This window comes from Mustela putorius, unplaced genomic scaffold (assembly GCF_011764305.1).
Source record: "Mustela putorius furo isolate JIRA1106 unplaced genomic scaffold, ASM1176430v1.1 tig00000788_pilon_pilon_pilon, whole genome shotgun sequence".
Taxonomy (NCBI): Eukaryota; Metazoa; Chordata; class Mammalia; order Carnivora; family Mustelidae; genus Mustela; species Mustela putorius.
In genome coordinates this window covers 3,912,890-4,127,904 of record NW_025421481.1, presented here as the reverse complement: position 1 = coordinate 4,127,904, position 215,015 = coordinate 3,912,890, and the positions used below count along the sequence as shown (strand labels likewise).

Here is a 215,015-nt window from a genome sequence, read left to right as displayed (position 1 = left end):
AGATTGTTTAAGATTTTGATATTTTGTTCTTGGTGGATATTTTGTATTAATTTTGAGCTTTTTTAAAAATAGCATTAAAGGGGCACCTGGGTGGCTCAGTGGGTTAAGCCTCTGCCTTCGGCTCAGGTCATGATCTCAGGGTCCTGGGATCGAGCCCCACATCAGGCTCTCTGCTCAGCAGGGAGCCTGCTTCCTCCTCTCTCTGCCTGTGTACTTGTGATCTCTCTCTCTCTCTCTGTCAAATAAATAAATAAAATCTTTTTTAAAAAAAATAGCATTAAAATGGGACGCCTGGGTGGCTCAGTTGGTTAAGCGGCTGCCTTTCGCTCAGGTCATGATCCCAGAGTCCTGGGATCAAGTCCCACATCGGGCTACTTGCTCGGTGGGGAGCTTGCTTCTCCCTCTACCTCTGCCTGCCACTCTGTCTGCCTGTGCTCGCTCTTGTGCTTTCTCTCTCTCTCTGACAAATGAATAAATAAAATCTTAAAAAAAAATAGCATTAAAATGTGATTCATCTTGTTTAGTGAGTTTTGGACTTTCCCTTAAATTGCACCCAAGGCAAGTGCCTCACTCTGCTAGCCCTGGCCCCTAGTCCTGGCCCTACCTAGAAGCTCTGTGTCTGAGAGAGTCTGCTTTGTTGTTTGCTTTTTTTTTTCTTCTGCCTCTTTATGCACCAACCAGAGAGCTTCAAGGGTGTCAGAAGTTTTGTTGAAGCCCTTTTTTCTGGAGAACTCACTCTTACTTGCTCTCTCCTTCCTGAGCCAGTGTCGTTGAACCTGAGAAAAATAAATGGGGGTATAAAATGATACATGTCAAGTAACTACCTTAAAGAGATATTAGGGAGTTAAATAAGATAATGCATGAAAGCACTTAAGTGCCTGGGATATATATATATTTTTTAATTTATTTATTTGAGAGAGAGACAGTGAGAAAGAGCATGAGTGAGGAGAAAGTCAGAGGGAGAAGCAGACTCCCCATGGAGCTGGGCGCCTGATGCGGGACTCGATCCCGGAATTCCGGGATCATGACCTGAGCCGAAGGCAGTCGTCCAACCAACTGAGCCACCCAGGTGCCCCAGTGCCTGGGATATTTTACGTTAAGAAAAGAAATAAAAGTTAAATAGTTAAGAAAAAATTACAAAATAAGAAAAGTTAAGAATATTTAGCTTTGTTCTAATAAGCAGTGAGGCTTCTCACCATGAGAATGATCTAATTAATTATCTTCCAGAAGATTAATCTAGCAGCATGAAATTTGTGGAAATGATTTTAAACTATCAGCTTCTGAACAGTGGGAAAAAAATACACAACGGCATCTCATTTATCTCAAAAATCTGGCAACCTAAAAAAGCCAGAAAAAACAAGAAAGCAAAAAGACTACCAGGAACCCGAAATCCATGAGTTTTGCTTTTAAACAAATCTCTCAGTCCTTTCAAAATCTAATAAATACAATTCTGACAAACTTTGTTGTCTGGGGTCTCAGTTTCTGGCAGATGAGGGAAAGAAAAAAAATTAAGAGTTCATTTCTTGTCTTCTCCCAAGGAAAAGGTGACTTTAGCAGATGATATTTAAAGAAAAAGGAGAGAAAAAAATACTTTTTTAAAAAGAAGTCAAACTGATTAAAAAAATATAACCATGTTGGGGCCAATAATGTAAATAGAGGCAAGAACAGACCAGTGTCTCCAGTACAGTAGGATAATGGGTGGTAAAGTGGTGAAGCCAATCTTTGAGAAAATTTCAAGAAATGTTTAGTGCTTGTTTATTCATCATTTATCAACGAAAGCTCTGTGCTAGACATTTTACCAGCCCCTCAGGGCATCTAGTAGAGATTCCTGGAATTTACACTCTAGAAGGACAAACATGTATTAAGTTAGTATTGTGAGGGGAGCTAACTTAGCCTAGAAGATCAGGGAAGGCTTCCTGGAGGAGCTGACACCAAGACTTGAGGGCTGAAGATGGGAGGGTGAGAAGGGAAGTGCAATCCAGGCAGGATGCGCATGTTGAAGGGTCTAGTCTAAAGCTGGAGAGGATGGAGATGGAATGAGATGGAGTCGGAAAGTTTGGCAGGGACTTGAGGGCTATGTTAAGAACAAAGGACTTGGGGCACACAGCTGGCTGTCATAAAAGTATGCGACTCTTGATCTCAAGGTTGTGAGTTTGAGCCCCACAGTGGGTGGGCTTAAAAATAAAATCATTTGGGCGCCTGGGTGGCTCAGTGGGTTAAGCCGCTGCCTTCGGCTCAGGTCATGATCTCAGAGTCCTGGGATCGAGTCCCGCATCGGGCTCTCTGCTGAGCAGAGAGCCTGCTTCCCTCTCTCTCTATGCCTGCCTCTCCATCTACTTGTGATTTCTCTCTGTCAAATAAATAAATAAAATATTAAAAAAAAAATAAAATAAAATCATTTAAGAGACACCTGGGTGGCTCAGTAGGTTATATGTGTACCTTCAGCTTGGGTCATGATCCCAGGGTCCTGGGATTGAGTCCCGCATCAGGCTCCTTGCTTGGTGGAGAACCTGCTTCTCCCTCTTCCTCTCCCTCTGCCTGCTGCTCCCCTGCTTGTGCTCTGTGTGTGTGTGTGTGTGTGTCAAATAAATGAATAAAATCTTTAAAATAAAAAAATAAAATAAAATAAAAAAACAAGGACTTGGGATGCTTGGGTGGTTCGTTCAGTTAAGCCTCTGCCTTCAACTCAGGTCATGATCCTAGGATCCTGGTATTGAGTCCTGCATCTGGCTCCTTGCTCAGTGGGGAGCCTGCTTCTCCCTCTGCTTGCCGCTCCCTCCCCCTGCTTGCATGTGTGGGTGCTTTCTCTCTCTCTCTGGCAAATAAATAAATAAAATCTTTTAAAAAATAAAATAAATTTGAAAATATCATAATGAGTTGGGGAAAATTGGAAGGGGAGGTGAACCATGAGAGACTATGGACTCTGAAAAACAATCTGAGGGTTTTGAAGGGGGGGGTGGAAGGTCGGGGTACCATGTGGTGAGTATTAGAGAGGGCACGGATTGCATGGAGCCCTGGGTGTGGTGCAAAAATAATGAATACTGTTATGCTAAAAATAAAAAATAAATTTTAAAAAATCCCCCAAAAGAAAATATCATAATGAAGATTAATCTTAAAAATAACAAGAAATTTTAATAAAAACCAAAAAGTGACATGATTAGGTGGGAATTTTAAGAATCATTAACTGTGGTGTGGAAAATATATTGGAGGTGACCCAAGGAGTTGAAGTGATAGCAGTGGGAGTAGACCTGTCAGATAAAATATAGAACACCTAGTTAACTTTGATTTCAGATTAACAATGAATAATTTTTTAACTAAAAGTTAAAAGTCAGTCTGGGACTGACTTATACTAAAAAAATTATTTGTTGTTTATCTGAAATTCATAGTAACTGGGCACCCTGTATTTTTATTTGCCAAGTCTGGCAACCCTAGGTGAGAAACTACTAGAGCATCCAGGGAAGGGGCACTAGTGGCTGGGCGGAAGGTCAGAATAATAACAAGGAAAGGAATCCCAGGTATATTTAGTAAGTGAAACTGCCAGGATTTGGTGATGAAGGATGGTCGGAAGGCAGGCAGACAGGGACACGCCCCTGCCGCTAAGATGAAACCACCTTTATTTTTTTTTTTTTTTTTTTTTTTTTAAAGATTTTATTTATTTATTTGACAGAGAGAGAGAGATCACAAGTCGGTGGAGAGTCAGGCAGAGAGAGAGAGAGAGAAGCAGGCTCCCGCTGAGCAAAGAGCCCGATGCGGGGCTCGATCCCAGGACCTGGATCATGACCTGAGCCGAAGGCAGCGGCCCAATCCACCGAGCCACCCAGGCGCCCCTGAAACCACCTTTAAAAAGGATTTTACACCACCCTGGAAGAAGCCCTTTTACCCTTTCCCAAGAGATAGATAGGTGAGGAAAAACCTGATTGGATAACAGGCACAGGGAGGGTTAATCAGATTAAAGCAGCCGACCAACAAAGCCCATAAAACCTGCTAGATTTAAGAACTCCAACCGCAATCCTTTTGGATCGCCTCCTTCTTTGGGAACTTTGTACTATCACTTTACTATTGCTCAATAAATCTTGCTTTGCTGTCCACCACTCTGTTCAGTCTACGTCTTCATTTTGTGAAGTGGAGTGACCAAGAACTGTGGGCACCAGTGGAGGAAAAAATCCTGTAATCTTGGTAGATTGATTGAATGTGGTAGGTCGGACTGCTGAGTGCTGGTCCTCCAGACTGGGAACACCAGAGGAAGAGTGGGCAGGCAATACGTATTTTAAATATATTTCCAAAATGGAACAATTACCGATAACAGGGAAAAATGGGATTTAATATCTTAGGCCCTGATAAACCAAGAAGTTTGCATAAATGGATCACCTCATTCCCAAAATAATAGATAAATCATCACTGTGTTCTTTTCACTGGGGCACTTTTCTAATTTTTCTAACCACAAGATCCATCATAAAATCAAGAAAGCTATTGTTTTTCATTTAAAAAAATAAGATTTTATTTATTTATTTTATTTGAGAGAGAGACAGCAGTGGGCGAGAGCAGATGGAGAGCGAGCGAGGGAGAGAATCTCCAGCAGACTCTGCAATGAGCCAGGAACGTGACAGGGGCTCAATCTTTACAACCCTGAGATCTTGACCAGAGCCTGAACAGAGAGTCCGTGCTTAATTGACTGAGCCACCGAGGTGCCCTTATTTTTATTTTTCAGTATGTTCTTTTCCCAGTATTTTTTTTTTTAAACAGTAAGATGAAAACTTCAAACATCATAAAAGCCTCTCTGAGTTAAAAACAAACAAAACAAAACAAAACAAAAACCACCACCACCAACAAAAAACTAGCCAATCTTTTTTCTAGGGCGTAAGAGTAATTTAATCACATCACACATGATCAACCTATGGCATGCAGGTAAGTTTTATTTAACCTGCAAGTTTTAAAAAATGCTTTAAGGGCGCCTGGGTGGCTCAGTGGGTTAAGCGCTGCCTTCAGCTCAGGTCATGATCTCAGGGTCCTGGGATCGAGTCCCGCATTGGGCTCTCTGCTCAGCAGGGAGCCTGCTTCCCTCTCTCTCTGCCTGTCTCTCCATCTACTTGTGATTTCTCTCTGTCAAATGAATAAATAAAAAATCTTTTTAAAAAAATGCTTTAAAACTGTGAGATTTCACTGACCAACCTTAATTGTAATTTCTAGTTTATTTTGAATAAATGAACAAATCTGGCCCCACTCTGGCCACCATTTTGCATGACAGTGATCAGCTGTGGCTAAGTGGGGACTGCCTGCCTCCTTTTCTCGGAGCATGCGCTCACCAGGTCCGTGTCTCCCTTTCATTTCCCCAGCCCTGAGGCTCAGAGTCCAGTGACCTTTATTGTAGCCTTTCACTACAGCTTATTTTACACGCGGGAAAGATTTCTTTGCACACACATCTTTATCAAACGTGGTAAACAGAAGGTAGAGAGAGCCACATGATTCAAATAAAAGGGGGGGGGAGGTTTTGTGTATGTGTAGAAATAAAGATATTAGCCTGAGTTACACGGTTAAGTTAGCTGCCTCAATGATACTACCTACCTGGCACTTGAGTATGAAATGCACAAATTAGAGTGACAGACTGGTGACTAATAGTTTGGATTTTGGTAAGATTAAAACCAAGGTAAGATCGATTACGCAAGATTTATTCTCTCCTCTCCCTATCCCTGTGTACTTGTGAGTGCCTTACTCCTAAGGGATAAATCCTGGAATGGGCAGAATCTTATCCAAATCAGTTAGAATGCTACAAGAGATCATCAGAAATTTTAATTGTTCACTTGAGACAAAGATTAAACTGTGGTGTGTCTTCAGTGCATTTTTCAGAAAAGGGGTTTTGGACAGTATCATATGATAGAATAAAACCAGAGAGCTTATGTCTCAAGGTGTTTTCAATAACTGTCTTTCATTTCAAGACATACTCCCCCCCACCAACATTTTATTGATACTCCTGGTCTCCCTTCCCTCCCCCCACCCCAGGAAAGGAGGAATGTAACTGACAGTGAGGTTGCAAGGGAATTGAACTGATCTGCCAGAGACACGAGTTCTGATCCACTCTCTGCCAAGCATGGGAGTATCTGTGCCAGGGCCTGAGCAAGGACCTAAAAACTCTGTCTCATTCAGGGATGAAATATTGGGTGCCCCCTTGTCCACTGACGTAAAACAACACTGTCCAATTAACTTTGTTAAGTACTAAAGCTAACACTTTAAGTACTAAAGCTAACACTTTGATCTCTAGCTGTCTGATTCTTTTTTTTTTTTTTTTTAAGATTTTATTTATTTGAGAAACAGAAAGAGAGATAGAGAGAGCACTTGCATGCCACAAGTGGATGGGGAGAGGAAGATGCAGACTCCCCACTGAGCAGTGAGCCAGATGTGAGACTCCATCCCAGGACCCTGGGATCATGACCTGAGCTGAAGGCAGATGCTTCACCTACTGAGCCACCCAGGTGTCCTTCTAGCTGTCTGATTCTTGCACGGCTTTCTCATTTGGTTCAAAACTTGAGACAAGGAGAATGCTTTCACATATTGGGCCCTAAAACATCAACCATCCTTGCTTGAGTCTCCTTTGGCTTGGGCTTGATGAAAAATGAACAATAAAAGGAAATGGTCATGCAGAGAACAGAGTGGAAACTTTTGCCTTGGGCGTACAAAACATACACGTTGTATATAAAGATGGTGTACTTGGAAGGCCTTACCTTGAGCTGATAAGAATATTGAACACAAACAAAGAGCTTTAACTAACAGATTAAGCCAAGTTAAAATAACTCCTGATGAGTCTGTATTTAGTTAAGTCCTTCCCTTATTCAAGGTAAAAAAGATTAAATGTTCACTTTGTGAAATCCTTTTACTTTTAAGCTTCAGTCTTGAAAAACTTGCTTCTTGCCAAGAAACATGTTTTGATTTTTGTCCCCTTCCTCCTTTGAGGATACATGGTATATATACATAAAACATAGACCTATTGTAAGTGAATGTATCCCTTTCTTTCTCTGTTCTAAAAGAAAAATTCAGGAAAAAAATAATAAAAGAAAAATTCAGGACAGTTTTAAATTTTTTGAAAAACAGAGAATAGAATAAAATAATTAAGAAATTTAATTGTTTCTGATAGAATTTCAAGAGCCAAAACATAACATGGCCCACTGTTTATTTTTTGTGATACAAATATTATTTCTCATACTTTATTCTATTTATTTGAGATTTACTTGTGGGTTTTTTTTTATGTTTCAGCCACAGAATATAGGCATCAGAGAGGTAAGAGACTTTCCTATCTTGTTTATAACTATATCACAGCCATAGCATTGTGCCTTGCTGATATTAGCCAAGTGATAAAAATTTATCATATGAGTCAATATATTTTGTACTTACTGATAAAAGTACCAAGTATAGAGTTGGCAACTATTAAAGTTTTGATGAATTAGGTGTGCCTGTCTGGCTCAATCAGTAGAGCATGTGACTCTTGATCCCAGGGTGGTGAGTTTAAGGCCCTCACAGAGCTTAAAGTTTTGATAAATTGAATTGAAGGAAACTAGAATGTTATGAAGAACAAAATTAAATTTTGAGCTAGAACTCACTTTGAAAACTATTTGGACCCGGATAATTTTGGCATGGGAGATTTCCAGAAATGTACTCAAATCATCTAGGTTTTAAAATCTCTGTTAATGTTTACTGTGATTTACTTTCTGTTTGCTTCATCTTATGTATTACTTCTTTGTATTTTGTTTTTTCCTAATTTTTTTTTCACTTACTCTTCGGCTCATCCTACTTTTCTCTGGTTTTCTATTTTATTGATTTATGCCTTTATCTTCGTAATTTCCTTTCCTCTTGTTCTCTGAATTTGCTCCGTTGGTCTTGAAAGAGTTTCTCAACTTTAGTACTGAGCTCAATTCTTTTCAGTCTTTATTGTTCTTTATTAATGTTTTAAAACTACAAACTTCCCCTTAAGTACTAGTGCTAACTAGTGTTCCCCTTAAGTACTAGTACATGCATCCCATAAATGTCCGCATGGAATGCAACTGCACATTGGGATCTGGGGCTCCATTGTGGGTGTGGGCTTGGACACAATGTGCACAGTGCACACCAGGAAAACCACGATAAGGTGCCGCCATACTGTGCCTAGGCAGGATCTGTGCTCTCTGGGCGTGCCCAGCTGGGCAGAACTTCACTGATGTCTTCTCCTATTCATAGGCTAACCCACCATGCAGCAGGTGGAAGAAAAACCAAGAGCCCTCTTCTTCCTGCAAAAAATCTCTCTACCGCCCTCTGCTGGTCAATATTGACATCATCTTTTTTTTTTCCAATTTTTATTTATTTTTTAAATTTCTTTTCAGTGTTCCAGAATTCATTGTTTATGCACCACACCGAGTGCTCCATGCAATACATGCCCTCCATAATACCCACTACCAGGCTCACCCAACCTCCCATCCCCCGCCCCTCCAAAACCCTCAGATTGTTTTTCAGAGTCCACGGTCTCTCATGGTTCGTCTCCCCCTCTGATTTCCCCCAATTCCGTTCTCCTTTCCTTTAACAAGGGTGAAAGCCTGAGTCCAGTCATGTATCAGAGAGTTGGTGATGAGAGGTGAACTTAGAACTGAGAAGCAAAAATTGATACCTGGCACATCTATGAAAGCAGGGTTCCAGATGTGATTTAGATCATCCTGATCAAAAGAATTCACAGAAGGTTTTACTCTGGGAGGGACAGCGGGGAGAGAGGCAGGGCAAAGGGTACCTGTTTTTGCTAATGAGATGAATGGGTCTTAGTGTGGTCTTGAAGCCAGCACAGCTGGAAGTGACTTCCCCCATCTGCAAAAAAAAAGTCCTGCCCCTGTTCTTTGTAACTGTGGCGGAGTTGGCAGCCCCCTTGGCAGCTCAGTTGGGCTGAGGTTTGGGGCGTTCTTCCCACAAATTCAACCTAAAATCTCTTTGTTCAGCTTTCCTAACAGTTGACGGGTGATCAATTTCCTGATCTCCAAGCCTTTGGGATTTTCTGATCTCCATGATTTTTCTTACTGGTTTATAGTTTTCTTTCTTTCTTCCTTCCTTCCTTCCTTTCAGATTTTATTTATTTATTTGAGAGAGAGAGATATTGAGAGAACGAGTGGGAGGAGAGGCAGAGGGAGAAGCAGACTCTCCGCTGAGCAGGGAGCCTGATTCTGGACTTGACCCCAGGACCCTGGGATCATGACCTGAGCCAAAGGCAGACAGACACTTAACCAACTGAGCCACCCAGGCGCCCCTGAGTTCTTAATTTAAAGAAATGGCATTAGGGATACCTAGCTGGCTCAGTTGGTAGAGCATGCAACTCTTTATCTTGGGGTTGTGAGTTAGAGCCTCACGTTGGGCGGGGAGCCCACTTTAAAATAAATATATCCATAAAATGTCTAAAGCAATGGCACTAAAATTGCAATTCAAATAAGGTAAGATTAGTTTTACTCACTTTTCCCATCTCATGTTCTACTGATCTAGTTTCTACAGGTAAAATCATTCTTGTAGCTTTCTTTTCACTAAACAATGTGCAATTCACTGCTACCTAATTTGAGAATTTTCCTCTAGTTAAACTAGAAACATGCTTTCATATTAAGACATTTATCTCAAACAAAAAGTCATGGTCAAAGCCTCTGCGTCTGTGAGCAATCATGGAATAATGTTTTTGTTTCTATTTCCACTCACTGCCTTAATTCCTTTTCCTCAATTTCCTTGAATCTTTCCTATTTAACTTGTTAAAGAAACCAAATGGATCAATGTATAATTTACATAACATAAAAATTTACATACCATAAAATAATTTACATACCATAGGTCCAACAATGATTTTAGTAAGTTTGTAGGGTGATTCTACCATCATCATAACACAGAATTTAGAATATTTCTGGTACAAATTTAGAATATTTCTGGGGCGCCTGGGTAGCTCAGTCTGTTAAGCATCTGCTTTCAGCTCAGGTCATGATCTCGGGGTTCTGGGATCAAATCCCTGCTCAGCGAGGGGCCCACTTCTCCCTCTTCCTCTGCTGCTCCCCATTGCTTGTGATCTCTCACTCTGTCAAATAAATGAATAAAATCTTTCAAAAAAATTTAGAATATTTCCATTTCTTATACCCATTTGCAGTTAATTCACACACCCACCTTCAACCCTAGGCAGCCACCAATCTGCTTTTCATCTCTCTAAATTTTTCTTTTCTAAACATTTCTAGAAAATGGAATGGAATCATACAATATTGGTGATATCTAGTCCTTGTGTCTCACTTCTGTCACTGAGCATGTTTAGACATTATGTTGTAACATGTATCAGTGGTTCATTCATTTTCACTGCTGAAAGGTAGTAGTCCATTGTATGCCTACCACATTTTGTTTATCCATTCACTGGTTGATGGATGTTTAGATGGTTTTTAGTTTGAGACTATCATGTGTAATACTGCTATGAACAGTCAATCACATACACGTCTTTGAGTGGACCTATGTTTTCATTTCTCTTGGGTAAATACAGAGGAATGAAATTACTAGGTCATATGGTCAGTGTAGTTAACTTTTTAAGAACTGCCAAGCCATTTTCCAAAGTGGCTGTACCATTTTACATTCCCACCAGCAAAGAGGGAAGTTTCCAGTTTCTTCTCATCCTTTCCAACACTTGGCATTGTCTTGTCATTTTAATTATAATCACTCAGTGTAGTTTTGATATGCATTTTTTTTTTTGTATTTCCCTGATGACCAATGATGTTAGCATCTTTCCCCAACGTTATTAGCCATTTGTATTTTATCTCTAGTGAATTTTAATTTTTACATAGACTCTGTGTCCACTGTTGGGCTCGAACTCATGATCCTGAGATCAAGAGTTGTACACACTGCCAGCTGAGTCAGCCAGGCACCCGTTTTTGGTGAAATCTAAGGGCAAAGGGCAAATTTAAGCCCTTTGCCCATTATCTATCTATCTATCTATCCATCTATCTATCTATTTATTTAAGTAAGCTATCCTGCCCAATGTGGGTCTTAAACTCATAAACCTCAAATCAAGAGTCACATGCTCTATCAGCTGAGCCATTCAGGTGACTTCCCTTTGCCTATTTTTAAATTGAATTCCTTCTCTAACCTTTAACAACCTAATTGCTATTCTTACTCTTATTAAAACTGCCCTCTGAAATAATGAAATTCCACTGAGATAATGAGTCCTAATAGACCCAGTAGTGTTTTTAAATTTGTCCCCTCCTTGACACTACTGCAGTATTTGATAGAGTCTTTGTTAAACCTTTCTCTTTTTTTTTAAAGATATATTTTGGGGGGGCAGTAACAGGGAGAGTAACACTCAGTAGAGAGTCTTGCAAGCAGACTCTCTACTGAGTGCAGAGCCTGATGCAGGGTTCGATCCCACTGATGCATGAGATCGTGACCTGAAACCAGAGTCAGATCATGAGCTAAAACCAGATTCAGATGCTTAACTGACTGAGCCAGTCAGGAGCCCCCATTAACCCCTTCTTGAAATGTTGTCTTACTTTGGTGTTCAGAACAGAATACTTTCCCCATTCCTCTTTTCAAGATTATTTATTTATTCATTTGAGAGAGAGAGCATGAGAGGGGAGAAGGTCAGAGGGAGAAGCAGACTCCCCATGGAGCTGGGAGCCCGATGTGGGACTCGATCCCGGGACTCTGGGACCATGACCTGAGCCGAGGAAGGCAGTCGCTCAACCAACTGAGCCACCCAGGCGCCTCTCCCCATTCCTCTTTGATCACTCTCTTTTTTTGGGTAATAGTCCTCCCTCCTGCCCTCTCTAAGTGGTCTAATCTATTGACTAGACCTATATGCTCTGCTATTCTCCTTCTACATTTTATCCCATATGATATTATAATATTTTTAAGGAAATGTCTAAAAGGAAATGAAATATTTAACAAGGTCTTTAAGGAAATAGACTTATCAGAATCTGTAAGAGCTGGAGTGTGGGGGGGGGGTGCTGTCTGATAGGAGATACAGTAGTAGATTGATAAGAAATGCAGCCACTGTGAGAAGGGATGCAGCCAAGCAGTGAGGGAGCAGAAAAGAAATACCCCAAATTTAATTTGTTTCCTCCCTTCAATCTCATACCGGTGCCTCCCATTGGTTGAAGCCAGAGGTTAGCAGAGGCTGGATAAATCCATCTATGGGGTCAGCAAAGGGTATGGGAATGAATCTGGGAGCAAATGAAGAATAGGCAACCTAAACTTCTGTGCCTCTGTCAAGGGTACCATTACTCTCCTGATCTCTCAGGCTGGAACCTCAGAAAACACTACAGTCCTCAGTCAATGATCTTTTCTGCTCATAAAGTCTCTATCCCTTATGTGGCATTAATCATCTCATTGGGTTGGACCAGACCACTGTTAAGATCCTCTATAAATGTGAGACTTCATGGTTTTATGGTACTCAATATTGCATCATGATTGTATTGAGATTCTCAAGTATGTATTTGTGTTCTGAACAGATGATAAGCACTTTTAGGGTAGGGTCTGTTCTTGATACTTCTTCAGATCCTCTCTGTGCTTATCCGTGTTCTATTAACTAAGAGACTCAGGTGTTCATAAAATGAATAAATGATTCAGACATGATCTTAAAATTTATCTAAATCCCTTGTCCAAATTACAAATTTTGACAATAAATAGTCAACACATTTCACCACTAAGTGGCAGCACCCACAATGATAATTTCCAAAATGGCCCAATTCCAGGAAGCATATCACTGAGATTTCAATGATCATAACAAGAGTATGATAAGAACATCACCTGTTAGCCTAACTGTTCTCTTTCTGGTGAAGAATTACCAATGAATTACTGTCTATACAGATAATTTCTTTTCTTTTTTTCAGAAGTTATTTTATTTTATTTTTTTGAAGATTTTATTTATTTATTTATGAGAGAGAGAGAGAGCACAAACAGGCAGAGCAGCAGGCAGAGGGAGAAGCAGGCTCCCTTCTGAGCAAGGAGCCCAGTGTGGGTCTCAATCCCAAGACCCTGGGATCATGACCTGAGCCAAAGGCAGAGGCTTAATCAGCTGAGTCACCCAGATGCCCTGTACAGATAATTTCTAACAAATGTGGTTAAGAACCAAAACTGTCTGCTTCACAAATATTTATGATCATGCATTTTTCTGAATTTTAACATTCTTTTTGTTTTAACTAAAGTTCAGAGTTCTTATGAAAATGTTATATTCAAATGAAACAAGATAGGACCCGGGAAGGAGACAAACCATAAGAGACTCATAATCGCAGGAAACAAACTGAAGTTTGCTGGGGGTTGAGGGGGAGGGGATAGGGTGACTGGGTGATGGACATTGGGGAGGGTATGTGCTATAGTGAGTCCTGTAAATTGTATAAGACTGATGATTCACAGACCTTACCCCTGAAACAAATAATACATTATATGTTAATAAAATAAAACTTTATAGAAATTAAAAAAAGAAAGTGTTATATTCTTAGTATAGAATATGCCAAAGAAGACAAAATCTCTTATAGCTCTTCCTGTTGTTCTTTTCCTCAGTTTTTTTTTTTTAAAGATTTTATTTATTTATCTGACAGAGATCGCAAGTAGGCAGAGAGCCAGGCAGAGAGATGGGGGAGGAAGCAGGCTCCCCACTGAGCAGAAACCCACCCCCCCCATCCGATGCGGGCCTTGATCCCAGGACCTGATCATGACTGAGTCAAAGGCAGAGGCTTAACCCACTAATCCACCCAGGCGCCCCCTCAGTACATGTTTCAACTAGCTTTCTTCTTTCTCAAATTGACCTTTACATTTTATTGTTCCAGAATAAATCAGCTTAAAAAATAAAAACAAGGAAAATGTATATAGTAAAAAGTTAAGACTTCATTCCCTTCTAGGTCCTATTGCTACTCCCAAGGGGTAGTCACTGTTAACATAATGATGTATACTCTCCCTGACATTATTTTTTGCAGATTTAATTTATTTTTTTAAGTTTAAGCATGTTTTATTAAAATTACAATACAAAAAATATTTCCTACCTTGCACCTCTTACTTCGCCCCCTCTTAAATGAAACTGCAAACAAGTAGTCATGATGTGGATTCTGGTTGTCAACATTTAGGCGTTTGGAAATATGGGAGGACATTTGTGGTTGTCTTAGTGATTAGGAAGCTCTGTGGCCCTTGGGGGCAGAGTACTCAGATGCTAACAACTCTGGAATGCCTAGGAGCATCCCACAAGGTAAAACATTTTTCCACTTGGAATATCAGTAGCATTCCTGCTTAGAAAACCTAAAGATATCTTCCATACTAAATCTAAACACACACACACACACACACACACACACACAGCCTTTTTTCATTCAACAGAAAAGCTGAAAGAATTGTACAGTAAAACACTCATGTACCTACCACCTATTAACATGTTACCTTCATTGTTTTGCCACATATTTATTCAAATACAGGCCAATGTCTATGCCAGTTACCATTCAACTATCTTTTCTTTTTAAATTTTTATTTATTTATTATTTGACAGAGAGAGAGAGAGAGTGAGAGAGAGGGAACACAAGCAGGGGGAGTGGGAAAGGGAGAAGCAGGCTTCCCACCAGCAGGAAGCCTGACCTGGGGCTCAATCCTAGGACCCCGGGATCATGACCTGAGCCAAAGGCAGATGCTTAACGACTGAGCCACACAGGCACACCCCCCATCTTTTTTTTTTTTTTTTTTAATGTACTTCAAAATAAGTTGAGGAGATAGTATACATCATCCCTAAATACTTCACCACTAAATTGCCTTTTATCTTTTTTATTGAAGTTTGGTTGACACACTATGTTACATTAGTAAATTGTCTTTTAAAAACCTCTTATGCATGTTGATCTACAGCTTGCCTTATAAATCTATCATCATTCATTCAACAAGTCAACATTTTTCATTGAGAGTTTACTATGTACGAGATACTTTCCTAGGCACTGGGGTTATACTGATGAGCAAAACAAATGCAGTCCCTGAATCATGGAGATTACTCCAATAGAGATTTTGACACTCTCTCCAATGTCAAAGTAATAATAATAATTAGTAGTATAACAATATATAACAACTTCATAACAAAATAATTATTGTAACAATAAAATCTAGTATTTGTTGTATCTACTATATTCTTGACATTGTTCTAAGTATTCTAAATATATTAACTAGTTGAACCCTGTAAAGTAAGAACAATTATAATCTTCACTTTGCAGATAAGATGAGACATAGAGAAATTAGGTGTCTTGCCCAGGATCACAAAGCCTGGAAATGACAGAGCTGGGGTAAAAATCCAGAGTCCAAAACTGACCTTTTATCAACTGCCTCTCTTCTGTATTATCACCCTGTTAATAGAATATGATGAACTCTATTCTTTTTTTTACAGGTGCATAATATTCCACAGAATTAATTTAATGAAATGTACTTTGTGACTCCCTTACTTTCAAAATAATTTTTCACTGTTATAGCCAATGACACAGGAAATATCTTCATTCTTAAATTTTTATGCATCTGTATAAGTATTTCTGCCCAAAACACTCTAGAAGTAGACTTGCTAAGTCAAAAGATATACACATTTTAATAGATATTGGTTAGCTGCCCTCAAAAAAATGCTACACCAATCAGTACTCTTCCAACAGAATATGAGGGTATCAGATTTCTTAGATCTCTCACAATACTCTTTTTAAAGTTTTATATATCTGGTGCAAAGAAAACAATATAAAATCATTTTTTGTTTATTCATGTATTGATTATTTAACAAATACACATTGAGAGCCCACAACGTTCCAATCACCATGCTAGGCCACAAAGATAATCCAGGAGCAATCAAGACACAATTCTTTCTCTTGGGCATGTAATCACTAAGGGCAGGCAGGCAATAAAAAAAAAAAAAAATAGGCAGGTTAATATACAATATAGTGTTAGGTGGTGATAAAGGTGCTGAAGAAAAACAAATCATAATGAGGAAATACAGAATGAAGGCATTAGGGGGTTAGCATCATCAGGAAGGGTCAGCGGGAAGGTGACTTTTAAGAACAGATGTGAACAAAGTGAGGGGCAGCCTGGTCAGAATCTGGGGAAAGGCTCTTTTAGGCACCAGGTGCAAAAGCCCTGAGGTGGAAATTGGTGCATCTGAAAAACCTCATTGGTGTTTTAATTTGTACTTCTGTTATTACTATAGAGATGGAGCAAATCTCTTCCTTCTGGTGTGTCGACTACAAAATATATATGAACATAGCATTTTCATAGACTTCCAAATTCCCTGCAATCACTCAATTTTAGCCTGTAACTTTAATATGTGTTATCCTTTTTTTTTTTTTTTAAGATTTTATTTATTTATTTGAGAGAGAGGCAGTGAGAGAGAGCATGAGTGAGGAGAAGGTCAGAGAGAGAAGCAGACTCCCTGTGGAGCTGGGAGCCCAATGCGGGACTCGATCTTGAGACTCCAGGATCATGACCTGAGCTGAAGGCAGTTGTCCAACCAACTGAGCCACCCAGGCATCCCGTGTTATGCTTTTGAATTAAGCCAATGGCAAGGATGTTTTTCCTTTCTTTCCTCTCTCTTCTTTTTTTTTTTCTTTTTCTTTTTGGTCAGGACTATTGAAGTATAATTTACACACAATAAACCTCACCCTTCGAAAATGTATAGTTAAATGAATTTGATAAAGTATACATTTGTGTAACCATCAGCACAATCATGGTGGAGAATATTCCAATGCCCCTTTGAAGTCAGTTCCTGCTTTTACCTCCAGCCTGTGGCCATTTTTTTGTACCTATAAACAGTTTATAAACTGTTATCTTCTATTGGGCTCAAGTAAATCAACTTGTCACCAAGTTGGTCTCCTCAAGGAAATCTAAAACCAATAAAAACCTTATTTTGACATGTATTATATAACATCAAAGAAATCTAGATTCTAAGAAAATATATTTGCAAGTAATATATGTTAATGTGTGCTATATCTCTTTTTTGGGTGGGGGGAGCTGTGTTTTTTTTTTTTATAAGATTTTATTTATTTGCGGGAGAGAGAGCATGAGTGGGGAAAGAGGTAGATGAATAGGGAGAGTCAGAACTCCCTGTCAGCTGATGGTAGTTCTGAAGTATGACTCAGGCTCAAGAACTGGGCAAGAGATCCTGACTTCCTATTGGGTGACCACCCCAATTTTATCAAATACAATTTCTTGACCAGTATGCATTTAGCAGTTTAGAGATAGCATACTCTTACTATCTCTAAGCACAGGAATTGACACAAAGTAAGCCCTCAAAAAATATTTGGTGTACGAATAAATGGTGGTTGGGATTTCCTAGATATAAAGGTTTAGTTTGGTATATATAACCTCAACTAATCAGTTGATTACTGAAACTTCTTTGATTAAATGTTCTATTTGACTTGTAGGGGAAAAAAGAAAACTGAGTGCTCAAGGGAACAGTCTCTGGAATCAATCAGTGTAGATTTGATAGCTGGTCCCCTCTTACTATCTCTAAGCCTTGTTTTCTCATCTATAAAATAGGTAGAACTATGTTTTATATGGGTATTGTGAGGATTAAATGAGATAGCTCACATAAAGTTCATAGAATTCTGAGATTAAGAATTTTAAAACCACAACTGATAATAGTAGGTCCTTCCTATTTATAGTCTCACTAATCTCCACCCCACTGGGCTGGAGGGAGAAGGGAAGCAGTGAAGGATGCCATCAGAGTTAAACCTGCCAAGTGAAAGGAACTTAGTCTGTGTTAGTTAAAACTGTCTCTTGCGGGGCGCCTGGGTGGCTCAGTGGGCTGGGCCTCTGCCTTCGGCTCAGGTCATGATCCCAGGGTCCTGGGATCAAGCCCCGCATCGGGCTCTCTGCTCAGCGGGGAGCCTGCTTCCCCCCCTCTCTCTGCCTGCCTCTCTGCCTACTTGTGATCTCTGTCAAATAAATAAATAAAAATCTTTAAAAAAAAAACAACAACCTGTCTCTTGCTGGGTAAATATTCAATGATCTAATCTGTAACTCCACCTTTAAGCCATTTCATCCTCCTTTTCCCTCCCACTTTTCAACATGTCTGGGTTCCGCAGGAGAAGCCATGTACCCTTCTGGTGGGAAGAGGCAGTCCTTATATCAAAAAGTAGATCTTTCTGTCATTTTGAAACCTTTGTGGACCTCAGGGACCCTCCTCAACTCAGTATTGATGTCCCAGAAATACCTGTCACTGGGAACCCTGGGGACATGCACTGCTGGGACGCGCAGAATTAAGACTGTTGGCCTGGGGCGCCTGGGTGGCTCAGTGGGTTAAGCCGCTGCCTTCAGCTCAGGTCATGATCTCAGGGTCCTGGGATCGAGTCCCGCATCAGGCTCTCTGCTCAGCAGGGAGCCTGCTTCCTCCCTCTCTCTCTGCCTGTCTCTCTGCCTACTTGTGATCTCTGTCTGTCAAATAAATAAATAAAATCTTAAAAAAAAAAAAAAAAAAAAAAAAAAAGAGTTTGCTTAAAAAGACTGTTGGCCTGTACTTCTGGCTGGACTGGGTCCCAGTGGTCCACAAATGCTGACTTCGCCTCGCCCCTTGGCCCTAACTTAAAGAGCACTTGGACATTACCTCTGTCAGACCAGAGGTAGAGGCTGCCAGTCACTTCTGGCTCCTCCACCTCCTTACTCACAGTGACCCCAAGGCATGGCATGTTACCACTCAATTACCTTCCACTCCTCCTGGAAGTGTGTGAGGGAAGGGAGATTTGGCTCCATCCAAGCCCTCAAAGGAGGTTACTTCTGTGTCTTCAACTATTGTCCCATACTTGCAGCCACTCTGAGCAGGCCTGGGAGGCACTTTTTGTTTTTTAAAAGATATTATTTATTTATTTGACACAGAGAGAGAGATCACAAGTAGGTAGAGAAGCAGGCAGAGGTGGGGGTGGGGGGGAAGCAGGCTCCCTGCCAAACAGAAAGCCTGGACCCTGGGATCCCAGGACCCTGGGATCATGACCTGAGCTGAAGACAGAGGATCAACCCACTGAGCCACCCAGGTGTCCCTGGGGGCACTTTGTTGAGTGGTGTTTCCTCCTTTCAAAACAAGAAGCTAGGCCTCCTTTGCATTTGGTTTATCTCTTCACTGCAAACCATGGTTTCGCCCTTGCTAAAGAACAAAAATTCACTTGAGTAAATCTGAAGACTAATTAGCCTAATTAAGTGATTCGTGAATGTACTAGGAAGTCTTCAAATTCTTCCTTGGATAGGATTCTATCTTTACCCATAAATATGAGCATGTCCTCCTTTTGTATTTGTGTAATTCTCAACCTATCATCTTGGAATAGAAGTCTGAAATTACTGTTTTTACTCCTCAGTCCAATGCAGTCCAACTTTTATTTGTACCATAATGAAATTTTTAAATAAAAATTGTCAATCATTATCTGCCCAACCCAATCTCTCCTCTTCTTGTGTTGGATTTCACTGCAATATATACTCCCTTGGTCTCCCATGTTTTGGTGGTATCCTACCCACTGTCCACTGATGCCTCCCAACTCAATTTTCAACTACTCATCAGTTGTCTTCACCTAGGTCTCCTACAAGCATCTTATTCATTAAACTGAACTCATAATCCTCTGTACTCTTTGGGTCCTCTGGCTCAATTAATGATTAATATGTCCTGAGCCTCTCCAGAAGGAAACTAAATCCATCTCTTCTTCAGTTCTTCTTGCTTATTCCATTCATCCAATTGTCCATCACCTTGCTTTTCTCCATCCACAATCTACTGCCTTACATTTGCATTTCTTTGAAAGATTTACCTGTCATTAATCCCCAGTGCTAACTCTGGTCCATGCACCCAAAACCTGCTGGAGTTTTCACCAGAGAAAACAAATCCAATAATAATACCACCCTACTTGTGAACTTCCACTTTCTCCCCAAAGGTTGCTTCCAGGTTGTGTCCAAACTCCTTAGCGTATCGGTGGAAGGCCTTTCACAATGTCATCACCACAATCTACCCAGCCTTAGCTTCATGTGTTCCAGTCACAGTGGACCTCTTTTCATCCCCTAAGCAAACCAAGTTCATCTGAACTGTGTGACTCAGACTTCAGGCACAGAGTGTTCTCTTTATCCTTCGTCCCAAAGCACAACATCTGACAAATTGTACATCTTCAATCCATGTTTGCTGAATGAATTAAGGACAAATCTTGGAAGGTTTGTTCAATAAGACGTAATTAGTAAGTAAGTAAAATAATTATTTAAAAAAGTCTCCAAGAAAATTACCTTTTTTTTTTTTTAAGACAGGGAGGCAAATAATTGTCTGCTGTCCTGATGCTTGTCATTATTCTAGCCTTTTTCAAATCTTGTCTAATTTATGCTAGACTGTCAAGAGAAGAACAGCTGGCAAAACCTTCCCCACCCTTCTGTAATATCTTTACTGTGTAGAGAAATGAATTCATGAGATCATTGTAAACATGAACATCAGACCTCAGTTTTTCCGTAGATAATGGTCACTAGAGTATGAAATGTACCTCATAATAAACCCTTACATAGAACTGTTGCCACAAATAGAGATTTAAGATTAGTTAAACTGAGAAAACCAGATCATATGAGTTCCTATATTTGCAAGTTCATTTAGAAAGTATCGTAAGGGGAAGGGGAAAAAAACAACCTCTTAAAATTTACAAGAAATTCTCACTCTCATTGTCAAAATGGAAATTCCCAAATTTCTCAAATGTGTTCTCTCTCCTTTATCTCTTGTAGCATAAAAACATCTGCCAGAAAATAGTACGAAACTGAAGAAGTATCTGGTAACATTGTGCAAATGTGTAGTAACTTGTCCTGATCAGTTTATCTTCACAAACAGGTATCACTCCCTCAAAGGGTTCTGGTTTCTCTCCCATCGAGTAACAAAAATTTCTAAACCTTTGCTGCATCTTTGACTTCTGTACTCAGTAATATGGGATTAACAGGCTTCTTAAGAGATGCGAATATGCTGTTGGTCTGTACCATTGTATAAAGAAAAGATTCTCTAGGTAATTATTAAACTAGTAGAAAGCATTTACCTGCATATTTTTTCAATAAACATTTATTAACCATTTATTTTGTGCCAGTGCTTGGCATGGGAGATGCCAATGTGGGGGATTTATTTCCTGCTCATAAAGTTGAGAGTCTAGTGGGTAAGTTGACAAGTTAAAATTGTGAACACAAAATAGAATACATAGTAGAAGTAACCCAGGATGCTTTGGGATGTACAAGAGTGACACAGAGGTCAGACATTGGGAATATTAGGGAAGACTTCCAGAAGCAGGTCATTGCTGAGGTGAATACATTCATCAGATATTCATTAAGCTACCTGTGTCAAACACTGCTCCAGGCCTGGGAATGTTGCAGTGAAAAAAGCAGGAAGTCCTGTCCTTGTAGAATTTACATTTTAGGAGAATACCCTGAAGGAACTTTGCCAGATGAACAATCTAAAAAGAAAAAAAACATATATATTTAAAGGATAATTATGTACAAGTGAGTATAGTTTAAGCACCAGAAAAATCTAGCCTTGTAATCTTGGTTGTGTTGAGAACATGTTGAAATTTCCTGCCTTTGTATACAGACAGGTAACTGATTTCCACATCCGGGAACAAGGCCCCAAATCCATTCACCAGTCAGGGGTCCCTGCCATAATAAAGATACACACACAGGGGTGCCTGGGTGGCTCAGTGGGTTAAAGCCTCTGCCTTTCGCTCAGGTCATGATCCCAGGGTCCCGGGATCGAGCCCCGAGTCGGGTTCTCTGCTTGGCAGGGAGCCTGCTTCCTGCTTTCTCTCTGCCTGCCTCTCTACCCACTTGTGATCTCTGTCTGTCAAAAAAAAAAATAAAAAAAATAAAAAAAAAATATATATATATGTATATATCACACACACACATATATACACAGGGTGGGCCATTCATACAATGACCAACACCGTGTATCATGACATCCCCATGGTGACAATGTCCCTTTGCCAGAAGCAGCAATACAGGGAAGGGATTCTACTTAACCCTTCCCCCAAGAGTGTATTTTAAATTTCTTCCTGATCATAGAAAGTACATATAAGTGCTTTTAAAAGAGGTAGTACACATTAGTATGTATGTCCTTTTTTTCAGAGCTATGATAACATTCACTCAGATAAATTTACTTGAGTTTTTCAAAGGACTCTTGGAAGAAGAATGGTGGCATGCCACCTGGGTAGAAAGATCCTTGTGACCCTGCCATTCACTGAAAAATATACTATTTTAATTCTAAATGTATTGAATTGTAACAATCTTTATTCACTTTTCTCTTGTGATTGTTGTTCATACCAATGTTTGTTAAACTGAGTCTCTCTGAATCTGAAAATAACAAGTAACATCAACCTGATTTAGTTAGGGAAGGCAAGAGATTCAAGTGAAGTAGATCTACATACTAGTTAAGGTAATGTGAACTGCTGTAGCAGAAAGATCCAGAAACCATAAAGGTTTCAGTTTCTCATCTATATAAAGACTCAAAGGAGAGTTTCTTAACAGTGGTGGTGGAGGGAGTGGTTGGGAGGAGTGCATTGTTTCACAAAGATATTCAGGAACCTAGGTTGATGGTCTCCATTCATAACATGTCGCTTCCAAGGTCATCATAGGCACTGGCATCCAGCCAGCTGATGGGGGAGGAGAGAAAGCAGAGAAGACATACTGGCTTTTTCACCACCTGCCCTGGAGAGTGACTCACATCTTCCACTGGCAAGAACCAGTATGATCCCACCAGAAGGAAATGAAGTCCTTGTCTGGGAAATTCCTTCCCAGCAAGACCTCACAATGAAAAAGAGGCAAGAACTTTTATTCTAGGTGACTATCTAATCATTTCTGCCACAATGTGTGTTTTGTTTCAATAATATAATTTATTGCTTTTTAAAAGATTTTATGTATTTGTCAGAGAGAGCAAGAGAGGGAGCAAGCGAGGGAGCACAGGCAGGGGGAGGAGCAGCTGAGGAGCAGGCTCCCTGCTGAGCAAGCTGCACTATGCAGGACTTGATCCCAGGACCCTGGGATCATGACCTGAGCTGAAGGCAGGTGCTTAACTGACCGAGCCACGCAGGCACTCTAAATTACTCTAACTTTAAAAAGCAAACTTATTTTGGAATGATTTGATTTATAGAAAAGTTGCAAAGATGTCATGGAATTGGAGATACATGCCCCAGTTGTCCCTAATGGTAATATCTTACATTAGCATCAGTTAAGCTACAGGCTTTGTCCAGACATTCCGTTTTCCCACTGGGTTTCCACTGAGGTTTTCTGTTCTAGGATCCAGTTCGGGATACCGTATTGCATTTTAGTCATCACGTCTCCTTTGTCCTCTCTAATGTATTGACAGTTTTTCAATCTTTTATTATTATTATTATTATTTTTTAAATTTATTTTATTTGACAGAGATCACAGGTAGGCAGAGAGGCAGGCAGAGAGAGAGGGAGGAGGAAGCAGGCTCCCTGCTGAGCAGAGAGCCCGATGCGGGGCTCGATCCCAGGACCCTGGGATCATGACCCGAGCCGAAGGCAGAGGCTTTAACCCACTGAGCCACCCAGGCGCCCCTCAATCTTTTATTATTTTTCAAAACACTTCGCATGACACTTCGCAGATACTAATCAGGTATTTTATAGATTGGCCTTTAATTCGTTTTCTTATGATTCATTTTCTTATGATTAGACCACACTGCAGGTATGGGTTTTGGGGGAAAATACCACACAGGTGATGTACCTGCTCATCATATCCTATTATTGTATCTTATTTTATGAATATATAGAGTATCAATTTATTATGGTGATATTACCCTTGATCATCTGATTAACATGATATCTGCCAGATTTCTCCTCTGTAGAGATACTTTATTTCCCTTCCATACTCTGGGCTTCAAAAGCACATCACTAAGTTCAGTCCACATTCAAGGAGAGGGGATACTACAACTTTTAGGATGGAGAAATAATTCAAGTTTTTAACTGCCTGTGGATAAAAATATATACAGTAAGCAAAGACATGATGAGAGAAATGGAATAACCAGTGCTAATTTTTATACTCTTTAATCTAGTATTAAAGAGCTGAACAATGACAAGTGACCAAATTGCTGAATTGTGCCTTTTTTAAAAAGTTGCTTTCACAAGAAATATAGCATATTCCTAGTAAAATAAATGGCCTTAATGTGGTACCCCAGCTTCTGCTTCAAATAATGATGGACTAGGAAATTCAGACAAATGAAAAGCGTAGGGAAGTATAAAAACATCTTCTTAAAAGTATCAAAGATTTAACCAAAGTAGGAGTTTGGGGGCCAAGATCCCCTCAAAGAATAAAAATCCAGAGGAGGGAGCCCAGTTCTGGGATTGTGTTTGCTTAGGGACTTTTGTTAAGTCAAGAGAGGCCACAGAGCAGGGCTTTTAACTACCTTATAGGTTATGGTCAGGACAATGAGTCTTGGAAGGTTGTGGGGCCGAAGGAAGGGTGAACAAGTAACAACGAGCCCTCACACACACCCCAAGTCTGGCTTCAAGGTATCTGGGTGGATAGAAAACCTCAAGCCCTAAGATGGGGTTCAGATAATGCTGAGTAGGAACTTTCCCTGGTGCGGGCAAGAAGTAAACAAAATACTCCCTGGAGAAAGCCGGTATCATTCAAGACCTAAAATAATTTCTAAAAATAACTTTACAAAAAATATATCTAATATTCAACCAGGACAACATACTACAGTGCCTTAAGAACTCCAGGGATGTAAAAACACACTTTAAGAGGGAAACCGAAAGACTGCAGTTTGAGTTTGTAAATTATCATTAACTGGTAGAAGAAATAAGCAAGCCTCTTAAGCAAAGTTAGCATATGAAAATCCAGGTTTACAAAAGGGATACATTGTGGGGTAATTTACAAGAGGATTCATTCTAGTATTCCGAAGGTGGTGTATAGAAAAACGAATTTATACTCCGTTTTCTAGGAATATGGTCCATCAAACAACTGGGTACCCAAGATTTAGAGACATCATAAAGGGGATGTGATAACCAATATAGGTAGTATTAGTTGTGGCTACCTGTAAGAGAAAACTCCCCAAATAATAGTGATTAAGTAAGATGGAGGTTTATCTCTCTTTCACATAAAAGGAGCACAGAGTTAGACCTTCCAGGGTCACACCTCTGCAGCTCCATAATGTCAGGAGACTATGGCATCCATCTTCTGCTCCACTGTTTTCACAGACCTCTCTTCAAGGTCCATGACTGCATAATCCATGATGGCTGCTGGAGTTCAGCCATCCCATTATGTTTGCAAGTCAGCTTCCTTTATAAGCATCCTTCTTGATACATGATACAGGTCATGATTTTGGGATCCTGGGATAGAGCTCTGAGTCAGGCCCCAAGCTCAGCTTGTCCCTATAAGTGTCACATGACACTTATTACATACCATAGGACAGAATCAAGTCACGTGGCCACCCCAGGCTGCAAGGGAAGCTGAGAAATCGAATCCCTTTGTGAAGGGCAGAATGTGTCCATTTCAAAGTGAGGGTTTATTACTAAGGAGAAAAGAAAAAATGGATGCTGCCCTGGGTAGCTAGTGGTCTCTATCACAGTGAAATAAGGGATTGATAACTTTAAAAGGAAGTATGCTAAAATCTCAAGTAGTATTTTCATAGCTTTTATAGAACATTAAAAATAGACAGAGGGGCATCTGGCTGGCTCAGCTGGCAGAGCATGCGACTCTTGATGTTGGGGTCATGAATTCAAGCCCCACATTGGGCCTAGAGATTATTTATAAATAAACAAACAAATAAATATCTTCAAAAATATATAGAGGTGATATATAATGAAACTGGAACACAGGTTATTAGAAGCAATGAAACTGATACAATACTTTCAAATAATTTAGGATGTTTATGGAATTTAAAATGTTCATATTGGGGGCACCTGGGTGGCTCAGTGGGTTAAGCCTCTGCCTTTGGTTCAGGTCATGATCTCAGGCACCTGGGATCAAGCCCCACATTGGGCTCTCTGCTCAGCAGGGAGCCTGCTTCCCCCACCCTCTCTGCCTGCTGCTCTGCCTACTTGTGATCTCTCTCTGTCAAATAAATAAAATCTTAAAAAAAAATAAAATGTCCATATTGTCCTTTGGTACAGCAATCCCACTCATGGAAATTTACCTAAAGGAAAAAGAAAACACATAAACAACTGAGATGTTAGTAGAATGTTACTTAAAATAGGGCAGTATCTGGACTAACATAACTGTTCAGCACTGGGGGCAGTGAGGTAGATTATAGTTCATTAATTCAGTGGATGAATATAGGGTAATGAAAAGCAGTAACTCAAAGATTTTAACAACATGGGCTAGATATTTAATACATAAAATAATAAAGAGGGGTGTCTAGGTGGCTCAGAGGGTTAAGTTTCTAATTCCTGATTTTGTTTCAGGTCATGATTTTGGGATCCTGGGATAGAGCTCTGAGTCAGGCCCCAAGCTCAGCTTGTCCCTATGCTCCTGCTCTCTCTCAAATATATTTCAAAAATCTTTTAAAAAATAATAAAGCTACAAATTTGTAATCATAATTTGGTTTTGAATATCTCTATGAGTAAGATTCAAATGGAAATTAGGAAATTGAGAAAGCTGACTTGTAGGCAGAGAATTATAGATGCTTCTTTATGTTTTTATTTTTAGATAATATTGTTCAATTTTTTGAAATTTTTCATATCCTGATGTATTCATAAATACATACATAAAAAGAAAAGATAACTGAATATATTTTAAGGCCCTTCCTTCTGAAATTCTGGAGTTCTGGAATCCAAAGAGTGAGACAGTTCCTCACAACAGTTAGGGTTACAGGCTTTTGAACCACATAGACCTGGATTCAAACTCTGCATCTTCATTTATTCATTTATGAACCTTATCTTCTCAGCCATAAAAAGGAGATGATACCTAAGCCCTGGCATGAACTTTATTTGGATTACATTTGCCTGTAAGTAAATGGTGAGCACCAAGGAAGAATGCCTCATCTTCAGAAGGGCAGCCCAACTAGACCCTTATGTTGAGTCAATATGGCTTTGACCGAGAGAAAATCAGGAACTAATTCAAGGGGAGAAGCACAACATAATTCTATGTCGAAGCGGCATATTTTGAAGTGACATATTCAGGTTTCCTTCACGGGTAAGGTTGTTTTCTAGGACTTTTGCTTTTCTTACCATCATGAACTTTACTGTTCCATAGAGAGCACATTATGTGATCTATGGTATGGCAGGCTTTTAGGAGGGAAAGCATTATGCTTCTCAGTGCAGCTTCACCCCATATGTAGTATACATGGTTAGTTATAGTTATAGAACTATTTTAGTTTTTTTTAAATTTATGTATTTATTTGACAGAGAGAGATACAGCGAAAGAGGGAACACAGGCAGGGGGAATGCGAGAGGAAGAAGCAGGCTTCCTGCTAAGCAGACAGCCAGATATGGGGCTCGAGATGAGGCTCAATCCCAGGACCCTAAGATCATGACCTGAGCCCAAGGCAGACGTTTAACAACTGAGCCACCCAGCCACCCTATAGAACTATTTTAAATATATAGATGTGTACAAACTTCTTTTAAACAATGAAATACCTATTACCATTATAGCCAGACAACTTTTATTGTGTTTGTGTTAACAGTTATAAGCCAATTGGGTTGCTTAAGGGAATTACATAAGAAACAAAAGGATATGGTGATCAGGTGAGCTCCATTCGATGTTATAATTTCTCCGCTTGGGGAGGTTTTTAAAAACAGATGAATCAGTAGAAGGAAAAAATCAGAAGAAGGGGATAGGGAAAGGGAAGAAGACCAGGGGAAAGAGTGGTTTTCAGAATGCCGAAACCAAGGTACAGATGTAACATGGATGACAGCTTTTCTCATTTTTAAAAACCCTTAATATAAAGCCTCTGTTGTATTCCCTATGGGGGTCAGTTGTCACCCCCCACCCCGGTCATAATGATCTATTTGAAATACGTATCTGTCCATATTCCTATAGTTTCCTCACTACCAAAAAACAAAAATTAAAAAAAAAAAAAAAGTGAACTGAAAACAATGACCAGGGCTTCTGTTGGATGTCCTCTTTGCCCGCCTATTCTCTACCTTACATTTGAGTGATTCTTGTTGTTCCAGAAACCAAGCAACTCCAGGGTCTGTGCATTTTCTCCTCTTTTTCCTTGGCCTGGAATACTTGTCTCCCCTTTCTTTGCCTGGTTAGCAATCATTTACTTTCAAAATCTCAAATATCATCTGTCAGGAAAACTTCCTTGATCCTTTTCCTGAGCACTGCCCCCCCCCACCGCCTGCCAACACTTTCACTTTTTAAATTTCTATCTAATATTCCATATAATTTTATTTAATTTTGATATGTCAGTCTTCTGGCCCCCTGGTACTCTTTAATCTTTGTATCCTGTCCCCTAGCAGGGTTTGCCCACATTCGGTCACCGATGACCCAGTGACTTCCAACACATACCTTGGGCTCAGAATATAACCCATCCTCAAACTCCCCATACTCACAAGCGCCTCCAGAACACAAATCCTTCTTGCTGCGTTTGAAATGTATGAGGTTACCGTTACTCATCTTACAGCACAGTTCCCAACAGGGGCGAACCCTCATCCCTGAGAGGAGAAAGGGAAATCTAATTTCTAGGAAATAACTCGAGGTCTGCTCTCGTGAAAAGCAGAACTATGGGGCACGAAGGGCCACTAGGCTGGGCGGCAACTCGGTCCCATCTCGACTCCCACCGGCTCCTACGCCCAGTAGGTTTTCTCGTGGGCACCATCGAGGTGGGTGCCCCGTCCGTGGCCCAGGAGTTGGTGGCGAACGTCGCCACACACTTCTGTCCGGATCCGTGCAGCAGCGGCAGGATGGGCTGGATGTCGCCACGCCGCGGCCACACTCTCAAGCCGCGACGGGCAGCCGGTGGGACCACGGAAGGGAAGCCCCCCGGGGTTCGAGGCCCCAAACCCCGGAAACCCCCAGGGAAGGAGGGCCCGGGGGGGGGGGAGGGAGCTGTTCGTTTGTCCCGAGTTTCGCAAGAGCCGGGGGCGGGGGGGGCGGCGGGGCGGGCGGGGGCGGCCGGGCGGGCGGGGACGGCCCCCGGGCACCCCCGCCCGCCCCTGCAGACCCCTGCCGAGTCCGAACCAAAAGCGAAAGGAGCCCGGCGCCGCGTCCCCGCCGCTCCCACTTCGCGGCCGCGGGGAGGTCGCCGCGCGCCTCCAAGCCGCTTTGTGACTTCACTGGTTTCGCAACAAGCCCGGGCGGCCCGCGCCCCACCCACCCCCCGGCCGCCCTCCCGCCTGCCTGCCTCGCCGCCCGCCGCCTCGCTCCGCTCTCCGCGCTTCCTTCGGTCCGGGGCCGGGCCTGCCCAGCCGTCGCGGAGCCTCCGGTCCGGCCGCCGCCTGCGGGCCAGCACGTGCGCGACTCCCGCGCCCCGCGTCCCGCGCCCGGCCCCGCAGAGCGTAGCGCCCTCCCGGCGGCCGCGCGATGCTGTGCTTCCTGAGGGGAATGGCCTTCGTGCCCTTCCTCCTGGTGACCTGGTCGTCCGCCGCCTTCATCATCTCCTACGTGGTCGCGGTGCTCTCCGGGCACGTCAACCCCTTCCTCCCCTACATCAGGTGAGGCCCGGCCGCGCAGAGGGGCCTGGGGGCAGAGCTGCCCGCGGGGAGGGAAGGGCCCGGACCCGGCGGCGGGGGTTGTCTTGCAGGGAGAGTCACATCTGACGACGAGGGGCGCGCGCTCCCGCCTGCCAGGACCCGGAGGGAGGCAGCGGGTGCAGAGCCCAGAGCGGTTCTGACTTCACCCTGGACATTGAACACAGAACCCAGTGCCGTCGGGGTGGTGGTGGTGGTGGTGGTGGTGCTCAGGATAGACAGTAGAACTTCAGACGGACCGTGGGACACAATCCTTCCAAGATGCTTCTGGAGCGGCGGTACTGAAACACTGGGGCCTGATGGATGCCATTTTTTGAGAGTGTAAGAGGCAGATCCTGGTGTATGCTAAAACCGCTCACATACTTCGCTTCCACTTCCCAACATCCTCGTGATGGATGTCCGGCTTATTTTTCATGCAAGGAAACGAAGGATGAGCAGTCGTTGAAATTTCATCAGTGTAACACTGATTCCTGTCACAGATAGGAATGGTGGAAGCAGAATTCACACCCAGATCCATCCAACCCAAAAGGACACTGTGTCACCTCCAGGTCTTTGGGAGTTAAGCTTAAGCTCTTCTGGGGGGAGCTTCCCAGGATCCCCTTGGGGTACAGCGCCCACAAAGTCAGAGCCCTCAAACTGTCAGTAACTTATGACATATCTCGCGTTGTCATTACACCATTTCTTTTTTCATAAGTTTTGGCCTCACCATTCCTGAGGGGTCACTTCATCGGTGCCCAGGACGTCTCAGTCCTTTTCAAATGGCTTCCAGCTCAGTGACTGGCCCCATGGCAACGGGTGTTCCTTAACCATTAGAACCATCCATCCTTATCCAAGTGCTGTGACCTGCACTGGTTGGTGAGGAAATAATAAAGTTGGTGACAACCAAGGTTTTGTTACCACTTTATGATTATAGAGACTGTAGGGCTTCTCCGTCTTGCAGCCATGCTGTGTGGTGAGCAATGTTCTGTAGTTTGTGGGCAGGGAAGGGGAAGGGAAGGTGAGGCAAGAAGAGACGAGAGTTTGAAGCAAGGAAGAGAGCAGTGCGAAGAATGCCGAGAACCAGTGGCGGTGTTGGTTTTGCCCACTCAAGAGTTGTTCCAGGCATCACGGAGACTTTCCCATCAGACCTTGTGCCCTGCCGAAACCTGGACTTGGCTTCTAGTGGCTCACCTCAGTCTGACATGGGGTTGTCTTGCTTCTTTTGATTCTGAAGCTAATAGATCCTCTTAGATTTGTATAAAAGGGACAAGTTTCTTTCCCTACAATGCTTTTTATTGAGAAAATAATAGCTGTCCCAGATCTAAAGGTCAGGAACACATAATATTTGATACTCATTGGTGGCGGGAGAGGGTGGAGAGTGTCAGAGGCAGGAGGGCTTGAATTTTTGTGGAGGGTCTGATACAGTTGTGGTTAATAGCACCACAGGCCGAACTTGAAATGGAAGACACTCAGAAATGGGGAGATGAGCTGAGATGAACCACTGGTGAGATGCTCAAATCACAGAGAGTCCAAAGAGTAGGTATTAAATTTAACAAGGAAAGGAAGCCTTTCGGAAAAGCAGAAGTTAAGGAGAAAAAGGCTGGAGATTGTCACATCCTTGCCATGAGCCAGCAGCCTCTAAACAACACATGTTTTGCTTGCCCACATGTGCTGGGGACTTTTAGGTTGTTTGCTCTCTCTGCCTACTTGAGGAGCTGGAGGATTCCATTGTCTCCGCCCCGCCTAGAAAACCAAGTCACAGAAGCAAAGGCAAGATTTAGATTAAGAACAAGATACCAGGAAGTGATGGGAGTAACGCCAGATTTATCCGTTTGGCCCCAGAAATGTTTAACCTTATCTCCTATAACTCATGTCTGTTGTCATGGCCTCCCCTTCTCCCTGACCACCACTCCCTTCACTTTCCTCTGACTGCACTGGCCTCCTTCCTGTGTCTTGAGCCTGTCAGAAACGCTACCTCCTCATGACCTCTGCCCTGGCTATTCCTCTGCCGGAATGCTCTCCCTCCAGAAATTATCAGGCTTTCTCCCTGACCACCACCTCTTGTCAGGTATTGGTGAGGCCTGTCGCCCTATTTAAAACTGCTGGCGAGCACTCTCGATCCCCGTATCTAGTCTAATTATTCTAATTACTTACCATAGCATCTTCTAACAAATTATATACTTTATCTGTCTTCCTTCACTGGAATATAAGATCCATGAGGGCTTTCAATATTTGTTGAATTAATATTTCTTGGGCACTCATTTTCAATATAGTTATTTTTCCCCCTCGGGCCATATCCTTTGAGGGAAGGCTTGATAAGATCATTGGTCACTGATCAGTGATTTGGATGTATTCAGGATGCTTCCCTTTTATGTGATGACCTTGTTCAACCAATCTGATATTCTGACATTTCTTAATGTTAACCCCCCCCTTTTTTTAACAACGAAGAACACTTTATTTTTTAAAGATTTATTTATTTGGGAGAGAGTGAGAGCACTCACGTGGAAATGGTGGGGAGGGGCACAGGGAGAGAGAATCCCTAAGCAGACTCCCTGCTGAGCGGGGAGCCTCCTCCGCACTCAGTCCTAGGACCTGAGATTGTGACTTGAGCCAAAATCAAGAGTCAGCCGCTTAACCAACTGAGCCACCCGGGTGCCTCCCAAATGTGAACACTTCAAATAAGAGCCATTGCGTTTTATAAGAACCATTATCCTGGGAGGACCTCTTTCCAATGTGACATTGAAACTTAGCTTCCTCATCACATATCTTCTTCAGGATAACATTGTTATCCTGTAGCATATTGACTGACTTCCTATCAAAAATTAAATTAGAGGCATGCGATTCAAGCAGCCACTAGATTTAACAAGCTGGAATAGCATAGTGCAATGTTTCTGTATTAGGAAACCATTAATGCCCGTGAAGTTTTCAAAATGAATGACAAGTAAAAGTCAACCTGAAAGGATTATTTTAATTTTTACAAGGCCACACCCACATTCTTGAGTATAATCATACTTAATTTGTTATAGTTTCTTATAGTCCCTCTGTGACCAAATCTCCGAGGCTATCTTGAATCAGCTTTACTTATCAACTCCTCCCAGCTGATAAGCCACTCCCTTTTGTATCTTCTTCTTGGCCTGTGTCTCATGCTTCCAGTATATTCAATGGCCCTTTATTTTTAAAGTTTTGTCAGTTCTGCATCCTGATTGCTTTTATTAACCTAGTCTCATTTTTTGTGCAAATACTGTTTACTGGGTAGATTGTGATCTTTGGCCACTCCCATTGTTCCTCCTCATGACCACAAACCTGCTCCGTGGTTGGTGACAAAAAACTCGGTCACCTAGAATTAAGCCACCTTAAAATGGAGACCAAAATGGTGTAGTAAACAAAGTAAAAGAGGCTGGGTCTTTAACTCCAGAAGTGAATATGAAAATGAGGGAAATCATTTTATCTTTCATTTGGTAAACAAGCATAAAATTTAGGTTAGCTTCACAATTAAGTGCTAGTTCCAACCTTGAACAAAATTCATTATAACGAACACATCTTTTAATGAAAAGCAAAATGAAAAGACAAAATTCTTAGGATAGACAAGTGGATTTTTTAAGGGAAGGAACTTTCCAAGACAGTTTTATGATTATGTGAAGTCCTTGATTTCGCATTTGTCTTGTGAAGGGAGATACGAAGAGGCTCATTTTTGCAGAAATATTATATGGCTTCACTTTTCCCAATGATCATTCCTAATCTGTGTGTAAGGATATTGATCTTGATTATTGTCTGTTTCTCACAGAGAAGTTTTATGAGGCTAGAGATTTAGGGTGTGTTCACTGCTGCATCCCTTGCATTTATGACCGTGCCAGACAGCTAGTAGTTGCTTAGTAAATATTGGTTGAATGCTAAGATAGGTTATGCCTGATGGGCCTGCTTTTGTTAAGTGTTCTGTTAATCTTGTCAGGTTCCCGTCAGTTATTAACTGATTCTGCCAGGGTTCACTGTTCATTAACTTGGGCTGCCCCGTTCCAGCTGTTCTCCAACACCACCTGTCGGCTTCATGAAATTCTGCATGTTTTATGAGATTTGCAGCCTCACTGTGTAGTCCATTTGACTTACATTGTTGGATATTATCCATCGTGGTGAATCAAGGTATCAACTTTGGAGCAGGTAACTTTGGTTAGAATACAATTCCACCGAGTGCCCTCGCTGTAGGACCTTGGGCAGGTTACTTATTTCTGCTTTTCTATGGGTCAGTGATAGCACATCCCTCAGGAATTATCGTGTGAACTCACTTAGAACTCATTCACACCCTGGTGCAAGAACACAAGTTCTCTGTAAGCATTTGTATTATCAAAGGACCAGTCCACCTTGGTCTGTATAGATGCTAGGCTTAAGTAGGAAAAGACGTTTGGTTGAGGGCTAATTTCATAAGTAATCAGTTTATTTGTGATTATAGCACAAATTTTCTTTTTAATTTTATTTTTTAAGTAATCTTTACACCCAAAATGGGACTTGAATTCACAACCCCAAGATCAAGAGTTTCATGCTCTATCCATCGAGCCAGCCAGGTGCCCCTATAGTAGAAGTTTTCTTTTCTTTTCTTTTTTTTTTTAAAGATTTTATTTATTTATTTGTCAGAGAGAGAGCAAGTGAGAGCGAGCACAGGCAGACAGAATGGAAGGCAGAGGACGCTGGGATCATGACCTGAGCCGAAGGCAGCCGCTTAACCAACTGAGCCACCCAGGCGTCCCAGTAGAAGTTTTCTTAATCAGTTTCAATCAACTTGCTGAATTAACTGCTAACCTCATTCTCTCAAAAATACACTGACTGAAGCCCGTGGTCCCTAACAGCCTCTCCCAGCACTGGCCACTCTGGGCTGCTTGCTGTCTTCTCTCACCTGTTTCTTTGTACGCTTATCCAGTGTCAGCTGTGTTTGTTCCCAAATGTGTTTATGCCAGTTGTATTTTTTTTAATTGTAATTATGTGATTTAACTCACTGTACATAAACTGTGGATCTGTGAATGCAAAAAAAGAATTGTAATTTTAAAGAAAACTCTGTTGAATGCTTTAAGAAGATTCAAAAGAGACCGTTGTCAAAAATTGCAGTGTTTATGACAAATGTAAAGACTAACAAAAAGCAATTAAAAAAACTAGAAGGATTCTGCACTCAGATTGCTTCAAAAGTATCTTTAATATTCCCTTCCACTTTAAAGAACCCAAAACTAGAAATGAGATCATTCAAAGTAGATGTGGTTTATATACCAGGGAGACACACAGTGGACTGGTACTCACATAACGGCCTTGGCCCCGTCAACAGGTAGGCAAATGAATGTGCATACATTTATTTGCTTGTTGGTGTATGTAGCCACATAATTTTTCTTTGTATCCACCTAATTTTTGATGACGTCTGCCTTAACCAACTTTTTTGATTACTAACTACATTGCATTTCAGGCAATTGTGATTTTTGCTTCCATTTCAGCCGTAATTGTGGGGTCCAGATATTTATAGCAGATTGTCAACAATAGCCAAACTATGGAAGCAGCCCAGATATGCATCAACTGATGAATGGATAAAGAAGATCCAGTATATATACACAATGGAAAATTACTCAGCCATCAAAAAGAATGAAATCTTGCCATTTGCAATGACATAGATGGAGCTGAAGTATATTATGCCAAGTGAAATAAGTCAGTCAGAGAAAGACAAATATACCATATGATCTCACTCATATGTGGCATTTAAGAAAGAAAGCAGATGATTATACGGGAAGGGGAAAGAAGAAAAGGAGAGAGGGAAACAAGCCATAAGAAACTTTTTTTTTTTTTTTTTTTTTTAGAAAATGAAGAACTATAGTGTAGAAATAAATGGTAAACCTGAACCCAACATCCTAGGAATCCTAGGGATTTCTTATTTCTTTACATGTTCATACAAATTTTACATGTTTATATACTAATACATTTCCACGTTTGTATTTACATATATGTGTTTATAAAATTGGGTTCACTCCTACATATTATTTTAAATGTATGTATTTATTTATTTATTTAGTGAGGTGTTACGTTAGTTTCAGCTGTATAATCTAGTCATTCAATGATTCTGCATATTACTCCCATGTTCATCAGGTAAGTGTAGTCATCATCTGTCACCAAACATTATTACAATATTATTGACTCTATTCCCTGTGCTATACTTTTCATCTCTGTGACTTATTTATTTTGTAACTGGAATTTTGTATCTCTCGATCCCCTTATCTATTTTGGATCATACTTTTTTCACTTCTGTTTGTTTTGTTACAAATATGCAGTTTTCCAGTAACAATAACTTGTGAAGGTATATTTTACAGTTTTAAAATAAAAATGTAATAATCATAGAGAAAAGGTCAGAAATACAGAAACAAAAAATGCGTATTTCAAATCTCAACTTTCTACAACTATATCCAATATTATTGGCGTGATTTGCTTAGTTTTGGACTCTATTTACGTAGTGACTCAATTATATCTAATATATATGAGCAGGGATACAAAGTGCCCAGGGTTCATCGGTACAATCCATATAATACCTCATCCCTCATATAATACCTATCACCTCATGTAAGGTATATGTAAGTTTATATGTGAGCATTTTGATAAACATTTTTTATACTATTAAGACCATGTCACATACAGTGTTGATGCCTGCATTTCATCATTTACCCCCATATTATGACAATGTCCCACCATAAGAAACTCTTAATGATAGAGAACAAACTGAGGGTTCGTGGTGGGAGGTCGGGGGGAGAGGGGCTGGATGGGGGATGGGTATAAGGAGAGCACTTGTTCTGATGAGCACTGAGCGTTGTCTGTAAGTGATCAATCACTGAATTCTACTCCAGAAGACAGTAATATTGCACTGTATGTTAACTGCCTAAAATTAAAGAAAACAAACAATCAAAAAGCCGTGGGGTCCAGGATAATAAATAACAGATAATGGGGTCTGTGTGTATAAAGTCACATATTCTGACATGACGTTAATGACACCTCAGTCTTTACAATGGGTTGATTATTACTTCATAGTATCTTTAAACCACTGTATCATAAGGATGAAAAGGTGAGCTTTGCCGTCAAAAACTTTTAGCTAGAAAAGTATCATCCTTGAAATGAAAATTTAGAGCTTCACATTTTCTTCAAAAAAAAAAAAATTATCCAAATTAGTTAATCCTAAGAAATGCATAATAAGAAAATTGAAGATCCCAAACTTTCACAGCTCAAAAATTAATTGAGGTGACAGATGCAGTGTTATTTGGTTTCTGAGTCAACTATAAATATGTGTAATTTCTCCTCTGTTTAAATTTTCCATTGTCATTGGATTACATAAATTTTTTTTCAAGAAAAATAAAATTGGGAATGTTTTTCTTCAGTTATTCCTACTTCTAAAAAGACAGAGTATTGCTCAAAAGTCTGTTGCAAGACTGACAGTTTTTAAATATAAGGTCTTAATTTCAACTTAAAAAAAAAAAAGAGTGCTCTACTCAGGGGTCCTCCTTACCTGACAGTAATTGCATTTCAGTCCCTCAGGTATCTGTGTTATAGACACAGTTCTTGCCAGGACATCTTACTATGGTTCCAGATGCGAACCTGGCTGTAGTTACATAGCACTTCAAACTCACATGGAAATAATATGTTTTCATAAAAAGAAATGTAAAATAGCACAGCAGGGAAGAGTTTCTAAGTTGTGTCCACTGAAATCAGACAACTCTAGGTGGATTGGCTTTGCCATGTACAGCCTGTGGCCTTGAGCGAATTACTTTTCTACGACTCCATTTCCTCATCTTTAGGATGAAGATACACTAAGTACTTGCTTTACAAAGTTGTGAAGACCAAGTAAGATGTGCCTGGCTGAGCGTAAGGGCTGAGGAAATGTTAATTTTAAAATTTCTTTTGTAATATTAGCAGCCGTAGTCCAAGCGGGGTTGGTTTTCTAGAGACTTCTCTCAGAAAACTTTCTAAATGTGCCCTCTTATCACCTCCGGCTTCATTACCACCGTGGCCCCAGCCGCTGTCATCTCTTGACAAACTACTGAAATAGCTTCCTAACCGTTTCTCATTGGTCCACGCTTGCCTTTCTACAGCCTTTTCACAACATTCTGTAAAAACATCAATCAACTTCGTATCACTTCCCAATGCTTAGCCCTCAACGGCTTCCTATCATCTCAGAATGACATTCAGAGTCCTCACCATGACCCTGGGGCTCCCCCGAACTCCTCTCCCCATCTGTGCGCATATGAGCGTGCACATACACACACAAGACACTCTCTCTCTCTCTCTTGCTCACTCTTCTCCGGCCACACCCGCTTCCTTACAGTTCCTCTGATACATTGCCACCTTAAGGCCTTTGACTTTGCTGTTCCTCTGCTTGTAAATTTCCTGGTCCAAATATTCCTCCTCATCCAGATGTCTGTTCAAGTCCACTTCCCAGAGTACCCTGTCTCAAGCGGGTGGCTCACCCTTCTCTGAGTCCTGTATCCAACTTACCTTTTCTTCACAGCATTCGTCATGCTGGACTCTTTTTTTATATTGCCCTCCACAGATTAGAAGGTCCATGAAGGAGAGGCTTTTTCTGTGTTACCTGTCACTACATTCGCCATGCCTAGGTTGTGTTGAAGGCAGCCAGTAACTATGTATTGAGTCAACAGATCCTTGAATTTTGTGTTAGATATTAAGCTTCTTGAAGGCTAGTGAGTTGTCTTTTTGTCTTTGTGTCCCCATCACCTGGCACAGTTTCCAACACTTAACAATTAAGAAAAAAAGTTGTTGGGACACCTGGGCGGCTCAGTCAATTAAGCACCTGACTCTTGATTTTGGCTTGGGTCATGACCTCAGGGTTGTGGGACCTAACCTGGTGTCGGGCTCCCTGCTGGGTGTGGAGGCTGCTTGAGATTCTCTCTCTTACTCTGCCCACCAACCTGCCACCCCTGCCAATTTTTTTTTTCTTTTTGTGAACAAAGAGGGAACTTGGACTGATAGAAGGGGGGGGCAATTTGCATATAGGTGGGGTGAGAATGGAGTGAGTTGTTTGCATTTATGAGTGGGAAATTATTTAAGTTTAAGTTTAAAAAAGGTTGATATAGCTATATATATGGTGCTTCCCACTTCAGGAGAGTCATCAGCAAATGGAGCTGCCAAAAACTTAACCCTAATTAAAAGTATCTAATAAAGTATAATGGCTTTTTATTATCATACTTCTTCCCTTCCGTTTATTATATGTAAATATTGTGAAGATAAAGGAAATAACAGTCTCCCTTATTTTGGTACATTCAGTGTCTTCAGGTTCTAAGTCCTAATTAATTTTTCCAAGCAATGGGTCCAGAATTTTAGGACAATCTAAAAAACCTCAGTCTGGGCAAGCAGATAATTTTGCATACTGTCAGCTTGTCGGACCCACCCTCCCCCATAAGCCATGACTCCAGGCTTTGGAATGATAAAATTACTTGTATCTAGTGATTTAGAGAATAGCATTCCATCAAGCTTATATTATCATGTAGGTCTTCTTTGCATTGTTTTCATTCCTTTGAGCATCAAATGATTATGCACTGGTGTAAAATCATAAATTAGTATGGAGAAGGATGTTAGACAACTTGGAATTTTCCATGGTGAACTTAGTTTGTAGATATATAAGTGCAGGAAATACAGATGTAATTCGATTTCCTAAACACAATCCAACCCTAGAAACAACTGTCTATGAACAACAGCCTCAACAGCTTCTGAGACACATGCAAATGAAAAATTACTTCCTATCTCTGTTGCAGTTTCCAAGAAGTGTGTTATTTATAAGGAGGCAAGTGAGGAGGTAGCAGGGGTGGGGGGGATGGGGCGGGGCCAGAACCACGTTGCTTAAGCCGTATGGTACAGAATCATGTGGTGGGAGTTGGGTGGGGAGACTCTTTTGCAAGGCTGGGAAGCAATTAGTTTCACCTCTTACTCATTCTCCAGTTTCCTGAATAAGCACCCAAGTATAGCTATGCCAACCAAATACTACTACCTCTGCCTTTGCACAGTGAGATCATTTAGTTTGAGCTTTAAAAAATAAAAATAAAAGGAGTCTATCTACAGCTTGGTAGCCCCTGGGTGTTGTGCTCATCTGGAATCCAATGTCAGGCAGAAGACGTGATGTGATATTTATTAATGATGTAACATATTAGCTCAGAGACTGAAAGACTTAAAAGAACATTTTAAGGTAAAAGAGCCGTTTCGTTTTTATTGATGATAATGGGCAACCACTGCTATTCTTTTTTTTTTTTAATTAAAGTATTAACATACAGTGTCATACTAGTTTCAGGTGTACAGTATAGTGACTCAACAGTTCTTTTTTTTTTTTTTTAAGATTTTATTTATTTATTTGACAGAGATCACAAGTAGGCAGAGAGGCAGGCAGAAAGAGAGAGAGGGAAGCAGGCTCCCAGCTGAGCAGAGAGCCGGATGCGGGGCTCGATCCCAGGACCCTGAGATCGTGACCTGAGCCGAAGGCAGAGGCTTAACCCACTGAGCCACCCAGGCACCTCTAGTGACTCAACAATTCTATACATTACTCAGTGCTTATCAAAATAAGTGTACTCTTAATCTATTTCACCCATCCCCCCACTTACCTCCCTTCTGGCAACCACCAATTTCTTCTCTGTATTTAGGAGTCTGGTTTTTTGTTTGGTTTGTCTCTTTTTTTTTATTTGCTTTGTTTCTTAAATTCTATATATGAATGAAATCATATGGAATGTGTCTTTCTCTGTCTTATTTGTGTCACTTAGCATTATACCTTCTAGGTCCATCTGTGTTGTTGCAAATGGCAAGCTCTCATTCCTTTTAATGGCCGAGTAATATTCACCTGTGTGTGTGTAGCCCATATCTCGTTTATCTGATCAGTAGACACTTGGGTTGCTTCCATATCTTGGCAATTGTAAATAATGCTGCAACAAACATAGGGTGCATATATTTTTGCGAATTAGTGTTTTCGTTTTCTTTGGGTAAGTACCCAGTAATGAAATTACTGGATTGTATGGTAATTCTATTTGTAAGTTTTTGAGGAACCTCCATATTGTTTTCCACAGTGGCTGCACCAGTTTACATTCCCACCAATAGTGCAAGAGGGTTTCCTTTTTTTCACATCCTTACCAACACTTATTTCTTGTCTTTTTAATTCTAGTCATTCTGACAGGTGTGAAGTAATATCTCATTGTAGTTTTGATTTGCATTTCCCTGATGATAAGGGATGTTGAATATCTTTTCATGTGTTTGTTGGCCATTTGTATGTCTTCCTTGGGAAGCTGTCTATTCATGTCTTCTGCCCATTTTTAATTAGGTTTTTTTCCCTTGGTGTTGAGTTATATAATCTCTCTCTCTCTCTCTCTCTATATATATATATATATATTTGTATTTGTGTTTATATTTATTCTTTATATATTTTGAAATATTAACTACTTACAGGATATATCCCATTCAGTAAGTGGTTTATTGATGGTTTCCTTTCCTGTGCAAAAGCTTTTTATTTGGGAGTAGTCTCAAATGGTTTAATTTTGCTGTGTAAGAACTTCTAAAAAGTGTCACATCTTTATTTGCTGCATGGAAAATTTTCTTAAATATCCTTGTGGAAGGGGTGCCTGGGTGGCTCAGTCAGTTAGTTAAACATCTGCCTTCAGCTCAGGTCGTGATTCCAGGGTCCTGGTATCCAGCCCCACATCGGGCTTCCTATTCAGCAGTAGGTAGCTCTTAAATATTTTGTTGATGGGCAGATACATTTCATGGTATTTGTGGAGCCAAATAAAAAAATTTTTTAAAAGATGGTTGCATTGAATCCAACAACTGGTTATGAATGCAGAACAGTAATATTTCCCCCCATTTTTGTAGTATAGTCACTGCTTATGTTATAGCCAAGTATAGGAATGTAGGCCCATTGGTACTCATGCACTGAGGGTAGGTGTTGTAGTCTCTAAGCCTGAAAGAAAATCAGATTTATTACGATCATCAGTATTTATCAAAAATATTTTACAATTCAGTTATGGCATTTGAGGAGTTATGAGGTCTTGCCTGGTTTACACTTTGGTGTAAACTGGTACACTGGTGTACAAGAAAGGCGTGCTGATCTCTTTTCATTACTGTTGTGGTTCATTGCCATGCTGAGCTGGAGCCAGCTGATAAGTGCAGCTGAGAACCAACTTTGTACATTTCTTCCCAATTCAGTGTTCAGCGACCTACATGTTGGCAGCTTGAGCTTTGACATGTTGGGAGCATTTACACCATGGAAATTGGCCTGTTCTACCAATCAGGCTCCCTCCAGAGCTAGCTGTTAAACATTTAGCAGCCCATCAGTGTTCATTCTCTTACCCTACCCACAGTCATTCCAACTACTCTGTTCTTGCCTTCTTTAGAGCTCACAAGAGGCAGGGAGGCCAGGGAGTCAGATATCTGGAGTATGTTAACAACAAAATTTAACTTTTTTTTTTTAAGATTTTATTTATTTATTTGACAGAGAGAGAGAGAGAGATCACAAGTAGGCAGAGAAGCAGGCAGAGAGGAGGAAGCAGGCTTCCTGCTGAGCAGAGAGCCTGATGCGGGGCTCGATCCCAGGACCCTGGGACCATGACCTGAGCCGAAAGCAGAGGCTTAACCCACTGAGCCACCCAGGTGCCCCAAAATTTAACTTTTTAAATAACATTTTTATTGGCTTTATTCATGGATTCATGAATTGGGCAGCATCCAGTCTAACAGACAGAAAGGAGCTCTGAGGAACTGTACAAAATGAAAGACTTTTATAGGCAAAAGGGAGCAGGGCAAGAAGTTGTACTCAGCAAAAAGCCAACTGATTACTGCAAGCTTACTTTCCCTACAGGGGGCAGGGTCCTATCAGACAGATTACATAACTAATGCTGATCAGATGATTCCTGATAGACTGGTTAAAGGTTCCATTTCCAGGAGAGCTGGAACTGTCATTAAGTCTCAGTTTGGTGAGTTGCAGCTTGGCTTAAGCAACTCCATTTTGGGTCTGTTGATTCATCTCTTTAATAACCCCATGACCTTGAACAAATTATGTAACCTCTCTACTACCACTCCCTTCCTTATTAAAATGGGGTTGCAATAAGTCCTCAAGGTTGTGAGAGTAAAATGAAATGATGTAGGGTAACCACCTAACAGTGCCTGGTATGTAGTAAATGCTCAATAACTGATATTACTAGGTGTGCTTTGTTTTTTTTAAATATTTAATTCATTTATTTGACAGAGAGAGATCACAAGTAGACGGAGAGGCAAGCAGAGAGAGAGAGATAGAGGGACGGAGGCTTCCTGCTGAGCAGAGAGCCCGATGCGGGACTTGATCCCAGGACCCTGAGATCATGACCTGAGCCAAAGGCAGCGGCTTAACCCACTGAGCCACCCGGGCGCCCCCCTTTTTTTTAATTGCTAGTACCGAGTCATTCAACAAATAGATATGGAATGGCTATTTACAAAGTATTTTTGATTCTGCCTGCATGGTTTTATTTTATTTTAATTTTTTATTATTGTTATGTTTTAAGATTTTATTTATTTATTTGAGAGAGAGAGAGGGAGAAGGAGACAGACAGCATTAGCAGGGGGAGGGGTAGAGGGAGAAGGACAAGCAGACTCCCCGCTGTGCAGGGAAACCTGAACTGAGTCTAGATCCTGGACCCTGAGACCATGACCTGAGTGGAAGTCAGATGCTTACCAGCCTGAGGCAACCAGGCACCCTATATGGTTTTAAATGTACAGATAAAGAAGAATAAAGCACGACCCTAAAATTCCGAGCTTGCAGATCACATGTTTGATGTCATGGGACTGTACATCTGGGCCCTTGACATATGTCCTGCTTTGCTATCCATGGGCAGATAGTTTCAGAGTCTGGTCAGCTTATTTCCTGTCAGGGCATCTTCTTCCCTCCAATTACTTACCTATTACTTACCTGTTCCCATAAATATCCTCACCCTTCCATTTCCTTCCTTTATCCACAAATAAGCAAACAATCTCCCTGGCATGTGGCAGGTGCTCTCGGGCCCGTGATCACAAGTACTCTTGCATGACTCACCTGGAAGCTGCCTTTTTATATCCCGAGGCCAAGAACAGAAGGCTTGATTTCTATGTGAGATTTAATCTTTGGGCAAAATTCCTCCTGAGGGTAAAAGCTGTCTCTGCCTTTCTCCATTTCTGGTTCCTGTCCCCTCCTCTTCCCCATATTGTGTTCAGAAAGACATCCCACACCTTGTGTAGCCTTTTCCTCCTCAACACTTCTTTGGGGAGAAAAATGGTTATTTGTAGGAGAAATGATAACGTGAAATTCGAAGGCCTTCAGATTCTTACAGGTGCAAATGCCACTGATTGAAATAGGAATAGAAGTGTTTGCTGTAAGGGGCAGCCTTATGCTCTTCAAATATTAAGTGTACATAAAACCAAAAGACTCCTGTTGTGTTCTGCACAATGGGCTTCTCATGGAATTCCTGAGATCACTTGAAGTATGCCTCTTCAACATGATCAGTGTTTCAATACTTAAATTTCAGAGCTGTTTTAAAATGGGGAAACACTTAAGAACGGGTATGAATTGTTTCACATTGAGAACTCTTTGGCCATCAGCTTTAAACTAATGCTTTATGGGAGCAACGTGATTATGTAAAAATGTAAACCTTGGTATGAATGAGTAGAAAACAACACATCAAACACTACTTTCTCATTTAATTATTTTTTTTCCCAGCTCATTTAACTAATGAATTGATTAACTGCAACAGAAACTTGTCTTGTAGAAACTATTTCTTGTTAAAATACTTTATCATATACCTGATACCCTATTGTTTTCATAAAGTTCTACTAGGCATCAACGGTATTGCTCAGTTCCCTACCATCCTATTGTCAGCAGTGGAAACTCTTGTGGATAAATCAAATTATTAAAAAAATTAAATTATGTGTCTATGTATATTTAAAAAACAAATAGTTGCTTTTTCAAACTTGTTTTTAGACTCCCCCCCCCATTCAATTCTTTTTCTTTCTTTTAAGGTTTTATTTATTTATTTGACACAGAGAGAGACACAGTGAGAGAGGGAACACAAGCAGGGGAGTGGGAGAGGGAGAAGCAGGCTTCCCCCCTCAGGGAGCCCGATGTGGGGCTGGATCCCAGGACTCTGGGATCATGACTAGAGCCGAAGGCACATGCTTAAGGACTGAGCCACCCAGGTGCCCCATCACACTGAATTTTTTTTTTTTTAAGAATTTATTTATTTGTTTGACAGAGATCACAAGCAGGCGGAGAGGCAGGCAAAGAGGGGGGGGGGCAGGCTCCCCGCTGAGCAGAGAGCCCGATGCAGGGCTCTATCCCAGGACCCTGAGATCATGATCTGATCCGAAGGCAGCTGCTTAACCCACTGAGCCACCCGGCGCCCCTCACACTGAATTCTTAATGAGAATAAACACATCAAGTTTATTGGGCTCTATCATTTGAGAAACACCACAATCATTCACTTTAAATATTTCCTAGCTTTTTACAATGGAAAGATTTAAATATAATTTCTCATGGTAGAAAAATGAGTTTAAGATTTTTCAGAGCCAAAATGAAAATATGTTAGAGTAAAATCAGACCAAGTCTTTGGAATTCAGAGTGGCTAAACACCCAGAAGAACCATCATATTAAAATTGCCAGATATATGCCTCCCAAGGGTCTGAACAGAATTCCCTTTTAATAATTTGGACATTTCTCTTTGCCAGTGATACAGGAACAACACCTCCAGAGAGTGGGATTTTTGGATTTATGATAAACTTCTCTGCATTTCTTGGTAAGTACACAATAATAATTATAAATAAATGAAAAATTCGTAGTCTAAAGTGAAGCGAAATGTGTTGTTTGGAGTTTGTATATAATTTTTTGTTATTTTTTTTAGCAGGCTTTATTTTTCAAAACAGTTTTATGTTCACAGCCAAATTGAGCAAAAGGTAGAGATCTCTCATATATGCCCTGGCCCCTACCCAGTGTCCCCCACCCCGTAACTATCATCATCCTCCACCAGAGTTGTACATTTGTTACAGCTGATGAGCCTACACTTACATGTCCTCATCACCCAAAGTCCATAGTTTACATTAGGGTTCGCTCTTGGGGTGTATAATTTTTTTAAAGATTTATTTATTTATTAGAGAGAGTGTGTGTGTGAGGGTGCAGGCACACAAGTGGGAGGAGAGGCAGAGGGATAAACTTACACAAAACCCAGAAGCTAAACAGTAAGGCATTGACAGATTTAGTAGATTAAAAACATGGAAAACTTCTAAATGATGAAACATGCAAAAACAAAGCTGAAGATGGACCAGGAGAAAATTTGTAATATTTCTAGCAGACAGTAGACAAATGTGCATTATGTGTAAACAAACAACTGCAACTTAAAAACAAATAGACAAACTTACGAGAGAAATCGGAAAAAATTTGAATGCAGTTTTCAGAAGAAGAAATGCAGATGACCAGCAGACATACTGAAAGCTGCTCAGTCTCACTAACCACCAGAGAAATGCAAATTAAGCCAACAGGTTGCCATTTCTCATTCATTGGATTAGCAATAATTAAAGAGACAAGGGCATGCAGCAGTTGCTTTCCAACTCTGCTGTGAGAGTATAAATGCTACAATACAGTGTTGGAACAATTTGTAGATACTTCTTGGCATTTTGATTGTGCATAGTTTTTGCTCCAGTAATATTACTTCTAGGGATTTGTCTTCCAGAAGCATTCTGAAAGCGTGCCAAGGACTTGTGTACTCATCATGGAGCATTGTTTGTAATAGTGAAAACATAGAGACAGTGTAGAAGTCCAATATTAGAGAAATGATGAAATGTATACCATGAAGAGAACCCTAAAAACAATGAAGTAGATTTATTTGTACTGACATGGTAAGCTCTCCATGGTGATTTCCTTTATGTGAAAAAAAGCAAGTCACAGAATCCATGCACAGTAGCATTTATGTGAAAAGGATAAAAGGGCAAGTTGGAGTGTGTGTGTGTGTGTGTGTGTGTGTGTCCATCACACTTAGGAGAAAGTAAGAAGGAGTGAGGAAGGACTGGGTGGGTGAGTGGGAGACTTTGGCAGTTAGGAAATTGAAATGCAGACTTTACAAAAGCAAAGCAAAACTTTTCCTGTGTTTTCATTCTAAAAGGTCAAATAATAAAAATTCATCAAAGTCCCTTTCTTTTTCAGGGGCAGCCACCATGTACACAAGATACAAAATAGTAGAGAAGCAAAACCAAACCAGCTATTTCAGCACACCTGTTTTTAACTTGGTGTCGCTAGTTCTTGGACTGGTGGGATGTATTGGAATGGGCATTGTAGCCAATTTCCAGGTATGTCCTGAGGTGGGTTGTGTTCTTGGGGATGACGGAGTATGTGTGTCTGGAGGAGAGAAGCAAGAACACGAGAGGAATGCCTGTGTCAGTATCAAGTAGTTGATGCCTTTAGAAAAGTTGGGATAGTTTGCTTCTTAGAAACATATCTTTCTCATTTGTAAGTCAGTGCTTACTGGGAGAGGCGGGGTGCATGTTTGCAGGGTTGTGAGAAAGTGTATTTTGCTCCATGTTTATTAACATGGTTGTTGGGTTGGGAGAGCGACTTGAGTCATTGTTTCATTAAAAGTGTGAAAACATTTGGGGCACCTGGGTGGCTCAGAGGGTTGAGCCTCTACTCTCGATTTCGGCTCAGGGCATGATCTCAAGAGTCCTGAGACGGAGCCTGCATCGAGCTCCACGCTCAGCTCAGCTCTGTCCCTCTCCCTCTGCTCCTCTCCCCGCTTGAGTGCGCACTCTCTCTCTCTCTTTCTCTCTCAGATAAATAAATAAAATTCTTTAAAAAAAAAAAGTGTGAAAATATTTGTGTGTATGAGCATGTGTGTTTTACCAACTCCCAAAACGGCATGTGATCTCTTCCTTTGGCAGGTGAGGAGATAGGTAATGGGGGTGAAATCGTTTACGCAGCGTTACTCAACTCATTCATTACAGGGACAAAATAGGGCCCCAGTGGAGCAAATTAGCTTCTACGGTGACTCCTGTGGAATCTGCCAGATAAACTCTTACTGTGCGGTTTTACTTACTGTGCTTATTTTATTCTAACTCGTATTTTATTATAACTAGTGGACTCCTGTTCATCCTGAGGTCTCTTTCAGGAAAGCATGGGAATTGTCTGTCTTGGGAGAGATTATTCAATATTTTAAAAATATTTATTGCATTTTACATTTGTACTAGTTATAATAGTCCTTCCCTCCTAGGGCTAGTGAGGATTCCAGGAGCTGATGCACAGTAACCATCACTAACTGCCATAGGTGACAGCCACCGTGGCCGTCACCATTACAGGCTAACACTGCGCTGGTCTTGCTCTCTCTACTGCTATGTTTTTGTTGTTGTTTGTTTGTTTGTTTTTGTTTATTTGTTTTTTAAAGATTTTATTTATCTGTCAGAGAGAGAAAGACACACAAGCAGTGGGGAGGAGCCGGGAAAGAAGCAGTCTCCCTGCTGAGCAAGGAGCTCACCCGGGACTCGATCCGGGGACCCTGACATTCTGACCTGAGCGGAAGGCTGACTTGACCAGCTGAGCCACCAGGCATCTCTCTCTCTCTGCCACTGTTGTTTCTTTGTGGTAGCACAAAGGGAGTTCCAGCAGGAGGACTTTTGGTTCAGCCCAGGAGGACCCCTGTAACTTTTTTCCCCACCAGAAGCAGGTTGATCTTATGTGTTGCTTATTTTCACAAAAAGGTGTCCTCCTTGGCCGCCAGCCAGCTGCTAGAGCATAGGTACCCTGGCTGAAGCCGCAGCTCGGGCACTGCACTTGGTATTGATCCGCGAGGGTAATAACCTTGGGCCTCCACAGGTATCATGTGCTTTCCATCCAGCTGCTAGTGCCTGTGCCTGTCTGAAGCCTCCTGCATGAAGTCAGGAGAGTCACTGTCAGAAGGGTCTGTCCCACCTGCACATGTGCCCTCATAGAATCGCCTTTGCTGGGGGGCTGCCATCGTCCATAGGGGACATAGTACAGGTCTCTGGGAAACTCCGTGCCGGGTTGTGTGGGGTGATGTGGCAGACACCGTTCCTTACAGGGCACCATTTCTCCAGGACCACCCACAGGGCAGGGATGGACTCTTGGGTCTCTGGGCTAACGGGTTTTCTTTTTTTCTTTTCTCCTTTTTCTTCTTTTCTTTTCATCAGGGAGAAAGATTGGGTGCGGGGGTGCAGGTGGTGCAGAGGGAGAGGGAGAGAGAAAATCTCAAGCAGGCTCCAGGCAAGGCTCAGTCCCACGACCCTGAGATCATGACCTGGGCCTAAATCAAGAGTCCCAACTGAGCCACCCAGGCGCCCCACAAGTTTTAATTTTTGAATGTCATAAATCCACAATTACTGTTTCCTTGTTAACACTGAAAGGTAGAAAGGGGGAGAGGCAGAGTTGTAGCCTCCCTGGAGCAAGTATACAGGGCTTCAGGGAGGGCACTGTGAGAATAGATTTGCTTCTGGCTCCATTTCACTTTCCTACCCTCATGGTCCCTTTATGGTGAAATAAGACAGAGGCTGTAACACATGGGTGCAGGTGACATCGGTCACATGCCGGAGACTCTCTATTTTATGATTGCATGCATTTGGTTTTTCATGACAACCAATTTATTGAAAATTTCCTATGGGGCAGAATTTATGAAAACATTCAATGCTTTAACTTCTATCATCCCAGTAAGGACCTTAGAAGTCAGGTGATAGTATTTTCCTCATTTGCCAGTGGAGAAATGGAGGCCCAGAGGGCTTCATACTTGCCCAAGATTGTATGAGCACAGAAAGGCAGAAGTGGACCTTGAATTGAAGTCATCTGTCTAGAACCTGTGGGAAAAGAGTTAATTTCAATGCCAGAATGGGGAAACCTCTGAAAGAAAAAAATCAAGTACACAATTCACAGTTCTAGTACCGGAAAGCATGGCGGGAAGGAAAATGGAATTGGAGAGGCAAGGGGAAGACGTGGAACGATATAATTGTTTGTAGATGGTGGATATGAATTATTCAGTGGGTAAGAGTATATGGTACATGAAATCCTATCACCTTATTCTCCAAATAACTCGCGGGATGAGCAGAAAAGTTGTCAGCTTTTAAACCAGAAAGGGCAGATGTTATAAAGAACACTTGGAAGTCAGATTCATCAAACTTGTGGTTCTCTTTAAGGATTCTATGAAGTGATTACATCTTAACAAAAACCAGAAATAGGATCTTAAACTTTCCTGAGAGCACAGTGTTTGCCTTGTCATTGTTCCTATAAATAAATCTTTACAACTTCCTTTTTTGATATCCTGTAATTCCTTTCCAACATGCCCTGAGCAAACCAACTCTGAGCTGTTCCTTTCCCAGGAACTGGATGTGTGCGGCCAAGAGAGCTCTGGCTGTCTTGGGGTGGGGAGGAGTGAGAGGGGAGTGGGGGGAGGGGTGTGAGGGGTTGGGGGGTGGGGGTGGTTCTTGAGTAGGACCAAATTGCACTCATCAGATGTTCCAAGAGCTGTATCCTGAGCTGGTTGGGTGTGTCCCCACCAACCTTTCTCAATGCTTTACTTTCCTTCAAGAAGTTTTCCAAGGTTTAACCCTTGCAGTACTCTCGGTTTCTTTTTACTATCTTCTAAATTAACAGACTTTTGAAAAAAAGATCCAAAAAGGGTGCTGGGTTTTCATTTTTATCCTCTATCCAAAATTCATGTCTGATCTAAGAATCATTTCCCTTCGAAAAGACATCTATGATGAGAGAGCATATACAGGGGAAAAGCACAGGCAAATACAACTCCTGCTGACTCAAGAACCTTCTGATCCAATAATGTCAGGGTTAATGTGGGGGTCGTGAATTTGCAGATGGAAATACTAAAGGGTATGTTGGATCAGAGAAGGTTAAGGAAGCAAATTCCCTGATTGTGCATTTGGAGGAAACAGAGTATATACATTCAGGATGTTAATTTACTTAGTGTAAAAAAAAAAAAAAAGCCTGTGGAAAACATCAAGAATCTCAGAACGTTATTCCTGAAAATGACTCATTAGCAGAGGTTGCCTTGCCTTTTGTTCCTTTTCCTTTGCCCAAATGTGCCTAACATTCAAAGGGGGGGAAAAGATCTGTGTTTTCATTCTTTTATTTTATTGGTTTAATATTGGTTTTATATTTGGTGTAATGCTGTTGGCTTAATAATTTTTCCCCCATTTTACTGAGGTGTCTTTGACATATAAACTTGTGTTAGTCTAAGGTATGTAACATAGTGATTTGATACATGTAGATATTGCAAAATGATCACAATAAGCTCATTAACATACATCACCTCACATAGTTACAGTTTTTTTTTTTCTTGTGATGACAACTTTTAAAATTTACTCTCTTACCAAGTTTCAAATATAAAATATGGCATTGTTAACTGTGGTCACCACACTCTATGTTACATCTTCAGACCTTATATCTGGAAGCTCAGTCTTTTGATCTTTCCCACATTCTCCATCCCCACCCCCTACCTCTCACCTCTGACAACCACTGATCTGTTTTTTGTATCAATAAGTTCAGTTTTTCATTTTTTTTTTAAGATTCCACATCTAAGTGAGATCATACAGTATTTGCCTTTCTCTGTCTGACTCATTTCACTTAGCATAATGCCCTCAGCATCCACCTATGTTGTCACAAATGGCAAGATTTTTTTTCTTTTTCATGGGCGAATAATAATCTGTGTGTGTGTTTCACATTTTCATTATCCGGTTGTCCCTTGACAGAAACTCAGGTTGTTTCTATGTCTTGCCTATTGTAAATAATGCTGTAGTGAACATGGGGGTGCAGTTGTTTTTTTGAGATAGTGATTTCATTTCCTTTGAATTATTGCTATTTTTCATTGTAGTAAAGTACATATATAACATAAAATTGATCATCGGAGGGGTGCCTGGGGGCTCAGTTGGTTAAGCATCCGCCTTTGGCTCAGGGTCCTGGGATCGAGCCCTGTGTGGGCCTCCCTGCTGAGCAGGAATCCTGCTTCTTACCCTTTTCCCTCGCACCCTCAGGCTTACTCTGTCTCACTCTCCAATAAATAAATAATATCTTTTTTTTAGATTTTATTTTTTTGACAGAGATCACAAGTAGACGGAGAGGCAGAGAGAGAGAGAGAGAGAGAGAGAGAGAGAAAAGCAGGCTCCCTGCTGAGCAGAGAGCCCCACGCGGGACTCGATCCCAGGACCCTGAGATCATGACCCGAGCCGAACCCACTGAGCCACCCAGGCGCCCATAAATAATATCTTTTTAATAAATTGGCCCACTGAGCCACCCAGGCACCCATAAATAATATCTTTTTAATAAATTGGCCATCTTAACCATTTTTAAGTGTATAGTTCAGTGATTTTTTTTTAACTCCTTAAGTACTTAAAGACATACAAATATTTTAAAGGGCATAGAATGTATTTTATTTATCATATGTAATTTTCCTAAATCTATATGCCCCTGTTAAGTATCCTGGGAATACAGAATCTATACCTAATAAGTGAGCAATTGATATTACATGTTGTAGAATGTTAATACAGCCTTATTTTATTAGAACAGAAATCAAGCAGTGGATTTTCCCCATTGTTGCGAGGTTTGATTCCAGAAATAAGTTTCCTTAGAACATAAGTTTGACAGCTTAACAATAACCCACAACCCTCGTGATCTCAGGGTCCTGGGATTGAGCCCTGCATCGGGCTCCCTGCTTGGCGGGAGGCCTGCTTCTCCCTCTCCCACTTCCCCTGCTTATTTCCCTCTCTTGCTCTGTCTGTCTCTGTCAAATAAATAAAATAAGTAAAATCATTAAAAAAAAGAGAAAAGAAGTTTGACCCAGGGTCCTGGGATCAAGCTGGGTGACTCAATCAGTTAAGCGTTTGCCTTCAGCTCAGGTCATGATCCCTGGTCCTGGCATTAAGCCCTGCCTCAGGCTCCTTGCTCAGTGGGGAGCCTGCTTCTCCTTTTGCCTGCTGCTCCCCCTGTTTGTGCTCTTTTTTCTCTCTCTCTGTCAGATAAATAAGTAAAATCTTACAAAAAAAGAAAGAAGTTTGAAAGGTTTTTTTTTTTTTTTTTTTTAATCTTCCTTTCCCTGTGGACATTAAAGATTTGATATTTGTGAGCAGATGGAGAACACCTGGGTGGCTCAGGTCAAAGAAAATCTGGGAGGGACAGGGTATGGATAGTGAGTTGGGTTCAGTAAGGGTCTGGAGCCCAAACCAGCGTCTCTTGGATAATACTTTAACTTGTCCCCTTGCAAAGCTCACATTTTCAAGTTCGGGCAGAGACTCCATTGTTCAGTCCAACATCACTGTTATTACCAGAAGGTCGGTGCCCATTGCACATTTGGAAGGAGCCTAAAGTGAGCTCTTTGAATGGTCCATCATGAGCATAGTAGTAAGCAATACCAGATTCTGAGCCTAGACGGGGTGTACGGGTGCCTTCTGGTTGAAATGGCTGGTTAGAGGATAGGGGGGCAGGGCCTTGACTTGAATCTGCCTTTGCATGGCAAGAGCAGTGTGTTTACTTAGATTTGTGTGTGCATGTGGCCTGCCTGGGGGAAGACAGATTATTGAGGACCAAGGAGCCTGAAAACTCTAAGCCACACTCGGCGTGTTCATGGAACCAGTTGTATACTTTCAAATGAAATTCATCATACAATCTTCAGTGCAAAACGGCAAGGCAGAAATTATTATGCCCATTTTACAGGTACAGAAATTGAGGTTATAAACTGAGGTCACAGAGCCCAGTGGCAGAGTGGAAATTTTTCATCCAGTTCTGCCAGACTCCAAAGCCCACGATACTCAGTTCTCCCACCTCTGAGGCAGACATCGCTCTGTCCCTGTCCAGTGTGCTCACATTTGCTGTGGAACAATAAGAGCATTTGCATTAGGGTCTGGAAGGCATTTCTCTTGGTAATCTTCTCACATTTTCCAAGGAGAGGTGGGTGCATCTGTGATGACTGTGGCAATGAGTAGCCCAGCGTGGGTGGGGGCGTGGGTCTTGCTGTGTGCAGACTCGCGCAGAGTAACAGCTGTTTGTGACTCTCTCTCCAGGAGTTAGCTGTCCCCGTGGTCCACGATGGCGGCGCCCTTTTGGCTTTTGTCTGCGGTGTGGTCTACACGCTCCTGCAGTCCATCATCTCTTACAAATCATGTCCCCAGTGGAACAGCCTGTCCACGTGCCATGTGCGGTTGGCCATCTCTGCCATTTCCTGTGCAGCCGTGGTCCCCAGTATCCTTTGCATATTTGTCAGTGTCTTCACAGGCTTGACCCTTCTCCCACTCCCCCAGAAGAGCATGAAAAAAAAAGCAAAAGGTTAACGGGCGGGTGTCCACATGCTTCAGAAGAACAATTGGGAGAAAAGTATACATTGTTAAGGAAATACCTCAACATTGTCTGGTTAGATCAAAACAATCTTTGGGGGAAAAGTGTGTGCAAGAAGCATGGAAACTTACGGCAACACTTCAGTCTGTTTACTTTCTTTCCAACAGGGAAAGTTTCATAAGCCATGTGGAAATATTTATTTTTCTTTGTAGTGCTTGGTCAAAGACACCAAATATTGATATTGTACTTAAAGTAACTGCCCTGTGAAGTCCCAAGAGCCCGCTATGCTGCCCTCATCTGTACGCTGGCGATTCATTAGGTAGTTCAATTTACTCGTCTGTGTTAAGAGGTTTTAAAAAACTCTTATCATTTATTTCTAAGTCATTTGAAATACATTGAGGCTTCTCTTGTTCTCACTGATTCCAGTTTCAAAATGAAATCTCACTCCATCTTCTAATTCAACAATGTGAAAATAAAATATCAATTTTTTGATTAGGGCGTTTTTGTTTGAAGGAAATGAAAGCTTGATCTTTCTTTCTAGAGGTATTTAACAGAAGAAAAAAAAAAAAGCTGTGTCTTCAAGATGTGGAAAATTCCCCATCTTTTGCAATACCATCTGCAGTCCTATCAGAGAAAAACTGCAGAGCCATCGAAAGATGGTGATTCTGTCAGACTATAGGAAAATAGCAACTATTTTATTAGCAGCAACTTTGTTAGTCTGGATTGGGTTGTGGTATGAAGTGGGCAAGCTTGAGTGAAAATGTACCATATGCTTCTAAATAGTAAGTTTTGTGTTTCTCTTTTAAAACAGAAGCTATACAAAATATGAAGTCTAAGAATGGTTGTGGGTTTGGTTTTTTTTTGTCTTAAGGAAGGAAATTTTTAGTTAGAAAATTTCTAAGTGCAGAGGAAGCAAATCCTACTGTTGAGAAATTTAAACAAATATGCGCTTCTTGCAAAGATAGTTCATTTGCAATTTCCTTCTTTATGGTTTGAAGACATTCATGTTTCTCTCCAAATATATCTACTTAAAACTTTTAGCTTGTGTTAGTTGCAAAATTTATAGTATCATTGTTTGAAGTGTTAAAGCCAGTTTCTTGGTGTAGGAAACCTTTTCTTGCTTCCAACTTGAGAGGCACATCTCTAGATGTTAAAATCAGAGAGAATTTTTAGTGAGAATAAGCATTTTAGGCCTCAAGAGTTTAACATAGAAATAGTTCCCATTTCTAGGCGGTTCTTAGGAGCCCCACCAAGGGATAGCTTCCCCAAACAGAAATAGGTCATGTCCCTGTATTAAATTAACTCAAGGGGCCCCTTGGACTCAGGTCATGGTCCCAGAATCCTGGGATCCAACCCCACATCAGGCTCCCTGCTCAGCAGGAGGCCTACCTCCCCCTCTCCCACTCCTCCTCCTGTGTTCCCTTTCTTGCTGTTTTTCCTGTCAAATAAATAAATAAATACATCTTAAAAAAATAAATTAATTAATTAACTCAAACAAATTCATCCACATGAAAAGCTCTTTTATCCTAAGCATTAGGGTGGTATTTATGTCTCTTTACAAAGATTTCTTAATATCTTTAAAATGCCTTTGTCTCTTCTTACTGCCGTAGTTCTATGAAACATTGTCGCTTGACTCATGAAGAAACTGAAGCGCAGATGAGGTTAGGATCTTGCTTCTAAGCCTGTCCATCTTGCACCTGGCTTCCGAAGCTTTTACAAGCCTTCACAAAATCACTCTCAGCATAAAGCCCAGGTTCCTTTGGTTGAGACCCATAGTCTGAGCCTGCCTATTGAGTATTTTTTTAAAAGATTTTATTGATTTACTTATTTTAGAGAGAGAGAGAGATAATCTAAAGCGGACCCCTCGCTATGCTTGGAGCCCTATGGGGGACTTGACCTCACGACCCTGAGTTCATGACCTGAGCTGAAACCCAGCTGAACCGCCTGAGCCACCCAGGCACCCTATGAGGCAGCCTCTTTTTCTGACCTTATTCTAACATGTTCTGCCCTGGACTTGACCATTTCCTGTTCTCTGCCTTGGCCTATTCTCTTCTACCTGGATACAGTAGCCGCCAGGCACATGAGGCTACCGAACACCTGAAATGTGGCTGGTCCACATGGAGATGGGCAGTTAAGTGTAAAAACCACACCGGTTTCGAAGATGTAATAAGAAAAGGAGAACGTAGACTATCTCATTACTAGTTCTTTATATTAGTACATGTTGACATGATAATATTTTTGATATATTGGGTTAGATAAGGTATATTCTTTCTTTTATTCCTTCCTTCCTTCCTTTCTTTCTTTATTAACCCATAATGTATTATTTGCCCTAGGGGTACAGGTGTGTGAATCATCAGTCTTACACACTTCACAGCACTCACCATAGCACATCCCCTCCCTAATGTCCATAACTCAGCCAGCCTCTCCCTACGCCCCCAACCCCAGCAACCCTCAAGTTTGTTTCTTGAGATTAAGAGTCTCTTAGATGAGATATATTATTAAAATTAATTTCATTTGGCTCTATTTATTCATTTCTAAGATTTTATTTTATTTATTTAAAGATTTTATTTATTTATTTGACAGCCTGAGTGAGAGAGACAGAGAGCAAGCACAAGCAGGGGGAATGGGCAGGCAGGGGAGAAGCAGGTTTCCTGCTGAGCAAGGAGCCTAATGCGGGGCTGGATCCCAGGACCCTGAGATCATAACCTGAGTTGAAGGCAGCCCCTTAACCAACTGAGCCACCCAGGTGCCTCAAGATTTTATTTTATTTTTTTTTTAAGATTTTTTTTTTTTTTAGGGACACCTGGGTGGTTCAGTGGGTTAAAGCCTCTGCCTTTGGCTCAGGTCCTGGGATGGAGCCCTGCATGGGGCTCCCTGCTCAGCGGGGAGCCTGCTTCCACCTCTCTCTCTCTGCCTGCCTGTCTACTTTAGATTTCTCTCTGTCAAATAAATAATAAGTGAAAATCTAAAAAAAAAAAAAAATAGATTTTAAAAAAAATTTATTTATTTGACAGAGAGAGATCACAAGTGGTGGGGGGGAGTGGGGAAGCAGGCTCCCCGCCGAGCAGAGAGCCCAATGTGGGACTCAATCCCAGGACCCTGAGATCATGACCTGAGCCGAAGGCAGAGGCTTTAACCCACTGAGCCACCCAGGCGCCCCAAGATTTTAAGTAATCTCTACACCCAACATGTGGCCTAACCTGACAGCTCTGAGATCAAGTCACATGTTCTACTGACTGTGCCAGCCTGGAACCCCTCATTTGGGTCTTTTTAGATTTTCTTTAGTGTAACCACTATAGTAGATTTTTTTTTTTTTTTAAGAACTTTATTGAATACACCCCAAGGGAGAAGCAGGTAGGGCAGCAGAGGAGAAGCTGTCTGCCTATAGTAGAATATTTTACATCACTCACATGGCTGGCATTAATTTCTGGGGGGACACTGCTCTAGAGAGCTCCTCAAACCTCAGCTCACATTAGGCTCAACTCAGTGAAGCCTCCCTCAAAGCCCATTCCACTCTGAAGTCACAATTTTCCCTCTGAGTCGTAGTCATGCCCTCCCCTCAGCAAGGTACCTGATGTGCAGAAGACAGGACTCAAGAACAAAGAATTAAGAGGATTTTAAACTATTAGAAACAGAAATATGGTAATGACACGACCAAAGAGTCTTTTCTTTTGAGAAACTGAGAAGTGTTAAGTGTTAAGAATTGCAAAATATTGGGGGCAGGGAGAAGAGGTGCTGACTCTGAATTTAGAGGAAGTTCTGAACTTGACACTGACTCAAAGCTTTGAATTCGTAACTGTTTGCAAAAGCATTTTAAAAGCATCTCATCTCTAGCTTTCTCTTTTGCCTTTTAAGCTCCATCAGAATGTCTGTGCAGACAGCACACGGAGGCTTTAGTCTCAGTCCCTGGCACCGTTTGGCCTCTCTGGGTACCCCCTAAGGTCAGAGGTAGGGTGTAGCTCTTTGATGTGTAAACTATGGGCTGGGAAGGAAGGACCCTGGCTTATACTCAATGACTGGATGGAATAAGTCTGTTTCTTAAAGACAGTAGTTTGAATCTGTATCTTGTTTTTGTAGAAGAACCTTGGTAGTTTGCGATGCTTTGGTACTTTGAAATGTTAATTTTTCCTTACAGCTGATGCCTTGAAGATAGGATTCTTAGGGCAAGAGTATTTTTTTTCCCCCCCAAAACTTTTGTTTAGGAGAAAAGTCCTCAAAAAGTACCCATCTGTCATTTTGTTTTTTGTTTTTGTTCTTTTTTAAATTAAGATTTTATTTATTTATTCGAGAGAGAGAGACACAGCAAGAAAGGGAACACAAACAGGGGGAGTGGGAGAGGGAGAAGCAGGCTTCCTGGCAAGCAGGGAGCCAATGCAGGGCTTGATCCCAGGAACCTGGGATCATGACCCTAGCCAAAGGCAGACACTTAACAGCTGAGCCACCCAGGCACCCGCCCATCTGTCATTTGGACCAAATTTAACAAGCACAGTGGAGCAAAATGTAGCCACAGATGAAAATTTGGCTATACATAGCTGAAAAGGTATTGCTAAGGAATGACTGTATATAATTTAATGACTGTATATAATTTAAATGCTGTCACAATCGAACTTAAGGTTTGAGATTATGAAAAGCCGATGTAACTGGTCTGATTGCAGAAATGTTGGTATTAGCATTTTAACACTGTGATGATGATTAGAAGAACAGTCTTAACATTAAAAGACCTGGGTTTTTGTTTTTGCTTTTGTTTTTTGGACCTTCCTTAACAATTGCCCTTTTTTAGTGATTGCCTGTGCTTCACTAATTTCTATAACAAAGCTGGAGTGGAATCCAAAAGAAAAGGTAAAATTTAACTCATCTTCAATATGATTGTTGAACCTGGTTCCTGGGGATTATTCTCAAAATTATTTTCAAAATTTTGAGTTCCTAATTGAATTTCCTCATCAAAAGAGGTCAGGCACTTAATAGAAGGGGGCCGATATGAATTAAGGTGTACAGAGGTCCAAGGAAGCAGTGAGTGTTAAAGCAGAAAGGATGAGACCCGCTCCAGCACAGAGGGCACTTTGTTTCAAAATGAACCGGAGAATAAACGTGGTCAGGTCTATCTTCGTGGGCAGGGAGTTTGTGCAAAGTTTTAAGAGGTAGGCAGAGAGGATCCTACTTGACCAGGATAAACTTTTGAAGGCTTTGAACAGGCAAGTATTGAAAAAATATTAGCAGTTAGCTATTAGCAGCGGTGCTGGGATAAAGGGCTGAGGAGAGAGCCTGGAGTTAGGTGGCAGGGAGAAGGCAGTTTTCTAGTTTAGATTTCAAATCAAGATTCTTCTAGAAGGTTCAACATCACTTATCATCAGGGAAATGCAGATCAAACCCACAATGAGATAGCACCTCATACCTGTCAGAATGGCTAAAATCAACAACACAAGAAACAAGTGTTGGTAAGGATGTGGAGAAAGGGGACCCTTGTGCACTGTAGGTGGGAATGCAAACTGGTGCAGCCACTGTGGAAAACAGTATGGAGGTTTTCAAAAAGTTAAAAATAGAACTAGCATACGATCCAGTAATCACAGTAATTTGGGGGTAAATACCCCCCAAATACAAAAACATTACCTCAAAGAGATACATGCAGCCCTATGTTTATTGCAGCATTATTTACAATAGCCAAATGATGGAAGCTACACTAGTGTCCATCAGTAGATGAATGGTTAACGATGTGGTATATATATACAATGGAATATTATTCAGCCATAAAATGAATGAAATCTTGCCATTTGCAACAACATGGTTGGAGCTAGTGAGTATAATGCTAAGCGAATAAGTCAGAGAAAGACAAAAAATGTATGATTTTATATATATATATATGTACACACATATATATATAAATTCCATATATATATATGGAATTTAAGAAACAAAACAAATGGACAAAGGAAAAAGTGAGAGAGAGAGATAGACAAACCAAGAAATAGACTTGTAATTTTATAGAGAACAAACTGATGGTTTCCAGAGGGGGCGGTGAGAGAGGGGGTGAGTGAAACAGGTAAAGGGGATGAAGGCGTGCACCTGCTGTGATGAGGGCGATGTATGCAGGTGTTGAATCACTGTATTGTACACCTGAAACTAACATTACACTGTATGTTAACTATACATAGTTATACATACATACATACACACTGTATGTTAACTATACATAAACTAATATTATTACACTCTATGTTAACTATACAGAAATTAAAATAGAAAACTTTAAGAAGAATGATTAGCCTAGGGTGGAAGTAAGAAGGGGAAATATTTAATAGGTGCCCGCAAGTGACCGACACGAGAATGGAAAGACTTGAATCAAAGAGGACTTCCAAATGTTATCTTGGGGGAAGCCAAGAATCTGTCCCCAAGAGCAGATAGAAGCAGGGTCCCAAACAGGAATAAATGATTCCATGCAGGGAAGGGGGGTGGGTTTGGTTTTAGAATTGTTGACTCCAAGGCTGTAGTGAAACATGAAGGAGAATGGCCCAGTTGCTTGTGGAACTAGACCAGTGGGGGCACTGGGAACCTTCAGGGCACAGGGTAACATGACTGGTAATTTCAGCCCTCACGTCAGAACTCCTGGAGCTGAATGTTTGGAATGGAGATGGACTCATGCCATGAGGTATGCCCAGTGGTGGCACTTCCAAATGCCATATGGGAAAGGAATGTTGCCCAGGAGAGGAGAGCTTGTGGGAGAACACCAGTTGGTTTTTCAAGGGGCCACGGTGTGACTGATGTTTTTCAGAAAGCGGTTTTAGTAAAGTGTTGGCTTTAGAAGACGATTGCAGGAGGGTAAAGAAATGGTGAGGGGGTGGTTCGTTCATGCAGCTCTCAGTGACTGTTTGGGGGTGAGAAGAGGAGGAGACACAACATGGTGGCTAGAGGGCCAGTGGGATCAGGGGATTTTTCACAGCAGGATTCTGGCAAGTGATGGAAGCCTGTGGAAGACTACGGAGAGGGGACGCCTGGGGGATCAGTTGGTAGAGTGCCTGTCTTCAGCTCAGGTCATGATCTCGGGGTCCTGGGATCCAGCCCTGCATTGGGCTCCCTGCTCAGCGGGGAGTTTGATTCTCTCTCTGCCTCCTGGCCCCTGCTCATGCTCGTGCTCTGTCTCTCTGTTTCAAGTAAAACAATAAAATCTCTAAAGAGAGAGACAGACAGACAGATTCTGAAGAGACTGAAGATGGTGAGTGCGAGAATGATCCAGGCAGAAGTTTTTTAAAAATCAGAGGGGGAGACAAACCATGAGAGACTGTGGACTCAGAAACAAACTGAGGGTTTTGGAGGGGACGGGGATGGGGGTTTGGGTGAGCCTGGTGGTCGGTATTAAGGAGGTCACATATTGCACGGAGCATTGGGTGTGGTGCATAAACAATGAATTTTGGAACACTGAAAATAAAATAAAATAAAATAAAATGAAAAAAAAAAAAAAAAGTCCTTTCTGAAAGCAAGACTTCACAGCAGGGCGGCTTTGGGTGTACTTTACAAGTTCAGCCACTGGAGGGAGACCTTCTACCACAAATCAAACCAACCAGGGGCTGGAAAGGCTTCCTTGAAGTATATGCCCCAGCCAATTAAAAAATGTTTTTCATTTCATTTTCTACCTTAAAAATGTGAAAAGTACCTCATTTTCTGCTCACTCCATAAATCACCATGCTGCTCTTGTATTATTTTCTGTTCTCAGTATCAGTGAATGCACACAAAACCCTTTACATTAATTCACTGAATGGAACAACGGCTTAGGTACTGCCCCAGACTTCTGTGGCGTGCTTGGGAGCTTGTGTGGCACATTCCTGTGCATTAACTTACTTGGTAGTGTTGGTGAGAATTTTAATATCATTGTCTCATTTCACAAAGCAACTTGTGGTGTTGCCACAATTGTAGCAGAAGAGTCTGCACTCCAAGTTCAGTGTGTTTTCATTAAATATGCCAAAGAAATCCTCTCCCAATTCTGTTTCCATCTTTATAAGCCATCTTCACTGTCCGAGGGCGATGAAGGATGAGGTGGATCTCCTGGTAAGGTCACCAAAAGGAGGGAGGGGCCTCGGTTCTCTACCCCCAGCGTAGGGTGGTGGGGTTCCTCCCTAGTGTGCATTGGATGAGGGCCAGGATGGATGCGGACACGCAGGAGGAGAGTGAGGAGCAGTGTCTGTGAGAGTTTGAGGCACCACAATGAAATGATCATGGACGAAAACTGGATCAGAGAAAGCACTCGTCACCACGGAACCAACCTGCAACCCAGCATATTTGCATATTCATGAATGTAACCTATAGCAGAGCAAAAAGTGAAGTAGGAAAAAAACAGGTCACTGTTCTAAATCAGAGAACTGATGACAGTCCACAGGCCTAATCTGGCAGGTGGACTCAAGTCAGAATGCAGACATGCAGTTTGTCTCAGACAGTTTTATTTTATTGTAGTTGAGTATGTTCCACACGTGGAACTCCCAACTGGGGCTTGAACTCTCAATCCCTAGATCAAGACCTGAGCTGAGATCAAGAGTTGAACAATCTGAGGGTTTTGAAGGGGCGGGGGGTTGGAGGTTGGGGTACCAGGTGGTAGGTATTATAGAGGGCACAGATTGCATGGAGCACTGGGTGTGGTGCAAAAATAATGAATACTGTTATGCTGAAAATAAAAAATAAATGAAAAAAAAAAGTTGAACACTTAACTGACGGAGCCACCCAGGCGACCTTTGGATGGTGTTTAAAAATGCTTTTGAAGTAATTTACCGCCTTTAAAAATCAGGAGAGTTCATACCCCGCCCCCCCCCCCCCCCTCCCACACACACATGCCCACGCACAGACTTTTTTTTTTTTATGTCTCAAAGCAACACCAGGGTCATATTTTCCCACTTGGTAAAAATGAAACTGAACTGATGACTGGGTTTGCCATTCTTCCTCTCTTTCTGCGACTGGCAGTCCATTTATTTTTATTAATTCTCTGGCCTCCCTGGGAGGAACCTCCAATGAAAGCCCTCCACTCTTGCTCTGCATTCTCTCATCTTTGCCCCCAATAAGACAGATACCATGTCGATGTCTCCTTAGCCTCTGCTCTGTGGCTGTAAGCAGAACAGTGTTCTGGTAAGACATTTTCTGTAGTAACAGAGAAACACAACAGCCAGTGGTGACAGCCACTCTCCTCTGGGTGCGAGCGCTCATTTTAATAAGGCCCAGAAGCTGACTTGATGTTTTGTTGTTGTTGTTTTGTTTTTTGACTTGATGTTTTTTTAAGCATGCATTTCAACTTTGGGATTCCTAGCAGTGGGAGAGCAAGTCACGCCTTGAATAGAAAATTTTTTCTTCTCTTGAGTCCAAATTTGCCTCCCCATCTCAGCCTTTTTGTGGCCCTTATTCTGCATTTTTGAAGTGTATAGACTAAGTCTTAAAACCAGAGTGTAAGAGAGCCTCAAGAACGTTTTGGATAATTGTGTCATGTTCCCAGTGGGCAGGTGCCCTGATGTTCCTCCACCTGGCCTGCCTCACTGTGTTTTCTCAAGGGGTTGATTTATACTCACCCAACGACTTTCCTCTCTGTTCTGACCAGCTTGTTTCAGTACACCCATTACAGGGAATACAGTGTATTTTGGCTAAATTCTGTTTCTTTATTGTTGCTTTTAGGACTACATATATCACGTAGTGAGTGCAATCTGCGAATGGACAGTGGCCTTTGGTTTCATTTTCTACTTCCTAACATTCATCCACGATTTCCAGGTAGGTATTTATCAGTTCATATGTTATAAAGTGCTGACAATTAGGGTTAAGAGCATGCCATAGAACATTAGTTTATTCCCTAAGAAAAGCATCTCTAACTGCTCTCCCAAACAATGAGCTTTTCATATGTTCTCTGTCCCCTGGATGGATGTTCATATATCCTGGTTATTAGCTTTCTGAGGTGGCCTCATTTACTAGTTCAAATAATAGGAAATACATCCTTTGAATAAACAAAGTTTATTTTTGAAAACAAAGTTTGTTGTTGAAAAATGTTTCCAAGGCAGAGAGGATGTGGGACCTTATCAGCTTTGACAACAACGAAGATCATACGTTCTGAAACAAATGAATTTTTAGCAAAAAGTATATAGAAAACCAAGAAAATTCTCAGACCCAGTTCAAACTCTGCCGAAACCATAGTGAGGGCACATCTGAAGCGTGGGGGGCCTCTGTTGCTGGCACCGGTTTACCTTCTTCTTCTTTTTCTAAAAATTGTGTTATGTTAGTCACCATATAGTACATCATTAGTTTTTGATGTGGTATTCCAAGATTCATTGTTTGCATATAAAACCTTCTTTGAAATCTTTTTCTTCTGTTTTTAATAGAGTGTCACCCTAAGGATATCCACAGAAATCAATGATGATGTTTGAAGAAAGAAGGATGATACCTCACTCAGTGAGAGTCGCAGACAATTTCTGGAAGTGGTAGGAAGGACAGACAGGGTTTCCATGTTGCCCTGAGTGGAATGTATCTGCGGCACGTCCACGACTTGAATTTCTTTAAGAATTCCCAATAGTTGTACTATTTCCAAAGGTATGTTTTCCTAGAGAATGTAGAGCACTTATGACATTGTAGCAATGTTTTTATAATTTTCCAAGTAGACACTTTTTTTTTTACATGAACAAAGTCATTACAGAAAAGAGAAGGTGTTACAGAAAATGGAGAACTCTATTTTTGCACAGATTCTGTTTTGTGTTTTCTTTGTGTGTAAGTGATTTGTGGGAATACACTAAATGAGGAATTCACTAACAAGTAAAATCAGGGCATATTCATTTTTAAATTTTATTTTTAGAGAATGAACGGTCTAATTTTATATCATGATAGCATTTATCAAGTTTGATTGATAATGATCGTAAAGATTCAGTTAACAAATGAACACTAACAAGGATACTCTGATTTTTAAGAGAACTAAGCAAAGTGCTTCTATCAAATGGCCTTACTCTCTCTATGCAATCTGCATTAACTCTAAGTGAACACAGAAAACCTCAGTTTTCAAATTCCATTCTCCATGGGCCTCCCTGCTCACAGTGCCAAAGCCTTTACACTTGCTGCTAACCTAACTGGCATTCCATAGTGGGCCCGTTTCCAGGTGGGATGAATTCATCAAGACAGATTAGAAAAGCCTTAGAACAACAGTAAAATGGAGGAAAACCTCACTGGATTCCGGATTGTTGTCTTTGCTGGATAAGCAAGGAGGGGAAGTATCTCAGGGACCATTTATGGAAGGTTGGATCATGCGAAGGAGAGCTTTGGTTCATACTAAACCTCCACAAAAGCTGATCTGTGAAAAGCATTAAAAAGACCATTTGTACAACCACCCTTTATTGTTACCGGCATAAAATGCTATACGTGCAGTCTGACTCGGGAGCTGAAACTCACGTCTCAAGTTCATTTCTTGCCACTAAGCCTGTGGAAGAGAGCACAGGTCTGAGATAGAGGAGAAGAGAGGGGGCAGGGTGCAGGCTGTTTGCTCCTTCTTTCAATGTGGGTGGCGGGATGTTTGCACACTGTACGAGAGAGGAGTCAGTCCTTTGTTAAGCAAGACCTACAGACTCCACCTTCTCACCCAAAGCACACATGACAAGGGAAAAGCTAATGGTTCCAGAGCAAGAAGTGGGCCTTGACCTGTTAAGGCTTAGATTTGAAAGCCAAAGAGAAGGCCTTCCTTTGAAGACCCTCCAGACCACAAATCTGCATCCGTCCAAGTAGGTCCAGACCTTGAGGATGAATGCCAAGGGCAGAGCAGCTCACCTAGACGGGCTGGGAGGGACTCTGAGAGTGGTGAGCACATCGTGGCTCCTCAGGAACGGTCTCGAGTGAATGAAGCAGTCAGCCAGCTCTGCAATGACCAACTGTGTCCCCTGTGTGTTCAGCGGTGAGAACCCCATAACCATGTCTGAGTTTGTTGCAACTTGTAATGCTGTGGCTCCCCCATGGTAACACCAGAAATGAAGAACTGATTGAAACAATGTCAAGCATTCCTTATTCTGAAGATGGGGGAGAAGTGTCACTTAGCTGTGCTAAGGAACCTGAAGGAGAATGGATCCACGCTTGGGACTCAGTTCGAACAGACTTGAACTAACTGTCTGTGCTTCTCATGATGCATTGTCATTCTTCATTTCCTTATCTCTCTGTGAGATAGATTCAGAGCTCCTTGAGGACAGAGTGTGGGCATTAATCTTTAACTTTGTAACCCCAGCATTTACCAGGGCACCTCCTGGTCCATCCCTACGAGGGGCTTAATCAATATCATTGAATGAAGGAACGAGTCTGTGAACAAAGGAAGGCATGACAAGGGATATTTGTAGTGCTGTAAAATGAGATTTACACTGGTACAGGGTTTACTAGTTAAGTGATAAATGAATAGTCTGTATCACCCAGTAATGCTGACTTGCTTTGCGTTGTGTACTGTGAACATTTCAGTTGTTTGGGCTTCACCACTCTGTGACAACTCTCCTCAACCTGGACAGTTACCACCGAAATTCTTGGATGGGCTAGACAAAATGGTACACGTGGCTTGGCAAACTGAGAGCGCCAAAAATCACTGCAGACAATCACATTCTGCTGATTCCATGAAACCTCTAAAGCTGGTCTTATCCATATTTTGGTATTATTTCTAATTTCCATGAGCTTGCATTTGCTTGGACCTCATGGCTGACAGAGTAAAATAAAATGAAGTATTTCTTTATTTTAGTAATTTGTGTCTCAGTTCAATTACAACATGTCGACTAGGTACTACCATGAAGTCTATATATCCAGGAAACAATTCTAGCTCCGCTTGGACCCCATCAAGATAGAGTGTAAATCTTGTTTTCTTCATTCTTGTAGTTTTGCATGTGGGTGCAGTGGTTCATGTTTGTGTAGAGACTCAAACATTAGGGTCAGAAGTTTGCATCAGTCTAGACCCTTAGAGGTGAAGGCACCAGAATTCCAACCTAAAGTGTCAAAGAAGAAAGGGGCATCTATTGACTCAAGTCCAGGGGTGGAGCTGGCTTCAGGGATGACTGGATCCAAAAGTGGTACCAGAACTTCACTTATTCTCTCCTTCTCCTAGCTCTACTTTCTCTCTCTGTTGGCATCATTCGCAGGCAGGTTTCCCCCAGATGGGCGAGAGATGGCTTCTAGAAGCCCGAGGGCGACAACCTGTCCAGTGGAGAGAGGGGACCTCTGCAGAGTTCGCACAAAAGCCCGTGAGTTGAAGCTCATTGTCTCTGATTGGCTGGCTTGGGTCACATGCCCATGCTCAGGGAGGTCTGATGCTCTCAGTCAGCCCTGTGTCACATGTCCCCCTCTGGACCAGGGAGGGGCCAGCGGTGTCTGAAATGCTGGGCTGGTGGTGGGTGAAGCTGTTTCTCAGAAGAAAAGAATGGGACACGGATCTGGGACAGACGTAGGACAGGAGATAACCAACCCCCACCCCTTGCCCGCCCTCCAGGGAAGGCAAGTTAACTTGCTTCAGGGTAAATCAAAGGATACCTGCTGACAACCTTTTCAGGTTAAAAGAAGTAAATGTAAACCATTTGGGTAATAAACATGCCTTCAGTTACCTTCGAAGTTACGCTTTTCCCGGCTTGTGTGTTTATGTACCCCCCCGTGTGGTTGGCCGGGCAGTTACCCATCACGCGTTTTAGACGAGGAAACGGAGAGAGCAGCTCAGGGACGTGCCAGGGGTTCTGCTGCCGCCTGGCGACGGAGTCCGGGCGGGGACTCGTGCTCTCCATATTGCGAATCAAGTGCTCTCCATATTGCGAATCAAGTGGGTTTCTTCTTCCTTCCTTCCTCCCCCCCCTTCCTCCCTTTCGTCTTTCCTTCCCTTTTTGTTTTTCTTTTCTTTTTTCCTTTCTTTTCTCTCTCTCTTTCCTTCTCTTTTTTCTTTTTCTTCTCTTCACTAACAGAGAATTCCACAGAAATTGCATTTCATAAACCAAATTAAGCACATCGGTGTTGTGCTGTGTTTGGGTTTCCTAACATCCCTTGCATGTGGCATCGTCCCACGTTCCCATTTTTTTTACTCAGTAGGAGACACATTGGTCTGGTGTTTGGGCGCTGGAATGAGGAAGGAGGAGTGGGAGGGAGATAAGTGGTCTCCCATTCTCTCCCACTCCCTGATGCTGGCAGGCCAGGAAGCCCGGCCGTCTCCCCACACACATATTCTTGGTCTGGCTCTGAATGCCTGGCATTCTCGAGGCCAGAATGTCATGCGTTTGCGTCCTGTCTGTTGCATAAGAGAGCAACCACAGCCTTAAGCCCCGGAGGAGAAGCTTCTTGACTCTCCTTGGTCACCCCCAGGAGACTCATCTTCTAAAATGAAGGGCAGCAGGATGCCAGACTCCTATGGGGAGGGGCTGCAACTTCCAAAACCGATGCTTAGAAAATGCTAACCGAGTACCAACAATCTGTTTTGTGGTTTGAGCCGGGGTGCCATGAGATGCCTAGTAAGCCCCAGCTTCAGCAGTCCCTCAGCAAAGAGCAGTGCTCTGTGCCCCACTGTTCCCAAAGCCGACTCCACGTCTGGACTCCTCAGTTACGTTGAGTTGACGGTGTGTCTTTTTAGCTTCCATAAACTTGATGAGGATTTCTGATGCATATGCATCAGAACCCTCACTGATAGGACCCCCCGAGAGTTCCTCCGATGGACAAATACAGCAACTGCTGTAATCTGCCTCACCACAATGGGATGGAAAGCTAATTTCTAGATAAGTAGGGATTCAGCTGCTCCAGCTCACAGCCCTTACTTTTGGAATCATCTGTTCTTATTTTAAAATTTTTGAATCAGTAATAGTGTTCATGGGATTCAAAAATCAAAACAATATAAAAAGGAACTCTGTCAAAAGCCTTTGTATTCTTCCTTTATCCACATTTACTCAATACACGTCTCTTTTTGCATATACCCACTTTTTATAAAAATACAAGCAGAAACACATTTAAAAATCTTTCCCTTTTAACTTCTACCCCCAAATGTCACATACCATACTGACATCTTTGAGTCTTCTTTTGACTAAGCAACATGTCTTGGAAATGCTTCCTTATCAATATATAGAGAGCTTCCTCATTTTTTTGTTTGTTCTGTTACATCTGTATAATATTCCATTGTGCACTTTGTCATTGTTTATTTAACAAGTCCTCTACCTGATGAACAATTGTGTGGTTTCCGAACGGCTACAATTGCACATGAATGACCTTGTGTATATATCATTTCACACACGTGCAAGGAAATCGGTGGGAGAAATTCCTATAAGCTGGAATGGCTGGCATGGACAGGAACCGTATCTGAAATTTGACAAATACTGTCATTTTGCCTTCAGAACCTTGCTGGCAGAACCTCTCCCTGCCGCTCCCCCTGCTTGTGCTCTCTCTCTCTCTTTCTCCCTCTCTCTGACAAATAAAATCTTTTAAAAAAAATTTTAAAAATTTCACCTTTTCTTGGTGAGTCATTCATTCATCGATAGGCACAGATGTGCATTCTCCGGTAGATGGTGTGGGACGGAGGCAGGCTGACTGTGACACTGTTCTACAAACATTCCCCTTCTTTGTCCCCCACCTTTTAAAACAGATTTTATTTATTTGAGAGAAAGAGAGAGTGACAGAGAAAGATCACGAGCAGGGGGGGAAAGGTAGAGGTAGAAGCAGACTCCCCACTGAGCAGGGAGCCCGAGGCGGGACTCGATCCCAGGACATGGGATGGAGGATCATGACCTGAGCTGAAGGTAGACGCTCAACCGACTGAGCCACCCAGATGCCCCTTTTCCTGCCCTTTTTATCTAAGCACTGAGGGCAGAGGGTGAGGGCTCTTTGCTCCCCTCTCTGTGTACAGCAGAACTCCAGTGTCTTCTCTCTTCTCCCTTCTGGCTCCTTCTCTTCTTTTAATGGTCAAAACTGTCTCCATCTCACTTGGGTTTTTCATTGTGGTTTTGCACTTTTGTCACTGTCTCTTCTAATCTTATTCCTTTCCTAGCCGCTTTCTCTTTTTGGAGTCTCTTAGAAGGGCTACTACTTCACTTACACTTTCTTCTGGGAACATTTTGCTTTTATAGACTTCAGTCCTCAATCTCAATATCCGCTTGCCCCTTTCCGGCCAACTGACCTATGACAGAACACCAAGGGGAATTCACAGATCCTTTGGTCCTCCCTGACCTTGTAGCTTTTTGGTCACTACGGAATGACCCAGTGAGTGGGGGATACCAGCAATGCAGGAGCCACAGTGGGGGGTGAGAGGGAACTCCTGCTTTGAGAAACTTAAAAAACTTATTTAGAAATAAAAGGTTTTAATTTTGCTGAAGTGTACTTTTTATGGCATTTTAAAGATTTTTATTTATTTATTTGACAGACAGAGATCACAAGTAGGCAGAGAGAGAGAGGAAGGGAAGCAGGCTCCCCACTGAGCAGAGAGCCTGATGCAGGGCTCGATCCCAGGACCCTGAGATCATGACCTGAGCCGAAGGCAGAGGCTTTAACCCACTGAGTTCAGGCGTCCCATTTTATGGCATTTTAAAAATTTATAAACTTTGCCTTCTGGAGCAGTTTAGGATAGAGCTTCCCTCGACAAATAGTGTCGCCCACTCCCTGCCCCCACCCAGAGTGGGGTTTTCATTGCAATTGATGGGCCCATACTAACACATCATTACCACCCGTAGTCCATGGATTATATTAGGGTTCACTCTTGGGGTATGGTATGTATTAAATGAATTTGAACAAATGTATAATGTCATGTGGTTTCACTGTCCTAAATGTCCATTTGTCATTTTGAAAGAGAAAATCTTACTTGTAATTACCTACAGAGAGGTAGCATAATTGTTTTCAGTACCAGGTACTAGGACTCTTGCTTAACCACCAAGGGCATTTCTCTATCTGCTTGCATTATCACTCAGATTCTGTTAACACTGGTTGAGCACCTAACCATATAGAAGGCACCGAGAGAAGGGAATTTCACCACAGTGAGCCCCAGTTTACCACTGAGGAAATGATCACAGTCAGGTTGTCACCAGGTAGCAAGGGATGGTTTTAGGACCCACCCCAGGATTGTATCTCCTGCAGTCAACCTTTTCCATCAGGATGATGTGATTGTCAACCATTATCATGTGATTATGAATGAATTTGTCAGCTTTTCCAGTCATAAAATACAATGCCCTAAGCAGTCAAGTCCCTAAACTGGCTGGTTTAGAAGAATGTGTGAAATGTCTGTGTTGCTTCGAAAGGGTGGATCCTAGTTGAACTCTGCCTTTAAGACTTGGGAGGGAGGGGGTAGGTCATGGGAATCAGAAGTAGAAACATGATAGAGGGGGACTTGTATGCCACCCCAATTTTTCATGGGAGTGTGAAATGAACTCCTCTTCTTCCTTTTTTTTTTTTTTTTAAATTATGTTCAGTTAGCCACTGTCTAATACATAATTAGTTATTGATGCAGCGAACTCTTCTGCATGCATTCACAATCCCTGAGGAAGAGTACAGGTATGACCAAGGACTCCTTTGGATAGTGGAGCTTAAGCGGGGGGCTTTCAGTGTGATTAAGGTTCTGGTGGCTCTGAGGTGTGTTTTCTTAGGATTTTCAACTCATCTTTTGCTTCTGGTTGGTGCAATAATGCAGACTTAGGGTTGTCTTCTATTTGGGAATACCTGCTTTCTACTCCCCAAAGGGGAAGTCAGGATGAGGTCCAGAGGCTGCCCCCCAGGCTGGGAAAACACCAGAGGGAATTCATTGGGTTTGGTGTCATATTCCAGCATGGGATAGAGTTCCATGAGTCTCTAACAGTAGCAGGAAGCAGTAACGGTCTCAGGACTTGGGGTCCTAGGTTCCATGTCTCTTGCCCATCAGGCTGACATTAGCACTTCTGAGAGGAATGCCTGGAAGACAAATTTTACCTCCTTGAACAATCCTTTTGCTAAGGGTCAGCCCAGAGTAGCAAGTTCCAGGTACCACCCAAGATATCTGATTTAAGGCGAAGAGTGATGTATTTAGAAAGGGCCAGCCATTTGACAGCTGCTAACATAACCTTTAACACAGGTATTAAAATGAATACTGAGCTTAGTTCAGTCTGTCATTTCCTCTTAATACTTGAAAAGTCAAGTTTTGTTTGAAAGTTCCCTCAAAAGTCTCTAGTGGGTGAATTTATTCTTCTGCTTGACTGCACTTGGAACCCTCAAGTAAGAGCCACCTTGAAATAGAAACTAGGAAAATTCCAGACTTCTCTGGCCAAAAGGAGCAGCAAAGGTATGTTCTGAGGTTTATTAAATAATTAACTAGTTGTTGACATGTTGGGGGAAAGGGGAAAAAAAAGCTGAGGTGTTGGCAAGTGTGAATAGAGGTTAGTAAGGATGTTGGGTCATGTGGCATATAAAATGAGGTAGAACGTTTTCGTGTTCACTGACCTTTGGCTCAGGCCAAACCAGGGAATGTGTTCTTCTCACTCAGTTAGGTCTTTGTGTGGTATATCATTGTTTTGACTAAATGACCATGGTCAAATGTGATCCAACAAATCCTAAAGCTCCATTGGCTATTGGGAGCAGACACAGCTATGATTTAAAGGGAAGAAAATGGAAAGAAACAAAACCCAGAACTCATTGACCATTTTGACTTCCCCTCTGTAGTAGGTTTGATTGGAAGATTGGGGCAGGTTTTCTATTAAATTGTTCTGAGACTCACAATTCAGAGCTTCAGAAAGGAAGGATGTTCTCAATTTGGTGATACCTTTGATCAGTATCCCCCAAATTTCAGCCATTTGTGTGTCTTCTTTGTAATTTTTGTCCTGCTATTACTGCAATTTACTTAACACTTTTCAGTGACTCACTATATGACTTAACTATTTTCATTTTTTTTTAAGATTTTATTTATTTATTTGACAGACAGAGATCACAAGCAGGCAGAGAGGCAGGCAGAGAGAGAGGAGGAAGCAGGCTCCCTGCTGAGCAGAGAGCCCGATGCGGGGCTTGATCCCAGGACCCCGAGATCATGACCTGAGACGAAGGCAGGGGTTTAACCCACTGAGCCACCCAGGCGCCCCTAACTATTTTTATTTTAGGGAGAAAGTTCTCCCACTGCTTCTCCTTCTGGACTGCTCAGTGTGATAAATGGTGGTAACATCCACTCGGTCACTAAGGGCAGAAATGTGCGAACCATACCCTGGGCTGCTCACTCTGCTCCTTACCCCACTTCATGTTTTATTAACTTTATCTCCTCTGTACAGGGTGAACAGACAGTTCACCCAAACCAGGGTACTTTGGGAGACAAAAGGGATACTATTAGCAATTTTACTTAGAATAAATCGGATCTGTCTGAAGCAAATGGGATGTGTGGTCAACCCATTTCTCAGGTCTTGAATCATCTTCCTTCTCTCCTTTCTACCATGGCTACTTAAGTGCAGGCCTTCATAATCATTTGCTTGGACTAGTGCAGTAGCTCACTATTTCCTTGATTTCAGACTTGATTATTTAAAACACATTGCACATATACATTTGATATATCACTCTCTTAAAATCCTTCAGTGATTCCCCAACTTCAGGATAAATTTCAAATTCCTTAGATGGTCTATGAAGCTCTTTATAGATCTGGTTCCTTTTTATTTTTCCAGCCTGTGAACTCATTTATTTATTCATTTGTCAACATTTATTGAGAGTTACACTGAGTTGGCACAGTGCTAGCCTCTGGAATATAACAATAAATAAAATGGTTTCTGTTCTCAAGGTACAGTGGAATGGTGAAACAACTAAGGGAATATTACAGTAAAACATGCTATGGTGAAGTACTGCACTCTCTGATCTCATTATTCTAAGTGCAGTTTGGGGGCCAGTAGCATAAGCAAGGTCCAGAAGCTTGACAGAAATGCAGAATCTTAGGGCCCTGTCCCAAATCCACTAAATCCAAATCTGCATTTTAACAGTATGCCAAAGTGATTGGAATGCACTCCAGTTTGCAAAGCCTGGTCTGTGGGACCCGTGGAAACAGTCATGCCTGGAGGGGGACTTGGAGCAGGAGTCAGTTTGCTAAATGAAGGCAAGGTGGGAAAAGGCACCCAGTGGAGAGATTCTCCTGTGCTGTGACACAGACAAGAGGGAATATGCTGTTTGGTGGGAATTACAAGTTGTTCAGAATTTGGGGAACATAGGTTGCAGGTGGGAGCCCCACCTAACTCAGAGATACCATTATTCAAGGGGAAAAAAAATCAATTTCAGCACCTCCATTTCTTCTTTGAGCCCGTCTAGAAACATAGTGATTTAGAAGAAACGATTTGAGTCACCGAGACAGCAGAATAGAGGTTAGCAGGGAGCTGGAGAGAGAGGACAATGGGGAGTTACTGTTTAATGGGTACAGAGTTTCTTTCTTTCTTTTAAGATTTTATTTATTTGACAGACAGACAGAGATTACAAGTAGGCAGAGAGCCAGGCAGAGAGAGGGGGAAGCAGGCTCCCCACTGAGCAGAGAGCCCGATGCGGGGCTCGATTCCAGGACCCTGAGATCATGTCCTGAGCTGAAGGCAGAGGCTTAACCTGCTGAGCCACCCAGGCACCCCAGGTACAGAGTTTCTGTTTGAAATGATGAAACAGTTCTGGAAATGGATAATAGTGATAAGTGGTACAACATTGTGACTATACTTAATGCCACTAAATTGTACACTTACAAAGGGTGAAAGTGGCAACTTTTTTATTTTTTAAGGATTTTTATTTATTTATTTGACAGAGAGAGAGAAAGAGATCACAAGTAGGCAGAAAGGCCGGCAGAGAGGGAGGGAAGCAGGCTCCCCATCAAGCAGAGAGCCGGACGCGTGCCTGATCCCAGGACCCTGGGATCATGACATGAGCCGAAGACAGAGGCCTAACCCAATGAGCCACCCAGGCACCCCAGAAAGTGGCAATTTTTATGTCCTGTATGTTTTACCACAATTTTTGAAAAGTGAGTACTTTGAGTCAAAGAAGACTTAATTTTCAAGTTCCAGCTTTGCCCTATTTTTGCCATGACATTGCAGGCAACTCAGGTAACTTCTTGGGAACTCAAAGTCTTCATTTATAAGATAGGACTAATGATACCTGCCTCATGGACTTGTCATGAGGGTTCATTAGAGCAATGCCTGTAAAGCACTGGGAGCTTGTTGGATTATCTTTATGCCCATTCAACCTTGAGAAGCATATTCTTAGTACAATGCCAGGGGTAGCCAGAACTCTACATCGCAGCTAGAATTACTCCTTCCCTCTCTCTTTGATGGTGGCAGTGGTTTCCAATTGCCCGGAGAGTGTTATCAAACCCCATTGTCTGGAAAGGAGGCAGAAGCATCATTATTCAAGGTGTTCAATATGCAGCCAAGGCTGAGAAACCCTGAAGTAGCAGTGGGTCAGAAACTCGAGTATATACCAGGATCACCTAGAGCATTTGTTAAAATAATTCCGGGGCTCCACCCCCAGGGTTTCAAGTTTAGTAGATACCGACCAGCCCCTTCCCTTTCTACCATGATCTGTCTACTGGCTCTTTACTTTTGTTTGCAACCTGTTTCCTCCACCCACTACCCAACCTCTTCCAGGTCCATTACTCTACTGACGTTTTTCTTGAAAACACTTGCCAATAACCTTTCTCATGCCAGTGGTCTCGATATTCACCAACCCATTCTGGCTTTAGACACAATTCACCATGTTTCAAAATTCTCCTTTGAATTCCGAGCCATACTCTTTGTGTTTTCTTCTTTCTGTCTCCTTCCCCAACTTAGAAGTAGGGATTCCTGTGTGAGACTCCCATCACCATAAGTTTGGGTCCCTATACTTATCTCTTAGAAAGAACAGTCTTTGAAATGAGACAGATACGGGTTCCTACCTTGTACTTGGGCAATTCACTTGAAATCTGAGCCTCATTTTTTCTTTCTGGTGAGTCATGAGTAATGATAATAGTGCCTCCGTAATAATACATCCCTCGCACATAACACCCAACTCTTAGTCATTATAGTGTTTCACCTTTAAGAACATGGTAAAATATTGAAGAGAACTCCAGGAGCTGTGGGGTTAACCCATGAGATACAGAGGGCACAACCAGGGATTTACCAAATCAGGATTTCCCAAGAGGTAAGGTAAATCAGGATTTACCAAGGACTCTCCAGGGATCCTGAGAAGACAGGAAGGTGACAGATGGGATTTGACAAAAGGAATGACCAAGAGATTCCCTATGACAACATTAAAATGTGAGACTATGGTCTTGTCTGTGCACAGGAAGGGTGTTATTAATGGTACTAAGATAGGCTATGGAAATGGTCCCAGAGGAAACCCACAAGGGAATTTCAACTCCATCAATGTGGAATTCAGTCCTTTTGGCAAGAAACAAGATGATAAAGAACCTGTTACAATTTGCACCATTTATTATAATTGTGCGCAAAACATGACCGCGGGGTGTTACACAGAGCTCTGGTTACAAGATGAGGTCTCTAAATGCTGTTTCCCGTCGATGATGTTATTCAGCAGGATAGCTCACATGTTGAAATTTGAAACTCCTTGGGTGAAGAATCCCTCTGCAGGCTGTACCAGATGTTGCTTGTGTAGCTCCCCAAGCACAGAGAGATGAGTTAATCCTTGAATTATTCTGAACTTGCATCAAACTCAGAGGCTTTGATCCAATGAGCCATGGCAATAAAAAACAAGGCTATCAGAAGAGCCGTGGGTGGTAGTCCTGTCTCAGAGAAGAACAGGGCCACTGGCTGACGGCTGCATTCCAGAAGGCCTCCAGATGCAGAGAGCCATGAGCAGAAGGCCTCACTTAGTGTGATGTTGTGAAAATCCTGCACTTGAAACACATGTGGTCATAAACAAAAACTTCCTCACCCTTTACAGACCCTGCCGAAGTATCACCCTCTCCAAGCTGTTTCCTTGAATGTTCCAGGCCTCACCGACCTCACTTACCTTCTTTTAGCCTCATCATCCATAGAACACAGCTTGACATTTGGTTATTCTCCAAATACACAGTCTTCTCTCCCTGGTTATTTAGTAAGTTCCTAGAGGTCTTAAACCAAGTATATGTTATGTGTCTTTGTACCTCTGAATGCCAAGCACTCTTAAGAGGCATCATGGTCATCTTTTCATCCCTCAAGTCTAGCACAGTATCGAGCATGTATCAGACACTCAGTAAATGAGTAAACAGGTGCTTATTAAATGAATGGAATTGATTAATACCTAAGTGGAGTTGGCATGAAAAAATAAATAAGGTGAGGTGTCACAGGCATTTCTTGTTTTGTTTGCCCAGCATTTCACCTACCTCCCTTCTTCCAGAAGCTTCCTCACCCTTTTCCCCATCTTTGCAGTTCCCACAGGATCTGCCATGTTGTTTCATGACTCTCTGGAGTTTACCTGACTGCAACAGTTTCAATGATTCCTTTCCTGGGATTTTTCAACTTGGAACTGGAAAGAATGTTAAGATAGGTGGGTTTTTTCCCCCTAGTGACCCAAGTTATTAAATGTACTGTTAGGGAGCTATTGGCTCCCATGTTTTTCATCACTTGAAAGCTGATCACTAGCTAGAACTAAGAATTAAACTAATGAAGAGAGGGAATGGAAGCACAGAGACAAGAGGAATAAAAGACCCTGATGCTCCTGAGCTGCTGCTTTCAGTTGTTCCCAGGCCCCAGGCACATTCCTGTCTTTGGGTTTCACAGACAACACATTATCCCTTATAACAACCCTGTCCTTTGCTTAAATGAGTTTGAGTTAGGTCTCTCTGTCACTTGTAACCACATAAGCCCTAACTAAAACAGAAGTCCCTGCTTAGTGGTAGACACACTCCATAAAAAAGAATGGATGAAAAAAGTCGCTCTATGCCAAATTATGAGGTTTTACAAACAGGAATTTTTGAAAACCTCCCATTCTTATTTGTGGTTTTGATAGATAGCTCTTTGATCATCCCTGCCCTCCTGCCACTGCCCCCAGGGGGAGCATAGTTCTGAGTATAGAGAGGGCACCTGGTATACATGGCAGGTGCAGTTTCTGGTGGGTTGATTCTTCATTTTTCATTTTCAATGACTTTTTAATCTGTGTCTATTGGTTGAGAATTTCAGATGCTTGGGGCTGCAATGCCAGCTGTGTGTGATGGAAGACATTTGTAAAACTTTGTAAAGTGCACATAGAGTGATGGGTTTTGAACAGCCACCATGAACTGAACACAAAAGGATGTCCTCATGAGCAAAGGGAAGGAGTCTTTGAATAGCTCCATGAGACACGATGGTATGAGAGACTTACTGGTGTCCATATTTTCTGAACTTCAAATCTAGGCGCATGTCCCAGTGCGTCTGAGGGAAATTTATGGGAACAATGGGACTGCTTATTTGATGTTGGGTCACTCGCTCAGTATCTCTGGTTACCATATTTGTAGAGTTAATCTGTAGCATCAGAACTTCTTTAGACAGGCTGTTCTTCTTACTGTCCCCCGAATGGCTATGTGTGTTTTATGTGTGTTTTATCCTTAGCACATTTTCTCAGAAAACTTCAGGCGCCAGATACCTCTTCCTGCCTTACTTCATCTCCTTCCATTCATATCAAACCCATCCCCCACGTCCACTACCCTACCTCCTCCAGAAGTGACCGTTCTATCTAACCTGCCACCCATGACATTTTATCATTCATTTTAAGAATGGCAAGGTTAGCCTCCTATCCAAACTCCCTTTTCCGTGAAAATATCACTAATAGATCTTGGTGCTCCTTCCCTTCAAGGCTGGCAAGAACATCAGAATTCTTCTCAACACAGAATTTGAGGCAGCCAGTAGAGGCCCTGGGGTTGGCAATAAAGGCCCTGGGATTGGCAAGTGGCAGAAACCTAGTTGTTATCTCTGATCGATTCCCTTATATTGTTATTTGGAGCTTTTGGATGTGCTGTTTCCTTTCTTCAACTGAGCTATTGAGGACAGGGATAACAACAGCCATATCAATAATCATAACAGTAATAATAATAGCAAATATTCCTTGAATACTTACATGTGCTGGCACTTTAATCCTCAACACAATCCTGTGAAGGTATTAGTATAATCTGTGTTTTATGGATGGGGAGTCTAAATCTTATATGTATTTATTAAATTGATTTTTAAATAAAAATTATATATATTTACAGTATATAACATGGTTATTTGATACACACACATATAGTGAAATGATTACTACCTTCAAGCTAATTAACATATCTTCTACCCACATAGTTACAATTTTTTGTTATTGCTGTGATGAGAGTACCTAAAATCTATTCTCTTAGCAAATTTCTAGAGTATTCTCTACAGCATTATTAAATATAGTCACCATGCTGTACATTAAGTCTCTATATTTATTCATCTTATATAACTGCAAGTTTGTACCATTGACCAACAGCTTCTCATTTCTTCTACCTCTCGTCCCTGGTAACCACCATTCTACTCTTTGCTTCTGTGCATTCAACATTTTTATAAATTATATCATTCAGTTTTTTCTTTCTATGTGTGGCTTATTTCAGTTAACATAATTTCTTCTGGGTTTATCCATGTTGTTGTAAATGTCTACATCTTCTTTTGAAAGACTGGACAATTTCATACACATATATGTGTATATATACACATATATATGAACACACACACACACTCAATATACATAACAGTTTCTTAGTCCATTCATCTGTTGATGGACACTTAGATTGTTTCCATATCTTGAGTCTTTTTTTTTTTAAGATTTTATTTGTTTATTTGACAGACAGAGATCACAAGTAGGCAGAGAGGCAGACAGAGAGAGAGGAGGAAGCAGGCTCCCCACTGAGCAGAGAGCCCGATGCGGGCCTCAATCCCAGGACACTGGGATCATGACCTGAGCCGAAGGCGGAGGCTTAACCCACTGAGCCACCCAGGTGCTCCCCATATCTTGAGTCTTAAGGATAATAAGTAACTTGTCCAAATATACACAGTCCGAATACGGCAGAACCAGAACTTGATGTCTAAAACTTTGCTCTTAACCAATGTGGTGTGTTATGTTGCCCTTCTTTCTATTGTCCAACTAGCACAAAGCTGTGTGCATAAGTGTTTGCTGAATTTAGGTTCTTTGAACATAGGGTTTTTATGAAACAAAAAGTTCTTAACAAGAGATATAGGGAAATTGAACTGAAAATACCAGAAACAAATTCTCTACAAAGAGCTGGAGCATACTTGAAAGAAGCCTACTTCACTTTTCCAGTACCCTTGGCTCAAGGCAGTGCCATTCCGCATTCCGCAAATAAGCACACTTTAAGCAAACAGAAATGCTAAAGATCAACTCTAAGGAGAGGGGCTCTCTGGTGAAGAAGCAGCTCTGGGAGCTTGAGAGCCTCCCAGTGGATCCTCACGGGAGCTCTGCTACCACCTAGTCACTAGCACCTCCCTGGGACTCTGCTTCCAAATTTGTAGAATAATTCATTTACACTCGTTTATCACTACCCAAGTGTGTTTCCTAGAATATTGACCCTACAAGAAATTTGTATAAAAAGTAGTTGTTCTGTCAAGTGTTAATGGGAAATTGCATTTCCCCTTGGGTGACACATGATCCATATGAAAGGATCTGAGTAGCCCAGCAGAAGGACCTGCTTATTTAATTTTTACTTAATGTTTGTTTAACTCAGCATTTCCTGGCCTCCTTTGGTTTCACACAATAGCTGCTAAAATTGCGCAGCTAATAGGTACTTAGGTAAAAAACAATTGGCTAAATATTTTCTTTCTTTCCTTTTTTTTTTTTTTTTAAGATTTTATTTATTTATTTGACAGACAGAGACAGTGAGAGAGGGAACACAAGCAGGGAGAGTAGGAGAGGGAGAAGCAGGCTTCCCTCTGAGCAGGGAGCCCAATGCAGGGGGCCTTATCCCAGGTCCTGGGTCATGACCCGGGCCGAAGGCAGATGCTTAACGACTGAGCCATCCAAGCACCCCTTGGCTAAATATTTTCTAAAGATCCTCACATCCTATAAATCTCTAAAATACTATTACTTGACTATAAACTGCCCTCAGTGAATTAAAGGTGGAATCACAGTTTCAAGTTTCTGAGATTTCTTTGTCCCAAAAGTTGAAAGGCTGTTAAGATGACCTATTCAGGTTTAGCAGTTCATGCTACCCTGTGATTTTCCTGAAGCGGACAACAGGGGGCACTAGTGGATTGCAGTAACGGCCACCCAACTACATGCCGCAAGGGCCAAGTGAAGTTGTAGCAATCCGCCCCAGTTCTTTTTCCAGCTGAATGGAAAGCTACTGAGAGCCAATTCCTCTCCTTTTTGGGTCTTTCTCCCTCTGTGTCTCTGTCTCTCTCTCTCTCCCCCCTTTGGAGTAAATATTGGGATTGAATCAGGAGAGATAGGACTCTATGCGTGCCCTTTACTTTGAGAGATAGAAATCATATAAAGCAACTCTTTTCAGTTGATTGTATTCATTTTGGGAGCAGTATACTTGACGGTGGAAGTTATTGGACTAAATAAACATGGAGCCTCTGAGTTGATAAAGGAATTCTTTCCTTTATCAACTCTCTCACTTTAAAATAAAAAGTTATATAGGTGAAGAAAGGAATAAACTTTGTTATGTTCTTCTTAATTTATATTTTCTCTCTAAACTTCAGGTGTAATTAAGGCTTATGCAGTAAGTCTTTTTAATGCTGCGGCAGACTGTAAGAAGCTTGGGGGCAAAATGGAGATACATAACTTTTCCCCATTTTTGTCATTTTCTCATTTTTGTCATTTTCCTGTGAAGTAGAACAAGGCAGGCAGGTCTCCCTAACCCAGGCAAACACAAGAGATTGGAGTGACCTCTTCTAAGATGATATTGTCACTTTTCCTGTCACCTCCTCCCTCGTTGTTAAACTCCCCGCTTCCCCCTGTGCTTCCCTTACAAGGAGCCCCCCACTTAGGAAAGAAACTTTACATAGACCTAAGAAATGTTTCCTTCAAGAGGAAGTATAAACACGGTGGATTCAGGAGTATAGCGTACAGAAAGGAACAGAGGACTGAGAAATCACTTTTCACCTATAGAAATTCTCTACTTCCTGGCTCAGAGGAATGTTAAGCTTGGTGACGTTAGCATTCAGCTCATCTCATCCTTACCTTGTGTACTGGAGAGGGGACCTGATGCTCCAGGCCATGCAGTGACATGTACCAGCCTGTGGATGCCTGCTCTTCCCCAGGCCTCTTGTTAGATCCCCGGTCCCAACATTTTAGGAGATTTCAGGCACTCTTCTCTGCAGGCGACAAGGTGCACAAGCAATGGCCACATTCCACACTGATTCTCTATGCTGCGTGGAGCATCTGGGTGGAGTGTCTGGTTTGTGACAATCCCATTCTTGCCCCGTGAGAGCATGGGGGGAGGGGAGGAAATGGTATGGGAGAGGCTGCTTTGCCTGGATCAGCAGGCAAAGCCCGGTTTGATGGATTTCTGACCCATCTCTACCACTCACTTCTCTCAGGAAGATGTCGGGAAGAGCTCAGAAGCTAATTAACCAATTTAAGCTCTTTGGAAATTTTCTGGCACCTGAGAATTCCAGGAAATACTGAATCATAAAGTCCAGAAGAGGGAAAGATTCAGGAGAAAAGGGTGAAATGAATATTTATTGAACAACTCCTGTATTGTTGGACATATTGTTTTCAACCTCACAGTCACTCTCAGAGGTATGATCCTCTTTTTAGAGAGAGGGGAGGAAGAGGATCCAAGTGGCTGAGGAGGTGAGCCCAAATCACTGAACCCGTAAGTCAGGATTTGTACTCAGGTCTGTGTTCACTGCTCAGAACCATTACACCTTTACTGTTTGCACTCAACTCTTATTTTCTACTAGGGCGAGGCTCAGTCCATATCCTCTATGTGTGAAAGATTTTTTTCCTTTAACTTTTTCAAATCCGCACAGATAACAATAGTCCACAGCCGGATTTGTGTCTGCCTTTCACAATCATTAGAGTGAGCAAATTCTTCCTAGCATCTAACTAAAGAGAGGAGAGCTACTGGCCTTGCCCTTAGGGAACATGGAATATGGCTACAATGTTTCAGTTAGCAGCAGCTTCTAGTCCTGCTTCCAAATTGCTTCTGTTCAAAGAATCTCCAATTCAAAACACATGCACTGTCGTGGATCCTCACCCTTGTCCCAGATGCTCGACTCTTCTTTGGCCCCCTTTAGGGTGAGCCTGAAATATCACTCCGACTCAGGCCCCATTAACCCGACTGCAATCAAGGTGGATCAAGGCTTTTCCTCTACTCCCATTGTTGAGCTGAGCTCTGATCGGATCCCTTTTTTCAACGTATGTTCGAAGGCTAACATTTTTTGTGTTAGCTGTCAGGGACCAGAAAACAAAGTTTCTTACACAGGGAAATTGCGGACTTGTTTTGATTCTTTACAAATAGAAAAGTAGAGCCTGGGAGTCCCTTCACAAAAATCACGTGTTCAGGGCCTGATAGAAATGAGTAGCAATACAACAACTTGCACTTAAGCTTTGTGGAAAATGAAGGGAATTTGGAGTGAGAGACCTGGATGTGAGTCCTGTCACAGCTCCTCAGTAGCTATAGATCTTTGCATGATAGTAAACTTCTCTAGACTTTCATTTTCTTTGTGGAATGCAAGTAATAATATGTCATTCATAGCTATGTTGAAAATATTCCTGCAAAGTGTTCTATAAACTTCTAAAGATATTATTATTAGCACTATTGCCATTGTTGCAGCCTGATTCAAGAGAAGAATAACCTTCAATCTTGCTACTTTGGGGCATACCTTTATTCTAGATGCTTATTACGTGCCAGGCTTTACATATTTCAAGCCTCATGTGTATTAGCTCATTTTTACCTAGAAGGTAGACGCTATTTTTAGCATTCTCATTTAACAGCTGGGGCAAGGAAGTAAAGTGAATTACCTCTGTTTATGAGCTCATAAGGGATAGAACCTAGGCAGTCTAACTCCAGAATCCTGCTCTGAGCACTTTGTCAGTTAGGACTCATTCTGGATGTGAGTAGCAGAAACCCAATATAACAGTGGCTTCAAATAGATAGAATTTTTTTTTTTCTTATATATGAGTCTAGAGGTTGATAATTCAAGACCAAGCTACAGGCTTGGCTCCACTGTGCTCAGGGCTCCAAGCTTCTTTTCTGTTCCAGTTCTCCTGATGGGCAGTCTTGTTCCCAACATCCAAAATAGATGCTAAAGCTTTAGCCACTACATTTACATTCCAAGCAGCAGGATGGAGGACAGGATAGGATAGCAAAGGGACAAAACACATGTCAGTTATTTTAGGGAGGATGGTTCCCAGCTGCGGCCATTTGACATTTCTGCTTACTTTCCATTGCTCACAGTAGGAAGGGGGCTGGAAAATGTAGTCATTATTCTAGATGGCTTTGTGGCCAGTTAAAAACTGGAGGATTTTATTACTGGAAAAAAAGGGAAGAGGTAGTCAGAGGTTCGATGGATGTGTGGAGGAAGAGGAGGAGAAGGGGGAGATAAAGCTGGAGAGGTGTCCGGACAGGGGCTGGGTGAGGAAAACTTACTCAGTTCTTCTTGAGTTCCCTGCTGTTCACCATTCTAATATTTGGGTTTATCTCCAATTTCAGCAGGTGAGAAGGGAAGGCAGGGCTATGCCCTGGAAACCACCAGGTATGGCCACTGAATGGCCCTCTGAAGCCTTATAATAGGCATTCATAGAATTTAATACAGGTGTCCACCTTGGTGGTGGACTTGAGGCTGGTTTCAGTCTGAGCTCCATTAGCTCATTAGGTTAAAATGGGGGCAGGTGGCCGCTGACTCATGTCCCCAGAGAGTGCCAAGAGAGGAGGTGGGTAAGAGGACACTGAGATAGAACACAGGCTGAGTGGTCCTCGGCTGGCTTCTCTGAACCCCCAGAGAGAGTCTGGATGGCATACACTGGAAAGTAGCTTCATGGTTTCCAAACTCTTTCTCTTGAAATGCGCAAAAAGATTGTGGTAGGGATTGCTTTGCTCCCTGTTTTGCCAGTGAGGAAAAGGAAGTCAGAATCTTCCCAGGATATTCAGCAGGATGCGGCCTTAGAACACCATTAATTCTAATGTTCAAATTACTTTGAGAAGCACCACACTCAGGGTGCTGAGTGATATTGAAGGGTCACATCCAGGGTGGCGGATGAACCAGGAAACCATAAACTCCACGATGGTATTGAGTTATGTCTTTCATCATCACACTGTAGGTACTCAGTAATATTTGATGAAAGAATAAATGAAGATAGATTTAGGTACCCAGCCTTCTTGGATTCTACTTCCTCTGGTGTCATGGAATAATCCTAGAATGAGCTCACATTTTTCATGCTTAGTGCCGACAGGGTAGGAGATAACATGCTATTAAAACCTCCATTTTAGAGATAGAAACTGAAGTTAAATGACTTGCACAAGTTTACATAGATAGTAAGCAACAGAACCAGGATTCAAACTCAGTTATTAGAGAATAACTGGTCCATGTCAGTAGATTTAATCATAGCTCAAATCATTCCCCATGAAACAGAAAGAGTCTATTCCATAGATGTTTAATATAACAGTTAACCTAATACACAGATGTGAGTCCTGTCACTTGACACTAATGTTACAGAAAAGTTCCACTCTGCTTCATAGACTATTTGCTCATATTGAAGTGCCAAACTAGATTGGCGGAAAGGAACATATATTGGCCTTGAATGTTTACTTGGCTCATGAGCCCACATCTGTTTTTGTTAATGGGGATGAGGGCAATCAGAACTAGCTCTCAGAAGCAGACATTCTTGACATGGAACTCTCTCCCAGTCCATGAAGCTTTGTCATCCATCAGGCTGCAGAGCAGGTTGTCAGTTTAGACAGTTGCTGGTTGAAACTAGAAGTTTCTGGACTCTTCAATTCTTTCAAAGGAGGCATTGTTTCTTCAGGGTCTTTAGCTGAAGTTGAATCTTAAGAAGATATGAAATTTTATGATGGAGTAACTACATCAAAAAACTCCGGGTTGACTTAGAGGAGTAAAACAGCTCTATGGGGCGGGGGTGTGGGGGTGTGTCCATCTAACAGCTCTTCTGTTTTCTAGTAACAAATTCTAAGTACAAGAGCTGACCCCTTTTCCAGTCTTCCTTCTCAGGCATCCCTCCACCCCCGCATCCACTTTTGTATCCACTGTCCTAGCTCAAGCATATGTGAGCAAGGAGAGGTTGTCCACATTGGGGAATGGTTTCCATTTCTTTCCTTTGCTGACTTTTTTTTAATAGAAGACACAACACACAGATTGCACTGGCAAATGTTGCCTCATAACTTGTTTGACATCAGCAGTCTTTGTGTGTTTTCTTGCAAGTTCCACATCTGTCTTAGAGGTAGGCAATGCTCCTGCACCAACTGACCCCCATAACATAGGAGCACATAGCCCAATGGGTGGTGAGTTAGTGGGTTTCATGAGAACTTTGTTTTGTCACTCAGCTGCTTTACCTGAAAATGTGTTATAGATAGGATTGTATGCTGCTTGGAAGCAAACGAATGTGACTGGGTTTGGGGTCCACCCCACCACCCCAAATGATGAGAACAGTTGTCAATTCATTGACTGACAGAACTATGTTCCATGACATCTGGTGGAAATGAAGCTTTTTCACAGAGCAGGGTATGAAAAAAATAGTAGGGATGGACATGTGGATATAGAGGGACTCAATATTAAGTCTGTTCATGAAGTTCATAGTCTGTTTATAGTCTGACTTTGCATTTCTTTTCTAACTCACTAAAATTATTGTGATCTTTTCTCTTACAGAAGAAGTATGATGACTTATGGTTCAATACTTCTCTATGTAATTTCTTATACTTTTGACATTTATATTATGCTTCTGACAGTTACATTGTTTGTTTTCTGGGATAGCTACACATTCCTTTGGAAAAAGCATTATGTAATATGTACATATGATCTCTTGTCATCCCAGCCACCTTCATCATCTCCCCACCCCCACAGGCCACACAAGTTTTTCAAATCATAACTGTGCCAAATAAAGGGAACTGGAGTTTTGTATCCTGCCTTCTTGTGGTGCTGACAGAATATGATATTGGGCAAGGAACAGGTGCTTAAAGATTTGAGCAGGAGGGGACTTGCACCCACTCCAATGCCTCTGAGATAGATGGACCTGAATTAGGTATGTTTAAATGTAAAAACTGAACATTAACTTCAAGGCTGTGGGAATCCAGATGGTCCCACCCCTCATAAACTTTCCCCTGCACCTAGCTTGGAGGGAGATGAGGCACCAGTACAGAGCCCCACCACCTTTGTAATGACCATTCTGGGCTCCAGGTTCCTCACCATCAAGAGAGGGAAAAGAAACTGGAAAAAAATACCTGATGTTGAGTTTTCTGCCAGTTTTGTCCTGTGGAACACTGCAGTTGGATTTAATTTAATACAGAAAAATAAGGAAATATTATCATATGCACTGAATGTTATATAAGAATTATTGACTGTTAACAATATATGTAAGACAAAGTGATCCTCAATTCACAATGAAATTAAAATTTAAATGAAACTTTTCTTTCATTAGATTAACAATGATGCTTTTAAAAATTCACACTTAGATGCTGAATGAGAGTGAAGAAAAATGGATATGCTTATGTATTTTCATTAGATTTATAAATTAGTATCATCCTTTTGGTTCAAAATTTGGTCATTATTAAGAGGCTCAAATTTTGACAGCAACTCTTCTCTCACCAATCTGTTATGACGAAATAATCAGAAACCTGGGTAAAATTTTATACACAAAGATGTTCGTGGCAGTGTTAATTTTAGTTATAATGAATGTGATATAATGAATTAGGTAACAGTATGATTTGAATGATAAAAAAATGGTTCAATAGATGATGGCACATCCATAAGATTTCATATTGAAGTGGTCAATAAGACTTTAAAAAATATCATGGCTCTCTCCTGGATTAAATTAGATATAGATATGTTTAAGTCAGCTCTTATGGCATAACACGTCACTTTAAAAAGTGGCTTAAAAAGTTCTCAAACTGTGAATTGGCTGGATGGTTCTTCTGGTCTAGGTTGGATGGAGCTTGATGGTTAAGAATTACCTGACTTACCTATGTGGGATAGCTGAAACAGTGGAAGAGCATGGTGCCTCTCTCCATGTGATCTGTCATCCTCTATGAAAATCTTGGGTGGTTCTAAAAGCATTAAGAGAAACAAGTCTCAAAGCACAAGGATGTTTTAAGCCTATACTTACATTATATTTGCTACTGTCCCACTAGCCAAAGTCAAGTCATATGGCCAAGGTGAATCAAGGGGTAGAAAAATAAGACTTAACCTCTTGATTGGAGGGTCTGCAAAATATTGTGTCCATTTAAAAAAAAATACATGTTGCACCACGTGACTTGATTTGGCTAATAAAATGTGAAAACTTTGGGGACAGAAGCTTTAACAGTCAATGCACGCTTTCCTATTTTCTCTTTTCCTTTTTACACAATAGCCAGATACATTTGAGATGGTAGCTGATCTATTTGGCTTGGTCCCAGAATGATCAAGATAAGCAGAACTGCTATGTCAAATTGCACTGGACATGTGGCTTGAGTAAGAAATAAACCTTTGCGGTTGTGATGAGCCCTGGGTGTTATACGTAACTGATGAATCATTTAACATTACATCAAAAACTAATGATGCACTATATATTGGCTAACTGAAAATTAAAAAAAAAAAAAAAAAAAGAAAACTTTGTGACTTGAAGCTATGCAAAAAGTTGAAATTTTTTGTTATTGTTACAAAACCTGGCCTATCCAAACTAATACAAAAATTGTGTGGGAATTAATGTGATATTTTAAAAGAATGATTTTTTGTGAGGGAAATTTTTCATTATATAATTCTATATCAACAAGCAGCTTATAAAGCAGGTATATATTTGCATATGTTATGTAATCCTAAATTTATCAAAACAACCAAAAACACAGACACATAGCCTGGAAGGAAATACATCATAGTGTTAATAATAGAATTACAGGTAATTTTTATACTCTTCTTTCCCATGTTTTCTATTTTATTTATAATCAGTGTTTATTATCATGCTAGGAAATTATTTTTTCAGTTACTGGTCACTCCTCCCTGTCCATTGTCAGGTGATTAACTGTACCTCCCATGGGAAGATTTCATGTCCTTACCTCACTGGGTGTGACTATGTGATGTACTTTGGCCAATGAAATGTGAGTAAATATGGCATTCATCATGTAGGCAGAAGGTATAAGACTTATCTTAAGGTTTGGCCGGTTCTCCAGGTATGTCCCGTGTAGGGACTGTTCTTCCAGCCTGGGTCCTAAAATGAGAAGACAAAGTAGAGCCCAGGGTATGAGATAATTAAAAAAAAAATGTATATTGATCTCTGCCCCAGGTTCCTGGCAAAGAACACCTAAAACTCTTACAATACCCTAAGTGATCAAAGCAGTAGCAGCATCTTTTCTGTCAATATTTGGTCTTTGACCCCCATTCCTGACATGGAGCTCCTAAATCCATTGGAATTTCCTGAGTGACAGCAGTGTCTTTGTTCTATGAGGTGACTCTTGGTTGCAGGCTTGTCACCAGAAAGACCAAGCCATGATTACAAGCTTGGAAGAAGGGAGAGGGACTAGAAATGGAGTTAATGATTGGTCATGCCTAAATGATGAGGATTCCATAAAAATATCAAAAGTATGGAGGTTCAAAATGTAGTGATCCAAATGAGATAGAAACTAGAGATACAGTAGAATGCATCAATGAAACTAGAAGCTGATTTTTTGAATCAATAAGATCGATAAACCATTGACCAAACTAATTCAAAAGAAAAGAGAGAAGACCCAAATTACTAAAATTATGAATGAAAAGGGAGAGATCACAACTAACACCAAGGAAATAGAAACAATCATCAGAAATTATTATCAACAGTTATATGCCAATAAGTTAAGCAACCTAGACAAAATGGATGCATTCCTGGAAAACTATAAATTTACAATGCTGAATCAGGAAGAAGCTGACAACCTGAATAGATCAATATCTAGCAACGAGATTGAAACAGTGATCCAAAACCTCCCAATAATAAGAGCCCAGGACCTGATGGATTCCCTGGTGAGTTCTACCAAGCTTTCTTTTTTTTTTTTTTTTTTTAAAGATTTTATTTATTTATTTGACAGAGAGAAATCACAAGTAGGCAGAGAGGCAGGCAGAGAGAGAGAGAGAGAGGAGGAAGCAGGCTCCCTGCTGAGCAGAGAGCCCGATGCGGGACTCGATCCCAGGACCCTGAGATCATGACCTGAGCCGAAGGCAGCGGCTTAACCACTGAGCCACCCAGGCGCCCTCTACCAAGCTTTCAAAGAAGAAATAATACCTATTCTCCTGAAGCTGTTTCAAAAAATTAAGCAGAAGAAAGACTTTCAGACTCTTTTTTTTTTTTAAAGATTTTATTTATTTATTTGACAGAGAGAGATCACAAGTAGGCAGAGAGAGAGAGGAGGAAGCAGGCTCCCTGCTGAGCAGAGAGCCCGATGCGGGACTTGATCCCAGGACCCTGAGATCATGACCTGAGCTGAAGGTAGCGGCTTAACCCACTGAGCCACCCAGGCACCCTTTCAGACTCTTTTTATGAAGTCATCATTACCTTGATCCCTAAACCAGGAAAAGACCCCACCAAAAAGGAAAATTTCAGACCAATATCCCTGGTGAATATGGATGCTAAGATTCTCAACAAGATCCTAGCTAATAGGATCCAACAGTACATTAAAAAGATTATCCACCATGACCAGGTGGGATTCATCCCTGGGTTGCAAGGGCGGTTCAACATTCGCAAACCAATCAATGTGATAGAACAAATCAATAAGAGAAGAGAGAAGAACCACATCGTCCTCTCAATTGATGCAGAAAAAGCATTTGACAAGATACAGCATTCGTTCCTGATTAAAACGCTTCAAAGTATAGGGATACAGGGAACATTCCTCAACTTCATAAAATCTATCTATGAAAATCCCACAGCAATTATCATCCTCAATGGGAAAAAGCTGGCAGGCTTCCCTTTGGGATCAGGAAAACAACAAGGATGTCCACTCTCACCACTCTTGTCCAACATAGTATTAGAAGTCCTAGCAACAGCAACCAGACAACAAAAAGAAAGAAAAGGTATTCAAATTTGCAATGCAGCAGTCAAACTCTCTCTCTCTTCGCAGATGACATGTGGACTCCACCCCCAAACTACTAGAACTCCTACAGCAATTCAGTAATTTGGCAGGATACAAAATCAATGTACAGAAATCAGTTGCTTTCTTATACACTAACAATGAAAATACAGAAAGGGAAATTAGAGAATCAATTCCATTTACTATAGCACAAAGAACCATAAGATACCTGGGAATAAACCTAACCAAAGAGGTGAAGGATCTGTACTCGAGGAACTACAGAACACTCATAAAAGAAATTGAAGAAAACACAAAAAGAAGACCATTCCATGCTCATCGATCAGAAGAAAAAACATTGTTAAAATGTCTATACTGCCTAGAGAAATCTATACTTTCAATGCCATCCTGATCAAAATTCCACTGGCATTTTTCAAAGAGCTGGAGCAAACAATCCTAAAATTTGTATGGAATCAGAAGAGACCCTGAATTGCTAAGGAAATGTTGAAAAAGAAAAGCAGAACTGCAGGCATCAGGTTGCCTGATTTCAAGCTTTACTACAAATCTGTGATCACCAAGACAGCATGGTACTGACACAAAAACAGATACACAGACCACTGGATAATAGTAGAGAGCCCAGATATGGACCCTCAACTCTATGGTCAAATAATCTTCAACAAAGCAGGAAAAAATATACAGTGGAAAAAAGACAAGTCTCTTCAATAAATGGTGCTGGGAAAATTGGACAGCTATGTATAGAATAATGAAACCCAACCACTCTCTTACACCATACACAAAGATAAACTCAAAAATGGATAAAAGACCTCAATGTGAGGCAGGAATCCATCAGAATCCTAGAAGAGAACATAGGCAGTAACCTCTTCGACATTGGCCATAGCAACTTCTTTCAAGATATGTCTCCAAAGGCAAAGGAAACAAAAGTGAAAATGAATTTTTGGGACTTCATCAAGATCAAAAGCTTCTGCACAACAAAAGCTTTTCTTTGTTGACTGTTTCAGCAAAACAAAGAGGCAACCCATGGAATGGGAGAAGATATTCACAAATGACAATACAGACAAAGGGCTGATATCCAGGATCTATAAAGAACTCCCCAAACTCAACACACAAAAAACAGATAATCATGTCAAAAAATGGGCAGAAGACATGAACAGACACTTCTCCAATGAAGACATACAAATGGCTAATAGACACATAGGAAAATGTTCATCATCACTGGCCATTGGGAGAGTCAAATCAAAGCCACATCGAGCCACCTTACACCAGTGGAATGGCCAAAATTAACAAGACAGTAAACAACGTGTGTTGGAGAGAATGTGGAGAAAGGGGAACCCTCTTACACTGTTGGTGGGAATGCAAGTTGGTGCAGCCACGTTGGAAAACAGTGTGGAGATTCCTTAAGAAATTAAAAATAGAGCTTCCCAATGACCCTGCAATTGCACTACTGGGTTTTTACCCCCAAGATACAGATGTAGTGAAAAGAAGGGCCATCTGTATCCCAATATTCATAGCACCAATGGCCACAGTCACCAAACTGTGGAAAGAATCAAGATGCTCTTCAACGGATGAATGGATAAGGAAGATGTGGTCCATATATACAGTGAATTATGCCTCCATCAGAAAGCATGAATACCCAACTTTTGTATCAACATGGATGGGACTAGAAGAGATTATGCTGAGTGAAATAAGTCAAACAGAGAGAGTCAAGTATCATATGGTTTCACTTATTTGTGGAGCATAAGGAATAACAGAGTTCATGGGGAGTTGGAGAGGAGAAGGGAGTTGGGGGAAATTGGAGGGGAGGACAAACCACGAAAGACTGTGGACTCTGAGAAACAATCTGAGGGTTTTGGGGGTGGGGATTGGATGAGCCCAGTGGTGGGTATTATGGAGGGCACACATTGCGTGGAGCACTGAGTGTGGTGCATAAGAACAATGAATTCTGGAACACTGAAAATAAATTAAAAAAAAAAAAAAGGCAAAAAAAAAAAAAAGTAGTGATCCAAAGGGGCATATGCACCTGAATGTTCACAGCAATGTGTCCACAATAGTTAAACTATGGAAACAGCCTAGATGTCCATCAACAGCTGAATGGATAAAGAAGATGTGGGGGATACACGCACACACACACACACCATGGAATAATATGCAGCCATTGAAAACCCCCAAATATTGCCATTTGCCATGATGTGAATGGAACTAGAGGGTATTATGCTAAGTGAAATAAGTCAATCAGAGAAACACAATTATCATATAATCTCACTGATATGAGGAATTTGAGAAATAAGACTGAGGATCATAGGGGAAATGAGGGAAAAATGAAACAAGATGAAACCAGAGAGGGAGACAAACTATAAGAGATTCTTAATCTCAGGAAATAGACTGAGGATTGCTGGAGGGGAGTGGGGTGGCTGGGTGATGCACATTGGGGAGGGTATGTGGTATGGCGAGTGCTATGAATTGTGTAAGACTGATGAATCACAGACCTGTACCCCTGAAACAAATAATAGATTATATGTGAAAAAAAAAGTATGGGGCTTCAGAGATCTTCTGGATTGGTGAACACCTGGACAACTGGGAGAGTAGCATGCCCAGAGAGAGGATGGAAGCTCCAGCTCTTTCCCTGTACCTTGCTCTATGTGTATCTTCTGAATGTTCACTTGTAACCTTTATCATATAATTTTATAATAAACCATTAAACAGTAAGGAAAGTGTTTCCTGAGTTCTGTGAGCTACTCTAGCAAATTAATCAAACCTGAGGAGGAGATGGTGCAAACCTCTGACCTACAGCTTGTTGGTTAGGACCACAGGTGACAATCTGGACTTGGGTCAGCGTCTACAGTGGTGGTGGAGGCTGTCTTGTGGGACTGAGCCATTAATCTGTGGGATCTTATGCTGTCTCCAGGTAGATAGTGTCAGAATTGATTTTAATTGTAGGGCACCCAGCTGGTGTCACAGAATTTCCTGGTGCAGGAAGACCCTCACACATTTGGTACCACTGGGTGTGGTAGTGGTGTGAGGATAAAGGGAGACACAGAGCAGGAAGATAAATTTCTCTTACTCAGATTCCAGATTCTACCTACACACAATACTGCTTTCTCTTTTATCTTCTTTATCTTTCACCCTCCCAGGTTGTTCTAAAACAAACCAGTTCACAGATCCAAAACTGCCCCAGTCCTTTTATAAAAGCCACATCCCCCATTTCCTGGGGATGTACCAGGATTGCCACACTTTGGATCAAGAACAGGTGAGAAAGTAACTCATCTCTTCTTCATATAAAATATTTTAGTATTTGCAGAGCATATGGCATGATTCAGAAGTCACCAAACAGCACAGAATCCCTGTCACTCCACATTAAAATAGAATTATTTCACCCAAAACCCTATTGGGGGGTTTCATAAACCATATATAGAGGGGTTGTTTACACACAACATACTCATTCATTCCAACAAAATGAGACTTTCTTATTTTTCTGTAAACTACCTAATCTTCCTTAGGAGCCCCATTCTGCTGAGTAATAAGGAAACTTACAGTTAAGTATCTCAGTGTGCCTTCCTTGACTTCTCCTCTAAAATGCCTGAAAACACATTTGCTTATTGTATGACTGTGGAGGTGAGCAGGTGGGAGCTCAGATGCATGCTACTCCTTGGATTTTCACCTGTCCCACCTTTGAGGAAATTATTTCCCTGTTTACCTGGTTACTCCTTGCTCTACTGGCACCTTCTGTGGACATCTGTGGCTAGAATACTCCAGGTCTGCTGTTTCTCAGTTCAGCCAGTGCCTAGAGTCCTGGTAAACTGGCCTCATCTCAGCTTTTGGGGGTGGTCTATTTCTTTGGAGTATGGATGGGATTCCCATTTGATTTCCAGCTCAGGTCGTCTGCCCTACAGACCCCACTTTAGTTACTCTCCACTTTTTCCGGCAGCATCATCAACTGCCTTCTGTGTCCTTCACAGGGTCCTTACAGGACTTCTGGGTAAACTTCATGCCAGAGGAGAGGTGAAGGTACCTTGCCTCATGTGGTAGTTCAGATTGGTAGAGTGGGGCACTCTGTTTCATTCCAATTGCCACCTTTTTGCAGAAGAGGAAAGATACGAGCTAGACTTCCTGCCCTTGGCCTTGGGTGAAGGTCGCAGAAGGAAGTGGGCCATAGTCCAAATATTGGAAATGAGGGCTCTGTGGGCCCCTCAAACAGGAACAAGATTCTCTCCTCCTTCTCCTAGAGCCATGCTTGGGCCATGTTTGGGAGCATATTTCCCATCTGTTTTTCATTTCCCCCACACAGAATGTGGGAGGCCAGGATCACACAACATTCCCTTCTCATTCCCCAGATGCCTCTGAACTCCCTTCTTTGAATTTTTTGTTCCAATCCATGATGAATTACTTGAATGGCTCCCAGCACACACCAGGCTATTTCATACTTCTGAGCCTTTGCTTGTGCTGTTTTCTCTGCCCAGATTGCCCCTCTAATACTAATACCCATTTCTCTTGAAAAACTTCTAATCATCCCCCAAGGCACTGCCCAGGACTCTTCCTCCAACATGCTCACTTCCATCTTGGCAGTTTGCACAATGAACTTCATTAAAGAGATACTTTGTGTCTGTCTTCATCATGAGAACTTAAAGGCACAGAAGCTCAGGAATCCCATTTCGGGTATCTTTGTTGTCCTGGATGGGCGGCAAAGAAAAATTGTTCAACAAATGTTGTTTCAAATAATTAAATATTGGTAAAGTGTACATAGTATATCTCTCTGTATTTCTTTTTTATTTTATTTTTTCAGTGTTCCAAGATCCGTTATGTACCATACCCAGTGCTTCATGCAATACATGCCCTCCTTAATACCTACCACCAGGTTTACCCATCCCCCCACTCCCTCTCCCCTCTAAAACCTTCACTTTGTTTCTCAGAGGCCATACCACCCTGAATGTGCCCAATCTTGTCTGATCTTGGAAGCTAAGCAGGGTTGGGCCTGGTTAGTACTTGGATGGGAGATCTCTCTGTATTTCTTACAACAGTGTGTAAATCTACAAATAACTCAAAATGATTCCGTTATAAAAAAAAAAACAAAAACAAGCTTGATGAGTAGGACCAGTTATTCTCTAAAGCTTCCTGGTTACACAATGGGAGAAGACCAGAATCCAAAAATCCAAGGTCTTTATGAAATTGTCATTTCTGAATGGAGATGGATGGTTCAAGCTATTAGTAGTCAGGTGCCCTATACCCCACTGGCCCTTAGAACTATCAAGTCATGACAGGCTTTGGGGAAAGGTGAGACACCTGTAGCACATACAAATTATACCAATTATAAAAGGAGCCCTTTCAGGCAGGTGAATGAGGAAAAGTGGACTCCTTTAGGCTTTGTGGGTGGCTAGTGTCTATGTGTGAAAGGAAAGTATGGCACGCTTCCTCTGGGTGGTTACACCCACACAAACAGACTAAGAGAGGTGTATAAGTCCAAGTTCAGCATGCCCTCCAGCCTCCAGCTCTGCATTCATGTGTAAGGCCTAATCTGAACACAGCAGTCCCAGACTGAGTATTTCCCTACATTTGCCATCTCACTTCAAAGTGCTAATGGCCATGTTTCCATTCATTTGGAATGATGGCTCATGTTAGGTATAAATATATTGTGGGTAAATGAATATATATTTTCTGTTAACTTTCTTAAGTGAATCAATGTGAATAAAGAGTGGATGGCTTATTCTCCACAAAAATTAGTAAATTAGTTCCCTTATTAGTGACTTTATTATTATTATTATATTTATTAGTGAATATAGCCTCATTTTGTGTTTGCTCCTAGTGCAAGTTCTTGTTAGATACAGTCATCCATGGGGACTTCTTTTTTCCCTGAAGAGTGAAAGTGAGGTCCAGGAACCAGTGTGGGCCCCCTTTATGAATGACCCTCCAAGGACTTTGCTAATGTAGGCAGAAGCATGCATCTTAGTTAAGATTATCATCTGTTGCCTAGCGTGGGGGTGCAGTGACAGCTTGTCAAAGTCCCTTCCTACATCAAATGTCTATAAATATACTGCATTCATTATCACCTTTGAGTTCTTTTCCATGGAACTGTTAACTACTTGTATACAGAGACCTTGTGACTTCACACCTGCATGCTGGCTAATTTCCTGGGGTCTGATGCTGTCATGTCACGGTGGCAGAGAAACACTCCTTACTAGTGATATGAAGAAAGCAAAGTACAGTTTATTGAGGAAGCTTCCACATAAGACACTGCAGAACCCATGACTACCTTTGGTTGCCATCATCCAACAGAGAGATACGTGCTTGACTGACCACAGCTGGATGCCCTTGGGAAATGGCTCCAAGGAAAGGACCCTGCCCTGTACTACTCTATGGATTTATAAGGATGGCAGAGAACATATGGTATACTGTGTGATATAGGAAATTTCCTGGTTGGGGAAACAGTCTTGGTTGAAGACAGAGCCTCTAGAGATTAGCCTCTGGCATCAGCCTCTTCTTCCCTCAAGCTAGCACAGACCTGCTAAGCCAGCATCTTGCTAAACTACCAAGAGGATGGCTAGGATTTGTCTCTCCTCTGGCACCACGTAGCTAATTGGGCATTCAGTAAGTATTGGGTTAATAACACTATTATTATAGTTAATATAACTATTGGGTTAATAACACTATTGGGTTAATAACACTATTATTATTAGGAGGTTCACGTTTATTTCATTTAAATTTGTTTTCCTTCCATACACTAGCTATTGTGAGGCCCCTTAGAGGTAGATGAGCTGGGCAGGATCTGAGGAAATTTTCTGTGCCTGCCCTCTTCATAGGGAAGGGAGTGGGCAGATTGACTATAGTGGGTTCTTTTTTGCACCTAGGTTCTTTTTGCACCTAGATCCCTAGGATGGAAATCAAGCAAACTGCTCTCTCCTGCTGGGTAGAAGACATAACCTCTGAAGAAGCATAGGAGCAGAGGAACAAAATGGAAGCAGTTTTCTTCTCTGCATATCTTGTGCAGAGTAGCCCTCATTGTGCCCAGGAGAACATTGTGACTATTCTGGGAGAGGTCTGGTTAGGTATGGTTATCATGTTGTCAGGGCATCATGGCATCATGGCATCATGGCACATGGCAGCCATGTGATAATTGTTGAGTGCTCTTTTGGAGATAAGTGTTTGAAATCAGGGTTGCCCCAAAGGGAAAGACAATCCAGGATCCATCAGAAAGATGGATTTCTTGTGATCCCTGAAGGTCCCAGCAGCCTTGGAAGTTCTAGATCTGCCATATTAGGCTCAATATGGAGCGGGTAGGCATCCTGCTGAAACAGAAGGGGCAGAGTGGATGGAAAGAGTCTATATCATAGCATGGTATGCTTCTACCGGCCCAGTGACTGGTAGAAGATCTCAGGGATGATGATGGGGGCTGCATCTTACGGAGTCTGAGATGTCATGGCTCAGGTAGTGTGAAGGATCCTCACCACAGTGGAGATGGCAACTACCCTACTGGGAGGAAGGAGCTACATTTCTTTCCATGAGCAGTAGGAGGAACTGTAGATTTAGAAGCAAAGGATGTGGATCTGAGCATTGGGCAACACTTTCTTTTTCTCTCCCTCAAACTGAGGAGTCTCCAGGGTGGGCTAGATCTGCGACTTTCTAGTGATGGTTGGTTCCATGAACTTGCTGTGTCAAGAATGCTGAAGGCCAGTGTGGCTCTCATCTACTACTACTACTACTACTACTACTACTACCACAACTATTACTGGTTCTTAACCAGGCACTTTGCTTAAAGCTGTACAAAGATTTTTTTTTCACTTAACCCTCAACAATAACCCTATGATGTAAGTTCTATTAATTTAGAATCTGAAGTGAGGCCACATAAATTGTTCAAGATAAAATAGCTTGGAGTGGTATAGACTGGATCAGAACATAGTTCAGTAGGACTCTAGCTTCACTATCACTTTATTATACATATGCCGCAAATGTTTTAACAGCGAGTACTCTATGCAGCCAAGACATCTTCCTTCAGAAAGTGCCATGTGGCAGGAATTGTGTTTATTTTTTTTTAAAGATTTTATTTATTTATTTGAAAGAGAGAGACAGCTACAGAGGGAACACAAGCCGGGGGAGAGGGAGAGGGAGAAGCAGCCCAATGTGGGGCTCTATCCCAGGATCCTGGGATCATGACCTGAGCTGAAGGCAGTCACTTAATGACTGAGCCACACAGGCACCTCTGGAATTGTGTTCCACTGTTCACCATTGCAGCCCCAAGGCCTTGGCTAGTGTTTGGCCCATAATCAGTACTAGAAACATATTTGTGGAATGAAAACAGGGATGTGTATATAGCAGCCTTTGTATGAATCCTCAATCCCGAAGTAAGCTATGAATCATATTCCTATACCAGGTCAAGGGAAGGAAATCATGGACCATCAGATTATTTGTGCCTTTAATATTTCAATCCAGAACAAGCATTATTTTATGATCAAAATGAATTATCCTGGCATTCTTTCTCATCTTATCAGACTCTTCTTTATTCAAAATGTTGTTGGTACTATTACTTAGTACTGGAGCAAGCAATAAATTCCACTGTTCTACAGAGACTGTGGTTGGGTTCCCAGTACCAAAATGATTTTGATTGAGTTGGCATATACCCCTAAACATTCCTAAATCAGTGGTTGGCAGCAGCCAGATTCTGTGAGGAGAAAAAAAACAGTGTGCATGTGTGCACACATGCATGCACACACACACACATCTGGTAGCTTCAAAGCCTCTTACATATTAATAGATTCCTTATGGATTACATGGCTATAATTGTGAAACAGGACAAAGAACTAAAGAGAAATATTAAACAAAAAAATTTAAATATTCCTTTGAAAATTCAATTTTTCTGGAGAAAGTAGGGGAAAAAGCCCAATGTAATGGAACCCTTAAAAATGTATGTCAGAAACACAATAGGAAACCAGAATAAAAGTCAGAAGAAGTGTAGGCAAGGAAGCCGCATGAAGCCCAAGTGCAGAGTTCATCTGCACTCCCAACAGCAGGCATAGATGGAGAAAACAACCAGCAGAGTAGAATAGTAAGAGGGGGAGTGCCAAGTCATAGTAAGAAGGGGTAGGAATGGGGGTGCAGTAGGGCGAGGATCTTTCTGCAACTCAAAACAACAGACTATTCATATCATATTCCTAAAATCTGTATAACGAAACCTGTTTATATTATCAAATTAATTGTTCAATGTTCAAATTTCAGTATCTCAGCCAGTGACCCACCAACAATTTCCTTGTTCATAACATTTTCTTTTCTTGGTCCCTTGAAAAAATAACAAATGAGTTTTTCCATTTATAAAGCTGCTCTGAAATGTCTTCTTATGTCATGGTGGCTGGAGGTCATCTTGGGATACAGGATGGTAATGGGGACCCCTGGGCTGGCGAAGAGGCGGTCTTGTGATTGTGAAGCAACTTCTGATCCCATTAGCTGATGGTTGACTGACATTTTGGAACAAGATTTTTCAAGGAACTGGGGAAAGGAAAAGAAGGAGCATGGGAAGGAGACACTTAAAAGATTGAGAAGGCAGGAGTGAGTTGAGTGCTCCCAGATTCGAGGAGGATTTTATTGTTGGACCCAGATCTGTTGTGAGCTTTCAGCCAGAATTTCAGAGGCCTGGTTTGAGAGGCCTAGTATAGGGTTTCTTATAAGTATTGTGCTGACCTTACCAAGGAAACAGGCTCTGTGAGGAAAGATACATTAACTTCTCATTTACAAATCAAGCAGTAATATATGCAGGCTTAATGGGGAAGCACTTCTTAGAGGGTTAAAGGTGGTATTTTAGGAAAAATATAAAGGGCAATACAAATTTACATGCCTGGAAGTTGTTTTTCTGAGAAGTGATACAAACTGAAAATAACTAGTTTCATGAAAGATTTATCTAGATTCCTTGGTGCTAGATTTGTAATAATTTGTTAATGGAAGTGAAGGACTTTGGAGGATATTCTTGAGTTTTCCTCAGTGTTCCCATCAGAGGCAGAATATTGAGTTGATTAGAATCTGGTTGAATATGTAATTTCTTCTTTTTTAATTTTTTTTTATTTTTTATTTTTTATAAACCTATATTTTTATCCCCAGGGGTACAGGTCTGTGAATTGCCCGGTTTACACACTTCACAGCACTCACCAAAGCACATACCCTCCCCAATGAATATGTAATTTCTCATTAAAAGCAGAAATTACACTTTTAAAGATCTCAGGAAGCCCCTCTGTCCAAAATGCGTGGGAAGGTTAAAAAAAAAAAAAAAAAGGCCCATAGCCCACTATGAAGCCCACTTATGTTATGTCCTGGTTGTGATACTCTGGGTAGATTAATTTCTCTGAGCCTCCACTCTATGATAAGGATAATAACATCTCCCTAACAAGTTTTCTGTCAAGAGTAAGGGAGAGCATATATACAAATACCTAGCATGGGGCCTGGAATCTAGTAGGTTCCCAATAAATAGTAGTTCCATTTATTTCCAAAGGGGCACATGCACCTGAATGTTTATAGCAGCAATGTCCACAATAGCCAAACTATGGAAAGAACCTAGATGTCCATCAACAGATGAATGGATCAAGAAGATGTGGTATATATACACAATGGAATACTATGCAGCCATCAAAAGAAATGAAATCTTGCCATTTGCAACAACATGGATGGAACTAGAGCGTATCATGCTTAGCGAAATAAGTCAAGCAGAGAAAGACAACTATCGTATGATCTCCCTGATATGAGGAAGTGGTGATGCAACATGCGGGCTTAAGTGGGTAGGAGAAGAATCAATGAAACAAGATGGGATTGGGAGGGAGACAAACCATAAGTGACTCTTAATCTCACAAAAAAAACTGAGGGTTGCTGGGGGGAGGGGGTTTGGGAGAAGGGGGTGGGATTATGGACATTGGGGAGGGTATGTGCTTTGGTGAGTGCTGTGAAGTGTGTAAACCTGGTGATTCACAGACCTGTACCCCTGGGGATAAAAATATATGTTTATAAAAAATAAAAAATTATTAAAAAAAAAAAAAGAATCAGACTACAAAGAAAGAAGATCCTCATGAAACTAAGACCCAGCTGCCTTGGTGTAGCTAAAGACAGATGCCTGGAGAGCCCTGCTGGGGGCTGGGTTGGAAGGATACTGCTGATCCAGAACATCTAGGCTTATACCACTGTCTCACTAGTTTCATTCGGCAGGGCATGGAGAAGTATGAAGCAAACCCAGTCATCGTAACCCATCTGACAGCACTCTGCAGAGAGTTTATCAACCTACATCTCTCTTATATTACCTATCTAACAGGATGTCCTGGTGAAGGCAAGGACTTGGGGACTTTTTTGAGTCATTCTGAGCAAACACCATCTTCAGATTACTTTCCTACTAAGGTGGTTTCTATCATTTTCATTTGCAAAACCTTCTCTCTGCCTTCACATTTGAAAGAAACCCAGTATTACTGTTGTAATTTTTTTCATGTAAATTATAAATATTTAGAATTTCTGTCAAAAAAAAAAAAAAAAAAGCAGATGTTTTCCCTTATTCTGGTCCCAAGTAATACCACATTAAAAAAATAAAAGAGAGAGAGAGAGAGAAAGAGAGTATTTTCAAGTCTTGTTAAAAAAATATCTCAAGGGGCGCCTGGGTGGCTCAGTGGGTTAAGCCGCTGCCTTCAGCTCAGGTCATGATCAGGGTCCTGGGATCGAGCCCTGCATCAGGCTCCTTGCTCAGCGGGGAGCCTGCTTCTCTCTCTGCCTCTGCCTGCCTCTCTGCCTGCTTGTGATCTCTGTCTCTCTCTCTCTCTTCAAATAAATAAATAAAACCTTTAAAAAAAAATCTCAAGAAAATAAACATTTGTTGAATGCAAACAAGAACAGAATATGGTGATTTAAATATTAATATAGAATTCAGAGCAAAGGAGTCTGAAGCCCAGAGAGACTGGGTGACCTGTACAGGTTCACAGAGTGAATATGCAGCTAAGTCCAAATATGAACTTAGTTCTTTCAAGTCCTTGCCTGATGTGCTTTCTATACTTGATGCAGTAGACTGACTGCAAAAGGAACCTATTCTAGCTGCAGACTAATTTTGAAAGCTTCAGAACTGGCATTCCAACCCTAACTGCAATAGAGTTCAGAGATGCCTAGAGAGATTTTAAAGCCAAATACAGCAACTTCTGCTTACTTCTAATTTTCACTACCTCTGTAGCATTTGGCGCTTTTGACTGCACCCCTCCTTGAATTCTCTCCTGCTCTGGCTCCCGTGCCTCAAGCTCATTTCTTTCATCTCTGGTCTATCCGTGGAAGCTCCCTATTCAGAGTTGTTCTTCCTTTTACATTTCATTTCTGAGCACTTTTTCTTTCTGTTTTATACCAGTGGCTCTTAGTCAAGGATATGTATCAGAATTTCTTGTATAACCTATTTAGAACTTGGAAGTAGGGGCACCTGGCTGGCTTAGATGGTAGAACATGTGACTCTTGATCTCAGGGTTATGAATTGGAGCCCATGTTGGGTGTAGAGACTCCTTAAAAATAAAATCACAAAAACCCCCCAAATTAAAAAAAAAAAACTTGGAAGCATAGTAGCCATAATTTGAAAAATTCCTTCAGATGACTTTGATGGAGTGTGGGTCCTAGTTAACTATCATCTTTCAGCTGCAGTGTGGTAGTGTCTCCCACACAATCTCCTTGCCCATCATTTTTTCGGTTCATCTTCCACATAAAGATCAGAATGATCTCCCTAAACCATGAGTGGGCACACATTATTTCTGTTCTCCAAAAACAACAGTAAGTCCAGAATGTTTACCAAAAAAACTTCACACTTCTCAGTGTGGTAATCAATACCCTTCACTACTGAGCAACAAAATAAATTCACCTTTTATACACTACTTCCCTAACTCAGCATAACTCTCAGATACCTGATCTACCAGCTGTCTTTCTAGAACTCTGGGCTTTTGGATGGGCTTCTTTTCTCAGTCTGGAACACCTTTCTTTCCTTTCTTCATATGTAGAAATTCTTTGTGTATCTCAAAGCCCAGTTCAGTTTTCATGTTCCCCTGGATGAATTTTTGGGTTGCTCTTTACCCTAGGGCTGTCACATAGAGATGTGCAGATTGTATACAATGCAGTTCTAAGAAGAGCCATTCACAATGGCCACAATGTGAATTGCACTTCCTAGAGTTGTGTAGTGCACAACTTATAACAACACATGATTATTTGCACTCCTTCAACATAGTTTTTTATTTTGTTCTCTTAAAAAACACGTCTAAAATACCTGCTATATGCTAGACACTGAATAAAGACCACAAAGATGTGTTATGAGGTCTTGGTCCTGAGAGGCTTAAAGTTAGGGCAGACAGGCATAAAATCAAATATATACTAAAAACAGTTTCATCTCTATTTAATTCTTAATTTAGTCTTCTCAATTTTAGTTGGTTGAGAGCTCAATTTTAGTGCAAAATTCTTAGGGGCAGAAGTCATGTCTTATTTATCACAGCCCACAATTAGCACTTGGACTGTGCACTATATAGGTCTCAGATAATGGTTATTTGATTACATCAGATGTATCAATTGTAAAAGAGCAACCATTTATTTGCCCTATACAGGGAACACTGCTAACCCTATAAGACTGGATGGGAAGTGTGCATTTAGGACGGGACAGAAACTACTGTGTGTTTCCCTATAACCTATTTCCTCTTCTTATTAGGCACTCAGCTAGACTGCTTTTCCTAGCCTTCCTTGCAGTTAGGTGTGGCCATAAGGCTGAATTCTGGCCGATGGAATGTGAATAGGAAATGATATATATTGAGACCTGGCCTATAAGAACTTTCTGCTTACTCTTCCACACTCTTTTTTCAGCCTGAAGCTTAGTAGAGGAGATTCTGAAGATCTAGAGCAGGTGGCACTACAAGAAGGAAGGAGCTTGGACCCTTGAGATATTATTTGGGGGATCACTGGCTGACCATTATTGTATGAATGAGAAATAAGCCTTTATTGTATAAAGCTCAAAGTTTGGGATCGCTTGTTACAGTAAGTTAGGTAAGTTAAACTTACCTAATACAAGAGCGAAGTTTAATGTCACATTCTTAGATTACTCATGACTACTTATTTTTCAAAAGAGTGTCCAGGAATGAAGGTTCCCAAACTGCATTTATCACCCCCATTTAAGTATGAACTCTTTCAACCCCATGGTCAGAAATAATGGCTTTGTTCAATCTCTGACTTTTGTAATCTTCAAAACATATGCAAGTACAAATAATATCAAAGAACTTCTCTTAAAATATACTTCCATAAGCCCAGAGAAAACTCATTGGTGTAAGAATTTGAAAGGGTCTAGAGATCCCTGCCCCTTGCTAACACAGTGCTTGTGCTCAGTGCTCTGCTGCATGCTGCTATCTACTCAGGCTGCCATGGGATTGGAATCCTCACATTCAGGCCCACTGAGTGCTGGGAAAGAAATAGAGGGGAGTAAGTTTGACTTCCCTGGTCCTTTCAAGCCAGTTTGGCACTTGTCATAACTGCATGATTTGTATTCATGTGATAACCTTAGCACTTCCTATTTTAATCCTAAATAAATAAATAACTCACTCGCTCACTCTGAGAAACGAGGCCACAAAATTGAAGAGGGTCCAATATGCCTTTTTTTTCCCTTTTGTTTACTCGACATACATTTTCTAACACCTATTATGTTCACAATGCTCTGTGTGTGATTGGGGGTGGGGAAATGGTTCAAATACACACAATAAAGAGGTCTGCTCCCAGGGACATTTTTAAGCTGTTGGTATTTGACAAGGCAAGCAGCTATGTGAAAGACAAGATAAAGTGGAAACAGCAATGACTTTGATGAGACAGACCCAGTTTCAAATTCTGGCTCCATCATTGACTGTGATTTGAACTTTGCACCACTTATGCATTTAAATTCAGTTCCTCATCTATAATTTTTGAGTATTGTTTAAAGAACTAGAGAATTCCCTAGCAGGATGCAGGGCAAATAGTAGGTCATATATCTTTTTATATAGGTAGACAAGGCATATATACATGTTTAACCAGTTAAATATTTAAGAAATAGAAAATAATTGGCACAAACAAGAAAAATTGGATGAGTGTGGAAGGAGGAAATCACATTGAGATAAAATGAACAAAATAAGTTATTAGTTTTTTTGTGTGTTTTTTTTTTTAAGATTTTATTTATTTATTTGACAGAGAGAAATCACAAGTAGATGGAGAGGCAGGCAGAGAGAGAGAGGAAAGCAGGCTCCCTGCTGAGCAGAGAGCCTGATGTGGGGCTCGATCCCAGGACCCCGAGATCATGACCTGAGCTGAAGGCAGCGGCTTAACCCACTGAGCCACCCAGGCGCCCCGAGTTATTAGTTTTTCTTAATCAAATCTTTCTTTTAGGACACTTCTCAGTTATAATCTAATGTGGATGATAGATTTAAATGTAAAATTCTCATGCAGGAATTGCCGAAAAAGGTATAAATGGAGAGAAGAATTTTTTTATTTGAGAAGAAAAGTTCCTGTATTGGATAAAAAAATTCATAACATGTACTGTTGACTCATACATACACCTGTGTGTGTGTGCATGCATGTGTGTGTTTATGTGTGTGTGTAATAGGCATGCTACATACATGAGGGATAAGCCATAAAATTTTTTCACACACAAAACAGACAATCATATCAAAAAATGGGCAGAAGATATGGACAGACACTTCTCCAATAAAGACATACAAATGGTTATCAGACACCTGAAAAAATGTTCATCATCACTAGCCATCAGGGAGATTCAAATTAAAACTACATTGAGATATCACCTTACACCAGTTAGAATGGCCAAAATTAGCAAGACAGGAAACAACATGTGTTGGAGAGGACGTGGAGAAAGGGGAACCCTCTTACACTGTTGGTGGGAATGCAAGTTGGTGCAGCCTCTTTGGAGAACAGTGTGGAGATTCCTCAAGAAATTAAAAATAGAACTTCCCTATGACCCTGCCATTGCACTCCTGGGTATTTACCTCAAAGATACAGATAGAATTATAGATGAGTATAGAAGGGCCATCTGTACCCCAATGTTTACAGCAGCAATGGCCACAGTTGCCAAACTGTGGAAAGAACCAAGATGCCCTTCAACGGACGAATGGATAAGGAAGAGGTGGTCCATATAAACTATGGAGTATTATGCCTCCATCAGAAAGGACGAATACCCAGCTTTTGTAGCAACATGGACGGGACTGGAAGAGATTATGCTGAGTGAAAGAAGTCAAGCAGAGAGAGTCAATTATCATATGGTTTCACTTATTTGTGAAGCATAACAAATAGCATGGAGGATATGGGGAGTTAGAGAGGAGAAGGGAGTTGGGGGAAATTGGAAGGGAAGGTGAATCATGAGAGACTATGGACTCTGAAAAACAATCTGAGGGTTTTGAAGGGGCGAGGGGTGGGAGGTCGGGGTACCAGGTGGTGGGTATTATAGAGGGCACGGTTTGCATGGAGCACTGGGTGTGGTGCAAAAACAATGAATACTGTTATGCTGAAAATAAAAAATAAATTAAAACAAAACAAAACAAAAACCTAAAACAAAAACAATTTTTTTTTCATATGTTCAGGAACAAAGAGTTATGACATAATTTGCAAAATTACAGAAAGCCAATGTTACAAGAGGGCTTTTCAATCCTAACAATTCAAATTACAATAGAAGTAATAGACTCAAAGAGATAAAATGACTTATCTAAGATCACACAAGTAGGAAACTATTAAGTTAGGACTTGAATCTTAATCTCCTAGATTTTTGGCACAATGACCTTACCACTAATTCCTTTCTAGTCAAGGCCCAAAAAGTAATTTCATAATGCCACTGGACAGAGCTTCTTGGCGGTCTTAGTTCAGGAAGTGAAGATTGCCCAGTAAAGACTTCCTAGTACTATGCACAGAGGTCAGGCTTGAATGAAACCTCTATTAAGGATTCCACAAAATAGTTAAAAATACTTAAAATAGCCCTCATTTATTGAACACAGTGTGCCAAATGCTTTATATATATATATATATATATATAATTTATTTATTCATTCACTTGAATTTTTGTTCATATCTATTATATGTCCGGCATCTATACCTTGTGCTAGGATACAGTAGTGAAAAGACATTCATGGTTATTGACCTCATAGAACCTCTAGCTTTCCCCATAACAGAAATTCCATCAGATTTGTTTGTTTGTTGCATCCATTTTACAGGCCTAGTGAATAACAATGATGGCATCCATATATTGACCACTACCCCACACCACACACATTTCTAAGCACTATCTTGAGTAAATCTGCTCAATAGTTCTATGAAATAAAAAAATGGGGCACAAGCAGCTAAAGTGACTGGTCAAGGCCACATAGTTAGTAAGCAATAGATCAAGGACCGGAATCAAGTCTATCTGATAACAGTGTCCATAATTTCAGCCTCCACATTATACTGACCATTGGATTCCTGCTCTTAATTTTTTTTTTTCTAAAAGGTAATGCATATGATGTCAAAACTCTGCTAGTGAGGGTAGTATCCAGGAAGCATAAATTATTTTGTCTACAGACAAATTCTGTGTTCCTTGGCAGATGTATACAGATAATAATATTTGCTCAAGCGGTTATCATATGTGAGAGTACTGTGCCTGTACACATGATTCCAGTAAAAGCAATAGCATAAGGCTGGTCCTTAGTAGAGTAGGCAAATGGTAAGCAGTAGAAATAAAAAAGTAAGTCTAGAAAAAACCTAGAAATTATTAAGAAGCAGGAGCTTCTGGTAACAACATTGCTGGATCTACAGTTAGACAAAACTATGTATTTTTCTGAGGCTAGGCTTGCTTGATTTAAATATAGAGACATCAAGTATCTACATAAACTTTCACACTCCTATTAGAAAGAGGGCAATTTCTGCAGAATTAAATGCTAGCCATAAAGTTTATTGTGTAATAATAATTTATCCATCTCTTTAAGCCATCCTGTTGCAACGTATAGACATACACCTTGAGACAAACCGTAGACTAGGACAATTTTCAGTTTCATATAAATTCTATTAAAGAAGAATAAAACAGTGAAATTGCTTTCTCCATTCTCTTCCACCATATGGATCTCTTTGAGGTTTAATAATCTTATAAATAAAGGAGCTTCAAGATGAAATACAAAACAGTGAACAACAATTTAAAAACATTTTGAAGAAGCACGTATTATACCTCAGTGTTGCCAGGCTTTCAACATAAGTTAAGATAGAAAACAGAAAGAGAATTCTCATTTGTTTTATCAAGAAAGTATAAATATTGGCTCTGTAGTAAGCCAACCTTTTGCAGCTGTACACCAGCTCTCAATTATTAAAAAGATTCTTAAATTCCCAGGGAAATAAAAATCAATTTCAGCCATATAAGTCTGTATATAAATCTATTGTGCTTTATTCCAAATATTTTCTCATCAAGGAGTTTGGAACAACATTTTTTTGAAAGAGAAAGTCTCTAGTTCACCCATTACACCATTACAAATATTTGAATGACTTCCAGTAACTTTGCTTAGAAAATCTCAATGTTTGTGAAACGTGCCAATGACAGCTCAGCAGCAATGTCAATACATTTCGTTATTTGGCAAGACTACTATGCATAACAATAGATCAGAATTCTGATTGTCATTTTCATATATTATATTTCACTTTTGTCACAGCACACAGGATGGCTTTTCTTGCCCTCTTGGCAAGATACTCATTTCTGATTATATTAAAAATCTGTTTTATCTGTTAAAGCTTAGAATGAGCTAAGTGATTACTGTTTTAATCCCAAATCAATATGTGTAGTCAGGTATTGAAAGAATTCCAATCACTGTAGCCCTTGTTCATATTTTAGATGGATAATGCTATTGGGTTTTTTTTTCTTGGGGCTCATTTTATACATTTTATTGGTAGGAATTATAGTCACTGGCATAGTGACTATTGTTCACATAGCTCAAATAATTGATGCGATAATTTTCTGGGTTTTGTAATAATAATCTGCACTAGCACAAATGAAATATACAAATTTGCTAAAGTTTGGAGAAATAGAGTAGAATGGAGCTTCTCAAGTTTTAGCATATTTTAGAATCTCCTGAAGAGCTGGTTAATAACAGATTTCCTAGGTCCTACAATCAGTGAATCTAATTCAGTAAGTCTGGATGGGTTTGAGATTTTGATTTCTAACAACTTCTGATGTGATGCTGATGTTGTCTTTTCAAGACCGTCTTTTGGGGAGCAGTGGAATAGAATGGAATGGCCCATAGTGAAGGTAAAAATCTTGCTTTGTTCTTTACAGATTTGTTGATTTGGAGTAATTTACTTAACGTATTTTTAAGTCTTAGTTTCTTCATCTGCTCAATGGTGGGTTTATAAGGATTAGATAAGTCTATATGGCACTTGACATAGTGTTGGACCTGCTATGTGCTCAATAAATGATAGCCATGGTTATTAGCAATGATCCAGTCTCCTTTTCTGGGATTCATCTGGGTGAATTTGCAGTGTTTCTGCTTCATATCCTAGTGTATTTGGCAAATTATTCATTGAGTATGTGCAGATTAGGAGTTATCTGATCAGTGAGTTAGCAACTGTTCAGAACTTGAATTGCTCAGGTGGCCCCTAAAACACTTAAAAATTTTGCCCCTTGGCCTTCCAACTACCTATCATACTGAAACGTTTCTTCTCAGTCTTTTGGATTATTTTTCATTTATTACTTTATAGTCCACAGATCCACAGTTATGTCTTCTTATGAATGATATTTTTAAGAACAACATCACTTTATTTTCAAAATCAAATTCAAGTCTTTGGAGACTAATATCCTTTCTCTCCATGTTTTGCTATTAAGAGGCTTGGTGTTCTGCCAAGACAACATATTAATAAATTTAAGCTTGAGATTTTCATTGTCATGTGAACGTTGAAATTGGCTTTCAATTACACAAAGCAGCCAATTCAACAGGATACATGTATTGGACTTATAACAAACATGTCTGGGAAAAAATTACTTTAAAATCCCTGATTGTGTGGTTGCTTTTAATTTGTTAAAAAGTCATGATCCGCCAGTCATAAAAGAATCTCAGCCAGTTCAGGCTAAGTTAATTTTGAGAAATACATGACAGCTAATGTTAATAAATGTATTTGTCTTGCATTCAATCATTTACTCAGCTGTTAATTTAGCAGTAAGTCCCATTTCTGTGGTGGGTGATGTTCTAGAAGCTAGGGAACACACTAACCCCAGCAGAGTTGACAGTCTAGTGAGAAAGGTCAAAGCACAGTTATTAGAACCTCATTTATTTTTATTTTTATTTTTTGCTTTTCTTTCTTCTTAAAAAGTTAACATGTAATGTATTATTTGTTTCAGGGGTACAGGTCTGTAAATCATCAGTCTTACACAATTCACAGCACCTACCATAGTAGAGCCTCATTTTTTTTTTAAATTTTTTATTTTATATAAACATATTTTTATCCCCAGGGGTACAGGTCTGTGAATCACCAGGTTTACACACTTCACAGCACTCACCAAAGCACATACCCTCCCCAATGTCCATAATCCCACCCCCTTCTCCCAAACCCCCTCCCCCCAGCAACCCTCATTTTGTTTTGTGAGATTAAGAGTCACTTATGGTTTGTCTCCCTCCCAATCCCATCTTGTTTCATTGATTCTTCTCCTACCCACTTAACTCCCCATGTTGCATCACCACTTCCTCATATCAGGGAGATCATATGATAGTTGTCTTTCTCTGCTTGACTTATTTTGCTAAGCATGATACGCAGTAGAGCCTCATTTTAAGAGGCTGATAAATCTCTGGTCTTGATCAGATAACAAACTGTAGAAAGTAAGCTCATTGTTTGTGTTCATCCTCAATTACTTGTAGAATTTGTTAACCATCACCCAAGGCTTTAGACACATCCACAGCTCTAGATGATGTCTTCTAGAAGTAAGTTTCTCTAGAGCTTCTAACCAAAGCGGAACATACATTTCTGTAATTTCATTTGTAAAATGAACTTAGAGAAAGAAAATCAAGGCTGTTTTATAGTTTGCAAGTAGCTGTTACATAAACTCTCTAGCAAAATGACGCAATTGAATAGAGTACCAATCTATACATCAAACTTTTTTTTTTTTTTTTTGGCTTTTCAAAGAGGGATTTACATTCATATGACCTATTTCAGACTGAATGTTTATGTCCTCACCTTCAGCTCTCTACTCTCGCTGCATTTATATGTTTAAGGGCTAACCCCCAATGTGATGGTACTTGGAGATGGGGCCTTTGGGAGGTAATTAGGGTTAGAGGATGGCATGACAGTGGGGCCTTCACAAGGGGATTAATGTCACATAAGAAGAGACACCAGAAAGCTTGCTTTTTCCACTCCCCTGTGTGAGGACACAGTAAAAAAGGTGGTTGTCTGCAAGCCAGGAGGAACAAGGTACTCACCAGACACCAAGGTACTCAAGCCATTACCTTGATCTTGGACTTCCCAGCTCTCAGAACTGTGACAATAAATGTCTTTCATTTAAGCCACCCAGTCTATGGTATTTTGTTATGGCAGCCCAAGACAGGACTTTAGAAAGACAGGGATTTATGCAAAACTGTGGAAATACCTCAAATTTATCTCCATTTCCCCAAGCAGGGCCCTCAGTTCATCTGCCAGGCCAACTCTTTACCATTGTCTACACGGAGTTTGCTCTTTCTTGACTAGAATTGTCACTCTTTTTGGCCCATTTTGTTTACCAAAATGCCTTTCCTAAATCTTCGACTTCTGGCTCAGAAGCTCAAAAAATCTTTCCTGATTTGCCCTACTCCTTTATCAGAAATCCTTCATTCCAATGTTTGTTTCACTATACACTTATTTACATCTCACTCTATTGTGTCCTGATGTTGTTCAAGGAGGTAGGTCTTACCTCCTAAACTAGACTCTGAGCACTAAGACAAGACTATGGTCTAGAATTTTCAAATCTTTTATGTCCTCCATTGGCCCTTTTAGAGTTTGTGCAAATAGAATGGGAATGAAACTTACTGAATGAAAATTGAACTAAATGCTGAGAGCCAACACATGTTCTGAGGCAAAAGAATCAAGAAATGCAAGGAAGTACAATAAAACCCTGGCTCCAGAGCCTGGAAGAGAGTCGTTCTGGATAACTGAATTTAATAGAGGGATGAGGATTCATTATTTTATACACCAGGAGTTTTAATTATCTTGGATGGAAACATTTCCAACATATTAATCTTCCCTGCCTTCTAAAATAGTGCTCTATAAACATAATCCAGCTTGATGACTTGTCATTAAAAGTAGTAGTATGCTATAACACTGAGAAGTCCTCAGGCGCTTCAGAGGTATGTAGAACTGTTTGTCCCTAGTTTAAACGGCTGCAGATTGCTGTTTTTCTTTTTAATTGTTGTTTTGATTTTTAGCTTTTCTGGGTCCTCCCTTGCTGTTGGACTGTCCATTTCACTGAAGCCCATGTGACTGACTGTACCATTTCTCTTTCCTGCTCTTAATTTGCTGCTTCTCATCTGACATGAGTTTGGAAATCATGTGTCCAAGCTCACTGTGGTTGTTGTCATGATTTTTATTGTTGGAGATGTGTGTAACTAAGAGCAAAGGGCTCTGTGTGAGGGCTTGCTGGGATCTCTATAGCTAAAGTGACAAGAGACAGACTTCTAGCTATTGTGAACTCCTAGTTCAGCGGCTCTGAAGCCTCTTAAATTTACTTTTTATTCTTACTTTTCTAGCCTAGAAATATGTTTTTCAGATATGTATTCAAGTAATCACTGAGTGCTTTTTTTTTTTTCAAGACACCTGGTAGGTGTCCTAGGATGGCCCCCTAAAATAAAAACTGTGTCTTGATCACTATTTTCTGAATTGCAGTAGCACCTAGTAGGCACTCAACACATATTTGTTGAATCAATGAAGTGAACTTTATAATCTGAGCAGAGATAAGCTATTCATATAAATATACAAAAAAACAAGCTTACAATGTAAACTGCAGTAAGAGTCATAACAGATAAACAAATAGAGTATGTACATGGACCAAAAGATTTCCTGCTGGAAAATCCAGAGGGACTTCATGGAAGAGGTAGTAGTTTTGACTAGGCCTTGAAGGATGGGGTCATATATTGATCAGCAAGAAGTTAGAAAAGTAAGAAGACAAGAGCAGTACAGACAAAGCCAAGATGCTAGAATGGGAAGGCTGTATATGGGATATGATTAGCACATTTTGGGTGAAGTACATGTAGGGGAGTAGAAGGAAATCACACTATAATGCTATATTGGGGTAAGAGGAAGGCTAAGAGGCTAAGGAATTTGGATTTTGTTTATTAGGTGACAGGGAGAAACTCGGGGGTTTTGAGCTGGGAGATGATATCCTTAGAGCTGGGCTTTAGAAGTCTTTGTAAGAGTTGGAATTTAGGAGTTGAAGGGAAACAGGGCTGGAGGTGATTTCAAGGTTATAGGTGGGAGGAACATGGGTCTGAACTGGGAATAGCAGAAAAGGAATGATTGGCAAGGAGGCTACAGATGCACAATAAGACGACTTGGCAATTTATATTGTCTGGAGTGACAGAGAAGGATATGCTGGGTACAACTCTAAGTGATGTCCTTTCCAGAACTCAACGTGTCCAGAAGAGCAGGTTTAAATAAATGGTGTGGTTTTGACCTGGGACATGCTGAGGCATGACACTGAGTTGTTGTAGAATTGTGAATTGCTATAAAAAAGCATGAATGGAAAAACTGCCCTGAAGAGCACTAAAGGGCTAACAAATACTTAGAAAATGAGTCCTTAGGTGTACTTAGCCCCCCAAAAGGAGTTAAGAGATTCATGTCTTATTTTAAGTCCCTTATTGACAAGACCATATTAAAAATAGTTCACTTCTGGGCGCCTGGGTGGCTCAGTGGGTTAAGCCGCTGCCTTCGGCTCAGGTCATGATCTCAGGGTCCTGGGATCGAGTCCCGCATCAGGCTCTCTGCTCAGCAGGGAGCCTGCTTCCTCCTCTCTCTCTCTCTCTGCCTGCCTCTCTGCCTACTTGTGATCTCTCTCTGTCAAATAAATAAATAAAATCTTTAAAAAAAAATAGTTCACTTTCACTTTCAAACAGCTTTCAAATGCACCGTAAAACAACAACAACTTCTATTTCTTTTTTCTGAGAGATTACTCTTAAAAAAAAAAAAAGATTTATTTATTTTAGATAGAGAACATGGTATGGGGGGACAAAGGGGGACAGAGAGTGAATCTCAAGCAGAGTCCCTGCTGAGTGCAGAGCCCAGTGTGGGTTTGAACTAATAACCCTGAGATGCTGACCTGAGCCAAAACCAAGAGTTGGATGCTTAACCGACTGAGCCACCCAGGTGTGCCGAGAGATTACTCTTTTTTTTTTTTTTAAAGATTTTATTTATTTATTTGACAGACAGATCACAAGAAGGCAGAGAGGCTGGCATAGAGAGAGGGGGAAGCAGGCTCCCCACTGAGCAGAGAGCCCAATGGGGGGTTCGATCCCAGGACTCTGAGATCATGACCCGAGCTGAAGGCAAAGACAACCCACTGAGCCACTCATGTGCCCCGAGAGAGATTATTCTTGATTAGACTAAGACATTAATGCTCTATGATGTTTGAATATTATTGGAGTTGCTCATGGATTAGTAGTAGCTTTTCTCTGAAACAAGACAGGTAGCAAAAAACCAAACTGAGAAAGCTTCCCCCAAACAGAAAATGGATTTTGACTTCTATTAGAAACAAAGATGCTTTCAAATTAGCAGACAGCTCTCCAATGGAGTAAGCAGGGAAGCTAAGACACTAACTTGGGTTTTCTAGAATGAATGAGTAGAATTTTACATATAAGCAAGAGGAAAAAGTGCAGTCCGGGCAAAGGAAACTGTATATAACCTTGGTGAGAAAGAAAGATAAGGCATGGTCAAGGGATGGCAAGAAGTCATTTGGCGGGAGCACATGTGGAGAGAGTATGGGGGAGAGGCCATACAATTAAGGAACTAGATGAAGGTATAGCTTGAGAGATGGATTAGGGCAGGATGGATGGGTGTCATAGGCAACGCTAAAGAGTTTGCAATCTATTAGCAGTGGGAGCCTTCTCAGAGATCTACTAGGGAAACCAGACAATCAGATATGTTTAAGCAAACTCTCTGGTGGATCTGTGGAGAATGACTTGATAATCGGGGGACAGAGGCAGAGATGAGAATGCCAGTGAGGTGATGCTGAAAGCAGATAAGGACCTGAGCAAATGAGCTTTTAACTAAGCCAGTAGTCGGCCTGTAACAGGCACTGAATGTGTGCTAGTTGGTAGGTAGTTCGAGTAGGCAATAGCCTTTAGTCTATCATAACTGGGTGAGTCTCCTCTTAGATTCAAATCAGCTTCAGCCGTAGATTGCTAGGCCAGAGGCTCTGAAGTGTGAAGGGCTTGAAAAGATTAATACTACAGCTAAAATCCAAGATTCATTTTGGTTTGGCGCACAATTTTAATACAGAAGACACAGAGAAGCAGAATACCACCAGCTTCTGGTGGACTTACTTCTGTAGGATGCAGAGCAACCTGAGGTATAATCATTCTGGACAGGAACATGTCAAGTCTTTAGGGGGTCAATGTAGTTTCTAAAAAGACCAAGGGGAAAAAACTGCAAGAGATCTCCATTGAAGAGACCCTATTTCTTTTTTAAATATAGTGAGTATTTACTATTCTATAGGGTTGCTCTGTCCAACATGGTAAGCAACTAGCCATGTGTGGCTATTGACTATTTGAACTCTAAATGGTCCAGGGGCACCCAGGTGGCTCAGTTGGTTAAATGGCTGACTCTTTTTTTTTTTTTTTTTTTAATTTTAGAGAGAGAGAGTGCAGGGGGTAGGGCAAAGGCATGGGGAGAGAGAGAAAGAGAGAAAATCTCAAGCATGTTCCCTGGTAAGTGTAGACCCTGATGCAGGGCCCAATCCCATGAGATCATGACCTGAGCTGAAATCAAAAGTTGGACTTAAAACTTAAAAAAGAAAAAAAAAGTAAATAGTTCAAATTCAGATTTGCTGTGAGTAGAAAATACACACCAGATTTTGAAAGACTTAGTATGAGAAAAATAATGTAAAATATCTCATTAATAATTTTGTATGGGTTTTATGTTGAAATAATACTTTATTTAGATTTATTGCATTAAATGAAATATATTAGTAAATTCATTTCTTAAATTGTGACTACTAGAAAATTTAAGATAATTTATATAGCTTATGTTATTGTTCTGTTGGACAGAATTACTATAGACAGTTCAATGTTATTTATTGCTACAAAAATAAAATAGTTCCTCTCTGATTTTTCGGACCTTTTCCCTTGTAGGGAAGTTGTCTAAACATATGCACTAGAAAGAAATTCAAAGTGTAATAAGCAGATTAATGCATCCTAACTTGTAGTCCAGAACTGTTTATCTGCCTTCCAGTGTTTCTATGGAGATTAGTGCAACGGCAAGCTTGTTTTAATGGCTATGGTTTTCTGTATAATTTGCACATTGTAAAAATTATTTAGACAAAAACTTTGAAACAATTTGTTATTTTGGGCCATTAAAAGGCAAGATGAAGGGAAGAGGGGGAAAGGCCTCATAGTAAAAATTTTCCAGCTACGGTAAATTGAACTCTGATGTGTTTAAATAGACTCAACCTTTCTAAAGAAGAGGTTATTGCAAAATACTCTTCTTCCACAAAGAACTTGGAACCAATATCTCTATTAGAACGTCAAATAACAACTGCAAATTCCCCAAACCAGAATATTTGATCACTTTGCTTTCACATTGGTGAATAGCAAGTAACTTCAGAACAGGCATTCTTGGCTTCCAGTGCCCACTGCCCAACTCCCCCAACAGCTCCTGCCTTTTTTTTTCTTGTGGGCTAATAGAAATTGTAATTTTAATCATAATGTTGACCTTTAGCTTCATTTGCTCTAATTTTGCAGATCCTTTCTGCTTCACACGAACAGCCCCTCTGGTTCTACAAATCTGGTGTGTGTTAGCATTTAAGAGAATGTGAAATAAGTCTCAAGGATTCGCCACCAAATAGAATTGATCATACAAGGAAAACAAACCTAACTAAGCATCTGAGACATCATGGAAAATATTTTAAAATATTTTGAAAGGCTTTTTGCATTCAGGAAGTTTTATTTAAAATAAAAGTAGCCTCTTTAAAGAAAACAAAACCTTATTCACTGTTTTTGAAGAGTGAGGAAAAAAAATTCAAAAGTTAAATGCTGACTTTGAAATCTGAAAGAATTACAACCTGAAGTGCGTCTGCCACAGGGAGGGTCTGCTGTGCTTCAAAGAAGTTGGGAGCAGTTTAACTATGTATATAGACAGTCTGAGAGTACTTGGTAGACAGGAATTTTTGGACAGAACAGGCAGTTCTTAAATACCTGTCACCAGCGTTATATAGCAGACCAAGATGGAACTGATTCTCACGTCAAGTCTTTAATACAACACAAATGACTTCATCTGTGCAATTAGTGAACAAGCTGTTCCCACTTGCCTAATAGCTCCAGGAGGAGAAACTTATTTTGACTTTGATTTGTCCCATTTTTCCTGTGTACTGAGTGTTGCAACCTTATGTCGACTAAAATCTCTTGGCCTGATAATTACAGCCAACATTGAAAAACTTCAAATTATTAGTACAAGCAAGATGAAGGAAAAAGAAATTAAACTAGCCCTCGCATCCCCAAGTTACATCCCCTTCTGCACCTCAGAAGTTCTATGGTCAAAATGTTCCAGCTCTTCACAAAATGAAACTAAATTTCTAGTTAATAAATTAACTTTACAGAATTTTGCTTTGCTAGTACTATCATTGTTTTATTAGCTTGTTTGGACAGTGTGTTACATAAAGTTTAAAATAGTTAAATTCTTTGTCATAAAGGAAAGAAACTCTTATAAATCCCTTTCTTTCCCATTCAGTTTCAACTGTCTCAAGGGAGAAGATATGAGACCAATGTATATGAGAAATACACTGTGACTTGAATACCTCAGTTGGAAGAAAATTTTCAGATATTAATAATTGTGCCCCAGAAAAATCAGAAAATGGACTTTGCGTCTTAACTTCGACTCACCAGTGAACCTAAATAAGCAGACACATTGTTCTTTCTCATCAAAATCAGAAAGAAAGATCCAAAACACTTTACAAACACATCATTCTTCCAGGTCTAATCTACCTTGCTAATGATAAACTCTAGGAGTTTGGGGACTGTCAGCAAAGTGGTGCCAACTTCTTCTTCTGATCCAGAACAAGGGCAGCAAGTTGGGAAACGCCCCCATTAAAAGCAGCAATAAGAAGTCACTTATGTTGTGGCTTGTCAAGTGGCATTCTTACTCTACACTACACTGAATTTTAATTTGGGGAAAATTATTTTCACTTAAAAAGATGCTTCCATTTAATTTCACATTGACTTACAAAAATAAAATGGGAAAAAAATGTTTTTCCTCTTAGTGCTGGAATAATATATGTAGTTCCACTCTTGTCACATCATTCTACTTTTCAAAAGATCAAACGTGCTAATAGGGATGAAAGCAGCCCAGCTATATGGATAATGAAGGAAGCCCAAGTGCCTACTATGTGATAATACAGTTATTACTTTGAACTAAATTTACTTTATTCGTCTAAAAGACGATCTGATTTAGGAGGTGATTTCACTCCAGACATTTTTTTTAGCACTTAGCCTGGTCACTTGAAATGGACAGAATCAACATGCCAATACTAGCCATTTCTGGGCATTTTCTATTCTTCAGGTCATAAACTATAGAGTTAGACCAGGGCTAGGCTAAATTATTTTGGCAGATGAGGCATATGAAGCATGTCCTCTAAGGAAAATTTAGGTCACAGGATTGGATCACCAGTTGATGGTTACACAACTATGAGAGATTCTGCTCAAGAGATTATCAGCAGATTAAGTTAACCAGAGGTAACTACAGCCCTGTAGGCCTTCTCCTAGGGTCCTTTTTTCCTTTTCCTAAACATTTTAGGAACAATATGGACATATGTTAACCACACCAAGGAGGATATAGTAGAGGACAGTCAATATTTTAGAGGAGAGAGTTAATAATGTTCTTGGTATTTTAGAGAAATAGTTAAAATTTAAATTTTGGAAAGAAGTTCATTGAGAACAATGTTGGGAGGAAACACGACCTCATTTACTAAAAAAAAAAATATTAAGTGTCTACTATGTGCCAGGTTCTATTCTTGCTGAATTTTAAGGAGCTGACATTCTAATTAGATTTAACTGTCTAAAGACAGGCAATGAATTTCCACCTATACTCAGGATGGAATATTGAAGACCACATTTATACTCCCCCCTTAAACAACAACAAAAAAAACCTTGTCAAAATCTATGAAACTTGTTTTGAGACATTGTAAAACAAGAAGTATAGGACATAGATCTCTGAAAAAGGCAGCTTAGAGGGAGCAGTGGGGGTCTAAGATAAGCCTGACAAATGCTTCAGCTGGTGCCTGGTGAGCTTCTAGGCCACTGCACAGAGAAGGTTGGACTCAGCAGAGTTTGCTGATCTCCTTGAGTTTGCTGAACAGAGTTCAGAGTACAGAAGTGCTAGGGCAGGTACACTTTACGGGACAGAGGATACAAGACAGAAGAAAGCTGCAATGACGGAGAGCTCCAGATATCTGTTGAAGATCCCCTTGAATCTTTAGCTGAATATTTGCTGCATGAATTTGAAGAAACTTCCAAGTCTGGAGAAGAAATCACTGGAAAGAAGTTAGTGTAGCAAACTTCAGGGAACACACAAGACTGGTAACAGTTTATGTTCCCACTAGCCAGAGTAGAAAGACTTCCTAACATTTAAGGAACTGAGTAGTCCTCAGAAGAGTATTGCCTCAATGGAAGGGTCAAGTTAGTCCTAGGCTTAGAGGCTATTCTGTACCCACAAAACAGCTTGAGAGAAAGTTTTGGAAATGCCGACATGTTTCCAAGTAAGTTTACTGCATCCTATTGCAAAGTCCAAAAATATTTAAGGATTAAAAACATATTCAGTATCCCCAAAATGTTAAACTTACAATGTCTGACATTACATTAAAGATTACCAGGCATGCAAAGAAACAGGAAGATGAGATCTAAAATAAGGGAAAAAATCAATAGAAAGAGACTCAGAAATGACATAGATGATGGAATTAGATAAAAGCACTAAAATATATATTATAAATACATCCCATATGTTCAAGGAGTTAGAAGAAAGCATGAGAATGACAAGGAGAGAAATGGAAGATTTCCAAAAAGACCCAAGCCAAATTTCCACAGTTTAAAAGTGAACTAGATGAGGCTGAAATTAATGGCAGATTAGACATAGGTAAAAGAAAATATCAGTGAATTTGAAGACTGCAATGGAAACTAACCAAAATGAAACAGAAAGATTGAAAAAAAATGAATAGACCATCAGTGAGCTACATGTAGGACAATATCCAGCAGCCTAACATATGTGTATTTGGAGTTTCAGGAGGTGAGGAGAGGCAAGTGGAGACAGAAAAAATATTTAAAGAAATACACTTGATAAATTTCAAGCATGGCTTGAAAAAGATCCAGGGGCTCATTTTAGCTTATTACTACAAAGCACTGACTCTGTAGTCCCTTCACATAGAATGCCCTCCTGCTGCTTCTCTACCTTTCCACCTAACACACATGTTAAGATCAGATCCCACAGCCTCAAAAAAACATTCCCAGTCTCAACCAAGTAATTTTATCCTTTTCTGAATACCTATCCCTTTTTGACCATCAGTTGTCTGACAATTAATCATGAAATGACTGAGGGGAGTTCTTGTATGGCTGTTTCTTTTCTTGGTTTTTTAGCTTTATTCAACTATTTACATGTTTATGTCTTTCTTCCAACCAACCTCTGGATTCCGTCTCTTCACTCATCAGAGCATATTTTCTCTATCAACTCTCCTCTTTTCCTATTCAGACATTTACCATCTTTAAAAAACCAAAAAGTTTAACAACTAACTACCCTCCCCACAATCGTTCTACCCTACTTGATTCTTAGCTGTTCTTTAATCTTTTCTTACCAGACCTCTGAAAAGATTCTTCTATTTTTCTCACATCCCAATTATAACCTGAACCCATTGATATATGGCTTCACCCTCATCATCCCTGAAATTGTTCTCCTAAAGGTCTACAGTTACCTATTTGCTACAAAATCAAAAGAATTCTTTTAGTTCTGATCTTAATTTTTTCAACAAAATACTTGCTAAGTACATATTGTGTACCCAGAGCTGGGAATTTGATGGTAAGAAGTACAAATGCCCTCCCAAAGCTCAGATATGACAGGAAAGTCAAACAATTAAGTAACAAGGTATAGTGAATGCTACCTGGCATTTGTTGATGATGGTTCCTCCCTCTCACTTGAAACATTCTTTGATATTGGCTTCTGTGGCACCCTCTTTTCTGGATCATCCTATAATTCTGACCATGTCTTTGTAGACTTTGTACTGGACTGCTCTTTCTCTGCCTGTCCCATGTTTTTTCTCTGGTTCCTTCCTTGGCCTTCTTCCCAATCTATATCTTGTTTCCTTCATGATCTCTTCCATGTCCATGATTTCATCTCCCTACTATAGACTGATACTTTTATTTTTTTTTTAATTTTAAAAGATTTTATTTATTTGACAGAGAGAAACAGTGAGGGAGGGAACACAAGCTGAGTGAATAGGGAGAGGAGAAGCAGGCTTCCTGCTGAATGGGGAGCCCCATGTGGGGCTTGATCCCCGGACCCTGAGATCATGACCTGAGCCAAAGGCAGAAACTTAATAACTGAGCCACCCAGGTGCTCCTAGGCTGATACTTTTAAATCTACATTTTCAGCCAAGATTTTTCTCCAAAGTTCCAGACTTTCTCTACCTATTTAATTGCTTCACTTGGATGTCCACAAGTACTCCAAAGTAAATAGTCTAAATGTAATTATTTACCCTAAGCCTGTTCTCTGCACTCCTTAATTTAGTAAGAGGTATACCTAGTCATCATTCATAGATTTAAACCTTGGCATCATCTTTGATTTCTCTCTCCTTTGAACCTCACACCGAACTGGTTGTCAAATCTTATTGATTTGTTTCTAGGCATTTCTCAAAGGGTTTTCTCTCTATCCCCATAGCCAGTGCCTTAATTCAGTGTTACTTCTATTTTGGATCCAGTAGTTATACCTCCTTGCTTCTGGTCTTGGTTTCTTTGAATCAAATCCAGGCAGCAAAAAAGTGAATTTTCTGAAGGAGAATACAATTATGTCACTTCAATGTTTAATACATTTTGATAGTGCTCCATAGACTTTCAGGTAAAAGTCAAGTTCTACACCCTGGGCCCCAATGCCTCAACTTGCCAGCCTCATCTTTCACCTCATACTGAATTACTCAGTTCTCTGGATGCCCTATAGCATCTCATACATGCTAGTATTACACATGTTGCTCTTTCTGCTGGATCTTGCCAACTTCTACTAATGTCTGTTCATGGCCCCTCTCTAAGATTCAGTTCTGACACTGCTACATTTTTACAGCTTCTCTGACATTATCCTCCTCCAATCTAAGATTAGATGTCCTTTCTCAGTATATCCATAAAATATTTCACATATATTCTTTGTGGAGTATTCATTTGGATTTTTTAAAAGATTTTATTTATTTGAAAGAGATAGAGAAAGCAAGCAAGAGAAAGATCATGAGCATGGGGGAGGTGCAGTGGGGGAGGGAGAAACAGACTCCACTAAGCAAGAAGCCTGATGTGGGACTTGATCCAAGGACTCTGGAATTATGACTTGAGCAGAAGGCAGATGCTTAACTGACTGAGCCATCCAGGCACCCCTTCATCTGGATACTCTTTTAAAAAGTATCTGTTTATGTCTTTCTCATCATTATATTATAAATTCCTCCTTGCCCTCTCTACTATCTATCCTTCTTACTTGCTTAATTTTTTTTTATTAAGCACATTATCTGGTAGACAATATATCTTCTTTGTCCTTCTCCCACAAAGTGAATGTAGGCTACATAAAGGTGGGTACCTTTATCTATTTCATTCACTGTAATATCCTTCATACCTAGAACAATACATAGCACATAGTAACAACTCAGTAGTTATTTGTTATACAAACAAATAAATCTTTGTTCTGAGCATTTAGAGCAGTATCCAGAACATGGTATTGGTTGTTACACTCTACTGCAACCTTATTTGCTCATCTGGCCCAGGTCTCATAAGAACAATATTTCATAGTTAGGTTCATGTGTTCTTGCATGATTTTGAAAGTTTTTAAAATTATTATAAAATATGTATAACAAAATTAAATATTTAATAATTTTTAAAGTGTGTAGTTTAGTGGCATTAGGTACAGTCACACTGTTGTGCAATCATCACCATTATCCATCTCTACAACTTTTTCATCTTCCTCAGTTAAAACTCTGTACATATTAAATAATAACTCCTTATTCTTCCCTACCACTTCCCATAACCAGTGGATATGGGAACTGCCATTCTACTTTCTGACTCTTTAAATTTGACTACTCTAGTTACCTCATACAAGTGGAACCATACCATATTTGTCCTTTCGTATCTGGCTTATTTCATTTATCATAATATCTTTAAGGTTCATCCATATTGTAGTAGTATCCTAATTTGCTTCCTTTTTAAGGTTGAATAACATTCAATTGTATATATATGCTACATTTTGTTTATCCATTCATCCATGGGTGGGCATTTGAGTTGGTTCCACCTTTGGGCTATTGTGAATAATGCTGTTGAATCTCTGCTTTCGCTTCATTTGGGTATATTCCCAGAAGTGGAACTGTTTGTTCATATGGTAAATTCTATGCTTATTTGTTTCCAAACTGCAGCTGTACAATTTTACATTCCCAACAGGGATGTACAAGAATTCCAATTTCTCCATCTCTTCACTACACTTGTTATTTTCTCTTGTTCTATTAGGTTTTATAACAGCCATCTTAATGGGTATGAATCATATATTACTATGGTTTTGCTTTCTTTTCCTTAAAGATTAGTGATGTTGGGCATATTTTTATGTGCCTATTGGCCATTTGTGTATCTTCTCTGGAGAAATACCTATTCAAGTCCTATGTCCACTTTTTATTGGGTTGCTGTTTGTTTTGTTGAGTTTTAGGATTAGCAGTTTGACTGTATATCTATATTTGAAGTTCAGTTTGGCAGTATAAAATATTTAGTTCACATTTTCTTTCTTTGGGTATCTTAAATATGTTATTCCATTGTCTTTCAGCATAAACTATTACTATCAAAAATTTGTTGACATTCTAATGTTATTTCATTTAGAAGTAATTTGGTCTTTTTTATTTTTTATCTAAAAAGGGATTTTATTATTGTCCATTATGTTTGGTAAAATATATCTTGATGTTAGCCCTGCCCCTACATTCTCCTGTGAACCTACTACCACCAACATGCCCTTGGTGGAGTCCATCCAAAATGGTGCCACAAATGTGGCAGTGTACACCACTCCAAAGTGTTTATTGACCTATGGAAGGGGGAAGATAACCACACACACTAGTCTGACTGCAGCTCCAGGGATGGGGGCAGACATCTGGTGTGACTGCAGGCCTCACCCACCAATGAAACCTTCTCAGGAGACAACACATGGACAGGGCTCTACAGTTATGTGCTGCCACAGCTCCGGTAAATGGCTGGTTTGACTCAACTTAAGCTCAAGGTGGCGCCCGACTGGCATACCAGTAACACAGGTACCAAACAGGCAAAGAGAGCCATTGCAGATGACTGGGCTGAAGGCAAACATGGCTAAGCCACAACAGTAGGGTGCACATAACACTCATAAGAGATACCCCTGAAGCACCACGTTCTGGTGAACATGGGTCATTGCACTGCAGGGCACTATGGGGCTTCTTCTTCATAAGGGCACTACTTTTAAGAGCAAGAGACACAGCCACTTTTTCTAATACAGACAAACAGACATAGAGAGTTAGAAAAAAAAAAAATGAGGAGACAGAGGAATATGTCCCAAATGAAAGAACAGGACAAAATCGTGGCAAAAGAGTTAAATGAAATGGAGGCAAGTATATGTCTGGTAGAGACTTTAAAGTAATAGTAATAAAGATACTCACTTAACTGGAGAAAAAAGTGGAGCACCTCAGTGAGACTCTCAACAAAGAGAGAGAAAACATTAAAAAGAACCAACCAGAAATGAAAAACCTGATAACAACTTAAAAATACACTAGAGGGAATAAACAGTAGACTAAAGGAAGCAGAAGAACAGATCAGTGGCCTGGAGGACAGAATAATGGAAATCAACCAAGCTGAACAGGAGAGAGAAAAATGCACTAAAAAATGAAATGATTAAGGAGCTCAGTGACACCATCAAGCATAGTAACATTTGCATTACAGGGATCCAAGATAGAGAAGAGAGAGAAAAGAGGGGAGAAAATTTATTTGAAGAAATAGTAGCTCGAAACTTCTTGTATCTGAGGAAGGAAACAGAAATCCAAATCTGTGAGGCACAGAGAGCTCCCAAGAAAATCAAACACCAAGTTTGTATTTAAAAGGGCAAAAGGGGGGCACCTGGGTGGCTCAGTGGGTTAAAGCCTCTGCCTTTGGCTCGGGTCATGATCCCAGGGTCCTGGGATCGAGCCCCACGTCGGGCTCTCAGCTCAGCAGGGAGCCACTTCCTCCTCTTTCTCTCTGCCTGCCTCTCTGCCTACTTGTGATCTCTGTCTGTCAAATAAATAAATAAAATCTTTAAAAAAAAATAAAAGGGCAAAAGGTAATGATGAAAAGAATTTTAAAGAGAGCAAGTGAAAAGACAACAGTTACACACAAGGAAAACCCCAAAAGATTATCAGCTGATTTTTCAGCAGAAACTTAGTAGGCCAGAAGAAAGTGGCATGATATAATTAAAATTCTGAAAAAAAAAAAAAACAAAACAAAACTCTGCAGCCCAGAATACTCTATCCAGCAGGGATATTATTCAGAATAAGAGATATTAAAGAGTTTCCCACACAAGCAAAATTAAAGGAACTCATGATCACTAAACCAGCCTTAAAAGAAATGTTAAAGGAGACTCTTTGAGTGGAAAAGAAAGATCATAAGCAGGAGTAAGAAAAGTAGGAAGCACAAAAGCAATAAAATTAGTGTATCTATAATAATAAGTCAAGGGATTCACACAATAAAAGGATGTGAAATATGAACCATATATATAAAATGTGAGGGATGGGGAGAGAGGAATAAAACATTAGTGTTTTAAGAATGTGTTCAAACGTCAGTGGCCGTCAACTTAATAAAGATTGCTTGATGTATGTTATATATAAACCACAAATCAAAAACTGGTAATAAATATGCAAAAAGTAAAGAGAAAGGTATCCAAGTCTATTCCTAAAGAAAGCCAGCAAACAATGTGAGAGGAATGAGAAAGAAACAAAGAACTACAGAAACAACAATAAAACAAGTAACATAATGGCAATAAGTACATACCTACTAACAATTACTTTGAATGTAAATGGAACAAATGCTCCAATTAAAGGACATAGGATGGTGAAATATATTAAAAAGCAAGACCGATTTATATGCTGCCCACAAGAGACTCATTTCAGACCAAACATACATGCAGACTGAAAGTAAAGGGGTAGAAAAACATTTATCATACAAATGGAAATGAAAAACATGCCAGGGTAATAATTCTTACATCAGACAAAATAGACTTTAAAACAAAGACTGTAATAAGAGACAAAGAAGGACACTACATAATCATAAAGAGAACAACCCCACAGAAGATATATTTAATAATAGTCGGGGACTTTACCACCCCATTTATATCAATGTATAGATCATCCAAACAGAAAATCAACAAGAAAACAATAGCTTTGAATGACACACTGGACCAGAATGATCTAGCAGATATATTCTGAACATTCTATCCTGAGACAGCCGAATACATTCTTTTCACACGCACATGAATATTCTCCAGAATATCTCACATTTTAGGCCACAAAACAAGACTCAACAAATTAAAAAAGACTGACGTCATACCATGAACTTTTCCAAATGCAATGGTATGAAACTAGAAATCAACCCCAAGAAAAAATCTGGAAAGAACATGAATACATGGAGGTTAAATAACATGCTAATAAACAACATATGGGTCAACTAAGATATCAAGGAGGAAATAAAAAAAGATATATGGAGATAAATAAAAATGAAAACACGGTAATCCAAAATCATTGGGTTGCAGCAAAAGCTGTTCTAAGAGGGAAGTTTATAGGAATAAGGCCTACTTCACGAAGCAAGAAAAATCTCAAATGAACCACCTAACCTTACACCTAAAGGAACTAGAAAAAGAACAAACAAAATAAAAAACCAGTTGAAGGAAGGAAATAATAAAAATTAGAGTAGGAATAAATAAAACCGGAAAAACAACAACAACAACAACAACAAAACAGATCAAGAAACCAGGAACTGGATCTTTGAAAAGATCAACAAAATTGATAAATCTTTAGCCATACTCATTTGAGAGAACTCAAAATCAGAAATGAAAGAGGAGAAATAACAACTGACACCATAGAAATACAAAGGGTTATAAGAGAATATTATAAAAAATCATATGCCAGCAAATTAAACAAACTAGGTGAAATGGATAAATTCCTAGAAACATGTAACCTCCCAAAACTGAATCAGGAAGAACTAGAAGGTGTCTTCACAGGTGAATTCTACCAAACATTTAAAGAAGAGTTAATACCTTTCTTCTCATACTATTTCAAAAAATAGAGGAGAAAGGAAAGCTTCCAAATTCATTCTAGGAGGTTGGCAGTATTCTGATACCAAAGTACTACAAAAAAGAACTACAGACAAATATCTCTAATGAACACAGATTCAAGAATTCTCAACAAAATATTAGCAAACAGAATCCAACAACAGATTAAAAAAACTACTCACATGATCAAATGCAATTTATTCCTGGTATGCGAGGGTGGGTCACTATTCACAAATCAATCAACATGATACACCACATCAACAAGAAAAAGGACAAAACCCATATGATCATTTCAATAGAAACAGAAAAAGGATCTGACAAAGTACAACAACCATTCATGATAAACCTCAACAATACCTTCAACAAAGTAGGTTTAGAGGAAATATACCTCAATGTAATAAAGGCCATGTATAACAAATCCACAGCTAACATCATAATCAATGGTGAAATTGAGAGCTTTCCCCATAAGGTCAGGAACAGGACAAGGATATCCACTATCAGCACTTTTATTTAATATAATACTGGAATTCCTAGCCACAGGAATCAGACAACAAAAAGAAATATAAGGCATCCAAATTAGTAAGGAAGAAGTAAAACTTTCATTAGTCGCAGATGACATGACACTCTACATAGAAAACCCTAAAAATTCCACCAAAAATTACTAGAACTGATAAATGAATTCAGTAAGGTCACAGGATACAAAATCAATATACAGAAATATGTTTCTTTCTACATACTAATAATGAAGTAGCAGAAAGAGAAATTATGAAAACAGTCTTATTTACAATTACACCAAAAATAATAAAATGCCTAGGAATAAATTAACCAAGGAAGTGAAAGACTGGTACTCTAAAAACTATAAAACACTGATAAAAGAAACTGAAGATGATGCATACAAAAGGAAAGATAGTCCATGCTCATGGATTGGGAGAACAAATACTATTAAAATGTCCATATTACCCAAAGTAATGTAAAGATTTAAAGGGATCCCTATTAAAATATGCACAGCATATTTCACAGAATTGGAACAAATAATCCTGAAATTTGTATGGGAACCATAAAAGAACCTAAATAGTCAAGGCAATCTTGAAAAAGAAGAAAAAAACTAGAGGCTTCACAGTCCCAGATTTCGAGATATACTACAAAGTAATAATGACAAAAACAGTACAGTACTGGCACAAAAGTAGACATAGACATCAATAGAACAGATGAGAGAGTCCAGAAATAAACCCCTGATTATGTGGCCAATTAATCTTTGACAAATGAGGCAAGTATGTGTAATGGGGAAAAAGCTTTTTAACACATAGTGTTGGTAAAATAGGACAGCTACATGCAAAAGAATGTGACTGGACCATTTTCTTATACTATATAGAAAAATAAACTAAAAATGGACTAAAGACCTCTATGTGAGAACTGAAACCATAAAAATTTTTGAAGAAAGAAGGCAGTAATTTCTCTAACAGTGTTGCAGCAACATTTTTCTAGATATGTCTCCCAAGGGAATCAAAGCTAAAATAAACTACTGGGAGTATATGAATATTAAAATTTTCTGCACAGCAAAGGACACAACAAAACTAAAGATGATCTACTGAAGGGAGAAGATATTTGCAAATGGCACATCTGAAAAAGGGTTAGTGTCCAACATATGTAAAGAACTTATATAACTCAACATCAAAAAGCAGATAATCTAATAAAAAATGGGCAGAAGACTTGAATAGACATTTCTCCAAAGAAGATGTACGGATGGCCAACAGATACATGAAAAGATGCTTAACATCACTCAATCATCAGGGAAATGCAAATCAAAATGAGATATCATGTCATACCTGTCAGAATGGCTAGAATAAAAAACACAAGAAACAAGTGTTGGGAAGGATGTGGGAAAAAAGGAACACTCTTGCACTCTTGTTGGGAATGCAAACTGGTGCAGCCACTGTGGAAAACAGTATGAAGGTTGCTCAAAACATAAAAAATAGGATTACCATATTATCAAGTAATTCCATTACTGGGTACTCACCCAAATAATATGAAAACCCTAATTCAAAGAAATATGCACCCCTGTGTTTATCACAGCATTATTTATAATAGCCAAATTATGGAAGCAGTCCAAGTTTTGATTGATAGATAAATGGATAAAGAAAATGGAATATAGGTATTACATTATATATATTTATACACATTATATATATACACATATATGAATATATTTTAAAATATATATTTATATATAAATATATTTATATTGACATATAATATAAAGTATTATATATCTGATATATAAAATTTTAATATACATTTTATATATTTATACATATACATATATATTCCATTATATATATAGATTATATATAATCCATTAAAAATAAAATCTTAAAAAAGAAAAAAAAAACAAGAAGTATCATCATGTGTACAAGGACACTCCAAGACTGAGAAAGATAGCTGTTTTATCTAATATATAGTAATAAGCACAGAGTCAAGCAAAATGAGAAAACAGAGAAATATGCTTCAAATGAAACAACAACACAAAGCTGAAAAAATACCTTAGTAATATGGAGATAAGTGTGGTGCCTGGGTGGCTTGGTTGGTTAAGTGTTTGCCTTTGGCTCAGGTCATGACCCAGGATTCTGGGATTGAGCCCTGCATCAGGCTCCCTGCTCAGAAGACAGTCTGCTTCTCCCTCTCCCTCTGCAGCTCCCTCCTGCTTGTGCTCTGTGTGTCTCTCCCTTTCTGTTTCTCTCTTTATCAAATAAATAAATAAAATTTAAAAAAATAATATGGAAATAAGTAACCTATCTGATAAAGAATTCAAAATGATGGTTGCAATGATGCTCACCAATCTTGGAAGTAGGATGTGTCAACATAGCAAGAACTTCAATAAAGAGACAGAAAATATAAGAAAGTACCAAATATTGGTCACCGAGCTGAATAATGCAATAAACTGAAAAATACACTAGAGGGATTTAACAGCGGATTAGATGAAGTATAACAGATCAGTGAGCTGAAAGGAAAAGCAACAGAACTTACCAACACAGAGCAACAAAAAGAAAAAAGAATTAAAAAATTAAGATAACTTAAAGGACCCGACAATATCAAGCAGAATAACTTTTGCATTATAGGTGTCCCAAGGAAGAAAAGAGAGATAAAAGTGCAAAAAACTTATTTGAAAAAATAATGGCTAAAAGATTATCTAACTTAGGCAACGAAGTTAGTTATCCAGGAGCAGGAAGCCCCAGAGAGTTCAAAAATGAATGAATCTAAAGAAAGCCACACCAATACACATTATAATTAGGATGGAACCAAGTAATAACAAGAAAATACATAAAAGTAAAATTCTCATTGGAAAATTAAATATATAGGAAGAGGAGGATTAATCATTTATAAAGACACTAAGAAAGTTAAAGTACAAAAGTAATTTGTTGAAAACTATAATAATTAGTTAAGGGAATATATAATATAAAACATAAAAATGACATCAGAAATATAAAACATGGGAGTGTATAAAAATGTAGTTTTGGAATGTGTTTAAATGTATGTTGCTATGAACTTAAAATAGACTACTATATGTGGGATGATATATATGAACCTCATTGTAACCACAAAGAAAAAAACTTGTAGTAAATACAGTAAGTACACAAAAAAACATGAGAAAGGAATCTAAATATAGCACTAAAGAAAGTCATTAAATGACACATTAGACTAGATAGACTAATACAGAACACTTCTTCCAAAACAGCAGAATACACGCTCATATACACATGGAATAGTTCCCAAGATAGATCACATGTTCGGCCACAAAACAAGTCTCAGTAAATTCAAGAAGAGTGAAATAATATCAGGTATTTTTTCTAACCACAATGGTATGATACTAGAAATCAATTACAAGAAGAAAGTTAAAAATACATGGAAATTAAATAATACACTACTGAACAACTACTGGATCATGGTAGAAAACAAAGGAGAAATTAAAAATACTTAGACACAAGTGAAAACATAAATGTGACATGTCAAAATCTATGGGATGTAGCAAAAGCAATTCTAAGAGGGAAGTTCATATGAATATAGACCTACCTCAAGAAAGAAAAAACATGCCCATTTAATTTTACACCTAAAGGAACTAGAAAAAGAAGTACAAAGCCCAAAGGGGGGAAATTTAAAAAAGAGAGTGAGAAAAAAAATGAAATAGAAACTAAAAATAAAATAGAAAAGATCCCCCAAACTAAGAGCTGGTTCTTTGAAAAGATAAAACTGATAAACCTTTAGCTAGACTCACCAAGAAAAAAAGAGGATTCAAATAAATTAAAAATGGAAGTTACAATTGATACCAAAGACATGAATCATGAGCATACAATTATCAACCAAGAAACTGAAAAGATATTCTGCACTCATGGAAGAATTAATATTGTTAAATATCTGACCTAAAGCTATCTATAGATTCAATACAATCCCTATGAAAATTCTAGCGAAAATTTTGTATAGCAATGGAACAAGTAATTCTAAAATTTATATGAAACAACAAAGGATCTCTAATAGCCAAAACAATATTGAGAAAGAACAAAGCTGGGGGTATCATACTGCCTGATTTCAAACTATACTACAAAGCCATACTAATAAAAATAGTATAGTATTTGCATAAAAACAGACACATAGATTAATGGAACAGAATAGAGAGCACAGAAATAAACCCCTGCATATATAGTCAATTAGGTTATGACAAAGGATTCAAGGATACACAATGGGAAAAGGATAGACTCTGCAGTAAATGGTTCTGGGAAAACTGGACAGCTACATGCCAAAGAATGAAACTGGACTGCTATATTACACCATACACAAAAATTAACTTAGAATGGATTAAAAATTTGAATGTAAGACCCCAAACCATGAAATACCTAGAAGAGAACATTAGGCAGTAAATTCCTTGATATTGGTCTTAGTGATATTTCTTGGATCTGACTCCAAAGGCAATCAAACAAAAGCAAAAATAAACAAGTGGGACTGCATCAAACTAAAAAGTTCTGCGCAGCAAAGGAAAACATCAACACAATGAAAAGACAATGTACTGAGTGGCAGAAAATATTTCAAATCATATATCCAATAAGGGGTTAATATACAAAATATATAAAGAATTAGTAACACAATAGCAAAATCAAAACAAACAAACAAACAAACAAAAACAAAACAAAACAAAACAAAAAAAACCCAAAATCAAAAAACACCTGATTAAAAAATGAGCAGAGGATCTGAATAGGTATTTTTCCAAAGAAGACATACAGATGGCTAACAGGCATGTGAAAAGGTACTCAATATCACTAAGCATTAGGTAAATGCAAATGAAAAATACAACAAGATATCATCTTATACCTGTCAGCATAGCTTTTATCAAGAAGACAAGAAATAACAAACGTTGGCTAGGATGTAGAGAGAAGAGTAAAAAGTGTTTCCTAATTCACTGCTGGGAATATGAATTGGTACAGCCACTATGGAAAACAGTATGGAGGTTCCTTAAAAAATTAAAAAATAGAACTACATATGATCCAGCAATTCCACTACTGGGTATCTATCCAAAGAGAATGAAAACAGTAATTCAAAAAGATATATGTACCCCTATATTCACTGTAGCATTTACAATAATCAAGATATCGAAGCAACCTCTGTCCAGTGACAGATGAGTAGATAAAAAGGTTGTGGTATATTATTCAGCCATAAAAAAATGAAATCTTGGGGCACCTGGGAGGCTCAGTCAGTTAAGCACCTGCCTTCGGCTCAGGTCATGATCCCGAGGTCCTGGGATGGAGCCCTGCATTGGACTACCTGCTCAGGGGGAAGTCTGCTTCTCCCTCTGCCCCTCCCCCTGACAATGCTCACTCTCTCGCTAATAAATAAATGAGATCTTTTTAAAAAAATGTTAAAAAAATGGAATCTTTGCATCTGCAGCAACATGGATGGACCTTTAGGGGATTATGTTAAATGGATTAGTCAGACAAAGACAAATGCCCCATGAATTCCCTCATCTGTGGAATTTAAGACAATAAAAAAAACCCAAACCCAGAATCATTGATACAGAACAGATTGGTGGTTGGCAGAGTGTAGAGGGGGCAAAGTGGGTGAAGGGTATTAAAAATTGCAAACTTTCAATTATAAAATAAATACATCCTGGGGACATAATGTACAGCATATGGAATATAGTCAGTAATACCATATTAACTTTCTAAGGTGATAGGTGATAAATAGACTTTATTATAGTGACAATTTTACAATGTTAACAAATATTAACACTACTTGTACACCTGAAACTAATATAATATGGCATACCAATTTTACCTCAATAAATTTAAAAGTATTTCAGCCATTCTTGGGCACCTGGGTGGTTCAATGGGTTAAGCCTCTGCCTTTGGCTCAGGTCATGATTTCAGGGTCCTGGGATCGAGTCCCGCATCAGGCTCTCTGCTCAGCAGGGAGCCTGCTTTCCCCTCGCTCTCTGCCTACTTGTGATCTCTCTCTCTCTGTCAAATCAATAAATAAAATCTTTTTAAAAAATTTTAAAAAATAAATTTTTTTCAGCCATTCTAATAGGTAGTGTGAGATATAATAAAACAGTGTTTTGCGGTGGGTTTAATTTTCATTTTCCTAAAGACTAATGTTGTGCATCTTTGTTGTTAATAGATTTGTATTTTATTTTTTTTAATTGTTAGCTAACATATAGTACATTATTAATTTTGGGGTAGAATTTAGTGATTCATCAGTTGCATATAATATCCAGCAGTCATTACATCAAGTGCCTTCCTTAATGCCCACCACCCATTACCCTATTCCCTCACCCACCTCCCCTTCAGCAACCCACAGTTTGTTTCCTATAGTTCAGTCTCTCAAGGTTTGTCTTCCTGTTTTTAACCTTTTTAAATTTCTCCTTCCCTCCCCCTATTTCACTAGTTTGTTTCTTAAATTCCACATATGAGTGAAATCATATGGTGTGTGTCCTTTTGACTGACTTGTTTCACTTAGCATAATACACTCTAGTTCCATCCATGTTGTTGCAAGTGCCAAGATTTCGTTCTTTTTGATGGCTAATATTTCATTGTGTGTGTATATATATATATATATATATATATATATATATATATATATATATATATATAAAATGGAATGTTCCTTATTTTATTTGTTTCTTTGAGAGAGAGCAGGAAACACAGTCAGGGAGAGGGGTAGAGGGAGAAACTGGCTCCCACTGAGCAGGGAACTGATGCAGGGTTCAATTTCAGGACCCCAAGATCACAACCTGAGCTGAAGGCAGGTGCTTAATAGACTGAACCAACCAGTCACTCCACCACTTCTTTATACATTCATCTGTCAATGGATATCTGAGCTTTTTCCGTAGGTTGGCTGTTGTGGACATTGCTGCTATAAATAATTGGCGTGCATATGTCCCTTTGAATCACTATTTTTTGCATCCTTTGGATAAATACCCACTAGAGCAATTGCTGTATCATAAGGTAGTTGTATTTCTAACATTTTGAGGAGCCTCCACATTGTTTTCCAGAATGGCTTTACCAGTTTGCATCCCCCCAACAATTTATGTGCATCTTTTCATATGTTTGTTATCTGTTACCTTTCTCAGTCAAGTATATATCAAATCTTTTGTCCATCTTTTTAGTTGGATTTTTTACTAATGAATTTTTGGAGTTCTTTATATATTTTAGAAACAAGTCTTTTATCAGATGTACAATTTGTATATGTTTTCTCCCAGTTTATAGTGTGATTTTTTAATTCTCTTAAGGGTATCTTTCAAAGAGAAGTTTTTAATTTTGCTGTTCCAATTTATTAGTTTGGTTTCTATGAATCATGCTTTTGGTACTTCATCTAAGAACTCTTTGCCTGAAGTCATAAAGATTTTCTCCTATGTTATTTTTCTTTTTCTAGAGAGTTTATAGTCATGGAGCTTGTTTGCTCTTCCTAGTATGAAGAGCCTTTATTATTTGCAGCAGGAAGTGGAAGAGTTCACCACAGCTCTAGCTCCAGGGACTGGACAAAGACCCACTCTGTCATTGCCCTGTTGGGCTTTACATTTAAAGTCTCTTTCTTTCTTACTTTTTTTTTTTTTTTTTAGTAGTTTTGGAAGAAGAGTTCAGTAATTCTTCAGTTGCATATAATACCCACTGCTCATTTCATCAAGTGCCCTCCCTAATGCCCATCACACAATTACCCCATCCCTCCATCCATCTTTCCTCCAGTAACCCTGTTTGTTTCCTATGGTTACAAGTCTTTTATGGTTTGTCTCCCTCTCTGATTTCATCTGATTTTTTCCTTTCCTCTCTTCCCTTGTGATCCTTTGTCCTGTTTCTTAACTCCACCTAGAGCTACCCTATGACCCAGCAATTACACTACTAGATATTTACCCAAAGGATACAAATGTAGTGATTTGGAGGGTTACCTGCACCCCAATGTTTATAGCAGCAAAGTCCACAACAGCCAAAATATGGAAAGAGCCCATATGTCCTTCAACATAATAATGGATAAAGAAGATGTGGTATATATACACAGTGGAATATTACTTAGCCATTAAAAAATGAAATCTTACATTTGCAATCACATGGGTAGAACTAGAGGGTATTATGCTAAGTGAAATAAGTCAACCAGAGAAAGAAAATTACCATATTATTTCATTTTATTTTTGTATAAGGTTTTGAATGGATTAAAGTTCTTTAAAAAATATGGATATCCAGGGGCCCTTAGGTGGCTCAGTGGGTTTGAAGCCTCTGCCTTCAGCTCAGGTCATGATCCCAAGGTCCTGGGATCGAGCCCCATGTCAGGCTCTCTGCTCACCGGGGAGCTTGCTTCCTCCTCTCTCTCTGCCTGCCTATCTTCCTACTTGTGATCTCTATCAGTCAAATAAATAAATAAAAATATTTTTTAAAAAATATGGATATCCAGGGGCACCTGGGTGGCTCAGTGAGTTAAGCCTCTGCCTTCAGTTCAGGTCATGATCTCAGGGTCCTGGGATTGAGCCCCGCATCAGGCTCCCTGCTCCCAGACCCGCTGAGCGGAGCACCCACTTCTCCCTCTCTTTGCCTGTCTCTCTGCCTACTTGTGATCTCTCTATCAAATAAATAAAACCTTTAAAAAATATGGATATCCAGGGGTGCCTGGGTGGCTCAGTCATTAAGCATCTGCCTTCGGCTCATGTCATGATCTCAGGGTCCTGGTCTTGAGCCCTGCATCAGGCCCCCTGCAGGGGGCCTGCTTCTCCCTTTCCCACTTACCCTGCTTGTGTTTCTTCTCTTGCGGTGTCCCTGTCAAATAAATAAATAAAATCTTTTAAAAAATATGGATATCCAATTGTTCCATTCTGCCCTTTCGTCACTAAATTGCCTTTGCATCTTCTTTAGAAATTAGTACCATATATGTGTTGGTCTAATTCTGGACTCTGTTCTGTTCCATTGATATACTTTCTGTCTTTACACCAATACCAGACTTTCTCAATTACTGTGGGTTATAATAACTCTTGAAATCAAGTGGTCTTAGTCTTCCAACTTAGTTCTTTTACTGTTCAGGTATTCTAGGTTCTTTGCATTTCCATGTGAATTTTAAAATCATTTGGTTAATTTCTATTTTAAAAAAGTCTTCGGGGATCTTTATTGGATTGCATTTAATCTATAGCCCAATTTGGTAATTTTTAAATAAGATTTTTAATAAGATAGAGTCTTCCAACACATAGATACAGTAAATCATACTCCATTTATCTAGGCCTTCCTTAGTTTCTCTCAGCACTGTTCTATAGTTTTTGGTTTTGTTAGACTTGGTTTTTGTTAGATTTATCCCCAAGAATTTCATAGTTTTTGATGCTATGTAAATGGCAATTTTAACTGTTCATTGTTAGTATATAAAATACAACTGATTATTATATATTGATTTTGTATCCTTCAACCTTGTAAACTCGTTAGCTCTAGCTTTTTTAATAGATTCCAATTGATTTTTATATAGTTAATAATGCTGTCTTCAGGTAAAGATAGTTTTTCCTTATAATCTGTATGACTTTTATTTCTTTTCTTGCCTTATTTTATTGGCTATAATCTCCAGTAAGATGTTGAATAGAACTGATAATAGTGGACATTGTTTGGTAGGAGAAAAGTATTCAGATTTTTACCATTAGTTATGATTTTAGCTGTAGGTTTTTAGGCTTTTGTTTTTAATGAGATAGAGGAAGTTCATTTCTATTTTTAGTTCATTGAGAATGGATATTGTTTTTTGTCAAATGCATTTTCTGTGCCTACTGAGATGTTCACGTTTTTTCTTTTAGTTAATATGGTAACTTAGATTGATTTTTGAGTTAATCTAACCTTGGATTCCTGGGATAAACTCCACCTGGATATGAATTATTTAAAAATGGATGTTCTAGGGATGTTTCCATAATTTGGCTATTGTAGATAATGCTGTTATAAATTTCAGGATGTATACAGCCCTTCAAATTACTATTTTTGTATTCTTTGGGTAAATACCTAGTAGTGCAATTGCTGGATCGTGGGGTAGTTCTATTTTTTTTTTTTTACTATGAATTTGATTTTCTTTATTACCTCCTTATTAATTTCAACATTCCCAGGATTCAAAATACAATTACCCAACTTTAAGGAATAGGTGTACTCTACTAGTGAGGTTGAGGTTCCTAACAGTGTAACTAGATTGAATAGAATTTTTAACAATTTGAGGAAACTACATACTGTTTTTCATACTGGCTGCACCAGTTTGCATTCCCACCAACAGTGCAAGAGGGTTCCCCTTTCTCCACAACCTCATTAACACTTATTTTCTTGTGTTGTTGATTTTAGCCATTCTGATACATATGAGGTGATATCTCATTGTAGTTCTGATTTGCATTTCTTTGATGGTGAGTGATGCTGAGAATCTTTTCATGTGTTTGTTGACCATCTATATGTCTTCTTTGGAAAATTCTATTCATGTCTTCTATTTTTCAACTGATTATTCATTTTTGGGTGTTGATTTTCTAAGTTCTTTATGTATTTTGGATTCTAACCCTTCATTGGATGTATCATTTGCAAATATCCTCTCCCATTTAATAGGTTTCCTTTCAGTTTTGTAGATTTTTTCTTCTGTGGTGTAGAAGCCTTTTATTTTGATGAAGTCTCAGTAGTTTTTTTGCTTTTATTTCCTTTGCTGCAGGAGTCATATCTAGTAAGAAGCTGCTACTGCTGATGTCAAAGAAGTTACTGTGTTTTCCTTTAGGATTTTTATGGTTTCAGCTCTCATATTTATGCTCTTAATCCATTTTGAATTTACTTTTGGGTATGCTGTAAGACAGTGGTCTAGTTTTCCCAGTATCATTTGCTGAAGAGACTGTCTTTCTCACTGGATATTCTTTCCTGTTTTGTTGAAGATTAATTAACCATATGGTTGTGGGCTCATTTCTGAGTTTTCTATTTTGTTCTATTAATCTATGTGTCAAATATTTTTGTTCCAGTATCATACTGTCTTGATCACTACAGCTCTGTAATATGAAGTCCAAAATTGTTTGTTTCAGCTTTGCTTTTCTTTTTCTAGGTTGCTTTGGCCATTTCAGATCCTTTGTTGTTCCACACAAATTTTAAGACCTTTTTTCCTAGCTCTGTGAAAAATGCTGTTGGAATTTTCATAGGGATTGCATTAAATGTGTAGATTGCTTTGGGTACTATAGGCATTTTAATATATTTGTTCTTCCAATCCATGATGAATGGAGAAAGAAGATGTGTGTGTGTGTGTGTGTGTGTAGTATATGTATGTATATATGTATTGTGTATAAATATATGTGTCTGTATATACATACACACATAATGGATTACTGCTCAGCCATAAACATGAATAAAATCTGCTATTTGCAATGACATTGATAGAGTTAAGAGAGTAGTATGCTGTGCAAAATAAGTCAGTTGGAGAAAGACAAATACTACAGGATTTCACTTGTGTGTGGAATTTAAGAAACAAAACAAATGGGCAAAGGGGAAAAAAGAGAGTGAGGCAAACCAAGAAACAAGACTTTTAATTACAAAGAACAAACTGATGGGTTCCCAAAATGGAGGTGGGTGGGAGATGGGTTAAATAGGTGATAGGGATTAAGGAGTCCACTTTTTGTGATGAGCACCGGGTGTTTTACAGAAGTACTGAATTACTATATTGTACACCTGAAACTAATATAACAGTATATTATACTGAACTATATGTTCGTTAACTGGAATTTTAAAAAAAAACTTCAAAAAACCATTATTTCATTCTCATCTCTAAGGAAGAAAAATAAGAAGTGTTTTTAGGATAGCTTACATTTACAGAATAATTGAGCAAATAGTACAGAAGTTTGATATATATATTCCACTCCCCTCATTCCAGTTTCCCCCATTATTAACAAATCGCATTAGTGTGATGCATTTGTTATAATTAATGAACTTTTTTTTTTTTACAATTAAGGAACTAATACTGATACATTATTATTAACTAGTCCATAGTTCACATTAAGGTTCACTCTGTGTTGTACAGTTCTATGGGTTTTGACAAATGAATAATGGTAAGTATCCATCATATTACACTTTCGTATAGAATAGTTTAATTACCTTTAGAATACCCTGTGCTTTTTTTAATTTTTTTTTTTTTTTTACTCTCTGTGTAGCTTTGGCTTTTCTAAAATGTCATGTATTTGGAATCATACAATATGCAGACTTTTCATTTACCAATATACTTTCAAGTTCCTCTGAATCTTTTCATGACTTGATAACACATTTCCTCTCATTACTGAGTAATATTCCATTGTAAGGATATATTAGAAATTATTTATTCATTCACATACTGAAAGACATCTTGGTTGTTTCTAGTTTAGAGAATTATGAATAATACTAACATTCATGGATAGGTTTTTGTGTGGATATAAGTTTCCAACCCAAATGGATAAATACCTAGGTGTGTGGGTAGTATATGGTAAAATGATATTTAGCTTTAAGAAATTGCCAAACTGTTTTTCGAAGTGGTCCCACAATTTTCATTTCCATAAGCTTTATAGAGGAGTTTTAGTGTTGCTTTGCAGGCTTTCCAGCATCTAGTATTTTGGATTTTAGTCATTCTACTAGGTAAATGGCATAATCTCATTGTTTTAATTTTATTTCCCTAATGATACATGATCAGCTTGTCATATTTCTAGTGAATATGTGTGTATTCATCTGTGTATCTTCTATAGTATTAAATTAAATTTGCTAAGAAAATGTTAAGAACATCTATCTCTGTTTTTGTAATGAATATCAGTCTATAGTTTTATTATAGTGTCTGTTTGATTTTGGCCTCAGATTAATATTGGTCTGATAGAATGACTCAGAAAGTAGTTCCCCCTTGTTAATTTTCTGGAATAGTTTGTGTATAATTGACATTATTTCTTCCTTATGCATGGTAGGATTTTGGTATTATTTCTTCCTTAAATATTAGGTAGGATTCACCAATGAAGTCACGTGGGTGTCCAGTTTTCTTTATGGGAATGTTTTTAGCTGTATATTCAACTTCTTTAGTAGATGTAAGGCTGTTCAGATTATTTTTTTAGGAGTGATTTTTGATGGTTTGTTTCTTTTATGGAATTATGTCATAAGTTTTTTATCCTTGAGGCTTTTTGACTTTGCTATCTATGTATTCTGTGTTTATACTGGCCATTTAAAAACTATACTGCCAGCTTCTTAGAATTTTCTAAGGTTTGACTTGGAAAACTAGAATTACAGTAAAGCAAAGCATAAACCAGGATGGTTAAGATATCCCCATGAAAATGTAGAAGTAATTCTACTTGATTGCCACATGGCCACATATTATAATACAAGTGAAAAAATGGAGATTGATGTTAGAATATACTTAAATATAAAAAAATTTCACAACTCCACTTTGCAGATTACAATGTAAACTTTTAATAAGATTACTAAAAATTTAAGTATTTTGCTTTTATACAGATAACCAAAAGCATTAATATTTAAGATAAGGATATTACTGATACAGTATTTTTATTTATATAACTAAACTTCTTTTCTTTCTTATATTTCCTGGGAGAATCCTTCAACCCCTCTGCATTTCAGTTCATTCATTTGTAAAAATGAGGCAATTAGACTAGACATTTGCTAAGGTTTCTTCTAGATTTAAAAATATTATTCCAATACTTAGAATTTACTAAAAAAAAATTTGTAAAGTTAACTACGAAGTGCTTAATTCTTAAGTATTTTAATCTACTCATATCAATTTGAACATAAGTATACACTGATGACTAATAAATGATTTGTAGATATTATAAAATGATTTTTTCTCAAGTTTATTTACTTGTAAGCTGCCAATCTAAAGTAATACTATCTTGGGAAGAGAGAAAATGGAGTCACAAAATCTTTACACCTCATGTTCCAAAGGAAGATAAGTGTCTCTTGTTTAAGATTTCTATTGAGAATCCAAATCAGAGTGGCACTCACTTTAGTGTCAGTGCTTTTGTTATTCATCTTCCTAAGGAGAAAGGTAAAAGCAAAAGTTTTTGAAAAGATACTTTGGCACCATTGCAAGAGCAATGTTACAAAGTAACAATGTTACAAATTAACATAGTCCTGTACAAAATTGTGAGAATTTAAGTTTTTCATGGATCCTGGAAATTAAGCTTGTTTTTGTGAAGAACTTGATCAGAACAAAACAGTTTCACTGAATGTTATGTTGTCTGGGCACTCTTTAAGAGCACACGGACATAATTTATTCTCTAACAGGAGCCATGCTCTGGTTCAGATATAAAACCTTCACAGAAAAACTCTACAGGGTATGTGTAAAAGGAAACATTTAAAAATTGTATTGTAATTACAACAGACTATAAAAATACAGATTTAGTCATTGTTTATCCTTTGCTCATTCTTGGAAGATTTAAAAAAAACTAAAATTTGTAATGAAAATTTCTGGAAATCTTGTGTGGCTTACCATCCAATTTTCTTTATATCCAAGACAAAAATTATAGATTTTAAATAAAGGTAAGTTCAGGTCAACATGTTCCTTTGAAGCAGCTCTGTCTGTAGTGGAAGCTTCTGGTAGTGCCCTACAATGCACCCCCCTCCCCGTCCCACCTAGGATGTTAGCCACAGCTGTAGTGGATTTCTATATTCAATCTCAGACTCACCTTTTGGTGATAGCAACTCACCTCCAATGAATGTCCCATTTCTCCACTTTCTGACAAAGTGTCCTTTCCAGGGCCATGGAGCCACCAAGGTACATAGGCAATTATATCCCAGAAATGTAGAGGAGTAAAGCCCTCAATCAATGGGTCCAGGGTTAGTGGACAGATGATCTGGCCTCTAGTCAGTCCTTCTGGTGGACAATCCTGGGAAAAACCTGTTCATTTTTGTTTTGTTTGTACTTTATTTTTTATTTGTTTTATAAGATAAAAACTATTTTGTTTAATATAAAAGAATACATGTTGATTGTAGAAAGTGTTTGAGAATAGATTTCCTAAAACATCCTTCTCAGAAAAAAAAAAAAATTCATCAAAGATATAGAAGATCTGAACTAATTTTTTATGCACCTGTTCATTTCTAAGGAGATGGTAGTCTTGGAATCAATTCCCAAGCACTCACAGTAGAAATCTTTGTAATATATCCTTGTATCATATTTTCTTCCCTGTGTCATTTTTCCTGATCTCTCATTCCTGCCTCCTGGGATTAATTCACAAATAAACTTCTTGTGCCTGAGTGTGTGTCTTGAGATCTGTTTTTAGGAGGAATACAACATAGGACTTTGGTATGATAGTGGAAAGGAGATCCTTAGGATAGGTTTCCAGAACTTGGTCCCCTCTCCTATTGTAAGAATCAACAGGATGATGGAAATCTCTGGTGTACATTACAACTCATAAGAATCTCACCTATGATGGAATGGGACAAGAAGCCATGAGTTATCCACTAGCTCTGTCACTAGAATGGTTTGGGGGCAAAGAATTGTGGAATTGACTAGTATTTGTTAATTGTCTGGGGAACCTAGAAAAAAAGAAGTAAAAGACTCAAATCTACCAACTGTCTTCTAAGGCACACTGAAAGCCAAAAGGCCACTTCTGCAGTCTTTAAAGAGACCTTTTATCTCCTTAGCTGTAGGAGAGCTGTGGTGAAACTCAGGCCCAGAGTTTAAGGATGGCAGACCTGCAAAGGAGAATGATATGTGCAGCCTCTTCAAGTCTGCTTTGTTAAAGTCACAGTCCTGATACTGAAGGAGAGGGACGGACTTGAGATGAAAAAATCTGGGTGGATGTGCTTGAACAGCTTGAACATCATGCCAGCCAAAGCAGTCTTTTCTCCTTTACTTGAGGAGAGCAGCCTTGCCTTACCTGGAGGCCATTCAGTGTTCACTTGAAATGGATGCCTTCCATGTACAATAACCCCCTACCACCTCGGGATTTAATTAACTTCCCCATTGCCTTGAGAATAATGTCAAGTTTCAGCTGAGAGAGAAAACATAGTCCTTGATCTGGGAAGAAAGAGCCTATTTACTGAAAGAATTTTAGGAACTGGCTAACAAGCACTGGAAGAAATCTGGAGAACATGTGTGGGAAGAGATCCTGAACGTGTCGCACCGGAGTGAGCAGAATATAAGGCTGGATAGAGGAGAGTTTATTGACATGAGAGCACTCTCTCATGACTCCAGAGCAACACCCTGGCAATGGAGCTGGTGCTAATAGGCTGTTGGGATAACTTCATGAAATTTGGTCAGGATGGTCTACAGTAAGTGAAATGGAGATGCTGAAATTGCCCGTAAAGTACTGAGGAACAGCTCAGTGGCTGAGGGGTGGGAATGTTAGAATGGATTTATTTCTTGTGTTGAGAGAGACAACCCACTACTTTCCCAGAAGGAGCTAGAGAATTCTCTTTACTAAGGAAATAAAGAATATCACTAATGAAGCTGGCACCAACATCTCTGAGAAAAGTCAGGGTAGCTACATTCTGTAGACCAGAATTCACAGGAGGGGATATGATGCCACAGAATTGGACACTTTAGTATTAACTGAGATGGTAGGATTCCATAATGGCAGGAAGCAGGTGGTGATATTCAACCATCAGTGGCAAAGTAGCAACAGGCCGAAGCGGCAATCTAGATTCCCTGGTAAGCAGGGATCTGTGTTGGTGACTAATATACCATGGTGTACCTCATGCTCAAGGTAGAAGGTAGTAGACTAGAGTGTAGCTTTAATTGTAAAATCCCAAAAAAAGCATGGACGGGTGAGAAGGCTGATGTCAGCTGCTACAAAGGAGAAGTGTTTTCCTTTAATTATTATCTCATTATGTCCATCCATCGAAAAGGAGGCCAAAGCCCTTTAAAAATGCCACCTTGGGGCACGTGGGCAATTGGTTGGGTAGCTGACTCTTATTTCGGCTCAGGTCACAATCTTGGGGTTGTGGGATCAAGCCCCATGTCAGGCTCTGTACTCTGTGTAGAGTCTTTGCTTCTCCGTCTCCCTCTGCTCCTTGCTGCCTGCCCCCTCCCCAGTCTCTCTCATAAGTAAGTAAATAAAATTTAAAAAAAAAAAAGAAAAATGCTGACTTTTCCACTACAAGTACATATAAAAAGAAATTTCCTTACTCTTTCTCTAAAGAACCACAAGTTATTTGTCAAAGTAACTGTACAATGGATAAAGGGGAATACTTAAATCTTTTAAATGTTGGATAGAGGACCAAATTGACTTGATATCAAGTATCTGTCACCATCTTCCCTCAGTTAGAGTGACGTTATGGACACCAGGTAACAAATAAAGTCTGGGCTCCAGTCCATCTTATAGTACTTTCAGTTGGATGAGGTAGGTCCCTGTGGCTATTTCCCTGGTTTCTGAGTACATACTTGGGATATTCTTAACAGCTTCATATCAATTCCCTGACCTATGAAATAAAATCCATTATGGTAGGGAGGATCAAGTAGAAATCCCTAAAACTATACCAGCCACCCAGCCAAGATAGTAAACCAGAAAAAATATTGCATTCTGAGTGGAAGAGCAGAGATTAGTACCATCTTCAAACACTTAAAGGATGCAAGGATGATGCCTTATGCATTCACATGTATCACCCTGCTGAATCACAAGGACCACAGTAGAAGACAAAGGACTATCATAAACTTAACCAAGTGATCATGCTGATCATGACTCCTATGCCACATATGATACCTCTCCTGGAACTTATGAACACAGCCTCTGGCATGGTATATGACTGTTAACCTGGAAAACTTTTTTTCAATCATTAAGAACATTGAAAGTGTTTATATATACGTAGGAAGGATATCAATGTATTCTCACCTACTGCCATAGGGTTATGTAAATTCTCCTACTCTCTCACTAGGTAGTCTGCAGGAATTTTGTTCATCTGATATTCCACAAAACCTCATGCTGGTAACCTGTATTGGTAAATTAGGCTAAAGATTTAGTGAAGAGGAAATGGAAAGGACCCTTGGTGCCCTATAAGATAGAAGATACAAGACACAGGCTAGAAGATAGAAGATTCAGATCCTTGCAGATTTTAGGGGTCCAATGGTCCAAAGGATGCTGGGATATCCCCTCCAGGGTAAAGGACAAATTACTCAGCCATCAGAAAGGATGGATACCTACCATTTGCACTGACATGGATGGGACTGGAGGGTACTATGCTAAGAGAAGTAAGTCAAGCAGAGAAAGACCAATTATCATATGGTTTCACTCATAGGTGGAACATAAGGAATAGCGCAGAGGACCATAAGGGAAGGGAAGGAAAACTGAATTGGAAGAAATCAGAGAGGGAGACAAACCATGAGAGACTCTAGACTCCAGGAAACTGAGGGTTAAAGAAGGGAGGAGGGAGTGGGGACGGGGGTAACTGGATGATAGGTATTAAGGAGGGCATGGGCTGTGATGAGCACTGGGTGTTATACACAACTAATGAATCACTGAACACTACATTAAAAACTAATGATGTACTATATGTTGACTAACTGAACATAGACCAAAAAAAAAAAAAAAGGACAAGTTACTGAACTTGCACCCTCTACCATTAATTAATAAAGAGGTATAGCATGTTGGTGGCTTTGGCTTTTGAAAGTCGAATACTGCTCTCACCCATCTGTGGGGAGACTTGGAAGGCTGCTAGTTTCAAATAGAGTCCAGAGCAGAGAGGGCTGTGCTCCAGGTTCAGGCTGTGACATAAGCTGCCCTGCTGCTCAGCTGATTACATGACAGATTATCCACTGATACTACAGATACCTGAGGTAGGACACTGTGTAGCACCTCTGGCAAGTTTTAATAGCACAGATCTTAAGTTCAGAGCAAAGTCATGCCTTCTCATTATTTGAAAAGCAACTCCTGGCATGCCTGTGGTATTCATCAGAAATTAAAAATCTGATGTCAAGTGATTAACTGGAGCTGCCAATCATGCAATCAGTACTATCAGATTCACCAAATCGTAAGGTCAGATAGTAGATAGTCACAGTAGTAATCTATTGTTCGATGGAAATGATGCATTTGGAACCAAGCCTGAGTTAGTCCAGAGGGCATGTGTAAATTGCATGGACAGGTAGCCTAGAGTCCCCCTACCATTTACCTCTCTTGCACAAATGCATCTCCTTTAACCTATTGCTAAGATCTCATGGGAAATTCCCTATGATCAGATGTATCAGTTATTTATTGCTAGAGTAATGCCATAAAATAATAAAAAAATCTTTATGAGAATCAACAATTAACATTTATCATTCATACATCTAAGGGCAGCTGGGAATAGGCTAGACATATGCTCTAGTCTTGGCTGGGATTGCTCACATTTTACGCTTGGCTGCAGGGTGACTGGAACAACTTAGCTCTGCTCCACATATCTTTCACTTTTCATCAGACTATCCCAGTCATATTCTTATGTCAGTGGCAGAGGTACAAGAGAAAGCAAGACCAAGCATCCAAGTATTTTTCAAGCCTCTGCTTGGATCATATTTGCGGACATTCTATTGGTCCAAAGCAAAACCACATGGCTAAGTTCAGAGTCAAAAGGTGAGGCAGAATGCTCCACCCAGAGTAGGAAGGCAATAAAAAATTATATGGGAAAAGGCATGGAGAGAGGGAGAGGTGAGGAACTGAAGCACTTTTTAAAAATATTAACATGCCAGGTGACAGAGAAGGAAAAAGTAGGCCTTGTTCATGGAGGGACCAGCTTGCTCTGTGGGTGTGAGCCAACAATGGCTGGCTTCTACACTATTGTCTCTCTCAGAGGAAGTGATAGAGATCAGTAGTGAGGGAAAAATCTTCCTGACGGACAGAGCTTCAAACAGTACACTTGGTCATCTGTGCTGACAAAGACGTGGCTTCAGTTAAGAATAAAAAACTGTTTTTGATTATGGAAAAATGTGCAGATTTTTGCATCATGGAATGTCAGTAAGAGAACTTTCACATGAGAAAGTAGAGATCAGGCACACAGGATGATTCCAATAGATTTCAGTCCATCTTTTCCGTAACCACTCCAGGCTTGCACAACAAACCTATGAATAGAGTATTCATGGTGACAGAATTGGAGGCTAGGCATGGGATGGGCCCAACAGCTCGGGTTTTTTCTCATTTAGGATGATCTAGTTACTACTACTATTGAAAAGTGATCTGTCACAAGCAAAGACCAATCATTTGGTACTATCCCTTTTCTGAAATCAACTAGCTACTTGGTAACAAGTTGTGTGCATTAATTTCCTTCCACCCCAGAGGAGGAAGTAATTCAGTCCATAGTAATCAATTTGTACTCTTAATATAGGCTTGCCCTTCTTTCCAGCAGTACCTCTGCCATCATATCTAAGATAGCAATCTTAGAATCTAGAATGCCTATTACCAACACAGTATCCTGCATTACGTTGCATTAGACCAAGGATCTATTTTATAGCAAATGAACATGAACGATTAGATCAATGAACCTACACATAGAGTATTATCCAGAAGCAGTTAATCTAGGATAACTATGGCCAGATTAGGCATCAGCTCAGGTATAACATCCTGTAGGATTAAGGTACTATTTTCCAGGACATGATACATGCAGTATACCAATGAACAGTATATGATGCCATGTCCCCAAAGGCAAGGTGCAGGAACCAAGAGGATAGAAATAGGATTGGCTTTTCTTACCACCATTCCCAGTGAGCTACTTGTAAAATGTGTTTCCCATTCCTACTACCTTAAGCTTTGTTGGATTGGAGGTCCTGTATCCTGACAGGGTAAAGAGAAGCAGCTGGCACACTTCCACCAGGAGGCACTGTAAGGATTCCACAAAACTGAAGCTACAGCTGCCACCTGGTCCTGTTGGGCTGCTCATGTCTATGGGACAACAGGCAAGAAAGGGGAATTAATATGTTGGTTAACAAGAAAAGCTAGGAATGTGACTACAAAATGAAACAGTGAGGCTATGCTGGAACTCGGGTGATTCACTGGGGGCATGTCTTGGTGCTTCCAAGGCTGGTGAGAACAGCAAACAAACAACTATGATAATCATAGACTTAAAAAGGGCAAAGTAATCAAGACCCTAGATCCCTGAAGGGATGAAGATCTGGTTCACTCTAGCAGTCAACCCAACTATACCAGTTGAATTTCTGGCAGAGAGCAAAGAAAACCTCAAATGGGGGGTGGAGGAGGGAGATAATGAATATATTTTGGCCTTGGGTTCAGTAATAACAGGAACTATAGCTTGTCTAATCTTTCTCGGTAGTCTTTTTATAGAATGTGGCTGAGCACCACCTTGAAGACTCGATGATGGAGTGGATTTAACATGGGACTCAAGCAGTTCTGCACAGGCAAGAACTACTGAGCAACACCTCTTTGGCCCAACATCACATCCTCTTACCACTTCTGCTATCAGCCACAACTGCACTTCACAGTTCTGAGCTCAGACTTGTTCCTTTTTTTGCTAGTGAAATTCCACCACAAGTGTGAGCCATACATCTTTCTCTTTTCTGTTCCAAGTCCTTTTTTTTTTTTTTTAAATATTTTATTTGTTTATTTGACAGCTAGAGAGAGAGCACAAGTAAGCAGAGTGACAGGGAGATGGGGAGAGAGAGAAGCAGGCTCTCTGTTGAGAGCCTGATGTGGGGCTCGATCCCAGGACCCTGGAATCATGACCCGAGCCGAAGGAAGCCGCTTAACCAACTGAGCCACCCGGGCGCCCCTCCAAGTCCTTTTTTTAATGTTGGGAAAGCCCACCTTCCCACACAAAAGTACAGCCCTGAAGTGTGGGGTTAGTCAATGCTCCTGGAGACAGCTTTCAACTAATGGGGGATGGAAACTGGTTAATAATTATCCTATCTATATTAGGTGGGCATTTATGGGAGGCATTTTGAAAGCTCCTCAGGTCTTAGAGCCCAAAATGGCAACTTTAATCATACACTTTTGTAAAGGTATTCTTCCTCTTGCTCTTTCTGTTCTCTTACTTCTGCATCCTGTAATTACTTCACAAATGACATACTTAAACCCAAGGCCCTTTCTTAGGGTCTGCTTTCAGGTGGGCTAAACCATTAATCAAATGCATATGTATCTTTTCATGTAAGTACTTTAGAAATTTTCTGCACTGTGTAGTAGAGGTGAGGTGAGGAGAGCATTTTTAATTTTTTTTTTTCCTGTTTAGGCAATAAAAGAGTTGATCACATGATGCTTACTCACTCTGAAACACATTGAAACTACCTTTAATTCAATTTCTACCTGATAATATTCTAAGAATATCTGACACTTTAATAGTATAGGAACTAACGGACAAGTGAAGAAAAGCTCTACATGCTAATAAATATGACCAATAAATTCCAAATTCATACTTTCTATGACATATAAGGTTCAAGTTGTCACAGAAAATTTAAATCTGGTATTAGTCTCTGTCAAAAACTTCCTTAGCCATTCTTACAATACAAACGCACATAATACTTTTCATGTTAAAACAGTCACAGAAGTTGAATAACTTAGTCAAATTCACCTTTTTTGTAGTCAATTTTTAAAATTTTAATGTATTTTATTTTTATTAATTGCAACTTTTATTTTATTTTATTTTTATTCTACATTTTTTTAAAATTTTTTATTTTTTATAAACACATATTTTTATCCCCAGGGGTACAGGTCTGTGAATCACCAGGTTTACACATTTCACAGCAACACCGAATCTATTTTTGATTGGCAACTCACACTGGGTTCATTTTCAATGCTCACCGCATCCCCGAAATAGCCCATCTTAGCATTCCTAGCACTAATAGGACTTTATTTAAGTTATTCTATTTTTTAGTCACAGCCCTGTGTTTTGGTAACAAGACATAATGCCAGGTTATAAATTCTTTCTTTATTTATTTAAACATAGAGGAAGTTTGGTGGTGGATATATGGTCATTTGATGTTTTTATGACTAAAAGTTCAAGGTCAGGTTCTCTTTCTTATAGAATTTAAATGTATACCTACACATGTATATGTAACTGTTATCAAAATTAAGCTTAGTCACTAAAAGAAGATTCACTGTCTGAACTTTCTTCTGTAATTTTTTCACCTTCACCATCAGGCACTGGAGCATCTGGCCTTCTGAAAGAGAAGGGAACAATTTTTGAAGGTTTTACCAGTTGAAAAATGAGTTTGCTACCTGTAAATTTGGTTCATTGCTGCTAGAATATTGCTGCTAATAAATCTGCCAAGTCTGTGTCCTTAACCGAGAGAGTCCCCTGCTCTCCACAGCATGCTTCTCTTTGGCTTCTCCAGCACTGTTTTCTCTTGCCAGTCCTTACAAAACATGCTACTTCAGCACTTTCTGCTTCTCATTTCCAGGGAGACCCAATTACAGATAGAAATGCGATGTGGAGAGGCAGGCATGCCCAGTGCTACATCTCTGTGGCCTCTAAGAGTACAGGAGGTACAGACAAAGGAAAGCTAGAAATGGGAAGAAAAGAAAATCTTCATGTTCCAGGAAAGCTGCAGAAAGGAATTTAAAAATGGAAGAGAGTGAAAAGAATGGCTATTAAGAAACACAAACAATATGGAAATTTTGCAGGGTAGAAGAGAGCCTGGTAAAAGAAGTTTCTTAGTGTTTGTTGAATATTTTCACTTATACTTTATCTTCATCGAATGAATATAAAAAGTATGAGTTGGCAAAAATGTCTCAAAGGTTCCCTAGGCACAACAAGGGGATATGAGAATGATTAAACTCCAACTTTGCAGGGATAGATTATAATAAATCAAATGAAATTTTAATGGTGTTATCAAAATAGTCAACTAGATAGGCTCTATAGTGTTTGTTAGTAAATCATCTAATCAATATGGTAATACTATCATTAAGCAAGTAAAGTATACTTCTGGGGAAATTAAGAGGGAAAGGAAAAATGATATAGCTGTTCTATCTTAATAACTGAAAACTACCAGACTCTGATTTTTACTCAAGAATTAGGAAGGGGAGGTGAACCATGAGAGACTATGGACTCTGAAAAACAATCTGAGGGTTTTAAAGGGGCGGGGGGTGGGAGGTTGGGGGAACCAGGTGGTGGGTATTATAGAGGGCACGGACTGCATGGAGCACTGGGTGTGGTGCAAAAACAATGAATACCGTTACGCTGAAAAGAAATTTTTAAAAAAATGTAATTAAAAAAAAAAAGAATTAGGACACCAACCAATAAAACTCTTCTTTGCCACAAATATAATTACTATTACTCAAAATAAAAAATGTACAATCTACCATATTTATATTAGTTATTAAAAATTATGGCTGATTTTTGGCTTATGTTTTTTAATATTATACCTGTCAAGCTACAAAACAGAAATGCTGGCATTCCTCCCAGCAATGGATCAAACATAAACCCATTCGCTTTGCTGTACAATTTGAGATTATGACTTAGAGGGAGTCACATGTACTCAATACAGTAAACTTTAAAGCTGGAAACAGCATGTCTAAGTTTTGACTGATATTCCATCTGCCTAAAATACTAACACAAGACCACAGTCTTCAATGCTTTCCATAGAAACAAGAAATCTAGGAGTAGTGGGCATGAATACCAGACATATTTTCCAAATAAATTTCTCTTTGCTATACAGGTGATTTCTGTGTTTACTTTGCTAAAAAGGAAAAAAATTACCAGAGGTAACTATTTAAGTACTACATCAAATTATATCTATGGCAGCTCAAACAAATAAAACAATGTATATAATGTCTCCAAAATAAATGATACTTAAGGCCAAAAGCAGCTTAAGCCTAGGAGGAGCTGAAATAATACACTTAATTTATGTGTGTAGCCATTTTTTAATACATGTGATCATCACAGCTAAAGAGTATAGTGGTTAAGAACACAGATTCTGTAGTCAGACTGCTTGGATTCAATCCCAGTCTTGTTACATATTTGCGCAGCTTTGGGGAAGCTAGGTGACCACTCTGGATCCAACTAATTGACTGGATTGTTATAATGATTAAAGTGAATTATTATATATAAAGTGTATCAAATAATATTTGGCACATAGTAATATATTAAATAAATGCTATCTTGTATCATCATCATCATCACCATCATGATTATCATCATCACATACCCACCATTTTGCCAGGAACTGTGTTACATGCTGGAGATACAAAAATGAATGAAAAATCTTCCTGCCCTGAAGAAGCTGATATTTTAGGGGGATATTTCAGAGGGAGACAGAAAAGCAAATTACTATTATATAGTGTGATATACATGAATACAGATGTAGCAACTATGCTTATGTGAAAAGAAAAAAGTAACTCGCTTTATGAGGTTTGGTCAAAAAAGATTCCAGAGAAGTGGAGATATTTGTGAAGGGTATTAGGATATGAGTAGGAGTTCCCCAGAAACAGAAAAGATGGGAATAAGTGGGGATGAGAGGGTTCTGAATAAAGAAAAAAAAAGAGAATTCATGTTGCATTTGGGAACTTTAAGTCATTTGGGAGCCACAATATAAGGTAATTTTTTGTTAAAATTCGGTGACATTAGACCATTTGGCAGGAGCAATAGGTATGAGAATTTCCTTCCTTTTTAAGGATGAATAATATTCCTTTGTATGCACATACTACATTTTGTTTATCCATTCACCTCTGGGTGGGCATTTGGGTTGCTTCCACCTCTGGCCTACTATGAATAATGCTACTTGAACCGGGTATACAAGTACATGCTTGAGTCCCTGCTTTCATTTCTTTTGGGTATATACCCAGAAGTGGAATTGCTCTACCATATAATAATTCTATGCTTAATTTCTTGAGGAACTGCAATACTGTTTTCCATAGTAGCTGTATTATTTTACATTCCCACCAACAGGGCACGAGGGCTCCATTTTCTTTGTATCTTTGCCAATACTTGTTATTGTTTGTCTTCATTCATTTAAAAATAAATTTTAGGCTACTTTGATTTGGAATTGCTAGAAAGACAAAAGAAAAAGCACATACTTGTTCTCTTTGGATATAGAAAAGAGAAAAATTTCAAGATATCAGAATCAAAGAGGTAATGTATATGAAAATATTTTATAAGTTAAAAAGCTTTATAGAAAAGTTCATAATAAAGCTTAAAACAATACCATCATTTCCAGACTGGATAATCATATACAGGGGGACAAAATTTTGGCTTTTTATGTTATGATCAGAATGCTCTTGCTTGATCCTGTATATATGGACCTGTTTTTCATGCAAAGAAGTTTTTTAAAAAGATTTTTTTTCCATTTATTTGAGAGAGAGAGTGCGAGCAAGAGAGCATGAGAAATGGGTGGGGTCAGAGGGAGAGGTAGAAGCAGACTCCCTGTTGATCAGGGAGCCCCAACATGGGGCTCAATCCCAGGAACCTGTAATCATGACCTGAGATAGAGTTGTTTAAGCAACTGAGCCACCCAGATGACCTCATGCAAAAAAGTTTTAAAGATATGTCTGAAAAAGTTGCTATCTTAAAGTCCTGGGCTAAAGTTTAGTTTCTCAAAATTCAATGGATTCATTATTAAAATGTGAATATGAGGACTTTGTAACAGTTTCTCAGTGTCCTAAATATATGAGTATCACTAAAAAAGAGTTAATCAGCAAAATGTAGAAACACATATAAAGTCAGAGTACAAGGTGCTTGGGTGGCTCAGTCATTAAGGGTTTGCTTTCAGCTCAGGTCATGATCCCAGGGTCCTGGGATGAAGCCCCACATCAGGCTCGCTGCTCAGCAAGAAGCCTACTTCTCCCCAACCCTCTCCCCCTGCTTGTGTCCCTCTCTTGCTGTGTCTCTGTCAAATAAATAAAATCTTTAAAAAATAAATTTAAAAAGTCAGAGTACATTCACAATGTATTATGTACATTTTTTAAAAATCTCAATCTTTAGTGGTTACACAATAAAAACCACTATTTTGGTATCTACATTTTAATAATCATACTTATATAATTTGTGGCACCAAGATTATCCACAAAAGTCTTGTTGAGCAGGGAGCCTGATGCGAGGCTAGATCCCAGAACCCGGGATCATGACCTGAGCCTAAGGCAGCGGCTTAACCAAATGAGCCACACAGGTGCTCCATAGAAAAGTCTTAATAAAAGCAAAATTTTTAAAACCTTAACTTTAAACTCATTTCTTAGTCTAAGTATCTTTTAAAATAAGTATTTCAACTCACTTATTAAAGTTACTAAGGCTGACTTTAACAAAAAATGAGCCAAAATTCAGAAAGGAAAGGAGAAGGAAGAACTAAATATATACCAATCATTACACAGATGCTGTGTGCTTGTTCTTTTTGATACTCACCTTTCTCCCATTTATGTAAATCAAATAAGGATGTCAACCACAATTCCTGCTGCCCCCATTCTTTCCCTGTACCCTTCCTTGTTTCAGTCACATAATCTGGGATTGGCCAGTCAGTAAGCATTTCTTCCCCTGGGAAGAGAGACTGATTCAAGGGAGGGCACATGACCCAATCAGGGCTAATCAGAATGATTCCCTAGAAATGAGCTATGATATTCCACACTTGATGTTATTCAATTAGCAAATCTAACAATATTAAAGCCTTCATAAGTGCTAATTCCTTGGCTTCAAGGAGCAAGATCAATTACATGGGAGAGAGGTGAATTATTATGCCAAGGAGTAAAGTTGGAATGAGGTGCTAGGAAAGTGAGAACACCAACCAGCCAGACAACAAGCACAGATGACAATAAACTCCTAGATCCTGTCCTACTTAGACTTCTTAGCTATGTGAATCAGTAACTTCCCTTTCTGAGCTAGTTTGAGTTGGTTTCTGTGATTCTGAACATGAAAAGAGTCCTAAGCTACAAATATCATTGGTTTGTTTTCATTAAAGAGATATTTGTATTTGTGTTTAAAACCGCAGTCACTTTAGAAAAGGACATAAAAAACATATATAAACATACTTTGGAAAAACATTTATTTATGTAGTTTAAAAATATTTTTCATTTTCTTTAATTTAATGGTTTTAACATTAAATTTAAGGCACATTAAGTGACAAAAGCATTGTTAGTAAAAATATTGCTGAGTACATTATGGGGAGAGAGTACAGTAGTTATCATCACTTGAAAAGTTACACATTTTCAATATTGACTACAGCGCACATAAATTTATAATGTCACACGATCCTGTTGTCAATTGTCAGAACACTGATCCTGTTCTGTCATAGCTCTAAGCAAGGGCAACACGTGGTCTTACAAGAAAGAGCAAAACACTAAATTCCTGAGCCAAGACTGTACTGACTATAAAAAAAAAAAGACTCCTGGGGTGGTTATAAAATGACAATTTAGACTTTGATACTATAGTAACTAGTAAGACTTATTTCAGCATTACATTTATTCAAACTAACGCACTTTGGTCTTTTCCCTTCTGAATGCCCATCAACACAGGTATATCCTGTCCTTTGTTGTGTTACACAGCAAACAATGTCATACCTAATACTATATATTAGAAGGAAAGAAAGAAAGAAAGATTGATTGATCTCTCAGAAAATACTGGTTTTTGCTATTTATCTTGGGGTCCTTTACTTCCCAGCTGCTCCCTTATCTTTTGCTCACTAGTCATTGGAAGACCACAATGCTTTTTAATACCATCTCTTTAATATTTCTATTATTTCTCTCTCTTGTGATCAAAGTCTCCAGCTCTGGACCAATAATTTGATATATATTTTTTCTGTCCTGTGCTTAGCCAGTCTGCCAGCCAGTGGTTGAGAAGTGGCAAGTCCCATTCAATAGGACTCCACCTCAGTAAAAATTAAAAAATGGAAGCAGAAAAACTATCTTTGGAATCGTTCAGTTAGTAAATTGAAGTCTATCTTATCCCCAACCAGCCAAAGCCCAAACTTTAATCCATTATGCTGTTGAATAGCAGGAGGTAGACAAAGATGACTGGCAGATAAGGAATTCCTTTAGAGGGTGGGACATCCCTTCAATATAATTAACAGAAAGTTTTCTTGGTTTCTAGTATCCTTTTGGTTACCACTAATAAACCCCATCTTATGAAAATGATAAGTAGGCTGAGGTGGTTACTTTTATTTCTGGCAACCATAACTGTGATCATTCCATAGTCTGCGAGGAAGGTATGAATGTCTTTTGAATAAATATCCTCAGAACAAATGCCAACTGAGCTGGTTCAGTTCAAAGTCTGCACAATAGCTTGACTCAATTACATGCTTTCATCAGCCAAATCAATATACTACACCCACTTAAATCAATGGATACATCATCCAAACAGAAAATTTATAAGGAACCATTAGCCTTAAATGACACATTAGGCCAGATGGACTTAATTGATATAAAGAACACTCCATCCAAAAGCAGCAGAATATCCATGCTTCTCAAGTGTACATGAATAGTTCACATAGCAGGGCATAAAAATAATCTCAATAAATTCAAGAAGACTGAAATCTTATCAAGCATCATCTCCACTCACAATAGTATGAAAGTAGAATCACTTACAAAAATTACTGGAAAAACTATAAAAATGTAGAGATTAACAACATGCTACTGAACAACCCAGACACAAAAGAAAACAGAAATATGACACACCAAAATCTATAGGATGTAGCAAAAGCAATTCGAAGAGGGATGATCATAGCAATACAGGCCTACCACAAGAAAAAAACGTAACAAAAATCTCAAATAAACCATCTACCTTCTCACCTAAAAGAACTAAAAAAAAAAAAGCAGAAGTGAAACTCAAAGTCAGTAGAAGGAAGGAAATATTAAAGATCAGAATGGAACTAAAACTGGAACTAACTGACAATAGAAAAGATCAATGAAATTAAGAGCTGGTTCTCTGAAAAGATAAGTAATTTACAAGACTTGAGCTAGACTACCAAAGAGACTGGGCTCTAACAGAATCAGAAAGGGAAGACGAAAAGTTTCAACTGACATCACAAAAATAGAAAGGATAATAAGACACTACTATGAAAAATTACCAAAAAATTGGACAACCTAGAAGAAATGAATAAATTCCCAGAAATATGCAATCTTCCAAGACTGAAGAAATAGAAAATCTAAATAAACCAATTACTAGAAAGAAGACTGAATCAGTAATCAAAACTTCCCAACAAATTCCAGGACTAGACAGCTTTACTCATGGTTACTTCTACCAAACATCCAAAGATTTAACACCTATCCTTCTCAAACTCTTTAAAAAAAAAGAAAGAAAGAAAGAAAGAAACTCTTAAAAAAAAAATCTGAAGAATGCTTCCAAACTTATTTTAGGAGGCTGGCATTACCCTAATATCAAAAGCAAACAAGGACACCACACACACATGCAGACATACATACATTACAGGCTAACATGCCCTGATGAAAACAGATGCAAAGATCGTCAACAAAATATTAATACACTGAATTCAATAATACATCAAAAGGATCATGATCAGGGATCATGATGACCAGGGATGCAAGAATGGTTTAAGATCCACAAATAAATCAACGTGATAGGCCACACTAACAAAATGAAGGACAAAAATCATACAATCATCTCAATAAATGCATAAAAAGCATGTGGCAAAAATTAACAACCACTTATGATAAAAACTATGAACAAAGTAGGTACAGATGGAACACATGTCACCATAATAAGGGCGATATATAACAAATCCACAGCTAACTTCAGTCAATACTGAAAACCTGAAAGCTCTTCCTCTAAAATTAGGAACAAGACAAGGATACCCACTATCCTCACTTTTATTCAACATAGTATTGAAAGTCTAGCCACAACAATTAGGCCAGAAAAAAAAAATAGAAGGCATCAAACTGTAAAGAAACTGATGAGCACTAGGTGTTATATGTCAGGAGCCAGTACAGGAGGCCTACTATAAGAGCTGTAAGGGACTCAATATGATTGGCTGCTCATTTAGGTCCACTCAAGCGGGAGGTGCATGAGCACTGCATTCTGATTGGTTAACACTGCCTGCATAAAAACCCAAGCGCCCGGGGTTAGAGGAGAAGGAAGAAAAAAGTGATTAATAAAAAAGGTTCGCCACTACGTGAGTCTCCAAGTCGTTCTTGCTGGCGAGAGCGACAGTAATACTTAACTAATGAATCACTGAACACTACATCAAAAACTAATTATGTACTATAGAGTGGCTACCTGAACATAGTAATAAAAAAAAGGTCACTATTTGCAGATAATATGATACTATACATAGAAAACTCAAACAATAGCACCAAAAAAACCTGTTAGAACTAATAAATGAATTCAGTAAAGTAGTAGGATACAAAATCAACATATGGCAATTTGTGGTGTTTCTGTAATCTAATAATAAATTATCAGAAAGAGAAACTAGGAAAACAATCCTATTCAAAACTTTATCAAAAAGAATAAAATATCTAGAAATAACTTTAAAGAAGTGAAACTTTTAAGGAGGTGAAAGACCTGTATACTGAAAACTGTAAGATACTGATAAAAAAAAATTGAAGAAGACACAAATAAATGGAAAGATATCCCATGCTCATGGATTGGAAGAACTAATATTATTAAAATGTCCATACTACCCAAAGCATTCTACAGATTCAATCCAATCCCTAACAAAATTCCAATGGCCTTTGAGAAAAAATAATTCTAAAATTTGTATGGAACCAAACCCTAACAGCTAAAGCAATCTTGAGAAAGAACAAAACTAAAGATATCATGCTCCAATTTCAAACCATAGCACAAAGCTATAATAATAAAAACAGTATCACAGAGATTGAAGGGAGAGAACTGACAGCCCAGAACTAAACCCACACACATATATGGACAATCAATTTATGAGAGAGGAATGAAGACTATACAAAGGAGAAAAGATAGTCTCTTCAATAAATATGTTGAAAAAACTGGAAAACCACATGCAAAAGAATGAAACTAGGCCACTAGGTTTTACCACAAAAAATTAACTCAAAGTGGCTTGAAGACTTGAATGTAAAACCTGAAACCATAAAATTCTCTGAAGGAAACATGCAATAAGTTACTTGATATTGGTCTTAGTGATATTTTTATGGATCTGACTCCAAAAATAAGGAAAACAAAAGTAAAAATAAATAAATGGGATTACATCAAACTAAAAATCTCCTGGACAGCAAAAGAAATTATCATCAAAATGAAAAGGCAACCAACTGAATGGGAGAAGATTTTTGCAAATCATATATCCGACAAGAGATTAATACCTAAAATTCATAAAACCCAACAGCAAAATAACAAATAACCTGATTAAAAAATGGGTAAAGGATCTGAATAGACAGTTTCACAAAAAAGACATACCAATTGGTATACCACCAATTGGCCCTATTCATGGACCAATAGGTACATGAAAAGATCTTCAACATCACTAATTATCAGAGAAATGCAAATCAAAACCACAATGAGTTACCACCTCCCACTGGATAGAATGAGTATTACTGAAAGAAAAGAAATAACAAGTGTTAGTTAGGATGTGGAGCAAAGGTAACCCTGATATACTCTTGGTGGGAATACAACTTGGTATAGCCACTGTGGAAAACAGTATGAAGATTCCTTAAAAAAATGGCCACGGTCGCCAAATTGTGGAAAGAACCAAGATGTCCTTCAACAGACAAATGGATAAGGAAGATGTGGTCCATATACACTATGGAGTACTATGCCTCCATCAGAAAGGACGAATACCCAACTTTTGTAGCAACATGGACGGGACTGGAAGAGATTATGCTGAGTGAAATAAGTCATAGGCCAGCTATGGGGAAGAGATTCCTTAGGTACAGAGGAAGGTCTATCAGAACAATGTCAGACCTGTCCACAGAAACCTGGCAAGCCAGAAAGGGCTGGCAAGACATATTCAGGACACTAAATGAGAAGAACATGCAGCCAAGAATACTTTATCCAGCAAGGCTGACATTCAAAATGGATGGTAAGATAAAGAGCTTCCAAGACTGGCAAGGTTTAAAAGAGTATGTGACCACCAAGCCGGCATTACAAGAAATATTAAGGGAGGGTTCTGTTAAAGAAGAAAGAACCCAAGAGTGACACAGAACAGAAATTTACAGAGACCATCTATAGAAACAAGTACTTTACAGGCAACATGATGTCAAAACGTATCTTTCAATAATTACTCTTAATGTGAACAGCCTAAATGCTCCCATAAAATGACACAGGGTTGCAGAATGGATAAAACGAAAGGACTCGTCCATATGCCATCTACAAGAGACCCATTTGGAACTCTAAAGATACATCCAGACTGAAAGTGAAAGGATGAGAAGCATCTCTCATGCCAATGGACCTCAAAAGAAAGCTGGGGTAGTGAGTCTCATATCAGATAAATTAGATTTTAAACTAAAGACTGTAGTTAGAGATAAATAAGGACACTACATCATTCGTAAAGGGTCTATCCAACAAGAAGATCTAACAACTGTAAATACTTATGCCCCCAAAACGGGAGCAGTTAACTACATAAGACAACTGTTAATCAAGATAAAGAGTCATATTGATATGAATACATTAATAGTAGGGGATCTTAACATGCCACTCTCAGTATTAGATTACCCAAACAGAAAATCAGAAGCAAGAGCACTGAATGACACATTGGACCAGATGGACCTCATAGATATACATACAGAACATTCCACCCTAAAACGACAGAATACTCATTCTTCTTGAGCACACGTGGAACTTTTTCCAGAATAGACTACACACTTGGTCACAAATCGGGGCTCAACCAATACCGAAAGATTGAGATGATTCCCTGCATATTCTCAGACCACAATGTTTTTTTTTTTTAATTAATTAATTTATTTTCAGAAAAACAGTATTCATTATTTTTTCACCACACCCAGTGCTCCATGCAATCGGTGCCCTCTATAATACCCACCACCTGGTACCCCAACCTCCCACCCCCCGCCACTTCAAACCCTCAGATTGTTTTTCAGAGTCCATAGTCTCTCGTGATTCACCTCCCCTTCCAATTTACCCCAACTCCCTTCTCTCTAACACCCCTTGTCCTCCATGGTATTTGTTATGCTCCACAAATAAGTGAAACCATATGATAATTGACTCTCTCTGCTTGACTTTATTTCATTCAGCATAATCTCTTCCAGTCCCGTCCATGTTGCTACAAAAATTGGGTATTCATCCTTTCTGATGGAGGCATAATACTCCATAGTGTATATGGACCACATCTTCCTTATCTATTCATCCACTGAAGGGCATCTTGCTTCTTTCCATAGTTTGGCGACTGTGGCCATTGCTGCTATAAACATTGGGGTACAGATGGCCCTTCTTTTCACGACATCTGTATCTTTGGGGTAAATACCCAGGAGTGTAATGGCAGGGTCATAGGGAAGTTCTATTTTTAATTTCTTGAGGAATCTCCACACTGTTCTCCAAAGAGGCTGCACCAACTTGCATTCCCACCAACAGTGGAAGAGGGTTCCCCTTTCTCCACATCCTCTCCAACACATGTTGTTTCCTGTTTTGTTAATTTTGGCCATTCTAACTGGTGTAAGGTGATATCTCAATGTGGTTTTAATTTGAATCTCCCTAAGGGCTAATGATGATGAACATTTTTTCATGTGTCTGATAGCCATTTGTATGTCTTGATTGGAGAAGTGTCTGTTCATATCTTCTTCCCATTTTTTGATATGTTTGCCTGTTTCGCGTGTGTTGAGTTTGAGGAGTTCATTATAGATCCTGGATATCAACCTTTTGTCTGTACTGTCATTTGCAAATATCTTCTCCCATTCCGTGGGTTGCCTCTTTGGTTTTTTGACTGTTTCCTTTGCTGTGCAGAAGCTTTTGATCTTGATGAAGTCCCAAAAGTTTATTTTCGCTTTTGTTTCCTTTGCCTTTGGAGACATATCTTGAAAGAAGTTGCTGTGGCTGATATCGAAGAGATTACTGCCTATGTTCTCCTCTAGGATTCCTGTCTCACGTTGAGGTCTTTTATCCATTTTGAGTTTATCTTTGTGTGCGGTGTAAGAGAATGGTGAAATAAAAGGTATCCAAATTGGTAATGAAGAAGTCAAACTCTCTCTCTTCACAGATGACATGATTCTTTATATGGAAAACCCAAAAGACTCCACCCCCAAACTACTAGAACTCATACAGCAATTCAGCAACGTGGCAGGACACAAAGTCAATGTGTAGAAATCAGTGGCTTTCTTATACACTAACTATGAAAATACAGAAAGGGAAATTAGAGAATAGATTCCATTTACTACAGCACCAAGAACCATAAGATATTGGGAATAAACCTAACCAAAGAGGTAAAGGATCTGTACTTGAGGAACTACAGAACACTCATGAAAGAAATTGAAGAAGCCCCCAAAAGATGGAAGACCATTCCATGCTCTTGGATCGGAAGAATAAACATTGTTAAAATGTCTATACCGCCTAGAGCAATCTATACTTTTAATGCCATTCCGATCAAAATTCCACTGGTATTCTTCAAAGAGCTGGAGCAAATAATCCTAAAATTTGTATGGAATCAGAAGAGACCCCGAATCGCTAAGGAATTGTTGAAAAACAAAAATAAAGCTGGGGGCATCACGTTACCTGATTTCAAGCTTTATTACAAAGCTGTGATCACCAAGACAGCATGGTACTGGCATAAAAACAGACACATAGACCAGTGGAACAGAGTAGAGAGCCCAGATATGGATCCTCAACTCTATGGTCAATTAATCTTTGACAAAACAGGAAAAAATATACAGTGGAAAAAAGACAGTCTCTTCAATAAATGGTGCTGGGAAAACTGGACAGCTATATGTAGAAGACTGAAAGACCACAATGTTTTGAAACTGGAACTCAACCTCAAGAAAAAGTATGCAAGGAATTCAAACACTTGGAAGCTAAAGACCACCCTGCTTAAGAATGTTTGGATCCACCAAGAAATCAAAGAACTTAAACAATTCATGGAAACCAATGAGAGTGAAGACACATCAGTACCAAAACTATGGGATACGCAAAGATGGTCCTAAGGGGAAAATAAATAGCCATCCAAGCCTCCCTCAAAAAAATAGAAAAATCCAGAATACACCAGGTTTCTTTACACACTGGAGAATCAACAACAAATTAAGCCAACCCTACAAACAGGAAGGGAAATAATCAATATTAGAGCAGAGATCTATGAAATAGAAACTAGAGATAGAGTAAAACACATCAATGAAACTAGAAGCTAGTTTTTTGAAAGACTCAATAACATTGACAAACCACTGGCCAAACTAATCCAAAAGAAAAGAGAGAACGCAAATTAATAAAATGAATAAAAAGGGAGAAATCATGACTAACACCAAGGAAATAGAAACAATCAACAGAAATTATTACCAACAGTTATATGCCAATAAGGTAAGCAACCTAGACGAAATGGATGTACTCCTATAAACTTCCAAAACTGAATCAGGAAGAAATTGACAACCTGAGTAGACCAATACCTAGTAACGAGACTGAAGAAATGATCAAAACCTCTTAAAAAACAAAAGCTGACGACCTGACAGATTCCCTGGAGAATTTTACCCAACATTCAAAGAAGAAATAATACCTATTATCCTGAAGCTGTTTCAAAAAGTAGAAACAGAAGGAAAACTGCCAGACTCGTTTTATGAAGCCAGCATTATCCAGATTCCCAAACCAGGCAAAGACCCCACCAAAAAGGAGAACTTCAGATCAATATCCCTGATGAATATGGATGTTAAGATTCTCTACAAGATCCTAGCTAACAGGATCCAACAGTACATTAAAAAGATTGTCCACCATGACCAGGTGGGGTTCATCCGTGGGATGCAAGGGTGGTTCAACATTCGCAAATCAATCAGTGTGATAGAACAAATCAATAAGAGAAGAGAGAAGAGCCACATGGTCCTCTCAATTGATGCAGAAAAAGCATTTGACAAGATACAGCATCCGTTCCTGACTAAAACGCTTCAAAGTATAGGGATAGAGGGAACATTCCTCAACTTCATAAAATTTACCATGAAAAACCCACAGCGATTATCATCCTCAATGGGAAAAAGCTGACAGCCTTCCCTTTGACATCAGGAACACGACAAGGATGTCCACTCTCACCACTGTTGTTCTAGAAGTCCTAGCAACATAATCAGACAACAAAAAGAAATAAAAGGTATTCAAATTGGCAATGAAGAAGTCAAACTTTCTCTTTTGGCAGATGACATGATACTCTATATGGAAAACCCAAAAGACTCCACCCCCAAAGTACTAAAACTCATACAGTACTTCAGTAATGTGGCAGGATATTAAATCAATGTACAGAAATCAGTTGTTTTCTTATACACTAACAATGAAAATACAAAAAGGGAAATTAGAGGATCAATTCCATTTATTATAGCACTAAGAGCCATAAGATACCTGGGAATAAACCTAACCAAAGAGGTAAAGGATCTGTACTTGAGGAACTACAGAACATTCATGAAAGAAACTGAAGAAGACATAAAAGATGCAAGAGCATTCCATGTTCATGGATTGGAAAGATAAACATTGTTAAAATGTCTATACTGCCTAGAGCAATCTATACTTTCAATGCCATCCTGATCAAAATTCCACCAGTATTTTTCAACGAGCTGGAACAAACATTCCTAAAATTTGTGTGGAACCCAAATTGTTAAGGAAATGTTGAAAAAGAAAAACAAAACTGGGGACATCACATTGCCTGATTCCAAGCTTTACTACAAAGCTGTGATCACCAAGACAGCATGATACTGGCACAAAAACAGACACATAGACCAGTGGAACAGAGTAGAGAGCCCAGATATGGATCCTCAACTCTATGGTCAAATAATCTTTGACAAAGCAGGGAAAAATATACAGTGGAAAAAAGACAGTCTCTTTAATAAATGGTGCTGGGGAAATTGGACAGCTATGTATAGAAGAATGAAACTTGATCATTCTCTTACACTATACACAAAGATAAACTCGAAATGTATAAAAGACCTCAACGTGAGGCAGTAATCTATCAAAATCATAGAGGAGAACATAGGCAGTAACCTCTTCGACATTGGCCACAGCAATTTCTTTCAAGACATGTCCCCAAAGGCAAAGAAAACAAAAGGTAAAATGAACTTTTAGGACTTCATCAAGATCAAAAGTTTCTGCACAGCGAAGGAAACAGTCAACAAAACAAAGAGGTAACCCACAGAATGGGAGAAGATATTCGCAAATGACACTAAAGACAAAGGACTGATATCCAAGATCTATAAAAAACTCCTTAAACTGAACACAAAACAGATAATCACGTCAAAAAATGGGCAGAAGACATGAACACTTTTCCAGAAGAAGACATACAAATGGCTAACAGACACAAGAAAAAATGTTTATCATCATTAGCCATCATGGAGAATCAAATCAAAACCACACTGAGATACCACCTTACAGTAGTAAGAATGTCCAAAACCAACAAGACAGCAAACAACACGTGTTGGAGAGGACATGTGCAGAAAGGGGAACCCTCTTACACTGTTGGGGAGAATGCAAGTTGATGCAGCCAATTTGGAACACAGTATGGAGATTTCTTAAGAGTTTTCCTTAAAAATAGAGTTAACCTATCACCCTGCAATTGTACTACTGGGTATTTACCCCAAAGATACAGATGTAGTGAAAAGAAGGGCCATCTGTATCCCAATGTTCATAGCAGCAATGTTGCTGCTTTCCAAACTGTGGAAAGAGCCGATGCCCTTCAACAGACAAATGGATAAAGATGATGTGGTCCATATATACAGTGGAGTATTATGCCTCCATCAGAAAGGATGAATACCCAACTTTTGTGTCAACATGGATAGAACTGGAGGAGATTATGCTGAGTGAAATAAGTCAAGCAGAGAGAGTCAAGTATAATGTGGTTTCACTTACTTGTGGATCATAAGGAATAACACAGAGGATACTGGGAGAGGGAGAGAAGAAGAAGTGAGTTGGGGGAAATCGGAGGGGGAGACAAACTATGAGAGACTGTGGACTCTGAGAAACGAACTGAGGGTTTGGGAGGGTAAAGGGGTGGGGGATTCGTTGAGCCTGGTGGTGGGTATGATGGAGGACATGTACTGCATGGAGCACTGGGTGAGGTGCATAAACAATGAATTTTGGAACACACAAAAAAATTAAATTAAAAAAAAAAACTAAGATATTCTAAAGCAGTATGGTGAGCAATTAATAGCTCAGGCTGACTAGAATATAGAATGAATAAAAGAGAATCTACTAGCCTATATATCCTAGAATAGTAAAAGTAGTAATTACTAGGTAATAATAGTAACTATAGTTCTGGGACATAAAAGTATACAACAACAAAAAAACAAAACAGGGTAAGGGAGAAACTTTTTTTCCTGTTAAAAAAATTAGGCATTGATTAAAAGAATTTACCTGTCCTATAGTTCTGGATATAAAACTAGAACAGATTAATCTTAAAGATTTCCATTTTTTTTTCCCTTAAACTCTTTAAAGTATGATGATGACAAAGATACTCTTTCTACATGTCTTTATTTCATTGGCATTGGAAACTAATTTTTACAAGCTAAACAGGAATAATTCTTGGTTATATAAGTACTACTGTTATTTTCAAAAAACTTGGGACTTTTAAAAAGAATTAAATAATCATTTAGTAACAAATTTTATTTGGTAACTATCAGGTCTTTTCTTCAGTTTCATAGACTTTCTAAAATTCAATGATAGTCATTTTTCTAGGAAAATAGCCAGGTATAAACTGTATTAGTTTAAAATTTTGTCTCTTAGCTTCCAAGGTTTTAAACACACAAGTCAATCAAAGAATGTATTTGTGACTAGTCTTTATTTTTATATTAATTTTAGTTTTGCTTTTTGCTCCATGCAGACAGATCTAGACTATTTCCGCTAACAGTTGTACAAGTCTGTCTTACAGCCTAAGGCTAATAAAATAAGAGTGTACTTTATACTTTAAAGGAAAAACAAAACAATGCTTACTGAAAGTTCTTGGCTAAAATTCTAAATAAAAGTATACCCTTCCCTCAGATGGCACATCTTCTCTTTCATCATCTCAGCCTTTTCTTCCAAAGTGAGGTTCCTTAGTTTTATGTAAACATGATTCCCCAAATCCACAATTCCTCTTTAAAGAGGCGGCTGATTTCACTTGTCGTATCTAGCTAAATGCTGAAACTGGTTTTCTAGTAGTCGTGGTGATAGATAATAGTGAGTCACCCCCACTCCAACCCTTGTGACCGATGGCATGTACTTATGAGGTAATAGGTCAGAATTCAGGCTCCAGGCTGTGGTTGAGGAGCGGGTTTTTCTGTAAGACAACGTTAACTGTTACTGGAATTCTACCCCAAAACTTGGCACCACCTTGCAACTGAATGTTTCTTAACATTTACAGACAATGATGGGTCCTCAAACTTGTTAAATGAAATATATTGAGGAAGTACTGGGGGTACTGGGGGTTCTCCCCCTTGGTAGTCATCCATGGACATCCCCCCATGGTGACCTAAATGAAGTCTTGATATATATGAAATTAGTCAGGCCAATAAGAGCAGGGGAAGGGAGTTCCAAGGAGAGAAAAAAATTCAAAGACGTAGTCTGCTACAGCTGCAGGAGACAGTAATGTATGGAAGAGTGCAAGAAATGAAAAAGAGTCTGGATCCTGATGATAGACACATCTATATGCAATTCTAAAATGTTAGAATATGTGTCAAAGTAACGGAGAGTCACAGAAAGTTCTGAAACAAGAATGAAGTAGGAATAGATCTACCAAAACTTTAGTGACAGACAGACTGAAAGAGAGTAAGGAAACCAATTAGGAGCTATTATAATAATTTAGGTAAGAAATGATGAGGGCTTGAACTAAATAGCAATGGGCATGGAGTCCTGCGGTCAGCTGTGACATATATGAAAAATGAAAAAAATCATAGTGACTGACAAGTAAGGGACAGGGAAGCAGATACAATCAAGGATGATTTTCAAGTTTGTGGTGTGGGTAGCTGACTTAAGTAAAAGATTATGAAGTAGGTTTAGTCTAGGCAGAGGATGAAATGAAGCCAGTTGTAAAGAGATTGGATATCCAACATATGCTGATGCTTACTGGACTGTTAGTTTTCCATTACATTTTCTCTAGAGAGAAAAATCATCATTTTAAAGGTCATTTTAGCTCTCTGTGATTATAGAAGGTCTACTGTGTATTTCCAGAAGCAAAAAAGAGGTCATGGTCAGTGTTAAATATATTTATGACATATATTCCAATGAATACCAAAATGGATTGGACCCATATGTTCAATTCACATTAAAATATATGTCACGATCCATCTGTTTTTAAAGTGTGTGTGTCAGAAACAATTTCCAGAACAAACGCCAAATATCCTGGAGATGCTTGAGTTCAAATTACCAATATGTGTCCCTGTACTTAAACTGTTTGCTACCTGGATATATACTAAATGTAGATACATGTTTGAAATCTGTCCTTACAGACTTTTAAAAAATTCTTAAATATTGTTTTTAAAAGATAAAATATAAGAAAAAGATCATTTTATGGTGTTTCACCTCCAAAATGCACACATTTTCTTGAAGGGCTGAGAGCCAAGAAAAATTTCAAAGTATATTGCTAGTATAGTACAAATGTCTGGATAACATAACTAAATATATCAGGATGAACTAAAGCCCCAAACTGGACTCTTTACATGTATCTAGATACTTGAAAAACAGACTAGCTCTGAATAATCCATTAATATATATTTTATCCAGAATGAGCTATGTATCCAAGTTTGCTTAGATGGAATAAATTATTGTCAAATTTCTGAGCCACGATTTGTCAGCATTTCTCAAAAAATAATTTTTTATAAAATTCACACAAACAGATATCTAGTTTCATAATAATTATTAATGTGGACCTAGAGTGGCTTTATCCTTTTTATTTCTCAATCTGGTTCAACTTAGATTATGGTAGAATAAGTTTCTGTATTACACTAAGGTCTTAAAAAATGAATGAATGAAAGAAAGAAAGAGAATGAAACAAAAGGAATGAAAGAAAGAAAGGAAATGAAGAAAAAAAAGAAAGAACAAGAGGAAGGGAGGGAGGGAAAGAGAACAGAAAAGAATAGAATAAAAAAGAAAAGAAAAAGGTGGCATGAAAGAAAACAAAAACTTCTTGTGGAAACTACTGTGTGCAGCTAAACTGTCATCAAATTCCATGTCTTCTAGATGTATAGATTCATCAACAATCTATTAAAAATGCTTCTACAATGTGCAATGGCTGGTTTTAGGAACATAGGATGGATTTTTCATTTTTGTAATATTAGCAGAGACAATATTTATGAAAGTGCTTTCCTCAACCATAAAACACTGTATGGTAGAAAAAAATAGAGCTTGGAGTATTTTTATTATAACTGATAAATTTAACATCTTGGCATAATATTAGAAGAATTACTTACTCAAGAAGATCTGGGTCTAGTCCTTCTGATATCATTTTGTTTCTTATTGCCATCACTGGAACACCCTAAGCAAAGGATATAAGATAATCAATTATTAAAAATGCCTTCTTCATAAAAATAGATAAATAGAACAATGAAGGAGAATTGAGAGCCCAGTTATAACCCAAACACAGATAGCAAACTAATGTTTGACAAGGGAGGCAAGGATGGAGAAAATAAAGTCTCTTCAATTAATGATGCTGGGAAATTGGATAGTCACATGTAAAAGGAGGAAACCTGATCCCTAACTTACACTGCTTACAAAAATTAACTCAAAATGGATTAGAGGCATAAATGTAAAACCTGAAACCATGAAACTCCTAGAAGAAAACATAGGAAAAAAGCTCTTTGATATGGGATTTGATAATAATCTTATGAAAATTACACCTAAGGCACAAGTAACAAAATATAAAACAAGTGAGACTATATCAAACTAAAAAGCTTCTGTTCAGCAAAAGAAACCACTGACAAAGTGAAAACAAATACGGAATGGGAAAAAATATTGACAAACTCAGGCAACTCGATAGCAAAAAACTTAAATTATGCAATTTAAAAATGGGCAAAGGACCTATAGATATATGAATGGCCAGTAGTTACATAAAAAGATGCTCAACAGCCCTAGTTAATAGAGAAATGCAAATTACAATGAGATATCACCTCATGCCTATTAAAATGGCCATCATTAAAAAGATAGAGCTAACAGATGCTGGCATGGATGTGAGCAAGGGAACCTTGTGCACTGTTGGTGGGATTGTAAACTGGTAAAGCCACTATGGAAAACAGTATGAGGATTGCTCAAAAAATTAAAACAGAACTACCATATGATCTAGCAATTCCAGTGCTGGTTAATATATTCAAAAGAAATGAATATACTAACTCAAGAAGATATCTGTAGGTCCATTTTTGTAGCAGCATTGTTTGTAATAGTCAAAACACGGAAACAACCTAAGTGTCCATTAATGGATGAATGGAGGAAGAAGTTGTGGTATATATACACACAATGGAATATTATTCAGCCATAAAAAAGAGACAATCTTACTATTTATGACAACATGGACAGACCTTGACGGCATTATGCTAAACACATAAAGACAAATACTTTATGATTTCATTCTACATGGGTTCCAAAAACAAAATAAAACCACCAAACTCATAGAAAAAGAGACCAGATTTGTGGTAAACAGAGGCAGGGATGGGGGTGCATGGGGGTAAGGAGAGAGAACTGTATAGAAGGTGGTCAAAAGGAGAAACTTCCATTTAAAAGATAAACAAGTAATAGGGATGTAATGTACAACATAATGACTACAGCTAACACTGCTGTATGATATACAGGAAACTTGTTTAGAGAGTAGATCCTAAGAATTCTCATCACAAGGGGAATTTTTTCTTTTCTTCTCACTATATCTTTATGAGATGATGGATGTTAATGAAACCAATTGTAATCATTTTACGATATAGGTAAATCAAATCATCATGCTGTATGCCTTAAACTTATACAGTGATATATTTCAATTATTTCTCAATAAAACAAAAAAATTAAATGAATAGAAGCTAAAATAAAAAGCCTCCTTTATAGCCTCTCCACATACCTGCTAAAACAAGACCTTTTAGATGGCTCATATTTAAAATAGCTCTTCTGATGTGGTATATATATATACAATGGAATACTATGCAGCCATCAAAAGAAATGAAATCTTGCCATTTGCGATGATGTGGATGGAACTAGAGGGTATTATGCTTAGCGAAATAAGTCAATCGGAGAAAGACAACTATCATATGATTCCCCTGATATGAGGAAGTCGAGAAGCAACATGGAAGGGTCAGGGATAGGAAAAGAATAAATGAAACAAGATGGGATCAGGAGGGAGACAAACCTTAAGAGACTCTTAATCTCACAAAACAAACTGAGGGTTGCTGGAGGGAGTGGGATAGGGAGAGGGAGGATGGGTTATGGACATTGGGGAGGGTATGTGCTATGGTGAGCGCTGTGATGTGGGTAAACCTGGCGATTCACAGACCTGTACCCTTGGGGCTAATAATACATTATATGTTAATTTAAAAAAAAAGTAAAAAAAAATAGCTCTTCTTTTGCTTTTATATTAGTATGTATGGAGTGCTTAAATAATCTAATAAGGTACACGTTTTAACTGACTTAATGGAATCAGTGCTATCTAATATCATACAAGGCCAAATTAAATCATTTAATCATTTGAGCCTATCCATTACTAATTCTGCTGTAAACAAGTCAGATATCACATTCTCACTTTTCTTATACCTCCAAAAAAAAAAAAGTTGATAACTCAAAACTATTAAAACCTTGGCTGGGATGTACAATAAATACTTAACAAGATGAGTAAATGTCTCTCCAAATAAAGATTTCAGAGCTTTCCATTTTCAAGCATAGCTATGTTAATGTTCTTTCATAACAAATGGTCCAATTCCATTTGGACACAAAGGTCAAATAAAATTCAAGAATTCTCCTGGGATTGTATTATACATCTTGTCTACCCCAATATAAACACTAAGTAATGACAATGCTAGTAGTTTACAAGTCACAAAAACATTGAGAACATGTGAATCTCAAAATTCAGGATAAGAACATCAAAACAATAAGAAAAGGACATGTCAGAAATAAATACATATTTACTTGAAAAGATGACTGATTTGATGATAACCAGTTACTGAAAGCTCACTTGTAAAGCTCTACGGGAAGAAGATGCAATCAAGTCTGCCAATTCCTGCTCTTCATATCATTCCAAAAGATGAGGAAACCACTAATATGTGTTAAATTTGAAAACCTGCAATACATCACTTTCAAAAGTGGAATTACTGTACTTTAAAAGTCTATATACATGGTTGGGACCATCTCTGTCATATCTCTTCATCCAATGTGGCAGAAGGGATAAGCTGAGCCTGAGCCCACATGGGAAAAAGCTCAATCACTGCTCCACTGGTGCTGCATACTCTTCCCCTCAGGTCTTCAATGTCATTAGCCACTGTGTGATATTCAATTTAGAAAGATGGACACTTACAGGCATCCTAAATGTTAGATGTGCTGTCTCTCTCTCTCCCTCAAAATAAAAAAGACTCAAAGTAATGTACACTTAAATGCATCCTAAATGTCCTAAATGTTAGATGAAAATAAATAGCACCACTGTAAAATTCTCTTCAAAGCCATACTCTTGAAAACAATACTGTTTCATGGTGTAAACTTCAAGAAACTCTAAAAAGTGAAATATGGTAGGTTTGGAAGACAAAAAAGGTGGAAGATAAAAACTTTTGTCAGCGTATGAAGTTTAAGGATAAAAAAAAAGGTTGTTACTTGCTTAGGGGCATCCGATATGAACAGACACTTATATTTGGAACCAAAAAGCATGAACTTAAAACTTGTACCACTTTAAAATATATTTCCTGGAACTAAGACTTGAGAAAAAGATTTTCCTCTTAAGTACAAAATGTACTTAATGATTACTTCATAATAAAATGCATTTAATTTTAATGGTAGAAGAGAAAGCTGACACTTGAAAGATAAGGTTGGGAATTTTACTTGATAATTAAAACTTAGCCATTACTTAACTATTTAGTATAACAAGGAAAGTTAGGACTGTAGAACATTTCATAAAACACTGAAGTGCAAGAAGAGATGTGAAAAAGAGCAGAGTTTTATGTTCTACATCTTTAAAAAGACCTCTCAGTTTCTGTTAACTATGGTCTAATGGTATAAGGTCTTTCTACAAACTCAACTACGTGATTTATTTATTATACTTTAGCATAATCCACAGGATATCATTGGAAAGGTCATACTAATAAGTTACAAAGCCGAGAAAACAGAAGGGAGGAGAAATGAAGTTGAAAAAAACATTTCCTAAAATATAGCAAAGAAAGTGTGTATGAGGTGGGAGTGAAGGGAAGCAGTGGGTAGGGAATGGGGAAAGGGAATTTGGTAGAATTAAACTCCCTATTTTAACACGAGTTTCATGGCTTGGTTATAAGAATACAAGAAACCTAAATATGCAAGCTCCATATTTTACTCTTAGTTTCTTGAAGCTATTTACAACACAAGAATACAGATATTACCAAAATTTGGTTATTTTTAAGTCATTTCTGTATATAGATACAGATAAAAGAAAATACAAATAACTTATCTTCCCTGAACAGAGACTTTAATATTATCACCACCCTAATACAAATCTCATAAAGCTTGATATAAAAATAATTTGGCCTGTGTTCCAAAGGATAGATTCCAAAGGGATTTGCTGCTATGATTCCAGTGATGTTGCTTAGAAAATTTGTTGTTTTGATATATTCTTCCTTAGGGGTTAAGGAACAGAGTCGGGTTTGTTAAACATCAAAAAGAAGTGTCCAGTTTCCGATTTCCAAGAGAAAAAGCTACTGGTGGTCTAAGTTGGACATGAGAGAACTCAAAACTGAAGTCTACTGAACTGTGGGATTATTCTTGGCAAGTGATAATGGTAGTTTGTCCAACATAAGTAATGAAGAAGAAAGAAGGCAGCCATAAGTTTGATGTTCCAAAAAATCACGTCTGTATTTGCGTCACTGGAGAAAGTGTGTAAAGAAGCCACACTAATGAAATTATGATGGCAACACTAACAGTTACTAGTTTCTTGTATCACAAAAACTGAAGGCTGCCAGTATTTACATTTATTATGTTAATGGAGGACAAGCTACTGAATTCTTTTACTGAATTCTTTCCTGAAGTTTTAGATTAGAAAGGGGGGGAAAAAAACCCATACTCAATCTAATAGAGATAAAGGACTTTTCTAAAGTAACAAAAAACACTCCTCATACTTTAGTTTCTCCTCTCAGTTTATACCTTGAATCACAACAACTGAGTTATGAAAGATGCAAAATATTGTTTTTTTCCTCTTACTTAGGGCAACAATTGAAAAAAAAATATATTGAGTTGACAGGTGAAGAGTACCTTTTTTATTTGCAAAGAGAGGGAATGAATAGGAGGTGAGGAGATGCCATAGGTTGGAAAAAAGGCAACCAGTCCTCTAATCAGGTTGTTTACCTGAATTTTAACTTAGTGAAACGGACTAAACCATTTCTTTGCTTTCTGATTGTCAACAGTGCTATCCTAAAAATATCTATACTGCCTTTTATGAAATATATTAAATAGAGTGCTATGATTAGAATAAAATCTTCAGGGGAAATATTCTATATAATAGATACTGAATGTTTACAGAGCAAATCCTACTACAAGAGCAAACATATGCTTAACGATCTCCTTCTGGAACTTTTCCATGATGGGGTACAAAATTAATTTAAGTAAGTCTCTTAATCACTGTAAAATGAATATGGATATCTAAAAAAAAGGGAAGCTTTATTCCTAATGACTTATATAGATTTAGAAAACGCTAGACTCTGATATTAACTCCAATACTGTTGCCATGAAGGGTCACTGATTTGAAGTTAAATATGCAGGGGAAAAAAAAAGAGGTTCACATATCTTGACTACTGCTATGTGGTACACATGGAGCAAACAGTAAATTCTTCCTTTTTCAATGATTATCTTAAGACATAAGTTTTACAGTCTTTCACTGAGTGCCCATCAGATATCTTTAAAGATGAAGGAACAAATCACTGTAAAATGGACAAAATGACACTGGTCATGACTAGGGACACCTCAGGAAACTGGAAAAGTACATGCATAAAAATAAATACATTAGCCAATACTCCATATTCCTTTTAGGAATGGGAACTAAAGTTAACTTAAATGTCAATCAATAAAAACCTTTAAAGAAATTATTTCAAAAGGTGAAGGATCTATTGTTACGAGTCAGTTCAAACTAGAGCCACATCAATTTCCCCATGTGATTGATCTTTCCCCTGGATATTCTTGCAACATGATAAATCTTAGGTGTAATGGTCATGGTGCATTGTGTGTATTCTCTACATTTTGTAGCTATTCAAGTATTTGTTGATTTAAGAGTAATTTGGTGCTGTGGAGGGTCCATTTATTTCCCTTCATTATAATGTACAAATAATACCTAAAATTTAAAGACTTGCTTTGATAGGCTAATTAATGCTACACCACCATTATGAATACTTCAGCTAAATTACAGCTTTGCTATACCACATTTTCACTCAAAGGATATTTGCTCTTTGAAATATGTATTCATTAAAATTTCCCAAATTTAACTATATTTCTACTTTCCAGGAATAAAAACTTAAAAACAATTTCTATTACAAATTATTTTGGAACTCACTACCAAAATTAAAAGTGTAATAAGTTCAGAGGGCTTTCTGTTGTTTTTGAAAATGTATTACTATATGTATCTATTCAAGGAGAATTAAAGAAGTATCTCCAAATATGGCAATAAAAGCTATAAAGAATAAAATTCTTAGTAATTATAAAGATGATTCTACTGATTGAAACCACAAAAGTTACTTTTGAGCTAATTTTCCAATAGTGATAATGTGTTTGAACTGGTGTCATGAGTCTTATTCAATGCCCTTAGCAATCCATAGGTACCCACTGAAAGATAGATACCTCCCCCCAAAAAAAGATAGATACCAGTATTAGCCATTCCACATGGCTACAGAACTACAAAGAATGGCTCTGAATCTGACAGCCGTGTGTCATCTGCACATGACCTAACCAACTAACTGAATAAAAGTCATTTGTAAACTTGGGCTAGGAAACCAAGAAGAAAAGTTGGGATGGTCTCTTATATTATGAAAAACTATGGTAAGATGTACATAAATCTGGAGATATTTTTTAAAATTGCAGTATTAAGGTGTAAATATATTCAAGTAGGGAAATAATTTTCATTGATATTTCTCAATAAAATTTAGTATTTTGAAATCTACTTCCTTTTAAAACATAGTTAGCTTTTACTTCTAAACTGTAAAACAATTCTTAGCAAAAAATTAACTTATAAATGAAATATTGTGTCTTACATCACTACGATCCATTCAAGAGAAAATATCTTCCACACCAGGACTGTCTACCCCATTGAGAATGTTTATGCTCTCAAATCCTTGTCAAATATGGTGCTAATGTTGATGGTCTCTGAAACTACTAAGATTCTTCTTTCTCTGCCACTTGAGATAAGTCCACTTCCTTACTACAGTTCATTTGCTTCTCTGGTCTTTTACTTTTTTTCCCATAGGTAAACCATAATCTTAGACAAATTTATAGTTAAGGTGAGAATCACAATATTTCTGAAAAGAGTAAATCTGAGTAAATAACTACTTAATTTATTCCACTATTATTTCCTCCTCACAACTTTGGAAAACTTTTTTGTGAGGTCCCTTATTTCTTGCAGAGTGGTTAGTAGCAAAGAAGATAAAAGGGCACTGAGAAATCAGAGTTGGGTGACTAAAAAATTATAGATGGGGGGGTGCCTGGGTGGCTCAGTCATTAAGCATCTGCCTTTGGCTCAGGGGAGGAACCCAGGGTCCTGGGATCGAGCCCGGGCATCAGCTGGAAGTCTGTTTCTCCCTCTCTCACTCACCCTGCTTGTGTTCCCTCTCTTGCTGTGTCTCTGTCTGTCAAATAAATAAAATTTTTGAAACATTTTAAAAAAGAGTAAAAGAAGTATACCACACATTTCAGCAGGTATAAAAATTATCATTGTTAGTATGTATCTCCAAAAGCTTCCTTAAGAAACTTAATAGTAAAGTACTATTCTTTTTGTCACAACTTTTACTAAAGAGTTACAGAGTTGTTTAAATGAATTAGAATGAAAGATATGAAGTCTAAAGTTAAAAATATTATTCTGCTAAATGCTCCTGTTTTTGTTGGTTCCCATTTTATATATCATTTAAGGGAGATTCCTATGAAATTTAAAACTACCTTAAGCTTATCCTCCAAACGTTCCCTCCTCTGTGTTTGCTTAACTCCTTTTCTTTCTTTTGTGGGGAGAGGCATACAGAAGTATGGTATTACAGTGAATTTAAGGCAGATGAAGTAAATTTTATTGGTACTCCAGAAAATAAACTGAAATAAAGAAGTAAATATTTTGGCTTAAAAGGATTGTTTCAGAGAGGCCATCCTATGTAAATTATTTTAGTTATGAAACCAAAGATAAGAAAATATGACATGGCGAGTAAATTTCTAAAGAAATATATTCTTCTCATATATACTTTTATACTTAGGAAAAACTGATTTGAAAAATTTATCATCCAAAATTATTACCTTATCAGTTATTTTTAAAAGGTTATTTGTATTCTCAAGTATCTTATATTCCATTTACTCCTTTTAAATTATTTTTAATTTTTAATTATCTGATATATTACTAAAAAAAAAAAATTCAAGTCTACAGCACCCAGATATCCTTCTATATAACTCTGAGACCGACTTCTGTGTATACCAGCTTGTTGGTATGTGACTATTCTTTAGATATGATTGAGGATTCTAAATGGTACTATAATTCACAGTTCAAAATGTATTTTTCCAGAGACTATAAATACCATAAATAGAAATAGGTATGGTTAAACAACTTGTTTCTGGAAACAAACTATCCAAATCAACATCTTCTTAGCAAATGACTGACACAAAAGAAAACTAGACTGTGGACTCTGAGAAATGAACTCAGGGTTACAGAAGGGAGAGGAGTGGGGGATGGCGTAACCACGTGATGGGTATTAAGGAAGTCATGTGTGGGAATGAACACTGGTGTTATATACAAGTAATGAATCATTGAACACTACCACAAAAATTTATGATATACTCTATGCTGGTTAACTGAACATAATAAAAAAATAAGTAAAATTAAAAAGAACACTACAATGAAAAATATGTGGTATCAGCAATAAAATATTCTAAGCTATATATTTATGGCAAAGTGGCATTAGCAAAGAATATATGGGGAATAGATAAAGTAGGTGCATAGAATATTACCAAATGGATACTGACAACCACCTAACTTAGCAGCACTTGCCTACTACATTTTTTTTCCTTTGGTACTCTAAGGAAAATGAGAAATCAAGAAAACAAATATTTCAGGGAAAGCAAGAAATTTAAAACCTGAACTTAGCAATATTATTGTTTACTGTTCCCTAACAAACATATATAAGTAAAAGAGCAAATAAACAAAAGGGCAAATACATCGTTTAAAATTAATATAGGGTCTCTGAACCCCCTAACTTTCCAGGCAACTTGGGGAAGGTTCAAAAGGGAGCCAAAATATTAAAAAATCCTAAGTGATTTTGAAATCTTTGAAAAAAAAAATTGGGTATTTTAACATAAATCTACAATTTTCTTGGGATAGTGAAACACTTTCCAGTAAAATCGGCATGATAATTTTTCAGACATGGTTTCCTTAGAGGCTAAGTTCACTGACTTTAGCAGAGAATAAGTAATTTTTTCCCCCCTTGGGCAACAAATACAACAAAGTTACCTATTTCTAGGTTTTCCATATACTCAGGCTATGGAAAAGCACAGATAATACAATTGGTGGCTAACTGACATAGTTTTCTGCCTTTGGAGAAATCTCTACCCAATTCTTTTTGCATTTGATGTAAGAATGAATATAGTTGAAGGAGGATAACTATGGTCTCTTGAGTTCCATTTACCTCAATTCAAAGTTATTATTCTGCTAAGCTTTGCTTTTTTCCCTTTTAGTTATAGTTAGTTTAGTCTGGCTGACCATTTAGTTGATGGGAAAGACAGAATATTTGCCTTTTGAACTGGCGAAGTTGGCTAAATAATGCAATTAATTAAATGGGCAAAAGTTCACTTGTATCTTTTCTTTATCCATCTTTATTCACATTCACATGTCTAGGAAATCGATCATTATACGTGCAGCTTTTATCTTCAATGCACAATGTGGAGTTAAAACACCACCGAAAGTTTTCCACGGCACCCTGACCATTATGTATTAAAAAAAAATACTGACCTTGATACTGAACAGTAAACTTTAGGTATTATAAAGCAAACAAACCACATGTTAATATTATAATGCGGAGTCAAAAAACAATGAAAAAAGAAATATCATGTAGTTAAAATAAATCTGTACCAGTGTCTTCCATAACTACATATGAACCAGCAGCTCCTGCTTTTGACTACACTGTTGATCAATGATGAGGAACCTACCCTGGAACTCTCCAGACATGGGAAGTCACACTAGGGTCATAGCCCAAACAAGGTTTTAAAGTCCTTAACTACTTTTACAAAAACTATACCTAATCTAAAGAATACTCTACTTGTACTCTTGATTATTTTTCAGGTCTAAGGTGCGTAACTTCCTGAAGAACATCTTTAATAATCAGTCGGAGATTCTTCATCCTTAGGTAATGGAAGTCACATTTCCACAAGCCAACATCCACTGCTGGCAACAGATGCATCAGAACCACCAAATCCAAGGAGATTATTCAATTCACATTTTAAGCCCGCCAAAGAAAATAGAGCTTTAAAAAAGTCCAAGTGTCCAAAGAGACTGTTTTGGCAAATACAGTTTCAAAAAATACAAGTCATTAGCTTAATGTAGAAGTCGACTTTCCCAATGCAGAGTTTATTACTGGCAAAGGATTCACCAAGGTCTGCCAGTAAAAAGGGGAGAACTATTGGAAAAGTGATCTATGTACACAATTCCAGTTAAGTTATAAAAGCAGTATATAATTTAGGAAAGGCTTGTGCTGCACTATTATGACAACAAATGTTAAATCAGAATCAATTGTCTGCCACATTTGGAACACAACACTACTACTGAAAAATCTTGTGTAAAACTTGCTTAAAAAGGAAAAAAGTATCAGAAAATGCCAGCAGGTGTTCCAGGGTTGTTCATTATAATGAGATACAAATTTGGGGATCAATTAATATAGATCATAAACCTAGAAGGAACTTAAGATCTCATTTTATATATGAGGGAACTGAAGCCTTGAGAGGTAACATGACCCGACCATGGTCACGCAGGACTATAGGACAAAGTTAAGAAACTATACCATGTTGAGTCCATTTGATGCTTACATTGACCTACTTGAAAAAGGACATGTTGGAGAGGAGAAGGGAGTTGGGGGAAATCGGAGGGTGAGACGAACCATGGGAGACTGTGGACTCTGAGAAACAATCTGAGGGTTTTGGAAGGGATGGGAATGGGAGGTTGGGTGAGCCTGGTGGTGGGTAGTATGGAGGGCACATATTGCATGGAGCACTGGGTGTGGTGCATAAACAATGAATTCTGGAACACTGAAAAAAAATTTAAAATAAATAAATTATTTTTTATTAAAAAAAAAGAAACTATACCATGTTGCATCCTAGAAATAGACTAAAGATCTAGGTGTACTCCTAGGTATTCAAATTATGTCATAGATAATAACTAGTTTTTGGAAATGTAATTTAGTCTTATATCTCAGAGAGCACAGTAATGTAGGAGTGACAGAAAAAGATAATGGAGACCAAAAAGCAAGGTACTGTTTATTTCTCTGTGAACTGGTTACTTGTGACACTTGAAAGATTCTGCTGGCTTCTGTTCAAAGAAGTTTATAATAATTAAGCAGTTTTAATTGCCTAGTTTTAGTTTTTATTTTGAAAATTTTATTTAAATTTTGTTAGTTAACATACAGTGCAATATTGGTTTCTGGAGTAGAATTCAGTGATCCATCACTTAGTACAACACCCAGTGCTCATCACAACCAGTGCCTTCCTTAAATACCAATCCCCCACCTTGCCCATCCCTTCCCCCCAACCCTTAGTTTATTCTCTATCATTAAAAGTCACTTATGGCTTGTTTCCCTCTCTCCTTTTTTTCTTTTCCCTCCTCCCAAATGCTCATCTGTTTTCTTTCTTTAATTCCACAGGAATTTGAGAAACAAACAGAGGATCATAGGCAAAGGGAGGGGAAAATGAAACAAGATGAAACCAGAGAGAGAAACAAACCATAAGAGACTCTTAATCTCAGGAAACAAACTGAGGGTTGCTTGAGGGGAGGGCTTTCAGAGGGATGAGGTGGCTTGGTGGTAAACACTGGGGAGGGTATGTGCTATGGTAAGTGCTATGAATTGTGTTAAGACTGATGAATCAGACCCGTACCCCTGAAACAAATAATACATTGTATGCTAATAATAAATAAATAAATAAAAATAAATAAATTCCACATATGAGTAAGATCATATGGTATTTGTTTTTCCCTGGCTGATTTATTTTACTTGGCATAATATACTCTAGCTCTATTGACATCATTGCAAATGAATTGCTTAGTTTTTAAAACAGATTTGCAGGTATGTGGCAAGTGAAGCAAGGCAAATACCAAGGCAGCACATTCTAGGAGATAGCTAGGACTCAGGGAAAGGAAGTTTGCATGGCAGCTTAGAAAGAAAGCCAAAAAAAGACTAGCTTATCCTGACTTCTAGGAAGCCTGAAAATTTAAAAAAAATTTTGTAGGGGCACATGGGTCGCTTGGTTGGTTAAGAGTCTGCCTTCACTCAAATCCTGATCTCAGGGTCCTAGAATCCAGCCCTGCATTAAGCCCCATGTAAGGGCTCTCTGCTCAGTTGGCAGTCTGCTTCTCCTCCTCGCTCTCCGTCTGTGCACTCTCTTGCTCTCACTCATCTCAAATAAATAAATAAAATCTTTAAAAAAAAAAACAACTGTATTTGTAATTTGTAGGACTTTTTATGTTTCTCTATCTGAAGTGAGTGATCGCTACATGGATAGCCAGCAAGTTTAAGCTTTTACACTAGTGAAGATGGGTTTCAGAAATACTTGTCTACTCCCTTAGACAGAACGAAATGGTTCTAGACAATAATTCAGGAAAGAAGCAAAAGAATGGATTACAAGAGAATTGAGGGCCTATTAAGTATTAAGACAGTGAGTGGAAGACTCTTACACTTTGGAAAAGATAAGAAACAATGTAAGTGGAATTATAGGTATAAGACTCTGCTTATGGAGAAGCAACTCATATCTTTAAATGCCAAAAATATAAAGGCAATTAAAAATGAAAGAAATCCTATTATTGTCCTTAAGAGGAAGGAGAACTTATGGCATTGTTAATTTCCTTTTGAGGGTATAGAAATGGTTATTTGGGGTATTTTAGGAGATTTTTATACTGTTAGAATATAGTGGTTTTTTTCAGGAAGACAGGTATTTTTGAGACCACTCTACCTTTTCTTTTGTTAATACAAATAATTCCCTACATTCCAGATTGTAGGCTTCATCTCTTATAACATGTAGCAATGTGTACGATAGATGACAAACTACTCATGATCATACCCATAAATGAAGGACAACCTTGGTCTTTCTCTACATTAGTAACTAAAACTAATTTTTTTAGATGGGGGAAGGGTAGCAGAAGAGGGAAAGAGAGAATCTTAAAAAGGTTCCACGCCCAGTGAGGAGCCTGACATGGAGCTGATTTCACAATCCTGAGAACAGGACATGAGCCAAAATCAAGAGTGAGATAATTAACTGACTAAATTTTTAGTAGTGGGCAAACAAGAGAAATCTTAGCCATCCTCGAAGGTTGAGAAAAACTGGGCATTTTAATAAAAATCTACAATTTCATTGGGAAAGTGAAGCTCTCTAATATAGATAAGGCAATTTCTAATGAAGCTATGAAGCTACTCTCTCGAATTAGCTGGGGGTAGGCTCCTTTATATAGTGCATGGTCAAACATGATTCTCTTTCTAATCCCTCTGAATCCTGGAAGTATTCAGTCACACTCAAGGAAGTAAACTACCTCAGCAGAATGAACTGATTAGAAGATTAAACAGAAAATAGGAAGGCAATTTACTATCCTGAAGTGTGAGATACAATGCCATCCAGATTCTTCCTGCATCATTGACAGAAACTGAATGAATCAATGATACAGATTAAATTGGGCCTTGGGGCGCCTGGGTGGCTCAGTGGGTTAAAGCCTCTGCCTTCGGCTCAGGTCATGATTCCAGGGTCCTGGGATGGAGCCCCGCATGGGGCTTTCTTCTCGGCAGGGAGCCTGCTTCCTTCTCTCTCTCTGCCTGCTTCTCTGCCTACTTGTGATCTCTGTCTGTCAAATAAATAAATAAAATCTTCATAAATAAATAAATAAATAAAAATGGGCCTTAAATGACTCTTACTGCTGTGAGGCATTTTCTAGAGCAGGGTGGTATTATCATCTGTTTTTCCAGTTAAAATTATAGTTTCGTAGATATGGATATAGGAAACACAACTAGCTATGCATATGCAGCTGAAGAACCATGTTGGGTAATGACTTATGATACTAAAATGATTATACTCCCAGAAAAACGTTAAATAGTTCAGAAGAACCAAAAGATTATGTTTAACAAGACCCACACAGTTATGATCAAGGGGCTTTAAACTCAAATCGAAGAATAAAAATAATCTTCAGTTAAAACTGCAGGACTATGAGTAACAATGATATTATAGAAAAAAAAAAGTGGAAGAATGAGCAGGTAATTATTAAGAGGAGAAATACAAACAAATAGAAAACAAATCCAACAACCTAAAACAAGGCGTGTGTTTATAGTGTGCAAACCTGCAATATCAAAATAAGTAAATCTCAGGGACTGTTAATACTTAGTGGAAAGGAATTCATCAGTGGGAGCTGGCATTTGAAAGGAATGTCTTACAATATTTTACAACAGAAGGTGGAAGATACCTATCAATGAATTTATACAAACACACACACACACACACACACACACACGGAGATTCTTGAACATGGAGATTCTTGAACATGAACATAAACAAAGGAACCCCTCCAACTCCCCGGCCAAGTGAGGCTAAAAGAAGTCAACAGTTGTATTTTCAAATGGAGTTTAGTCACCTGACCAGATGGATGATTTAGATCAGGCTTTCATAAAACATGCTGCAAACAAGTAGAAGGATAGTATCAGCCATGATGGGGACATTAGCTATTCACATGTACTGGCGGCTTAATTTTGCTCAAATTAGAGCATCTGATAAATTCTTGTCATGTGGCTAAAAAATTCATCCTCTACAGATAAACGATGTAATGAAGGGAACTGACAACAATTTCACACATAAATTTAAACAAAAACAAAACTAAATGATGTCAAACATGCAACTACATTTGTGGTTGGATATTCTGACAGGGACTCATGATATTCTTAGGAAGCAGAAAAAATAGTGGATATGACTTAATGACCATATCTAAAGAACAATGACTGACAGATTTATATCAACCTTGAGGGAGACCTCTAGTTGGTCTATTCTTGATCTGGTCCCACAAAACTTAAAATCAGTGACTTGAAGAAACAGTAATATATGTATATGTTTCCAGGTGACACAAAGCTGGGAAGGAAAGTTAATATGCAGGACAAAATAGTACATACATCAAGTATTGACTGAGCACCTTTTATGGGTAAGATGTCAAAGTGAATGCAACGATGAGTCAAGATAAAATACTTCCTCTCAGGGGTGCTTGGGTGGCTCAGTGGGTTAAAGCCTCTGCCTTCACTCGGGTCATGATCCCAGGGTTCTGGGATGGAGCCTCGCATTGGGCTCTCTGCTCAGCAGGGAGCCTGCCTCCCTCCCCCTCTCTCTCTCTGCCTCTGCCTACTTATAATCTCTGTCTGTCAAATAAATAAATAAAATCTTAAAAAAAAATACTTCCTCTCAGGTTCCTTTTCAACAGGGGCAATAAAAATATGTATAATGATCAAAAAACAAGAATATGATAAGTTCCATAAAAAAACCTTAAGTGGTTGCACAAATCACTGAAGGGAGATAATACTCCTAGAGAGGTGGAAAACTATGGAACTAATATTGAGAAGGGTTTGTGGTTTTGTCTGAAGAATGAAATGCAGGATTGGGAGCAGAAGGAAACAAAAGTTGGGTAAGAAGATTCTGGGATTCAGGTTGGCACAATAAACTGAAAACAATAAAATTAAATTAAACTTGGATGAACTTGCAGTTTTAGGATGGCAGTATAAAGATTTGCTCCCCTTTTTCTTCTTGAAAATTACCCTCAAACAATTAGGTAAAAAGAAATAAAACACAAACACTAATTTTAATGAGTAAGAGGAATATATGAAGCATTACACATGGAAATTAAAAGCAGATAAAAGAGTGATTGATGACTTAGCATAGCAAAGAAAGGCCAAGTCCATGTGTCAGAAGAGGGGATACCACAAGTAGCACTTCCAGAACCTTGGAACTATTTAGGAATTAGAAACACACATACCAAGGGCAAAAGAAAGGCAAAGGACTGAAAATTGGGCTAAAAACAGGAAAAGTCTGAGGCAGAAGAAATTGAACTCCTACTAATACTCAGTGACATCAAGCAAAAGGATAGACAGAATCTAAGTGCCAAGCAATGCCATAGAATGACAGTTAAAAACAAAAAACAAGAGCTATTATTTCTTAATATTTTAAAATAAAAAATATTTTAATGTTATATATAGTATAAAATATTTTTAAGAGCAATACATATGCCCAGTTTCCAGTCCTAACTTTAGAGATTCTTATTTAGTATAGTGAGAATCAGAAACATGTTTTGATAATGTTTCTTAGTCTGAAACATTATCTTTATCAAGATAAAATGGCATAGATGAAAATGTAGGTATTTTCATTTATAGGTAAATACTATTTGCCAGGTATTGTTCTAGGAATAGTACAGTACACAAAAATTTCTCTACCCTCACAGAGTCTTTATTTTAGTAACTGAAAAGACACAAAGTATGTAAAATAGATTGTATTTTCTATCTTATTGGCCAGTTACATGAAGAAAAAACAGCAGGGAAGGGGAAAAAGGAATGTGGTCAGAGAGAAGGTAATATTTGAGTAAAAATCTGAAAAAAGTAGGGGAACCAACCATCAAGATAAGATACCTGGGAAAAAGTGTTTCAGGCAGAATAGCTGAGGTAAAGGGCTAAGACAAGAGATTGTCTATATGCTTATTCAAGGAACATCAAACCAGCCAGGAGAGCTGGAGGAGAGTGAATGAAGATAAGAGATCAAGGGTTACGAGGGATCTAAATTATAAAGGATTTGAAGTGGCGGGGGTGTGGGAGGTTGGGGTACCAGGTGGTGGGTATTATAGAGGGCACGGATTGCATGGAGCACTGGGTGTGGTGAAAAAATAATACTGTTTTTCTGAAAATAAATAAATTGAAAAAATTAAAAAAAAAACTTAAAAAAATAAAAAATAAAAAATAAAAAAATAAATTGTATAAGATCTCATAGGCTTGTGAAGAACTTTGGCTTTTATTCCTAGTGAGATGGTAAGCCATAGGATTAGAAAAGTGAGTCATTTACACACACACACACACACACAAGATATACTTATGAATCTGAAAAACAATGGAATTTGTCTAGGTAATTAATAACAAAAACAAAAATGTTCAGTCATGTCTGGGAACCTTACCTGGCTAAATAAATCTAGACATTTCCTAATACAGTACCTTAAAGTGAGTGTATAATAAATATTTGTGGAATAAATGGACAGTAAATTTATACTAAAAAGGAAAATAAGAGTTTTTGAAGTTCTTAGAAAGTCAGAAGCACTGTATTAAGAATACAGATATCAATTATCCTAAGATGTAGTCTTTTACCAAAGATTCTAGGCATTCTTGTAGATATCATCAAGTAGATATTTCTATTTCCTATTTTACATATGTTCAGCAAGCAAAGACTAAATAAAAAGTCTTCCAGAGTCATTTTGAAACTTTTCCTCTTCTGTTTGAAAGAGTAAGACAGTTTTTAACAGTCCATATTTTAAGCTTAGCAGGGCCTCACTGGGTTCTAGATTTACAAATTTAGTTATCATAGTTCATGCACAAACTAACCCTACTTTATTCTTACAAAAAGAACATTTATATATTTTCATCTCAAAGTCTGGTTTATTTTTTTCCAAAGCCTAGAACCCAGGGTTTTGGCTGTCAATGAAGAATTAAGCAAGTGACAAATTCATTTCTTCTGACAGCTAGGGAAAGTGAATGTACTTTCTTCTTCCCAATGTCACTTCTGTTGCTTCTAAATGAACCAATCCATTCTTTCTGCCAGACACTATTTGTTTTTAAATTATTGGGTGATAAATAATGTCATGGACAGCAAAACAAAACCGCCTCTTCTTTAATATTAGTACTTCTTTTGCTTGACAGAATTCGAAAAATATATAGTTTTTTTAATTAACCAAAAAATGACGAAGGGCTAGCTCCTTCAGCCTCTGCAATAGGACGTTCTACTGAAATGAAATTAACTTTTGCTGTTACAGGCAATTGTAGATATTTTTGGTATCAGAACATGTAACGATATCTCAGGAAAAAAAATGAATTCTGAAGTCATATAATACTAAAAGATCTACCTTAAATGGTTAAGAGACTTAAATTCTCTTCTATGAGTAAACCACTGAAAGATGAAATTCAGAATAAACATACACAAAACCCATTATTTGTACTAGCATATGTGAATTAAGTTAAAGTCATATGATTTAAGAAACAGTCCACTTTCATTCCTCTGATATGTCTAAGATTTGCTGATAATTTTATGTAAAGAAAAAAAATTTACATAAATTTATATTAAATTACGTTAATTTGAAGTGTGAGCTCAATTTTAACTAGAAGGATCTGACCTCTGTTTACTTTTTATCAGGGTATTAATTAAACATAGGAAAGAAGTAAAAGAGTAGAAAACTTGGTCACTCAGTTTAGCAGTTTTCTCAGATAGGAAAAATAACAATGAAACCTCTAGGGTTAAGAATTTCAAATGAGGCTGCTAGACAGAGAAGACAGACCAAATCAGCTTACCACTTGAACCATTTTGAGATATCTGGCATATCTTGGATCCTTGGCTACAGTTAAGATATTTTCTGGTGTTACTTCACTTTCCTGTGGTCCAGAGTCTTGTAAACTGTTCTGCTGTAGAGAGTATTGGGTGTAAATCTTTAGAAAATTCATAGAAGGGGTCCATTATGTTACTTAAAAAGGGGTGTATCTTTTTATAATTCTAAAGCAATCAATATCAGAAAAAAATCTTATTTCTAAATTTAAATACCAATAATTTAATTATGGGATATATGTTTCCAAATATTTACAAATACTTAAATATGATTTCAGAGGAAGTTCCATTTAACTTCAACTAATATTATTCCTTAAAAAATGCAAATATATTCATGGCATTAAAAAATACTAGAATTCTACTTTAGTTGTCCCCAGAGTGCCAATATAAAACATGAACTATAGATGGACATATTATTTTAATAAAACTTTTAATAAAGCTAATGAAACTATTTGATTTGCCAATGGTTCAACTCTAGCAGATAGCAAATTGATTTTCTAGGTAACTCCCATCTATACAATTGAATTCCTCATTTATTATATAATTTTACTCCAAGTGTATATGGCTATTCTATCATCTTAGAAAGCACTGCGTGGAGAATCTGTGGAAGAGAAGCCCATTTTTCCAAACAAATTTATCTAGTTTTGTATCTTTCAGCTACTGATGGAACTATGAATGTTAATCCACTTAAAATAAAGAATACTGGGGAATGGTCTTTTTAGATAAAAATGCTTTTATCATATAGGCAGTTATCACTTTGCATAGTACTGTGTTAAATGAATAAATGTTTCTCCCATTATATAACACTAAGTATACAAAACTGAGCGTGTGTGTGTATGTGTGTGTATATATGTATTTATACATATATATATAAAATTCATCTTAAAAATACATGAATACAAAAAATCCAAAACATTTAATTAAATAAAAAATTCAAACAAGACCCAAGTATGTTTTTTAAAAAAAATTATGGACAATAAACTCATACAATAGTACAATGGAACAAATGAGAATTAATTACACATAGGATCAACGAATTTCAAAACTCAGCCTTAACTTTGCCTAATAACCAAGATCTCAACAAGGTTTAATTATGTCAGCCCTTACACCTTTGCTATTTGAATGACCCGTTAAATCCTCTATCATATCTCTCAACTGTCCTTCATTTTATTCTCAATCTCAATCTGCACAATTGGATGTTCTATTGTGAGTAATGATATGATCTGAACCATGAAATTAAAGTTGCAGAAAAATCAGTATGCAGAAAAATCAGTATGCAGAATCCAAGACTTGGGTCTTTGACTCATATAGATTAGAGATTGAAATGAATGAGTGATTAAAAAAGTCCATGATTATACTTTATCAGATGAGTGAGTTTGTAATGCCCATGGAAATTCTGTGTTAAGTAGTACTTAAGTCCATCTCAAAATATTAAAAATAAAACATAAAAAATAACAATAACAATGGAGAAGAAATAAGAAGTTGATTTGAATATTAATATGCTGAACAGGTATTTTATCAAGCTACTCAACATGCAACTTGACCACAATTTTTTAAACCCAGGAAGCCAACAGATCTTCATAAATTGTCAAAATGAATTAATATATATTTTTAACAAAATATACCAGATTGTTCTGAATTTTAGAAAATTTAGTTGTGATTACTCGTAATTAATTTTTTGAGACAATAAGTAGGACCAACACAATCACATAAGTTTTAAAATACATATTATAGATGGCATTCATAATAACACCTGAAAAAATTAATATTCAAAATTTAAGACAGATACCACCACTTAAACATATGATGGCTAATATCCACCAAAGAATAACTGCAAGATAGAGTGAAAACATTTTCTTAATATTTTTATACATGCCTGTTTTAGAAAAAGCATGGTCCATATTTAATTAAAAGGACCTTGTGAGGTTAAACTTCTCTAAAACACCTGGATTTTTTTCTTGTATATTATATATATTTCAGTGGCCATGATAATACAATTTGCTATATTAATTAAATGGACGTTAAATTTTCTAATATCTAATTGTTAAGTAAATGGTCATCTATTTTATTCCCCCAAAACATATAACTAAATTTATGGCTCCTCCCATGGGCCTTGTAACATGTGTGTTCAATATATTTAATGAATTCAACATAGGTGCTGGAGACAGTGTAGCACCGCAGGTGAGAGCAGGACTCTTGGCACTGGATTGCCTGGGTTAAAATTCCAGCTCTTACACTTGTTCTTTTGACCTTCGGTAACCTCTATGTATATCATTTCATACATCAGTGAAGTAGCAGTGATAATATCGTATTTACTTCATAGGGCTGTTGTGATAATTAAATGAGTTAATTTCTGAAAAGCACTTAGAAGAATTGCTTTAGAGGTAAACAGTTAAGCACCCTCTGAATGTTAGTCATTATCATCACAGCCAACATAATCATAACCTAGAAAATATCCTGTGAAAGAATCTCCAGGTACAAACGCAGAATCTCATATAGCTAAGAAGTCAATTTGTTCAGTATAACTAGATAGACCAATATCTTAGTGATTATTTTATTTTGAATTTTAATACTCACTGAGATACACTAGAGACTATCTATTCTGCAACAATAAGAATTTTTATTTGTTGAAATAAAAAGTAATATAATATTTAAATGATTGCTCGGCATAAATGAACATTAAGACACAAGATCCAAATATAAAGTGTGGCCCTTACCATCATGCTGATTTGAACAAATCAACTCCAAAACCACACTTTTTAGATACTTGGTATTTCTAGATCAGTATCTCTCAGATTTCAAGAGCCTATGAGTCACCCAATGATCTTAGGAGAATATAGATTGTGATTCAGTAGGTCTGGGATGGAGCCTGAGGTTCTTTGTTTCTGACAAGGCCCCCAGGTGATGTCCACGCTACTGGTACGTGGAGTAATCTTTGAGTAACAAGGGGTTAGATGACACTTGGAATTATTGTTAATTGTATTGTGTATGATAAAAGCATTGTGGTTACACAGGAAAATGCCTGAACTTTTCAGAGATGCTCAAGGAATTACAAAGCGGTGAAATGCTATGATGCCTGAGATCCACTTTAGCAGGTGATAAAAAAAAACAGATGAAGCAAATGTAAGAAAATTTTTACCCGAGAATCGGGGTAATGGACATTTAGTTATTAACTGTAATATTCTACTTTTGTGTGTGTTTGAAGGTCTTTATAATAAGACATTTTAAAAGTATCCTTATAAAAATGTAGGAAAAATGTCCATAGTGAACTTGAAGAGCACTGTTATGTTCAAGATTTCTCTTAGTCCTATTTTATAGTTTCTCTTTTACAGGCAAAGAAAATATTAACTTCAGGGAGTTCTTCAAAATAACCATAAAACAGTTAACTTTTTTCAAACTTCCTTTTCTATTTCAAGGTTTTAAAATGTTACTATTCAAAGTTTTACATCTTTATTTAATTTCCTTCAAACCTGCTGCTAGGTTTGTCTGGTTTAACCAAGAAGACCTACTCATGCTTCCTGGAACTTAAATACTTACTTGTGATTTCTCTGAAGCGGTTTCAGAATGTGATTCTTTTGTGACACCAGTGACACTTACAGGTGATACTTCAAATGTCACATCATCTAGGCCTGGGATAGATGACAACTGAGAAAAGAAAATTCATGTTGGCATTAGAAGATAATATTAGCTGCTTAGTTTATATTTATATTATTTTATAATATAAAACATATAAATATTTAGAATATTTATTCTTCTTATGAGTAAATATTTTATTATATTTATATATTTATATCATTTTATATTATATTATTTATATTAGATACTTAGTTAATATTAGTTGTAAGTTTCTAAGTGTGTGAGTTTTTGATAGCTACCTAAAGTTTTTAAGCCTATAGAAATAGGGTATATAAAATCTCATCTTTGGTGTCTGAAATTCCCCATGCCATAAACTACTTAAAAGTGAAAGGTATTCACAAATAAAATATTTTCAAATAATTTCTCATAAATCTGACTTCACTCATAACTATTCTTTCCCTAGGAATTATTTTAAAAAATATAAGGAATCCTAGTGTAAGAAATAAAAGCATGGACTTTGGAGTCAGATTGTCTAAGGTTAAGTCACAAGCTATGTGGCTATCTGTAAATCTCTTTAATATCAATTTTCTCCCCTGGAAAGTGGGGATAAGAAAACTTAACTCACAAAGTTGTAAAAAAAAATTTTATTAAACATATTTTGTAGAAAAAAAGTCCTTTGCAGCACATTTTAAGTTTGAATTATCTGGGAACTGACATAACTTCTGTCATCACATTTTAATGTCTGACATAGCTGATTATTTTTTTCTTTCTTTAAACATTTACCACTAAATGTTACTAAAATATGTTATTTTTTCATAGACAAAAGATGGGCATGCTCTCAAGTGGTTATGTATTTCAGGTTGGATTTGCTGGATCCAAGCAAACACTCTTTTCTGATTTCATTCTGATATCAGTGATAGACATTTGTCAGATGTTTGGCTAACTTTAGGAATTAATTTTATGGCTATGGAAATAATTAAGGCTAATTTGTCCATACAATATCTTAACTTGTGACTATGGACTCTTAACTCAAGAATTCCCCAAACAGTAAAAATAAGGCACATACTCATAATGAAGAATTATGAAGAAAAAAAAAAAAACCCAATGGTAATAAGATCTGAAGCAGCAATATTCATTGAGAACTGCTGACTGATGACAGTACTTAGCACAGTGCCCCAGGCCCAAATAGTTTCAAGTAGGTATGGCTGCTAGGAGATTATGTTCAACATGGTCAAGGCCAGGTACCCTAAGTCTCCAAGCTACAGAAATGTTTTGAGAGAAATGTAGTGGCTGAAGTCCACAAGATATAGAAAGCACAGACTAGACATTCTGATCCTTATGCTAAAGCTTTAGCCATTTTACTTTCCCATAAATATTCAAAATGTATTTTTAGATTAATTTTTTGTAAAAGGACAAAGTCACAAAAATATACTATTATATAATTATACTAATTATTATCTTATAACCAGGGAAAACACTGAAACGTAAGCTTTAAAATCAAAACTCTTTTTTATTTTTGCTAGTTATATTATGTAATTTCTGACATCAAAATTGGTACTCTTCATTAGCATTCAATATATTTGCAAATAGAAAATAGCTGATATTTTCTCCAAATTTTGCTCTGGAGCAAAATTTGAAGTTTTATGTAATTTTTACTGTGTTATCAAATGATTACTATAATTGTGAATTTTCCATCAAATGAAGTGAACTACAGAACATCCCGATTTGTTAACATGTTACTTACAGGCTTTTGACTAGAATAATGAAAGAGATTTCAATTCATGTGTACATTTAAAAAAACTCAGTTAATGGTTCATAATGAGTATTATTTTCTTTGTAATTATAATGAATTAAAAACAAACAAAAAAATACTACACCACCTCATGGATGCAGAAGCTAAACTGAATTCATTCCCAAATGCAATTAAAGTTTAAGTATGACTGAGAAAGTGGTATATGTGGAGCAAAGTTTATACTCCTATAAGTTATTCAGAAATACAAACCTTTGCATCCAAAATATTGAGAGTTGTTTCAATTTGCTGGATACGAAGAGAAAGGTCTGCCAGTTTCTGGAAAAGAAAGATTTGAATATAAGAATAAAGTCTGAAATGAACTCTTAACAGGATAACAAAGGGCAGATTTGAAAATTTAAAAAAAACAAACTATGGTTTAAGTATTAGTCATTTTCTAATATAGTATTCTCTTATTTACATGAGTAGGAATGGGAGCTCAAGGATTCTGTTACCTTCATTAACATGTTTTATGGCTACTTTATAAAAACTATATTCATAGATAAGCAAAAATTACCTTATCAGCCTTAACAAAGTCATTATGACAGCCATAATCAGTCACCGGGACCAGAATGTAAACTTCTTCCAGAATAGAGATTTTTGTTCACTGTTATATACCCCATGCCCAGAACAGTACCTAAAACTTAGTCTAATCATTGTTTGTTGATGAATGAAGGAACTCTTCATATAAAACAAGAATAAAAATTAGCTCAACACAGCCTGGAACAAGACCCGTCTTTTTAAGTTATTTAAACAAGTTTTGCAATTAGTAAACATAATTAGTCCCAAATTTAAATTTTTTAAGTTTGAAAATTAAAGATGATGAAATTAGAAGATGAGTCAGTTCAGGTTGGAAAGAAATAAAACAAAGAGAAAAAAATCAGAGTACTAAAAAGCAAAAGGAATCAACCTACCATCAAAATCCAAGATAAAACAGAACCAAAAGCTTACCATGCTCTAGTTATTCTGTACAATTAAATTACCCTTACGTGTGTGTACTATTTACAGCCACACAAATAAAAATAACATCATAAAATATGATCCATAAGAGCATTTACTTAAAACTTTCTAATCCTAAACGTTATTATACTCTGTAATACAGTCCAAAGGCAGTTGGCACATTTACCAGTTGGCAGATGTGTGGCACTCTGACTGCTTTCTGGGGTATTATCAAGATCCTGACTAACTCCTAAGCAGAATTTTAACACCCTCAAGAAATGGTCATTTGACGGCGCCTGGGTGGCTCAGTTGGTTAAGCAACTGCCTTGGGCTCAGGTTATGGTCCCAGAGTCCCAGGATTGAGTCCCACATCTGGCTCCCAGCCCCATGGGGAGTCTGCTTCTCCCTCTGACCTTCTCCCCTCTCATGCTCTCTCTCAGCGAAATAAATAAAATCTTAAAAAAAAAAAAATGGTCATTTGGCCACATGTAGAGGGGAAAAATACTGAAGGCAGCCACAGTGGAATTAGAGCTTTTAAGATGAGCACCCTGGTATCTACAAAGCTATAATTAAGAAATAAAACAGTAGAACCTAGTTTTAAAAAAAAATTATTTATTTATTTATTTTAGAGAGATAGAGAGAGAGAGCACAAGTGGGAGGGGCAGGGAAGAAGGAGAGAGAATCTCAGGCACAATCTGTGCCCAGTGCAGAGCCCAACTTGGGTCTGGATCTCATGACCCTGAGATCACGACCGGAGCCAAAACCAAAAGTCAGAGGTTCAACCGAATGTGCCACCTAGGCCCCCTAACATCTAGGCTTAAATGGCACTTAAGGCTAAGTTTAACTTTGAGCTCTAGCATTTGCTCACATAAGGCTTTAATGTAAACATAAATACAGGTTTATATATCATTATATGAATGAATTCCTCTCCAAATTTTAAGTGTTTTCTTGGAAATCATGGAAATTAAATTTTTGCAAATTTCATCAGTTTTTTAATTCATTAGAAAAGCTTAATAATTGCAGAAATCCTACAATAAGTTAATTTGTAAAGTGAGATAATTTTTAGTTTATCTAAAACTACCTGTATTGGTTGGATTAAAATAAACAGAAAAATATGAGTTAAAATTAATTTTTGTTTAGATATATTTATATAAATGTACTTTTATTTATTTATTTAGAGAGTATGTGTCCTTGAAGGGGGTGAAAGGGGAGTGACAAAGGGAGAGGGAGAGAGAACCTTAAGCAGGCTCCACACACAGCAAGGAGCCCAAAGCACGACCCTGAGATCATGACCCAAGCCAAAATCAAGAATCAGATGCTTAAATGACTGAGCCACACAGGTGATCCTATATAAATAAGTGTACTTTTAAGCAATAATCACCATTATTATAAACATCTGAGCATTTACCTTACTATGCTACACTGCGTATGCCAACATATCATTTGAAATCTCACATCAAATGTCTAAAGAAGGAACTGTTATCATGCCAATTTTAAAGAGAGAAAACTGAGTTGTTATACAAGTAAAATAATCTGAACTCAAACATTCCAACTCCAGATACTATTTTTGAAAGAATTTTAAACTGTTTGAAAGAATTATACCTTGTTAAAACATGATGCCATAGACTCTGGGTGATGACAATGTGTCAATATAGATTGTAACAAATGTACCACATTGGTGGGGGATGTCGATAGGGAAAGCTATGCTCTGTGAACTCAGGGATGCAAGAAGTATATCGGGAACTCAACACTTTCTGCTTAGTTTTGCTGTGAACCTCAAACTATTCTTTTTAATTTTAATTTTTTTTAGCTTTTTATTGTGTTATGTTAATCACCATAAAATACATCATTAGTTTTTGATGCAGTGTTCCAATATTCATTGTTTATGTACAATGTGCAGTGCAAACTTTCCCAAAAAAGTTTATTAACTAAAAACAAACAAACAAACAAACAAAAACCCAAACCCCAAAATCAAAAACAAAACAAAAAAACCTCAAAACATAATTTAAAAAACCAAGATGGAAAATTCCCAGGCAGTGCATAAATAGAATTTTTGTTAATAAAAGCTAAGAAGTCATCAACCCAGTTCTCCCAAAGACTAATATGCTACTGTGTAAAAAAAAAAGGAATCAAATTATTCTGATATAATTTCCTAAAATAGATGCTGTTTACCTGGAAGTATTTAAAAAACTTTTCAGGGTTCTAACCCTGAAAAACTAAATTGTCCTTAAATGGATACTCAAATACTCACACAGGATAGGTTAAGGATTTTAATACAAGACTTAATAAACAAGCAAATAATGATGAAAATATTTATTTGGAAAACTACTTGTTGATAAGGAAGACTAAAGAGGCTTGGAAAAAAAAGGTTATACTTTTTAGAGCAGTAATTCCTAGTTTTTTTGGAAACAGATTTTTTTAGTATATCACCCTTTTGCTTTGACACTCACTTTACCATTCTCACCTATGATTATCAAAACCTAACCAAAATAAAATGACTTCTCTAAATAAAACAAGATTACATGAAAGATTTATTCATGCAAGATATTAACAATGATCTAAAGATCAATATATTTTAATTTGTAATTTATTTCAATATCTTTGATATCTCATCTAATAATAATTGTAAGTGAAATATAAGGAAGTTACTAATTTAACATAAAAAAATCTATGATTTCTGCTGGCAAGCGTCTCTCCTGTAATTTTTGTTGACTAAATACCTTTAAAAGATTTTAATTAATTAATTAATTAATTAATAGCATGTGAGTGGGGGCAGGGATAGAGGGAACGGGAAAGGGAAAGAGAATCTCAAGCAGACTCCATGCTGTGTGTGTAGCCCAACATGGGGCTGGATCCCACCACTTCGGAGATCATGACCTGAGTGTAAACCAAAAATATTTTAAAATTTTTAATTAAAAAAAATTTTTTTTTCTTTTCAGCGTAACAGTATTCATTATTTTTGCACCACACCCAGTGCTCCATGCAGTAAGTGCCCTCCCTAATACTTAAAAAATGATTAAAAACTCTATATTCTGGGGTTACAAGTTAGAGTCAAAATAACACATGTGATTGCCCTGTTTACAGAATACCTTTCACTTCAAAATTCATTATAAGGTTAAATTTCTGCTCAGTTTTATCTGCGATATGCATAGAACTTGCATTGCACTCCTCATTCCATTCCGTTTTAAATTTGCATAGCCAACGTAATACCATAAGATTTTTCGGATTAGGGCCAGGATAGAAATGCTAACTGGGGATTTGTGAAGGAAGAGCTTTGTAACTTGGGTCTGATTCAACTACTTTCCTTTCTCTGTCTTCCAACCTTTCTTACCGTGGTTCCAGTCATCAGAAGAGTTGCAAAGTACCCTGGTATTTTTTTAAAAAGTTAAATTCTTCACTTTTCTTTTTATTAGAGAACTCTAAAACTAGTATTAGTGCTGAAGAAAGAGCCCTAACCATTTGCTTCAAATTTACTTCCAGGATGAGTTTAGCTGTGACTGAAGTTGTTATAATTTGGGTTTGGTTCAAACCAGATTATGGGAAAAACAAAAAACAAAACAAAACAAAGAAACCCCAGGTTTTTTCTTTTCCCCCAATTCACTTCCAGTTAAAAAAAAAAAAAGCAACTGAGTTTCCTTTTTTGTTGAGGGAGACATAGTCATTTTGGCTTCTGTTTAAGGCTTTAACTAAACAAGCACCAATGAGTCTAATAGGTGCTAAACAAACAACAACCCATTTTGAAAAATCACATTAATCTTAATTCAAAGAGAATAAAAACAGCACTTGATGTTTGAATACATATATTATATCCTTGGGATTTATCATATCAAAAAAGACACCAAATGGACATGACATACCAAAGAAGAGAATACAAATCTAAAAAAAATAAATTTTGAAATAGCCCATTACAGTCTCTTATTTGAAAATGATGTAAACATGCCTCTCACCCAGATCAGAAGGTGCAATATAAGAGAAGAGTGAAATCTTTCTGGTTTTTCCTGTTATTAGGTGTGAGTGTGTGAGTGTGGGAAAGTAAGAATAGTGACTACAACTATAAATACTATACACACAAATATATGTTGATTGAATAAGGACTAAGCAAATAATTTAAATGTTTTTACATTTTAACTTCTGTATTTCTAAAACATAGAAAACTGGACCTCTCTCAAAGGGCTGGTCTGTGATGACTGAATACATGTAGAACACTTAGAACAAAGCCTAGCACAGAGTAAGCACACAATAAATACTATTGTCATCACACCAAGCAAAGTCTACAATTGACATAAATATCCAAACTGCTAAAATATGAATTGTAATTAATGAGTTAGGGTCAACCCTAGACTACCATTCATTAAGGATAAAAAGGCAATAAGTTACCTTTAAACTTCATGGGTTTTTGATCAAGAAACTTCTCTCTAGGATTCAGGAAGAGCTAGGGAATAGTGATACATTCAAAACAGTTGAGGGAAAGTTGAGAGAGAAACAGAAGGGCGGTTAAAGAGTGAATCTTGTGGCTTGGATAATGCATAAGCAGTCATTTAAAAAGAAAGGATTATTGTTATATTTGATCTAGTCTCCAGTAAACAGCACTCACTTCCCAGACAGCGAAAATTATTAAGTACCACAAAGGTGAGGGGCTACCCCTGCCTCAGGACAGCTTACCGGAGTTGCTTTCATAGGTGTGTTTGCTGGTTACTGTTTATTTATTTATTTATTTTTAACCTAGTGATAAGGAGTATGCAGATGGAGCATTTGCTCTTTTCTGGTAACAGTCCTTGAACTGACTCTCTCCACCCTACCTACCCTGGTATAAAAACTTAAGGACTAAATCCGGTAATCCTTGTTTTACCGCTCTTTAGTCAGTCAATTCTATATCATATTTAGAGAGGCGTTCGTATGAGATAAAACCCATGGAAGCAAGCACCTAACTCTGGGCCTGTTAGATGAAATATAATGAACTGAGTCCCTTACTTTATCAATTATCGTATCACTTTCTTTTCTTTCAGTGAGAAGGCAGAACAGATTTGGACTACAGACAGCGAATTGGACAAAAATAACAGATGTTATACAATAAAAATAGTTTCCCTGTCTCCATACAATTTTTGTTAATAACAATACACCTAACAAAAACTACTTGCTGAAGCTATACCTTTTAATTAAAACAGAATGAATTAAATAGTTTTTATTCATTCACCTGTGAATGATCTTGTTTTATTCCTTTTCCTCCTTTCTTATACCCAATTTCAACTCATGATTCTATTTCTTCCCTATTCTCTTTCTTGTCTTTTTAAGAAAAAACAAAACAAAACAGGGGTTCCTGAATCTGGTACCCAATCCTTAAGTAGTCATTTGCTGAAAGTATTTTTATTATTTTCATAATGATATTTGATACTAAAGTTATTTTTCCAGGCTACTTCCCAAACCATCTTTTGGATCAAGGAATGTTAAATAATTTTTTTTTAAAGATGTTCTTTCTTTCTCTTCCTTCCTTTCTCCCAATTTCCCTTTCTCCCTCCTCTCCCTTTATTTTTCTTCCTTTCTTTCTTAGAGAGGAAGAGAGAGATAGAGCGAGCAGGGGGAGGGGCAAAGGGAGAAGGAGACTCCCCACTGAGCAGGGAGCCCAATGTGGGGGTCGATCCCCAGGATCATGATCTGAGCCAAAGGCAGACACTTAACTGACCGAACCACCTAGGCGCCCCAATAATTTTAATATAAACTGAAAACAATGTGTACTTAGAAATCTAAGACTTTGGGGTAAAAGAAACAAAATTTCAAAGTAAAGAAATGGTTTTGACTGTGAAATCTTGGAATTCCTTTTATTCTCTTCAGTCACATAAGCCTTAGTGAACTGTCTCACAAAGGCCTCGAAAAACTAATTCAGCAGAGGGGGAATGCAAGATTGATGATACAGAATCAGAGAGGATATAAGGTATGTTAACACAATAACTGGGTGACAAGAGGTGATTGTCCATGAATATACAGACTGTAATTTTTGTTTTACTCGTTTGCCACTTTTAAAAGTGCAAGATGATTTCTAGGCTACTCATTAAGCCAGTATCCAGACCTACCTCCTCACAAACTGTAGAAAAGCGGTTGAGGAACTGTACAGTGTGCACCACAAACTGGTTTAGAAATGCCACGGTTCTTTTCTGTTGAATAGCTGGCACCTGTGTTATGTAAAAACAAACACGATTTTCACAGGACAAAGTACACCGTGCAAACCCCTTGACATCAATTTTATATATGTACATCCACCTATCTATTTATCTATGTATCCCTATGTTATAGGAGTTACTGGAAGTACTATTAATAGTCACTAACTTATTTTTCTTAACTGTGGGGGCGGGGTGTCCGATGAGGACAGAAGTTGCGAAGTTTGAGAAAGGGCGTTGGATTCAAAGTGGGAACTTTAGCAGGTAAAGGCAACACACATAAACACACAAAAAAACTTGGGGACTAAATAAGAGTGGGGTTAGAGGTCGCAACCTGCCTTTGCCGCCATCGTGTAAAACGTGCGTAGAGCGACTCTGAACACGGGAAGCAAAGGCACACCACCCCCTTAGACGGATCAAGAGGGAACCCTCTTTAAGGCGAACTGTGGGACTCTACCCTCCCGAGAGCGGGACCAGAGAGGCCCGGGGCCAGGGACAGACTTGGATATGGAGAGATGGGGTGTCCCTGGGGACCGCGCGTCCCTTCCTCAACCTCCTCCCAGGTTGCCTAATATCAACTCGGTTTTTTACAAACCTTGGTCAGGTCTATGCCTGACCCCATGAGAGGAAGCCCATCCTCATCCATCTCCTCAGCGGGCGGGGGACCCAAGGCTCACGTACAAACCCCTCCCAGACGGGGCCCGCCCAACCCGGTAATAATGTTCAAACACCTCCCCCTAGTCCCCGCCTCCGACGCCCTTCCCACCGGAAGGAAACGCCTCCGCTCGCCAATCACTCGGGTGCTCCCGTAGAACCCGCCTCTTTACACGGCATTCTGGGATTGGTAGTTCAAATCTGGATTGTGACGTCAGACGCAGAGGCGCGGGGCGGTGCAAGGCTCCGGTTTTAGCAGTAAAGTCGTAAAAAGGGGGCAAAACAACAAAAAAGAAAACACTGAGTCTGGTTGATGTTATCCCTGCTTACCCCACTCTGTTATATAAATAGCTAAGTAATTCGTTAAAAAAAAAGTACACATTTTGAAAACCCAGGTGCTGGATACTCTCCTAGGTCCTGTGGGGAATACAAAGATTGAATTTGCTGCACTGGGAGAGGTTTATGCCCTGAAGGAGGGGACAAAACTTGTTTCCTAAGGACTTAACATGAAGTAAAACATCAGATGCTACAAGTGAGGCAAACGCCGATGGAAATGACACCCACTTAGATCATCAAAAAGTTACAACAGACACCTGACAGAATTTTGCATCAGGGATTTGAAGATCTTGGCTCAGATTTTGATTGTGCAGCCTTACACCTACAGGACCTAGGACAGCCACCAAACCAAAATTTGGAACCCCTTCTATGTACATACTAAGATGCTTAGTACAAGAGATGGAGAATTAGTCTCTGCCTTCAGAAAGCTTACAGTTTAGGGTAGATATATAGGGTCTAGAAGTGCCGCATCTTGGCGGAGGCGTTAATCTGAGAAAGTTGCGCATTTGCACACACGTGGGTGTGTATGCCCACGTACACGCAAATATACCACATATAAAAGGTGCTCCTAAATCCTCTGAGAAATACAGAGAAGGTAGCTTTTTAGCAGGAACTTGAGTGGAGATAATGCACACAGTTTAGCGTGGACTCTTCTACTAAGGCACAGAGGCAGGGGGTGTATGGTATGTAGGGGAAATGGAAAGCAGCTTGATTCTGTTGAAGAAAAAAAAATCCCAGAAATGACGAATGGCAGGAAAGGGGTCAGAAAGACAGAACAGCTCATTAAGGGCTTTTTAATGCCAGATTTGATACTATAGTCCATGTTTCTCTAAAGTGGGATCCATGAACCACTTATGTGGTTACATGTGATACATGTAACCATGTATCAATTATTTGGGAGTAGGCAGTACTTCTTAAAATGCACATTTCAAGGATTAACCTTAAACAAGGACCTCTGAGGGTGAGCCTAGAAATCTGCATTTTACACCCCTCCACCCCCATTTTTCTAAACTGAAAGGTTAGAAAATTTGTTCTGTAGGTGATGGGAACCATTAAAAATCCTGACAAGGAGAGTGATAGGATTCACTCTTTCATGACTTTCCTTTTATCTCTCTGGCCATTCATCTTTCCTTTGTTGGTCCCTTCTCATTCTCCCAAACCTCTGGAGAGTCTCACATTTATATATGTAAGCCAGACTTCATATTGGAAGCCAGTGTAGTTGAAGCAGAGTGAGCAAAGTAGGGGAATTCAAGGGAATGAAAGTTATGTGGGACACAGATCATGGAAAGCTTTGTAGGCTATTGTAAGGACTTTGGCTTTCTGGGTAAGATGGGAAGTCATGGAAAGATTTCAAGTAGAAGCATGATGGGAGCAACTAAAGAGCTTTAACGAGGGAAGTGTCACGATCTGAATTGTAGTTGAGGACAGTCATTCTGTTTGGCGTAAGGTAATATGACATGAGGGTGGCAGGCAAGCCCGGAAAAGTTACATAGCTGTAACAGTCACCTTTTACTCCACTCCCCTTCACATTTAAACATCCCTCTAGTTGTATGTCTTCTAGCTCCCTACAGCTTTTGAGTCTATCTGTAATTTTCCATCTTTGTGGCCACATCTCAAGTTCTAACATTGTCCAATGTTACTGCAATAGCCTCTTCCTGCCTCCATCTTGGGTCTCTCCAGCCTACACATTGTATCCATATAGTGACTATTTACAAAGACAAATCTGATTGTTACCCAGGATATACTTTTGTTTCTCTTTTGCCTCAGTTTAATGTGCTCACAAGGCCCTCTGTATGGCTCTTACTCACCTCTTTAACCTCACCTCTCACTGTTTTCTCCATTTAACACCCCCCAAATGTCTTTACATTCTTGAAACCAGGAATTGCTGTGGGGCTTAAACATATTGTGTCCTTTGCCTGGAACAATCTCCTTTGTTCTCCAACCACTGCTGCCTGCCTAACTCCTACTTATTCTTATGTTCCTTTATCCTTGGTTTTCCAAGTTTGAAGACGGTGTGCTTGGATGTAATTTTCTTTTCAACCTTCTTGAAGTTTGCCAAACTTCTCAGATCTCTGGTTTGATGTTTTCAATAAACTTTTGAAAGATTTCTTGGCCATTAATTTTTTCAAAAAAATGTTTTTTGGATCACTTTTTTTTTCTGGGACTCCAAGATACATGTATGTTAGATCACTTGATACTGTCTACAGTTCACTGATGCTCTGCTCATTTTTTTCTCCCTATGTTTCAGATCAGATAATTCTTATCAACCTATCTTAAACTCACTGATACTTTGTTTTCTAGTGTTCAGTTTATTATGAAACTACTCATCCAATGAATTTTGATTTTAGATTTTTCAGTTTTAAGATGTCTGTTTTTAGGAGTTTCTGTTTTTCTCCTAAAATTCCCTGCACCCTTCTTTCCCTGTGTGTTTATATGTATGTGTTTACACATTTCCCTGTGTGTGTGTATGTGTATATATAATATTATATAATATATTATATAAAAAATATATATTTCCCTGTATATGTATATATATGCATATACATACATAGTATACAAATATATATACACACACATAGATATACTATGTAAATATATATATTTTTTCTTTTTTTAAGAGAGAGAGAGAGGAGAGAGGGTCAGAGGGAGAATTTTATCTGGTCACTTATTATTACCACATATGTGAGAGGCTTTCTCTCATCTTTCTACATCCTAACTAGTAGCAGAAATCTTATCATCTTATCTATAGAGCAGCTTTCCCTGTTCCACCAACACTGGACCAATTGTCCCTCTGAATAATATACTTCCATAGTATCCTCTGCACTACTTTATCGTAGCACATTTTATACACTTGTCTGAATGCCCTGCTAGACTATTAATTCAGGGCAGAGATTCTGACTGACTTAAAGCCTTAAGTAAGTATCTGTCGAATGACATTTGGGCCCAATGACCCTTGTGCTTCCATATCTTTCTTGATCTTCCATGAATCATTGATTTAGGCAGCACCCATGATTCTGGGTGAACTCAGTCACGCAGCTATGCTTGAGCAGAATCCCCAATTGGCCGCTTAACTTTTCTCTTCAGAGCCAGGAGAGGTTCCCTGTGGGAGGAAAAAATTAAAAAAACCAGACAGTCGCTTCATGGTTATGTATGTTATCTATAAGTACCAGGCATGCATAGATACAGTATAGAATTAAAGAAACATGAACAACTTTTCAGTTGCCCAGTTGACAAATTTTTTTTTCAAAGTGGTTTGGTTTCTTAAAACACACACACACACACACACACGAAATGATAGCTGTGATTTCTAGTTAACAGAAAGAAGAGTAGCAGTTTCTCTCTGCCTCTGGGATCCTTGATGATTACTGTTCATCAGTCATCCATAGCTCCTGAAAGCAGTGCCACTCATGGTTTAAAAACTGAATTTCCAGGACGACTAAAAACAATTTATAGCTAGAAGTCTTGGCCAACTGCCAGAAATCCTCTGAAGTATGTAGTCCTTCCTCCAGGCTTTGACTGGAAATGATTACCAGATTTCATTTACTGTAGTCAATTTTGAAGGCAAAACAATAGATTGTAATGAATACTGATTTCAAAGGGCAGAGACCGTATATATTACCCACATATATCCACTCAATAAAAAATCTTAAGAATGTTTCAACAGTTAACTTTGTTTTCATAGCAGATAACTAGAAAATAACTTATTTAACTTTATTAGGGATAAGTTCTTAGGTAGGCAAACAATGAGAATTGGGTTCTTCTTTTTCTTTTTTTTTTTTTTTTTTTGTTTTAAAGATTTTTTTTAAAATTTATTTAAGACAGAGAGTGATAGTGAGAGAGGGAACACAAGCACGGAGGAGTTGGAGAGGGAAAAGCAGGCTCCTGATGAGCTAGGAGCCCGATATGGGGCTCAGGGCTGGATCCCAGGACGCTGCAATCATGAATTGAGCCCAACGCAGATGCCTAATGGCTGAGTCACCCAGAGGCCCCCTCCCATTTTTCTTTGTATTTCTTCCTGCTCTGCTTCAGGATAAACAGAGAGATGTGGTGTTTCTTCATAGGAGTGGGAAAAGAAAATTGAATGTCCCCTATTTACCTCCTCTGCCTTGTTCCTGATGAGTGATACAAATTGTCTATTGGAACTTGGCTAAGTGAAGGAATTCTAGCCTACAGATTTCATTTGTGTTAAGAATTCAATGTCTTGGCTACTTCTAATAATTTGGCCTTTTCAAACTTTCAGACTCAGAAAATTGGGCTGTAGGCTTATATCCGATATGCAGGACCCTGGATTCTTGTCTGGAAAGCTGACTACCTCGAGCTCTAATGATAGTTAGAGGGTTCCCAGTAAAACAGCACATAGCCTAGTGATGATCCTGCTTTCTCTGAGGGGATTTGGGGGGGAGGGAGAAGCTCTCACTGTTGCATTTGTACCTACCAGTTTTAATTTATGGAGGTGACTAAGTGATGACAGAGAGAAATGCTATTGAGAGTTTCTAACATTTCCCAAGAGAAGGGGGGCACATCATGCCACATAGGGTCTCAGGAAAAACACCAGGTTTTGGTAAGGAGGCAGACAGAGGCAGGAGGTGGGGGAAGGTGTAGGCCAGAGTCTTTATTGGGGTGTCTGTGGGTAAAGCAAGGTAGGGCAGGGGAAATAGTTTGAAGACTGGCTAGTGTGAATGATTGTGGTGAGATTTGAGACACAGGAGCTGTCCCTAGCTTTGTGTACCTAGCCCTGAGTTGATATAGGACAGGGGAAATATTGGCTTGGTGTATGACAGTTAGATAAAGAGGTAGTTGGGGTTTCACTATTTTTAGGAATTAGCTAGTCATGGAAAGACAGTTTCTCAGGATCTATAAAGCCACAAATGTTAGAGCTTTAAGAATACAGAAAATAAAAAAATATATAGTTAATACAATTGGCCTTGTGATGAATGGATGCTAAGAAGACAAATACAGAATCTAAGAAAACAGAGTACACACCTTTCAGTATGTGGATTTTAGGTAATAGTTTCAGCAAGGCACCTCGCTCCTGAGTCTAGAGTCTCATTCTATATCTAAAGTGATCAGAGGGGAAGGAGAAGCTGCCTGGCTATGCAAGCTACGGGGAGGGTTTTGGAAGGGATGTGTCTAATTACTACTCATCCACACTATCAACCAAACCTATTGTTTTAGTAACCCCTGAAGCACTGTACCCCCTCTTCAGAGGAATTGAAACCCCCCAAAATTCGAAGTGTCTTAACTTCCCTGCCTTAGAAGATGACACTTCTCTTCTTTCAATTATTCATTACTCATTGATACATACCACATGCTATCATTATCTTATTGAGATCATGTGACATTGCCAACCTCTAATTTCTTTGAGACCTGAGGCTTTTTCCATTTCTTTATGTTGGCTTACTTAATCTAAGAGCCATGCACATGTTAGTTAACATCTGCTTATTTTTAAGTTAAGAATTTATTATATAAGTGAAATATTTATCATGGAAAACTTAAAGAAAAAAGCATAGGAGGGAAAAATGTCACCCAAAGTCACTCTTCTTAGAAGTTACAATTTTGTATTACCAAGGTCTTTTATCTTGAATTTACTAAGTCAGATTTTTTCCCTCCTTGGTGGGGGTATAAATGAATAAGCCTCAGGCATGAGTCTTTGCTTAGCTTTGTACACCTTTTATAGCCCTCTGTCCTCTTCATAGAATAACCCTCTCCATTTATTTAAAAAAAAAAAAAAAAAAAAGCAGCTGATGATGGCACTATCAGCTGCTTCTAATTAACCTCCCCTGGCGGTTTCAGTAAATGACTCAGCACCTGGACTTCTTAAAGCAGTCAGGTTATTTTGAATCACAACCACATAAAATCACTTAACACTACTCTGGAAGTTCAACATCAACATTTCTTCTTGTAGTCTTATTTCTAGAGTCCAAAATGATCATGTTAGAACTTCTGCTATTATCCTTTAAAAATGACTGGGCCAGAGGTATGAGCCAGTCAGTCTAGGAAAGTGGTTCACAATATTTTCCAGTATGAGAAGCCCTTTTTTAATAGAAAAAAATTTTGAGGAACTCCAGACTATTGTGGCTGGTTATTTAATATCCATTGAGTGAATAGATACACACTGTTGAGTATTTAAAATAGAAATATTAATTGGAAATGAGTGAACTATACTGGGAAATCTATCTTAAAATCCCAAATTTTCTTTCAAAATAGCACTTTACTCCCTTTTATTTTCTAGACTATGTTCTCTTAGTTTTTCTACAATACATCCTACCTTAGAAAGTCTTGCCTCTTTTATATCACATACGTAGGAATTGTTATTCTGGCTTTTATTTGAATTCCAGGGCTAAACCTGCGGGGTCACATAATAGACATCAAGATGACAAGCACACCTTGATATATCTGGGACCTTCTTAATCCTCTTCAAGATTCCTAAATGAGATCTTCAAAAGCCACTCTTGCTAAATTGGAGAAGGGTTCACTGGCAGGCTCATTCCTCCCACTACCTGTTAATATTCTGGGGGAGAAAGAGGCTGTTGGCAAAACACCTGAAATGAACATATGCTAAGTGTGTGGGCAAGTTTGATTTTGGGGGCTGTTTATATTATCTCAAGAACTCAGGAGGTCATGGCTTCAAAGGTAAAAGAGGATTCTGATAGTGGTAACATGAATATAATATTGAGAAACCCTTGCAATAATTCCATACTCTTCCATTTGCCATCAATACGTTGGGAAGCAACGACCCAGGACTTTGTAAAGATTATATACTCTTATGAACATATCATAGTTATTGTGGCAGGTGCGTGGAATAATGGGGAACATGCTATGTTAAAAACATTGATAGAATCTAGAAATACTCCATGGACTTGGGGTCTAATGTATTTTTGGGTAAGTCCAGGATGGAGTGAGACTTCTAAGCAGCTATACATATGACCAGGTCCTATACTTGCCCAAAATAAAGTGCCAGGGAAACCTTACCAGGGAAACCTTACTTGAGTTCTATACATCTACAGATTTCTCCTAGGTACAGGCAATTGGGAGAGATATGACACATTAGCTGTTCACAATAGATTGTGGCACCATTGTCCAACTCCTATGAGAATCAGCGCTACATAACATTTGGCAAACAAAATATTTTAAATTCCAGAGTCTAAACCTTAATGAAAAAAAAAACACCCACATTTTTCTGTGGTCTGAAAACCAAATGAGCTATTATACAATAATTACTATAAAGTATACCTGAGTTTTTTTTTAATCTGTAATGAACACCTGGATTTCATTAGTACCAGTGGAAGAAAGAATTAGCAATTAACCAAAGAAACATTAAATAAGAAAAGATGGCAGAGGTTCTTTAAAAGATAGCTTCTATTGGTCTGGTTTAAACAAATGTTCATAACAAAATAATTTCTTACAGTTATAGTTTAAATGAAAATGAACCAAAATGAACTAATTTGTTTAGACAGACTCCACCTTCTTTATCACCATGGTGTAATTTATGACTAGTTGCCTCTGGATTAGTGGTGACTTGTCTGGGGCTTATTTCCTTTATACACTGTCTCAAAAATAGAGATTTCCTAAACCAGCATTAGAAAGCTCTTGAGATGGTTGCAGAGATTAACTGTAATTTTGGCCAGAGTCTAATCTTGTCTGGATTTGGCTCAGTAATAGGACAACAGCTGTGTTTATAAGAAAGATCAAAGTTTTGTGTTTAACCACCATTAGAAGAAAAGATACCAGCAGCATTTATTGTCTTTTACTATAAAGAAAGGAAACAGGCGTTCAACTCAATCTAGCACTAAAAATGCAGTTGGTAGAAATGCTTATTTCATACATCTTTAAATCTATTGGATTACTTGAAGTTTCGCAAAGATTGAGAAACCTGGTGGCCTCTCCTTTTACTCACCATTGTTCATATGGATTTTATAAGCTTACATAAGTGCTACAAGTCCCAAGGTAAGAGTATTCTGTTAAAAATTAGTTGAGAAGGCAAATAGCAATATAACAAACACATAAGTTAAACAGAAACAAGCCGATTCAAAGAAATTTCCAGGCATATGTAACTTGATCCTACATGGAGGCAACAATTGTTTTTACTAAGGTAGTTCAAAGAACAGCTGAAAAGGTCAGAAAGGAGATTCGGTGCTTTTGATTTCCCATGAAGTCTGTATCCATGCATGCAAAAGAAATTGGTTATGTTGAATCTGAATAATGGATATGTCATCAAATGTGTATTTGTTTTTCCTTTTGTGAAATGAGATCTTCAAAGCTGATATCTTAATTATTTTGTTGTTACTGTGCTTAGTTAACAAATGGTTGCTATAAATTAAAGTCATGTTAATAACAACAAAACTTTTACCTATGTTTTAAAAGGCATATTTCTTTAAATGTATAATTAGAAACGAATGTTAGCTGTTTTGAAATTCTTTCCCAATGCCTGTTAAAATAAATGTTTTTGAATCAGCAAGGTGTTAGATTAAAGAAACAGAGTGTTCTCTCCTGTCCCTGTTACTGAGCACACCGACAGCTTGATAAAGATCTATTGGAACAGAATGTTGCTTCTGAGGACTTGACTATGCTCTCATGAGGAATATGTGGAAATGGACCATCATAATGGTGATTTTACTTTGCACATTTTATTTGACTCAAAACTGAGGCTATTACTGGTATCATATAAAGTTGAGTTGAGTTTAACTTTTTGAGCTACAGAAAAACATGGGGAATAATCTGGAGCAAATACTTGTTCGCTCCTCAGAAATCAGTCTTGGGCACAGTACTTTCTCATAACTTTCCCAATCAGCATTTCTGGGATAATGTCAGATTTTGGACAATTACAAAAAAACAGACACAAATGTGCAAACCAGATTTCAATTTCTTCTTCACTGACATGAGATTTAAAACAGCAACAGAAACATTTCTAGGTCAGTGTCAATATGTAGTCACAAATTACCAAAGAAACAAATTGGAGTGCATGGGTGTGTGATTCTGTGTTTTGGCATGGGAGAGACATTGAAATATTCACAGTGTACAAGCCAAATCATAAAAATAAAATGGGACTTATGATCCCATCATTTTGAAAGAGTAGGATTTAGTTCTGACATCTTGCAGATTTGTGATATCCTGACTTTTGCTTCAACAATCCTAAATAATACGAGTTTTAGAACATAACTTTTTTTTCCTTTCCACAATGTTTGTAAGTGAAGCAATCCTCAGATAAACTTATTTTCAACAGAAGAAAAACCCTCTTAGCCATATACAAACACAGAAAAACTAAAACTAACTGGGATACATACATGTACACATACACAAAAACAGAACTCATGTTATTTATCAGGGATTAGAAGTTATGACCAATAAAAACTCCTCATTAAACAGTGCCTCCTGTGTTAGTCTAATTTAGTTTACTAAGAACAAAGTTTTTTTTTGTTTTTTTTTTTAAAGATTTTATTTATTTATTTGACAGACAGAGATCACAAGTAGGCAGAGAGGCAGGCAGAGAGGAGGAAGCAGGCTCCCCGCTGAGCAGAAAGCCTGATGTGGGGCTTGATCCCAGGACCCTGGGATCATGACCTGAGCCAAAGGCAGAGGCATCAACCCACTGAGCCACCCAGGCGCCCCACTAAGAACAAAGTTTTTTAAGGAAAAAGAGTATCATTACACCATGTAAAGTAATTGAACACAGTAAAGTTTAACAAATGCTTACTCAGGATAACCTGAACACTGCTCCTGAAGCTAAGGGGTAAAAATATTCTTCTCATTTCTGAGACTTTAGTGTCATCATAGTCACCATATTAATTTACAAGTGAAACAACCATTTTGTCTTCTTAAGGATAACACTTCCTGCCTCTCGTTGGCATGAATCCATAAATTTGGTACTTATACAAGCACCATGGGTTATCTTTTCCCAGAACAGTGGTTTTACTGGGTTAATTTCTTCAGATAACTTATATTTGGATAAGTCCTCATTCCAAAGAACCCATTTCCTAAACACCCATACCTTTTCACTCTCCAACCTTAATCACAACCCACCCAATTCCCAAGTCAACTTTCCTAAGTATAAGACAATTTTCAAATACACTGGCTCAATCTGTCATCCCAATATGCATTCCTTATTTTTGGGACACATCCTGAAATGATAGATCTTTACAAATTCTTTTTTCTATCCTGATGCTTTTACAGTTTTCTGTCCCATCACCATCACAGAGATTGTTAAAAGGAAGTATGTCCAAATTACCTGCCCTTTGCCTTTTTGAGTTCCAATCTGCTTATGAAGGGGTAAAGGAAAATATTTCTTGTATTTGGTAATAATATTTTATTGTATCAAATAAACTGACTTGGAAATTGCTTATGCTATTCAATCTTTTCATCTGTACTTTAATCATGTTTAACAGTTTATACCAAATATCTACATGATTACAAAATTTCATTGCACTAAAAAAAATTACCTGCAACATTTCTCTTAAAGCTCATTTTCTTGATTCTATAAGATACATATTATTAGACATCTTATGAATAAAACACTTGATTAAAAAACATTCATTGGCATTCTTAATTAAAAATAACTTAAATTCCTCAAAATTAGGAAATGTACACCCCTGAAATAAATTAATAATACCTACAAATCCCTGAACTGTGAGGCAGATGTTTTAGGTGTTTTTATTCACATTAATTTAAGCCCCAAGATAACTCCATGAGACAGTGATTCCTATGGAAATGCAGTTGCAGAGGGCATTAATCCACAAGGACACAGAGTTTGTAGGAAATCATTTCCCTCTATACTTGACTGACAAACAGAACCATAATCTTTTACTCTTCTGAACACATCATGATGCGTCACCAAAACACTATATGGCTACCCTGCATAATGATAACTTCAATGGTCTTGAGAGGGAATACAGTACTATTGCCACTAGGTGCCATCTCAAAAATATTTCAGTTTCTTGGTAAAAATGGTGAAGATTCATAAAAGGCAGAGGCTGTCGAGATTAAATTATAATTCATTTTCAAGGTAAGCTTTATCCCATACACCATAAAGAACTTCTAAAAATATTGAGATGTCGACTCAAAAGAAATTGGCAGGGGCACCTGGGTGGTTCAGCTGGTTAAGAATCTGCCTTTGGATTGGGTCATGATCCTAGGGTTCTGGGATCGAGCTCTGTGTCAGGCTCTTTGCTCAGCAGGGAGTCTGCTTCTCCCCCTCCCTCTGCTGCTCTGCCTACTTGTGCCCTCTCTGTCAAATAAATACAAAAAATAAAAAGATTTAAAAATAAAGCAAAAACAAAAGAAATTGGCGTCTAGTAAACAGGGTTGAGTAAATCAGTCACATTTCTAAGAAACTGAAAATCAATTTTTTTTTATGTTTTTATTTATTTGTCAGAGAGAGCATGAGCAGGGGGAGTGGCAGGCAGGAGAAGCAGGCTCCCTGCTGAGCATGGAGTCCTGTGTTGGACTCAATCTCAGGACCCTAGAATCATGAC

General features: G+C 38.5%; 2 protein-coding genes across 7 annotated transcripts; one reads left to right on the top strand and one right to left on the bottom strand.

Moving 5' to 3' along the window:
* Positions 1 to 29,073: 29,073 nt before the first annotated feature.
* On the top strand, positions 29,074 to 66,571 carry DRAM1 (DNA damage regulated autophagy modulator 1). Its single transcript, XM_004742982.3, has 7 exons — positions 29,074 to 29,540; positions 45,270 to 45,337; positions 46,738 to 46,880; positions 53,595 to 53,772; positions 58,646 to 58,704; positions 63,505 to 63,597; positions 64,200 to 66,571. The coding sequence occupies exons 1-7, from the start codon at positions 29,410 to 29,412 to the stop codon at positions 64,242 to 64,244; spliced, it is 717 nt and encodes a 238-aa protein (XP_004743039.1). The 5' UTR covers positions 29,074 to 29,409; the 3' UTR covers positions 64,245 to 66,571.
* Positions 66,572 to 80,698: 14,127 nt separating this feature from the next.
* Positions 80,699 to 203,320, bottom strand: WASHC3 (WASH complex subunit 3). 6 transcript variants are annotated; one of them, XR_198762.3, is made up of 10 exons: positions 203,153 to 203,319; positions 202,474 to 202,572; positions 195,680 to 195,745; positions 193,639 to 193,746; positions 190,071 to 190,181; positions 171,357 to 171,421; positions 88,922 to 89,073; positions 87,854 to 87,937; positions 87,116 to 87,154; positions 80,699 to 85,707 (listed from the first exon to the last, which is right to left on the bottom strand). XR_198762.3 is itself a non-coding variant. In XM_004742985.3 (7 exons), the coding sequence occupies exons 1-7, from the start codon at positions 203,201 to 203,203 to the stop codon at positions 89,013 to 89,015; spliced, it is 561 nt and encodes a 186-aa protein (XP_004743042.1). In that variant the 5' UTR covers positions 203,204 to 203,319; the 3' UTR covers positions 88,519 to 89,012. The 6 variants fall into 6 exon arrangements, 5 of the variants coding, with proteins under 5 accessions (XP_004743042.1, XP_004743041.1, XP_004743040.1 ...); XM_004742985.3 differs by lacking the exons at positions 80,699 to 85,707; positions 87,116 to 87,154; positions 87,854 to 87,937 and having other exon boundaries at positions 88,519 to 89,073; XM_004742984.3 differs by lacking the exons at positions 80,699 to 85,707; positions 87,116 to 87,154; positions 87,854 to 87,937; positions 88,922 to 89,073 and adding an exon at positions 151,870 to 152,116 and having other exon boundaries at positions 190,071 to 190,178; positions 203,153 to 203,320.
* Between the last annotated feature and the right edge of the window lie 11,695 nt (positions 203,321 to 215,015).

Coding starts and splice junctions, on each gene's coding strand:
- DRAM1 (XM_004742982.3), top strand. CDS start 29,410: ATGCTGTGCTTCCTGAGGGGAATGGCCTTCGTGCCCTTCCTCCTGGTG. Junction 29,541..45,269: donor CCCTTCCTCCCCTACATCAG/GTGAGGCCCGGC, acceptor TCTCTTTGCCAG/TGATACAGGAACAACACCTC. Junction 45,338..46,737: donor AAACTTCTCTGCATTTCTTG/GTAAGTACACAA, acceptor TTTCTTTTTCAG/GGGCAGCCACCATGTACACA.
- WASHC3 (XM_013051522.2), bottom strand. CDS start 203,203: ATGGATGAGGATGGGCTTCCTCTCATGGGGTCAGGCATAGACCTGACC. Junction 190,182..193,638: donor CCGCTTCAGAGAAATCACAA/GTAAGTATTTAA, acceptor TACTCTCTACAG/CAGAACAGTTTACAAGACTC. Junction 171,422..190,070: donor ATCTCAAAATGGTTCAAGTG/GTAAGCTGATTT, acceptor TCCTTTGCTTAG/GGTGTTCCAGTGATGGCAAT.